This window comes from Centroberyx gerrardi, chromosome 6 (assembly GCF_048128805.1).
Source record: "Centroberyx gerrardi isolate f3 chromosome 6, fCenGer3.hap1.cur.20231027, whole genome shotgun sequence".
NCBI classification, from domain to species: domain Eukaryota; kingdom Metazoa; phylum Chordata; class Actinopteri; order Beryciformes; family Berycidae; genus Centroberyx; species Centroberyx gerrardi.
In genome coordinates this window covers 6,514,984-6,766,396 of record NC_136002.1, presented here as the reverse complement: position 1 = coordinate 6,766,396, position 251,413 = coordinate 6,514,984, and the positions used below count along the sequence as shown (strand labels likewise).

Genomic DNA, 251,413 nt, shown 5'->3' with positions numbered 1-251,413 from the left:
TTAACCGTCAATTAGGGGAGGCATCAGTCATCGTTCACCATCACGGAGGAAGAGGAGGAGGAGGAGGAGGAGGAGGAGGACCGGACAAAACAAAAACAAAAGCCTCGCAAAATTACCTGTCACCCTTGAATGGTGTATGTCAGTGGATTTCAATCACGTGCAAGCATGACCCAAGGTAAATACTATTTGGGCTACTTGGTTTGCTGATGGACCCCAGTTTCTCAAGGAAATACCTGTAGACAAGTGTAGGGAATGAGATATTCATTTCAAATAAAACAAACAAAATAAATGAATTTCATCACATAAGCTATTTTGTGATCCTAATTCTTGAAATGCCATGGCAGGACTCTATCATCAGCAAACTTCACAAAGCATTTGTTAGGATGGAGGCTTCTGCAGTTGTCTGTGTGCAGAATGACCCAGCAGTTATTTCAATGTTGAATAGATATTGATACGACAACATTTGAAACCTGTGTAAATATAGCGCCAAAATGAAAGTTGAGACTTTTGTGAAACCAGAGCCTAAATATCTGATATCAGTTCTAAACTATTTCCAAAGCTGTTTTAATATGAATTTTTACCAGGCCATAGGCTATAATCATATTGTGGAAACTTGGGTTGACATTGAATTCGGTCACCTCCTGCACGTCGCCATCTGTCAAACGCTTGCTGGGGAATATCAGGGGTGAAAGGATACAGCGCTGACGGCGTCCTGAGGTCAGAGAGCCTATTGACGACTATCGCTCTCTGAGACTCTGAGGCTTAGGAACCTATGATCCATCAGCTGCCAGTCTAGGTAGAAGATAGATAGCAGTTTATTGGCCACACCGTGTACCTTCAGGGTGTTGAAGGCTGAATTAGCCGCACTGAAACTATTAACACTATTTGCTTTCCTGCATACAGCAGTCCAGGAAAGCACTGTCAATGTGAGTATGAGTGTCAAGGTATGTATAGAGCACATTTCATACAACGATGCAACGCAAAGTTTGCTACAAACATCTAGAACCATCTAGAGCAGGGATGGGCAACCATGTGCCATGCAGGGCCAAGAATCTGCAGGTTTTCATGCCAACCAATCACTACAGCAGCTGATTTCACTGATTAGTCCCTCCTCTCTGGTTGAAGGTGTGCTTATCCGTGGTACACGATTGCCCATCCTTAGAGTTCTAGTGTTTCTATTCCAGAGGCTAAACGCTGCTTCCCCAACCTTTATGTTTCTCACTGTAGGAGGGCTTAAAAGGCCAGTGCCACATGATCTGAGATATCTGTTTGGCTTGCTACGTGCCAGGCCTTATAAGAGATTTAAAAACCAATAAACAAATTCTAAAGGAAAAAAGAAGAACAAATCCAAGGCATTCTCCTCTTTATAAAGTGTTCCGATACATATGGACTCCCCATATTTCCTATAAGCACTCCCAGTGAACAGGTTTGAAGCCCATGCAGTGTTCCTCATCTGATCAAAACAAATTTTAAAATGGATTCTGGAGCTGACTGGGGGCCAGTGTAATGATTTAAGATCCGTGCTGCTGCATTTTAAATAAGTTGCAGGTGACTGAAGCCCAGAGAACCGTCAGCAATCTAATCTACTGGTAATAAAAGCATGTACAACTGTAGTTTCTCTGCATCAGCCTGAGAGATAAAACCCCACACTCACACACAATTTTGTTGACATGAGCTATGAAATTTAATCTGACATCCAGAATCAACCCTTGTTTTTTTACCTCATGATGGGAGTCAAGATGATCATGGATTTCTTGCCTATGAGACCTAAAGGACTGAGGTGTCTTGTATTCCCAAAGGCTTTTTGTGATCAGATTGACATCAATACAGAGATTATTACTGGAAATGACACTGTGGATATGCCAGGTGACTGGAACTTTGCCGTCTCAAACTTTGCATAAAACTGGTTGAAGACATTTGGGATCAATAGATTTTGCCCTTGAGACTTGTTCTTAACTTCATTCTGTCATCACCCATGATTTGTCGTATGGGAGGATATTGTTCAAAACACCAAAAGGAATGAAAGCACTCAAATAGCATTGCATTTACTCCCTCTGACTAATATTAGATTAATTTGACTGTTGCACTAATTATGAGTCACTCTGGATAAGAGCATCTGCTAAACGCCTGCATTTAAATTGTCATTTTATCTCATTTAATTCACACAATAACAAAAACACCCCACAGCTGAAAAGGCACAACAGGCGGCGGAGGCTGGAGAGCAGGGACTGATTGTGTCTACTTTGACCTGATAATGGAAAAAGCTGATAATAAATGATTCAGGAGATCTGTGCAGTGTGGGAGCTCTGGGAGCGAGGGGAGAATCAATAACCAGAACGAACAGACACCAGATCTGAGGCATATTCATAAATTGGAAGGAAAACAGGGGGAACGGGAAGGTGAAACCCCAACAGTTCAGCCAATTTGAACTGGGATTGAAGTCTGTGGAGCTTCTCTGTCATTGGGATATCATCTATTTATGTGACAGTCCACAGTTTCAAAGATGCTTTCCATGCTGTGGGTTCCCCTGGTGTCTATTTGGTTTCCACTGTGGCCACAGAACGGAGGCTGAATTTCCTGTAAATGGGCTGTGATGCCCAATGAGCTTTTGCCTGTATATGCTTCATCCAGTCAGGAATCAAATCCTCTAGAGGTACCATTCCTCACCCTCTCCTCTCCATCTCTCCTCTCCATCTATCTGGAAAAATGCTAAATGGCAATGCGATGTTTTTATTTCAGGAAAATTCCCATCTGGCCCCCATTGCTCTTTTACAAGTATTACCGCTGTTTGCCGATGTGTCGCAGCAGGAGAGGAGGATGTTTCTCAGAAATGCCAGCGGGGCGGTGGGGGGAGGGAGGGAGGGATGGAGGGATGGGTTTATTTTTATCTGTCATGAGGAGGTAAACAAAATCGCGCGACTATTCCCCCCGTGCGCCAATAAGACAACATCTGCTCAGTGACTTTAATCTAAGACGGAGGAATGAAACGGAGGTGTGGGATGAGAGAGCCCTGCCCTTTTTTCACAAAGAGTAACCTCAAAGCAGAACAAGGCCTGTATTTCATGACTTTTTTTTTTTACATCACAAACAAAATTCAGTGCATCTAACAATTGTGTAACCTGGTAGAAGTGATGTGGGAAAGGACGCTAACACTTTCAGACACAGTAGCCCATAAACCCAGCAAAGGACAATGCGCTCCCTTCTTTTTTTTATCTCGTTTTGTTTATCTTCCCTCTTTTTTTTCCTCTGCGGCTCGCCAGCTGCCTTAGGCAAGAAAAAACATGTGATGGGGAGAACAGAGGGAGACGTGGGATACATCAGAGGTAATGCAGAAGAAAGATCATGCACCATTGTGCCACGGCTGTGATAAAGTCATGTCGCTGCATGATGTGTTGTGGCAGTACTGATGAAGAGTGGCCAAGAATAGACACTGGTGAGTAGGTGGTGAAGAAGAGAGAACATTGATAGAAAGCGTGCATTATTTGTTCTGAGACTGTTGGAAGTTAACTTTATAGAAAATGTGATATTAGCCTATATTCCATGAATAACAAAGTTGGTCTGAATCAATATGGCATGGTAAAACATTTGTGGGTAATCAGTTTTGCAAGTTGATGATGTATTGGAGCTTCATACAATAGTATTTGTCTGCCATCATTATCTGTTTTACCTCTAAAACTGTCTGTTTTCCTGCATCTTTAGGTTCCTGCTTTGATTTCCCATGCTCTGAATTCATTTTGCATATCACCCAAAGCAGCCTGATTGTTGTTGTTGTGTTCTCCACACAGTGTCAGCAGACTGAGTGACTCACCCTCCTGTCCAAATCGCTTTTACCTGCAGCAGCCCTCTTCCTTTCAGCGCAACACAAAGCCGACACAGCGGTGGATTTGCGCGCCGTTACATAAAAGCTGTATTTGACTGAAGCAAATCAAAATTAGCACCCTGGGGTCTTTTTAATGAATGCGTTATAAAAATAACATTTTAAAATGTCAGGCTCTTTGATCCCTCAGTCAGTAGCGTTCAGTCTCCTGTAGTCAGGTGTAAACAGTGAGACAGACCTGTTTAACGTGGATTATTGAATGGCATATTGAATGGCTTAATTGTTTTCCCAGTTTCAAGGAAAGGTGAGAAATATGCGAGAACGTTTCATATATCTGGCTCGCTGCTATTACTGAGCACAGAGTGACTGACACAATCAAGCACCACATCTCGCATTTCATAAGAAACAGCAGAAATTTATGCATCGCACCTACTCTCAGACGCAGACACACACACTCACACACACACACTCACACACACATAATCGACCAGAGAAAAGAGACTATGACGTCAAACCTAGACCCATTCACAATCTCTCCCTCTCCCTCCCTTTTTCTCTCTCATTCTCTCTCTCTCTCTCTCTCTCTCTCTCTCTCTCTCTCTCTCTCTCTCTCTCTCTCTCTCTCTCTCTCTCCCTCGTCCCTGCCAGGTCACTGACAACCTGGGTTAAGGAGTAGAATTATTGGCTGTCAAGCCTGGTGGTAATGAATGGGGCGCAGCCAGCTGCCAGCCAGGGGACGGCAGAGGAAAGGAAAGGTTAAAAGAGGAAAGAGGATGATGCCTTGAAAAGGGAGCGGGGGGGTGTGGGGGTGAGGGGGGTGAGGCAAAGAAAAGGCTGGCTTTTCAGGTGACTGCTACTGAACTGTGGCAAAATAATGATGAAATCCATTGAAAGCTCAGATGCTTTCACGGACCCTTGACTAGACACACATTAGGCCACAGATCCCATTTCAGAAGATTTTGTCCCATTTTTGTTGTTGTTGATTTAGTATTGAATTGTATGACTGTGGGGGGATAACAGTTAAATTGTTTTATGGGGAAACCTATCATTACTAAAGTCATTCTTACACATTCTCTAATTAGGATAATTTCAAGTGAATTATAGTGAAATGAAGCTATTCCTTAGACACAAGACACAAAGAGGATCTTTGCTTCTTCAGTCAAAGGTTTTCTCTTTGTCTTTACTGAAGAGGATAAACGTGTTGGAAGTGAAAATCCACCCTAAGATACAATTTCCACATTATTCCTATAATCTTAGACAGGTTAGTTATTACCTCTGCCCACCTGGCTCTCTTAATAAACCCAGGAGCACGCCCATAGTGAAGCCTTTTCCCTGTCAATCCCTATGTAAGGGGTAAATGTTTCAATATTGCAGTCCAGAGAAGCAAGACTCTAATCTCTGATGGCATTAAACACCAATAGACTGTAGAGGCTGACTTTGGCTATTTTTGAGCTTTTAAACCCAAATGACCTTTATTTCATTTCATAACAGCTCTGCACTGGAGGCTGTATAACCATAATGCCAGAAAATCACTCTGTACTTGTACTGTGACAGTGTCCACAAAGTTGGAAGGGTCTTTTATTCATTTGTCAGTGGAAGAGCTCCAAGAAAACTTTTGCTTTAATGATATCAGAGATGAGAGTTGTGGTTTTCTCGTTTCTTTGGGAGACACTTGTTGATGTTGACAAATCTGGACTGATTTATAAGGCGAATTCTGTTTTAGCATTAAGTGTTAATTAAAAGGTTTGTCATGTTCCCAAAGCAATATAAGTTTATATCAAGCATTTGGAATAACAAATAAATAAGTCACAGGTCTGTTTCTGCTAAGTTCCATATTAGAATAAAACTAGTATTGTGTAATGAGACTGGATCCTGAGGCGGGTCCTGGGTCGGAAAAGTGTAAGATCAACCGACTTACAAAAATGTGACCTCAATCAGTAGTGCCACACTGCTGTGTGAATACGCTTGGAGGGTGAAAACTACTAATTGCCTGTAAGAAAGTTCTCATCCGACCTTAGAAGAACCTTGTTTTTTACTGGACGGGCAGGGGGAATGGGGGTGGAACTGAGCTGTAATTGGTTTCTGTTTACCAGTAATCCTGCCACATACACAACCACAAGCAATTAGCCAGACAGCTTGGGCCTTATCTGTCCTAAACTGGCACTGTGTGTGTGTGTGTGTGTGTGTGTGTGTGTGTGTGTGTGTGTGTGTGTGTGTGTGTGTGTGTGTGTGTGCGCGCGCGCGCGCGCGTGCGTGTGTATAGTCATAAGGGAGAGTGTAATTAGGCTAGGGAGACAAGATTAAAATCAGCTCTTTTGTCCTCGTTTCATCTGGTCTGCTGGTCTGGAAGTGTCTGGGATGACAACATTAGCAAGGTAAGCTTTATGTATTCCAGTGCAGGTTATACTCTCAATGCAACAAAGATCCACAAGATTATCAGTCTGACAGGACTGAACCATCCATGAAGAAACTTCAACTCCTTAATGAGTTTTAAAAGATGCTCTTATGATTCATCAGTTTCTTTCTATCTGCACTCTTAACAAAAAGGGTTTCATATAGCACTAGAAAATGGTTCTCTATAGGCTTGTACCATAGCAGAACATCTTTTGGTGCTATAAGAACCATTTTAGAAAGGTTCTCTATAGCACCATGCTCAAATGGTTCTACATAGACACTTTATGGTGCTGTAAAAAAAAACATTTAAGAATGTATAAAATGCTTTAATCCAGCAGCATTAAAGGAACTTTTCTGTTTTTTATTCTGATTTGCTAGTGCTTTTTCTTTTATTCCAATAAATCAGAGGCTTCTTTGAGGCATTATGGTTTTATATATAGAACCACTACCCTAAAAAGAACCCTGCTTTTCTATGTGTAGAGAACTGGGTTATTTATATGCTGCGACTGTGACAAAGCTGAAAACAAAGTAAGCTACAGTGGAAAACAGACAGTCGATGATAAGCAGGTCAGTGGAGGGGAGCTTGGGCTCACATCAAACTGAACCGAGGGGAATTTATGAATGAAAGTGCTGGCAACACGCGCGCACGCACACACACACACACACACACACACACACACGCTAGACAAGACTTGACAGGCAGCCAAAAATAGAGAGCAGAGTGCGCTAGCTGACGAGAGTGCAGTGTCACACACACACGCACGCGCGCACACACACGCACACACACACACCTCTCTGCAGTCTCTCCGTCACCCCGCCCGTCCCAGGCTTTGGCGGAGTCCGTATATGTGAGTCATCGGTGGACTTTAACTGTCTCTGTCCCTCGGTGCCGCAGCAGAGACACAACAGCAGTCAGTGACAACCGCCATTCAGTAGCTACTACACCCGCTGGTGCAGTGGTAAATAAAAAGGTGAGTAATATGACCTGCAGTGAGGTGGTCATCATGAGGGAAACGCCCTTAGAAACACAAATCAGTTCGATTTTCAGAAAAGCAGCCTTACTCTGCAAATAAAAGGTGAGTAAACATCTTTGACTATGGCCAATGACACCCATCATTTCTGATGTTTTACCAAAGTGCCTACATGTCTCAATGTTAAACAGGTTTATAGCCAGTACAACCCCATCTTGATGAAAGCTATATTCCCTAATTGCGCACAGCCGAGACCGACAGCCTATTAACCATTCAGTCAGTCACTGGTTTTAAATATAGACCCGTTCCCCATTATGAAATGAGCTAACAGCGGCGACAAAAAGTCATAATGAGCACAGTGAGATGCGGAGAGTCGCTGCTGCTGGGTCAGTAATTAACAAAACACTTTCAGTTCATATTCAAAGACAGGAGCAGTTGTTTGTGGATCCGGCTAACTCAAATGAAGTGTGTGTGTGTGTGTGTGTGTGTGTGTGTGTGTGTGTGTGTGTGTGTGTGTGTTTGTGTGTGTGCGTGCGTGTGTGTGCGTGCGCGCGTGCGGGTGTATTGCGTATCTCCCAGCCCTCTGACGCACGAGTCAGGTGGTTCTTCTTATAGCATCGGGAGCTGTCCGCGGTGCTGAAACCAGACTCACACTGCGAGAGAGATGCTCTGCTCACTCACGACCCTCGTTACAAACTAACTGCAAAGGTAAGACTTCATTATGATTATTGTGATTAAGGCCTACTCAAATCACCCTGTTCTGAATTTGTTGTCTATCAGATATCAAGGGATTGAACTCTTTTCTTTTCTTTTCTTTTTTTAATTTAATTCAGCTTCGCTTGCAGCAGCTGTTCGCCAACCTGATGCATTGCAACAGATGTTCAGGCGGCGAGGTTGCATTGTGTATTTCTTTGTTCTCATTTCCGTTCGGATAATTCGTCGATTTATCTCGAACGAAGTGTTATTTTCAAGTCATAAAAAATAAATAAAACATTGAAATAACTAGGATAAGTGACGCTCAAAGATGTAATACAAATTCATGGAGGAAAAACGGTGAGAAAAAAAGATTTAAAAAATAAAAATAAAAATAAAAAAAATGTTTGTTTATGCATCATTGCTTATGGTCCGTCATGCCTTTTTCTTATTTGACCGCTCTTAGGTGAAAATCTCGTATCTCCAAAATACCAACTTTTTAGAAACTTAATAAAAACAACCTTTGTTTTTAGCTCGATCACCATGCATTTTTGAGTTTACTCACTGGAATTTAAAAAGGTTTCATAAGCCCAAGGGTCGTAGAATTGACCTCAACCCACAGAGGAGCATGTTCAATTGAAGTTAAAACGTGAAAATCCCCAGGATTTGGAGTTACGAGGTTTTCACATTTAAAAGAGAAGGTCCATGGGAGCATCAGCCCTACCGGGTTACCGTGACAACCGGGCTGTGACTCACGGAGAGCAGCAATTTAACGACTAATGAGATTTGCACGGGAGCTGAATGCCGGTGCTATGCTCCCAGCAAACAGGCAACAGGATACCAGTTTGATCCTGAAAACACCAGCAGCAGGATACCAGTTTGATCATGAAAATACCAGGCATGAAAAAAAAAAAATCTCTGTTGCGATGCACACTGATAAACCTATGTATTATTATTATTGTTATTATTATTATCATTATTATTATTATTGTCTATTATCATTAGCCTATTTTTAAAATGATTCATAAAACATAATGGCATATATCATATCATATTAGATCTAATATTAGATTTGTACTTAATACATAAGTGATAAATAAAAGCATGAGTAATAAATAAAGAAGAAAAAAAAAGAAAATACTAAAGGACAAATGCGCATATCAAAAGCAACAAATGAAAACCATACTTTAAGTAAAATCAAGCCTAAGTAAATGTGTTTTCAAAAGTGTTTCAAAGGAGGACACTGAGTTGGTTTAGCCAGTTCTCATCAGGCAAGTCGTTTAATAGAAATATTGTAAATTAAAGAGTTTGACCTAGATTTACATCAGAGCAAAAGTCATGTGCTAAAACAAGACCTTTGTTTCAAAATTCAAAGTATCATTTACCTCCCAAATCAATACAAATGTCTTTGCGGTCTGTGATTTCATCATCAGACCAGACATTACAAGTGATGATAAGAGCAGAGGACATTTAAGAAATGCCAGAGCGGTGACCGTTGTGAACCTGTTAGCTAAATGTGTAAAGGTCAGCGCTGACATATCCCTCCTTGTCTCTCCTCCCCAGGCGATACCATGCTGTCACTCCCCAAGACCTCCACGGCAGGGAAACCTCTCCTGCTCTGTTGTGCCCCCCTCCTCTTCCTCCTCGTCCACCTCGGTGCTTCCAGCGTGCGAGGGGCTTCGCTCAGAGAACACAGACTGAGGGGAACTGAGCCGAACCCCCACCAGGCACCTAATGCCGACATGCTCAAAGCCTTGGAGTACATCGAGAGCCTCCGCCAAAAAACCGGCACAGACCCCCAACAGCGCGCGGCCCTCGCCCCGGAGTACGATGCCGGTCACCTGGATGACACGATGAAGCTGCGCGCCATGCTGAGGCTGGCTTCTTCTAACCCCACGCAAAGCAAGGGTCAGGCTGAGCAAGATGAGAAAGATGAAGAGGAGGTGGAGGAGGGAGAGGAGGCTGATAAGGAGGATAAGACTGAAGAATGGCTGCAGGCCGTGCTCAGCACCCTCCAGCAGACGGAAAAAGCCCCCAAGCCAGCCTCACTTCGCCCCAGTGCCGCCCACCTCTCCCTAGGTGACGATGGAAAACGAACAGACGAAAAGGACGGCGCGTACCCCTGGGCGCAGCAGCAGCAGCAGCGTGGCATCAAGCCCCACAAGAAGCACCCGCTAATGTTTGAGGACGATGAGGAGGGCGAAGGAGACGAGGAGGAGGAGGAGGGAGAAGGGGGCGCAGCTTTGGACCACGACAGCCCCTTCAAGCGGACCAACGAGAACGTGGAGGAGAAGTACACGCCCCAGAACCTGGCCACTCTGCAGTCAGTGTTCGAGGAACTGGGGAGGCTGACCAATGCCAAGGCTGCGCATAAACGGCAGGCTGAGGATGACGATGAGGAGGTGGACGATGACGCAGAAGATGATGATGACGAGGATATGCTTAATGTGAGGAACCTGGCTTACGAAGATGTAGCCGGGGGTCTAGCGGACTGGGCTCCGCTTGAGGAACAGGAAGAGGAGGAGGAGGAGGAAGAGGCGAGGAACAACAAACATGAGGCTGACCGAGGCCTGGATTATGGGGATGATGAGGAGGAAGAAGACGATGACAACGACGATATAGAAGATGAAGAGGAAGATGATGAGAGCTACCCAGTCAAGAGATCCTCTAACCCTCGAGAGGATCCAGATGACATGGCTAACCTGGTGGACTACTATCTCCTGAAAGTGCTGGAGAAAACAGAAGAGGAAGAGCAGAAACGAGAGCTGGAGGAGGAGAAAAAGAGGGCTGAGAGGAGGGCGGCCCAGTCGCAGTACAGAGACAACATAGACCCGCGGGCAATCTACCAGCTCATCCAGATCTCCCAGAAGTTCCAAATACCGCCGGAAGACCTGATGGACATGCTCAAGACGGGAGAACTGACAAATCAAGACAAAGCCCTGCTACGAAACCAGGCGCAGTCGCGTAAGGCCAACGATTTATCCAGGGTGGAGGATAAACTCTCACAGATATCCTCAAAGAAGAAACACAAGAGTCCCGAGGCAAAGTTCTACAACAGACGCCTACCTGACAGACAAACCATTAGCAACCCGGAAGACATGAGGACACAAGAGATCCTCAACATCCTGGGGTTGGGAGGCGCGGGAAGTCAGGATCCAGCTCCCCTCCAGAAGCAGAAGCAGCTTAAAAGCTCTCAGTCACGACTCTACACTCAGCCCGGGGGGCGTTCGGGGGAATCCACTCCCACGCAACGACGCCTCCCTGACAAATTAAAGGACGACTACGACGACACTGTGGATGAGGACGAACTGGCGGCGTATCTAGCGGCTCAGATCCTGGCGCAGTACCCCAACCCTGCGTACAACAGCAACAACAAGGCCAGCCAAAAGCGGGACGAGGCGGGACAGACCATGCCGGGGTCTTTCGAAGAAGCGATACAGGATTACTTTGATGAAATGGACTCAGATAAAAGCCCGCCTCAAAAGAGACAGTCCGAGGACGAGGTTACGGGCGGTGCCACGCAAAGCTTGGATGACGAAGCGCTGATGATGAAACTGCTGAGCTACCTGAACCCAGAAACCCAAGAGAGCGATGATAATGACGCCAAAACTGTCCAAGGAATGTAGCTAGATGGTGGGGCTGTAGATACATATATTGTTTTGCTGGAGGGGGAGGGGGGTCAAAATAAAGTATTTTGAAAAATTAAACACACGCCGTCGACTTTAGTAATTCGGTAGGTTTACGAAAGTTCAGGCTTTATATTCCACTTGTTCCTTTTATGATTAGCTGAAGCAGAGCTATAGGAGTGCGAGGTCTCATATTTGTGGTGGTAAGTGGGTTTTCGTGGTTCATTCGATGTTTTTTTGATATGAGTTAGTTGCTCAACAACAAACTATAACAGACCACTAAGTACATGTGGCTCACCAGCCTTGCATTTCAACGCACACACAACCAAATCAGTGTTGGATCCCTCAGATCCACTTGTGTTTTTTTGTAAATTACTTAAGTGTGGTCATATGTGACATAACTGAGGTTAATAAAGCATTGACTTTATTTTTTCCTTACTGTGTAGTGTTTCCTCATTTGACGAACATGGAAAACGGTGAGCTAGATGCTCAATATCACACAGTGCAATGCTTTCAAAACTGAACGTAAATGTATCTTGTTTACTATGAGCCTTGAAATGGGTTAGGCACATTTTGTAATATTATTTTGGGCAGAACTTTATTTAACTCTACTCGGAGCAGTTTTGTATAGAATAAAAATTACAAAGACATACTTTTATATGAAAAAGAACATTTATTCAGATAAAATGGAAAAAAGACAATGCTGTTACATAGTTTGCCTGTTTCTTTTCAGTCCATATTTCCTGTGTTGTACCCCTGAGATACTTAAATATGAGGCTTAAAAGGCACTTATGGATGTAAACAAATTCCGGTTATCCTGAAAATGTTTAAAACAAACGTGCATGGTAGTTACAAACTTGATTTGCCTGAAATAAGTCTTTAAATATTGTCAAGGTCGAGTGAAAACCTATCTCAAAAATGTCAACTTTTCAAGCATTTTCAGCTTGACCACCATGCATTTTTGAGTTTATCCAAAGGAGTTTGAAAGGGTTTTATAAACCCAAGGGTGGCACACTTTACCTCGACCCCATAGAGGAGCATGTAATGCTTAAAACATGAAGAACACCAAACCTGGATTTACAAGGTTTCCACATGGCAACAATGGCTAAATGAACCATTTTGTTATAGTAATAAACCTTACAGTGCACATTTTGAAATGTGGCCTCTATAGTGGGACATCCTCGTCTTCTCTTGGCTCAGTAGGCAGGTTTGCTCATATATTCCTCCATTGTCTATGAAGAAAGCAGAAATATGAGAATACATTTTGTATGAGTAATAAACAAACTGGGGTTTATTTAAGGTCTGTAAAACCTTACTGTACCTCTTGGAGTGTGTCAGCCTCCTCCAAAGAAGCACCCACAGCTAGTTTGGAGGTTTCTAGAACTTCTCCACCCATCAGGAATTCATCCAGGATGAAGTAGGCCTTTTCAAAGTTAAAGATGATGTCCAGCTCACAGACCTGACAGAAAACCACACAACACGAATATCCCTTCTATTCAAGACAAATCCAAAGACAAATATGCACTTCAGTTTCTTGATTAATGACTCTTGTCTAGTATATACAAAAGTAGAATTACACAACAGAAAAAAACATTCTTAGAAGAAACAGTGTTTGCGGGCCAAGGTTGAGGTTGTTAATGTGAATTCTGCTTATGGCTTTAAATTCAGCTGTGCTTACATTGCCAAAGTATTTGTCCAGCAACTCGACATATCTGTGCAGCACTTCGAGGGACAGCAGCTCATTATCCTGGTCCTCCAGACCAGTACAGAAATACAGGCTGGCGTACCTGCAGTCCAAGAGGTAAGAGGGTGAAGGTTAAAGCAACGGTTGTCAAACTCCATGAAAAATGAAAAACAGTTTGTTCTGTTATTTCATTTAGTGACAAAGTTTAATGACAGTTGCCGCCTCTTTGAAACAAATGACCAGCTGTTTAGGGGTCCATAACTTTATTATCTTATTAGCTTTATTATCACAGAGACTCCAACATTAAATATGATTCTCCATTGGACTAGTTTTGGCAATTTTACTTACCAGAAGTACTGAAATAAAATAGCTCTAAAAACACCTATAAATGATACCACGGGATACATGTTTTTGAGCATTCATCTGTTCTGTTGTGGAAGGATTTACCCTCATATATTGACACATAAACAGACATATAACTCTTAATAGGTTATATAGGTTGTGAGCATGTCTGAAATGAATACCCACCATGCGCCAAATGCTTGCAAAATGTGTCTTTGGCAGATAAATCAACACCGGCCAGTTACTTTTTGAGATGATGACATTTGAGTGGCTCGGTTATATTTAGTTCTGCTGAGCTTTATGATTAATTACAAACTTGATCCATTGCATAAGTGACTGAGGAAGTTTTAAATGAACACACAGTACATGAAATAGCCCTGAAAACAGGTAGGGTGACACATATCTATGAAAAATGTGCATTCATTATTTAGGACGGTAAAAAAATCATTCTTGGCAGGTAAATGAGGCTATTTCAGTTTACCAGCCCTTGGCAGGTAAGACAAAAAGTTAATTAAAGGGGATGAAAGGCCGTGCACCATGAAAGGATATGCACTAGGCTGAGTCATCACTAACATGGGCCTGTCAGAGGTCTTGGCCATATTATTTTGTGTGCTCTGTATGTTTAACTAGACCTTTACTCTGTTAAGGTCTTGTTAACCCATTGTTGAGAATGGGTGTGCCTGTGTTCTGTGTCCAGTGTGTGTTTTCAAGCAAAAGCAAAGACGGGCAAGTTAACCATTAAGCATTAATAGAGTCAAGGGTGGAATCCATATGCTGCTTAACACCCATACTCAGACTATAGCTGCCAGGAGAGGACTGCTGTTTTGTATGAGGAAACATAAAAAAAATCATAAATCATAAAGACATGGAAGAGTAAAACACTCAGAGAACCCCAGGCCACCTCTTGTAGACGATCTTGAGGTCCCGCCAGTGGAGGAAGTTGCAGGAGCGCGGCGGCCGGGACAACACCATCATGGTCATGTCCCGGATCACCTTCTTCTTCTCCCGCTCCGTTAGCGGTGTGAACCACTTCTGCAGCCGCAGCTTCCCCTGCCGGCTGAACAGCAGCAGGAAGCGCATCTGAGGACAGGAAGAGGGAAGAAGAGCCGCATGGAGCCAAAACACAGACTTATGAAAAGCAGAGTGGAATGCAGAGGCTGCGTGAATGAGCTTGATATCTGGACTTTGACGACTGAAATACTGTATAAGCCTTACAATAAACTGTGCAATTAACCTTGAGTTTTGTTTTAATCTCACTGTGATGCACTTTTTATCTATTTTATTCCATCTTAATGTACTTTATTATATTTTTACTATTAATATTTGTATCATTACTCTTATTATTATTACTATTAATATATTATTGCAATTTTCATTATTGTGTTGCATCTCTTTATTGATCTTCTTATCAATAAAGAGATTACTGATCTTCTTGCAATCTTGCATGAAAGGCAGGGGCGGAAATCACGGGGGGGACAGGGGGGTCAGGGGGGTCCGGACCCCCCCTTCCTGGGACTAACAGAGAGTTGTCCCCCTCAATATATCATTGTAAACATAACTATATAATTTTAAATAATATAATAATATGCATTGAAAGCTCTTGTGCTAATTATAGACGCAAAACAATGCGTTTTTAAGTTTCGAAAGATTGAGTCCCTCTCTCATATGCCTCACAGTGGTTTGGTCCACTGCCTACCTGCCTCCCCGAACCCCCACACACACACATTAGCCCTCGGTACGAGTGTCTGTGGAGGATCTCTGGAAGTGTGTCAGTGGTGGCTGACCTCCAGTAAGAAGCTACTTTGCAAAGGTTAACTTAAAACAAAGGATGTGTCAGACATTTTTCTTTACTTCTACCACTCAATAGAATAAAACACATTCACAATTGTAACCAGACTACATTTTGTTCCATTACCTCGCGGTTGAATCTTGTGCGTCAGCGTGTTGGTACGGGGCAGCCGCGTCTCCTAATGCATGTGTGTGTATGGAGGCAGGAGGTCTATCCACAATTAAAATCCTCATAACTCGCTGAATTTTCGACCGATTTTCAAGCGGTTTGGTTTGTTACAAATGTCAGACATGTATTTATGATACAGGATACTTGGTTAAATTAAAATGCGGGATTTCATACCAAAATACTTTATCTTTTGTAGATGGTAACAGTAATATTTCTATAATATAATATTTAAGATTAACTTACCCTATGTAATTAGGTTCTAAGTATATTATTTTTTTCTTACTGCATGTAAAATGGCTGCCACTATGTTATTTTGTTCATAATTTTGGAAATAAATGAAGACTTAATTAATAAAAAAGACATAATTACAACAAACATTATGTTAAATATAAGTACGTTTCTGGCAGGCTTCATAGCGTTCTGGACTTTTACACATTGACAGCAAAACATTAGAGATCTGCTTTTTCGGGAAAACAAAATCTAATTAGGCATATATTAGCTTTAGTTCAGTTAATGGGTGTTGCATCTCACCTACTACTGTAAATAACCTGCATGCTGTGTGTGTGTGTGTGTGTGTGTGTGTGTGTGTGTGTGTGTGTGTGTGTGTGTGTGTGTGTGTGTGTGTGTCTATTTGTCAGCCAGCCAGGTCAGTTAAAATGGCAGAGAAAAGAAAAACAAACATCCGATCATTTTTCAGTGCACCGAAACGCCAAGTAGAAAGACCCCAGTAATATCAAAGGCAATTTGATAAAATCTTCATAAGAATGGAATGAAGTGCTTATGGAAATGTTTCATAATGGACCTCTATATACATTTAATACAACAGTACTTTTGGCGGCACCTTTGGTGTCCCCTTCAGGAATTGCTCTTGAGAAATTTTTCTGTTTATTGTCCCCCCCAACAGTGAAATGAAATATCCGCCCTTGATGAAAGGTGCCATATAAATAAAATTTGATTGATTGAATAACCTACCATTGTTCTAGCAGGGAACATCCTGTGTTATGTGTTGTGCTAAACACAAACTCATTAACATGTGGTTAATGTGTAGCCTAGCTACAGAGTTACAGGAAAAATCCACCCTAAAACACTTTATTAGCTATTGGTGATGTAGCTTGTATTTCTGGGCCAATTTTGTTGTTTGGTGTATTTTTCCTATTCTCATGGATAACTGGCTAAATGCAGACAATGTGACGTCACGTCCAGATATTTCCAGCAGCTACAATGGAGTGTGATGGCAGAACATTTTTCAGCTATCTAAAACATCAACAGTAATTAGGGATGCACCGATCCGATACTGATATCGGATATCGGTCCGATACTGACTCAAATAGCTGGATCGGGTATCGGTGACAATGGGGCCGACCTATTCAATTCAATTCTATGTTTATGTCTACGTGCGCATACTACGTCATGCGTCAGCAGCGAGCCGGTAGACCCGGCCATTTGCCTTCGGTCCGTCCGGTGGCTCCTCCGGTCCAGCAGCTCCGGAGGATCCCGCCTGCCTCGCAGCGTCTCGCGCACTGAATTCTCGCTCGTGGGGCGCGAGCCTCCCGCAGCTAGCATCCAGGCTAACAAGCTAACCTGGCGCCCAACCCTCATAACAGAGCCGGGGTCGGGGTGAGCTGACCGGGGGTCGGTGCTGATGCTCGGTAGTTAAAAACACACCTGCATGAATACTTTGTCTCGGTTATATGTTTAAACTCTCCCGGGTCACCGCGCGGCCGAGCAGGCTGCCATTTAACCTGCGAGGTAAAGTAGTTTTCCACCAATTATACAATCGGCGCGTCCAGCCAGACTCCATTCATAAATCCAAGGTTTACGGGGACTCGGCTGTAGGTCAACGTTGTTTCCTGCCACAACAAGATTTAAAGTGTTTTCCGTGTTCGTCAGGTACTGCTGCTCCATTCGGCCGACACATAGTCAGACTAACATACCTTGATTTTGAGGGCTGTTTCATAAAGCAAGATTACCAGTTAAGCCAGAGTTATTTCAGTAATTTAGGTTTATTCTGCATATTTTGAATGTTTTGTTTTTACCAAGTTACTTGTTTATACTACTTGTGTGAATTGTGATTTAATTTATCAAGTTTGTTTGCACTAGTTTGTGACTTAATTGTGATTTAATGTTTACATTTTGTTCTCATTTGATGCAGTTGTATTGTTTTATACTGGAATTTTAATTCCTGACCAATTTGTTGCTGCATTTAAAAGGTTTACACTTGAATTGTAATTCCTGTTAATTTTGAAGATGTTTTACCAAGTTGCTGGAGCACGATTATTTATTATTTTAATAATAAATAACAATTGAGTACATTTATATCTATGTATTTATTTGTTACATTTTGTTTTACAAAGTTAGGAAAGCAATGTTAAAGTCAAGCCTGATGTTGCTTTACACATAAAAGAATGATCCCAGTCTCTTCCACACAGTGAGGCATAGCCTACAGTTTATTAATTAAACACTGGTATCGGATCAGTACTCGGTATCGGCCGATACCCAAAGCCCAGTTATCGGTATCGGTATCTGGACTGAAAAAGTCGGATCGGTGCATCCCTAACAGTAATCGTCGGGTTTTGGTGTCAGTCCCTCAGAATCAAAGAGCGAGGGTTTCTGTCTAGAGCCGCCACACACACACACACACACACACACACACACACACACACACACACACACACACACACACACACACACACACACTATCCCTCCAGCCAGTGTTGCAACCAAAACAAACCCACCCACAAGTGGTCGTTGCACTAAACTGCAATTAGATTTCACAAGTGGAAAGCTGACTGAAGATTACAAGTGAAACACAGGCCATGTTGCCTTCCACTGCACCTTAGAGTGCGATAGTACACTGAACACAATGCTTGTCTTTTTCAAAGGCAATTAGAAGGAGAGCTCTTTGCCCTGAGGTGCAGCCGCGAGCATCTGCCAACAACACTAAAGATAAACCAGGACCTGTGAACTAGGAAATGAAGGCCAGGAGTGCAATCATAAAACAGCCAGACTACTGGTGTCTGCTAAGGACGAGATTTGACTGACTTGGAAAGAAACGCCTCGGGCTAATTATTATTATGCTACATTTTAATGAAGTAAGATATGTAATAGTTTCGTGTGACACTGATTTTTCTCGACTTATGAGGAGGGAAAGAAAACGAGCTCATTTCACAGTTCTACAAATGAAACCCAGAGATTCAGAGATTTGCATTAATTTGGCTGCCAGACGCGACATAGGCGTTACACTGCAAAAAATGTCAGTCAGTTACTCAAATATTCAGTCTTAGAATCCTATTGTCCTTAAAACAAACACAATATATATATATATATATATATATATATATATTATTCCACTTGTTTCCAATGTAGTTTCCACTTGTTACATTAGTTTTTGGGGGTTTTTTTTTCTTTTAGAAATGTCAGTATCTTGGAACAAGGCAGATCCAAGAAAATTCTTGAATTTAGTTGATTTGCAATTGGAAACAAGTGAAATAATCTCTCTACTGGATGATTTTTTTTTTCACTTGTAGTAACAAAAGTATAGAGGACTCAATACTTGATCAAATGACTGTGCGATAGCCTACTTTCTACAGTGTACAACACATTTTATCCAGGTGCATGGACTTTACATCTTGGGAAAGAACACACTCTATATCCGCTTACAACAGCAAGATACTCAGATACTCACCATTTTGTCACAGCAGTCGCAGAGAGGTCACTTCAATTTAAACCCGAGCCTTATAATAAGTCCTATCCTGTTTTATATCTCGCGTGTCTTGGGATGCGGCGACATTGTTGATCTTCCCAGAAATCAGTGCGCCCACTGTGGAGCAACACCTTCTCCGGTGCCGCGCCCTGCTGCGCTCCAGCCGCTGTGATTGGCTGCCGAGGAGCCGCTGGGCAAGGCTGCAGAAAGACAGGTGGTAGTCAGTCAATAGGAAAGTAGTTCAGGCTGCAGGAATATATATGTTACGGTAAGTATGAAATTGAGACAATAAATAAAAAATAGACATATGCATCTACTTTATTTACCTTTTGTTTTATTTTTCTTAGCCGGTTAGACTCTCTTGCAGCATATGCGCATCATATTTCTGTGGATATTACCTTAGCCTGGAGAAAACGGATGAGCGCAAATCCACATTTACCGCCAGTTCGCCTGCATATTTATCGACGTGTCGTATGAAATTGGGGCCATAAACTGATTTTTTACAACGCATCCCATTTCTTGTCTCCCAAAAGAGTTTGGCAGCCTTTCATTGTGCTCAAGATTGAATCACACTACAATATAGCCCGAGTAATCCTGCAATAAATTTTACCAGGATATCACGGCAAAACTATAAGCCCCTGCAGGAATTTTACAGAGATATTATACCACAAGAAATAAAAATAGGCTGCCATAAAGCACGATAAGGTCACTATAAATTCACTATTAAGCATCATAGACACAATAGTCTATAGGGATATTATAGGAATATTATGGTGATATCATAGGAGTTAAAAAATACCATAAAGTAGCCTACAATAACCACAATACCACAGACACACTCTAAGTCTCTATAGCCTAGTCTCTATGTTTTTAGGAATATTAAAGTGATTTTACGTTAGGGTTTATGCTATACAACATTGTATAGGCTACTGTCCTCTGTTAACTCCTATTGCGTCCCTCCCGCCGCTGGGTGGCTACTGAAGGTGTCGCCCACATGATGTTAATTCATCGGAGCTACACGTGGTTTTCTGGTCCGCATTAAAACCGGAGGAGAGAGCGCACCGAGCACCGAGAGGCTTCCAGAGCAGACCATGTCTCTGTACCGCAACTCCGCCTGGTTTCTGAAGGGAGTGACTGAATTCACCAGGTAAGAAGACACAGAGTTCTCCTTCTCTTCTTCTCTATACTTTGACATTATTACTGTTTCTGTTTTAGGTATCTGGAGTGACTGTCGCCTAGTGGGGCTGTCATGTGCGCATCACTCCCTCTCTCTCTCTCTCTCTGTGTGTGCGTGTGCGTGTGCGTGTGCGTGTGTGTGTGTGTGTGTGTGTGTGTGTGTGTAAAAGTTTCATAGGATTTAGTAAAAGGAGGAACAAGCTAACTCAGTCCCATGCAAAGATCCCATTTTGATACACAGAAATATTTGGTAACATTTGATTTGAATTGGTGCTCATAAAGCATCATAAACCATTATACATTGTATTATACATTATACATTGTGAGATACATTGTTATAAGAGCATGATATAATAAACACAATATGTAAGAAAATTTAGTGTTTGAATAGCCTATTTTATGGGGTAACTATGGTGATAACATAATAATAAATATAAGGTAATTTTATGATGTTTGTCTGATTTTAGAAAGAAGAAAGTAGAAGAAAAGTTGATCTCTGCTTCTATTGGGCTTATCATCTACATGTAAAGCATCACAATTAGTACAAGTATTACCAAATAGTGTTACCAAATATTAAAGTCATACAGGCACCACTGTGTATCACCAAATGATCTGAATGAAACATTTCTATCTACCTCATGCCAGGGGAAAGTGTTGCGAAGTGTTATGTAGGCGTAACATTTGCATGTGAAAATAATTGGCTCCTTGAGGATAAATGCATCTCACTGAACCCTGCTTTTCTTCGTTTTCGGTTCATTTCATTGTCTATGTGGAGTTTTTGCCATACTGACATTGGTTTGAAGATGATATTGTTGATTTTAGGTCTATAATATCCTAGTTTGAGTTTTGTTCTGTTGGAAATGTAAAAATGATACAGTAGACTAATACCTTTGTCTATATGAATATATCCTAGTGAGACGGGGTCAGTTTGGGCCTCTCCATCTCTACAGGATCAGCCTAGATGACACAGCTCTGAATAGAATAGAATAGAATAGAATAGAATAGAATCAGGGATGTATGGGAGTTAACCCAGACTTTCCCCAAATTTTTAGGGTGACATCATTCTAATTAGTTTCAAACTGATATAAGATACATGACGATAGGCACTTATAAGGGGATAAAATGCATAAATTGATGCCTTGCTGAAAATATAGCTGATCTGTGTTAATATTGGTGGTTGTTGGATGTCATAGTGTACCTTCTTTTTAATTTACGACTACATCACTGGAATCGATAGAACTGTGGAGGGGGAGAATCATCGATTTATAACTTAAGTATAGTTTACAGTGACTCAACAGGCGGCCAGTAAGACCATAAGTCAGTTGTCCAACCACAATGGCACTCTAAATGTCTTATCCATCCTATCTGATGCTATCCAACCCTAAGGCGCCTTTCCTCATCAGTACAAAGCCAAGCCAAGTCCTCTGAAGAGCTGCTTTTGTGGTTGTTTCCCGTCTCCCTTTGTTCTGTGTTATCTCTTCTCCCAGAAAGCGGCCCGGCTGCCCGCTCTGACCCTGTACTAATTGCTCTCTGCATGACACCGCCGAACAGAGCGGGCATTTAGCCTCGGTGTTTGCCCCCGGCCCCCCCTCCCTCCATCCATCCCTTCATCCCTCCCTTCATCCCCCCCTTCGGCCGCCCTCAACAATGGCATCCAGGACAATGCCGGGGATTGAAGTCCTTGATGCCACACACACACACACACACACACACGTACACACACCGATTCTGTTGTCACCATCGGTAGTCTCAGATCTGCACCCCCCCCCCCCCCCCCCCCCATGCACACACACACACACACACTGCCTCCCTCATTAGAGATGATGCCATTAGACATGATGCCAGGCACGCTCTCTCCTCTATTGTGTCTTTACAGTAACGCTGTGAAGTGACATACAGTGGGCAAGCTGACCTCAAACACTGAGACACTGACCCTTTCTGAACCTAAACACACACACACACACACTCCCTCTCTCTCCCTATACACACATATATATATAGATAGATATAAATACAGATATAGATATAGATGCAGATATTGATATAAATATAAATATACATATAGATACAGACTAACAGACCTAGACCTCTTATTACACTGTGAGAAGATATGAAGAAATAAGGATGACATACTTATGGCGATAAAAAGTCAGTGCAACAATACTGAATGAATAATGACATTATAGATAGCTAATATGACTTTATTTGATTACTTATTTGGCTATTATTCTGTAATGAATGTAATTCATTTTCTTCTTTGACAGCGTCTGGAATCCCTGTGTCATGCCATATAGAAGTAGGCCTATAGATATATAGACTTGCATTATAAACATGTGCATGTGTGTGTCCTGCAGGAATGCCTTCCTGTCAGCCTCCAAGCGGTTTGTGGAGAAGGACCTGGAGGTTTCCGTGGCCGGGCGCTCCTTCATGATCACAGGAGCCAACAGTGGCATCGGGAAAGCCACCGCCATGGCCATCGCTAAGAGAGGTACGGCTGCGGTCCTATTGCTCGGAAAATCGACTTTTTCCCTAATGAAGACAAACACCCATGCTTTCAGATCGACACCCGTGGATTTTTAAAATGGCATCTGGAGTCAAGAAATTTACTCCTTCTATAAAAGATCATGCAAACGTCAATTCAAGTTAAAAAACAGAACTCACCGATATTGGAATTATAAGATTCTATCGGGTCAGGTGAATTTATCCATTAGACCTGCAACACTTGGCCTTGGCAAAACTTATGTCAACACATACAATCCTTGCAATAACCCAACACCATAAAGCAACGGTAAACCTAGTTTATGAGTCTACAAATGCTTTACAGAGCATTATAACAAAATAGTAGGGACACTTTCTCTTTTCATGAAGCACACTGATGAGGTGAATCCAGGTACAAGCCATTATCCCTTATTGATTTCCCTTATTATATCTATACCAATCACTCAGGAGGAGATGTAGCTAGAGAAGCCAATGAGTTCAAAGTAGGCTAGTTAAGCTTTGAGACAATTTAGATGTGGCATCAAATCAATATCAGGAAGACGTCCCTAACAGTTTGTACATTAAGTGTATATGCTCCATTCATAAACTAGTTGTGTAAGTGATTAGTAAGTGAGTAGTAAGTGATTTGGAGCAAACAATGATTTGACAAATGCTTTGTAGAACACTGTAGCTCAAACAAACATCACATAAAAGTGGATGCATCACTTGCAGGTTAAGATCAATCCAACACTCTTGTTCTGTAAGTATTCAGCTATGGTTTTCTCCCAGCCTGAACAACATACTGGATTATAGTAGACTGAAGTTTTCACAATCTGTCTCGCAGGTGGAACGATCCACATGGTGTGCAGGAACAAGGACAAGGCCGAGGAGGCGAGGGCTGACATCATCAAGGAGACAGGAAATAAAGTAGAGTATGACTCACTTCTCTAAAGAAAGAACAAGGGACAGACAGTATTACTAATGGACTCTGGCTCTCTATAGAGGTACTATTCATTAATCTAAATGGCTTGTGTCACTGCAGGAGATCTATGTCCACATCCTGGACCTCTCTGAGACCAGGAAGGTCTGGGAGTTTGCTGAGGCCTTCAAGAGGAAGTACAAGGCCCTCAATGTACTGGTAAGAGACATGAGCTACCTATGGAGCATACATAATGATATTTTCAAGGTTATTTTTTTAGTATTCTCTAGTATTTAGTATTCATAATTGGCCCATCCCTCTCGATCTTCACCTCCTTCCAATCCTCTCTCACTAGTAAAATGTCTCAAAAAAAGACCTCAAAAACAAAAAGCATGCTTATTTTCACACCCATGTATTTGGATTTTAATGGAGTTTTACCAGGTTTCAAGGGTCCAAGGGCCATGAAACTCAATCAACACATAAATATCCATGCAAACTTTCAATACAATGAAGAAAAAGACAAGACATCAAATTGTGATTACATGTTTTTTTTTCCATGAGAGCAGCTTTCATCCTCCAAGTATGAACATCAGATCTATTATGCCTTGCTATTGACTGCAGTAAATGATTGTCTAACATGCTCTAATCTGTGCAGATCAATAACGCAGGCTGTATCATGAGTCAGAGAGATGTGAACACAGAGGGGCTGGAGAAGAGCTTTGCCAGCAACGTCCTCGGTGAGTGGAAGGTCAGGGATGAGGAGCTAAGAAACAGGAATGTACCAGAAATCTGGAAAGCTGAGGGTGATAATGAGTGTTTTTCCATCTCCGTCTGTGCATTAGGAGTTTACATTCTCACCAAGAGTCTCATTCCCTTGCTGGAGAAGAGCGCAGAGCCCAGAGTGGTGAATTTGAAACCCACAACCTGCTATTGAGTCTGTCCTCCATGCACACACCTCACCCTCCCCTTAAAAAATAGTGTTCACATTTTCATAAATACTGGTGTTCTACAAATAACCTTAACTAACCAGGTGTGAAATCACCTTGACTGTGATTTTATTTATCCATCCTATGTCAAGATAAGATAAGATTTAACTTGAATGATCCCTATGGGGAAATTGGGCCATTACTGAAGCAAATAGTAACATTAAACATGATGCAACTGACAATTACAACAAAAGAACGTATTAAAGCTACAACTTTTTGCCTTTTTGTATTGTTAGTTCGCCCCTTCCCTTCCCAGCTTTACATGAAAATATATGAATGAAAAGAATGAAAACGTATGATATGACACAGTATATTCGTATATATATCCCTTCCCCCTCCATGTTCAGATCACGGTGTCATCAGGGGGGATGCTGGTGCAGAAGCTCCGGACAGGCAACCTGCAGTCTGAGAGAGGCCGCTACGACGGCACCATGGTCTACGCCCAGAATAAGGTAAGAGATGACCTGGGACCTGGGGATCCTCCAGGGGTTAAGCAGGGTCAATCAAACCTACACAGGCCAAGACTGGGTGATCTCCATCTTTGCACTCTCAGGTGTTCTGAGTTTGTCAGGAAATAGACACAAGACAGATGAATTTCCAGTTCTTTTTCCTCAACGAAGGCTTATTATAGAATGAAAACATAACAAAAACAGACAATAGTGTTGACGGAGTCTTTTGGAAAATGTGTGCTATACTTTGTCATGGTATCTACAGTAAAAAGACATGAACAGATATTTGACAATTTTTGTTTTTAAACATAACTATCACTGTATATTGCGTTCATGTGCTGGTGGGAAAGTGCAACATCCAGGACTTCCAAGGCAGCTGCTAAAGAGCGTTGCAGTCACATACTATTTTGTTGGAAAATCAAACCTGGAAGACAAATAATAAACAAACTGTGACAGAGCCTGCAGCTTTGCAAGTTGGAGAATTGTTCAGTTTTGGCGGAGGTTGTGCACTGCAACAAAAAATATATATTTAAAAACATATGGAATATTGGCACAAAATATTGGCTATTGGTGGCTTCTATCCAAACATATTGGTACCAGTATCAGCCTTCAAAAATCTATATCAGTCGAAGCCTAATTTGTAAAGTGTCATAGTGGTTCATACTCTCAATATACTCAATACTCAATACTCAATATATCCTATTAGTAAACAGTGCTAGATTAATCAGTGCAATAACTAGAACAAGTTATAGACATAAAATGCCTAAGCCTGTATCTCTTAGGCCTGCTGTGTCTATTTAAGTTGTATTGCAGTGATAATTTATAAATGTATATCATTAGGATGTTTGGTTTGATTGATTGTGTAAAAGAGACTGGAGCTTCACCTGCTTATGACAGCCTATTAGACAGGATGTACTGTCTCAAAGAAATATTGTTAAATATCTGGTTTAAACTGGTCCTTGTACATTCATACGTGTGTGTGTGTGTGTGTGTGTATGTGTGTGTGTGTGTGTGTGTGTGTGTGTGTATGTGTTCCAGAGGCAGCAGGTGGTGATGACAGAGCAGTTGGCCAAGGCCCACACTAACATCCACTTCTCAGTCATGCATCCTGGCTGGGTGGACACTCCAGGTACTACACACACACACACACACACACACACACACAAACCAATCCGATCCAATTGGTACCTCATTGGTACAAATCATGCAAATATTTCAATTTCTAAATACATTTCCAATAAATCCTTTAGTGCAAGAGTTGGAAACTTGTTGTTATCTCTCTCTCTCTCTCTCTCTCTCTCTCTCTCTCTCTCTCTCTCTCCCAGCCGTGGCCAACGCCATGCCAGACTTCCATAGCTCCATGAAGGAAAGTCTGCGGACCCCGGAGCAGGGAGCTGACACTGTGGTGTGGCTGGCCATCTCCGAGGCTGCCGGCACCAAGCCCAGCGGACACTTCTTCCAGGGTACGCTGCAGCCTGAAACCAATCCTTATCACCTCCATTTCATGTATTTATTTATTTCATTTATACATACATCTGTGTGGCTGGCTATCTATCTATCTGTCTATCTATCTATCTATCTATCTATCTATCTATCTATCTATCTATCTATCTATCTATCTATCTATCTATTCAATTATCCCCATTATCCCCATTCAATTATCCCCAGGCTTTCAGTCACAGTAAATGCAAATAGGCCTGACCCTGAACACAGAATGAAATAGCATTACCTGGATTTACTCTACTATTATAGTGGGTTAAAAATAAGATTTTTTAGCTTGGTTTTCAAGACAGATATAACTGAGTGGTAGTAACTACAGGTCCCCAGAAAGGCCAAAACTAGCAGAATCATTCATGGATTCCTACAGAATTATTTCATGGATACTAAAACGTTTGCCAAAATAGACAAAAATGCCATCTCATTACCCTAAGAATCTCCCCTTGTATCTGTGCATTTTTGAGTGTGGAAACCTGTAAGAAACTTTTGTCTCGGATTACACAGAAATCTCTCAAGGAGAAATGCAGTGATTACCTGAGAGGTCAAACAATTATGGGATGTCAGCCATCCATCTTTCAACAAACAATCAGATTGCCATATGAGTTAATTTAAGTGAACACAAGGACTTCAGTTCAGGAAGTCAGGAAGTTCATTTCAGTTTTACTGTGAAGAAATTGGTGAGAGAGAAAAACAGTAAGAAAGGGGTGAGAGAAGAGAAGAGAAGAGAAGAGAAGAGAAGAGAAGAGAAGAGAAGAGAAGAGAAGAGACGAGAAGATTGCTGGCTGAATACAGTGTTTGTCAGTTGTAGGTCAGATGGGGGGCATGGGAGACGGCTGTGTGTGTGTGCGTGTGTGTGTGTGTGTGTGGAGGACGATTGGCCTGTGTCCACTGCAGCTGGAGTGGGCTGCTCTTGGTGCCAGATACTGCCAGAGAGTACAGTGCCTGTATGAATACACACACACACACACACACACACACACACACACACAATGACCTCAAGTGACCTTACAGAGTGAGGCGCTATATGAAAGGCACCTATCAATAGAGACATAAACACCCCGCATTCATCTTTTTATGTAATTACCCAACATATCTTTGTCTGGTTTCCCTATGCATAAAGTGATAATTTGTAGTACTTTGGTAGTACACAAACCTTCATGTGTCTTAGGCTACATTCACACTGCAGGCCTTCATGCTCAATTCTAATCTGCTCATATCTGATTTTTGTGGATGACTGTTCATATCGATTATAGGATATAACCCACATTCCATACTAGTATGAACTAACAGCGATGTTGAAAAGACACGCATGTATAGAGTAACAATAAGTATGCATATGCAAGTATGCACATTTCGGTTACTGTCTGTGCCTTTGACTTTTGACTGAATTGAGGCGTCTCCCCAGATACCAATACAGTCGGCTATTTGGCTTTCTTTCCATTGTTGTGTTTCATTGTGCTGGCTCAGCCAAGCCAGAATTATGACAATTATTGTCTCAGGTGAATGATGTAAGGTTTACTTATTGTCATGGTGACACTGACAAATTCTGATTGGAGCGTTCAAATACAAGTCGCATATACTGTAGGTCACATGCCTTAGGATCCAATTTTGTACCACATATGTGATCCAGATTGGAATAGAATTTTTTTTTTTAACTCAAAGCAGCTTAGACTAGAAAACATCAGATCTGTGTCACATGAGGAGAAAAAAAATCTTGCAGCGTGAATGTCGCCTTAATGACCATTCAACCTTCAACATTAGCTTCCTGTACAGTAGTGGCATTCAGACTTTTTTCTGACTCTCTTTTAACTGCAAACAGTAAAAATGACCTCTTGTAGAAATACGACTTGACTCAGAAAAAATATTTCTAGGATCTAAATCTTTGTAGTTTGTTACGTGTTAGAGGTGTGATTGTTTAGCTGATTGATCTTTTAGGCTTTAGGCTTATTTATCTTTTTAAACGAAAGTGAATGCCTGTGACTAACTATACCCTTGAAGCCAATGTCAGTGGTTGACTTCATGCATACTGAAATGCTATTGAAATGAAATGTTGCTTTAAACTTTGACACATATACTGTAGTGATAGCAAATCAATTTCAATACTTCCAGTGTGTTTCTACCATCCTATTATTTTGATGGCAAGTTTAATCCATTGCTGTTGCGTTGGTGAAGATCACAAAGGTGGAAAGATGAGAAAGTGTGGACATTTTGTTGAGCCTCACTTTGAAAAGGCGGCATTTCTGGTTAGAAATTGAAAATTAGGGTCGGTATAAGATTAAACATTTAGTGGTCAGGGTCATAGGATTAAGGGTTATGGGTCTGGTAAGTCTGCACACTTCATCTGACTGTGTTTCAGTGCTGTGCCAGCGTCAGCAGAGAGGTCTGACTGAAGCCGTTGCCATTGGAAATAAAGGTTGAAAATTAATCCAGTGTTTACATTACTTCAACCAGTCACCATCCTGGTCGGCTTTAAAAGTAAGGGGTTGATGGGCGTCGTCCGGTTTGTACGTTTGGCTGGACTTTATTGCCTTTCCACCTGCATGGGACACAGAGCGCAAATGACTGAGATGTGAGGGCCAAGTTGTGGGTGTGGTGAAGGCCATGTTGGGGGGTTAGACCCATATATATTGAGCTGATATTGACATTTTACAGAGGGCTTTCAGGTGATGTAATGCACCTTCTGGTGGCCATATTGGAGGTCTTCAATTCTTTGGCAACAGTGGCTGTGAACTGTTGATTGCATTTTTAATTGTACAACTTGGCCGTCTCAACAGAACTGAATAGACATGGTTAATTTCTGTACTGTTTTTGACTGGGAACTGATTATTTTGCCACTGACACATCTGATTGATTTTGTGTTGTCCTAACGTTAGTAGTGGCTGGTAGTCGCATGTTAACATTAAAGGTCCCATATTTTACTCTATTATTGTTATTGTCCTGGGTTTCAATGGAGAGTTTAAGTGTTAAGTGTTAAGTTTAAGTGTTCTTCAGAACACTTAAACTTCCAAGAATAAAATCATGGCCTACTTATAATTTTTTGGAATTTCTTGGCATGAAAATGGTAAAATTTAAAGCTATTGAATATCAGCACCAAATATCAGCTATCAGCAGCTTCAGTCCAGAAATATTGGTATCAATATTGGCCTTCAAAAACCCATATTGGTCGAACCCTTGTAGAAATCCCTATTCCTCTGTGTAACATCTGCAGTCAGACTACTGGTTAAGGAATGAAAGTGAGTCAATGGATTGCAACCATGTGAGTGCACCTTCATGCTAATGTGTGTGTGTGTGTGTGTGTGTGTGTGTGTGTGTGTGTGTGTGTGTGTGTGTGTGTGTGTGTGTGTGTGTGTGTGTGTGTGTGTGCAGACCGGAAGATGGTGTCCACCCACCTGCCCCTGGCCTGGACCCACAGCTCTCCTCTGGAGGAGCAGAAGTTCATCTCTCTGCTGGAGGACTTGGCCAAGACCTTCCAGCCACACTGAGCCAGCAGCAGCAGGAACTGGGTACCAGTACACCACCGCTAACAACACCAGTTTACACTGACCAAGGCTGGGCTCCCAAAGCCTCAGAGGATTGTAGTCCCATTAGAAACCAATGGACAGAAATAATCTGAGTGCTAATATGCTTAGGGAGAGGGAGAGGGAATGGATCTGGGTCTAGTTTCCCAAAAACGCAGCATTAATATCATGTGTCCGTTGGCTTAAAATGGAACAAATATGATTTTCTGTAAGCACTAAGATGTGTTTGGGAAACCCAGCCCTACAGTCACAGATTAAACTCATCTATAATTCTGGGATTGGCAAAATTTGTAATGGTTTTATAACTATTTGTATAACGAGTTTTGATATTTGTGAGGTCAGCTTTGTATGGACTACTACCTATGTGGCTTAAACCTTTCTTATATTACAACAGTGTTTGATAGTGATGCTGCTTTGAGGAAGTTTATTTTGCTGATGGGGACAGCACTTTCATGATCCACACACACACACACACACACACACACCAACCCAGTGCGTTACTGTGACTTAATGAAAGCTGTCAATCAGATGGGAATCTGATTTGACCTAAGTCACTCACACACACCACCCATTATTTGTTCACACACCACCAGCTATGGGTTCAATCTGATGCTAAGGATTGACTCAGACTTGTTTGTGTTGTCTCGATAACTTGGAAACGTGCCACGTTGCTGTTCTGTATTTAACAGCTATGTGAATAACTCATGTGTTTGTTATATTGTTGTGCACCTATTCCACAGGTTGAGCTCAGGCTGGAGATGAAGTGTTCTCCCTATGAGCCGAGTGCCTTAAATACACCACACAGCAGCATCACTTGACATGTGCAATAAAATCCATGTATTTATGAACTAGTGACATCTGCCTAGCACCTTAGAAAAGCCTTTTTACTGACTAACTTAATATGGCTTGGATTTATTCTGTAAATGCATGCTTGAATAAAGAAAATTACTGATTTATTTGTCCCTTTCTCCTTATGAATGTGCAACTGTGTTACATTTGTATTCAACTCTATTCTCCAGTCAACCAAACAGTCAAAGTAACATGTCATAGTATCTTTATTAAGCATCAATTGTTTCCTCTCTGTGTCCTGGTTGAGGGCGCAGGGAGACTAAAGTCAGTACTGTATTGTCCACAAAAGTTTTCTTTAAAAATACAATTATTTGAGATATACATTAACAACATCATATTGGAACAGCGAGTGTCTTTTACAAGCAGTTAGAAGAGAAAAAGACAAACCAAACAACAGAAATCAATTTACAGTGTTCAGAGATATGGGCCCTAGTGTTGAAAAATGAGGCGTTTGCAAAGTCTGGATGCGGCCTCTCGTCAACACGAGGGCCGTCGATGCTAGTGTTTGATGAACTGATGCTGACCAAATGAAAGAAAAGGACATAAACCATTTACAACATGACAATCTGTTTCTTCCTTCCTGTGATGGGGCGGTAATCTGAACATCTATTTCATTACCCATATCAAAACAGCAGATCCTGCCATCAGTCTTTAACCCATCAACTAATGGGTTAAGCTCCCATAGTCAGTCTTTGAGCAGAAAGCCTTTCATCACCAAAGGAAATCTGTTCTCAGTAAATGAAAGTAATGAGTGGAAGAGCTTTAAATTCTAGTCAACCTAAATAGGAAAAGAGGGACTTGAATCCTGATTGTACTGTAGCATCGTCAATAACCCTGTAAATCCCTGATGACCATGTGTGACAGGAGTTTTATAGGATTTTATAGTCAGGGTTAGACCCATATATTGTTTGGCAATACTGGCCATTGACTAAAAATTGATCAGCCAGTCAATGTCATCCACTTCTGATATAATGATGATAGAAGTTCAGTTACATAAAAATAGTCTGCACATTTTATTCATTTAATTGTTCAAGAACACATTTTGCAAATTAATTCTTAATTTTAACACCTAATGTATTCCAGAGTTTCCCCTACCACTGAATAGGTTGGGTGGGTCACTCTGCCTTGAAGAGCTGCTCACCCATCTAATAGAATTCAATTAGTCTGGGTTTTAATGGAGAGTTTTAGTGTCCCATGATGGTCTGAATGCTGTTTCAGAGGACTTTCCACCCTGACAAGAATAACATTCTGGGGGAAAAACTGAATCCTTGTAATTTTTGGGGGGATTTCTTCAGTGTGAGAATGTTCAAATTTAAAAATAGTGAATATTAGTATTGAATATTAACATTTGTATTACTATCAGCAACCTCTAAAATATTGGTATTGACCATCAAAAATCTATATCAGTCTAACCTTAATTATAATATCATGTGAACTCAATGTCTTGGGATAAGAACTTTATGTGGAACAATCATGGTACTGTGAGAAGCCCTGCTGTCACTCATGTTAGCAACATCATCTGTGGGAAACAGATTCCCATCCATACTTGTGTGTAACATTATACGACCTGACAGCGCAAAATAATGCAATTGAGATTTGCATGCACTTCATATGAAATGGGTGCTTGACATGTTCCAGTCTGTGATTTCAAGGGAACAAAACGACTACTCGATGGGCAGAAAGAAACGTAAACAACCATTTACAGTGACAAATAGATAAAAACATCGCTACAAATATAAATATACACTACGTGATCAAAAAACTGGAATGTGACTACCATTTTGAAATCAGGAATTCCGACATTGTAATGCTCGTTTTTTTTCCACTTACAATAAGGCAAGCGTTAGTCTAATGATAACTATGAGATATTAGCCATTACCTATTTACAAGGACGCTACATGAGTCGAATCCAGCCGTTGTGAAGCGTGCTCTCTCCGGGAAAAAAAATAAAAATCAGAACTTACAAAAATGGTTCGTTTCATTGAAAGACAATGTTTTTCAAAACCACAAGTTGTGCAATTCAGTGCAGTGGCGAGAGCGTTGAGGAGTCCTTGGGACACAGATGTGAAGGAAAGTTAGGGGAGCTCAGAATAGAGTTGAATCAAAGCGATAAAAAAAAACAAGATGCAGGATGGAAGGAATGAAAAAGAGGCATCCAGAGCTTTACAGCGTGAATGAGCGTGCGTGAGCAGTCATGAGAAAACTCTACAAAGGCTTCGTGAGTGTGTCCTTCTCTCTTTAAGGCTTTTTGAAGAAAAACAACACACCGCCTCCGATCTCCGATTCACCCACAATCCAGCTGGGAAACGACTTCGACACGCCAGCATTTTAGTGCTACATAAACATTTTCTTCCTAGTACCTGTTCAGTACCTAAGTGCCTTTCTGGTAAGACCGAACCCAATTTTGCACCACAAAAAATCTTTTTTTTTTTCTCTTTTATTATTACAGACGAAAATTAAATCTCGCAAGGCATCAGAGTCTTGGGTTTTCACCATCAGTGCTGCGTGTGGTATCTATCTACGCGACTAAGGATTCCTAAAGAGAGTAATAAATATCTAGGAGGTGGTGAGACTGGACTAGTTTGTTTTTTTGTTTCTATCGAGATAAAGAAAAAGTCGGTGGAGGCTCCGACCGTTACGCGTTGGTTACCGGCCAGCGCTGGCACGAAGAGCCCCGCCCAGTGATAACCTACCGATGTAAAACCTCCTGAGAGTGATTTAAGGCCAACTAGTGAAAGAGAGAAAGAGAAAATCAGAGAGAGACAGAGAAAGAAAAACAAGGAACAGAGAGACAAAGCGGATCTCTTTGATCAGCGTGAGTCGTTTTAAGCAGACTATCTCAGCTACTGTACACATAATGCTAGAGTATATACAGATGCTGTGGTTCTGTTTTTTGTAAATGTTACAATGACATATTAATATGCAGTTAGTGGGCCACAGTAAAGCGCTAGATGAGCGAGTGAGAAGCTTTTGCTTTTTTTGAATGGCAGGTCGGCGATCATGTTACAGTGCAAGTATAATTAAAAAAAAAAAAAAGACCTTTGCAAATCTGAAATATTGAATGTAAACACTAATATCAATATCATTCCTCCCATAGGAGAAAACATTATGATGCATGCATGCGTACACACACACACACACACACACACACATACACACACACAGATCATTGTGCTTAGGATTCTCTTCTGCTTCGGATCAGAGCTAGGAGTCAAAATCAGTCACACGCACTTTCATGTAAGACTGACGGTTAGTGAATTGAAAGCAGGATTCGTTATGAGCTACCAAAGGAATTTGGAGAGCTAAGCTATCTACATCATACACACACACACACACACACACACGCACACACACATTCACCAAAAAGTAAGCCTGGTTGCAGAGTCCAGGCGTGATGGGCAGATATACAGAGGGGTTTCCATGACAGTGGAAGAGTGGGCGGAGGACAGGGACCCTGTAGTGGGCGGGGCCGATCAGCGCGGAGAGAAGCCTGTTGCTAAGCTACAGCCAACCACCTGCGTCATGTCCCAGATCTGTGGAGACAGACAGCCAATGACAGCGTTAGAACAGACAGGCCCGGTGCACAGCTGCATTTCTGGATTCCGCATTATTGGAGAGAACATTAATGACAGCTGTGGATTTGCTACAGCACATATTCAGTCAGTTACAGAACACTTTGTTGCTATGTGACAATATTTTCACCACCTGACACTTCCAGGATGTCTTCAAGTATCATCAAGCTAGATTTAAGACTTTTTAAAGGAACAGTTCACCCAAAAATGAAAATTCTGAAATAAAAAAAAATCCTGGAATAGTTCACCCAAAAATAAATTTTCATTTTTCATTTTTGGGTGAACCATTCCTTTAAGACCTTTTTAATGGTAGTTAAATGAAATAGAAGACCAACTTTGCAATTGAAATAAACATGAAAATACTGGATACTATTATTTGAGAGTTTTTCAGGACCGCCTGTTAACTTAAAAATGGAAAACTGAATCTGTGATGACAAGACATGACAGCAGACTGTGAAAAAAAATACTGATACTTTAACTGTGTTTGACAGTGACTCATCACTTATCAGGTATGAATGAGCTGGTGCTGACCTTGACAATGCGGTCGCTGCCACAAGTGACCATCAGGCCTCTGGACGGGTCCATGTCCATGTGGGCGATGTTGTGTTTCCCCTCGTGGAACGTGGCCAAGGGTGTCCGACTGCACCACACACACACACACACACACACACACACACACACACACAAAATGACAGCATTTCTTCAGTGTTGCCCTCACCATTTACACTGACAACAAAAGAAGTGACCAATGAATTACAAACAATTTTGAGAATCCCTTTACTCACTCTTCTTCCTTGATGGTGTCAAAGCAGGCGTCACACACCCTCACCGGGAACTCGAAGCCCATGAGGGGGTAGGTGGAGCGTTTAGAACTACATTTCCCACACACAGCCTTGCCGCACTTCCTGCAGTGATGCTGCACAGAGGAAACACACCCATACATTAGCCTGACTGATGGGGTGAGGGATAATAAAGGTGCATTGTGTGCAAATTATTTCACAACCATAATAAAAGCTAATGGATATAAATCTGAGGAATGCATATTGCACACACGGTTAGTTTTATGGAATGAAATTTTTTGACTGGGATTTTTTGTTGCTGCTGTTTGATCCTCTAGCCTATGTTATGTAGCCTATTTTAATCATGTATGTATGACCATTGTTATACAATGGTCAGTGCATAAATAGATCAAATGAATACATAAACACAATAAATGCACTTATTCCTGTAACTGTAATAATAATAATAATAGGCCAATGAATGACTACTCGGTACTTGTATCGGTTCAGAAAAACCGGTATCTGTGCATCCCTACTAAGGATGTGTATTAGACCCTCCTACCTGTCTGAGCCCCAGGGTCTTAGTGTCCCACATCTGCTTGATGTTCCAGAAGAAAGGCTGCTCGCACTTCTGACACGAGTCGCTGTCTAACCACTGGGGAGCCTACAGTACAGAAACACACAATTCAAGGCCTCTGATACACAGGCAACAATGATGCAATGGAGATGAGAAAAGTCACTTTCCTCTATATTCAATCAGCAGTGATGTTCTACCACAGCTTGAAAATGACCGATGCTAAAGGCAAGGTGAAATTAAAAGAACACCACAATATAGCCAAATTTCCAAGCCAAGCCCAGATAGAATTGATGTTTTATAAAAATTAAAAAAAATATATAGAGATAACAAATAGAAGGAAATTTTTGTTTTACCCCCGCAGGCCGCACTAAAACCATAACCGAGACCAAAACAGGGACAGATTTAGAACCAGAACCAAAAATACCCCAAAGCACCACTGCTACAGAGGAGAAATTGTAATTTGTCACATATTATAACCCACTGATATCCACACTGATGTTATCCTGTTAGCTAATCCTCAGCACCACTGAAGGCAGCAATGCCCTTCGCCATTATCTCAAAACGTTTTCTTTTGTCTGCACCTGGCACTCCGCATATTACGAACAAGTGATTTCACTCTGTTTTCATCAGCGAAGGGCAGCGGTGATTCAGCTCCTTGGTGTCCATAGAAACAGGAGCATAACCTAAACTGTAGAAATCTGCACACATTGCCTGATGCTTTGATCATGTAGATGTATTACACATGCCTTTTGGCAGACATTTTATCAAAAAGCAGTTGTACCATGAGCGTATACATTTTTTTAAGCATGGGTGACCCCAGTGGGAATCGAACCCCTAACCCTAACAGTGCAAGTGCCATGCTGAACTACATGAACTACAGGACCACTATTAGCAGTACTGATGATTATTCTTTCCAATAGATTTGGGAACTAATTTGTAGATCTGTGTGTCTGATTTGCATCAATGTACAAGGACAGTACCTTCAAATGCTGCACTCTCTATGGTAGCAAATAAAGCACCTATGCTACTTTAAATATTATACACTATACTGAGTGAGTATGAAGGCAAACACATTAGGGGTCAAAAAAAGAGACAAAAATCTGAAGTAACATAATAGCTAAATATTTTTGAAAAAAGCCTATTTCTAGTACATTTTCTATGACAATATATCAAAAACTAACTCTTCAGGTGAAATTAATATTAGTACTTATTGATTCTAAAGGTAACTTTACTGACCCTGAATTTCTCCTCGCTTGCCCCCCTCCACAGTGAGGTCAGAGGTCAGAATCAGCTATAGAACAGAAGCTCTGGAGCAGGTAGGGATTCAGTGTCTTGTGTGTGTGTATATGATGTAGCATAACGATACACACCTCTTCTCTGGTTGTGTCCATGTTCCACACTGTGATGCCTCCGTCGGCTGAGCAGGACATCAGCTGCCTGGTCAGCTGGAGGTAGCGCACCGCCTGGACGCGCTCGCTGGGGGAGTCAATGAATATTAAACAGTTAATAATATCACTTCTTTCAAACATAGAGTTTACAAAATGCTTTAACAACCAAGCAAACATGCTCATAAAATGAATTAAAACTAGTAAAAACAAGAAGAACACACACACACACACAGACACACACACACACACAGGTTACTACAGTGTCCCCCTTACTGGCTTTCAAATGGTATGTATAACTAATTATTTTCAATTTTGGAAATGTTATACATATTATACATATATGCATATATAACATATATATATACACAGTATACAGTATATATTATCATTTAGCACATATTTTCAAACAAATAATGTATCATCGCTGTATGGTTTGAATTACTTTGTAGGGTTTTTGAAAATTTATTTTGTATAGTGCTTTGGCAATATTGTCTCTCATAAACCGTCATGCCAATAAAGTCCTTGAATTAATCTATCACATAAAAGCAAGTCTATAAAAATACGTTTTAATAAGTGATTTATAAAGAGGAGGGAAGGAGGAGAGGGAGAGGAAAACACAGAAAGCAAAGAGAGGAGAGACACCAGGAGAGACACGGAGGATTGAACAGAGATGAGAGGAGTCGGTGAAAACAGGATTTAGGGCCCGTCAGAGAATTGTAACTGTCACACAACTCATTTTTCAGAGTGTCTGTGTGCCAAAAACTCTGCAAATCCTGATATAATGAGAGTGCAACAGGATCTACGGAGGCTCGGTCTGACACGCATCAGTGTGCATGGCTTGGGCTGATGATTCCTGTAACAGGGGGAGCCCAGCAGGTGGTGAAATATGTATGAAGACAGAAGAGTAGAGATAAAAACAGAGAGTCGATCTCTAGGGACAGCTGTTACTGACACTACTGAGACCTGCTTTTGACAAGAGAGAGAGGGAGAGAACGACAGATGGATGGGTAGAAAGACAGTGATCTGAAAAGAGAGAGTATTGCCGGTGTTTTCTCTATGAGAAATCTGTGGTAGAGAAAGATCGAAGCGGCAGCTTTTTACGAGCTTGTTGTGATTACATTAACTACACATCTGATTTATTATTTCCATATATAATTTAATCTCATGCCTTTTCATAACAGCCACTCTTCTGCCCTTACTCGTTAAACCACCCAACCCGCCAGTACAAACACAGGGGAAGGACACAGCGCCTACACATACACAGTGCTGCAGGACTTACTGGTGTCCCTGCAGCAGTAGCGTTCGTCCCTTGCGGCCCCCGATGTCCCACATGATGACGCTGTGGTCCGAGGCCCCCGAGAACAGCAGCCTCTGGATGGGGTCCCACCACAGGGACCCTATACTACCTGGAGGGGACAGAGGGGTGGGAGGGGGGGGGATCACAGACACAGAAGGGAAGGGGATAGTTTAACACGTGTTACATGTGTTATACCTGTTGCAAGAGGCTGTAGTGAGGGGCAGCTATGTTCCAACCCGCTGGCTCCACCCAGTGCCTGCTGGGAGAACTACAGGCAGCTCCAGACTGACAGCGTAAACCTGGAGCTGGCTGCGCAGGTTAGCTGGAGCTCAAACAAGATGATGACGCCCCCTTTCCATTCGGCATTAAAGCATAACTCCGACCTTTTCCACCTGGACCCTATTTTCACATCATTTTCCACCATACGATCTCGTCAACTGCTTCAGTGTAGAACTACTTCCGTCTTGCTTGGCAGGGTGTGCAGCACATATAACAACTACTTGAACACCAAACTTTATTGCATTGATCCAATAAGGAATCGCACATTAATCAAACGGGTGTCAGGCAGCACAGACAATAACACACGTCAAAAATGGATTGTCAGGATGATTGTGGATGGGGAACAACTGAGAGGTGTTTACTGTCAATTTGAAAGGACATTAATATTGAAAGAGGAAGTGACATGCACAGCAATGTGTGTTTTGGAAAGGGAAAGAAAAATCTGATTTCAATGGGCAGCCTGGAGACGCATTTTAACGTTAGGTGAAAATCCAGTTTGATCATATCTAGACACAGTCCGGATACAAGATGCATGTTAATGCGAGAAGGGAAAGGGGCCAAAAAGTTGCTGCCCTGGGGTGGCAGGAGAAAGACACTGGATGGATGCTGTCATGGATACTGGATTATGGAATTCTTGGCTTTTGGAGTTTGACTGGAGCCAGGCATTTTTGTTCCTTTCTTGCCCAGTGTTGTGAGACTGTCCACTGTCCACGGGATAAACTGCTTTCACCGGCCATTTATCGGTTTCGCAGTAAGTTATAAACCTACTGCATAACTCCCATAAGGCAACAAATTATTGTAATGATTACACTTGTATGTGAACTGTTCGCTGCCGGTCGCCGCCATTGTTGTTGTCGTTTTCTTGATTAGGCTCGTGACGTTGCAAAGAATTGTGGGAGCAAAGTGACCAGTGCCTGTTCACTTCGAAAACGACCGTTACATAAGGCCTTTTGAGGGGGCGAGTTTTACACACTTTGGATTGGAATGCCCTTCAATATGGCGGCGGTGGGCGTGGCCCTCATTATGTTCACTTTAAAGTGAAGAGCCCTACATTTTGAAATGCAGCCTGTGGCTAAAAAAGAAAATGCAAATTGAGTGTGTTTCCAACAGCTGGCCTGAAGCGGAAACATAATAATAGTCTGAACATATGTCAGAAAACACATCTATGAGAAAAAAATGGAAAGAATCTTTCACAAATTGATTAGTATTGAGGAAGTTGTTATTGTTCATTTGTGTCAGCTACTTTTGGCCATAGTTCATGCTGTCTGAAGATGAAACACAAAGAAATGCACTTGGCAATATTTGACTGCACCAACTAATGTCCATAGGACTGTCATACTGCTCACTGAAGAACAAGCACGATTTGTGGAAGATGATTTTCTCATGTGCTGTAAACCGTGATGATGGTGAGTGTACAGGTACAGAGGAGTGAGGTATCTCCTTCCCGACTGACTGACCTGCAGCAATAGTGCCATGGAAAAACGTCATATGGTCAGATGAGTCATCCTTCACCCTGTTCTCAACAAGAGGATGAGTACATGTGTGATGCGTGCCAAAGGAAGCCTACAAGCCTACAGGCAAGTGCTTGTTTCCCACGGTGAAGAGTCCTAGTGGATCTGTTGTGGTATGGGGCATTTTCCTGGCATGGTCTAGGCACACTGAACCCCTCAGAGGGTGAGGGAAATGCCAATAAATACAAAGTGATGAATACTGAGTGAGACGTTCATCCCATGGTGAAGCATTTCTATCCTGATGGGAGGATACTGATACTTTTTTTATGACAATGATCCCATCCAAAGGGCATGAGTGGTCACTGAATGGTTTGAGGAGCATGAAAACGATGCACGCCACATACCACAGCCGTCCCAGTTACTATATCTCAACCCAATGGAGAACTTATGGGAAATTCTAGAGTGGTGCATGAGACAGCATTTTCCATCAACTTCATCCAAACACCAAATGACAGAATTTCGTATGGAGCAAGGGTGTCACATCCCTCCAATAGAGCTCTAGACACTTAAAATATGTGTCAAGGCACATAAAGCTGTTCCCTTTATTTTTGCAGTTACCGATAGATCTCCTTAGGGTGGCGTATTCAGACTATTCCACTTTATTCAAACTGTGACTGCCTTTTTTACATGGAATGCAATGGCGTGTCAGCAAGGTGGACAGAAAGCGGCTGGCTTTGTAGGCAGAACAAAGAGCTTTTGAAAGTTGAAAAAAGCCAGTTAATCACAACAAAGGAGAGGTGCGGTTTCACAGTACCTAGGCAGGAAACAGTTTACAACAACAACATCAGAATGAAAACTGGGAAAGTACCAGTAGATATTAGTACCAGTAGATCATAAAGAGCCAGTATGTGGGAGTTTCTGCTAAGTGTCTAACAGTTTTACCCAGGTACAGTTTGCTGTTGCTGGTACAGTGGGAGCTTCTGCAGCCAGCTGTTGTGGAAACAAAGTGTGTGTCATGCAACCTACTTTTTCAAATCATCAGCACAAAATGCGGTTCAGGCGGCGCCTTCTCTACAAAAAAGTAGAGCAGTGTGAGCACACCCTTAGCAAAGCAACACATGTGACCTGGGCTCTTTCTCATACTGAGGGAGACAGAAAGTAGACCTCATTGATAAGATCTTGAAACTTATCTATCAGTGTCTACACCGCAGTAATGACTGTGTGGCCATATTTAGTTACTGCTTGTTCCGCTCAGGCCAACTGACCTGGTTATGTCATGTAGTCTCCAGTTGGCCTTTCATTTTCTTACATAATGAAGTTATGGGGAGGAATCTGGGTCATCTATCATATACTCCAACCACGCCTGCCTATCTGGCCATATTATCAGTGTGTGTGTCTGTGTGTGTGTGTGTGTGTGTGACTGTAACTGTCGGTAATTGTGCTGCTGCTCGCATGATCCACTTGTGCTGTGAGACAGTAAAGTAGTTCTTTCTGTGTGGATGATACAGTAACTGTGAGAATTAGCTTTGTCATACTTCAGTGCAAGTAGGTGTATATGCGAGTGTGTGTGTGTGTATGTGTGTGTGTGTGTGTGTGTGTGTGTGTGTGTGTCTGTACCTTCGTGGCCCTTCAGTGTAGTGATGGTGGAGTAGGTCTGCTTCTCCAGCTTCAGCAGGGTGATCTGTCCTGAGTAGTCGCCTACGAAGGCGTGCTGCGTCTCGTGATCGTATCTGAGCGTGGAGTCAAGGCTTAAACAGTAGCTGTTAACCGCTTGGCAGAGAGATACACCAGTACACTCACACACCCACCCACACACACAAACACACACACACAGTGAGTGAGTGACGGATACTGTAGGCAGGAGGCCCAGGAGGTGAAGTAGTGTCTTCCCAGCATGCTGCCACTCTGGGTGCACATCCAGCTCACACTCTTGTCATGGCCGGTGCTCACCACCCACTCGCTCTCCAGGGAAAACACCATGTCTGACACACGGTTCTGGTGGGCTGCAAAACACACACACACACACACACACACACACACACACACACGCACACGTACACACGTGTTAAATAGACACAAGTAATGTTGGATAAACATCAGACAAGATCACATCTGTTCCATGGGGCTTTTTATCCAGGCTGGCGTGGATGAGCTCAATCTAAAACTAATTTGCCCTTTCGATGTACTGATCCCATCAGAGGCACTGCTTAGTCTCGCAGTAATCCAGACTAAGTCAGGCCAAACCTTTCAAACATTTGGTACTCCCATCAGTATTAAAGGACCATCTTGGAAATCCCACTAAGGTGCACTTTTTTGTTTTGAATTACAAGACTCTTTTGATACACTGTGGAACCTTCGCCAACAACTAGGGTTCGACTCATATGGATTTTTGGGGTCGATACCAATACTGATATTTTTCGACTGAAGCTGCCAATAGTCTATATGTGTGCCGATTTTCAACATCTTTAGACTCAATCATTTTTATGCTCACAAAATTCCCAAACGTTGGAGGTATTCAGTGGTTCCCCACAGAATTGTATTCTTGTCAGGATGGAAAGGCCTCTGAGACCACGGATCCCACCAAAATTTCACATTAGAATCAGGGTTAAGGACTTCCCATAGACAACCAGTGTATTATTGATCAAGTCTACATTAAACATGTAATCAAACAATCATGCATCATATCCATCATATCAGTGGTTTGGTTTTTAATAAAAGGCCAATATTGGAAAGATATCAGCCTAACCCTACCGACAACTATATGGACTTGATTTTGAGGAGTGCAGACACCCTCCGCTGTTCGTTAAATGTAATGGTGAGACATGTTTTTCCTGAGTCATCTTTGGCTCTGCTGTTTGGTTTTGCTATGAGTGGAGTGGTGGAAACCAGATGCAGCCTTCCAATGGTGACATGTGGCATTTCCCCTCTACAGCAACAGGCTTTGCAGTTTTCCCCAAAGCTAGATTTTCCACCGATGAGAGCGGAGGCTAAGTGGCCGCTGATACAGTCAGAGGGTTTGTGTTCTCTGTATAATCGGCTAATAATGCCAATATGGCAGGATATGTAATCAAGATGTCATTTGACTGCAATGATCGCGACCTTCCCCCTTCATTAAACGGGTCTGGGTGTGTGTATGTAGTGAGAGAAACAGGAGGACAAAGCCAGAGGCTGTGTTGTGTGTGTGTGTGTGTGTGTGTGTGTGTGTTTTCTAGGACAGCGGCTTTAGGGCCTGGGTGACATGATGAGCCCTGACTTCCTGTGGGAGTCCACAGAGACACACTGGGGTTTGCCCCGAGGCATGCTGGGAGAGAGCAGCAGATGATTTCTCATGGGACTAGGAGGGGCTGCGGCTCTGACAATACACACGCCCGAAGAGCAATACTCATTCACACACACACACACACACACACACTGTAACACTGATCCTACTCACTCTAGAGATCTGCACAATCACAAGTACAATGCCATGCAACTCTAGTAAGGATAGCTGTGGTGACACGTCACCAATTAAAACCGGATTGTTGAATGAGTGTGTATTTACTGAAATGTGTTCCCCTTTTACTAAGACAGGAAAATCCTCCTCTTAGCTCTCACCTGGATATGTCTTGACATGGCTCATCTTGTTGAAATCTTCAGAGATGAGGAACTCCTAGAAGCCCAGAAAACAAAAGCAAAAGTTTCACATGACTACTTCATCCCTACTCTGCCAAATACGGGAAAACAAGGCTGATTAAGACTAGAATTGCAGGTTTTTTGAATTAGGCTATTTAAACACCAGAGGAGTGAGCCTGGGGGGAGTGGGAAATGTGAGGTCACATTTGGCTACAACTTGGCTCCACTCACCACAACAGCTCCATTGTCCTGGCCTATGAAGATGCGTCTGCTGTCATGGTGGTACGACATGCAAGAGCACGGAGCTAAACGAGAGAGAGGAAGAGATACGCACCATGAGCAGGGAAACATACACGTTCCATGTTAGAAATGGCTACACATGAACACATGACCATCCACACACACAACCGACGCCATTTTTTCAGAAGTATCAAGTACATTATTTAGTGCATCAGCTGATACAAGTACCGATCAAAGTTCTACTCAGTTTACAGTCATTCATACTGCCTAGTATTGACCTATGATACAGCAACAAGTGCATCAGTTGTGTTTATTTATTGATCACATTATGCACTGGATTGCAACCTTCAATCAAATAAATACTGATAAATGATAATAATAAAAAAAGAAAACAGGCTCCATAACGTTTTTTTTTACCCTGCTCAGACAGCTTTACTTGTCGATCCCAGTATGAATATTTGGGAGCTGGATTGGCTGGATTGATCCTGATACTGCAGATACTATTGGTGCACCTCTAATTATTCCAATCAGCATTTTTACATGCACCGGAACTGATACTGACACGAGGAACAAGAGCTGATTTTGACACTGCTCCCCCAATTGTACAAGAACATTCCACAGGAAACCCCACACAACCGCAAACACAAATACACAACACGCACACACACACACACACACACACACACACACCAATCATTTCCCCATCGAGACGATGCAATTCTACTTACAGGAGACTGTGTGATAGATGCTTGGCCAGTACTGACCGCTGTCTCTCTTCAGCCATACCCGGATGGTTCTGAGGAAGAAGTGTCACAATGTCACATTCAAAGCTTCAAAATACTCTTTCATGTCTTTTGTGAGTGGTAGAAGCATTGTTATCAAGATTCAAAGGGTGAAAGATGACTCATCAGACCATATTACTTGTATCCATTGCTCAAGGCTCCAGGTTTTGTGCGCCCAACACCAGGTTTTGCATCTGTGTGTGTTGGCCTTGGGCCTGGGATACAAGTGGTTTCTGAATGCCCAGCCTTAAATACCAGCCTTGTGAAGCTCACAATGTAAGCTACAGTTTCTACAGAGACTGTCACAGAGGTGTTGATTCACTTCTGTGGCAATTTTTGAGGCTGTAAAATAGTGATGTTTAGCAACTCTTCTGTTATGTGTCTGTCTATCCCTGTCAGTGAGCTTTGACTTGTATTTTTGTCTATTTAACCATTTGAAGTGATTTTAATTAAGTATGTTTTGACTTAAGTATTATGCTTTGCCACATTTTCAATTGTGTCCTACAAATTACAAATTGAGTAGGCTCTCCATAAGCATTGCATCAGAAACTGGACAACTTACAGTACCTGTGAGTGTGAGGGAGACAAGGCAAGGGAAAATGCGTGAATGCTACTAGATCCAAATCACCATGACCTTGATCCTTTTACATTTACAGCTTTAAAAGTACTGTTTGAGTATGTTGGTGAAGAAAAGATGGATGCTCTGTACAGAAACCACCACTTTATTTTGTTATCTATTTATTTTTAATTAAAATAACCTAGTTCAAACTCTCATCTTTTGTGCATTGCATGGGAAAGGTCATATGTAATAACATCCTTTTATTAAGAAACACTCAGTAAGTTTACTCTAACTACATTTTAAACAAGCAACTTTTTACTTTTTCTGAAGTAGTCAGTAAGTAGATAATATGTTATTTCTATGCTAGTACATTTTCAGCAAAGTAACAGCATAAGATAACATCAGAAGCGGCTGCAGTCCAGCTCCGTCTCGCCCAGGAACTAGAAACACTGCACACCCCACAACTTCCCTATTCACAATCAATGTGGGTCAGACCTGTAATGGAAACTGGCCATTTCTTCACACTTTGCCCTTCTCTTTAAACCAGGATATTGCTTCTTAACACTTGAAACCAAGCATGACGCATAATATCACTTACAACCAACCAACAAATGACTAAGATGAGTCAATATGACATACTGTAACACATTCACAGCTGGGATTATACCTGAACGAGACTAAGTGATGATGTCCAGAATGAGGTTCATCATGTCTTAGTTGCACTGCTGCCTTCAAGTGCTGCTGGAAATACTGTAATAACGAGTTAAACGCACATGAATTCCCCAGCATAGTGGCAGATGCAACTTGGTGGGAATTTTCTATGATACCCAAGTTGCCGAGATGTGACGTTTAGGGAGCTGAGATAATGGAAGCTGTGACTACAAATGCTGGTAAAAGTAGCGTAAATGTTATCATATGTTATTGTTAGACATTCTATGTAATAAACAGTATTGTTGCGGAATATTGTTAGTTGTTGTGCTGTTCAACTTTTATAATCACGTATTATACTACAACTGAATTAATGAAGACATCAATTACATGCCTGATCCATATTTTCTCCTCTTCAGTAGTAAAATAAAACAAGCCACTAAAACAACGCTTTTAGTTACAGGGTCCGTTTTTGTTATTACTTCCAACCACAAGCTGTTAAATGTGAGACAAATTGTCACGGCTTACATTTACAAAGATTACGAGGAGCACTTGGAAGCATCATATCATTTAGTTTGAGAAGGTAATGTTTACTATGAACTGTAGCTGGCTCAAAAACAACAAATTCACACATCATCCCATATAAATATCGGTAAGAACATATTAGCTAAACCCAAAGAAGGCAAATCAAATGTTAACGTCCCACACTGGTTACTATCAAGGTTAGTTGTTGGATCGGGGTATTTTATGGAACGGGCCCACTCTTGGCGAATGAAAATGTCTAGCCCTCCAATTTCCATCCCTGCAACCCTCTTACTTTACAGATATAGCTTTCCCCGAGAAAACATTAAGAATACAGAAATTTTGCTTCTTCTCATTTGCCACCAGTGCACTGACTCCATGAATTGAGTATATTGTCCAGCAAATAGACTGAGCCCTGGCCACTGCTGTCACGCTAACATTAGCTAGCTTGGCAAACTTACCGGTCCTCGCTGACCGTAATCACTCCGTCTTCTTTCGGTATCAAAACGGCTGCATTGACAGCGTCTGAATGTCCCTCGATCTTGTTCAGAAGAACCGGTCTAGAGGTTTGGGGCCTCGAATGAATCTCCGCCGCCATGGTTTTAACTAGCAAGCAATGTTTTCTTTCAGCTGTTTTTCCTCCTCACTCGCCAGTGAAGGAGGATCAGCTGACAACTAGGAGCTTCTGTCAGGATTACCGTAATGACTGGAGGAATATGTTTCCTACACTTGCTTGACTAGATATTTCCTTGTTGGTGACGTCACATTTCAGCAACCCAGAGAAATCGAGGTCCATCGCCAAACCCAAAGTTCCCAGGTCGTACCACCTGAAAGCTGACGTGAACTGCATTTTCAACTAGGAAGTTCATATCTCCCATCTTCCCCATAGAATTTGAATGGAGCATAAAAGCGTCTGTCAGGATTACCGTACTGACATGAATACAGCGCCAAACCAAATAGATTTTGTTACAGCATACAGAATCTGTTATAAAAAGCAGTTCTAAATGTAACTGTAAATAAAGGCCTCCTTATAGAACGGCGGTAAGACTCCATTGTAGAACGAAAGAAATCTTTTTTTTTTTTTTAAATCAATGATAATTCCATTTTATTTGTATGCACAGCAATATTCTTCAACAGTAGCTAAATGAAATAGTTTCTAAGTGACACACAAGTTCTGTAAGAAATGGTGAGTTTTGGTTAGCACATGCAGTCACAGGAGTGACTTTATTGGGTATTTTACAATGATTTCCAATGTGACTGTGTGCCAATCATAACTGAGGACCAGAATCATCTGTTTTATAATTGACAACACACTAGAACAAAATATAACACTACAAAATTTACCCATACATCTTCACAGAAGTTCTATTACTCAAAATAATTACGATAAACTCATTGATGTTATAAATATGTGTATTTACTTTATTGAATATTAAGCAAGTTTGACAACAGAAGACTCTTCCTCAATGAGGGAAAACATTCATTTCAAAGTAGCTAAATGCATGATGTTCAACGTGGGAACGCACAATGACATAACTTAGATAGATGGAGTGCAACTCAAATGACTTGAGATGGAGTACTTCCAAACTGAAACAGTGAAATGATAAATAAACTGATATCCTACAATACACATATTTGACATTCACGGTCTTTTAAAAAGGTAACAAATTCAAAAAGTATACAAAAAATTAAAATAGTTGGAAATTTAGTCATTGCAAAACATTTCATAAAGCGTGTTATGCATTACAGAGAACATGAGTAACATAAAAAGCAATACTTAAAACAAATCATATTATCATATGTCCACATTGTACATAAGTCTACAGCAAACAAAGTGTGTGAGTGTGTGTGTGTGTGGGTGGGTGTGTGTGTGTGTGTGTGCGTGTGTGTATATAAGCATTTCCTGTGCAGGCCTGTGACGCTACCAGGGGCCCGGCCAGTGATGGTTTCCCTGTAGCTAGCTAAGCTCAAGGCTGGTTGATCTGGCCCATGAAGAGAATAGTACCTGAGGACAGAGAGAACAACCTTCTCAGTCAAGATCAAATTGTTTTAGGCAAATACTTTAACCTCAAGGTGAGACGTAAATACACTGAAGCTCTATGTCAATAAGAATGTGAAGAAGACAAACGTTATACCCGTCACGACTATGATGTTCCACCAATAGACATGGGGCTTCACAGAGCATGTTGAATTGTTTTCTATGAGGTGCCGTATAGGACGCAATTCAAACTTTACCTTGCACATACACACATTTTACCTCTCACATACATATATGAGATGCTTACACATTCAGATGTAATGAAACACTCTCACATACACCATTGAAAACCTCTCACATACACTACTGAAACACTCACAAACATTATTGAAATGTATTATGTTCATATACACCATTAAAACCTTCTTACATACACTATTGAAAACCTCTCACATACACTATTGAAATACTCATATACACTACTGAAATGCATTGGGCTCATATTCACTTGTAATGTTCTCACATATACACTGAAACAGTCTCACACACACCATTGAAATTATTTCACTACTGTATGTGTGAACTTTTTACTAGTGTATATGTGAGGATTTCACTAGAGCATGTGACAGAATTTCACTTGAGAATGAAACTATTTCAGTAGAAATGGAAGGAGGCTGGAATAAAAATAATTTGATGGGCTTATTTCCAAAGAGCGCCAACTAGGAAGCCAGTGTTACAACAATGGCGGGACAACTAAACTGTCTTCGGCCACTGGAATAACATGGAAATTCTCCAACTCAGTGCAATTTTAATTAAGTGTATTAGTTAAATGACCACTCAAAAATTTGTATTTCAATGGGATCTTGCATTGATTGACAGCTATGTTTTTATGGGTACTAACAAATATTTTTATTGATTTGTATGTATTACGCCTTTATTCCAAATCAAAAGGAATAGAAATGGAAAATAAAATGGAGCACACTCAAGACTGTGTTTTTATTGTACTTATGGACTGAAGGAAGAAATAGATACAATTAGAATATCAATTCAGTGTACAGTTTTTTATCACTTAGAATAGATCTTGTTTTATATTTTGCTATCTGCCTTAGACTTAGTGTCTACAGCCTCTCAAATGTTTTACCCTTGTATTACATCTGAAAATGTAAGAGGGTAAAAATAAAAACAACTTAGACAAGTGAAATTTATAAGTGACTTGATCCTGTTTCCACAGTCACTCCAGATATTTAAGCAATTCCACAACTTAAACAGTGTACTAAATTTGATAAACTAAATAAAAAAAGGGAGACCCGAATTCAACATGGCCAGGGGATATTAAGGTAAAGCTTTATATTCTGTTTGTCTTTAAAGAGTATGCAAATCCTGATCCTTATTATTGAAGACTATATTTGCATTTGCCACACTGCAATGACTTTTTGATCTCCTGATCATGCAATTAAACTTTTTGGTGTGCCACCCCCAAGAATATGGAGGCTCTAGTGTGCCTACCTCATTATTATAAACTAGCTCAGTGATTATTACTGATCAATGAATAGATAGATAAAAAAATATAGTAATTCATTAAAATGTTCATTAAATGTGTCCATAATACTATTTCATAATTCTGTTTTTATCAATGAATAAACTACTTCATGAAATTAATTCATGAAATTATTATAAAATGTAAAATGTTTTTTATAAGGGCTTCTGTTCTCTGTAGGTTGGACTTTGCATTATTTTGAGCTCATTATATTTGAGTAATATTTATGAGAGTATTTCCATAGTGTACAGTATGTGAGCGATTACATTTGAATGTCTAAGGATCTCATATATGTGAGATCATATATGTTGCACCCTGTATTTGGCTCCCTGTATTTCTGGGTGGTAAAAAAGCTCCTCCTCTATAGCTGAGCCCTTCACACCCCTTAAACATTCAGCTCCCCCAATGAGGGGAGTACACAGTATTCCTTTCAAAGGTGAGTGAGCCCCCAGGCAGATAGGAGACGTACCTGTTGGGTTATGTCGGATGAGGAAGAGGAAAGGTCTGTCCACAATGACCCAGGGTGGAGAGGACCTGGCTAGCAAAATGGCAGCTAGACACAAAGGCAAGCACATTGTTAAATCATATCGGAAAACTATATAATAGCATAAATATCACCACAATATAAACCTAGATGTTCCTGAACTAAAGCACACGGCTTCATATTCGGCTGCTAAATACAGTCCAAGAACACTCACTGGTGGCAGCTGCTGCTTTCGTCCCATCCTCGTTCACCTCGATTTTAGCTTTCTGGAGTGCCTTGGATACATGCACAGGCTCAGCACCTGAGAAAATACAATATAAATATTAATTCTAAGGCTAGACAAATATATTGGTTTGCTGATATATCACGCCGACATTGGCCTTTGATTAAAATCTGATATCGGCCAGTCAGTGTCGTCCACCTGATATAATGGATATGACGCAGTCAGTCTGATTACATATTAAGTGTATACTTGGTCAATACTACACTGGTTGTTTATGGAAAATATTCACCTGAATTCCAGTGCTATGAAAGCAAAATTTTGGTCAGATTGCACACAACTTTACACAAATGTTATTTTTATTCTGTGTTTCAATGGAAAGTTTTAGTCTCCCATGGTCTAAATGCTGTTTCAGAGGGAAACAATGAAAACCTATAATTTTTTTTTTTTAAGGATACTGGATATGGGCACCAAATATTAGCTATTGGCGGGCTCAATTCAAAAATATTGGTATCAGGCTTCAAAAACCCATATCAGTGGAAGCCTAGTTGATTCATGATTACGCCTCTAAACTCCAACTCATAAGCACATTCCACCACATGGTGGTGCTAGAGCACTTCAGTCAGAGCTGCTTTCATTGCATCACTTGGGGAGCAGACATTGTTGGAAAGGAAAAGAACAGCAGTGATTCAGCTTTTCACACCGGACAGCTAGACACGATTCAGAGTTATTACTGGCTCTCGTAGCAGTAAACAGCCAACAGTCCTTTCATATTTTCAAGTCGTGGTCATGTCCAAATGAGACCGGTGTAAATACTTGGTGGTCCCGTGTCAGGTTTGAGTTTGGACTGTGCTGCTTTCACTCACTCAGGTGTCTGAAGTCAGCTTTGTTCTCACTGAACATGTCTGTGATCCCGAGTGCTGAGAGGGGGGCTTCCAAATCTACCTCTGCCTCAGCTGTAAACCTACAGACACACACACACACACACACACACACACACACACACACAATGCATTGATTAAATCATGACAGTGGTTCAAGACCAGTGTTGTGCTAATTGTGTCCCCCATCATGAAACCATCACAATCTAAACTCAGAAAATACTTGAGCTTTCCTCAACCCCTACAACAAAATCAAAACTAGTCTCATTACATTGTTAACCACACTTACTGACATAAAAAGATGTTCCATTATCATATCATGTGGTAATAAACACGTTTGTACCTGATCACAGGAACCAACACCATACAGTGTATACAACAAGTATTCACCTCCTTGACTTTTTGCACATTTTCAATGTAGGAGGTGCATTTTTCACAACAATGGATAGTTCTATCCAATGTCTTCACTGAGAGAAAGTGCACCTTCTGTACTGTTACATGTATATAGTGATGGAAGGATGATAGTTTTTCTCTTTCAAAACCACAGGCACTCAAATAAAGTGCCATCCACAAGTGACAGAGGTATTCCACACTGTGCTCCAGCATTTTGAAGCAGAAACCTGGTATAAGACTTCCTAGCAAGAAAGGTAAAATGAGAGCAAGTTTGAAAATAAATTCTATTCAAAATTGTGTACTATTTGACCTAAAGATAAATAATGAGTAATATGTCATGAAATGTTTTGCCAATGAGTTTTCCAAAAGAGTAAAGGGTGTGAACACTTTTACAAACTAGATTTTACACATTTTACACATCATCAAATTTCCAATCCACTTTGATAGAAAAGCCATGCATAGATTTTGGGCCAGAAACCCAAAATTGTAGCACAGGAAAATGTGCTAAAAGTCAAGGGAGGTAAATATGTTTTATAGCCATTGTAGCTATGTGTGTGTTTCTGCCTCCGTGTGCGCCTTACTTGGGGATGAGCAGGCGGACCTTCCTGGGGTGCATGAGTTTGGTCCAGCTCTGCACCGTTGCTGCGCTGATGTGTGGGATGACTTGTGAGAGAGGCGTGTCCTCTTCAGAAGGCAGGGCGATCAGCATGCTGACCGTGTTGCCGTGATACGGCAGCTCGATCACCTTGTATTTCAGTCCCTGGGGCGTGGTGGCCAGGCCTGGCAGAGGAAGAGAAGTTAAGGGTCAAGGTGACGGTAACCGGTATCAAACACACTTCTACAATGTTTTCAGATTCCATTAAAATACTTTACAGGACAATTCCAGCGTGACTGGAGTTGTTGCTCGTTCCCTGCATTCCCTTACCGTTTAACATGACTGCAGATTGTTTTCCAGTGCTTTTATGAGATATTTGCTATTTTCAATCACTGTCTAAATATTACAAGTCTCCCACTTTCTGTTTCATTTTACAGACTATAGCTGGTGGAAGAGTCTTGCTTTGGTTTGTCTGTTGGCTTGAATGGACTGTGACTGGGAGAAGGCGGGTCCTAATGTAGCCGCACAGAATTTTAACTAATGGTTGTAAGTTTTATTTTGGAGAGGAAAACGCAGACATCAGAGAAGCAGAAAGCTGCAGTAAGACGCCCTCTCCTGTCTCTTCTCTTCTCTTCCCCTTCTAGTGGGGGTTTGAGTTGCAAAATAGGAATGATAAATGTACAGTACACCTCAGGGATGAGCTGTACTGGGTTAGTCTGCCAAACAAAGAACACAAAGTCACAGCGATACCACAAGTGTCCATGCAGATGTGCCTGCACAGTAAAGTCATGCTTTTAAAATGGCCATAAAACCTTGCATCAAAGGACATTACCATATGAAATCATAAAAACCAACAATGTGGATCCCATTATATTCATAAAACATAACCATAAAAACCCACAGCTACGTGATTTAACGTGGTTTTGAATATTAGAAACCTGCTGAATGATATTTTTCCTACAGTGTTCTCTGCAAGTTTAGGACAAAAGTATGGTAATACATATGAATTTACAGACATTAATCCAAGCAACAAGTGACAGACTATCCAAGCTGCAGTCAGTGATATACTGCAGACTAAAACCAAAAGAAACAAACCACTATCCCTTATGGCTGCCAAACATGTCCTTAGCTTAACTCTAGCGCTGTATGAGAATCCATTCACACAACTCATCTAATCTAAATATAGAAGACTGCCTGGTATATCATTTCACTTCACACAGGACCAAATATTATCCAAGTGATGTAGTATGGTTAAACCACCATTACTTTACAGCTCAACAAGACCGGACCTCAGAATCATAAACTGGCACTAGTTAGTACTGCATCATAAAAAGATATCAGTCAAGTTTGCAACAGTTGTACAGACTCACTGTAACACCTCCACTCAGCAGGTTTACCACATTTGAATTAGAGGAGCTGGTCTTGTCTGCCAATCATGGTTCAGTATTGTTACTTTGGCCTGTGAGGACTTATTCTTCAAATTCATTCCATAAATACCCTTTTAACTAAACTACATTCACTTACAAAACATCATGAAGAACATTATCGTTATCCTGAGTCATAGTATATTTGAAAACCAAATCATGAACACTGGGACCTTTAACTTGTTCCACTTAGAAGTAAACTTCAAATGCATAGCGTCACACATCAGAGTGAACATGAGTGGAAATCCCTCAGATCCCCACTCACCGATGTTGAAGACAGATAGCTGGGACATCATTTGGACTTTATATACATTCCCGTTGCCCCCGTTGAAGGGCCTCATCTTGGTGTTTTCAGGCTGGAAGCGAGACTTCCACAGGCCTTTGAAGTAGATGGAGTTGACAGCTACCAGACGTGTCATCTCCGGGTCCAGCATGTCCGGTTGGATCAGGCTGGGGATGTGACCTGGATAAATATGCAACACAGGGACACGACTCCATCAGCAAGGTTTGAAAAAAAAACCCATCTCTTTCATATTCACTTGAGAAAAGATGAAGAAGCAATAATGCAGCATCGTATCCAGCAAGGGAACGCCCATCTTTGCATCAGACAATTAACCGTATTGCCTACTCTCAGTCTTAACTTTCCACTGGAGTCAGCTCAAAACTGGAGGAGTTCAGTGGTAGGTTCAATTTGTGTTGTTGGCTATGAAAAAAGATTGAATCTTCATTTCATGCAGGGTGTGGGTTGAAAAGGTAATGGCAGTCTAAAAGCTATTATTATTATATTACCATTTCAAGTTCAATACAGGGTACATCTTACAGTACAACAGTAACAATCACAGGAAATAAAAAGCAAATAAAATAAAAAAAATAAAATGCATACATACAGGGTCTGCAACTATACCGTTAACTAAGGAATTTGAAGGGTTTTGTCAGCTTATTATTCATGTTTCTAAGTTTCACATTTGCATATACATGCTTAGGTCTGTTAGTCTAAACACATGGTATGAGAGGCGTTTTTTTAACCGTCATCTTGTGTAAAAAACAACTACTCTCTCCTACCTTTGGTCTTATTGCTGACCCACTCGTTGATTTCGTCTGCTGCCACCTGGGGGTCACTGAAGTCTAGGGTACTGCTCTCACACTGGAAGTTGGCTTTGTTGACAGAGGTGAAGGTGTCCTCCATGGGGAAACCCTCCTGGGTGAATATGGCATTGGCAATGGTCACAACGTCCTGGTTGGACTTGGCTGTCAAGGTCTTGTGCAGCTTCCTCAACATCTTGTAAGGGCCTGTGCAGACCAAGTAAAGTTTGAATCATGTCTTATTAGGGGAGAATGTGTACGGTTCAAATGTTCGACCTGAACAAGTTCTGGAGGCACGATGAGGAGCTCATATCAAAGAAAGTTTCAGGTTCAACAGACAAAGGTTCATCCTACGACAAAGTTTAGATCATTGGGAATGTTTGTAAGCATAAATCCAAAAATACACCCTCACAATAGTTTTCGCACTACTACTGCCAATGAAGGTCCTTACCATTTTTCTTGTAGCGGAGAGCAGTAAGGATCTGCCTCCGGGTTTCTCCATGGGCTCCTGGTAGCAGCATGCCCAGGATGGAAGCCACTCCATGGGGTGAGAGCACCACATTTTCCTGGGGCTTGGAGCAGGCGACTTGCTGGAATACCTGCAAACCCAGATCAGAACCCCGTTCGCCATAGGAGGGAACCTGGGACAGCACACCTTTCTGGCCACACAAGGTCACCAGCACATATAGGCACAATAAAGAGAGGTGCCTCATATTGATCTCCAGAGCACCTAGTAAGAAACAAAGAGGAGAACGTCAGAGTCCCCTTGGATGAACCATTGCAGTCTTCAGTTTCTAGCACCTGTTGACCTGTTATTTTTGTAAACACCTTGGTGGAGAGGGTCCAGGAGAACAAACCTCAACTCCCGCGAGGAGTTCAAAGAAAGGACTGGATGCTCTAGCACAAATTATTCATTGCTGAGCATCTTTAATTGTCAGTGTTTCAGTAGATAGTATGAGGCCTACCATCAGAGATTACCACTACAGATTCATGGAAAGGCTGCTGGTATTCAATCGACATCCATAGCCATTCCAACTTCCAAGTAGGCGGGAGAGAGTTGGAAAGGCTCTGGCGAAAACCATACTTTTCTCTCTCTCACAACTATCCAACACAGCCTGATCAACAAGTCTATCTGGGAACAGAGGCTATGGAATATTGTCCGAGTCTGAAAGCAATACCTTGACATGTTTAATTTTAGTTAGTCATTTTAGTCATATTGTGAGGGAGGGATTCTTCGTGCTCAATTATTCCAAAAATGGCTTGTTAGTATTTAACTAAACTTTCAGCATACTGTATATATGTGCCAAGTGTCAGGTGAAAAAAACAAAACAAAAACAGTAGACTGAAATTCTAAAATGCCAAGATATCCCTTTGACATGACTCATCATGGTTAACCACAATCATAACAGACACCTCTACTCAAGCACGTTTTCCTGAATGCCTCCACAGTGGCTGAGAAACCCCAGTGTGGCCCTAGGCACGAGCAACAATAGCCCTTATCCAGTGCCAGGTCTGACTAACTCTTACTCACAGTGTCTAAATATGAATAAGGTAAATTAGCATCCCTTGAAACCACGACCCGCCCAAAGTACTTTTCCTGAAACTGGCCCCTTGTGTCACTTTCATTTTAGAGTGAATTAAGTCTTTCAAACTATTTTAGGAAAATGAATCAGCCTGCATTCCAATAAATGAAGCAGAATGAATGTAGCCACAAGAGCCAGCCAGTATATAATTGTCTTAAAGAACGGCTTGCTTAGACAAATATAACTGGTATGAGGAAAGTTGTGCACTATAGCCTATGGGCTTTATCATGATTTTTTCCCCCACAGTCATAGTTTGAACTGTGGAATAATTTTACGCTATTATGTAGGCTATAGCTGACGTGCTCTATTCCTTGGAAACAAGTCCGCTAAAGCTCTGGCACTATCTTGCCAACGTTCCTCAAAATCTTTTGAAAATAAGTAAATGGAAATAAATAACGTCGCGCCAAACTGCTTTTAAAACTCTGGAAATTTGATGCTCCCTTGCTTATCAGCAAACATACATACCTTGTAGAATATGACTAAAGACCTTTTACGAATAATTAGTGTCTCCTAGTAAATTCGGCATACATATAACCCACCAAGCAGCATTCATTTCAATACAATTTCAACTTTTAGAGTTGGTTCACACTGCTAGCAACCGCCCACCAAGGTGCATTTTGGTGGAGGAAGATAGTGGGAATAACAAGCGAACCAATTCTAAAAGTAGACATTTTGTTGAAATAAGTTATGATGGGGGCAGTGGATGTATGCCGAATTAAAGAGTAGTCCCTATCAATGCATAATCGCTCTTAAGCCATTCTACCGGGTATGTATATTTGCCGATCAGTAAATTGACAGATTTTTTAATGGAATTTGGCTTGCCAGTCTGTCCATATGAGAGAACGGCATGTGTCGGGACTTGAAATAAGTTATCTCCCCGTTAAGTGTTCAGGAACGGAAAACAACTGCGGCAAAACACAAGATAGAATATTTTAACAACCACTACATTTATATTCTCATGAACTATGATCACCCAGTCCAGTCTGCATGGACTCTAAACTGAAGCAAACCAAGATTACTTTACTCTGAAGGTTATGAAGCACCCTCCTTGCAGAAACCAAGTACCCTGACTTATGTAAATAACTGAAATGATACTAGAGATATGACAGAGTACAATTTACCAGGTACAACAGCGATACATTTGCAGAATACTGTACACAAGTTTAGGAATAAAACAGGGAGCACCTGGTCCCACGTGAAGACAATGTTACGCTGATTATGGGAGAAATATTTATTTAGGAAAAATTCATCCGGACTTCGCAGACTAAAGGGTGCTGATAAAGTTAAAAGTTAAAACGGTAGAACCGTACGTGTACCCCCATGTTTTGCATTTAATAATTATAACAAAGTGAATAAACAAGTGTCCTTACCTATGCCAAATGAGATAACGTTACTTAGACTTGCACCGCAGGTGAAATAGTAACCTGCATCAGCCAAGCAGTCTTCTTTTCAATACACACAATCGTCCTAGCGATAAATTTAGGTTCGTACCCAGCGTGGACTGAAGAACCCCTTTATTCCTGTCAAGGTGAGGGTTACTACTAACTCCAACGTTGTTTCATGGAGGACTTTTATGAACTGAACTCCGCCTTCTCTTCAGACAGCCAGGCATGAGGTGCCAAACTTGACGAGTGTCAACCCACAATAAAAAACAAAAGCTCCGGTCAGAATTTTCAAAGTCAAACCCTTTGAAATACCATGCAACACGATGATACGTGTCCAACTCTGTTATAAGTTCGCTCTATTTATAATACGAATATTTTGATAACTTTTTTGCTGTGCACACCCAAATCCTTGCTTATATTTTCCGTACAAGTGAAAAGTGTAACTCTTTTATTTTGAAGGCAAGATCACTACACTTCCGGTCTTATTCTGGGTAACCCTGGCTAACTTGACGTAGATACAAAGTTGTAAATTGTTTACAATAGGAAGTGACAATGAAGGAGGCAATGTACGTCAACAATAAAAGTAGTCATCTTTACTTATATGTTGATAAGAAAATGGAAAATTACTGAGGGCCTACTGATGCGCACCCATGCTTACATGAGTACAAAGCATATGAGCAACGCCAGCCAATGAGCCCTCAGATTAAGCAGTAAACTCAGTTTGTCTTATTGCTTTTATAAAATGATATGATGGTAAAATATAATTTTCACAATAGAAGAATGCAACTGTTCAAGCAGGGGCGTAAATTCACAAAACCCTAAACTATGGCAAAGTCCATCATTTGACACCAAAACTTCAAACCCATATATGGACTAAACTTCTCGGGACAAAGTGAAGCAATAACTGATGACTAACAAAATATTATGATCAGTGTGATGACTTATTAGATATTGGTCACCAAACTATCAGTTTAAAAGGAAACACTGGTCCTGAATGCTCCCCTGGTGTGATTTTATAACTTCCCAATATATTTCTGGTGATTTTCTTTTTCTTGGGCTTTGCGCTTCATTATAACGACAAAAACTACAACATAATATTTTTGGCTCACCTTGCACCCAACTGACACCCATGCATGAAGCCCATTAAAAGGACCTCAGGGAAGGTAGGCCACCTGATGCTTGACACACACACACACACACACACACACACACACACACACACACACACACACACACACACACACACACACACACACACACACCTGCGGAGAGGCTGAGGCTCAATTACATCCCTGCTGCTGCTGCCAGCGCACTAAAGAGAGGATTATGAGTAGATGTATGGGGGGATGGGGGGGTTGAATTACAGGGGATTAAATGAGAGTGTAGGTACAGGCAGTTATAACCAATCCTTGGTAAAACGGAGGGGTTATGTAGTTGTGCAAACAGTGCAAAACACACTTTACCTAAACAAAGACTGGATTGTGGACCGTCATAATAATAGATGCTTCACATCAAGTCAGAAGTGGAATTTTGGAGGCTGTGAACCTCCCCTTTAAAAGATTCGTTTCACATAGCCGCTGGCTCAATACCCAGGTGGAGGCTTTAAGAATTCAATTTAATATGCCCATGGTGGGGTTGGATTCAGGGCAGGATTTCAGGGAAGTGTTTTGTGTGTGTGTGGGGAGTGGGGGTCTTGCGTCTCCAGCTGGGATGCAAAGAGGGGATTGTTGTGAAAATAAACACTGCTAGGGGAAGTGGAGAGGGTCAGCGTGTGTGTTTTGAGAGTTTTTGAGAGGAACTGAATGAACACACAGCTGTGTACTGGGATCATGCCCTACGAGGGAATTTTCTATTTTTCTATTGCAGATTCTGCAAGTACTAAATCTATGTACCTCTAGACTTGAGCTGAGACAGAACAACATTGCAACATGGAGTCCAAGTTACACAATTTCCAGAATGTTCTTGTTGTGACTGAAACGCCATCTCCGGGACCCAATGGAGATATCATCACGCTCCTGTCAAGCAGCCAAGACGGCACATTGCTTACACATTCAGCATCAAACAAGACAAAACCTGTCCAACACAACCTATTATGCAACATGCACAGCATAAGCTGTTGCTGCTCTCTTGGCAAAACCACCATTGAAAAATATATTTACTCTTAATTGGACTGCCTGGTTTAAGATATGATATTAAACATGACTGTCAAGTTGCTTTGGAAACACTGCAGGCTACAGTAAAAGGAAAATTTCTCAATATGTTTGCGAAATTACCATAACGTTGATGAATCTGCTGATAAAGTTGATTTTGAAAACTTTTGAAAATGACAAGGGCTTCTATAAAAGATAAGGACAGTTTCTCAATATGAAATGCAAACACCAAGGGTTGGGCACGCAAATGTCCCGTATGGCAGGATTGGTCAATACTATGCAACAAAAAGCAGCAATATCAGACATTAGAGTATGCAGAAGCAAAATGACACTCTGGCAAAACATCAATTTCAAAACCCTGCCCTGCTTTCATTATGAGCATCCAAAATAACGCTTAACATAAACTACAGCAATGCAGACTGATGTCTTTTTCCATAATTTACATTTTTAAAGAAATAATTTGGCCTGTTTGCATTTATTGTTAGCTATTTGGAAAAACATCCTGAATGCTGGCGGTGAATACTGATCCCCAGAGCAGATAATATCAGGTTGAATGTTCACGAACTCAGAGGAAAAGTGCACATGCTCACATAAAAAGTGAAAGCATAATATCCACCATTAAAATGTAAACTGGGAACGAAACTAAAAATGCAGAGCCCAGAAGTTCTACAGTCGTAAAAAAAAACCATTTTTATTCATCAGTTCGAAATCGCCTCACACATAAAAACGTACCTGAACTTTAGACCTGCGGATGCTACCATAAAAACAATTAAAGTGCCTTTTCAAGGGGCCACAACCATGGCAGTAAAATAAGAAGTCGTATTACGACGTCACTGATTGGACAAAAGAGTAATCGATTTGCTTTTCAGTGCCTCTGATTGGCCGGTTCGGGCATCCGTCACTGCTTCAGCCACAGCTGGAGGAGTACGAAGATGTGGTCCCGGGCCAGGCCCAGCTGGAGAGGGTCCTGGCTCCTGGCGGGGTACATGTTGGCACAGTGGGCCGTTCCTGGATCAGAGGGAGATGGATGGATAGAGGGTAAGGGAGGGAAAGACGGTAAAAGAGAGAGGTGTACAATTTATATGTTATACAATAACAATTACTGCCTCATAAAAGTTGGGGGCGAACAAGCAAGCCCTTGTTCTAATATCAAACAGTTGCTTGGCAGCTTTTACGTTACACACGGACAGGAAAAGTAAAGCGGCCACAAAACAAATGCAGTCTTCAGTTAACTTTGTATGACTCATCTACACCTGGATCTCCAACAGAGGAATCTACATAGCTGGTCAAAGGAGTATGAACCCTGGTCAAGAAACATCTAAGCCTACATGTCCCATGCACCAGTACCTGCTATACATAAACAAGGGTGGAAGTAACGTATTACAATTACTCTCCTTACTGTACTTGAGTAGCTTTTTTTGTGTACTTGTATGAGTAGTTTTTTGTTATTTTACTTAGGTATGTGCTACTTAAGTATTATATTTCACTACATTTTAAATTGCAGTGTACAAATTTTGTAGACTCTCCATAAGTATTGCATCAGAAACCGTAATAGCATATGCTTCCAACCTGCTAAAGCATGTGGAGGTAATGTTAAGTTAACTGTAAAATGTATCTGTGATGGCAGCTTAGTTAACATTAGCCCAAAGCTATCCATCCAGCTACAGTATTATTAGTTTGTGTTAGCCTGGTTGTTGACTAGCTAGTATGCTAGCCTTGCTAGCTAGCTGGTTAGCTAATAGCAGAAGAAACACCAGTGCAGTTAAGTTACTGAGTAATGTGGATGGGCATTTTTAGTGTTTTAGTGATTCAGTAATGACATGAATTTCAGAATCTTATTTCTAGAACGCAATATGATATCATATATATTGAACTCTCTGTGCTTTCTGTATCTTGCTACTCTGAATGCATTTTAGCTACTTTTAACGTTTACTTTGAATGCATTTCACATTAGCTACTTATTACTTTTAAGTAGATTTTTACTGGAATTTAAAAATGTCTCCAACATAACAGTACTTCTACTTCAGCAGGATATTTTGGTACTCTTTCCAACCCTGTACACAAACGCAATTTGTTTCTCACCTTTGATGAAGACAGCGGGGAGGTCGGGTGTGATGTCCTGGGTGATCCCCAGGGCGTGCCAGGGGTCAATGGACCCGTTGGGGAAAACTATTCTGGTGGTGCGGATGTCATAGCCGCCGTAGTACTCGTTAGTCTGGGCCACGGCCTCCGCCAGTGTCTCAGCACTGACGTTGTAGAAGTCTGCACACTGTTTGACATGATACCTGGACGGGAAAACACAGATTACAAATGCAGATTATGATGAAACTAGAGAGACAAGGATTAAAAATACTGAATAATTGGTATGACGTATCGGTTATTGGGAGCTTCAATTAAGAAATATCAGTATCAGCCTTCAAAAACCCATATCGGTTGAACCCTAATCATGGCATATTGTAGAAATACAACAATTAGATTATAATATACAAAGTTCAATGTACTCACGGGAGAGGGAAGCCACCGAACGGCTGGTTGGGCGAATCGGTGCTCTGGTAGAATCCAAATTCAGTGCAGGTCTGGTACACCCACTGTCTCCCTGGAAACACACACACGCGCGCGCGCGCGCACACACACACCCACACCCACACCCACCCACACACACAATTTACTCATGGTCAGCATATTCAGTTGGCTCATAAAAATCAAGGCTTCGACAACACAGGACAGGTCAAGCGAACAATGAGTCTGGAATAGCTTTTGCCCCAAAAAGTATTTACTTTCCCTTTTTTTCCCCCTTAAATAAGACAAAGAAAGGAAAAAGAGTGGAACTGAAATCCAGCAGGGAGGGCAGGGGGGAGTGGGGGTGGTGGACAGTTTATACAGACGCGCCCCAGTGGCTTTTTAAGAGACCACTTCCTGTCCCAGTGATCCCTACTAACCCTCCCACTTAGGGAACCGACGCTGGGAACTGGAACCGCAGCCCAGGGCAAGGGAACAACGTGGAAAACAGAGAACCGGTTTTTGGTTGAACATGCAAAGTTGTTGCTAAACAATTCAGTGCTTCTACAAAAGGCATTAGTGTAGTAAAAATAGACTACCTCCTCTTAAAATAGTCTACTTTCCACTCTAAAATAAAAAAAAGAAAGTCGACTTCTAAATAAACACACTTTAGGTAATAGGGTTTAAGCACTCTTTGTGGGTTTTTTAGAGCCTGACGAGAACTTGGTGGTGAACTAAATGGTCCTTAATTTAACAAATTACCCCTAGATGATGGCCACTTTAGTGACTTAGGGAAAAATCCACCCTCGGATACTCTTACACTGTTAGACACATCAATTTGAGATGTTTCCCAGTGCATTCAACAGTTATTTTGATGATGAAGGCTTGTAATTTACTCTTTTGTTGTGCCCACTTTCCCTCAACCTGCTTCATCTACTTCTACAACTTCTAGTTAGTGATTTTCTACATTTCCCAGAATGACTTTCGGCGTGCAGAAAGGCGTGAACTTGTTACTTTCAATCAAAGGTGGGTGTATAAATAGCCTGAAAGTGTGATTATGCAGCTGCAGGTTATACATGCCTATGATCGCAGCTGCATTCCTTACTCAAAACGCAACCTGCCTTGTGGCAATATAATGGAAATACAAGGTACATCACCCTTAGCTGTTTAAGGGTGGATTTTTCCTTTAAAATGGTGCCCACTAAAATGACTGTGTTTACACACAAAAACATCACCAGCATCCCAACACACATACACACCTCCCCCTGCAGCCGGCCCGTCCCAGGACGTATTGGTCATGTCTCTCAGGTAGTTGGTGTAGTTGGCATCCACGCACTTCATGGAGAAGGTGTCCATCATGAGGCGGGCCACGGCAGCGTAGCGGGCATAAGGCTCCCCCAGCGAGGCATCACCCATCACGCCGCACAGCACCTTGATGGTGATGTTGGTGCCCACCGCGCCCTGCATCAAGACAGCAGCACCAGGCTTACTTCAGTGATACTACTCCCACCAGATGATTCAGTGAGTAGGAACAAGTAGAGTAACAATTTGTTGTTTCCAGGGAAATGATTCACAAATAATGCAGACTATATTATTCTTTCTGAGTAATGCACCCGACACTGGAGAGAACACCCCATAACTGGAAGGTGGATCGGGTTCAGTTCCAAAGTGGTAATCTGTGACAATGTGTCCTTGAGCAAGACGCTGAACCCCCATGTCCTACTGGCGCTCTGAGCCCAATAACACTGATCCCATAACAATGATGCAGGCACTCCTTGGGCCAATCCGTAACAAGATGCATCATCCCTCCAAATTTCATCAGAAATACACTGCAAAGATGCATCATCCCTCTAAGTTTGGTCAAAATCAGACCAGTGATGAGCGAGATACTGCCAGAGATTTCTTGTTTGATGGACGGATGGACGCAACCCAATCCATAGCCCTCTGATTTTATTGTCCCACAACAATTTCTAACCATAACACTGTCTACACGCGTCCACAACATTTTGCCAATGGACCATAGGGCTGTTACAGTTCTTACAGCTTCAGCTGTTACGCAATACTAAAGTTCTTAAGTTCAGGATCATCAGAAGTATCTCGGCATGCGCAAGAGGTTAAGCCCGAAGATTCGAGAAGACGGCTCATGGGAATTGTCGGATAGTTGTGGGGACCCCCCTCGCTCAGTAACCACCAACAATGTGTTCCTCAGCGAGGCACTAGAGCCGCTCAGTGGCTTCCAGTACAACAATGTGGTTGTACTCAAAGGCTCAAAGGTATAAACTTGCCTAAAACAAAAGGTGTTCTTGGAATGAGGGCTGGTTGGAGGAGAAAACAGTTGGCAGTGGCTGCAGTTGTTCTTACATGCTGAACAAAAGCCCCATTAACTATAAATGACCCATGACTACTATCCCCTCCGTATCTCTCTCCATCTACTATTCTGGGTAAAAAGAGGAACCATTGGTACTTGTTCCGCAAGCTATAGCGTTGCATAATTTCCTTCCCCTATTTTATAAAAGCACCCCACTGTTAACCCCTCAACCGTGGAGCCCTAGATCCTAGATTTGATTCTTCTGATTGGGTTACACCTCGCTCCTAGTTCTTATCTAAATTCCTTCGTGGTACCTAAAACCTGGTAGTTTGCGCTATACCCAGCCCTTTGGCCCAGAGAGGCAGCTGCTGGCTGTGTTTGTCTGCTAGTGCTGTGGACTCTGTGGCTCACCACTCCTCTTGGTTCTTTTATAAGCGTCTCTTTAGCCTGGGGCGACAGGAAACCAGAGAGACCAAAGAGTCTTTTGTTGCTTTTTCACATCAGCTTATTGGTAACCGGACTCACGTCTCCTCAAGGCACCAGGGGGATAGAGAGGGAACGGGATAAAGAGGAGGGGAGAAAAGGGGAAGGAGGGGTAACTGGCAAATAACGGCACCAAGACAGAAGGAGAAGAGTGACAGATAGAGGTGATAGATAATAAGAAAGGGGGGAAAAGGGGAGAGAAATTGTGTGTGCACTGAAGCAAGGTGTCACCACAAGAGGGACTTGTCAGAAATCCACCGTCTAACAAGTCTGGGACCCCTTCTTCCTCCTCCTAGGGTTACACCGATACAGCAGTTTGCCGATATATCAGGTCGATATTGGGCTTTTATTAAAAAACAGATATTGTCGAGTCAGTGTTGTGCAGCTCTGATATGATGGATATGATGCAATTTGACTGACTACATATTTATTGCATAATTGATGAATACTACACTGACTGTCTATGGGAAACACTCCTGAATTTGACACTCAATTGTTCAATTACTATTATTATGACTATTATTATCATCATCATCATCATCATCCTGGGTTTCAGTGGAGAGTTTTAGTGTCCCATGGTCTAAATGCGGTTTCAGAGGAAACACTAAATATTATTTTGGGGGATTTGTTTGGCATGAAAATTGTGAAATTTAAAGATACTGAATATTGGCACAAAATATTGTCTGCTTCAGTCCAACAATATCAATATCAGCCTTCAAAAACTCATTGGTCAAACCCTACTCCCCACCTTCCTCGATTATCTTACCCACTCGGTCCCGTCTTTGCTGATTCACAAGCTGTCTAGGTTACATAAGGGGCACCAGCTTCTCATATAGAGATACAGGCAAGCGGCCCCAGGTAAAACCCTGGAGACCCCCTTAAGAGACAGCATCCCTGGGCCTCTCGCTGCAGGACAATGGAGGGTTTCTTATGTTTCAATACGCTACCTGGGCTCCCTGCAACCCTCCCTCACCTCCATGCTGCCTTCCGCTCACCCAAGGGTGGGTACTGCTAGGTCCACCCCTGCCCCATCGGCCCTAGAATGGGCCTCCGTAAACAGTTTTCACTCTGCTTTTCTCTTGTCTCACTTCAGCTTTCCGTAAGTCATGTCATATCTGATGCATGATTTTTTATTCCAGATGTCTGACCAGAGAAATGATTATTATTTTCAAGCCATTTTCGACCTGGACGCTATTTTCCCCATCATACCAATCAATTCAAATATAAAATATGCTGAAAAACAACATTTGGGTGCTTTTGGGACTGATTTGTGGAGTGTCCATTGGCCTTTTAGACTGTATTGGTGAGTCACGGACTCTGGCAAGCAAGGCATAAGTAGCTCTACAGTGAAATTAGAATTGATCAGTATGATGGGGAAAAATGGAAAATAGGGTCCAGGTTAGTTATGCTTTAAGGAGCTGCTGACTCACATAAAGAATTTCATTAGTCTGGCTTTCAATGGAGTGTTTTAGTGTCCCATGATGGTCTGAATGCTGCTTCAGAGTAGGGCTGAACAATTAATCGAAATTTTATCAAAATCGCAATATGGCCTACTGCAATTTTCAAATCACAGGAGACGCAATATTTGTTAAAGGCGAAATGTGTGTCAAAATACCATTTTAAATTAAATATTGTCGTGCTGCAGAGATGTCCTGGCCTACACATCATATTCTACAGACTTAAGAAAACATCTTTGTTTGGTACAGATCCCCGCAAAAATCACACCATAATCATTTGAATACGTTTTTCAATGAAAATGAGAATAATGATGTAAAAATTATCATTCCCTCTAACATCGCAAATCATATCGCAATTGCAATATCAGTCAAAATAATCGCAATTAGATATTTTTTCAAAATCGTTCAGCCCTACTTCAGAGGCTTCTCCACCCTGAAAAGAAGACAATTCTGGGGGAAAAACTGAATACTTGTAATATTTTTGGAATTATTTTGGCATGAATATGATCAAATTTAAAGATATTGAATACTGGCACAAAATATCAGCTATGGGCGACTTCAATCAAAAAATATCAGTATCGGCCTTCAAAAATCTAGATCGGTCGAACCCTAGCTGTGACTGTCTTTCTTTTCCATCTGCACTGTATACTGTATATGACATTTTACTGATGTTGCTTGACTTGCCTCTGTAATCTCTCTCACCTCAAACTCCCTGTTGTCTTGATTGTACTGGACTACATCCATGAAGCTGCCGGCCAGCGTCTCCAGGAGGTAGGCAGAGTCCATCTCTGTCTGGAGCTGCAACTTGGAACAAAGGCTGCAGGAGGAGGAGGAGGAGAGAGTGAGGAAGGTATGTTGGAGAGGAGGAGGAGGAGGAGGAGACATCGAGGACAGGAAGAAAGGGGACATTGAGGGGAGGAAGCAAGGCGAAATGGGGGGGGGGGGGGGGGAGGCGTGGGTGGAGGGGAGAAAACGGGAGAAAGTGAAGGCGGAGAACAGAGAAGAGGAGGCAAGGGAACAGGGAGGGAGAGAGAGGCAGCAGAGAAGAAGAGGTACAGGAGGAGACACAGAGGGAGAACAAAAAGGGTTTAATTATTGCCACAATTCCTCTGTTCCGCATGAAGACTCTAAAAACCCACTGATGTACTTGCCACAGTCAGAAGCTCCTACTGTCTGTTCTACTGCAGGTTTACCCGAACGTCCGGAAGTCATAGGCTCCTATTGTTTTCAAAGATCTTGTAAAAACAGTTTGCAGAGACATACTGCCGCCTTGACTAACATTATCCATCATTTTAAATGACATGATTATTGTATTTTTTCTCCTAACATGTCTTTATAACGCCACAATTACTGCAGCTGTAATCCTGTTAAAAGTAGTTCCATTCTGACAGAATTTATTGTGAAGAGATCATTGCACGTCTCCAGACAGACTCCCACTCTGCCTTAAGTTCCATTCTGAGAGAATAGTCCCATTAAACGTGATCATTAGCTGCATGTTAGGAAAAAATAAAATAGCTTCTGAACGTGGCAAATACCTGGGTGGATTTTTAGACTTTTCATAGGCATTAATGGGGATAAGACAAAACAATACACTGGTATTCTCCTTTAAATTTCCTGCCCAGGTTGTGCGATGCCTCTTTTAAAACCAGCAACTTCTAAAAAATCTTTAACTGAATGAGCACCAAGCTCTTCTCCAGCAACATCCAGCTTCACATTCATACTTATACACATTCACACTGGGTGCTGCCCACACATGGACACATGGACAGTAGTGGTCAAGAGAGGGGAGAGCATTCCTCTTTCACTTTCCCCACACACACATTCCCCCAGCTGGTCTGGGGGATTTGAACCGGTGACATAGTGGTCACCAGCCTGTTTCTCTAAACTCTAGGTCTACTACCGCTGCCTTTTAGGTAAGCAAGCGAGTATAAAAATAGTCGTAAATATAGGTGTGCAAATAAAAGTACACATGCACACCTACACACACAGACAGGAGCATTGATTAGGGTCATTTACCAAGTTGACAGTAATTAGGATGAGGTACATCGTCTAAGGCGGAACGGAGACACAGTGTTTGTTTGTTAGTTTGACTGTGCATGTCTAACTCAAGTATATATGTGTGTGTGTGTGTGTGTGTGTGTGTGTGTGTGTGTGTGTGTGGTTGGGGGGGTGAGAGAGATGGAGAGAGAGGGGGTTGTCATCGTCATTAACTCTCCACTTCCTCAACACAGATTCTTCTCCCAGACCCTCTCTCCGGTAATTTAGGCACCCTGCTGATGATGTAACATGTTGATTTAAGAAAAGAGCCATTTGTGTGTGTGTGTGTGTGTGTGTGTGTGTGTGTCCAGGATGAAATCATGACGCAAGTATTGTGCGTCTGAGGCATTGTGGTTTGGAAACTGGACAGGCTAAGACCTCTGTGTGTGTGTGTGTGTGTGTGTGTGTGTGTGTGTGTCTGCATGAGGACATGTCTGCATGGTCGTGTGCGTGCGAGGGCAGCGCTGATAGAAAGACAAGGCTTTAGTGTCTCTAACAGTATTAGCTCTAAGTGTCCACTATGTCAGACTAGCCAGACTAATAAAATACATTTAACCCTGCTCCTTCACCATATAAACTGACCTTACAGTCACCATAACAACCTGGAGACAGGCAAATAGAAAACACCAGCAGAGACAGCCCATAATGACTGCAGACTTAGTGCACGCGTGCACATGAGCGACTCCATGCTAATCACGTTAAAGTGGGCAGCAGGATATAAAACAGAGAAAAACACAGATGGATAAATGCAAATAAAAGAAAATGAGAGACAAGGAGTTAGATGAAAGGAGTCAAGAAAGTGATGATGATGGTAAAATAAATAGTGGGACAATATTTTTGGGATAAAAGCTGCCGACAGCCAGTATTCTGTGCCGATGTTGGATATCTTCAAATTTGACCATTGTCATGCCAAAAACTTCAAAATATTCAGTGTTTCCACCAGAATGTAGTGGAAAAGCCTCTGAAGCAGCATTTAGACCATGGGACACTAAAACTCTCCACTGAAACCCATGACAATATTGTAATAATCATCATCATCATCATGAATACTTGTGTGGAGTCTGATCAAAATGTCACTTTAGAATCAATTCAGGTTAAGGTCTTCCCATAGACAACCAGTGTAGTATTGATCAATTCTACAATAAATATGTAATCAAATAAAATGCATCATATCCATCATTTCAGAAGTGGACAACATCGATTGGCTGATATCAGATTTTTAACATGGATATCGGCCCGATATACAGTATATCAAACAGATATATCGGTCTGAAGCCTAAATCAGACCCTCTCTGGAGCCGGTCCGACATTCCAGAGTCCCAGGCTCGGTCCAAAAAGGCCTGGAGGACGGGTGATGAAGCTGTAACCGGACCCGACTCGAGCCAGGACCCAAAACAACCCTCACTGCACTCTGAACCTCTTTCATATCTCCAGCAATCACTACAATCCACGATCTAAGTCTACAGCTGGTCTGGTCTGAATGGACACTTTGAGGTTTCTTGCGGATTTAAAAATGGTACTTCTACCCAAAAATAAAGGTGATTTTATGTGTGTAATCTCACAAATTTTGTTTGCACAAATTATTGTGGTTTGACAGATAAAGGAGAATCTATGACATTTATCGACCAATATGGGCGACCAGTAGGAATTGCAACTTCGATCAATCGATTATCTCCTCTTACACAAGTAGTTGTGAGTTTGTGTTACATAATTATGACTTTTTAGGATATTCAAATCCCAACAATTAAACAAAATAAACAAAGGATTACAATCAAATATTTGATGAACTAAAGACTGCAGCTAAAACCTTGTTGGAAAATCAACTACAGCAAAGGCTGGGATAAAATAGAGCTCAGATATATTATGCATGAAATGCCCCTTTAACATGAGGCTTTTTCCACTCTGATCATCTCAGATCAAATCCCATATAATTATTGTCTCACATCCTTCTGACTCAGATGGAAGTTTTTGCCTTCAGTTAGTTGATGGTGTTTGAAGGAGATTTCACAATGTCTACCCTACTTCAGTCAGTTTGTGTTGAAAAGCATGAGGTATGGCTACTGTACTTGAAGTCTTTAGTGATGTTGTCGTAGGTCTGGGGGTCTTTGAGGCGCTCCAGAAGGGTGTCTGAAGCCTTTTTCACCAGCAGGGGGCACTCTGTGTCCTCTGAGGCCAGCGAGCGCCACACCACCTCCAGATACTCTGGCAAAACAGAGACACAGAGGGAGGGGTGGACACTTAAACCTGGGCTGCTATAAAAAGACCTGAATAATACACAAAAAACACTGGTTAAACATACAAGACTGGATTGAGGCGGTGTGAGAAGCGAGGTCATGGTGATGATGAAGCACTGGAGAATGTGTTTATTTAGACAGCTTTCGGTAAGAGTGAAAATGAAACGATGAGTCTAAACCAAACAGCGACTTTCACAGCTGACGACACTCTAAACGCAGGAGAAACTTAACATTACAAAATCTTGGAATATTTCCACTTGTGAGTGGAAGCCAAGCTCTTACTGGTAATAATACGGACTAACCGCAATGCTGGGAAAAACGATACCCGACGTCAACACAACACACCACGCACACTGTTCTATGTGTGCGTTCGTCTCTGACCTTTTCCCCCAGTGTCAATGGGAATGTGGCCAAAGTGTGTGACAGTCTCTTCAAGATAGCGCAAGTGTGTGGGTGGAAGCAGCGCAGTGCATGTTCAAAGCCACTCTGGCCTTGGTTCCAGCCTGCAGTCTTCCTGAGGAAAACAATGGCCCAAGCCAAACACAACACAGACACAAATACTGATAGCATGAAGCCTTCCTAATCTTTCATCTGTCTGGGACTGTGGGACTTTTACCTCCAGCACACCGTGCAATACTGGAAGAACAGTAGTAGAACACATTTCGAATGTTTGGGAAGTCAAAAACATTTGATTCATTTTATCTTGAATTTGCGGTTAGGTTGGTAACGGACAGGCTCTATGAGACAAACCAAGCATGTCTCAAGCAGCTCAAATGAAAACAGACTCACATATTTTCATATCTAGGTAGCTTTGTACTCTACTTAGTCCCGATATGTGTTGTTCTTGTATGGAGAGGACGTCATGCCAAACTCCATTCAAAAATCAGGCAATTTAATGTGACCTTGCTTATCTGCATCCTTTCTGAATTGTTTGGAGCCTCTCTTCAATTCGACATACATATGATCCACCAAGCAGCACTTATCTGAATAAAATCTATACTTTTAGAATTGGTCCGCACTGCTTGCTACCACCCACCACGGTGTCTTTTTGGTGGGAGAAGATTGTAGGATAACACACAAACCAATTCTAAAAGTTGAAATTTTCTTGAAGTAAGTGCCGGTAAAGCCGAATTTAGCAGTGGAATATAACAATTCAGAAAAGCTCTTAAGTTATGTTTTACATGGTGTGTATGTTTGCCGATAAGCAAGGCGATATTAAATTGCCAGATTTTTAAACGGAGTTTGGGATCACTTTCAAGAGAGAATGGCATGTATCTAGGATAACATGTTAGATGCATCACACTGATATAAGGCTAGACTAGACTGCCAACTCTGTGTGTGCGTGTGCGTGTTCATGTGTGTCTTGTCATGCCATGTCTCGTCACACCTGGGAAGTTGACTGCAGCATGAACGGGAGCGCTGGTGGCCACAGAGGCATGGACCAGGTGAGGGTACTTCAGCCTGAACCACGCGGCAAGAGAACCCGGGTACGACCCGCCGAACGCCACCCACTTCCTCTTGGTCAGCCCTCGAGCCTCCGCCACGACGGTTCGGAAGTGAGCCAGGTCAGCCAAAGCCTGACGACTGCTGAGGAAACGCAGGTTGTCCGTGCTCAGGTCACTATCAGGAGAGAAGTGGGGAGATTCATTTATATGCTATTGTCAATTGGCATGTACTGTATATATCCATCATTCAGGCTATATCATGTAAATATTCACACATTGTATGTTTTGTTTGTGTACATCATGGCTGTCAGGGTTGTGAAATGCTTCAGGGGCCTAATGCTGCATTCAAGTCATATTGGAAAGATGGTAAATATGAGTTTCCTACTTGAAAATACCATCCCTCCCAGCATTCAAGTGGTAAAAACTACTTTGGAACTCAGGCTTTGGCAATGGACACAGATTACTCTGACTTCCTGAATTCTGAACATCATCAACAAGAAAACACCTGTAGTCAAGTGTAGGGAATGATGTAATAATTTCAAATAAAACCAACAAAATAAATGATATTCACTACATCAGGCATTTTAATACAAATACTGGATGTTTTTGTGTGTGGCTGACATGGCAAGGTTTGGTTTGCTGTAAAAATATAATTCCAATGTATCACGTCCATGTGTGTTAAGTATGGAAAAACCTGTAAGGAATTATCAGGAGAAACCAAACTTTGTCTACAGAAAACTTAAATGAATTCACCCCCTCTTATGGTATAAACTGAACTTGTAACAGACTGCGTGGGCAGGACTGTCCTCATCTGAATGTAGGGCTGCCATCTAGTGGTACAACAGCTACACCAGCAACAACTACTGTATATACCAGGTACATGAAGATGGAGTCTTTACTATTGCGGCCCCTAGACTGTGCAACAACCTTCCTGAAAGTGTTATTAATCTTTGATCAAAATTGATCAAAGATCCACTTTTACTCTCCAGCCTTTTCAATGTGACTGATGTCATTTACCTGCTTTTTTGTAATGACTGTGAGAAAGATTGTTTCTATATGAGCATCAGTCTGGCCTGCAGTTTGCCCTCGTTTCAGTTTTTTATGCTTGGCTTTCCAAACATGAGTAACTGCTCAGATGTCAACATCTGTCTCCTAATACCCATAAACCCTTGTGTTTTGGGGTCGTTTCCTGTAGTTGGTTCAGATTACGTTCTCACTACTAACAAACCCATTTTAGCTACAGGATTAAACCCTCCAGGATTCAAATACACCACTGCCAACAAGCAACGTCAGACGTACGCTGTGGGGTGACTCTTTCCATAGAAGCGGTGCTCCAGCATCAGGCAAAGGGCTCCCAGTTTCTTGGCGTAGGTGAGCCAGGTGCCGTCCTGCATCCATGCTGGGTTGGCCGGACCCTCTCCGCCTATCATCAGGAACACCGGACCATCCGGCTTGTAGAAGGCCTCGTTCACAAAGTACCGCTGTGAGAGAAGGGTGAGAGAGGGGCGGGGTTATTCCAGGACTGACTGACAGACAGGCAGTTTCACATGACAGTTTTGCATCAATGCACCTGCCTGAAGTCCTTGCAATGAGCCTAAAAGTCGACTTTTTGAAAAGAACTGAGCACAGGCACACTGCACACACACGTTTGCCTTACTAAACCTTCCATTCTCTATATTCATTATCTAATTTAAACCTAATCCTAATGCAAACATTAACCCTAAACCCAAGCCACAACCCTAAACTAGCCCCTTAAAGAAGTGAAGACCAGCAAATGTCCTCACTTTGAAGGATTTTCCTCATCTTTCTATCCGTGTGAAGACATTTGGTGCTCATAAGGATATACATTCAGACACACACACACACACACACACACACACACACACACACACACACACACACACACACACACACACAAACAGACTCACTTGCTTCCATTCTCGGACGTCTGCACCATTGAAGTGATCCAGTTTCTGAGTGAACCACTGCTCCTCAAACGCAGCTCTTCGGCCAGCAGCCTGCACTTGATCAAATTTCCGAAATCCCTTATAGCGTCCCTCGCCGAGAGCACAGAGAGAAAACAGGAAAAGTAGGGTTACTTTGCAAAGAAGAGACATTCCACACGTTTGAAAAGCCATGTTGAACTAAAGAGGAACTGAAACATGTGATTTATTTATATTTGGTCATGTGACTAGGTCTTCTGCTGCATTCATTGCCTAGCAGAAAGATTGTAAATACGAACCTCCTACTTGAAAACACCTTTCACCTGAGTATTCAGCTGGTAATGCTACTTAGTCATTCGGGGTTTGGCGATGGATCAAGCGTAGATAATTATATATTAATTAATTTTAAAATCTAATTAAATTAACAAAGTGAACGATTTTCATAACTTCATTTTTTTCATCACAATTCTTAAAATGGCATGGTAGGACACATATACTTACTGCATTTGTTGTTTGCGGTGGCCGTTGCAATGTTTAGTTTTCTGTAAAACATGAACTCATATGTATCACTCACTAAGTAAGTGAGGGTGTGTCAAGTGGGAAAAAGCTGATCAGGAGCAACCTAAGTCTACAGAACACTACATATTGCACATTGTTCAGTTCATTGATAATGAACTGAACAACTATTCTAACTGGGAAGTTGTTTCCATGTAGTTTCCTACAGGACGGGAACGCAGCACTCTTTGTGTGGCGCCCAAAGAGAACAGCGCCATCTATCGATACTTCAAAATAACCCACCAATAACCCGCCACTAGGGGCGGTAGCGACAAAGCAAAACTGCAAATCCCAATGAAGAAGAAGCCGTTGTCTAGTAGCACTCCTCAGTTCCTTTTGCTAGTCGACAGTTCATAGAACCGCAGCTATGGAGGAAGCAAAAAACAAGGAGAAAAAACAGCCCGAAAAGACAGAGGAAAAGGACAAGGACAAGGAGAAGGGCCAGCAGTCCTCGGGGAAGGATAAAGACAAGAAAGAGGAGCAAGAACTGGTAAATTTTAGTGATTTTCTCATACCAATACCTGCTAGAAAAGCCAGTGCTGTTTTTTTGCCTGAGTCACTGCTGCTTTGGCAACATGGTTGAGCAGGCCGAAGGCATTGTCATTCAAGGCAGACAGCTGATGGACTTTCATTCACAAATTATTTCACCTATTGGGTCTTATTGAAGTCCCCTCACTCGAATTCATTAAGGCGTTGTTGTATTTTGAAGTCCTACAACTCAACTCCTCCACTTAGCTAACGGTAATCTACGCTAGCTAGCTAGCTCGCTATTGCTAGCCGGTAAGCTAGCGTTAGTTGTTACCGCTGCTGTTGTTGCTGTCATCTAGCGTTAGCTTTGCTTTTGCTAGCAGCTAGCCATAGGTAGTATGCGAATGTATGACACAGCAGCTAGGTAACATTAGCTACACCCCATAATGACAATTGAACCTCTATGAAAGCAATCTGATATGTCAGTTTCGCTTGCTGGCTGTTTATATGAATTACCGTAGGTGTCAAAGTATTGTATTGTGGTTGCCCTCTGGTTAGCCTCGATATGTGCCGTTCTCTCTTGTATGGAGTGAACATCACGTCAAACTCCATTCAAAAACCTAGCAATTTAATGCTGCCTCGGTAGACCATGTCGTAAAACCTTTTCTGAGATTGTTAGATTCCAATGGTGAATTCGGTATATATACGCGGCAGTTATTTCAATATTTCAACATTTGTAATTGGCTAGCATGTGATCACCACTATCCTGTTCTACGTTACAATAACGTTACACCGTGATAGGTCGAAGCAAGCAGAGTGAACCTATTCTAAAAGTTGAATTTTAATTGAAATAAAGTGCTACTTGGTGGATTCGGTATATGCCGAATTTACCAGAAGACCCTCGTGATTCGTGAAAGGACTTAAGATACTATCCTTGCTTGACATCATGCATATTTTAGTTGTCTAAGCCACAAGTTCAGGTTTGATCTTTATTTGTCCCAGTGGGCAATTGGTTTTGAAGCAAATATTCACAACATTAGCCTGACAGGCAACAACAACAGTCAGTCAGTTGGCAGTGCAAGGTGTGGATGCATAGTTTTAGGGAAGCAGCATAAAACATATTATCATCATCACAACCACCATCTCCATCACAGCCATCACTACATCATCATCAGTAAACAACCCTGGCCCTCATCCTCCCTCTAACAACATTCAGGAGGCCTAAGGCAGTAACGATAAAGGAGTCCTTGGTTATGTATTGTCATTATTAATTTTGATTAATAACTGATGATGATATTCTCTTCTGTCCTCACTACTTTTCAGTCTGAGGAAGACAAACAGTTACAAGAGGACTTGGAGCTGATGGTGGAGCGATTGAGTGTGAGTATTGGAAAAAACATCTGGAATGATTACAACAACTCTTCTTACTGAAAACATGGCACTTTTCTTATACTATTAGAATAGGAAACGTGGTGGACTGTTGCTGTTTAGTAATGCAGTAATCCAGGGTCAACATTCGTGTGTGAATCAGCTTAAAGTAAACAACCTTCGTTCCACCTTTTCCCACATCGACAGGAGAAGGATACAGCTCTGTACCGTCCTGCGCTGGAGGAGCTGCGCAGACAGATCCGCTCCTCCACCACCTCCATGACCTCAGTACCCAAGCCGCTTAAATTCCTGCGCCCACACTATGCCAAGCTCAAAGATATCTACGAGGGCATGGCCCCTGGGGAGAACAAGGTAGGCTCCATCATCCTGGCAGAGACCTGGAAAATTCACACATGAAAAAAAGATGCAGAGGTGACATGTGAGAGCAGGGAACTTATTCTTGCTTACAAATTGTAAACTTTGCAGCTTGATTCCCTGTAACACAAAGGAGAACACAGTGATGTGTGTGGTAGTCCTATCTCCACACTAGTTTCTGACCATTATGGGTTTAACTTAACTACAGGCCTGTTTGCATGTATTCTGTGTGTATGTTTGGCATGTACTTGATGCTGCTGCATGTGTTTTGCAGCGTTTCTGTGCTGACGTGGTGTCAGTGTTGGCCATGACCATGAGCGGTGAGAGGGAGTGTCTGAAGTACCGTCTGCTGGGCTCCCAGGAGGAGCTGGCCTCCTGGGGACATGAATACGTCAGGTAGGACACAATGACACTGCTCAACAAGGAAGAAAATTCAGAGATTCTTTGACATGGTCATATATTCCCTTTGTCTGTCTCCTCCCAGGCACCTGGCGGGCGAGGTGGCCAAGGAGTGGCAGGAAGTGGAGGAGAATGACAAGACCCAGCAGGAGACGCTGCTGAAGCTGGTGAAGGAGATTGTGCCCTACAACATGGCACACAATGCCGAGCACGAGGCCTGCGACCTGCTGATGGAGATCGAGAGGCTGGACATGCTGGAGGACTACATTGATGAAAACGCCTACGCCAAGGTCTGCCTCTACCTCACCAGGTACGCTCAGGTTTTGCATTGTATTCATAAAAAAATTTGTTCTAGGGCCCGTTAATAAAACTTGATTGCTCTTACTGTGGTTTTCTTTTTTAGCAGATTTTAAACAGTCCAAATATGGGACTTTGACTGAAATTTGTCCCTTTCATGGTTGTCCCACATGCCTTAACTCTCAGCTCTCTGCCTGTCTCTTCCAGCTGTGTGAGTTACGTTCCTGAGCCAGAAAACTCGGCGCTGCTGAAATGTGCCCTAAACATCTTCCGGAAGTTCAACCGTTATCCAGAGGCCCTGCGGCTCGCCCTGATGCTCAATGACGTGGAGCTGGTAGAGAACATCTTCACATCCTGCAAGGACATGTAAGCCCTATTTTTATTTTTGACCTCATGCTTTGGTCAATATATCCCCCTATACTTGCTGCATTTTTTCATACATTTTTAGATATGCATTCTTTTTCTAATGTAAGTCCAACTGTGTTATAGTGGATGGTGTGAATGAAAAGCTAACCCCTGGTTCACTTTGTGCCTTGCAGTGTTATCCAGAAGGAGATGGCCTTCATGCTGGGTCGCCATGGAATGTTCCTGGAGCTTAACGAGGATGTAGAGGACTACGAGGACCTGACAGAGATCATGTCCAACGTGCAGCTCAACAGCAACTTCCTGGCCCTGGCTAGAGAGGTGGGAGAGGGTTGGAGGGAGGGATAGAGAGTTGTAAGCAAGCTAGGGAAGAAGAGGACCTCAAAGAGATTGCAGTTAGTGGCCAGTTGTAAAGCAACTTTTAGGGCTCCCACAGTCATGGAAAACCCGGGGAAGTCACTGGATTTGGAAGTTATCTTTCCCATCCGTGGAAAATGATAATGTCCAAGTTTTCAAAATGTCATGGATATTTATTCATAAACACTTCTAGTTGGGAAAAATGTTTATTGTCAAGCTTGGCTGCTGGTAAACGTCACTACCATTGAAGGAATCACAAAAAAAATATTTCTTTGGCAGTTACAGTTCTTTCAGTTACAAAAGTCCCAAGCGATAGTTTTGTTTGGTCAAAACAAGACAGTGGATAGCCAAATCAGCTATTCTAACCAAATGTGTCATATGAACGCAGGCATGGAAGTCATGGAAATTATATGCCATGAAATGGTCAAGAAAAACTTGATGATAATTTGGGTGAACAAAAGTATGTTGGAATCCTGAACGTTCTACCTCAAAAATAGTTAAATAGACAGATGGAAAGAGGGAGGAGGAACGTAGGAGTGAAGGGCAGAGAGAGGCCACAGAGGAAATTAATTACAATATTCAGGCCAAAAGCAACTTCCTCTCCCTGACCAGAAAGTTAGGAGAGGGGGAGAGATGCCTAGAAAAAAATCAATGTGGAGAAAAGTTGGAGGAAGCTATTAAGGCTCTACTGTGCCAACCTTATTATAGACTAGTTTAGCGATTAATTATTGATTAATTAATATATACATTTTAAAAAACACTTTATGAAGTGATAAACTAAATTCACATTCAAAGCTACTACCAGTAGAATTTGAAACTTGATGACTTTGGTGACCCCTTTGTCCCTTAAGGCAAATTTATGGTTTCTGCGGTGTGCCCGGTGTTCGCGGTGTTCACGGCAAGACCGTTCTCTCCGCAGAGCCACAGCATTTTATGGTAAATGCGGTAACAGCGCGGTGTTTGTGGAGAGCGCAGAATCTCCTCCGATTGTCCATTTTTGCCGGTTGTCAGTTGGCTCGATTAGACTACTTCCCTGGTAACCAACTAACATAGCAACCATTAACCAATCATAGCCTCTGAACTGACTGCGGCGTTTGCGGAGGCCTCCGCAGAGTTTCATTTTTTGAGAGGAGCGCGGAGCTCGGTGCGGACCATCTGTAGACCCCCTGCGGAGCTCCGCACTCGCCGCACAGACCCTCCGCTCTTCAGCACACCGCAGAAATCATAAATTTGCCTTTAGTGGTAGTATATTATGTCAGCTGTCGCAAAGAGACTCTCCACTCGGTTGGCACACTAGAGGCTCAACAGGATGCAGCCAAGGAGTAGATGAATAAGGTAAAATGGAAGAGTGCAGGGATGTGCATTAGGATTGTAAAAAGGGACTAAAGTTTGCGAGTATTTCAAAGAAGGGGATTCTGGATGAGTAATGTGAGGATGATAAGAGGCAGAGTGAATGGGAGGATGGGAACAGGGTGAGCGATGGAGGAAGTGAGAGGAGGATGATTGCTGGAAATTAAAAGGCGTCTGGGGCAGAAAACGACTCTTGCAGCGCAGGAGTTGGTGGGAAGGAAATTATGGCATTTACAAAATGGACAGTTGACACTGAAAGAATAATGGTGTATGATTCAGAGTAAGAGATGGCAGATAATGACTTCAGCTCGACTTCACTGTCAAAGGCTTTCAGTTTCTTGCTGTGACTCAGCGCTTTTCACCTTTTATTAATAACACACTCATCCTGTCCTCCACAGTTGGACATCATGGAACCCAAAGTCCCAGACGACATCTACAAAACGCACCTGGAAAACAACAGTGAGTGGATATTGTCGGATATTGTGTGTGTTCAGTTGTACAGGATGCATCCGTGTGTCCATGCTTGTGTACATGCATTTTGTGCGTGTGGTAATATTTTTCCATAAATGCTGTACAACAAGTTTGTTTACTCTACCAGCCACTTTAGCATCCAAACTATGAAACTGAATCATATCTATCTCCTCTGCTCAATCTATTTGCTCCAAAATATCCCCTCTATCTCTCTCGTTATGTGTTATTTTTCTTTTCCTAGCACTTCACTTATATTATTATTCTATGGTAACGTGAATGTTGTCAGGACACTCTGGCCATGGCCCCTGCATTCCTCCAGCATCCTATCGGTTGCTTGTAGTGTTGGTGATATAGAAATGGAAGCTTAGTCTATTGTTGCACTCATTGTAAGTCACCTTTTTGGGATTTAGTGGCCACTGTGGCAAATGAACAAAGAATTGTTACATTTTGTCGTGTGGGGATTTTCACAAGTAGCCAAGTAATAGACAAGCGCAAAGTTCAATAATCATAGTAATTAGAAAGGGACAAAGATTTATTTTTAAGCCACATGAATAAACTGACCTCTGTGCTGTGTGGGACAGGGTTTGGAGGCAGCGGCTCCCAGGTGGACTCGGCCCGTATGAACTTGGCCTCCTCCTTCGTCAACGGCTTTGTCAACGCAGCCTTCGGACAGGACAAGCTGCTCACAGACGACGGCAACAAGTGGCTGTACAAGAACAAGGACCACGGTGAGAGAGAACACACATATACACGAGTACAACATAAATTGTGGAGCTGCTATTAGCCATACTGCTGGGCCTTTTCTTACATTAGTGCTGGTTTAGCTGCATATTATTCTGCTGTTCAGTGACTAAAGATGATGTAAATGTCCTCAGGCATGTTGAGCGCTGCAGCCTCTCTGGGTATGATCCTGCTGTGGGACGTGGACGGCGGTCTGACCCAGATCGACAAATACCTCTACTCCTCTGAGGACTACATCAAGGTAAACATCAGGCTGTGAAGTGTGGGAAATTTGACCATAATTAGGGGTCCAAGCACAGCATGTGCTGCAACCCTATTTGTTTCTGTTAGGATGATTCTTCTTCTCTTTGTGCCCTAAAACAATCTGTACCTCAGAGACCGGTAGTCCTAGAACAACTAAATTCGGTGGATAGGGTTCAAATCTCCTCCACGACTCAGGCAACAAAAACCACGCTGATTGATCAGATGGTGGCGGTATACGAAGCAACTTTACCATTTGCCCAATAACTCAACTTGGGGACAATTTCACCTGCCATTTCAGGACTTTTGCCAATCATTTGACCCATGGGCTTGGACCCTGCTAATGGCCAGTTGCGGCTGTATTTGATCTCTTATTATTCTTAGATACTGTATAGTATATATAGTATGGTAGCATTACCACAACCGCTTGTTGTCTGGTGGGTTTGAAAAGAATTGTTTCCCTGTCTGGTAGCATTTCTAATTGCTCTGGACCACTGCTTTTTGCATCTTGCCGTTTTCTTAATGAGATGCATGCTGTCACTACCTGAAATTCCAGAACACCGCTGGTACACATCAGCTTCCAGTCAATACAATTAATTTGTAGTTGTGAATACTTACTTGATTTCATATTTTCTCAACTTTCTTCCAGTTAACTTTTTGAGGAACATATGCTATTAAGCTTTTTAGTTGGGGCAAAAGCTATGCAAAATGTAGCACATAGCAAATTTTTTCACATTAATTCACTTTCTTATGCCTCCTGCATCTTCTTTCTCTGTGCAGTCTGGTGCCCTCCTGGCCTGTGGCATTGTAAACTCCGGGGTGAGGAACGAGTGTGACCCGGCCCTCGCCCTGCTCTCCGACTATGTCCTCCACAACAGCAACGTCATGAGGATAGGAGCCATCTTTGGGTGAGGAGAATTCCCATGTTTGGAAGATCTAATATGAAAGCATATATAATAGCGACACATATAGGGGTCAAGAGGATTAAAATTATGTTGAATGTTTGTGCAGTCAGAAGACAGACAAAACACAACTAAATGTGACTGTCTAGAATGTGTAATGGATGGAAATTTGTAGAACAAGGATAGCTGTGCACCAAATTTCATAGAATTTTAACTTGGGGTGTGGGAGATATGACTGGTCATTAAATCTTTTAAATTTGACCTGAAATGGTATTCCTGAGCCAACCAATGTTATTTTAAAAATCCCAGAATGCAGTGGTGAGTTGCATCATTCCCTCAAGTTTTTGTCAATGTCTAATCAGTAATGTCTGAGATATTGCATGTGACGAATGGACAAATAGACAGAGACCAATCCATAATTCCAGTGACTATAACTACCAAAAACATTAAGGGCTGGTTCATGCTTCATATGTGGCTATAAGTGCCGTCCGTGTACCTTGGTGTTTATGCTTCTCACACTTCTCATGATGACCGTGCACCTGAAAAGTCTAGGACTTTAGTGGCACTGTAGGAAAATTCAGCTCTCCTCATCCCCCAACAAGAAAAAATAACCGTACCAGAATTGGACAGTAGTTCCGGCTCTTCTTTGCTCAGCCAGTCCTGGCCAGAGGCGCTGTGGCGCCGTCTGCGTCGTTTCAAATTTCAGGTGGTGGACGACCTTGCACGTGTCCTGATCTTTGTCTCCTTGTGTGCAGACTTGGCCTGGCCTACGCTGGCTCCAACAGAGAAGACGTCCTGTCTCTGCTTCTCCCTGTTATGGGAGACTCCAAATCCAGCATGGAGGTGAGGATGTGTGTGTTAGTGTGAGTGTTAAGGTCCCATATCTCGATTCAAGTTCAATTTTAAAAACAATGTGTGTGTTACCTCCAGGTGGCTGGAGTGACAGCGCTGGCGTGCGGTATGATCGCCGTAGGGTCTTGTAATGGTGACGTGACGTCCACCATCGTCCAGACCATCATGGAGAAGAGCGAACAGGAGCTGAAGGACACGTACGCCCGCTGGCTGCCACTCGGCCTGGGACTCAACCACCTGGGTAAGTATGGGTGGCTAGAGGCATCAAAACTGTTAGCTAGAGGCTATTCAAAACAGTGTGACCAAGTACTTTAGTGGCCAAAGCAGAACACACACTTTTTAATGTGGTTTCCAGTCTTTTGCCGCAAATGTTTAGAAGAGTTCTCTTTCACATCACAACAACATGTGAGCTGTCATTCATTTGTGGGCTCTGGGAAAAACAAATAATTTGCATGTTGTGGTAAAAGAAAACAAAGACAACATGATCTATTTATGAGCAACTTGAATGAAAACAGTACAGGGTGAATGATATTTATTATCTTTTGTGAATTTTTGGTAGAATTATAGTAGAGTCCTGTCTGGATTTTACAGCTGCAACGTGGCATTAAAGGAAAATGGGCAGTCAAAAGGAGCAGTAGTAGAGAAAAGGTGTAACTTAAAAGCACTAAAATTAAACAGAAAATAAAGTCTGATGAGTGGCAACTTTGTCAGAACTACTTTTATTTGTGTAGGTCAAAATCTTTCCTTCCTTTTCCTAGTGATATTGCTGCTGTAACTAATTTGTGTCATCCCCTGTTCCTCAGGTAAAGGAGAGGCCATTGAGACGACCCTGGCAGCTCTGCAGGTTGTACCTGAACCCTTCCGCAGCTTTGCCAACACACTAGTGGATATCTGTGCCTATGCAGGTCAGTCTCACAGTACTGTCTTTCAGCCATACCATAAGTGTAGATTTTGTTGTTTGCACACATTCATCCATCCACTTATGCGTTCATTCACCCCTCTACAAGCCAACCATACGTCCCTACCTACAGTCATATATCTGGTAATTTAATCTTCCATTCACCAAGACTGCCCCATTGTATTAATTTGCCTCTCCCTCATCCCAGGCTCAGGTAATGTGCTGAAGGTGCAGCAGCTTCTCCACATCTGCAGTGAGCATTATGAGGCCAAGGAGAAGGAAGAAGACAAGGACAAGAAAGACAAGAAGGACAAGGAGAAAAAGGAGACCCCCGCTGACATGGGCTCCCACCAGGTATAGACTAACTTCTGACCATGACTCCCTTTATACATTGGTCAATTGCCAATATTCCTGTCAGTTCAATAGTGACTTTATCTTTTGTATAATGGAGACTTGTGAGGTTATGTATGGAAAAAATATAAAACACAGAATTAACTGACATGTTTTTGCCCTCTCAGGGTGTAGCAGTTCTTGGTATTGCCCTCATCGCCATGGGGGAGGAGATTGGTTCTGAAATGGCACTACGGACATTCGGACATCTGGTCAGTAGCACAACTTACTGCATGTTTGCTAATTCTTGCTTAATTTTTCTGTTTATCTGGAATTCATGTTGCTTTCTTGTTCTCAGACCTCACCACCTCATTTTTCTTTCTTTTGATTTGCATTACATTATTCATCAGTCTGATCCTGCTCAGGAAATCCCTGCTTTGTTCCGTTTATCTGGACTACATGTTGCTTTCTTGTTCTCAGACCTCACCACCTGTCTTTTTTTCATTCTTTTGATCCACATTACATCATCCCTCCCTTTGATCCTGCTCCATATACATTCTCTCAGACTCTCTTCTGTCTTGATCTCTGTCTGTAACTCTGCCCACCTCTTCTTTCTATGCTTCTGCCTCTTTATAAAAGCCATTCTTGTGAAGGAAAGATAAGGAAAGTTAATTGTATACTTGGCCATGATTAAACAGATTGACCTGCTCTTGGAGAACAATTGACAAAGCTTTAATATTAAATACCAATGCGTTTTGGCTCCAGGAAATCTATTGGCTCTAGGAAGTCTCTGATGAAGTCTAAGGCAGCCGAAACGTGTTGGTTTTTAATATTAAAGCTTTGTCATTTGTTCTCCAAGAGTAGGTAAATCTGTTCAACCAAGTATTACACATTTTTGCACTCTTTTGGTTTTTATTTCATAAATGCACCATGGAGCTGCCCTTGAAATACATTTACCTCAAAGAAGAATGTTTAATGTGTGATATTGCGTACCTGAAAATAATGTTCCTTACTGATTGGTTAACACCTGTAATAAGAAACATCAGTTAATGTTTGTTGCCCTGTTTCACAGAGAAGAAATTGTTGAGCTTTGGGGCTTGGGTGTGTTTTTGTGTTTTATATTGTCATCGTACTGTATATGCTGCAGTTCTTTTAAGTAGACAGTCAGAACATGGAGTAAGGAGTTTATTTTTGTGATGCAACAACTATACCTGTATATGCTTGAGTTTAACAGCTTATGCAGGCATTTTGAATTGTAGGAGCCATTACATTTCTTTCTTCCTCTTAATCCTTCCCTCATTTCTTGTGATCCATTTATCTCCTTCTAACTCTCTCTGACTCTGCTTTCCTCCTTATTTTTTCCATCAGCTGCGTTACGGTGAGCCCACCCTGAGGCGTGCGGTGCCCCTGGCCCTCGCTCTCATCTCAGTGTCCAACCCTCGCCTCAACATCCTGGACACTCTCAGCAAGTTCTCCCACGATGCCGACCCCGAGGTTTCCCACAACTCCATCTTTGCCATGGGCATGGTGGGCAGCGGTAAGTCAGGTTCCAGGCGCTGCGTGGAATAATGGATATTTGCTGTAAAGCATTTGTTGCGTATTATGATACCCAACCCTTGTATGTATTGTATTTATTATTATTATTATGTATTGTATTAATATTTAAATCTATGGACCTTAAATCTATGGATTTTTTCCCAAAATATGTTTATTGGTATTTTAATTTAAATTGACAAAAATAAGTAACATAAGTATCAATAAAGAAAAGACGTGGATGAGTATTTTGAGTATATATAAATAAGAGGTTATTACAGAGCTGTGTTACTGTAACACTTGATATCATGATACCTTATCCACCATAATATCACAGGTTAACTTTAATAATTTAATAATAATTGAATAATTGCATTTATTTACTAGAATCAAAGCTAATCCCATTGACATTTTCACCAGTGGATTGCATTGCCATTCTTGACTGTGCAAACTGTTAAGTCACACATCATTTACAATGACACACAATGCCGCCTCCTCTGTGAGTGCCTGTAGTGTTGGTTTCCATAGCAAATCTAACAGGCTCTCCTTTTTTTCCTCTCCTCAGGCACAAACAACGCCCGTCTGGCTGCCATGCTGCGGCAGCTGGCACAGTACCACGCCAAAGACCCCAACAACCTCTTCATGGTTCGACTGGCACAGGTGGGTGGCAAGACAAAAGGCACCCTGTACGCACTATTTGGAGAGATTATGTGTGCGTGAGTGCTTATTCACTTTCTCCTGTTTGTGCCTCCGCAGGGTCTGACTCACCTGGGTAAAGGCACGTTGACGCTGTGTCCCTATCACAGTGACAGGCAGCTGATGAGTCAGGTTGCCGTGGCCGGACTGCTCACCGTCCTCGTTTCCTTCCTCGACGTCAAGAACAGTCAGTCCATTTTCCCTCCACAGCCTCCTCACCTTGCGCTTATGCACACACATAGGATAGTTCATTGTTGTTTATTTTCCTTTAGAAATACCATTTAGAAAGCAAACCCCTGATGGGAAATATACATATGGAAGCTGATTAGCTAGCTTAGGTGTTGATAATATAACAGTAATATAACATATCACTGTATCAATTAAAATCACAGAAAATAAGTATAAACTAAAAAATAAAATAAATTGACAAACAAATAAGCAAATAAATAAATTAAATTGGAACAGGGTCTTGCAATAAAAAAAAACAACATAATTCAAGTTTAACATATCGCTTTTCTCATTTCCAGCAAGGCAATGATTGTTTTTTTTCCTAATAAAAATACATGACTTCTTAAATGTATGTTTGTTATGTTGTGGCATTTTCTGCATACACAATGTAGTTTAAAAGATATTAAAGCGAGAACTTGCTTTTCAAAATAACAATATTTTTTGATGGAATGTTTTATGTTGTAGCGTTACTGTCTGTGATTCATTATCAGGGTTTTTCCTGTGTTAATGTGGACCCCTGCTGTTGGCTTTGTGCATTACAGTAATCCTGGGGAAGTCTCACTACGTTCTCTATGGCCTGGTAGCAGCCATGCAGCCACGTATGCTAGTCACCTTCGATGAGGAGCTCCGACCACTGCCCGTGTCTGTCAGAGTCGGACAGGTAAAGCCATCAGCTGTGTTTGTCTAAGAAAATGAAAGACTGGAAATTTTGTAGAAATTCTACCACTGCTCAATGCGTGTTTGGTTACAGTGTATTACAAGGTTCCTATAATCATGGAAAACCTGGAAAGTCATGCAAGTTGAGAATTGTGTTTTCCAGACCTAGAAAAGATATGGAAAATGAAACCGAGTCCTTGGGGAGTTCCCAGGGGGGTCCTTGTTTGCCACTTGTTTGAATTGTTTTGGCAAGCTGCGACTATTAAGTAATCATAAAACAATTATGTGGGTTATTATTCGTTGAAAAGTCTATCTACCAGCAGACAAGCTGGACACCACCACTTTGGTTAAAAAAGGGATTCCAAAACTTTGTGGATATGCAGGTTATAATTTATTACAATTTATCCCAGTGAGATGGTGTATAAGATTGACTACTGCAATCATGGGTTTCTCTCTCACCTCTGTTATCTCCCTAAATACAGTGTAGACAGTTAAACAATTCCTTACTAAATCAACAACAACAAAAATCTACCGCCCGTATGTCTATTCAGGGGTCCTTGACCAGAAAAAGTTTGAGAACCCTTGAGCTATTCAACCGAAATAATGTGACGTGAAAATAGAATAGTGCTTTTGGAAATTGTGCTCTACGTGTGGGAGAATTCATGGGAAATGTATTAGCAAAAATATGCAGGAACCCTGGTCTCAAGGCAAAAGGAAAGTCTGTTTCTGATGAGTTTGTTTGTGTGATCTGTCCACAGGCTGTCGATGTGGTGGGCCAGGCAGGCAAGCCGAAGGCCATCACAGGTTTCCAGACCCACACCACGCCGGTGCTGCTGGCTCACGGAGAGCGGGCTGAGCTGGCCACAGAGGAGTACCTCCCTGTCACCCCCATCCTGGAGGGCTTCGTCATCCTCCGCAAGAACCCCAACTACGAAACTTAGACCGACCACGCCTCCTTACCCCGTACCCCACCTTTGTACACCCTCCACCCCCCTCCTCTCTCTATCCCAATTCCACATCACTGGCCACGCCCTGTGTTTGTAGGGGTAGCCCTCCGTGGCTCTTCGCAGCCCTTATATTTTACTTGTTTATTCCATGGCTGAAAAGAGCCAGGCAGGCCTATCCCTCTTTCTTGCTGTGTCTTTCTCGTCTGTGGCCCAGCTCCATCTGTCATTAAAAATGGATGGTCGGGGTCTGGTTAATTGGACTGGTACGAGACGGGGAGGGTAAACTGGGACCTCATTCACTCTGCATAGATGGCTTCCTCTCTGCTCTGATTTTGATCAGCTTCTCCCACATGTACTGAACCAGCTGTTTTAGGCTCTGTTCATTTGGCTGATCTGGGGCCAGTTCAAAAGAGGGAACCTTTCACCACCTTCCTGTGCGTGACTCAGTCACCGGTAGATGAATAACAACTGCTCGGTCCATATCAATACTTAAGCTGTTTTCTCTCCGCTCCTTGCATCAGTCCTCTTTTTTGTAATTAGAGCATGGAAAAGTGTCTTCTTCATCCAGTTTTTCTTTTGTTTTGTTGGTTTTTGTTACAGTACTGTAAAAGGTTTAATCAAAAATAAATAAAAAGATTCAGGTCCACTTGGTGGAATTGTAATCTCTGTAGCTCTGTGTCGTTTTTCTCTCATGTCACTGTTCAGTTTACCCTCACAGAATGGCACCTTACAGTCTTCGTCAGTTTTTGAGTAATTATTATGTTTTGGGTTGTTTTTTTTTTTTTTAAGTGAGGTTGTCTCAGCCATGAAAAATCTTGCACACACCTCTGGCATCACAATATTATCCACAAATTCTATGGATTTTTGATAAACTAATTCTAAAGTAAATAAAGTTTAATTGTTACAGTTTTCAGGCAGATAGAATGTGGGAAAGGCAATTTTACATATTTGTCTGCTAAACCACTCATTAGTTTTGTGACACAATTGTGTGAATGTTTCCCAGGCAATTTAAAACATTTAGTCAGGGTCAGACTAATCATGTTTGATGCATTTTCTGAATTAAATAGCTGGCTGTGTTGACATAATTTACCTCTCCTAGCTTTAAGTGATACAATTTAGGGTTTGTGTATCCTTGCAACAGTAGTTATATTAGTAGGATTTTGCTTTTGATTCTCTTGATTACTCATTGAAACCCTTGATGGATCCGTCCCAGGGACCGCCATATCCAAATACTTTTTTTTTTGGTGATCTAGTGTTGAGTTGCATGGACTGTCTATACTGTACACAGGGAAATAATGATAAGAGTGAAACCTATGATTAGAATAGTTATTCTTATACATTATCTAATTGAGATGATTTCTAGTCAAACTACAGTGAAATTAAACTATTCATATTTTTTTCTGCATGAAGACCCCCTGGAAGCCCCCGGACCCCAGTCAGAAAACCACTGGTCTAGGAGTATAAAGTTTAAATCTCGTGTGAAGTTTAAATCGCAAAACCTCTCCAGGTGTGTTGTAACAATGATAACACCCAGGTGGTGTCACGACCAAAACCTATGACAACATTTACAACACCATACCAGAACATTGATTACTTGGAAGCGGTATCACATGATGGGATTTTGCCGGAATTACCTTGCTACCGGCTTCCGGGAAGATTTTCCGTCCGTCCGGCTCTGCGGACTCAAGGAGAGAAAGGTAACGCCATGGTCTTCAGCTCAATTCTTTACTAAAATTATCTCTTTTTTGAGATATGTGTCAATCCACTGTTACACAGTATCTCGGGATGAACTTCCAATCCTGTGGTTTACGTTTTGATCTCAAGATTTCCATAGCTGTTGTGACTTTCCTCAGTGGTTTCTGCTGACTGGTCTTCCTGCTGTGTTTTCGGGGATTAGCTAGCTAGCTAGCTGGCTCCTAGCATTCCGTGCTAAGACGACGTGGGTGTTCTTTCTTTACTTTAGCTACCCTAGCTAGCATGCTAACGCTATATGAAATAGTCCTTACTCAAGCGACGTTTTGAAACATTTTATAGTCTGTGTAACATTGTATATGTGGTAAGCGACTAATAGTTAAGCGCCTCACAACATTGTTTATTATCACCATCTAACGTCATTTATGTTGCTAGCTACCCAACCGTTGGCTAGCTACACAGGCTAGCTAGCTAGTAATACGTTAAATCACTCAGTGTTGAAGCCGGGTTGTGTTCTGCTGCCGGCAGAAAGTGGATCAGCTTGTTGGCTTTAGGTAGCTAATTTAGCTAATATACCGTGTTGGCTGTGTTGTTATTGTAAACAAATGGATAGTGATAACTTATCTGAAACCATGTGATGGCTATCTAGTGACAAGCGATTTGAAACCATTACACGGTCAAGTATGTAAAGGCAGCAGCAAGAGATTTGTTTGTAGCCTACAACGCGTGAGTTCGACTGTTATAAGTTAAACTGTTGGTTAGATAATAGAAATGCAGTGCAAATAAAACAGACTTGCCCTAGTGTTTTTCTTTTAATTTATCCAAACTGAAAGCAAATTGAATGGCGAGACAGCACCAGTGGCGGGTGGAAAGTGGAGGAGATGGACTGACAAGGCAGTTGCTTTGAATCCTGATGGTTGTCAGTGGGATTGACAGGTCGCTGTGCTGTCTGGATAGCTACTATTATGCAAGCTAACGTTAAGTCTTAACTGAGTTGGTGATTTGCCAAACACATCATCCACTGTACCGCATCAGTGCGAAGGTGAGCTGACACGTGTACTGTCGAGTCGGGTGAGATGCTAATGTCAGAATGCGGAATGAAATGAAGTGCCTGTTTTCTGACTAGTTACAGCAATCAGTGTAGTCACGATGCTGTTGACAGTGCCACTGCCCAGTGTATCCTTAGCTAGCCTAAGCTTTCAAGCCCAGTTAGCTGGTGAATGCGAGTGTGATGTGAAGGCTAGCCACCTCCTTAGCTTAGACAGTTATCTTGTTTTCCCATTCGTTTACACGAACGCTGTCGCTACTGCTGCAGCCGGTGTATGTTTGTGTGGAGCGGTTTACGTTTTATGCAATCTGGGGAGTTGTCATGGCCAACATCAGGCGAGGTGTGGCATGAAGCCGGCAGCTGGGATGTGCATCGCGCCAATAGCTCAGAAACCACGTGGTAAATCCATATTGGGCCTAGCAAAGTTAGCAACACGGCTAGCTAGCAGCACATCATACAAGAGCACGTCTTCTCACCAAATGCTGTTGTTTTGGCAAGACTGGGCATTTGACAGCACATATGTGTTTATTATAATTGCATGGTAATAGTTGCCTTGTCGTTTCTTGTGTGAATGACTGGACTGGCAGACACGCCCCTGTGTCAAACTGCAAAACTCGTCCACAGTTCAAGTGGATAAAACACCGGTGTTTTATCAATGCTAATAGGCTACTTAGCCGGCGATATTAGCGTCGCAGCTGTTCTCGGCATTGGATCAAATAGTTTTGTTTTATTTCTCTGTGTTCAAATAGTAAGCAGCATCGATGGTATGTTTAAGCCTGTTGCTGATCATGATGACCTACAGGCTGCTGTAGGCATGATGCAGATGTGAAGACTACAGCCATGTGAACTTGAGATCTGGGCCCAAAATGGATGCTGTTCCCTTGAGATGACACACAGGCACAGTCCAGCTATCATCATGGGCAGACACGTATCCCGTGTCAGCATTATTCTATACGTTTTGTTCATCAGTCCAGGAAAATGTGTAGTGATCTCAGAGATGCTTTGGCCAGAGGGAATGAATGAAGGGAAATAATAGCTCAAGTGCAGTCATAGGACAGAGGCACGATGTGTCTCAGCCAGGCTGTCACGATTTGTCTGACATAAGGATACTAGGGAGCTTCCTGTTATGAAACCGGAAAGCATAGAGTCTGGGCATGTGTGGGATTTGGCAGGCCGTGTGAGTGTTAGTGAGCTGGAGGAACACGGGGAGAGCGGGGAACAGGCTGTGCTGGTGAGATGCAGTGTCACTCGGGCTAAACTTCCACTGTCTCCTCCACATTGTTCCCAGCTTACAACTTCTGGCAGAAACTGTGTTGACTTTTCAGTTTAGGGCTAGTTATTGACGCTCAACTGTTTGAAGTGTGATCATCCAGAAACTATGCCAGGATGTGTTAAAGACTGTCAGTGTACTATTTCTTTTTTTTTAACAGGAATTTGCTCTATCTTATCTTTGCCCCTTAGGTTAGTGTAGTCAAGAGGTTGTTTAGTCTGTCCTGGTGTTGCTTTAAGGAACAAGATGCTACTACAGAAACCTAATAACAGTAAGCATAGATCACCTTGACTCCTTTTTGGTTAGGTCAGTGAACTTGGGTATAGGCCTAGTCAGTAGTTTCTTAGAAAGGTAATGGTCAGGTCAATAAACAAGGGACCCAAAGCACTACTCTCCTCCTTGTCACCGGAAGGCTTGTGGTCCGTATTTAAGCTATGTGTTTCCACAGTAAAAGTGATCCAGCTGAGTTAAGTGTATCCTGCCATCACCGGAGCTTCTTGTGTTAATGTGTTACTACCACTACCAGCGCTGTAACTCTATGCCGGGTACGGTGTCATCACAACCAGCAGGCCAGTAGCCTGGGTTTAACACAGGGGAGTTACTCATAGCAACAGACACTACGTCTACGGCAAAGGGTGGATGTCGGTGTGTGTGCGAGCACATTGGCAGCAATACTTCAAGGTAACCCTGCATAATGTAAATTATGGCATTTGCACAGTATCTGGGAATCTGCAGCAGGCCATCAAGTCATAAAGCCAGTGACACATCTTTTCTTCCTATGCCTTAACCAGGGAGTACAGTCTGCTTAGGATTCAAATGGAAATGCCCATTTCAAATTTGCGGGTATTGTTAAACAACAAAGTTGCATGGGGTACAGTGGGTCTAATGCATTTGCGTACAGACAGTGGTGAACACACAGTGGCTCAGCCCTCCAGAGGTGACATGGTAGCCTGGTCTTGAGCGAACTGTGCGCTCTCCCCCTCCCCTCCTTAGCAGGTCATGGGGGTGCATGGAGAGACTTATGCAACAGTCGAAGGAGCATGTTTCACCAGTGATGGTGGTCAGATCTCCTAGGTGCTGCATGTCAGACCAGCTCAGATGACTGGGGACTGGTTGTGTGTGCGTGGTATGTGTATGTGTGAAAGAAGGGGGGTGGGGTGGGAGGGGGTAGTTGCCTTGGTTCTCACATAACTGCCCTAAATGCACACACACATCCTGGGGTATGCTTCTTGGCTAGTTTTGCAGTGTTGCATATTGTGTAATTGCAGGCCTAACCCTAACCACAAATTCAGCATACTGATTTGTCAACGTATATGTAGTCATTGTGTGGTGTAGTAGGTGTGTGTGTGGCACTGGCACAATAGCTGTTGAAGAAGCAGGCTTCGTGTCTCTTCTTCTGGGGATAGGATTTCAGTGTTCCCTCAAACACCTAAAGGTTTCTGTTAATGTTTTCCCCAATTAGTGGAGCAAAGACAGAGGCAGTGTTGTTTGAGTCCCTGTTTTAGCTCTGAGGTTGTCTGTGCAGGATCTCATCTCCTAGCCAGCCCAGTCTGTCTGTCTTTCTGATGTGACTTCACATAGCCAGTCTGTGGACGAGCCTTTGAACTTCTCCCTAACCCCTCCTACAGCCTTTCCTTAGCCTAGCCTACAGTGCCACCATTCCTTAAGCTCCAAGGCTGCGGTATACTGTGGATGAGCTTACCATTGATATCAATCAATTGTTTTTTCTAAGCCATGGATTTCACCTGCCTGTATGGGTTCAAAATCCTTTGTCTCTCTGTCCTCTTTTGTCTTTCTGTTGACATAGTCATGGTAACAGTGGAGATTACTGCCATTTCTCTAGTGTGATTCCCTTTCTTAGAAAAAAAAACCCACCCTGATTCATCATGACTCAGGCTTTTTATGCTGCTGCTCTGTCTGTGTGTGTGTGTGTGTGTGTGTGTCAGGGAAAGGAGCTGTATATGTGTGCCAGAGGTAATGTAGGCTTTAATATATCCCAAATATGTCACTATTGTTGGGACCACGGTATTTCCTCTGAAATGTTCTGCAGCTGTGGTGTTTGGGAGATAATTCTAGTTGTGTCCCATATGTGTCACTGTTTGGGTCTAAGTTATGTTTCAAGTTAAGGTTGTAGTGCTAATAATTTTTTTAATCATAACAAAATCATCTTCTTCTAGGCTAAAACATTTGGTTTAGGATTAGGGTTATTTTAGTTTTAGATGATGGTAAGACTAAATTACAATGCTAAGTTTTATTTCACATTTTTCTCTAGCAGTGGTGGTACTTGCCTTGCTGTGGTGGCGCACCACTGCTAAATGAATACAGAGGGAACACTGGACCATATAGGCCTAACCTCAGGAGAACGATTACAGTGGAATAGGGCAAATGACCCTTGATTGTCCGTTTGGGACCTAGGGCCTTGTCTTCTTCAGTACCAATCTTAAGGCCGCCCACCTAATTCTCTAATTATCCTAGATACTGTAATCTTTTTTTAAATGTGTTATTAGCCACACTGTGCTCATTTTTAACAAGTTTTTTTTGTCTCTCTTTTAGGACAAACCCTTCCCCAGTGTACCCACACTTGGGACCTAAAGACGGTTCAAAAATGTAGGTATACGGACGAGTTATCATGATAAACGTGGAATAACAACCTCATGTTTTAGGTATGCTCCAATTTATAGGCCAGAGTAATGATTTTGGAAGCCTCACTGAACTGTAATCCTCTAAGTCAACCTGGTGGAGCAGAAAATTGTGTTGTGTAGTTAGTTAGTCATTTAGTCTAGAAAATGTCAAAACTAATGACAAATGCCCATTACAAGTTACCAGAGCCCGAAGTATTGTCTTAAAATTGCTTACTTATGTCCAGCAGCCAAAAACCCCCAAAGTATTTGTTTTATAATGAAATGAAACATAGAATAGCAAGAAAATCTTAGCATTGTGAAGCTGTAACCAGCAAAGGTATTTTACTTGACTAAAATGATTAATTATTATAATCGATCAATTTTCTGTCAATCGACTAATCGTTTAAGCACTAATCCCTAATAATGTTAAGATCTAGTTTTCTGTCCTAAGCATGTAACTGACAGTTTTTTCTTCTCCACCTCCCCCTCTCTTTCTCTAGATTTTGTGCACAGGTCCGTGTCCGCCTCCCCATGCAGAACTCCATGAAATGAATAAAGCACCACAGCCTATAACAGGACCCCCCTCGACCCCCCACCCTGCCCCCTCCCCCGGCCTCTCACAGGTAAGGGACCCCGCCGCTCTCTTGATTGGTTCTTTAAGGCCACGTTCACACTTTCCCGCTTTTTTTTTTGTAGAAAAGGCACTGCTGCAACTGCGTTTTTTGTGCTGATAGTTTCTAAGAGACGAGCTGCAGCAGCCGCCACTATCGTCAAACAGTACTTTCTCAATCACTTAGTACAAACTCCCACAGCACAGCCAGTGTGCTCTATACTGACTCTTTATGATCAGAGTAACAACTACTACCAACTTTACAACTGCTATGATCTTCGTTTTCATTTTGCTTGTCCTCATAAATGGTCAGCTGCCTATGTACCCTGCCTCGTCTTCGTTGTGATTGGTCGGCTCACGAAAAATGTGGTCAACGTCATGTGGTCTTCTCTAAAAAGTTGAGCTTTTCTCAACTTTATAAAGTGCTCGACTTTGCCTAAAAAGACACCAGGCACAGTGCTTTTTCCAAAGCGGACACTTGCTATCTGCTTTGTGGCCACTCCCCATTGACTTACATATAGAAAGACGGCAGTTTGAAAAAAGCAGAATCGTGTGAACGCAGCCTAACACGAATGCCACCATCAGTACCTGTGCTGTTGTTGATCACTTGTCTTCTGTCCGACCTCCCCACCTCACTCCCCGTTTCTCCTCCATGCCACTCCTCTCCGCTTGATGTCACTTCCTGTCTCTTGCAGCCCTCCTTCCCCCCCGGGCAACCCCCCTCTGTTGTGTTTGCCACCCCACCGCCTCCACAAATGAACCCAACACCACAGCCCCGACAGGTAGGCCCGCCCTCTGCTCACCCACCCCACGGCATCGCTGCACCCATACGGAGGTGGGCTGCGCTCCATTCCAGAAAAAAAGTCACCCCTTCCTTCATAGATCTTAAGCAGTAGATGCAAAGATCCAAATTATAGACTGTAAACTGTAGTGGATCAGTGTTTGTGGAAGGGCGCACCTTTCTGGTATGGAATTCATCCACCGTTTCATGTTATTTAGTTACTCTCTCGGGTGCAACAAAGTATTTTCCTGTTTTCTTTCATACACATTTTGAATTGTATCCCTCACGCTGTTTGTTTTGTATAATCCATAACCTTCACCCATGTCATTGGAATGCAACCTGTGTTATAAGTCCATGTTGTTAGTCAAATAGATGGGGTTGAAAAGGTCTAGTGTCAAGGTCTTGTCTCCTACATAGCAAATGTCAATGTGTGCAAGTGTGAATCATGATGGCGGCCAGCTCACCGGCGCTGTCTGAAATCTACCTTATAGAAAAACATCCCACACCGACTTCTGATTCCATCTGTGAATTTCTGAGAATGCCTGCATGTCTGTCTGCCTGCCTCTCACCAATTCTGCACCGTTTTTTTTCCCCTGAAGTGTCAGCCTGTGCTCTACACTCTACCCCACAGATTTGAAAGCATAGCCCAGCGTGGTTCTGACTCTTGCACTCCTTACTTTTACTGCTTGTACACACTGCGAGCAACTCGGCTAATGGGTCACTCTATTCTGACCAATCGTGGGATGTGTGAGAGGCTCAGATTGCATCTATGTAGTGGTCTCCTGCAGCTACAAAGTTTAGAAAAGGAAAATCATGTATTTTTTGCTGCTTTGGTATTACCTGTTATAACGTTAAATTGTTTTGATGATGTAAACATATTAACACAGCCACCTAGCAAGCGCTAATTAAGTAAAATGAATCAAAAATAAACAGAAAAAATCAATAAAATTTCTTCAGATCATACAGTGACTTGTTAATCGTGTGGCTTGCAATGTTGAAGCACAGTTAGTTGCTTGTAATACTGCCACTCTTAGAATTTAAGCTCATACTACTGTTGCATTCATTATAAGTGGCTCTGAATCTAAGTGGCGGCTAAACACCTAAACATGCAAATGTGTGGCGCATGAGTCCAGTTCAGAAGGTGTAGAATTGGTGAGTAGTCTGTCAGCGGAGGGAGTGTGTGTCTTGTGCTTATCTCTTGTCTTTAACCTCTGTCCTGTCTGCCTCTCCTCCTCTAGTTTGCCCCAGGGCCCCGGCCTATACACCAACAGGTACTAACAGCACAACTGACTAACCTGAGTGGGGTTGGGTGGGTTCTCTAGCTGAGGGCTCATCTCTAACACATGCTGGAAGCAGTGGAGAATGGTTCAATGGCATTTGTTGACTAGAACTCTCTGTACCACTAACAAAGTGTGGACACCCAAGCCAAATTGGAGTTTTACTATTTCTATGTTTAGAATGATTTTGCTGCAAAAGCTGCAGTTTAAGGCATTCCCAGAGGGAGCCTAGAGGGATAAATGTGCTTTTTCTCTTCTCTTAAATCTTTTTTTTTAATGCATATGTGTCTTAATAATTACAAGTTTGAATGACTAGAGGTGCACCGATACCAGTTTTTCGAGTACTTTATTAATTAGATTGGCCAAAGTACTGATCCGAATAGCACTCATTCAGTCAACATTCATTCATGCCTCCTGGTATTAGCCTTTTATAAAGCAGTTACACAAGTGCTTCATTTGATCAAAATATTCATTGAAAATTGTGTAACAATCCTCAATCATATGAAAATGTGCAGAATGTTCTCTGTCACAAAAGACATTTCCGCATTTTCATGTTGGCTCTCTTTCCAGTGTTGAGCAATGCAGAATAAAACAAAGACCTTCCGGTGAAGTCTTTTTAGAAAACATGCTTTGCAGGTTTTTTAGCCATACAAAGTACCTAGATGAATATATTTAAAGGGGCACTGAAAACATAAAAAAAAAATCTAATGTCATATCAAACCATATATTTATACTAATATTAGTTTTTCTTTTTTCTAGTGACAGTGACAAATTTTCAATTTTTTTTATTTAGAAGGCAGATTTTCCTCACTTCTGGTATTATTCTGCCTCTCTGGCCAGTGTGAGGGAGCCGCTTCGCCGCTCCTACACTCCGACAGACTCCTTAGCTTGGCACAGCTGGCACTCTGCTTCACTGAGATGAAAGAATCGCCACACTGCAGACATTTTTCCTCCCACCGGAAAATGATTCTATTGCACCAAAGTGCAGCTCATTAAAGTATCTGTATTGGGACAGCTTCATTTGCTGATCCGAGCACAAGTACTCGGGAGCTGGATCGGCACAGATTCCCATACTACAGATGCTATCGGTGCACCTCTATGAAGGACTGTTGGGTTTTCACTTAAAACTCATTTGAAATGCTTAACACTTCACATGGACTAGAGTAGCCCCAACCCAATTTCACCCTCATCCTGGTTGAAGTAATTGGGTTTTCCTCTAAATAATCTGTTTGATCAGAGAGGCTACTATTAGACATAAAAATGCCTGATTGTATTACTTAGTCCACTCAAGTGTTCAAGGGCCAAAAATCTTGTTTTTCCCACGGCATTATCGCCATGGCGCTGTGGGCATTGAGAGGCAAATTCGGGCCAGTCAGCCAGTGATCAGACTTTTCACTCCTCTATCTGTGTGCTGTCAAACTTCACGATGTACAGCACTTCCGAAAATCATTTTCCACAAATAATGTATTTTCTTTATTACGTATCAAGTACATAAATGGAATTAACGGTTGTGTTATTGTGAAAATTGAACTTTAACTGTGAATCGTTATACCTTATCGACCAATTTTCAACTCCCACAACCCTCCTCTTGTATTCAGAAAGAACTATACCCCATCGCTGCTAATAGAGCAGGCTGGTAATATGTCATCAAAAGCAGGCATTGCCATGCTCCTTTTTGGGGGAAAACGAATGTGCTCCTGTTTACCATGTAGGCTCTAGATCGCAAATACCGTGTCCCATCTCGCCACAACTTAGCAGCATTAACAGATCTGTGAAGAATTTGTGGGCTTCCATCTGTAGGATTTGATTTTGCTTGCTGTGACTTTCATTTACTATGGCAAATCAGTTCACATTAGTTTACAGATTAACTAGCCCAAATGCATGAATAGCAATGCCATGTTGAGGCTGTTTGAGCCACAAGTAAGCACACTGCACTGACATATAGGCTTACAGTCCATTTGGGGACAATGCTCTGACTAGAGACAGTCACAAACACTAGCTAGTAGCAACAGTAACCAGACTGCTACCCAACCATGCAAAACAAAGTACTTCACTGACAGCAGATATGACCAAGTGTCAGGAATGGGAATTCAGCTGATAACGTTAACTGAAGATTCAATCAAGAGCTCTGTGGGACTCCACACAATCTGTTATTTAGGACCATGTTAAATGAAAATCATGCTCTAATAATTAGTGCTCTAATTATAAAGGACATATGAGAGTATCAAATTTCAAAGTATGTTCATCATGGCCGAATTTTCCTGTTAACAGGTATTGTAACAGTCTTCATGAAAATTGGCTGAGAAAAGAATTATTTTGAATATAAAGAGACGCAAAGTAAAGGCCTCTGCTGTTGTTGAGGACATTTAAAAAACATCTAATTGGAATTTCCTGTTTTGAAGCTTACTTGCCCAAATTCCAGATAAATTAACAAAGAGGGCGCAGCACTAATTAAGTTGCAGCATGCACGTAAAATTCCCCAGTATCAGTGCAGAGGTAGGTGACAAATCAAGGACAGACAGCTACCTTAATACTTATCTTAACTCCATGTTCTGGTAGATGCTAGGCTATAACTCAGAAGAAGAAACAAGATGGTAGCATGACACCAGAAACTTGGACAAGAAATTGATGCTACAGGTGTTGGAAAAAATGCTGAAGAAAATTCAAGAGATGCAGCACACAGGCATTTTGTCGTAGAGCCGACTGTAATCAGAACATCAGCTGTAATCTGTTTCTAATAAACACCAGGTTCTTTCTTTGTTGAAACAAATAAATGCCCAGGTGACTAATGGATAGTTATTGAGTTTTAGCCTGCATCTTATTCAAGAGTAACGAGACGTAGTTTATTGGGATACACTCTGCTTATTCTCTGCATGCTGCTTGTTAACTCACTGCTTGGCTCGGTGTGGAGGGTTTTTGGGTCCTATGCTCTGTAACTGATTGTGGTGCTCTCTCTCTCTCTCTCTTTCTCACTCCCCCTCTCCCCCCCCCCCCCCCCTCTTCTCGCTTCCATTTGATGTGTCTTTTGTGTGTGATCTGTGTTTGCGCTGCTGAAGGGAGGCTTCAGATCGCTACAGGTAACTCATCCTCCTCTCTCCTCCGCTTTTTCCTCTTCCGTTCATCGCCCTCCTGAGAAGTATGCGTGTGTCTAATATTTGGCAGGGTCGTGCTTTGTTGGCCCGGCGTCATTTTGCTGGCGATGGTGGTTAGCTCCCAGGCCAGCAGCAGAATGTCAATGAGGAGGCTCTGAATGAACCAGCACTAGCTGCTTTATCTCTTTTGGCAGCCAGGGCCAATATGTTTCCAGTTGGAGTCTAGCCACAGATTCACGGACAAAGTATGGGGCTAGTTGTTAGGCTGGACGAGCTAGCATGACCTGGTCCAAATGATAAAAGGAGACGGGGGTATGGGAGGTGGTTTTTATTTGTCAGGAGGTTCCAGAGAGGTAACTGATAGTACCGTAACATGTCTCTTTCCCTCTGTTTTGCCATTTCCATCCCTCTCTCCACCACCCACACTTTCCTACGGCCTCTCCTTCGTCTTCTCCACTGTCCTCCTCCTCTCTTCTCTCCCCTTTCCATGTCTGTTCACCTTTTGCCTTTCCTGCGTCTCTCACCCCCCCCCGCCTCTCTTTCTCCCTCGTCTCCAACCTCGGTCTGCCCCTCCCTGCCTCCTCTCTAGCCCTACTATGCCAACAGGGCCAGCCTGCCCCCTAGCAGCGGGCCCCGGGGCGTCCCGCCCAGCAGCGGGCCCCGGCCCGTGGCGCCCACCCACGTCTACCAGGCGGGCCCCGGCTCCCAGATGATGATGATCCCCCAGCCGCAGCTGCCCTTCCCCAGCTCGCCGCAGGGGCCCGCATACTTCATACCTGGACAGGTAGGGGACACACAAACTGGAACATAAATATCGGCATGAAATACACATCTACAAGTTCAGCTCTATAAAAACTAAATCGGATATGATAATTGGTGATGGAAATGAACAATATACAATACAGCTGAATAAATGCTGTTAAGACTATATCTGTTAAAGACCAATATCAGCCAATTACATTGTATATTGATATGTTGATCAATGCCTTGTTTCTATACCTACAAACTGCCCAAAGCTGTGTACGATGAAGAGGAGGAGAGGTATCTTCTTGTTTAGGCCTCTGTTTGCACTCATTCCTTGTACTGGTTTGACGACAATATCTTAACTATGTTGTTTTTCTTTCTTTCTTACCCCTGTTCCTCTCCTCCTGCCTATCCCTCCCTCTGCCCCCGTCCCTCGCGGCCCTCAGTACCGGTCGGCGACCTATGTGGCCACACCCCAGCAATACCCGGTCCCAGCCAGCACTCCGGGCTTCTACCCAGGCACCAGCCCTGCTGAATATGGTACTTATGGTAAGAGGCTCTACGTGGGGCCTCGCCTGACACACACACACACACACACACACACACACACACACACACACACACATACACACACACACACACACACACACACTTGGAGCCACTCAGTTGTGTTTAAATACACATACATCCAGTTATGCACACATACAAAACAAACTGTTAAACGGCTTTTGGTGATGTACTTTGCATTTCTGGGTCCATTTTGTTGTTTGGTGGTGCATTTTTCTTATTCCTGTGGATAACTGGCCAAACGTAGCCAATGTGACATCATTCTTAGATATTTCCAGCAGCTACAATGGAGTTTAATAGCAGAAAATGTTTCAGCGATCTAAAACATCAACATAAACGTCAGGTTTTGGTGTCAGTCCCTCAGAATCAAAGAGCGAGGGCTTCTTTCTAGAGCCGCCATTTTGCACCGAGGTTCAGTAATACAGTGAGAAATTCATTGTAGAAGAGGCAGAGAGACCAATTTCTCCATCGACATTAGGCTCAGTAGACCTTAATGCTGTGTAGCCACAAGACATGTTGGGTTGTGTGAAAGGGGCGTGGCCGCATTCTGGGAAACCAGTAAAAAGAAATCAGTAACTGAAGTAGTGAAGACGAGGCAGGTTGAGGGAAAGTGGGTACACCCAAAAACCAAATCACCACTGCATTAACACTTCATCACAAAATAACTCCTGAAATGCAGTGAACATCACAAATTGATATCTAACAGTGTATGAGTAGTGGGTATTTTTCCATTACAGCATATATACCAAAAAATGTCAGACTTAATCACACAGTTATTCATACACATGGACAGACATTTCTGTTTTTTGTCATTGTGTTAATTAATTGCAAGATGCCTCGGTTCATTAACTCTCCATTACTTCATCTCATACAAAGTCCAGTTAGCACTGCAGATGTTTGCCATTGATCCCATGTGTTGCCACGCCCTCTAGAGGCGGCCGAGCGTCAGTACACCGCAAGAACTGATGATGCCCCCGAAAACAAACTTGCTGACCCCCCCACTAGCAGGCATCTGAACTATGTGCTGGCTTTGTTTAGACTGTGGCTTATCACTGATAGAATGCACAGGCCTAAATACAGGCCTGTTAGCAAACACAATTCTGCCTTTTGGGCTTGCTGTCATGCAATTTGTATTTCAGTGCTGCATAATGTACATTGTGCTTGAATAGGTTTCAGTTTTTTTTATTAAAAGGGAATTTAAGAGTATTTTTGGTCAGTCTGTGTCTGCAGGTGGGGTCTGTCTTCCAAAAAATATGATTAGCAATAGACATAAAGTCGAGGTGTTTTTTCTGTTATGGTAGATTCAGTATATGCCTTCATTTGGTTTGAGTGTGATTAGTAATTCTATGAGAAAATAGAATTTGGTGTCACTTTTGGACCAGAGATCCATACTCTTGAGGTGTTGGAACACTTGGAAAGCGAATGCATCTCTTATAATTATCTCTGTCCCCAAATGGTGCCACTGTAATGTAATTGGTTAAGACAGACACTGTTACATGCAGTTTTGCTTACATGCTTGCTCATTCGAAGTTTGTTATCGCTTGCATACATATTTTCTTGTTTTTCTTCCTTAAGTCATGTGTTCATGCACATAGTTCACATTACACGTGTACATTTTTCACTCCCCGTCTGAGATATGCTTACGGTCATTTGCATATTGAAACCTCTTGAAGATTTTCAGACCGCTGTTGCTTATCTCAGTGCAGTTGGTGTGTGTTTTTTTTTTTGAAGGCAGCAGAGACAGCGCTAAGTAGATTTTGAAGCAGGAATGTCCATGGGTTTTATCCAGGTTTCTCTAGCAAGAAGAAAAGGAAGTGTAGGGAATATCTCACCAAACAAGCTCAAGTAAGAAACTATATTTTTCCATTTTGCTGTACACTTGAGGGGAATTATGTGATCTGTTGCTAAAAGTCAAAATATGATTGCATTTTGTTGGTTAATTTCACCCTGAGCTTTGATATCCTCAAAGTGCATGGTGTAAGCAGTTTATTTCAAGGTGTTTGTTTTAAGTTTGAAGACATATGTGCACTGCGTCAGTACACTTCATATTTCTGTTCTTGCTTATTTTATGCCTTTAAATCCACAGAGGAGAGTTGTTTACTTCAGGGGGAGAAAGTAAAAAAAAAAAAGTGCAACCCAGGACAGTCTTTTGTCCTACTTCTGATTCATGCAGTTTGGATAGATCTCCGAGGGCTTGTCTTATCTTTCATCGTGCATACAACTATTGATGTGATTTATCAGAATCTGAATGAGAATTGCTTTGATTTGCTCAATACAACCATTACACAAAGAATTTTACCCGGTTACCCTTCATATTTAGCTCTACATGGCATCAACCTTGCAACTCCCACAAGCCTTGCACCTCTTAGTGCCGATTTATTTGAAACCCACAAGCTGCATGATGAAATGACATCAAGGCTTTCCATGCAGCATCCACTAACATCAGAAATGTCGAATGCCTAGTTCTCTTTCCTTACAAATCTAACTTAATCCCATGGAGGTAGTGACTCCTACTCTCTGAATATTGACTACATCTTATAAAGCCAGCCTCATCTGTAGAGACATTTCAACATGAGACCAGTATATTGGCAAAGCAGTTTAGATGATATATTGGTTTGCCAATATTTTGGTCAGATATTTTAAGTCAATGCGGTCCATCACCTATATGACCACAGCTAGTGAATGTGTTTTTATTCGTATTATTTTTATATCAAATGTCTGACCAGAGAATTCATTCCCGTGTGGTGCGGGAGCATTTTACTCAATAGCTGCTAACCCACCGAAAAGAATTTCATTAGTCTGGCTGTCATTGGAGAGTTTTAGAGTCCCGTGATGATTTTAAATGTTGTTTCAGAGGCTTTTCCACTCTGACAAGACTACAATTCTAGTGGAAACACTGAATCCTTGTTATTTTTTTGGAATTTTTAGGTCATGAAAATGGTCCAAAAATATTGCCTTCATGGAATGTTCCTGAGGCTGTACTGTAGACTGAAATTGGACTGGCTCCACATAGTCACGAGGTGCTCATTCCAGAAAAAGTAATAATCATTTTTGAAATGCTTTCCCCTTTCGTCTCCTTGCAACACTACCGGACGCACACAGTACGTCTCGACCGTCTGTCATGTTAGTTAGTGTGGCTGTGTAGGCCTCATTACTGATTCCCTGGTTTTCTATGCGTTGTCCTGTTCAGTTATTCCCCTCAAAATAATTGGCTACCTGTGGTATCACACATCTGTGCTCCTATTCGTGGTAGACATTTGATACGAGTGAATATGACTTAATGTCCCATGTGTTTGAGGGTGTGTGTCGGCCTGTGTGTCACATTGGTCGTCCGGCGAGTCACATGGCATGTCATAAGGTCAGGACGACTCATGACCCCAAACAGAAGGTCATGTGACAGTGACATATTGCAATATGTCATTGGTATGGAAATTTCTGTTAAGGGGTCGACAGATACAGGTTTTGGAAGGACAGATTTTTGTAATTTTTTTAATCCAAGCTGCTGATGTTTTGTGCCAATATTCAATTTCTTGTCAATAATTACTAGGATTCAGTGTTTCCCATTAGAATTTCATTCATGGCTGGGTCACAAATGCCTCTGAACTCTCCACTGAACCCCAGCATGATGATGATAATCCTAAATATCATGATAATAATCATAAAACATGAATGCATACTTGTGTGGAATTCAATCTAAATGTCTCATTGGAATCAATTCAGGTTAAGGGCTTCTCATAGACAACCAGTTTAGTATTGGACAATTCTGCAATATATACTGTATGTAATCAAACTGCAGCATATCCATCATGTCAGAGGTAGACGACACTGACTGGCTGATATCTGATTTTCAATAAAAGGCCAATAACAGGCCGATATATCGGTGTAAGCCTGGTGAAAAGAGTGATAAACTGTCAACAGTGAAGTGTCGTCTTCTCTGTGGCTCCATAGTAACAATCCCAGAATATCATATCCTGCCACGCCCCTCCAGTCCTCTGAGTGGCACACTTCCTCTGAACACCGAGCTCTTCTCTAGTTGTCAGGTAAAATCACACACACAAATGGGGGAACGGTGGCAGGATATTTTTAAACCCCCCCCCCTCAACTGAGTGTTTTACTTAACTCACCACCCTCCCTTTACCCCTTGTCCCCTTCTGGCGTAAGCTGTGACCTCTTTGCCAACGAGGATCAGATCACTAGCCGAGGGGGTGGAAAGACGGGGGGAGCCTCTCTGAACGACACAACCTGTTAGCTCGGCCCGCCTGCCGGTACACTCAGAAAGGGAGAGGGAGGGAGGAGGGGGGAAAAAAGGCAAGAGGGAAGGGAGGAATTGGGAAGGTCGGAGGGAGGAGCGACAGGGAGACACGCTGGAAGAGGGAAGGCTGAGCGTTAAAAGAAGTCTTTCTGAGAGGGCACCTGTAGAGAGAGGACAGGCAGAAGTAAAAGAGAGGGGGTTTGAAGAGAAAAACCCCCTCCCCTCTCCCCCCTGTCTGTCCATACAGTACGCACTTGTGCAGGGAGGCATTCGGCATGGGGAATCGTGTGTCTCGAGAGCAGGAGGACTCCCAGGGTAGGTGTCGTCTAGACAGTGTGTCTCTTTACAGCGGTCCCCCACCCTCCCCTCCCCTCCATCCCTCTCTCTCCGCCATCTCCCGCACTTTGTGAGTCATATCTCAAGCCTCTTATTTACAGGATCGGGACGCTCTCCAAGAAAAGTCTCATTCTGCCGTTTGCCTTCTGGTTTCGAGCATGCTCCCCTTCTCCCTCTCCCTCTCTCTCTTTCTCCCTCCCTCCGTCTCTCTCTCTCGCTCCCGGTCGGTGTGGGTTTTTGACTATATTTAGGCTGTGCTGCTCCTGGTCAACAATGCAGACTCAGTAATGTGAGTTAGACTGAAATGCATGCAGAGGAGGGGGGGAGAGAGAGAGAGACGGAGCGAGAGCTAGCTACCAACGGGCTGAAAGAGAGGCCACTTCTGTCTGAGGATTTGTTCCCCATTCCTTCCTTCCTTCTATCAAAGAGTGAGGGGATGTGAGTCTGAAAGGGGGCTGTAACTGGTTGGAACTGTAGCGGAGGCCCGATGAAAGGCCAGGTAATATCACTGAAGAGTTGGACTTCTTCTTGTTGACATTATTGATTGGGGGGACTGGGAGATAGAAGTTCTTTGAACTTGTGGGGCCTTTTTGATTTTTTGATTTATTTATTTTTTCTGGTTATAGCAGCAGCAGCAGCTTGGCCAATGCTATCTTACTAAATTTGTGACAACACTACATTTCCGTGGCGTTAAGAAATAGGAGACTCCGATGCAGGGGCTGCGCTGGGGGTGGGATTGCTGTGTCATGGTCCAGAGGCCTACCTGTGTGGCTTTTCAGGTGCTGCGTCTGCTTCTATTTAAGGGGCAAGCTGCGCTCTCAGCCCAAGGAAGGCAACTTTTCAGCAGCAGGCGTCTTTTAACGCAAGGCCTCGTTCTCTCAGAAATTCAACCTTGCTTCTCTGAACTTCAGAGACTTGTACAGACTGGATAACTGGCCGGACATTAGTAACAGCGTGTGCCACGTTGTGAGCAATATAAGGGGCATTTTGGAATAGTTTGAGAATTTGATTTAGTGCAAAACCCTCTGACCCAGTGTTTGGATGTATTACAGTCATCTGATTGTTTCACTGGTCCTCAATTATCAAAGAGTTGAAATTGGCAAGGCTTTTTTTGTGTGTTTCTTTAGACAACATTTAAATTTTGCTTCTTTTTTTTTATGTGTAAAAGCTTTTTGAGTGCAATCAGTTGTTCATCGTCTCTGTCTGAAGCTCCCTGGTTTTGTTTAGTGTCAACACATGGAGACATTTCATTCATTCCACCCTGACACTTGTAATTTTTCTCTCTTCTCTCTTCTCTTTTGTCTCTAACCTCTTAATTCACTCAGAATGGCCTGGCCATTTTTGGAAAAGGAGTGTGACAACCATTGAATGGTACCTTGGTAGGAATTGTAGTTGTAAATTGCCCTGTACGAGAGCATCAGCTAAATGCCCAAAATGTAAATGTGAGCCCAAGTCATGTTCGCTTGGCAGCAACGCACACATGACTGCAGCTGGTTGTTTACAACAAGAGGACTTTTTAGCACTCAGAGCCCAATTACCCGACTGTAATGTCACATTGTAACTTTACAGTGGACATAAAACTGCAGCTGTTGTACCGCAAATCATCAGGAAATAAAGCTTTCACTTTCGATGCGGCTTTTCAAAATAGCCTCACAGGACATTCAGAATATCAGTGATGTAGGCCTGCATACCGTTGTGTAAACACAGGCTGTATGCTGTCAAGCAAAACTGTATGTGTGTGTGTGCATCAGGCTGGCGTGTTTGCGTCAAGTTATGGCTGTAGGATTAAGTCGATATGTGTTGGGTTTACATTCTTCTCTCTGTTTGGTCCACAGCGGGGGCCTACTACCCAGCCCAGCCCCAGTTCCCCCCCTCGGTGCAGCCGGCACCCGTTATCATGAACCCCGCCCCCCAGCAGCAGCAACCACCTCAGCCTCCCCAACACATCCCCACCAAACGGGAACGCAAACAGGTACAGTCCTCCACAACACCCAACTTGTTATGCTGACAAACTGCACACTGTGTTTTTGGGAAGAAAAAAAAACTGTCTCGGGATATTGATTTCCTTATCACATATTTATAACTTATTTTCAATCTCCTCACAAACCTTTTCGAGCAGGAATATGGTGGAAGGGTACAACTTTGCGGCTAAGGATGTAACATAGACTTAACGTTTCAGAGTTTCAGGTTTCTCTCTCACAATGACATTGTGAAGCTTCAAATTTATGTCCTACACTGAGCTTTCAGATCATGCTTTTGAGAATGAACTCCTCATCAAGGACTCTACTATAGATATTCTGCTTCTTCAACAAAGAGCAGTGATTCTCAACCTTTTTCATATCAAGGACCCTAATTTAGTACAGGGCCACAGACCCCTATTAGATGAGATTTTCTCATACACAAATCTGAGAATATTTTTATTGTTAGATATGATTTTGCCCAGAATTCCATGACTATCTGTACTGTAGGTAGAGAGATAACAATGAAACTATGACCAAAACAGTCATTCTTCTACATTCTCTAATTGTGTTAACTTCTTGTAAATGAAATAATGGTGAAGTTTAACAATTCATCAATTTGCCGGGGACCCCCTGGAACCCCCTCAAGGACCCCTGGTGGTCCCCGGGCCCCACGTTGAGACCCTCTGACATACAGGACAAACTGGTGGACTTTTAATCTGCCCTGTGATTTTTGCACAACACCAGTTCTCTCAAAGTTTGCAGAGGCTGGAATGAGCTTGAAAATGTGAAACGTCTTAGAATGCTACATAATTGCATCCACACAAAATCCTCTATTTCAGTATATGTAAAAATGTGTTGTCAGTAAAAAAGTGTAGTCTAACTTCATTTTGATTTAGATGCCACTTTAAGACCCCCACTGATCTTGAACAAGCGGCGACATTTTCACAATGACTGGAACCCTATGGCAGTTCAAAACAAAACAAATCATTGGCAGCATGTATCCAAGTTACCAAAGTGTTTCGATTGCTGCAGCTCGCAGTACAGTCAAGGTAAATGTGGAAATGTGTTATGTCGTCTTCGCTATTTTTCTCGCAGTAATATTGATGAGTAATACCACTTCCCCTGTGGTAATTAAATGACTTGACAGTTTTGTGATAAAATGGCTGAGCAAGTGGTGTCGCAATCTCGCTCAAGATGATTCTAGAGACATTCTTGACTCTGGACGTGACGTTCAGTTCACTGATTGAAATAGATAGTGGTGGACTTGACCTTAGCTTGGTGGGCTGTAAGACTAAGCTGCTGTATGGCATATTCTCCAGCTCTGTCTAGTGTTTCCTCTGCTCTCTGAGGTGGCCCTTGGCTGGTATGTGGTGGCTCTCTGTGATCTGGTTTATCTAGGGGCTGTTCTTGGATGATTTCTATGATGATTTTTTTTTTGCTGTGCTCATCAACTGTGTCAGTGTTTTTTTTTGCCTAGTTTGGGGTCTGCATTTTGCCATGGTGTGTGTGTGATTTCTGTGGTTAGTTCCCTGAATGCTTCTCTGGAAAAATAAACAAGGACATCAGTTCTAGTCTTGATTTCTACTTGAGACTTGAGGCTCGGTGCTTCTGCTGCGACACTAACACGATGGCTGGTTCCCTCTCTCTCTGGGGAACTTGGCTGCTTATCAGCGGCTGCGGTCGCCCGGGGCGGACTTCGGCCCCGTTCCCAAGGGCCCTGGCCCACGCTGCACCGCTGGCTTCAAGGTCCTACGCACAGGACTCGCCTTCTCTGTCGCACACATGCATACGCACTCTAAATGAAGTCCCATAGGAAGCTGAAGATGATAGACAGGCCGGCATGGGAGGAGCCGCAGCACAAGTCGGTGTGAGTGATGCTTCAGCCGTAAGAGTATAGTGTAGAGGCAGCAGCGTGTGTGTACGTGCAAAAGTAGATCACATTTATGATTTAGGCTTTGTATTTGAGGTTTGTCCAGAGCAAGTAGGGGTTCAGTGTCTTGCTCAGGGACACTTTGTCAGGACACAAAGCTGTTGTGGGGATGGAACCGGAGACCTTCCAGTTACAGGAGGGTGTCAGCTAAAGTAGGTTGCATGTAAGTCAATGACGGAGAGTGTGTGTGTGTACGCTGTATGAGGATTTTAGAATCAGTATTCAATGACAGTAAGCGGGTGTGCTGCCAGAGGATTTTCCAAAGTAAAGCAGTCATGTTTTTGCGAAAGACTGTCTCATAACTGCCGTCATCTCTCCATTTTTTTCCCCTCTTTGTACTCTGTGACATGCAAAAGCTGGAGCTTTGCAAATTGCGTTTTTTTTCTCCTCTATTCTCTCATTTTCTCTCTCACTCTGTGTCAAAGAGAAAAGCCAAAGGGGAGAGGGAGGCAGGGAGAGAGGGAGGGGGGGGGTGAAGGACATGTCAGCACATAGCTCAGCTCCACGTGGCTACCGGTCTCCTCCCCCTTCTGAGCCGGAAGGGCTAACCAACCAGCCTCCCTCCCTCTCTCCCTCCCTCCCTCCCTCCCTCTCCTTTGCTGCTGTGGCACCCCCCCCCCCCTTTTCTCCTCCTCCTTCCTCTGCTCTCAGAAAGGGTGAGCCTGAAAAAAGTTGAGAAGTGACTTTAGCCCGAGCGTACAGAATGACAGAGCAGCAGCAGCCGAGAGAGAGAGAATGAGAGAAAAAGGGGAGTTTCTTCCGCTAGCTGCAGCTCATTTGATAACGTTAGGGCACTTTTTTTTTTTTCCTGGAAACCCCCCCCCTCTCCTCCTCCCTCCCCGGCCCCTTTGACTGTCTGTTAGTCTCTGTGGGCGGGGGTGCACATTCCAGTACCGTAGCTCCGTAGCTTTACAAGGCCAGTCACTCTGTCTTTTTTTTTTTTTTTTCCTCTCCCTGCTCTGTGCGTGTGTGTGAGAGAGAGAGAGAGATAGACAAGTTGCTAGCTAGCTTTCTGAGAGCCGGACCCAGCCCTAGCTCTATCCTACCCTGTCCGGTCCTGTCCTGCCAGCGCTTGGCTATCTACCTCACTCGGGGTGCGTGTGAGTTAAATCAAGGGAACACTACGCTGGCTACTTCCAGCCCCCAGCCTGCTTTGCGGGGGATCAAAGTCCAGCCCCAGGAGGAGGCCCCTGGGCCGGCAGCGCTACTCCAGCCCCAGGATGAGAGAGGCCCGCTAGGGTCTCCGGAGCTCAGGGAGAGTGGGTACTGACAGACTGTAGCAGGTAAAGCTCCTTAAGCAAGAATGTTGTACGGACCTACTTTTGAGTTTTACAGTTTAATCCTTGTGCGACGGCTGTGCGGATCACTTTATTTAGTAGCATTCAGGCTCATACCAGTTTCATGACAGCTCTGCCTTCCTGCAGTGTGTATGTGGAGTGTGAGAGCGAGCGAGGGAGGAAGAGAGAGTGCAGCGGAATCGAAAACATGTGCTTGCTATGTAGGGGCACTCCTTGTGAGGAGTGAGTGATCAGATTTTCACTCTGTATCTTTTTTTGTCCATCAGCAGAGCAGAGTTGTCTGTCTACACAGGAAAGCCGTCTGTTGTCACGCCCGATTGTGCTTTGCATTAGCGATCATGAGAGCCAGGCATTTTTCTCCACAGGCTCGGCCCGCTGTGGAATTTGTTTGGTAACTTGGCTCAAAGTTGGATAACTCTATTCACGCTCGGTCAAACGGTTTGACAAGTGACTAAGAACTGAAACACGTTTAGCGGTGCAGCGTAAGAATTTGCATGTCAGCACGTCGATTAGCGTTTGGGTTTGGTGTGCCTCAGCGTTCAGAATGTGAGACATTTATCTTTCATTGAATGAGAGGCAGCTAGCGAGTCGCAGCTAGAGGGAGAACGCAGAAAGGGCCGACGACCGAAGGCGTTGCATCATGGGAAGCTGCGGTTCGGACAGGTCTTCTCATTCGTACTCATCTCCTCACCCTGAAACTTTCTCTCCCTCTCTCCCCCCTCCCTCTTTCCTTTTTATAGTGGGATAGCAGCCAGTGTTATTTCTGACATGCTCTGCCCAGTCTTTTCTCATCTTTCCTTCCACCTGGTTTTGTTCTCTCCCTGACGTCCGACATCCTCTCTCCTCCACAGATCAGAATACGAGACCCTAACCAAGGCGGCCGAGACATTACAGAAGAGATTATGTCAGGGGGCCGCAGTGGCTCCACCCCAACCCCACCACAGGTGAGCTATCACGTCCCCACCCCGACACAGACTAGACACAGTTCCACTTCACAACTTTTATTTACACCTGGAGTGTCATTAGGCAGCCATTTGACATTGTGTCAGTCATATTGGAAATTGGCATTTCAGGAACAAGACCAAACAAAAGCTGTAGTACTCACAGATCAGCGTTTTCCACAGTTTGGCAGGTTCCTCTATTCAGACTATTCAAATAACGCTGGACTCAGCTGTGTGAGCATATAGCTAGTGGGCTATATTTTGGCTGCATTTCATGCAGCAAACTCAGTATCTTATCTCTCTTCAGGCACTGAATTCTATCTTACGGTCAGCTGAAAGGTAATGAGGCCAGCACTGGCTAACTTGCTGCTATAAACTTAGCTGACTGTTGTACTCCCATCCGCTTATAGCTGTTGTTGAGAAGCAAATGTAACATACAGCTAGTTAGAGATGGGTTACCTCCTCAACATATCAAGTTGGCTATGTTTCAAACTGTAGCTCACCAAGATGCTGTCAATGGTTGGCAGCATCAAGTCTTTATTTCTTGTAAAATACATTGACCAGAAACAGTCTGAATGCCAGCTTGGTCTATCATAGCACCCAAAATGTATCTAAAACAAAAATGTACTTAATTAGTTAATTTATTTGGGTGGGTTGCCCGGATATTATCAATGTATGGAAAAAGCTGCAGAACACTGGTCCTCATTCATGTGTTACATTACAACCTGTCAAGATCAAACTGATGTATCGTCAGCACTTCTACTCTGACATCTGGTCCAGTGAGCCAGCTGGGGACTAATGTGAAGCCTGGGTTTTTTCCTAGTCGAGTGGAAAATCTCACGGCTGATGTAACGAGAAGTGTTGTCCTGGCCACTAAGGTCATATCTCATTTTTGGTGTGTGTGTGTGTTTGTCTCCCATCAGTCAGCCATATCTGGATCAGAAAGTCCAGCACCGGCCCAGGCCAACGGTGAGAACGTGACAGCTGCTGCTACACCAGCACTGGTTAAACCAGGTAAGTGTCACACACACATACGCACACACACACAGAGATATGAACACAGTCACACCCAGGGTACCGCCCAAGCTTACTAAGCTGTACAATTGGTTGACATGAAACGCATATCATACAAAACTCACAGATGGTAGAGGAGGAAAATTGACTAAAATGAAGAGGAAATTGCTCATTTGCAAGCCAGAGGACGTCTTTTGCTTCAACAAGTCTGGCTTCTGAAACATAAAATTTTTTTTATTGCTTTATTTGATAGGGACGAGGTATATACATTAACATTTCTCTGGATATCTGTGGGTCCTAAAATATATCTTAAAATATCTAAATTTAAGGCCTTAAAAAGTGTTGAAATATCTTAAATGCACCAGGTTAGTAGTACAGTATGCATCATATCTGCTTTACTAAACACAGTTTGACTTCATGTCCCTTAATTTATTTCCTGTTGTCCTTTTTCATATACTGCCCATTTATAGTTACAGAGCTTTCATTACCAATGTTCAATCAGAAATAGGCTTTGCCAGCTTAAATTGTTCTTAGATACAATTCCAGGTAGCATGAAAAAATCTAAAATTTGGCTTTGTGAAAGATGGTTGTCAGTGGTCTAATTTCCTTTTCCTCATCATGTGACTGTTGACCCCCCAGATGACAGAGGGAAGCCTACACCTCCTCCTCTGTCAAAGACCCCTGAACTTACCAAGAGTGAGCCCACCCCTACAGAGGCTACCTCCTCTGACACAAACACTAAACCCCCTCCCCCCTCTCTCCCCCTGGACGCGCCCGCCTCCTCAGGTGACGCCCCTCTCGACACTACTCCCACCCCCCCACCCAGCGCTCCCGTCGCTCCCGTCGCTGACGTGATGGATGCCCCCCCGCCACCCAGGGAACCCACTCCAACCCCGCCATTGGCGCCCGAGGTGCCAGCTTACCCTGCACCCATCCCCGACCCCGTCCCCGCCCCTGCCACGCAAGACAAAACGGACAAGAAAGACACGGAGGTAAAGGAGGAGGAGGAAGAGGCGAAAGAGGAGGAGTCTAAAGCGGAAGCTGCGACTGCCTCTTTGGACGCGCCCCCTGCTTCTTCCTCCGCTGCTAACGGAGTGGCAGAGGCGGAGCCGTCGGTCACGTTGCCACCCAGTCAGTCGGAGGCCCCTCTGGAGTCTCCCATCGCCCAGCCCGAAGAGCTGCGCCTTCCCAACGGCCTGCCACTGCCAGCCCCTCAGGACCCCGAGGCCCCCGGCGTCAGCACGGCCGAACGCGACGACAGCCCCATCGCTGAACCCGACGTCGTCCAGCAACTCGTCGAGCCGACCTCCGCGCCCATCCCTCAAGCGACGCCCGTGCCCGTCGTCCAGGCGGCGCCCGTGCCCGTCGTCCAGGCAGCGCCCGTGCCCGTCGCCCAGGCAGCGCCCGTGCCCGTCGCCCAGGAAGCGTCCGCGCCCGTCGCCCAGGCAGCGCCCACCCAGCCCGCGGTCCAAGAGACAGTTCCTCCAGTCGCCCTGGACGTCAAGGCGGACAGCCCAGTGCCGCCACCTGTCGCCAAGGGGGAGACACCTACTCCCGCAGAGACAGTTGCCGCGATTGGCGCTGCCCCGGAAACGGCGCCCACCCCTGCCCCTCCCACAGCAGAGGAGAGGGAGGACCCCTCCCCTCCCCCCACAGCCACCCCCGCCCCTGGAGAAACTACTATGCAAGGTCAGTCTGTCTGTCTGTTAAATAATAATAACCTTAATTTATAGAGCACTTATCAAAACAGTTACAACATGCTTTCCAAGATACATCAAAATGTGAGCAATGAATTAAAAACATGTACAATAAAGGAGAAAAAATAGAATAAAATACAAAAGGGCGAACATGCAGAATAATGAAACCAAGAATAGAAACAGAATACAGACCATAATAAAAGTAAAAGCAGTCTGCAAATATGACTTCTCCTATTCCTATTCCTGCCTCGCTTTTTGCCATAATAGTTTCTAAAGCACAAATTGGGACAAATCCTTAATCAGTACTGAAGTTTTGTGGTGCTATTGCTCAGACTCTCTGCATTCATCTAAGGCTGATTGTGTTTGTCTTCCTTCCTGTAGCTGCTGTGTCCGTGCCAAAGAAAAAGAGGAAGATGAAGGAGCTGAACAAGAAGGAGGCCGTGGGAGACCTCCTGGATGCCTTTACAGAGGTGTGTGTGATTTTGTTTGTATGTTTTCCACTCTCGACCTGCCTGTTTCAATGAGTGCACTCATTTAAGACTGCCCCATACCCTCCCAGTCACTTGGTGGCCAGTTTCTACTGGGAACCCTGCACTAATCTTCCTCCCCCATCGCTCTCTGTCGTCCTTCCTTCCCTACCATCTTTCCCCCAGGAGCAGGTGGTGGAGGCCCCACCGGAGCCCGAGCCGACCGCCGCCCCAGCACCAGAAGCCCAGGCCCCTGCCACTGTCGCTCCTGCCCCAGAGGAGGCTGACCTCACCTGGGAGGACAAGGAGGACAAACTGGATGCCGAGAACATTCAGCCGGAGCCTCCCAAGTCGGCCGCAACCGACAAGAAGTACCAGTACAAAGAGGGTGGGTCCCTGGACCTTGGTCCCATTCAGCAGACCCTGGACTGGCAATGATGTTTAAACTATGATCTTATCTCACTTACTATATTCATGAGCTGGCTGTGTGCTGACTAATTAGGGTTAAGTTTCGCACTATTGAAAACGAGGGAGTGGCATTTCTCCCGACTGAGCTGTGAAACGAAAGTTATGAGTAATGTGAGTTCAACGCTGCTTGTGATATTTAAGCAATAAGCCATAAGACGCTAAGAGCAGCTAAGAGGCGGTGTTAGGCATGACACTTTGCCCTCTCATGACGCAGTAAAAAGCTCGAAAATTAGTATACTTTGCAGACTCACACACCAAAAGCCCAAATTCCTGTTCTAAATTATTGGTATTGAGTGATATTGAGCAGCTCTTGGGCTTGGGTGGGGATCCTTAAAAGGGTAAGCTTACCTTCCCCCCCAAGAAAAAGGCGACATTTAATAGGCTTTGGTTCTTCGTTATGTCAGGTTTTTTTTCTTTTTGCTCCACAGACTGGCAAACTGAACTCACACACATTTCTTCTCCCCTCCTGTTTCAGAACAATGGAAGCCCATCAACCCAGAGGAGAAGAAGCAATACGACAGGGAGTTCCTCCTGGGCTTCCAGTTTATCTCTGCCAGCATGAACAAGCCTGAGGGTCTGCCAGCCATCAGTGATGTTGTACTAGACAAGGTACAGCCATTCAGACACAAGTCATGGCCATATGTTTGATCATACACAGTCTGGCCCTTATATGAATGAAGAAAGAGGCAAACTATGAAATATACTGCAAGTTATGTTTTGCTAGGTGTTTGATCACAACAGGACTATTGATGGGATGTAATCAAGGTGCTTGTGACTGAAAACTTGGCAAGACATTTTTGCAGCATTGTAACTAAACTATAATGGGTTTTATGAATCGCCAGCATAGAAACACTTAATTCATCTGAGATTTGAGTGAAGTTGTACCTCTTTCCACTTATTTTTTGTGATCCCTCCATTGCTCTTTGTTGCTCTCTATTCAGGCTAATAAGACCCCTCTGCGTCAACTGGACCCCAGTCGTCTACCAGGGATGAACTGCGGCCCTGACTTCACACCCCCCTTCGCCAACCTTGGCAGGCCTGGCATGGGAGGAGGAGGCAGAGGACCAGTAAGCTGTCCTCAGCAAATGTTCATTTGATACAAGAACTCTGCACTTGAAGATTGTAGTGCAGGAATTAAATGTTTTCGGCTGAAATTTTGTCTCTCATCCTCTCACCCCTTCTTTCCTCTCCTTGTCCTTCCCTTCCCATCCCCCCTTCCAGCCTCCAGGCATGGGCATCGGTGTCGGCGGGCCGCGTCGCTCCCAGCAGGGCCAGAGGAAAGAGCCGAGGAAGATCATCACCAGCATGTCGCTCAACGACGACGTGCAGCTCAACAAGGCCGAGAAGGCCTGGAAGCCCTCGGCGAAGAAGCCGGCCCGCACCCGCGGACCGGAGGAGCCCGAGGAGACCGATCCGGAGCTGATGAAGACCCAGGAGCTGTTCAAGCGCGTTCGCAGCATCCTGAACAAGCTGACCCCGCAGATGTTCCAACAGCTGATGAAGCAGGTGACAGAGCTGACCATAGACACAGAGGAGAGGTTGAAAGGAGTCATAGACCTCATCTTCGAGAAGGCCATCTCCGAGCCAAACTTCTCGGTGGCCTACGCCAACATGTGCCGCTGCCTTATGGGGGTAAGTGCCGCCCAAGACGCCAAATTATGTGTGCGAGCTTGATGTTTATGCATGCCCCTGCCATGCTCCAGGGATGACCTTTTAATTTGTGCCACGTGTCTGGGCCACTGACTTATTAAGTGATGGGATTGAGGAACTGAGGAGCCACCCATTCTCAACCAAGTTATCCAGCTGTACCCTAACTGTCCCTTTACTCTGCTCTCCTCAGCTGAAAGTCCCCACCACAGATAAGCCGGGAGTCACTGTGAATTTCCGCAAGCTGCTACTCAACCGCTGCCAGAAAGAGTTTGAGAAGGACAAGGATGACGATGAGATCTTTGAGAAGAAGCAGAAAGAGCTGGACGCTGCCTCAGGGGTATGGGCCTGCCTCAGAATATATTGATGGGAGGGTCAAGGGAGTCGAGTTGATGGTCAAACTTGGAAGTGTGGTGGGAGGGATTGGAAGGTGACCGTGTTTTGGGAGGAAGAAGTTGAGCCATTACGTTAAGATCCAATTTGGTCCAATTTTCTGATGTTTAGTGTTGGAATCTGTGGGTCTGTGGGAATAAATTCACCAGAAATTCCAATGTAAGCCAACGTGCCTTAACCCGTGTCCCGCTCCCTCCCGTGACCTCTCTGTCCCGGCAGGACGAGGAGAAGCAGCTCAGAGAGGAGCTGGAGATGTCTAAGGACCAGGCCAGGAGGCGCTCACTGGGCAACATCAAGTTCATCGGTGAGCTGTTCAAGCTGAAGATGCTGACCGAGGTCATCATGCACGACTGCATCGTAAAGCTGCTCAAGAACCACGACGAGGAGTCCCTGGAGTGCCTGTGCAGACTGCTGTCCACCATCGGCAAGGACCTGGACTTCGAGAAGGCCAAGGTACAACACACACAGAGGAGATGTTTAAAAATGGTTAGGTCTAGTGGAATTGTCAAGTTTGGATATGGTTTACATTGTTTCAGCTTGCCAATTGAGTGACTTAACACACTGAAACATACGCTCACCAAACCGTCTTGGTTGTCCTCAGCCTCGTATGGACCAGTACTTCACCCAGATGGAGAAGATTATCAAGGAGAGGAAGACCTCCTCCAGGATCCGCTTCATGCTGCAGGATGTGCTGGACCTCCGACGGGTAGCGTACAAACACACATACACACACACACGCTACTTTTTATACATAAATTGGAGAACTTGCTGGTGACAGTCACTCATCTGGTTCTATTTCCTCTTCCATCTTGTCTCATTGTTTTGGACTGCCTTGCAAAGGGCTGTAATATTGTGTCTGCAGCTCACACTAGGTTAAGACCAGGGTTTCCGTTAGCCGATATATGCTGGTTTTTGGCTGGTAAAGCATGCAGTTGTCCAACAAATAAATATATCGTTGACCAAAATGTCTGGCAGAAAATATGACACATACATCAATCAATCAATAGCCTAATTAAATGATATTGTATGACCTATAAAGCTTCATTATTTAGAATTCCAAAAAGGACAAAAAATGACCATAAAATTATTCCCAACAGCTTGTGCAACATAATCCAAGTGTTTTGTAGACTGAAACCCTGTTTAAGACCGATATTGGTTTATCCCCAATGCTCAGAAAATTTAAGTCTTCAGTGTTTCCCCCAGGATTTACTTTTGTCAGGATTGAAAAGCCTCTGAAACAGCATTCAGACCATCATGGGACACTAAAACTCTCCATTGAAAGTCATACTAATTAAATTATTTTAGGTGGGTTAGCATTTCATTAAGGCAGGGTGAAGCAGGTTTCATTACAGGCTTTACAGACTGTTAGTCTTGAAAACCACGGACAAGCCTCCAGATCAGAGGTGGACAACTGGTCAATATTACATTTTTCATAAAAGGCCAATATCGTCAAACTCATGAGTTCAACCCTAGCTTACACTACCTGTATTCTGAAAAGAAGTCAATGTTTTTGCTAACTTACCAGTGAGGTCTAGTGACATAAGAATGAGAGGAGGTCTCTTGGTCTCTGTGCTGCTTCATTGCGTCTCCTCACGGCCATGTTGGCTGGCCAGCAACAGATGTTTGCAGTTAATGGACAGGTGGTTGTAATAAAACAGCCGTAGCCAATTGACCATAGCCATTAGTGTTGAGGGCAATGCACCATATTTGTAGCAAATGCATGTGAGAATACTATGAATAAATTTCACACTTTGTCGCTCACCAAACACCCTCCTGTTTAGGGTTAGGACGCATCAGCATCCCCCAAGGTTTAATCATTAGCCTTTTTGTTGCATGGGCATGTTCAGCATATTATTTGATATATCCTGTAGTGTTCATGCATGGCGTTTGTGTTTGTGCACATGGCGTAAATGTTCAGCCCTGGCCCGTGTGGGTTTCCAAGGCGGGCTAAGAGAGATGAGAGAGATGTCTTCCTCAGCTCTTTCATGCAGGGTGGCTCCCAAACGCAGAGCTACTCTGTGCCATTGGCTGAGACAGGAGGCTGTAAAACAGCAACACTCACGGCCATCTCCTCTAGCAGCATGCCATTTCTGCCTACATTTTGTGGCTGTGTTTCAGTTTGTTGAAAAGATGTTGCATAATCTGTGTAGTAGGGTTAGTGATGTTTGTGTGGCATTGTAATTTCCCATATGAAACTGGGAAATGTAGTTTAGTGGAATGTATTTTTTATGCATGTTTGCCCATGACATTTTCACCTGAGTAGCTAACCAAATGACCTTAGCTGACTCCAAAGCCACTGGGCTGTTTTTCTTTGTTTTTTTAGCCTCCCCCTCTTATTTCAGTGCTGGACTATAAAGCCAGTTCAGTGTAGTGGCATTATAATGAATTCGGCTTCCTGGCAAAATTCTGTTCCCTGAAAGAATGCAGGAGTCCTGTAGATTGGTTCCCGGTCCCGCCCACAGTGTTGCAAAACCTGCTGTCACGGGTGTTTTTACAAGGCAAGATCAGCTGGTCCGAGTCAGCACATTGGCCAATGAGGTTTACAGTGAAGCACACACACTTTTATTGTTTCCTTTCTGTGCAAAAGCTGATGAGAACAGTGAAGAGTCACAGGAGAGCGTTTGTCTGCTCATCATTTATAATTCTAATCTCTCTGGTCGACCTCATACTCGCCACACCATAGTGGGAGTTATTAGCCAATGTTGCCCTTTTTATTAAAACAAATTTCACAAAACAAAATTCTTTTAATTTTCTCATAAATCAAGGCATACTTCAGCACACTTTAGGCAGTTTAGGTCAACTCTAGAACCTGTCAATAATTCTTTGGAACATTAAGCCCGACCAGACTATTTTGAGATATTTTCATGATTCACAATATGCATCCCAACATTTTTCATTCTTTTTTACTAAGGCTAAGCTACAAGTTACTGTCAAGTACAACCCAAATAACATTATAGTACTCCATTTGCAGCCTTCAAAAAAAGTATATGTCAACAAAAAAAGATGCAAGTAAAAGAATAACTTAAGGAAAACCATCAAGATAGGGAAAAGTAGATTTTCAGACTTGTTTTAATTTATTCCAGTTTCAAAAGGTAAACGAGTACTGCCGAGCTTCCTCTCATGAATTAAATGAATAGTAAGATTCAAATGGGGATCCCTGTCAAGGCAAATCACCATTTCATCCACCCCTACCCTGTACTCACCATCTCTCTCTCCAACCCCAGAACAACTGGGTGCCCAGGCGAGGCGACCAGGGCCCCAAGACCATCGACCAGATCCACAAAGATGCCGAGCTGGAGGAGCACAGGGAGCAGATGAAGGTCCAGCAGGCCTTCATCTCCAAGAAGGAGTCGGGCGGAGGCCCAGGGGGCAGGATGGGTGGAGGGGGTCCCGGGGGCCGCGGAGGCCCTCACACCCCGGGCCGCGGTAGCGCTCCCCAGGACGAGGGCTGGAACACGGTGCCCATCTCCACCAAGAACCGACCCATCGACACCTCCCGCCTCAGCAAGATCACCAAGGTAGGGGATGGACTCACCTTTTGCATCAATGTAAATCATGTAACCCAGATACAAGATCCATGTTAATGCCAGGTGGAAAGGGGGGCATAAATGGTTTTTAGAGCGAGGCATGGGAACTGTTAGGGGGTCATCTGGGACTCACAGCTACTTGATTCAAGTTTAGTTCTCTGAGGTGTGAAGACCTTAGAGAACCCCAGCTCTAGAGTATTTAAATCAGTCTGTTTAGCTAGTATGGCTTTAACCAACCATCTCTTTTTCTATAGACTCCAGTACTTGACTTCAACAACCAGCTGCTTGCCCCCGGCGGTAAAGGCACATGGGGCAGCTGGGGTAAAGGCAGCAGCGGCGGCACCAGTGCCAAGCCTGCAGATGCCGGTAGGTGCCCCTGAGTAACACCATTACATACCAAAGCAATATCTAATTGAATGTCATGAGGAGCCGGAAAGCACCGTGAAACTGAGTTAAACATGTATTTCCATCCCCAGGCTCGGAGTCAGGCGGCCGTCCGGCCACCAGCACTCTGAACAGGTTCTCAGCCCTGCAGCAGCCTGCTTCCTCCTCAGGCTCCTCCCTGGACTCAGACAGACGAGTGCCTCAGAGGTGAGAACACAACTGAACACCCAGCAGCAGCTTTCACACTCCACAACATGGGTTTGATGGGAAAGTAGTGAAGAATTATGCTAAACAGTGATATTCAGGTAGTTCATGTATCCACAATGACGTATACATTATAATAAGCTGTAATGCTCTTGGGGGTATCATGGGATATCTCTTTTCACTTGCTGTTATTGCCACAGCAGCGTGGTCATCAAGAGACAAATTCATGGGAAGTCATGGGACTCTGTCTATACCTGGACGATATCACATTTCATCTTGGTTTACAGCACTTGTGAAAATCATTTTCTACAAATAATATCTCTTTACTGAGCGCTATCTTATAAAAGGAAGCAAAACTTCTCTTGTTAAAAGTTAACTATGAATCTCACACCTCAGCTGTGAATTGTCACACAACTCCTACAACCATCTTGGTGTGTTCAGAAAGAACTGTATGCCCTTGCCAAAACTGTGCAGCAACAAATGCACTGTGGAACTGTACAAAATCTGTACTTGTTGTTGCTCATTTTTTATGTTTAGACTCTTGTTTTTTTGGGGGGTTTAGACTCAAAGTAGATTACTCAGTGTTTCCCCGACTTCCGCCCCTCCACAGAAACAGCTCAAGTCGAGATCGCGGTGACCGGTTCGACCGCTCCGACCGCGGCAACGACCGCTTTGACAGACGGGACGACCGACGGGACGACCGACGGGACGACAGACGGGACGACCGACGAGATGACAGACGGGACGACCGGCGGGACGACCGGAACCGGATGACGGTCACCAAGCGCAGCTTCAGCCGGGAGAATGAGGAGCGGAGCCGGGAGAGAGAGCACCGCGGGTCGGCCGACCCCGTCCGCCGAGTAGCCAGCATGACCGACGACAGGGACCGGGGCAGCAGAGACCGAGCCAGGAGCAAAGAGAATGGTAGGTGTTTATTTATGTAATCAAACAATATCATCAATACTACACTGATTCTCTGTGGGAAGCCCTTAACCTGAATGGATTCTAATATGAAATTTTGATGAGATTCCACACAACTATGCATGATCCTGGGTTTCAATGGAAAGTTTTAGTGTCCCATGATGGTCTAAATGCTGTTTCAGAGGCTTTTCTAGCCTGCCAAGAATAAAAATCTGGGGGAAACACTGAATACTTGTAATTTTCTGAAAATTTTCCCCATGAAAATGGTCAAAAGATATTGAAAGTGGTACAAAATATAGATTATTGGAAGCTTCAGTTGAAAATATTTGTATTGGCCTTCAAAAACACATATTGGTGGAACCATGATTTATACTTAGGCAAGTATGAGGGTTTATATAAGGAGCTCTATAGAGGGGTTCTAACAATTATGGGAATCAAGTTTGTACTCATGTTTGTGAGTGTACATCAATTAGATTTAAAGTGTTGGAATTGTGTTTGTTTTTTGTGATCAAAATGTAACAGATTATTGTGGTCGGCATCTGCTTGGTCTATCTCTGACCAATCTCTGAACTCCTCTTTCTGTATGTGTGTGTATGAACAGTGAAGCGGGAGTCAGCTCCCACCCCTCCACCTCCCCAGACCCCCACCAAGCCTGCCTTGACCGAGGAGGAGCTGGAAAAGAAGTCCACAGCCATCATCGAGGAGTACCTCCACATCAACGACATGAAGGTACACAGTGATACTCGATTCCTCTGGAACAAAGCAAAAGAAAACAAATCACCAAAACAAACTTCTTTTTGCCTTATTCACACAGCGGCTATAATTAATTCACGTCATACTCTGGGTGAGAAGCACTATGTGGGAGACAGTGGTAAAAAGTTGTACTTGAAGTTGTACTTAAAATTCAGGAGTAGGACATAAATAGTATACACTGTGTGAATAAGGTAGATACTCGCTCCCTCCCAGAGCTATACTGTAACCCTTCTAACCTTGTGTGTATGTCCTCCTCCGTCCCAACAGGAGGCGCTGCAGTGTGTGCAGGAGATGAACAGCACCCAGCTGCTGTTTGTGTTCGTGCGGAACGGCCTGGAGTCGACGCTGGAGCGCAGCACCATCGCCAGGGAGCACATGGGCCTGCTGCTGCACCAGCTCATCAAGACCGGCGGCCTGCCAACACAGCAGTACTACAAAGGGTCAGTATGGAGCCTTCACAAGACTTCACAAAAAGCATGTGAATAGATATAAAACGTACACACAAAATAAGTTATTATATATAGCCAAGAGCCAGTGCAACAGGACCAAGGCTTTTTCTGATGTGATGTTGTAGATCAAGTCTCACGGAAGTGTTGATACAGATCCTTTATAAAGTCTATAACCTCCCTCCAGTCTGCATATTGACGACAGTAGAGCCCATTAGCTCTCAGTATCCTCGCCAGCTGTTTCTTACTAATAATAACAACAACGCTCTCAGTAGGCAAAGCCTTGCTAAGTCATTCCTTGTGTTTTTACCTGAAATAAACTTGATCAACACATCTCTATCCATTATACCTTATCAAAAGCCTGAGATAAGGACAAATAAGTACAGCACAATAACAGTCTGACATCCCCATAGTTCTAAATCAATTTAAAAATGGAGGGCCCAAAAATAGCCTAAATCAAAAGCTAACAGTGTGTAAAATACAAATTGATTGACTACTTTTAAAAAGTCAGTTTTAAGCTCACTATCTCAATTCAAATGCATTTTACAATGTGCATGAATGGTGTCAGTCTGTAAGTTGGGGTTGAGCTCAACTGTGCTTCAATAAAATAAATGAAGAAAAACAACAAAAGATTATATTATTTAGGTTTAGATTATTTATCTCTTTCATCAGGATACATTTATCCACTTTTTAAATCTATGATTCTAGGACTTGAGTATCAGCAGGATTTGAAATTAACTCAAGCCCCTAGGGAAATGCTGGCATTGGCTGGTGAATAATTTATTTTTAAGCAATCAGTGAAATTGCGAAAGCTTTGAACCACAGTGGTTGGTAGATAAAAAAGTCAGTTTCTATCTGAGAGTGTCTGTATGGTTTCATATTACATTGTTTTCCCAGCTGTTGAGCTATCGAACTGGTTTGCATTGCTTAATCCTTGAATAAGCCTTGAAGTTGATGCGCTGTGTGTGTGTGTTCCCAGGCTTCAGGAGATCCTGGAGGTGGCTGAGGACATGGCCATAGACATCCCCCACATCTGGCTGTACCTGGCTGAGCTCATCACCCCCATGCTCCACGAGGGAGGCATCCCCATGGGACAGCTCTTCAGGTCAGTCCCAGGCCTCAACACAAGGCCGTAATTATAATATATATTGGGGGGGACACATCCTCCCCTCAAATATGCTCAAAATGTCCCCCCCAATATATTGATGTAAACAAATAAAAAAATTTGCTATGCTACGACAGGCAACCACGCACCGCCGTCCGAAAGAATCATTAGCAAATGTAATCATAATCATAACTAAATTTAACAAATTGGCATTATTATTACTACCGGTTCTAGTATTACTGCAGTTCTGCGTGTGGTTTGTCCAAGTGGTGTTGCCGTACCCCAGCAGAAGCCGTTGCTCGACCGCTGTGGGTAGGTACAATCAATGTCATTTTGCGCTGGAACTGTAATTGTGGAAATAAATAATATTTTGTACGAGTCCAATCGTCGTCAGACCGATAGACGATGGGTTCCTAGATTGGAAACAAATGTTTTTGGTGAAAACGGGCCGATTTGTGAGTGCTAATCAATCAACCATCACTAACGTTAGCTATCATAGCTAAGTTACCTGGAAAGTAGTCTCACATAGCCAGACCTATCTCCACACTTCTGCAAAGTTAATTAGCCACACATTCACCCAGCGACCAACAATGGTGCTCACGGGCATATTCAACTAACGTTAAGGTCTTTATTACATTACATTTGTCAGAAAGCCCACGTGAAGTCTGAGTAAAGTGTCAATCATTTATGTTGCGCTGCATGTGTAATTTATGTAGACAGTAGTAGCTTTCATTTATTGCATATTCGTATAGTATACTGTATAGCTGTACTTGCTTATGATAAATATAATTTTTTGTGTTTGTTTGATTAAAGTGCAAGCAGTTTTATTACAGTCAGCTTTAAGTGTCATCATGAGCAAGAGGAAGGGTGGCAGTGACATTCGTCAGTTTTTTGGGCAGCCTCAGAAAAGAAGAAAAGTAAGTTGAGAGCAGTGAGAAAATGAGTACCAGTCAGATGATAGAAGTATACAGTAGTACAAGAGATGAGTCAATGTTTCTTGATATAATAATCATTGCCATTCAGATCAGAAATGGTTAGTAATCCATTCCTGAACATCATGAAAAAAGAAACACCACTTGTTTACTGATAATATATCTTTCGTGTTCACTCTGGTGCGTTCAGAGTAAAGAGAGAGAGAGAGAGAGCATGAGGATGCCGACAGGGCAGGGAGAGTAGGTGACATGGAGGTGAGTGAGAAAAGGAGCAAATATTGATGGTTAAGACCGAATAATGACATCACAACAGTCTAATCCTAATGTTAATTTAAGCTGAGATATTCCTCTAAGTATGGCTTCTCATGTGTATTTCGGATAATACAATCAAGCAGGGAGAGTGAGTTTGAGACAATGACAGACAGAGAGAGAGAAGACAGGCAGGCGAAGATGAAGGTGCAGGAGAGGGAGGGGAGGAGCTTGGACCTCACCCAAATCAGCCAAATGTGAATGTCATACCTAGTCAAACCCTATCAAATAAGACACTCTACTTTCAGGAGAAATGGTTTAAAGATTATACTTGGCTCCATTACAGCCCCTCCTTAGCTTCTAAAGTACAAGGCAGAGGGCGATGCAGAGCTGACCACCTGGCTGAAAGGTCACTTTGATTTCACCAGTCCCCAAATGCAAAACAAAATTTTGAAGCTGATGGGCAATACAATCGTCAAAGAAATTGTGTCGGAAATAACATCAATGCCAGTGGTCCAGTTCGCACTTATCATTGATGGCACCCAGGATATATCAGGAGTTGAGCAGGAGTCAATATGTTTGCGCTTTGTAGATGCAGATCTACAACCAAAGGAAGAATTCCTGGGACTCTACGAAGTGTCATCAACGACAGGGCAAAATATAGCCAAGATGGCATGTGATGTGATGATGCGTCTAGGCCTTCCTCTGTCCCAACTTCGAGGACAAACCTATGACGGTGCCGCAAACATGGCTGGACGATTGCAGGGGGTGCAAGCCATTTTAAGGAAAGAACAACCGCTGGCTATGTATTGTCACTGTGGTCCACACTGCGTGAACTTAGTTACGCAGGCTGCCTGTATAGCCTCTCCACTAGTAAGAGATTCAATGGGTCTGGTGCATGAATTAGGGGGCTTCTTTAATCAATCTGGCAAGTTCAAGGTGATTTTCCAGGAAATCGCAAAATCAGAGCATGGTTTCACCTCGTTGAAACCTCTCTGTCCCACCAGGTGGACTGTTCGCACCCCTGCCATCCGCTCAGTTCTCAGCCAGTATGAGTCAGTGCTGACAGCCCCTGAAGAAATGGCATCATGCAGCTCATCTGATACTTCAACTAAGGCCAATGGTCTTCATGGAACATTTCTAAAAGGGAACACTGTGCTCGGCCTTGTAATGGCTGAAGACCTGATGGGGGAGTTGGAGTGCCTGAACACCTCCCTGCAGCTTAGGAAACAGACCGTTTCAGGCATGTTGGAGGCTGTGGACCATGTCAAAACAAGCATGCAGGACAAGCGAACGGAGGAGCACTTTGATGTCTTGTTCGCAAAAGCAACTGCTATGGCAACAAAGTTGGACCTACAACCTATTCAGATGCCTCATATCCGCAAACCTACAAAGCGTTACACCGGTCAGGCTGCAGCCCATATCCATCCGGATGCCCAGTCTTTGTACAGAGCCCAATTCTACAACGCCTTGGACACAGTGAATACTCAGTTCATAGAGAGGTTTGATCAAGCTGGATTCCACAAGCTGCAGCAGCCTGAAAATGTGCTGCTACGCGGAGACATGGACAAGGTGGTAGACGAGTATCCTGAATTGAATTCAAGATTACTGCAGGTGCAGCTGGCCATGTTTAGGGCTAATTACACATATCAAACGAGCTCAGATGTTTCTAGCATTATTCGGGAAATGGTGCCAGAGGTGAGAGGTCTCTTCAGTCAGGTGGAAGCTTTAGTAAGGCTTCTGCTGGTCGTCCCTGCCTCTGCAGAGGCTGAGAGGAGGTTGTTATTTTTTTTTTCACCTTTATTTATTCAGGGGAGTTTCACTGAGAGCAATGCTCTCTTTTTCAGGAACGCCCTGATCACATTCACACACACATTCACACCTGGAAGCTGACCAGTACAACCACAGTCTGATCTGCTGGCCACTGAGCAGCTCCACTGGAGCGGTTGGGGTTAAGGGTCTTGCTCAAGGGCACCTCAGTGGTGGTAATGAGGGAGGGGCAAGCGCTGCTTTTCACTTTCCCCACCCAGATTTATCCTGCCGGTCCGGGGGATTGAACCGACGACCTTCCGGTCACAAGCTCGCTTCTCTAACCTTTAGGCCACCACTGCCCAACCCTGCCTGTTTTAGTGCCCTGAGGAGGCTTAAGACATGGCTTAGATCATCGATGAGTCAAACAAGGCTGAATAATGTGGCCATGTGTCATGTGCACCAGGAGAAACTGGACAGACTGGACCTTGAAGGAATATGCCATTCTTTTATCGGTGTCAACGATAAGTGCAAAAAGGCCTTTGGATCCTTTGCTTGAAGAATGGCAAGTCAAAACACATGTCATTGCCTGGAGAGGAGATGAGAGGATAGGAGAGGAGAGCAGAGGAAAGGAGAAGAGATGACTGAAGAGGAGAGCCGAGGAAAGGAGAGGAGAGGAGAAGAGATGACTGGAGAGCAGGGGAGAGGAGAGACCTGGAGAGGAGAGGAGAGTCGAGGAAAGGAGAGGAGATGACTGGAGAGAAGAGGAGAGACCTGAAGAGCCGAGGAAAGGAGAGGAGAAGAGATGACTGGAGAGCAGGGGAGAGGAGAGACCTGGAGAGGAGAAGAGATGACTGGAGAGCAGGGGAGAGGAGAGGAGAGGAGAGGACTGGAGAGCAGGGGAGAGGAAGAGAGACCTGGAGAGGAGAAGACAGCAGAGGAAAGGAGAGGAGAACAGATGACTGGAGAGCAGGGGAGAGGAAAAGAGATGACTGGAGAGGAGAGGAGAATATAGGACCAGAGGAGAGGAGGAGAGAGGGCTGGAGAGGAGAAAATGAGAGGAGAGCAGAGCAAACGCCCCTGCTGCCCACCCAAGTTTACTTGTAAATATGTAAATAAAAACAACAATTTGCTAAACCTTGGCCACAATATCTGGACTTGTCTTCATATAACAATGCATAGATTTCTGTTTATATGATTATGGTTATGGTTGTACTTTATTAATCCCTAATCTCTGCCATTACATACAATGAAACAAGAAAAGTTAAAAAAGAAAAAACAGAGCAATGTAATACAATACACTATCCTACTATAGAATGAGGAAATCTCTATCTGTCTGTCCGTCCGTCCGTCTGTCCGCATCCATTTTCTCAAACTGCACATGGGCATTGAGCATTGGCATAGGCAGGGACTGACGGAGCTGATTTTTCCATTTTCACAAATTTACGCTGTTTATGCGCCTTTTTGGCAACTATGCGCATCCCCGGGTACGGACTAGTTAGACATTATTGTAAAAAATAAATAAAAAGTTCATCCCATGTGTTATTTTTAAATATTTTAGAATGGCAGGAAATGAGTTTTCAAATTTTGATTTTTTTCTGGGGGGGGGGGCCCCCGGACCTCCCAGCAGATTTGGTCCCCCCCAATGTTGACTCCATGGCTACGGCCTTGCCTCAACACAATAGGAAGGGCAATCTGCAAGAGGAGATACCTTTTTTAGTCTGTTGTGATCTGATGTGTCTGACCCGTGTTGCCCTGTGCCCCCCTGCAGGGAGATCTCCAAGCCTTTGATCCCTCAGGGCCAAGCTGGAGTCCTGCTGGTCCAAGTCCTCACCCTGCTCTGCAAAGGAATGGTGAGAGCTGATATCTTCAGTACTAACATACATTATCTCAAACAGTATATTCCTTTGACCAGTATGGGTTTGTGAATAATGTTGAAGACTGATACCGATATTTTTGGATTTAAGTTCCAGTAGCTGATATTTTATGCTATTCAGTATCTTTAAATTTGATCATTTTCATAACAAAAAAAAAATTGGAAGTATTCAGTGTTTCCCCCAGAATTTTATTCTTGGCAGGGTGGAAAAGCCTGAAAGAACAACATTTAGACCATAAAGACGCTAAAGGTCTCCTGAAACCCAGGAGGAGGAGGATGATGATGATGATGATATTAATACATATTCATGGAAACGTGTAATCCGAACAAAGTGTCACATTCAAAGAGCTTCTCTGTGACAACTAGTAGTATTGATCAATTCTACAATAAATCTGTAATCAATCAAACTGCATCATATCCATCATATTGGATGACACTGGCCGATATCTGATTTTTAATAAAAGGCCAATATATCATCTAACCCTACATCTTACCATTGTATTATAGATATCATATTATATGTATGATTTTTGAGTTACGTTTTGAGATCATGTCATCATCAGTGGCGATGATGAACGATTGTTTGATTGGTGAATGTGTCTACAACCATCTCTGTCTCTTTCATCAGAGCCATAAAAAGGTGGGCGCCATGTGGAGGGACGCGGGCCTCAGCTGGAAAGACTTCCTTCCTGAGGATGTGGACGTCAACAAGTTTGTGACAGAAAAGGTCAGAGTTCAGAGGTCACTCACCTGCTCCACTCACTCACCATCTATAGAGGAAATCCCCTCTAATATTCTCACTATATCAAAGAATTAACAATCCAGGTATTATTATTAGCCCATTTTATACTTGACGAGAGCAATATATTTCTCACTTAAATAAAGAAGGATTTGGATGTTATATTTACATCTGCATTAAATTTCATGTTTTAGGCATTTAGCTGAAACTCATACAATCCAGTAAGAGCGACTTACAATGAATGCAACAGTAGAATAAACTTCAATTCCTATTCCAATTCCTGCATCGCGAAAATTCCAAACAATAGTGAATAGAGAGGTAACCTGAGGTATGTCTGTGTCTCTGTGGTGTTTGGTAGAATGTGGAGTTCACGCTGGGCGATGAGTCGGAGAAGAGCAAGAAGAAGGAGCTGAGCTCTGCGGAGCTGACCAAGCAGCTGGACAGACTGATCCAGGACAAGGCAGACGACCAGAGGATCTTTGACTGGGTCGAGGTACACATTCCCGCTTGTGTGGAGTTCCCTACGATGAGGGAACTTAAGGGTTTGGGGCACACAAAAGTATTATTTCACTCCCATCTTCATACCATCTCCATGTGGTCCCATTCACATTCTACCCCATGAGGACAAATTGAGGATTTTTCCTGGATTAAAATGGGTCGTCAGGGCCAGATGACATCATATCTCAGGGATGGGACACCATGTGCCATGGAGGGCCAAGAGTCTGCAGGTTTTCATTCCAACCAAAGACCACACAGGTGATTTCACTGATTAGCACACCTTCAACCAGAGAGGAGGAACTGATCAGTGAAATCAGCTGCTGTAGTCTTTGGTTGGAATGAAACCCTACAGACTCTCGGTCTTCCATGTCATATTCTTTTGCGTATTAGTGGCATCAGCCACATCAGTTTTAGAGTTCATGCAAATTTCAGCAAAGTGTATCCAGGACAGAAATGTGAGAAGAGGGGACAAAACTTTCATCCTATTAAAGATGAACAGCGTGCAAAGAAACCACAACAGGACCTGCAGACACCTGAATTTGTTGCCTAGTTTCTCATTTTTCCTTTCACATTTACTTTCACATTTTCCCAGCGGTCTGCAAAAGTAGCTAGATTTGTTCCCACTCGCTTTTGAGAAATAAACTCATGGTCAGAAAACTTGCCAGATCTAGCGACAGTCACCAAGTTGGCAGCGGTTGCTGTTTTTAGCAAAGCAAGCAGCACAGTGTTAAGTCTCGCCCACACAACCAGCCAGGAGGCATCTGCTGCCGCTTGGCAGATTACTGAGCTGTGGTATTAACACGTGCCTCTGCTGGACGGATGGCCGCATTCTGCCAGAAGTTTGGCACTAATGGAAATTTGTGCTATCCTAGACAGGGAAAATACTGGCCCAACAAGTAGGGAAATAATTTTTTCAGGCCCTCAAAAACCAACATTGTCTTGCAATTTACTGTTTGTTTTTTCTGATCACACTCTACAGTTGAATTCTAAATCTGCTAAGACTTGACTGCCACCAGTGTTCTGCATGTGTGTGAATGAATCTGTCCCTGTGTAGGCCAACCTAGACGAGCAGCAGACCTCCTCCAACATGTTTGTCAGAGCGCTGATGACCTGCGTCTGCCAGTCAGCCATCATCTGTGAGTCAGCCTGCACCATCCACCCTCCTCATCCTCACTCTAAAACCCTATGAATACTCGGGCTCAGACGGAGATGAGACAGAACGTTGGCGATCCCAGTGGGGAAACTGGCTCGTTGCAGCGGCAAATAGCCACGAGATACAGCAAAGAAAAATAGAATATTAATAGAATATTGAGTAGAAAACATAACCAACAATTACAACACTAGAACATATTAAGTAGAAATATATTCATGGAAATGTATTATGTTAATCTAAATATATGAATGACAAGTAGGAAAATATAGCATTAGTGTATGGAGTTAGTGGACATTTGTTGCAGCGACTCTTTTCTGCCATTCTTTTCTGTTCTTCTCGGCCCAGATCGTCCAGTGTAACAGTTACAGCAGGTCAAGTCAATGTGAACTCGGGTGGATTGGTCCCACATTAACAAGCACTCATATTTCCCCCCTGTAGGCGAGACCCCATACAAGGTGGACAGTGAGCAGATCAACCAGAGGGCCAAGCTGCTGCTGAAGTACCTGAAGGACGAGCAGAAGGAGCTGCAGGCGCTCTACGCCCTGCAGGCCCTGATGGTGGAGATGGAGCAGCCTGCCAGTGAGTGGCGAACACAACCACATGTTGTCATTTTGTTACGACCGATACACACTAGACCCACAGAGTGAAAACCAGGGGCACTTTGTGTTTTTGGCGTGAAATTGGTCTTGAATTGGCATTAAAAAGGTCTTAAAAGTCTTTAATTCAACTTCAACGTCAACCCTGGTTGCATGGCTGTCAGTCTGTTCCTATCTAGGCCAATGGCTTCACACCACAGATCTGTATATTTACCCATCTCCCCTCCCTCCACCAGACCTGCTGCGGATGTTCTTCGACACGCTCTACGACGAGGACGTGATCAAAGAGGAGGCCTTCTACAAGTGGGAGTCCAGCAAAGACCCCGCCGAGCAGCAGGGCAAGGGCGTGGCCCTCAAGTCCGTCACCGCCTTCTTCACCTGGCTGCGCGAGGCCGAGGACGAGTCCGACAACAGCTAGGACCCCCTCCCTCCCCCCGGACCGCCGGGAGGGACCGGCGGATCGAGCGAGGTCCGGCGGGGAAGACCGAATGTTTTCGTGGATGATTCAGGGGAACTCTGAATCAGCAAAATCCTTCTGCATAAACAGAGAGAAAAAAAAAAAGCAAGAAAAAAATTCTTCAACTGGGAGAGATTGTATCATGGATCGAACGTTCGATCGTATTATTATTTTTTTTGTTTTGTTTTCTTCTTTATTTTTGTTTTTTTTTCTTGCGCTACCGAATGTCTTTATGAACTAAATGAAAATAAATGATTAAACTGAGAGAATAGATGAGAGAGAAAGAGAGAGAGAATGCTGAGAAGCGTTACAAGCCGTCGGGGGATGATGATGCCGTTTCCTTCAGTGTTTTTTGAGGTTTTATCTCCTGTTTTAAAATGGCTTCCTCCTCGCCACGGCAACACTATTCAAGACATTTTGCTTACTGACAGAAAAAAGGAAAAAAAAAAAAGTCCCCAACAGATGAACTTTAAAGAGGCTGTTCACATCTATATTTTTTGACGACTTTCATCCTCGCATCATGGCGGCGTCGCACGTGCGGCGTGCGATCTACGTGACGCTCGTGTAGGTGGCTTAGCTTTTCCGTTTCCCCTTTTCCCCGGGTGTCGGATGATTGGAGTGTGCGTTTTATAATAAAATCGAGAAAATACAAAGAAAAGCGGACATGGCGAGAGCTGTCTAAAGGACATTTCAGACGGGAGCCGGACCGAACTCCTGAGGATTTCGCGTAGACTTTTACGAGGACGGTATCACGGAGGGAGAAGAAGAAGAAGAGGGGCGACGGACATTGACCTTTTTGCTGCTGGGGGGGTTACGATGCTTCCCGCCCCCCCGACCCTCTGATGTGTGTCTGTTTTAACTTTTTTCTCCTGCGCTTCAAACACAAAAAAAAAACAAAAAAAAAAACATACCCTTGCTGGGAAAAGGGAGAGTGAGAGCGAGGGCGACGCGGCCGAGCCCTCCCGCAAAGCCCGCTAACAGATTTTAAAAAGATACAATTATGGAAACTTGAAGAAAAAAAAGTATATAGAGAAAAATCAACTTTAAGAAAATGGAATTTAAGGAAAAAAAAATAAACGAGTCAAGTTTAACAGTACAGATCCTAAGGCCTTTTCTGCTTCCACGAGTGGAAATGCATTTCAGGAGAGTTCTGTAAATATATATGATGGATTTTTCTTTTCTTTTTTTTTCTTTCTTTTTTTTTTGTTTCAAAGATAAAAAATGCTAATGTAATGCCATGTAATTCCCCCCCCTCCCCCCTTCTCTGAAACAAAGTGGCAGTTTTTCCCTGTATTTATATTTTTCTCTCCTCAGCTGGCAGAAGGTGCTTGTAATTATCCACCCCCGAGTCATTGATTACGATTTAATTGAAAATTTGTAAATACTTTTTTGCTTTACTTTATTAAAAAGATATTTAATTAAAGAAAATTAATGCCTCTTTTCACATCCAAAAACTGGAAAAGATAATAAAGAACATTGCAAATAAAGAAAAAGCGACACTTGTGATACTTTTGTGACGGCAGATTACGGGGGCCGGGTTTCACATCGACGTGGGATTTAGCCTCTCTGACCCCTAATGCACCTATTCCTCTGTTTGGCCACACAATAGAGCTCAACACCTCTACTGTACGGTAATTGTCTGCTGGTATGAGGAAGCGGAGCTGTGTGTATCTGCTGCTGAGAAATTGCACTGGTGTGGTTTTATTGTCTGTCGCTCGGCTCCTGTTCTCTCGCATGGTTTTGTTTTCATGTAGCTGAGGGATCAGAAAGTAACTACTGTCATCGCATTAAACCCAATCTGTCTCTATAGGCTAGATAGATTTAAAATGTTTCATTCTGCTACCATTAATACTTGGTGAGGGGGACACATTGAAAATAAAGTGGTGATATGCAGTCTGAGGTCTATCTGCACTAATTATGTAGTAAATCTTCTCCCTTAAAGCTGCACTAGACATGGTTTTTATGTAAAAATCCACCCATCTTATCAGCCTAAATCACAAAGTGGGGCTACAACAGAGAAAAGCGTCCCATCCCCACTAACTGAGACACTGTAGATTCTCCCTATTTGCCCAAATGAAATTTTGGTGTTATGGTGTTGATGGTTACTAGCGGGAAATTGTCTCTGCCCACAGGACGAATTGAAACTTAAGAGTGAAATCCAAAGCTGGGCTCACCAACATTAGATCCTCTCTCATCCCATTGGCATCCTGTGGTAAACATGAGTGTGCTGTGTGCAGTTTACTGACCTCACCTTGCAGGATTTCTGGGTATTAAAGTACATTTTTCAAACGGTTACCTCTCGCTGCCATTTGGAGCCACCAATGTGCAGCTTCCTTTGACTAAAAGATGTTAGTGTGCCTATTTTCCCACAGACTGGGCTTCAACGCTGAAAGAAAAGCAGTGCTGGACTTCTTGGGGAACTCCAGAACATAAGCCTTCTCATGTTAGGTCATCCTTGTAACTCCAGTGTTTGGCTAAATAATTAGTTGGCTAAGTTTGCGATGGACAAACAGCCTAGAGCCGCGCTGGTCTTGGAACAGCGACAAACACAACAGGGCTTCTGGAAAGCTGAAAGCTGCAGTCGTTTCCACCTTTCAGCTGACTATAACATGGGAATTGATCCTTTGGTATCGTCCCCCCATTGTGGTTCGTGTTTTATTTCCACACATATGGTGCAATTAGACATCTGCATCGTGCCAGATTGTGAAGTGATTTGAATCCTTTAGCACTATATCATTTTGTTACCCCATTGTAATTCGGGGCTTGGTATAAAGCCACTGTAATTTCATCCACTGCCTAAGTTTCAGCTTCTTTCAATGGAGTCCGATGTTGTCCAGCTGTCACTATGCACACAGCGGGCCGGTGTAGGCCCACTTGCACGCACTCAAGTGGAATGATGTGTTTAAACTGAGGTGCGGAGCAAGTGGAGGGACAGAACTCGGCGGTCAGCATGGCGGGGTCGGGCATCATGGCCGCTCTGCTGGGAGGCTGCTGTGTCCATCTACTGCTCTGTCCAGTACACCTCACCACTGTGCCAGAGAGAGGTGAGTGGAGGTTCACTCAGTTACACTGTCTACTATAGCACTCTTTCTTTTTTTCTTTTTTTAAGCTAAGGTGAACCTTTAATGATCCGAAAAGGAAAATGGGGTTGTTGAAGCAGCAAAGAGTAGCAATAATAAGATACAGGAAAAAAAAATAGAATAAAAGAGTAGAGCAAAATGGGGGATATTTAAATATTATGCAACAAGACAATTTCAGCACCAGAATACATCAAGTAGACATTTATGAAAAAATTTGTGGCAGGATTATGAGGGTGTGCAAAATATCGGAACATACTGAGACAAGTAGTGAATTAAACATAGAAAAATAGATGTGAACTTTATGCACTGTAAAATAACAAATATCAATAAAAATGCAATATACAACAAATTAGGAATATGAAAAAAACAAATACGGGAATTTACAGTGTTCACTGTCTCTTCACCTTATCAAATATATTCAATTTACAATTTTACAATTTAAAATCATACTTTTTTTCTTTGTACTTTTTGCAAGGTTCAGCCGTAGGATTTCATCATGCACACGCAACCAGGAGGAAACCTCTCCACATAGAATTAGTTATATATATTTTTTAATTGGTGTCAGTTTTTGCCCTCTTGGATAAGTTCTATTTTTTCTTCCTCTTGTTCAGAGAAGGATCCTCAGTTCTGGCACGATGCGGCCAGTGACTTTCTGTCCAGACGGCAGGCCCAGACCCAGTCCAGGGCCACAGCCAAGAACATCATTCTCTTCATTGGAGACGGTGAGACCGCTGGACTCACTGGTGTCACTGGTTTCCATTCAAGGCATTCACAGAATAGACTGAAAGCACCGGTGACTTGAACGCGTCCATGATATTCCTGGTAGAAAACATCAAGAACAGTATGGTATTGTACCCTGTAGCAGGGGTTCCCACACTTTTTCTTGTCAAGGAGCCCCAAATATTCACATTACCTCCTATTTGATAAGATTTTACCCATTATTGTTGGATATGACTTGGTTCAGAATTATATAACTGGAGTGATCTAGTGGTAAATAAAACGGTGGGTAAGCTCTGACCTTCTGTCAGTGATCAACATAAAGAAAAATAACATATTTACAAAAATCAGTTATATTTTCAGAGAAGCATTTATGCATTTTTCCCATAAAAGACCCCTATCCTCATATAGGTTACATCCTTTAATACTGCTTATTATGATGTATACTATTAATTTATATCATAAAGTCTCACATCAGCCTTAAAAGGTGGATACACAATTCATAAAAGCAAATAAAAATGTGTTAACTGAGTTTAGGTGGGTTTACCCTCCACTACATTCCTGTATAACTATGCTGTAGTGTGGGTTGATAGCCACAGTGGGTACAGTGAAACCCCACTGTGTTAACTTCTAGTGATTGAAATAATAGTGGAATTAAACTATGCATGTGTAGGTATGGGTCTGTCTACAGTCACCGCCTCCAGGATACTGAGAGGCCAGCTGGCCGGCGGACTGGGAGAGGAATACAGCTTGAACATGGACAGTTTCCCCTACAGTGGACTGGTTAAGGTATTCACATATTTCTTATGGTATATTTAATACCCATATGGAAAAATAACACATTTCACATTATACAAAAAATATTTATTCGAAACATATTTTGGACTTCCTATGTGGTGTTCACAACAGATGAGGGTTAGACTGATATATGGGATATATATTTGCCTTTATCAAAGATCTGGAAAAAGCCACCTTAACCTGAACCGATGATTTTAATGTGACATTTTGATCACATTCCACACAAGTGTGAATTAATATGTTATGATTATTTTCTTGGGTTTTAGTGTCCCATGATGCTGTTTCAGAGGCTTTTCCACCCTGACGATACAATTCAAAACACTGAATACTTAATACTTGTGTACTTTTTTGGACATTTTGACATGAACATGGTCAAATTTAAAGATATTGAATATTGGCACAAAATATCAGCTATCGGCAGCTTCAATCCAAAACATATTATATGTTTTATATTAAGATAAGATAAGATAAGATAGCACTTTATTAATCCCCTTGGAGATATTCAGGTGCCACAGCAGCAACTGGCAGAACAGTAACAAGGAAAAAACAAGTAGAAGAAGATAATAAAAGAGAAGAGGTAATAAGATAAAAAAAAAAAATAGAGGTAATGTACATAATATAAAAACTATAGAGACAGTGCAAAAATGCAAATAAATAATAATAATAATGATAATGATAATAAGAATGATAACAATAATAAATGCATATTCTTATTTAATTACCTATTATTGTTTATCTGTTATTATTATATTATAATTTCTTTTTATTATACAGTATATATAATTCAAAAACCCATATCTGTTGAACCCTATAACATACAATGGATATCAACAGTCTACACAGCCTGTCAAATTTTCTAGTTTTTATTGCTTTTTTGTTGTTTTTATTTATTTGTATAGTTATTCTAGCTGCATGCATGATCAGTATAAAGCGTGCTGGCTGTGTGCTGGTTGCAGACGTACTGTACAGATGTGCAGGTTCCAGACAGCGCCTGCACAGCCACTGCCTTCCTCTGCGGGGTGAAAACCAACAAGTTTCTGGCGGGGCTGAGCGCCCAGGCCGTCCACGACCAGTGCAACACCACCAAGGGCAACGAGGTCACCTCCATACTGCGCTGGGCCACAGACGCTGGTATGCACACACACACACACACACACACTACAGCTGTCAGCATTAAAGAGAGGAAGGGAAACTGTCTCTTTGTCATGTCCCTCATGATGAAAGGTTTTATGTACCAATAAAGATGTTATATTGGAACATCCATCGGCCTGCAAGAGTAGCTACATTTTTTGAGAGTGACATATAAAAATACACAGAAGCAGTGACAGCTCTGTGTTGATTGGTCAGTTGATAGGATTATGTCCCAATGAAAACTTTGGAGACAAACATTTTGTTTGGATTTTGGATACATTTGTTGTTGTTTTTTTTCTGTCAAACAAAAGTTTTCTTGGATGGGGGACGACAGAAATGATTGATACTATATTGCCTTGGCAACATAGGGTTCTTTACTGTTAATAAAGCATATTGGAATAGAATTGAGTTGAGCTGAATTGAACTGAATTGAATTGAATTGAATCGTATTGAATTGTATCTTATCTGAATTGAAGTGAACTGAATTGCATTGAACTGAAATAAGCTGAACTGAAGTGAACTGAATTTTCATTTCGGGAGTTCTTCCAAGTCATTTCACAACACTCAACACAACCTAGACTCACATTAAATAAACATTCTACCAGGGATTTGCTACCAAGCATCTACTCCCTATCCCCCTTTTCCTTCTCTCTATCGGTGCTTCTCTCTCTCTCTCTCTCTCTCTCTCTCTCTCTGGGCCAGGTAAATCTGTGGGCCTGGTCACCACCACCCGGGTGCAGCACGCCACCCCGGCCGCGAGCTACGGCCATGTGGTGACCCGCTGGTGGTACGCAGACAGCAGCATGAGCGCAGAGGCCCGCCAGCAGGGCTGCACCGACCTGGCTTACCAGCTGGTCCACAACATCCCCGACATCCAGGTATGGGAACGGTAACGCACACAAAGCTGCCTCCACTGATAGGGATCAAGCCTACATACGGCTTGAAGAGATCCATCCCATGGGGAGAAATGTCTCGGGTGGAGATTGTTTGTATGTAGGCAGCGCTTCCAGCTGTAGCAAAGTTAGTCACAGGTTCAACAGTTTGCTGATATATCAGGCTGATGGGCTGATATATCAACCAGGCAGTGTCATCCACTTCTGACATTTATACATATTTATTGTAAAATTGATCAATATTGCACTGGTTGTCTATGGGAATACTTTAATCTGAACTGATTATAATGGGACGTTTTGATTTGATTCTAGTATACAGGAATATGTTTTTTTTTTAGCAGTAGTAGTAGTAGTGATAGTTGTAGCAGTAACAGTAGCAGTAATAGTAATAGTAGTAGTAGTAGTAGTAATAATAGTAGTAGCAGTAATAATAGTAGTAGTATCAATAATAATAGTAGTAGTAGTAGTAATAATAGTAGTAGCAGTAATAATAATAATAGTAGTAGTAGTAATAATAATAGTAGTAGCAGTAATAATAATAGTAGTAGTAGTAATAATAATAGTAGTAGCAGTAATAATAATAGTAGTAGTAGTAGTAGTAGTAGTAGTAATAGCAATAGTAGTCATAGTAGTGGTAGTGTAGCAGTAATGGTATTAGTAGTAGTAGCAGTAATAGTAGTAGTAGTAGTAGTAGTAGTGATAGTTGTAGTAGTGGTAGTAATACTAGTCATAGTCATAGTAGTAATATTAATAGTAGCAGTAATAGTAGTAGTAGCAATAGTAGCAATAGCATAGTCATAGTCATTGCATAGCAATAGTCATAGTAGCAGCAGTAATACTAGTAGTAGTAGTAGTAGTAGTAGTAGTAGTAGTAGTAGTAGTAGTATAGCAGTAATAGTAGCAGTAGCAGTAGCAGTAATGCTGGCAGTAATAGCAGCAGAAGTTTCAGTGGAGAATTTTAGTGTCCCATGGTCTTTTTCAGAGACTTTTCCACCCTGACAGGAATAAAATTCATGGGAAACACTGAATACTTGTATTTTTTGGCATTAAAATGATCAAGTTTAAAGATATAGAATATTGGCACAAAATATCAGCTATCAGCACCTTCAATCCACAAATATTGGTATCAGTATTGGCCTTCGAAAATCCATATCAGTCAAACCCTTTTCAAAACTCTATTCAAGCTGCAGAAACAACTCCTTGAATGCTGTTACCCATCTGGGTTGCTCAAAAAGTTGCCCTGCCTTTTGTCTGAGGACTAGACATCATTTAAGCCTGTCTCTATGTCCCATGCTGTATATTCTGGTGCTGGTGATGGCCTGAATGGTACAGCGAAGGAAGGTCACCAGTTCAGCTCCTCAGGCTGTATCAGAACCTGTGGGCTGTGGAGGGGAGTGGGCATCGCTCTCTCCTCTGTCATATTGACTTCCAGCCTGCGCTTGAACACTCAGCAGCCCCCAACTGGAGCCCAAAATAGACGACTGCGGTTGAGCTGGACGGCTCCCAAATGCATCTCGGTCAGAAAGAGCGCGTATGCTCAGCAAACTTTTGCTTAGGCAAATAATAAAAAATAACTCGGCACCTCAGTGTTCCCACATTTTCACTTTCAACATTTGTTCAGCAGTGGATTTTAATGGTTTTGCTGCAGGCTCACTTCAGAGTTCTGCTGCACAGCCCACAAGCCTTTTGAGTCATCGCTGCTGTACTGATACAGTTAGAAGTTAGAAGTTTCTATCCTGAGTGGAGTGCGGTTCTGAGATATTGAGCATCACCGATTTCTCTTTTTAAATATTCAACCCTGGTTCATTTAAAAACAAAAATAAAAACCACAGAAGCATAAAGTAACATTCAAAGATCACGAATATGTGGATAACTCAACTTTGTTTTCAAAATAAAATCAGATAGAACTTTATAATTCCAAGCTCAGTGTTCAAATCCAGCTTTCACTGTAACCCAGCACTGCATCTCTTAGCACCTCTTACAGGAACCAGTTTCCCTTGGCTTTACAAAACACCCAGGCCGGATGCCGCCTCTTTACCGGCGCTCCGCACAATGGGAGCAGAGCGGGGCAGAAACCTTGTAAGCTGTAATCCAACCTCTGCGTAACCTTAGCCGGGGCCGGGCCCGCCATTTTAAACTGCCCTTATCAGCTTATCTGACTTGTTACAAGAAGCGTTCTCTCCCCGCTGACATGTCCAGCCCTCGGGGGAACAGCCTTATCTTTAACCTCCTTTTGCTCGGCTACAGTATCGCAGTCAGCCGCAGCCGGTTTTCAAATGACATTTTCACACGATTGTGTCACCGAGCGCCCTCGCAGCGCTGGCACCTCTCATTCCTGTCCATGTAATCCTTCTAAAGCATATTTGCGCACGCTATTGTGGACAGGTAAGCGACCAGGCGGGCACAGTTCAGTTTATCTTAGTTCAGCTGAACCCTGAGAGAACTTACTGACTGTGCATTCCTGGTCGTGGACATTTTTTTTTTTCTTCATTTTTCAGATCAGCATTGTATGTTGTTGAAGAATGAACAAGTTTAACTTAGTCATAGGCTGAAAACTCATTTCTTCAAGACATACCTCTTCCTTCATAGCTTCTTTTCCCCATAGATTCCCTCTATACTTACTCTGATAGGCTCTTAAAGTAAAAAAAAAAAAGCCTTTCTATCACTCTCCTTTGCTCTTATTTCCATACCTAACTCATACCTAACTACCTGGCCCTTGCATTCCTTACTGTTGGTTGCTTGTCATTTTTGGAAATCTATGAATTGAAGCCTGTTCTACTGTTTCACTCATAAGATGGATAGAAGCATCAGCTAAATGCCTAAAATGTAAATGTAAGCTTTATGGATGGAGAGAGTGTGTGTTGTCCATTTGCAGGTCATCATGGGAGGGGGCCGGATGTACATGACCCCGGAAGGAACCCCCGACCCCCAGTATCCCAACATCACCCAGTACAGCGGCAAGCGATTGGACAGTCTGAATTTGATCGACAAGTGGAGGGAGCTGAAAAAGGACAAGGTTAGCGCGGAGAGGAATGTGACATTTAATCAGGTTGTTTATGCACAACGGCTGACGGTCGGTGGATGTGTTTGGAGGAACGCCACTTAGTCACATCTGCAGAAAGGTTTTTGAATACATTTCTTCACTGCCATTTGTGCGCATCTGCCGCCTGCTGATGGAATTTAAATAATTTATAGAATGTCGTTCTGTGCACATCTGTTGATTGTTTGGGCGTGTTTGCAGAATGCCACCTATGTTTGCAATGTGACCGACCTGAGGCAAGTGGATCCCCAAAACACAGACTACTTATTAGGTGAGCGCTCTCTCTCTCTCTCTCTCTCTCTCTCTCTCTCTCTCTCTCTCTCTCTCTCTCTCTCTCTCTCTCTCTCTCACTCTTCCTCTCTCTCTCACACACACACACACACACACACTCACACACTCACTAAGAGCTCCGGTGTTCTCCATCCCATGTTCACTAGAGGGAGCCATCGCACCATGTATACGACCTGGTGACTATGAATAAATTCCACATATACAGTCTATTACTTTTTCTCAGATGCTTGCACCCATTTCCCATATTTGGTAGCTAATGTAATAGTTTTGCAGGTTTCGTTCATACGACCAATTTCAGTGTGTAAGTGATTGGGAAAACCTGTAAAAATCAACACTATGCCAGTGTTTCTATAAATCCACACCCATTCAAATGAACTGAACACTTTTAGATAGTTCTGAACCGCCGCCCCACAGCCGGATCAGCTGTATGAGCGGACAAACAACTCTCTACTCAACACTTGTCAACTCCAAATAACTGTCACTGAATAATCGACACTTATGACCGCTGGGAATGCTGCTGTGTGTGTTCTCCCAGGCCTGTTTGCTCCTAAGGACATGAGCTTCGACGTGCTCAGAGACCCGGACGTGGAGCCGTCTCTACCGGACATGGTGGAAACAGCAGTGAAGATCCTGAAGAAAAACCCTGAGGGATTCTTCCTGCTGGTGGAGGGTGAATCAGTCTGTCATCACTATCAGAGAATAAAAAACTGAATATCATGACTAGGGTTTGACCAATATGGCCAATACCGATACTAGTGTTCAGTGTTTCCCTGTATTCTTGTCAGGGTGGAAAAGCCTCTGAAACAGCATTTAGACCATTCACCATCATGGGACATTAAAACTCTCCATTGAAACCCAGAGTAATGAAATTCTTTCAGGTGGGTTAGATGGGTCAGCAGCTCCTAAGGGCAGGTTACACCCTGAAACTGTTAAGTAAGAAAATAAAATAATACTAGCTGTGCTCCAGGAGGAACATATCATAAGTGGACGACAATGACTGGCCAATATCCATACTGTATTTTTAATAAAAGTCCAATATCGGCCTGATATATCAGAAAACCAATATGTGTAGATACATTTGTATTTTGTTGCTCACATTTTTATTCATTTTCTCTTTGTACCTCTGTTTTGATAAGTGATCTATAAATAATGGTTATAATAATAATAATAATACTGGTTAATGTTCTTAGCCGGTAGGATAGACCACGGCCACCACAAGAGCCAGGCCAAGCTGGCCCTCCACGACACAATCTCATTGGACGAGGCCCTGGGACGGACGGCCCGGCTGACCAATGAGGAGGAGACTCTGACGGTGCTGACAGCGGACCACGGCCACACCCTCAGCCTGGGCGGGTACACTGAGAGAGGGACCGACATATTTGGTAATCAATCAATCACTTCTTCTTTCATTCTTTCAAAACCCCTGATTCTTTTCCACTGCGTGTTCACTTTTCCTTACCCTTTACTGTATATTAAAGGGGAAATTCAAATATTCCTCCATTCCTCCTCCTCTTCCTCCTGCTCCTCCTCCCCCTCCTCCTCCTCTCGGTCAGGCTTTGCCCCGGTGGTCAGTGATACAGACCAGCTGCCCTACACCTCTCTGCTCTATGGGAACGGACCCGGCTTCAGCATCCACAACAACAGCAGAACCAACCCCAAGGCCCACAACACCAGTGAGTATACACACACACACACACACACACAAACACACACACATTATGCATATAAGCAGTAAATTCATTCATTTTCTTTGTTGTTTTTTTCATATCGTATATATATTCTCATTCATTTTTCTTTGTCTCAGTATACTGCTGTTATTTTGCACACCCTCATAATGCTATAATTCATATTTTTTCTTTTTTTTTTCATTCATTCTTTCCCACTATCTATGTTCTTGACATGTTAGAATTTACGGTTTCCTTATGTTTAAAGGATAATTCTGGGTTTTTTCAACCTGGGCCTTACTTTCCAAGTTTTTGCCATCATGACGACTGATTGTGTTCAAAATTTCATCACTTACTTCACTGCAGAGCTTTACATTCCTCCAGTTATAATATTGTCATGATGGCAAAAACTAAGAAAACATGGCCCAGGTTGAAAATAACCAGAATTAACCTTTAACATTCCGCCATTCAGTATATTCCTATTTATACGACCCATTATCTTTCTTCTTTCTTATCTTATAGAAGCACACACAAACCCACTCACATTGCCTCTTGTGTACAGTAAACATTACAAAGTCGCATCCTATCACCATGCATCATATGACACCCAGGTGCCACTGGCTACGTGCAGCAGTCGGCCGTCCCGCTGGCGTCGGAGACCCACACCGGCGAGGACGTGGCGGTGTACGCCAGGGGCCCGTGGGCGCACCTGCTGACCGGCACCAACGACAACACCTACATCGCCCACGTCATGGCCCACGCCGCCTGCCTGGGCCCCCGAGCCGGCCGCTGCGACTCGCCGGGCAACGCTGCACCGGCCTGTCCCGCGTTCACGCTCAGCTTCCCCCTCACCACGCTGCTTTCACTTCTGATACGCCTCTCTGTTTGAGGCATTGTGTGTGTGTGTGGGTGTGCATGAGGTTTAGTTTGAGTGTGTCTGAGTGTTTCTGAGATAGAGGATGCGTGATTCTTTTCCATGAGTAAATACAGAATATTTAAGCTGTGATTACATTCCTACCTTGTAAACAGAACCTTCTCTGTTGCTGCTGGAGATGCCTCCTCCTCTTCGGCTCCTCTTACATGTGGTGTTCCTCAAGGGCCTATTCTGGGCCCCTTACTGTTTTCAATTTATATGCTCCCTTTGGGCCATGTCATCCGTAATCATAACGTCCATTTTCACTGTTGTGCGGATGATTCACAACTGTATGTCCCCATCAAACCCCCAATTTCTGGTAGTCTGGATTGCCTAAAGTCCTGCCTTTCTGATATAAATTCCTGGATGTCACAAAATTTTCTCCAGTTAAATACTGACAAAACTGAGATTGTCGTTTTTGGCCCATCAAAGTCCACTAGCTTACTCAAAGATGGTCTGGGCTGTTTTTCCGCCAATGTGAAATTAGTTGACAAAAATGTAGGCGTTTTCTTTGACTCAGATCTTAGTTTTAACAAACAAGTTAAAAGAGTTGTTCAGCCTTGTTTCTACCAACTGAGAAACATTTAAAAAATTAGGGCCTTTCTATCCTTTGCTGATCTGGAGAAGGTCATCCACGCATTCATCTCATCTCGTCTGGACTACTGCAATGCTCTCTACACGTTTAAACCAGAAATCCATTTCCCGCTTGCAACTAGTCCGAAATGCTGCTGCTAGGCTTCTGACCAACTCCAAGAGACATGCCCATATTACCCCTGCCCTGGCCTCTCTTCAATGGTTGCCTATTGTTTTTTAGAATTGATTTTAAGATTCTACTATTAACTTCTAAGGCAATATATTATTGAGCTTCTGTCTCCTTACGAGCCTGTGCACAGCCTGAGGTCCTCAGGTTGTTTAAAAAAGCCTTTCCTTAATCCTGTGGCTGTTTCTTTAATCACCGTATCTGTGTGGCGTTATCTTTTAAATCTCTCTTGATAACATATTGTTTATAATATTGCTTTAGATTTTATAGCCTTTCCTTCGTTAACCTTCTGGTACTGTGCGCTTCTAAATTGTGTGGTTTCTCTTTTTTTCTCATTTAATTTTATTGTAATTTGTTTTAATCTTGTACAGCACTTTGTAACTTGTAAAGTGCTCTATAAATAAAGTTTATTATTAATTATTATTATAATCAATATCAGGGTATCCACAGGTCCTTAAAAAGTCTGAAATTGTCTAAATGTAAGGCCTTAAAAAGTATCAAAATGTCATAAATACAGTTGTTAGAGGTCTTATTTTTTTCACCATGTTATGCCAGGTTTCTTTGTGCTGCATGACCACTGTTACATTCACACAGAACAGGGTTAGTAGTACAGTCTGCATACTATCAGCTTTATTAAACACAGTTGGGCTTCATGTCCCTCAACAATTAATTTCCTGTTGTGTTTTTCTTTTTGGTTTTTAAAATTCAATTCCAGGTGGCATTAAAAAGGTCTTCAAAAGTCTTGAATTTGGCGTTCTGAAACCTGCAGATCCCTTGAATTTGTTTCCACTGTGTTTGATAGACCATTCAGGTAAATGTCTAAATGCGGGCAGTCTGTTTTTATAACAAATGTCAATTCACTAAACCCTGAGCTATGGCAAAGTCCCTGCATCTAATATCATTTGCAACCAAAACTTCCAAACCTCGGACAAAATATACAGACTCAATTTCTGGGGTCAAGTTAAGCAATGACTGCTGACTGACCAGATATTATTTGGTCAGTGTCATAAATTATTAGATATAGATCACCAAACTATCAGCTCAGAGGGAACATTGGTCCTGAATGTGACTTTTGCATCTATATCAATTTGCACTGATAAGAAAAAATATGTGATCCCCAGCTAATTCATGGGTTTTAAGCCATTTTGCATGCTTACAAATTACCACCCTCCTCACCATTAATGGCCCGTGCCTCAGTCCAAATTTACAAGGCTAATCACTGAACTCAATGGGAATATCAGGCGATCACATTAGCATTGATGAATGTCCCATTATCAATGTGAAGCGTGGTGTGCTTGAAGCTGGTTATGGAGTTGCTGATGAATAAAAAGTAGAGCGACCTTTTGCATCAGCTCAGCTCATGTTACCTCAAGCTTTATCTTTATCTTTTTTGATTTTGAAATGGAGCAATCAAACAAGAAATCAGTTGGGATTTCAAATATTGTTTATTATATATCCACAGGAAAATACATAGTCCAGTGTTTCTGCCATCCAGTCCAGTCCCAGTGGACTCTGTCTGTCTCACTTACATAACTGTATCCCCTGCTCTATTATCTAATTTATAGTCCATTTATGATCAGTACACACACACACACACACACACACACACACACATACACACACACATGCGCTTGCCGCCATTCCCTTGATTTCCAGCACAGCCTGTTCATGAATAATGCCATAAATAAAAGCTTGACACTATCTGTATCTATTAAACTGTAAAAAGCCATCAATAAATAATTCCCCACATTAAAACCATTTGTCAAATACATTGGATTAAACCTGGCTTCTCCATGCTATCTCATGCAGGGAAATGTCATCAGCCTTATGTACACTTCAACCCCAACTCCGATCACTACACTTTCAGTCTGTGATCACGCAGGCAGAGGTCATGGATTTCCCAGAGGCCTATGGGTCATTATGCGTTTATGACATGCTGTTAAAGATGACTGGCAGATGAGCGGGGACAAGTGTCCCTTATTTCCTTAGGTTCCTTGGGTTAGAATAGCAGTTCTCTATAGCCTGAACATGGAGTCGGCAAGAGTGGCAACCGTGTCTCTCCTTCTGCTGGTGGCGTTTGGCTCCACCGCCGCCAAAGGTAAGAAAATAAGAAGACCTCACTCTCCCTCTTTCAAGTTCAGCTCATCCTAAATTCTGCTCCTATGGTTTTTGCCTTGGAGAGTTCCTGGTGCAGCCGGTGCAACTGACGGATTGGGGGTTTTTTCCATGACAAAATCACGGAGGCCTAAAAATTGTTGGGCTTGATGTATGATCCTTCCCTTTTTTTTGACTATTTTTCAAAGTTCTGTGTTAAAACTTAATCAGCAGCCACTCAACGCTCCCCCTGTCCCCTTTCTCCCCTCTCTCCTTTTGATGCTCCGGCTTCCACCTTTCCTTTTATCCCTCACAATCAAATTGCATTCCTCTTCTTCTCTATTCTCCTACTCGCTTGTTCTGTAAGGGGCAAAGTTTCGGAATCAGCGTTCTGGAGTACTGCGGAGTTGTGCAACTGGATTTTATCAGTATTCAGCTTGTATTAGTGGACTGCTGTACCGAACTACCTGTTACCCGCGCGGGGAGATGCACCGCAGCAGATAAAAGAGCGTGTTAGCGAGGTGTGACAGTTGTTGCTGCACACAAACACGCAAACACACACATCCACATCCCCAGAGCCTGAACAAAGAGCAGTTGATCTCTGCAGGATGCACACACACACAACAGCTCTCCGACTCTCTGTATCTGTTATATAGTTGTTTGAGGTTTGTTCAAAGTGTAGTGTTAGTGATGTACAGTATGGGATTCCACAAGTATTTGCTTCGCTTTGCCTCTGCACCCTTTGTCCTCAAGTTGCTTGTGTTGGTTATTTGTTAAACAACTATCATGCTGTAAAATTTACAGGTGCAGTAAGTTCGATTTTTCCTGCCGCATTGCATAAAATGACCATAAAATATCTGCAGGGGATTAATATGGGTTGTTACCCAGGATAAGAAATAATCAACTCTACAATATGTAATCAATCAAACTGCATCATATCAGAGGTGGACGATACTGACTGGCTGATATGAGCATGTGTGTATCTTGGTCCCATTACCTGTCAATGGAGCAACAAACCCAGCGTTGATCTATCTCTATTCCAATAGTCGAGGAGGAGAACCCGGAGTTCTGGAGGTCGCAGGCCCAGAAGACCTTGCAGGCGGCGCTGGACAGGAAGCTCAACACTAATGTGGCCAAGAACATCCTGTTTTTCCTGGGAGACGGTGGGTTACAAAACACTAGAAAGCCTTGGTTGGCTGAATGGGTAATGGGACAGAGTCAGGAATTGGTGTCTGACCCACTTTTTTGTTTATTATTTCGGCGCTCCTCTCCCCTGTTTCCTGTCTCAATTTGCACCATGCTGCTGGGACACTCAGCACTAAAAAACACACTTATTTTTGTAAAGAAACAGGATTGCTCTTATTGGCTGAATACTGCAAACCTACAAGGAATATGACTTTGTGTTTTTTAGCAGGAACACACTACAGACTGGCACACACTAGAAAACCAGAGAAACCAGAAAAATAGAGAAAGATAAACCTACACCCCAGTCATAACAGAGGATATTGTGTGTGTGTGTGTGTCAGGTATGGGGATCACTACCTACACGGCGGCTCGTATCCTCAAGGGACAGCTGCAGAACCAGACAGGAGAGGAGACGGTCATGACCATGGACACCTTCCCCCATGTGGGCTTAGCTAAGGTACACACACACACACACACACACACACACAAATGGATGAATGGACAGATGTCTGCATGCATGCACATACGCAATTGAACAAACGTACAAACAAATATGCATAAGCGCCCAATAATCTCCTGCATACAAATCCATCCATTATCATAAACCTAGACACCCAGAGACTATTAATGTGCCAACCACCAGCCACCCAAGGGTGCCGTCACCTTTTCGAAGAGAGTAGGTTTGTAATATTGAGGTGATCAGCCCCACGGCCATGCATCCACTGTGAGAGAGGTGTCACTCCATGCATATTTATGTACTTTTTACCTTGATGTATAGCTATTATATGATACCAATATAGAGATGCAGTATGTGGTATTGGGATCACTAATATATTATTTTCTTCATCAAGTTGTGCACTTGTGTGTGAATGTATACATACAGTACCTACATACCATTATGGATGCATGTGTTCATTTGCATTGACACTTACAAATATACATGCACTGTAAATGAATGTGTGTGTTTCTCTTCATATATTTTTCTCATCTGTTATATATTGCATATATCTTGATATTTTTAGAATCTTATATTTATTTTATACATGCACGCATTTCATAGTTTGTACATTACACATACATATTATAATAATTCTTAGAATTATACTACACATATTTTTCTTAGTACTCTCTACTGCTCTTATTTTACACACCCTGCATACATGTTGTTATTCATATAAAATAATAATAATAATAATTACATTTTATTTGTAAGGCAGCTTTTCAAAAACAAGTTGACCAAGTGCTTTACATAGGTAAAACATATTACATAAGAACAAGAGATTACATAGAAATCAGAAATTAAATTAATTAAATCATTCAATAATAAAAAGGACAAAGAATTAAGAATCCAAAAATTGTTACAGTGTATAAAAATGGGTTTTAAGAAAAGATTTAGCCAGGGATCATTACAGTTTCATCATATTTTGTCCTCTCTTCTTCAAGCTCATCTTTGTGTGTGTGTGTGTGTGTGTGTGTGTGTGTGTGTGTGTGTGTGTCTAGACCTACAGTGTAGACTTCCAGATCCCAGACAGTGCAGCCACAGCCACAGCCTACCTGTGCGGAGTGAAAACCAACCTGAACACCGTCGGAGTCAATGCAGCGGCCCGCAACGGCGTCTGCAAGACTCAGAAGGGCAACGAGGTCACGTCCATCCTCAAATGGGCCAAAGACGCCGGTAAGTCTACTACAGGACAATATTATAATAACAACAATAGACATTATTTGTATAGCAGCTTTTTAAAGCAGTTTACAAAGTGCTTTGACAAGGGAATAAAAGAACCAGAAGGCACTACATTATTATTATTATATTTAACCTTTATTTATCCTGGGAAAGTCGACTGAGCTCCATGCTCTTTTCCAGCAACACCCTGATTCACATTCATACAGTGACACACAGTCCCACCTGGGAGCTGCCCAGTACAACCAGTCTTCTGAGCAGCTCAGCTGGAGGATCCAGTGCCTTGCTCAAGGGCACTTACACAGTAATTGGATTTGAACTGGCAACCTTCCAGTCACAAGCCCACTTCTACTACAAATCCACTTAAAAGGATGAACTAATTCAACATTTGTTACACTAATGTTAATGGTAATGTATATGCTAATGCGGATAGACTCACGCGAGCAAACGTAGCGGGTGACAATACAGAGGGAAAATAACGGCGGCCTGTTTTCAAACGGTGCCGCGACTAAATGGGATTTCGTGACGGAGTATTTGTATTGAAGAGGCCACTTGCCGTGTCACACTTTAGCTCTGGCTTCTGACAAAAGAAAATCCGCCGTGTCTCCTTCCACAACCTCAGCAAAAGCCCAATTTTACAGCCGAGCGGTCTGCTGTGAGCCGCGGCGCCCCGTCAGAGCGGTAGGTATTAACGGGCCACCGGGGAGTCCGGGGCAGCGCGCGCCCCCGGCCACCGGTTGGACTGAAGGATAATCTCCTGCTGAGAGAAGCACCTTGACTCTTATCATGTTCCCCTGTTATCAACGGCCATAAATATCTCATGACACACGCAGCATGCCGCGACCCTGACCCCCGCACCGCGCTGGAGACTGACACTCATTCTGTTGGGGTGTGTGTGCGCATGCGCGTGTGTGTTTGTGTGTAGTACCAGAAAATGGCTCTTTAGGCGTGTACCATAACGGAACACTGTTTGGTGCCATAAAAAAACATTTTAGGAAGGTTTCTTTATAGCACCGCTTAAATGTTTCTATATAGACCCTTTATGATCCTGTAAAGACCCATTTAAAGGTGTAATAAGTAAGATTTTTACTGCCCCATTACATAAAATGACCATAATATAGCTGTAGCGGTTGATAAGGTTACAATATAGGTACAATAGGAACAATACCAGCGATTACTTTGCCCATGTGCTGAGACTTCTGGCATTCAAAACTCATTGTCAGGCTTGTACTGTGTACAGTACAGTACAGTACAGTACCAGTATGGGTGGGAAGGTTACTGTACTGTACTGGAATTTCAAGACACTCCAAATCCCCCACCTACTGGTTTATTAACTGCTCAACAAGGTGCTACATCTGAGCGACCGGCATCTCAAGCCAACAAAGCAAATGACAAAGCAGTATTATTATTCCAGTATTTAGCATGGTGATATATTTCCTCTTCACAAGATCTTTCTGTTGAATCTCTGCTCTAATGAGCTAGCTTACTCCTCTCTGTTGTGAAAATTTTACTCTTTAGCTCAAGCGGACAGAAGGTGAAGCAAGTCGATGTTGTTGCAATTCCTACTGGTCACCAGTAGAGGTCGATACAGGTCATACATTACTTAAAGCCCCTTTAAGAATGCATGACATGCTCCATATCAACAGTATTCAAAGAATTCTTCAAGAACCACACTGGGTTCTTTATTCTGGCTTGTTTTATCTTCATTTTAACAAATCAGAGGTTAAGTGGGTCATTATGTTTCTATATTAAACCACTATCCAAGAAACCTTGAAAAACTTTCCTTTTTTGTGTGTACATGCCTGTTTGTGCATCTGCCTATGTGTGTGTAAGAGTGAGTTCATAAAAGGCCTTGTGTATTGCAGCTGTATACGAGACACTTTAAGAAGCACTAACAGTGATGAAGTTCCACTCTGGACAAATCTAAATGTACATGCTGTCATTTCATTAAACACAATCAACCTTTCTCTCCCAGGTAAGTCTGTTGGCATTGTGACGACCACGCGGGTGCAGCACGCCACCCCAGCCGCCTCCTACGCCCACAGCGCCAGCAGGAAGTGGTACAGCGACGCCGACATGCCTGATGCCGCCAAGGCGGCCGGCTGCACCGACATCGCCTCTCAGCTCCTTAACAACACAGACATAGACGTAAGGCTTTCAGAGGTCCCAGTTTATGCCTAGTAAAAGTTGTGTATTGATAAAGTAATAGTAGAACACGATATTAGTGGCCAGCAGCTGGGCTAAAATGTGATTTTTTTCAGTATTTTCAAATTGGATTCTGTGTTTTAGGAGGTAGATGGCATTAGTGTGTGTGTGTGTTTCCAGGTGATCATTGGCGGTGGTAGAAAGTACATGACCCCTAAGGGCACCAAGGACCCAGAATACCCCTGGGATTTCTCCATCAGGGGCAAAAGACAAGATGGACGCAACCTAATCGACGAGTGGCAGAGCATGAAGACGGGGAAGGTACAGCTTCAGTTTCAACGTCCATACAGCTGCAGCTGCAGGGAGTAGTGGCAAACTTAGTGAAAACTTTTGGGAATCGGAGGGCAGTCAGGTGTGAAATCGGAAAGACAAGCCCGAGAGCGAGCTTATGTTAATGTGTTATTGAATAAAGGAAAAAAAGAGATGATCGTTCTGTCTCTCTCGCCCAGTTTCTGTCGATGGAAAGCTACAGCGGCTGTAAAAGTCGCTCTGATTTTACCTTTCTTGCTAGGAAGTATACAGGCTCCCTTCAACACATCTTAATGGGGTTTTAGAGTATAGGCTGGAGCACAGTGTGGAGTAGCTGTGTCACTTTTGGATGGCATTCCAGTTCCTGAGGTCTCAAAGAAAAAATAAACCATCATCCCTCCATCACTATATATAAAAGTACAGAGGATGCCCTATTCAAAAGATTTTTTTCTGTCCAATTTCTACACTGACTTCCACAGCAGAATTAGAGAAGAGAAAGTCTACTGATCTGTACTTTTAGGCGGAGATGTATTTCGAACAAATTTCAAAAAGTCAAAGGGAGGTGGCTTATTTTTATAGCCAGTATAAATATATTGTGAACAAACCAGTCATGTCTGTATCTAGTCAGCCTGACATCGGAAAGCACTCTATCCATCTGTATTCATCCAAGAAAGAGACAGTTAAACTAAGTGAGATGAAGCTCTACAGACAACAACAGAGTGAAGTAACACTCAAGAATGGCACACTTACGCACATGCAAACGCTTAATTTAAGGTGCTGCATGTAGCATTTTAACATCAATAAATCATTACTGCATTCATTTTGAGACATTAGTATAATTACTGTAAACAAACAAGACTATCGCTGAGAAGACTGGCAGCCTCTAGCTGCCTCTACACTGCGTAATGTGTGTCACTGGGTCAAATTTGGCGGGAAATCTGCTGTATTGCTTTACGGCACAATAAGTTGCTTTATGGCACAAAACAGGAAGAGGGCGCTGTTCTTCCAGTGTAAACCGAGTTAAGCTTTCAGAGTTTCTGGCAGATGGTGGAAGGAGGGAAAGGTTGATGGAAAAATTGCTTCCAACATGTTTGTCGTCTTCAGTAAAAACAAAGACAAAACTTTGACCAAAGAAGCAAAGAATACGAAGAGGGCAGTGTCAGGAAGCAATGGGGTTTCTGGGAAATTTTGTCTTCATTTTGAGAAACATTAGCACTAACAATGCCACTGGGGTGAGATAGAGGCTGCTGTTTGTCTCAACTATGGTCTCATTTGTTTACAGTATTTATACCAAGATATCGCAATTCATTTGACAATAAGATATTGATGTTTAAAAGGGCCTGAATGAATGAATTCATGAATTCATCAACTGTAAACTGATAAATACAAGTAGGTGAGTAAACTTTGCGCAGTTTGAGGACATTGTACAACAGAAAGCGACTCATGCAGCACAGAAAAGCTCTTTCAGTGACTCATAACACACACAAAGACATTTACTCTTCCCTCTCCGTGTGTGTGTGTGTGTGTGTGTGTGTGTGCCACAGGTAGCCCGCTACGTATGGAACAGAACAGATTTTGACGCGGTTGACCCTGACACCACGGATTACCTCATGGGTGAGTGATTTTTCATCCGTTCCCTTTGCATTCTCTTGCTTTTCTTTTCAGCAGAGGTTTGTAAATGAAGGCCAAACATTCCCGTCGATCCCTTGAAGTCCACAACAACAATAAGCCAAGTAGTGTCCTTGGTTCACTCACTCGCTCACTCGATTAATTTCATCCTGCATTGTCTTGAATACACTACTCATCTCTCACCTCCTGCAAACCACCTGACCTAGATAATGTTTTCATAGTACAGCAACACACACAGCTTGGCTCTTTTGTCATAGTTATGGTTTGTAGGCAACAGTGTTTGTTGACATTACCCAAACTTGATGAAATCAATGTTCAACTGTGATTTCACATTCAAAATTACTAAATATCTTTTAGAAATCCATTAAATCCATTTTAGGCTAAATATCTAATAATGCTAATAAAGAGTATGAGTGTAGTACTACTGTATAGTACATCCAATACCGCTCTTTGTTAGGGTCCAGATACTAATGCAATCTGTAACTTTTACAAATAGCACACACCTCAGTACTAGAATAAAATAGATATAGCTTTTATTGCAGTCTGCATGGAGTGACACAGTCTCTCACAGTCTGAGAGAAAGAACAGTCTCGAAGAAATAGAAAACACTCCTTACACAGTCAGATTTGTTATCAACCATACAGTTATTTGCTGGAACGCAAGTGGACGTCGGCTGTGTTCACAGCCTTGGAGACAATTGGGAGAGAGTTCAATGAGGGGGAAAGGAAAACGGATAGAAAAGTATGGAAAATACTGGGTTAGCGTAGTGTAGTCAGCACAGGCACAGCTTATATATTTATTATTTAGCTAGTGAATATACTGTATGCATGAAGTATTCTCTAAGTTATCATGGACTGATCTTCATGTCCGAACCTTAAAGCTGCACTAGGCAACTTTGCACTTTGGCAGCCCCGAGTGGCAGTGAGAGATAATTCAGAATTTTTTAAAGTTTGAAGGACTTCATTACCCAGAAATCATGTAGCATGTTGTAGTAAATGTCTTCTTAGTGTGTGGTGGGGTGGAGGTGGTGAAGAGGTTCAACCATTTGTGGTGAGTCCAGCTTTGAGCAATCGATTATTGCTTCAGTTTTGATTTGTCACTTTCTGTGTGCCGAGAAGATTTTCCACCAGCGACTAAACCCAAAACTAAAATGTAATTTGGGCAAAATCTACAGCACGCTCTTCTCTGTCGCAGCCCCACTTTGTGATTTAGACTGATAAGCCGGGTGTATTTTTACCTAAAAATCTTGCAAATAGTGCAGCTTCTTTATCTGCTGTGTCTCTCTCCTCCCTCAGCTCTGTTTGAGCCTGGCGATCTGCGCTTCGAAGCGGAGAGAGACCCACGCATGGACCCATCCATCGTCGAGACCACGGAAAAGGCCATCCGCATCCTCCGGAAAAACCCCAGGGGCTTCTTCCTGCTGGTGGAGGGTGAGGACGAAAGCTCCATCCGACCCTGTTTCCCTTCCTCACGTTCCCCATCATCACCCAATCTGTCAATCAATCAGACAAAGTGAGGATAATGAAATCCCTAGGGTGGGGGAAGAAGGGAGGGGCTCCAGCTAAAAATAGGCAGTAGATCGATTGATTAATTGATCCTATAATAATCATGTAGTGAGTAAGTTCAAGTGGCAGTTGAACACCTGTACATTAATTGATTTGATTTGTTGAAATGTCAAGCTGCCAATATGTTTGTGCATTCGTACGATGGCGACATCGATACTGGAACTGGGCCAGTTTGAGGCGAGCCTCGTCTTCCTCGCTGTAGCCACAACCTCCCAAATACATGGAGTTAGAGAACAATGTGTACCTGCAGCACATCCGGTGACTTGACATTGATTCTGCATGCAGCTCAATGGGTTTGCCGCAGTGTGGGCTAGTGGTGTGCGGTCGGCTGACGTGTTTCTGTTCCACACCGCCGGCTCCGCAGCCCCCTCATCCATCTCCCCTTTAATCTGAGGCAGCCGCCCGGGGACTCCGTGGTGCTGTTGAGTGTCTTCACAATGGCTTTAAAATAACAGCCCGATCGTATAAATAGATGCAGGCATATGGTGCGCCCAATCACCGCCAGCTCGCCGGGACCGCAACTTATTAACCCGAGTCTACTTCACTTTGGAGCAGGGCTCATGGAGGGGGCAGAGGCATGAAGAAAGTCATACGAGTTAAAAACACAAAGGTGTGCTTTTCCAAATTCTGTGGATTCTTTTTGTATGTTTGCATCAGCTTGATCTCCCAGCAATGGGGTCATTCTAAAAATCTGGCTTTGGTTCACTACTGGAGAAAGTGGGATCCCATTCATTCCCATTTATGTTTTATTACAAGACATACGTTTATATAAAAAACTGCTCATCTCTAACAATGAGAAGGGAAATGCATTGTATTCGGCTACATGTATCTTTCAGGCTGCACATTTGAAGCTATACCCTTGTACTTCACATCTCTGCTTGATTTCAAATCCGGTAATTCTGGTACCAGATCCCAGGACTGATCAGTTTTACACTTTGAAATTAGAGGTTTTTGTCCCCCTAAATGATTTTAAAGCAATGATATCTCACATTTTCTACGACATTGGTGAATGCTTTGTAGAATGTACAGTATGTTGCTGTTTGACTGCTGGAATGTGTGACTGAATTGTATTGTGCATTTTCTTTTTGTTCTCTGGTCTCTCTTGAAGAAGACATCGCAATCTCAATGAGACTGCCTGATTGAATAAGGATAAAAGAAGTTGAGCATTCACGGTTTAATTTCCTTGACAACACAAAGAACGTTTCTTTTCTCATTTTCTGGGAAAGCATCGATGTAGAATCAGTTCTTGTTGTCCTGTCTGTCACTCAAACTAACAAGCAGCACCAGGAACCAATGCCTAACCAGCATTCGTCCTTGTCCCCTCCCTCTCTGGGTCAGGTGGGCGTATCGACCAGGCTCACCACACCGGCCGGGCGTCCATGGCGCTGCACGAGACGGTGACCCTCGACAACGCCATAGCCAAGGGCCTCGAACTCACCAACGAGGAAGAAACTCTCACCATCGTCATGGCCGACCACTCCCACCCTTTTAGCATCCATGGATACCCCTTTAGAGGGAACAGCATTCTGGGTAATTAAAAACTGACTTCCTCTATTTCTCTGCTCTGCCTCTAATTCTGCCCCGAATACCGAAGTATGTTCACTCAGTGAACATGGCTGTCAGCAAGGTGTGGCACCTGCCATAGTGTTGGGGAGTTTCACTACTTGTAATTAAACTAGTAGTTTAACTACATTTTGCAGTAGCTTAATTACATTCAATCAACTACATTCAAGTTTGAATTGTTTGAGTTTCTTTGTTTTGTTTTGTTTTTTGTCATTTTGAAGTGTAGTAAAGTACTGCAACTCCCAACTATTTTTGGCTAAAAAAGAACAGGGAATTGCATTTTTTCATCCTAAGATTGGCTGATTGAGTTTCTCACAGGCAGCTGTCCGAAACTAAAAACAGTGAATTCCTTCCTCCTTCCTTCTTTTATCTTTCTTTCAATTGATTATTTTTGCTAACATCCTAATCAGTGGCATTTTTTGCAGTCATGTGATTTTGTATTATATGACATTGCAGCTTTTTACAAAGAAGATTTAACTACTTTTTCTAAGTAACTTTAGTTAACAAAACTAGATTTGTCTTGAGCATAACTCTGCTGCAGTTCTGCCACTGTGAAGTAACTGGTAGCTTGTAAAACTTTCAAAGTAGCTTGCCCAACAACAGCCACATTTGATTTGTTATTTTTTTCATTATAATGTAGAGCTAAAATCAAGCAAGACCAAAAATCACACCAGGGAGCATCCAGCACCAATATTCCAAGCTGATAGTTTAGTGGCCTATTAACTAAATAATAATATCTTGTCAGTCATCAGCCATTGCTCTACTTTGTCCCCAGAAATCTAATATGAGCAGGTTTTGGAAGTCTTTATGGCAAAACACATCAGATGCAGGGACTTTGCCATAGCACAGGGTTTAGTGAATTTGCAAGTCCTGACAGTGACGCATTTTTTAAAGTATTTGGTACCAAGCTCAAATCTACCCACTCCTGTTCCACACATGACAGGAGAGTCCCCCCCCCCCCCCCCCCCTGTCTCCCATTCCTCCTTTCCTCCCTCCCTCCATCCATCCATCCCCCCCACCCCATGACAGTAGAGCAGACACCAGAGGTGGCATTTTGTGTTTGTTGGTGTGTGTGTGTGTGTGTGTGTGTGTGTGTGTGTGTGTGTGTGATGCCTCTCAGTGCTGTGCTAGCTTCCTCTCAGCTCCAGTCTGCCAGTGCCACCGGTGGCTTGACATTTCCTCTGCCTTCTCTCCCCTGCAATTACAGCCTGGGTAAACACGTACAGCCAGCAGCCCTTCTCTCCCTCGCCTTTCTATTTCAATCCCTCTGCTCTCTCCTTGTCTTTCTGCTTTCTACCTGTCTGTGACCATCCTCCCCTCTCTCTCTCTCTCTCTCTCTCTCTCTCTCTCTCTCTCTCTCTCTCTCTCTCTCTCTCTATCCTCTAAGTTTGCCTGCCCTGCATTGCTCTCTATATCTTCCTCGCCTCTTAATCTCCCTTTTGATTTTCTCTTTATCGACTTCACTTGCTGCCTCCCTCTCTCTATCTCTCCTCCCCGCTCTCTCACTTCTCCATCCATCTTTCCTCTTCTACCTGGAGGCTGGAGACCTGAGATGAACTTAACACATGGAGGGAAAGAAGGTGTCATCTAGGGTTAGGCCGATATGTCAGTGTCACCTTTGATATATTGACCACAACTAGTCTACAAAACCTGCAATGACATTTTATTTTGTAAAAGAAAATTAAAGAACTTCATTATTATGGATTTCAATGGAGAGTTTTAGTGTCCCATGATGGTCTAAATGCTGTTTCAGAGGCTTTTCCACCCTGACAAGAATAACATTCTGGGGGAAAACACTGAATACTTGTATTTTTTGGGAATTTGTTTGGCATGAAATTTAAAGATTCAATCCAAAAATATATCAGTATCGACCTACAAAGGCCCACATCAATCGAACCCTTGTGTTATCTCGTGCCAGCCCCGCCTCTCCGCTCTCTCTCCTTTCCCTCCATCCTGTCCTATCCTTATTTTACCCTCCTCTTCTTCCTCCTCCTCCTCCTCCTCCTCCTCCTCCCAGCGGTGCAGCAGTGATTAATGCGCTGGTGAAACTCTGAGCTCTTCATCAGCAGGGAGACTCACCAGGCTAATGGCTCATCTGGAGAGAAACACTGAGACACTCAACAAGCTGTAGACCTCCTGCAGCACCCTGGGGACCTGGAGACCCCTCTCTGTGTGTGTGTGTATGTGCGCGTGCGTGTGACAAAGAGAGAGAGATTAAGAGAGAGAGAGAGAGAGAAAACATGTATATATGTGTGTATGAGTGAGTGTGTGTGTGTACGTTTGGAGAGACAGAAAGTGTGTAATGTGTGTGTGTGGACGAGAGCGAGTAAGAGAGAGAGAGAAAGCATGGCTACGTGTTTGTGAGTGATATATGTGTGAGTTTGGTGAAAGTGTGTTAGTGTGTATTGACAGAGAGAAAGTGTATGTGTGTGTGTGTGTGCATTTGGAGATATAGATGGTGTGTGTATTAACTCAAGATGTAATATAGAGAATGCACCTGTTCCCAAGAGTCTGAGTTTTTCAGATCAAAGTAGAGAAGGTGAAATTAAAAAAAGAGAAGTTAAACACAGTGTATGGTTGTATTGCTGTGTGTTTCCAGGTAAATCTCCACTGTGGGCCACAGACATGTTGCCTTACACCACACTGATATACGGCAACGGACCTGGATACAAAATCACCAACGGCAAGCGTCCTGACATCCGCAATGTCAACACAAGTAAGACACAGTTATTGCTTGCTTTTTTTGGAGTTTTTTAGAGATTGTCCCATTGGTCAACTTACTGTTAAGTGAGGAGAACATAGACAGCTAAATCTTACACTATGTTGAGTGAAAGTATGCTCCATGCTAACACTTTAGCACACACTATGTTGAGTGATAGTAGGCTATCACTCATAAGAACTTGTAGCAGCTCTAAAGCTAAATGGTAAGTAATCTCAAATGATATAAGCCTGGCAGTTTTGTGTAGGAGATTGGTAACATCTACATGAAATATGATACAGAAAGAGCATACTGTTTTGAACTAGCAGGGGCTACTTTCCCTGTTTCCATAGTGATAGACTGTGTACAGCTAAAATCACTGCGCAGCAGAATTGTCCCAAAAATAAACCTGCCTACATCAGCTATATTGAGTTAATGAAATTTCATTTTTAAAATGTATGAATCTACTGGCCATATAGTAACAACTTTATACTTATGAAGATAATGTTAGTGGAGTACTATCACTTAAAGCAATATTCCACTTAGTTTTAACATGGGAGTTATTTGGCACTTGACCACCATGAAAACCAGAATATAAACTAATCACCAAGATTGGATGCAGCTGGACAAGTTTGTAGCGTTCAGATTTTTACTTCCAATTCATTTGAATGAGCCACGAAAACAGCCTGAAAACTGACATTTAACACGTTTGTGAACAGATTCAACAACAGATCCTGCTACTGTGATTTTCAACTGACGTTTGGTCATATTTCAAATAGGATTTTTATTGATAGATGAGAACATAGTAGAGGGATACATGCCTCCGCTATGTTCTCATTCAAATTAACTGGAAGTAAAAATCTGAACACTACAAACTCGTCCAGCTGCATCCAATCTTGGTGATTAGTTTATATTCTGGTTTTCATGGTGGTCAAGTGCCAAATAACTCCCATGTTAAAACTAAGTGGAATATTGCTTTAACATAGTGTTTGCTAAAGTGTTAGCATGGAGCACTGGAGCCAGTGATCTACTGCAGAGACATGGATGATTTGGTGTCTTTCTCATCACATAATGGGGAAGCTAATCAACGGGACAACCTACCAAAAAGTTAGTGTATTCTTTAAATCTTCAAATTCAGGACAAAGCTTTGGGAAGTCAGTCACTCTTAAAACTTCTTTATTTTCTTTGTCTTGAGTGCGTTCGAAGTGAGAAATATTGGAAACACATAAGAAGAAGGAGAAAACTATTTAAAAACTACTGGAATGACCTTTTCATTTTTTCTGTGTGTTTAGATTCGTGCCCTATAATATAACCTTTCCTGGTATTATTTTGTGGTCCCTCTTTTTCTCATTTATTTCCAATTCAAATCTGTTTTATTTGGCGTTACTGACCAAGAAAAAAAAACTGTTGCCAAAGCAATATAGTATCAAATAATCTAATATTACAGACATGAACAGCTAGTAGTAATTAAACAAAAATCAATAGAAATTAGTGCTAGCATGTGAAATTGTCAGCTGCATATGATCACATAACCCCACAATTGTTTTGATTTTGTTTGTATTGCTTTTATTCTGTTTTATGTATATTCTATCTTTTTGTTTTCATCCCTGCTTGGGCCTGTTACATTCCCTGCTGCAACGACCCACATTCCCCACATGGATCAATAAAGTTTCTTATCACCAATAATTAGAAACATTCAGTCACAATTGAGTTCAAGTCAATTAAAGTGTTCTCTGTCTCTGTGTCAGAATCTAAAGACTACGTCCATCAGTCTGCGGCGCCCATGGAGTCGGACACCCACGGCGGGGAGGACGTGCCGGTGCTCGCACGGGGGCCCATGGCTCACCTCTTCCAGGGCGTCCATGAGCAGAACTACATCGCCCACGCCATGGCCTACGCCGCCTGCCTGGGCACGGACCTCAGGCACTGCCAGGGGCCGCAGCAGACTAGCGCTAGCCCACCAGTGGTACATACTAGCCCACCAGTGGTACATACTAGCCCACCAGTGGTCACCAGCAACGATAAGAACCGGGCTCTGGCGTTCAATGCCGGGGGAGCGCTTGCTTCGCTATCCGGAGCCCTCCTGAGCGCACTGCTGCCACTGGCGATGATGATGTGATGCTCTACGGATCCCTTTGACCTCATTGACCCTATTGACCGCTCTTCAGGGAGGTCAGAGGTCAGGGTCGTACAGCAGCACGCCTGGAGCTGGTAGGGATTCAGTGACTTGCTCATGGACACCTCAGCAGGGGGTTGTTTGCTGATACAGGGACTTGACCCTGGGTTATCCAGTCTCTAAGATCTAGGCCGTCTTGCTGACGCAGAGAGAACAAAATTTATTAGAAGTTCCACACCAAGATCAAGAGTTTCTTCTTCAGTTTTCAAAAACTGCAAAAGAAGAGTCAGTGTGCAATTTTGGCTGCAAATTGTCTTGATGAAGGGAAATGAGCAACAATACTGAATGAATAATAACACTGTAGATACCTCTATTCTTATTTGTTTGGTACTGAAGTGAATGTAAATTCCTTTTGAGTAGAGGAGAATAGAGGAGATTTGTCATCTTGTACTGTAAATGTAAACTGATTTATGTGCATACATTTCAACAACATAGAACTTGTTTATTGACATATATGGAAACCACATACATAAAAATCTTGTAACTTTTAACCATATAGCTACAATATATGGAGGAAATGGATATCAGTATTACCAAAATGGACACTTTCATATATGTTCTACATGAATTTACATTTATTAAAATAGATGGTACAAAAATACATTTGACATGGAATATATTCAAATGCATCTTATCCCAGGATATTTCATCCAAGAATATATTTTGAAATATGGGCTTATCCCAGGAGACTTTATTCATTAGTATATTTACTGATATTTTAAAATACATTTTCTCATCCCAAGGTAGATACACACATTTATTTCCTTAGACTTTGAAATAACTTGCCAGGATATACTATTTATAATTATCGAACTCTGTGGTGTACATGGCCTTATATGCCCATATGCTATCAATAAAAACTACAATTTTGCCAACCTGTGACGCCAGAGCAGAGAGGAAGGTGAGTGGAAAAATGACTCTTCGGTCCTTTGATCTGCTCTTCCAATATCCGCAACGCTAATTGAGGTTCGGGGGTGGCTGGGTTTGATGACATTACTACAGCAGGCCATTAATAATGCAAAATATTTAAAGATCACCTATTTTTGTCTTAGGGTGACGGATTGTGGTAATTATTTTGGACATCTGTTGGGATTTTTAGTTTATTAAGCCTTATTGTGACCCTCCTTGTACTCATTTAGACTGGCCAGAGGCCGTCATTTCTGTTTTAGATGATGGGCCTGCCCTCATGCAAAACACACATACAGTCAGGACTCATTTGTGGGCTTCAACATATGGTGTAGCCTATATGGACTGTCTGTGACACAATGCATCAGCCTGCTTTGGAAACTACTCTTGAGTGTCAATTTGGTATGGACACCTGCCATAGTTTAGCCTGAGTGAGTCTAAATTTAATCTTGTAGTTTCGATCATTATAAAAGAGAGTAAAGATCAAGCTAAAATTACAGACATTCATTTGGAAGTTATATCTAAAAAGTCACATCAGGAAGCATCAGAACCAATGTTTCCTCTAAGCTGACAGTTTGGTGACATACTTCTAATAATTTATCACACTGATTAAATAATATCTTGTCAGTCTGTCTGCAAGTTTTGGTGGCAAATGATATCAAATTGGACTTTTCCCATATAGATTCATGGTTTTGTTAATTCATAACATAACAAGACATGGATCGAGGTGTCAGGTTCCCCTGGTTGACACTGGCTTTGTCTCGGTACGGTAAGGCAGTACAGTAATCCACAGCCCTAACGCTCTGATCACTGCATCTCCACATCTCTCTCTCCCCTCTCCCCCGTGCTCTGCAGTCACATAACTGTACTGCGCAACAGGCTCTCCGCACTCCAGCAGCTCCCACGGCTGCCGTTACCCCAGCCGTCCTTTCGGTGGCGCTAGAGCACCAGAGAGACAACCCGGCGGCACGGACGGGGCTGATGTGCAGGCTATATAAGCTCTGGTTTGCCGCAACTTTGATATGTTACGAAATAAGGGCTCGGTACGCACTGCAGGGGAACGGAACATACAGAGGAAGTCGGCTTTCCTGCTTTAACCTGTAATGGTGAACATCAGAAGATCCTAGCATGGACAAAAATAACTTGGCCTGTATCACTAAGGTCTTTCCTCCCACATGTTGCATTTATGATGAATATCGACGCATAGTATTTGCACAAATCTGGGTCCGGCCAGTCTATTTCCAAACAGTTATCATGTCAGATGTGGTCGCTCTCAGTGAGCAATTAGTCTTTTTTTTTATTTATTTATTTATTTTTTTTTTACAATTGACCCCTATTGTTCTCCCGGTCAAAGGGAATGATGCACCTACTGTACTGCTGTTGTTTTATTCATCTTGATGCGTAAACCAGCCAATAGGCTACGCAGGCAGTCTTCGCTCTCCTGTTCCTCTCTTTCCACATCTCTCTTTAATGCGCGCATTATACAACACACACACACACACACACACACACACACACACATACATTGACACCGCCATGTCTCCTGCTCTTCTGAATACAAGAAACAAGAGCATCAGTACACCAAACACCAACCTGCAGTGTATCGTGAGCTTGGAATTCTGACTTTTTTCTTTCTCTTTCTCTCTTTCTCTCTCTTTAATAATAATTAAAAAAAAAATCAAAACTGAGTTGTCCACATATTCACGCTCTTTCACTGTTACTTTATGCTTGTGTGGTGTGCTATCTCCTTTTTAAAGTATCTTTTGGGGTTGAATATTTAAAAAGATAGAAAGTAGACTACACGACAGTTTTGCCAACTGGCTTGTCAAGTCTTTGACGCTTAATATCTCAGCACTGCACTCTAGAGAATCTTTTCATTCCAAGATCACGAAATGGCAAGTCGCTGCATCTAATATCATCTGCCACCAAAACTTCCAAACCTGCTTGATGAAATTTCTGGGGGCAAAGTGGAGCAATGACTGATGTCTGACAAGATATTATTTGGTTCATGTGATAAATTACTAGACCTTGGTCATCAGACTATCAGCATAGAGGGAACATTGGTCTTGAATTCTCCCATAATGTGTTTTTCCTATACTTCCAAATAGTATTCCATCTTTTTTGCTGGATCTTTGCTCTCCATTATATAGATTAAAACTGCAAGATCACATTTGGATGCACTATAAGGCTATATGGCTAGTGCCAAACTTTGCAGTTCCTGATCCAATGCAATTGAATTGCCACATGTATTACTGAATATCCTAACACTATGTATGCTTGTGGGAGGCGGTTCGGATTCCCTACCCGCCTCGTCCTTGGCCATGCGTGGTCTCGGAGTGTTCCTGGTTGTAGCCAGGACTCCCGCACCCATTCAACACCCATTCAAAGACGGGTTGCCTCCGCCTGCTTCGGGTTCTATTGAATTTTTCTCTCTGTAGCTGAACCTCCTACGAGCTGTTCTCCGGTAACGGATAATGGGCGCAGTGGAGGAGCGGCCGTGTGGGTCAGCGGTCTATGTTTAGCGTCCTGGTGGGCGTTCAGAGAGAGGGAGACAGAGGGAGAATGAAGACGCTGCGCTGCCGGCCCACCTGGACTCAAGAGTGGGCCGCTTACAAACAGGCCACGGTCCTTTCCTCTTCTATGAGCGCCCTCTTCAAGCGTATTGTGCCATAATGGGTTAGAACATGCCACCCATATTTTTAGAAACATTGCCTATATTTGGATGTATGGGCTTATAGGTTACATTACTACATTGTGTCATTCAGCAGGCGCTTTGTCCATAGCGACTTACAATAAGTACATTTTGTCATCAGTTCAGGTCGTAACGGGCCAGCAGTTAGTGTAGTCTATGGCAGTATAAATAGGGTTTTGTCCTAAAAGGTGACTGCCTGTGAAAAATGTCTCTTTCCTCACATGTGATTTGGCTGCAAAGTCATCATTGCATCATTGCACAACACTGTAATCTGACATTGATAGGGACATTTAGGTTATAGATCCCAATCGACCTTTTCTCTCTCCTCGGCCTTATTTGTTCACAGTGTCTTTTCTGTTATTCTCGCCAGGGAATAAAAATGAATTAATGTCGCACCTTCCACACAAGTGGTTTGTAACACCACAACCTGAAGTAGTCTACAGGTTAGGATCAGCTATGAATATTTTTCCGTCTGTTTAGATGCAAGAGATGTTTATTAGTAGACGTCAGCTTTATATCCAGTGATATGATAGACAAGGAGAAATGCAAGAGAGATGCAACTCTTAGTTGACAGTTTGCCTTTCCTCCTTTGTGCAGCACTAACTCCGCCCTTTCCCCCATGCAGGCTGGCATGTAAGGTGACACCAGCCAATCACATCTCATTCCGCTTATACCTAGTAGGGAAAAAAACAGTACAGGGAGGCGGAAACTCGTTAGGGCGTATAAAAGCAGTTTTAGCGTGGGATTTTCGTATCCATGTACCACCCTCCAATGCTTTAGCAATTTGACCAGGCGACAGTAGAGCGCACACGGAGCGCGCAGGGACCGGAGATCCGTGCTGGTGTGTGAACTTGACCGGCAGTGACCGAGAGGGGAAACCCCAATCCCTGCCCCGAACAGGCCGGGAGAGAAACCGATGCTCCCGCCGCGGCCTCCGAGCCCCTCTGGAAGAGCGCTGTCCGGCCGCCGTGGTGCTGAACCGCAGGACCCGACCCTTCAACCGGTGACGTAGTGCTGAGAGTGACGGGGGCACCCAGCCAAGAGACACAACACTGCGCCCGAAACTAGTGGAAAACTAACCGCGCTGCACGGAAGAGTGTGTTATATGGATCCGAAGCGAGTCCGAAGCATAAAAGAAACGGAAAACGCGGAGCCGAAGTGATGGCTGGACTTTTCCCCGCCCTCGGCGTCACCCCGGCGGTCTGAGCGCAGCAGCACGCCGCCGCTTCGTACCGGAACCCAGCGGAGCCTCCGTAGACGAGGAGAGTGAGAGAGGCTTTCGATCTATGAGGTACGCTCGGGGTCTTTTACACAAGGAAATTAGGAAATGCACATTTAACAGATTGCTCGTCTAAACGGCTCCACATACAGCTGCGAAAATGGGCTGTATCAGCTCCAAAACGCCAGTTGGTAAGAGTTGTTTTCATTTGCTTTCCTAAAGCACGCTGGAGGAAGCCTGATTTTCGCATTTGTTTTATTGCACCCCTTTGCGGGTGCAGAGGCTATGTGTGAATTTGGGTGCTTGTAGTGCACAGCATGCTGTGCCCGAGATACGGGACTTACGGGCGCGCTGCTGAGTCATATGTTTATAGCCACTGAATAAGGCACCTTTAATCTAATAGGCCGTTTAGCTGACAGGAATTATAAAGACTTCGGTCTGCAGGCGGTTACATACAGGGAGGAGGAGGGGTGGGGGGGAGGTATTTTGGTGTGGTGGTGGGGCAGAGCTGAGGGGCTGGTTAGCTGCAGCCTAAACATCGCGATGCTACGAGAGTTGCAAGAAGCTTTTTGGTGAGCACGCCAGTCAGAGGCAGAGAAGACAGAGGTGCTCTTGACACCATTGAGGGACGCGCTGCTAAACGGCTTTTATGTTTGTGACAAGAAGACTCCTCCGGACACGATGGTTCTGACGGCGCTGACCCAGTTTAGTTGCAAGGTAGGGCAGCTTTCGCTCTTCTCCATCCCCCGTGTGCCAGTGCGGCATCCTCAGCTTTTATCACTCGCTATTTCAAAGAATTCCGTAATAACATCGCCTTGCTGTGCAAGTAAAACGCAGAGATTATCAGTTCGCACTCGGGAGATGTCAAATTTAAATGGACTCCATCACTGCTCGCGGGCACACACACACACACACACACACACACACACACACACACACACACACACACACACACACACACACACATATAGGCTACACACACAGCAATAGGTAATTTGCTTGTTGCCAAGAAACAAGCTCCCTGTTGCCACCGCATTTATTCGTGCTCCCACGGTTGTTTACACCTCTGCCTTGTCTGCCATCCGTTCCGCCGGCGGCTGAATGTCACCGATGCCCCCATCCTCTCCGTGCTTTCCCGACCTGTGACATGTGTCTCCCCGAGATATCCCCCACCGTTATTTATTTGACCGGGTCTCCTCCGTAGCTACCATAAATCACACCTGCCCACATCATCCATCCATTCATCCATCCATCCATCCATCCATCCATCCATGTATGTCTTCCCCATAAACAGACGACCACATCTGCTTGTTTTTTTCTTGCTGGTGATGTGAATGTGACATGCAACCTTCCATGCGTCCTTCCACGCTGTGATTTAACCGTCATATGGATGAATACGGAGCCTGTAATTGGTTGTATAATCCCTCCAGTCACTTGATGATTATGGCGCCTTGTCCCCTGTCTCCTTGTCGCGGAGTGCGTAAGGACATAGCCTAGTCCCATACCCCCCCCCCCCCCCCCCCCCCCCACACACACACACACACACACACACACACACACACGCACACACACACACCGCCCGGAAGCTGTTGCTGTTCACATACCATCAAGCGAGTCATTACAGCGGGCCAATAGCAGCCACCTGTTTGACTCTCATATTTAGCCCGCATATATGTGACATCAGACTGCTGCTGGTCTTGACCTAATTGTGTTGATTCCCTCATAAGTCTCTCAGAGAGCCCGAAAGACATGGCAGAGAGAGAGAGAGATGCGCGGCCATGCTCTCTCTCTATCTGCTGTTTCCACGACAACGGGACCACAGAGAGAGAGAGAGAGAGAGAGAGGAGAGAGAGAGAGAGAGACCGAAGTGCAAAAAAACATGTAACCTGCAATACTCACTTCTTGCTTTGAGGGAAGAGAAGACAAATCTAGCGCTCGGGCTCCGTTTTAGCGAGATCACAGTCAGGGGAAAGAGATTAATTATGATAGAAAGGCGTCGAGCAAATTAACAAATTAGCCACAGATGGTGGACGACCGCGGGCCTTCACACGAGAGCCGCTCGGTGCGGAGACAGCCGCAGGTTGCAGTCTTGATTGTCCGATGTGAAATAAGCTTTCAGTCTGACCATCGGTCTCAAATCCAAGACATAGCCTGTAAGCCTCCGCTTCAGATTGCAGCTATGCTTCCATTACGGCTATATGATGTGTTGTGTGTTTTATGCTGTATGTTTACATCGTTTTATTTGACCCCATTCCATTTTAGGCCTCCATATCCATGTAACGTGAATTGCATCGTTGGTCTGACTCGAGGTCATGGTTGCCCAACCGTGGACTACAGGATGCAATGACTTAACGGACTTGTGCACTGCGGACCCTTCAAGAGCCGTGATGGAAAAACATTTCCGATGAAGTTGGTGCGCCATGTTATGCAAAATATGTCAGTGTGTTGCGTTAAAGGCCGGTAAACTCGCTCATCAAATGAAGCGGCTGAGCGCGGCAGCTTTACGGCTCGGGAGAGACAACCTCTCGCCTCTCAAAACTCCTGGCTGCGGCGACTCCTGCGAAATGCGAGCATTTCCTGCCAATTAGGTGCTGACGTGTCACCGTAGAATCCCACCGGGCTTCACCAGGCAGGGGGCACCGCATGCACGGGCTCAAATGACTCCAACGACCGCCACACTCTGGACATCAATCTAATGCTAGAGAACACGGCGCGCATCTTTCACTCCTCGGAACAATACTTTCATTAACCAAGGTGGCCTAGATTCGACGATACAATACACCCCGGGCATCTGATCTCATCACATCCAATTAAACGGTAGATATTGAATCCTGCTGGTGGGCAACTTGAGCCCGCGGGCGCGCTAAACGGCAGGTCTTTGACCCAGGGGTGAGTGATTGGCCTTGATATTGGACTCAATATCAGAGATGAGATGGGTGCTGGCGACTAATCGAGCGAGGAGTTGTTCTTTTCACAGACAGTAACTAGAAACGCCTCTCTGCAGTGGAGGGCTGGAAAGAGGAGCCAGCCACTGACATTTAGAGGCCCACCTCTTAATCTTGTTTCGCAAATCTGATTTGAAGAGTTGACGCGCGCGCGCGCACACCCACACCCACACCCACCCACACACACACACACACACACACGGCAGACGGGGTAGAGAGCGCTCCAGTGGCCGACCCAACGGGAGCTGTCCAGGTGCTGAATCGCTCTGCCTCCACGCGGCGCGGCTCTCCCTCCACGCGGTCCCATGCATAAGAAAAGGCCTATAAGCTCCTTATACCTCTGGTCTATCACGGTCCATCAACCTGTCAGGTCATGACAAGTGCACAATAGTTAGAAAGGTTAATCTCGTGTAGTCAACCGAAGAGGCCTATATGTCTGCGGGCCATTAGGAGAGGATTGCAGCCAGAGGGGTTGGGTTGGTGACATTTGCGCTCCGCGGTGCGCCGCGCGCCCTGCAGCGTGTCTCCGTTTGGCTCTGTTGGTGACGTGGCCTGCTCACGTCAGAGGTTAAATGTAAAGCAACAGGGCGGTAATGATGGTGTCATGATAGTAAGGTGTTGTCCCTTATTCTGTGCTTCATGCGTTGTGCTGCTTCATTCCCTAAACTGACTAACCTGAACCAACTTCAGAAAATACCGAGCAGGCCTGGGCTGCTGCCAGCGCCTTGCCTGCATGACGTGGCATGGCTGTAAAGTGCACGGACGTAGATCCCCCCCACCCCCACCCCTTCCAAGCCTATGTTATCTCACTACAAGTACACCCTATAGCGTAGGCTACACTTTTAATAAAAAGGGTTCCGTATGGTTCTTTAGAGTTGAACAACACACAAAAAAGGAGGGTTCTTCACAGGCTGTTTGGTTAGGGGAGTGAGAACCATAATGACTCAAACAAGCCGCTGATTTGTTAAAATAATAAAACAACAGCTGGCATATCAGAATGAAGAACCCAGTTCTTTTAATACTGCCGATTTGGAGCAATTCATACCTTCATAAATGATTCTTTACACGCAAATCAACAGTAGGCTATTAAAAGATTTTGAACTTCACTAGGTTCTTAATTCTGATCTGATTTATATTTTACCAAATCACAGTTTTTCAGCCATTACGGCTCTGTATAGAAGCACTAAGAACCCTTGAAGAAAACATATTTCAAAATTGGCTGGTAATCTTCGTTTTTCTTTTGGGGGACACTGCAGTGAGATACCGCAACATCACATTCCCTTATATGCTCATCGCCAGTGGCTGCCCTCTCGAGGCATGGGTTGGCATGGTGATTTCAACTTTCTCAATAAAGAAAAGTGATACGCACATCCCAGGGATTAAACCGTAAAACTCATAGCAGATCATTCTTACTCCAATAAAATATATTATGACAAATGACGTTTCTTTGCCACGCATAATGAAGACCACCTCAGTTGAAGCGTTGTTGTCATAATCATTTTTTGTAATTATTTATTTATTTGTTTGGTGGAGCAAGAATGTTGTGCGCAGCTACTATGAGTTTTACAGTTTTTTAGCTTTCTATACCCTTCACGTGCGCTCTCTTCCTCCTGACAGTGGCGGTTGACGGTTCGTTGCGCGTGGACTGGAGCGCGGCGAGCTCCCTGTCTGACCTCGCGCTCTTGGGCAGCACGCGGACCTGCTTGGCGCGCAGACTGATTCTGGCAGCACCTTTGGGAGCACTGGACTTCAGCGAGGTGCCGTTTTCTCTCACTTTGACACCCTTCTTATTTGGTTCGGTGTGCTTTCATGCTGTACTGCTGTCCTACTGACACCTCGCTCCGTATCTCCTGCTCTTAAAATCACACTAATTATCTTTTCAAAACACACAAGTGCTTTTCAAGGTCATTTTAGTTGCTAAGTGGTGGCATAATGCTGCGTTCATGTCCTATGGGAAAAACCGTTGGAACCACTTGACAGTTTAAAGCAACGACTTAAGTGTTCATTAGGACTCAGGAAGCCTTCAAGACATTTCTGCTGAAGTTTTCTGTAGACTTTGGTTGCTCCTGATCATTTTTCTCAGCTTTTCAACACTCATCCACTTAGTGATACAGTTGAGTTCATGTTTTACAGCAAACTAAACATAACTGCAATGTCAACCACAAACAAAACATCCAGCAAGTAGTTGTTCCCTGACTTATGTAATGAAAATCATTTATTTTGTTAATTTTATTTAAAGTAAATATACAATTCCTTGCACTTGACTACAGTTATTTCCTCGTTAGTGATGTTTGAATTCAGGAAGTCAGAGAAATCAGGGTCCATTGCCAGATCCTTAAGTAGTAGGCTATTTACTGGCTGAAGGCTGAGGTAAGCGGTATTTTCAAATAGGAAGCTTGTATCCACCTTCTTGCTAATGGGATGTGAATGCAGCATAAAAAACAAAAGATATCAGGGACAGAAAAGCAATGAAAGCAAGAAAATAAATTTAAAGGCAAGGCAAAAGTAAACAAAAAAGGGAGGTCAAAAACAGTTAATAAAAGGTCATGACATGTTTTAAGAAGTGATTTAAAACCTGCTACATAGCTGAAATCCTCAGGCAGGTTGATCCAAAGTCTAGAAGCCTTGATGGTAAAGAACCTAAACATCACCTTGTTTTTAATCTAGACTTTGGACCAGCCAATAGGAACCTCTTGTTTTTAATCTAGACTTTGGAACAGCCAATAGAAACCTCTTGTTTTTAATCTAGACTTTGGAACAGCCAGAATTAAAATCATTTCTCAAACTGACAAGTAGGCTATATGAATGCAAGGAAGAATGAAGCAGAGGTTTTCAGAAGCAGAGTTGGGAGGTGATATGTGTTACTTACTAATACATTACAGTAATATTACTTTTCCCAGTAAGGAATAGTGTAACAAATTACTATTTCAGTAATAATATTACGGTCAGCAATTAAAAAACGTCATTACATTTACTCTGCCTGTGTGTTTAGATGTTTTATGTACCTGGACCATTGTTTCATCTATGGGATATGATGACTCAATTTCAATAGACCATGATGTCGCAAACCCTCAAGAAGGCCACTTTTATTGTTATGCAACAGGATATATACTGTATATTGCTTAGCATGGTTCTGAGCCAGGCTATGAGTAGCTTATTATAACTTTGTTGGGCACCTACCAGCTAGGCCTAATCAAAGATGACAGTCGCTCTGAATTGAGTGCTCTTGGAACTCTGTAATTCGCCATGTGAAGCAGAAAATTATTTTCTCAACCTTTCCTGGTTTAATAATTACCTAATTAACCAAGCCGTCCAAGTCTTTAACGTGTGATTCAGCCCTGGGTTCTCTCTCCATTTTGGTTTTCATTAATGTTCACCAGTTAGTTTCTAATTATTTGCAAGTCATTCAGCGTAATTAGCAATTAATTTTTAATTCAGGTTTTTAAATGGAATCTCAGTGGCACAGAGTGTAATGCTTCTTGCCTTTGGACAAAATACAACTCAAAAGCTCCCTTAAAAGCATGTGAACGGCTAGACTGACTGCACTGTCCGTCCATGCATGGCTGGGTCAGCTCAGCTGTGAGCCACTACAGCTGCTGTTCCCCTGAATGTTCATTTGAATTCAATGCAAACAACATGTTTTCTTATCCATTTGTCCCATAAATGGAAAAAGCCGTCTGATTTGTTAAAATAAAAATAACTGGTAAATCAGAAAAAGAATCCAATATGGTTCTTTACAAGTTTTTATTTTATTTTTTTATTTGGAACATTTCATACCTTCTTAAACCATTTGAGCATGGTGCTACCTTTCTAAAATAGTTCTATATAGCACCATAAAATGTTTCTATAGGCTTGTACCACAGCAAAACTCATTTTTGGTGCTATAAAGAACTCTTTTAGAAAGGTTCTCTACAGCACCATGCTCAAATAGTTCTACATAGACACTTTATGGTGCTATAAACAACCATTTAAGAACATTTGAAATGCTCCAAATCAACAGTAGGCTATTAAAAGATTTCTTTAAGAACCACATTGGGTTCAAAAAGGGGTTTTAGTATGGTACAAGCCTATGGAAACATTTTTTGGTACTATATAGAACCCTTGTTGCTAAAAGTGTACAGACTGTTATAGGCCTTAGATAAGCCAAAGTACAGCCTACTGTCTGGGCTGTCAGTTTAAACAATGACTGAGGAGTAAGTAGAAGTTAGCAGAATGCTGAGGTAATTCACTCAAAGATGATGATGATGATGATAAATTCGTCTCGTCTCATTTATCCATCAGTACGCACCATCTGGATGTGAATCTGATGTGTCGCAATGAGCCAGCCAGGCAACGATTAGCAGTGCCTAAATGATCCATTATGAAATGCTGCCTTCTCTCTCTCTCTCTCTCTCTCTCTCTCTCTCTCTCTCTTCACGGGTGGGCTTCTTATTGAATACTAGGATCTGAGAGAGACAGGTTGGTTGGACTGCTGATCCTATCATATCTATTCTATAAAGTAGGGATTCTCGAATAGACACACATTAGGCCACAGACCCCCATGTGATCAGATTTAGCCCCAGGAACCCCTGTATAAAGATTTTTGTTGTTGTTGATGTAGTATTGAATTGTTTAACTGTCTACACTCTATGTGGGGAGACAATTAGTCCTTATACATTCCCTAAATGTAATAATTTCTATTGAATTATAGTGAAATCAAACATTTTAAATCGTTTTGCTGGAGATCCTCTTGAACCCCCTCAAGGACTGAGCAGTGTGATTTGGTTTATCCATCAGGGGCGTCAGTTCACTAAACCTAAAGTGCATAAAGTGCCACCAAAACATCCAAACCCGCTTATATACAGACTCCATTTCTGGGGACACAGTGGAGCAATGACTGATGACTAAGTAGATATCTTTATTTGGTCAATGTGATAAATTACTAGACCTAATTGGTCGAGAAAGTACCAGTTTAGAAAGAACATTGGTCCTGATTTTTTTCTTGATATAAGCTGAGGAAAGGCAAATGCCACACCTCGCCATACCCAGTTGACGTCATGTTATGCTATAGCTGGGGGTGAGCGGCGGCTTCTAAGTGAATGCAGGAGAGCACGCGCAACAGTCATTAAAGCGGCAGCTTCTAAGTGAAAGCACGAGGGCACGCGCCACAGCCATTAATTTGTCTGTTGTGGCTGTCGGTTGGTGTGCTGGGTGTGTGACATCATCGGCGAATCACGGCTCGCGCGCGCGCATACCGGGAGGAATCGTTCCATGGCGACCGGTTGCCATAGAAATGTTCCCTTTGTGGAAAAGTTGAGAGAGAGAGAGAGAGAGAGAGAGAGAGAGAGAGAGAGAGAGAGAGAGAGAGAGAGAGAGAGATAGACACAGTAGGGCTAACGTGGCATGTCGTCGAGAGGAGGATGTTCATCTTATTTTCCATGGAGAAGCTCGTCTTCTGCGATAAAACACGGGGCGTCGTCACCAACGAGGAGACTCCGGTATATTACAGTCTGTTCCACTGACACATTGCCCTTTCATAGAATTTCATATAATTCTGTACATGCCTGTTAGTGTGTGTGTGTGTGTGTGTGTGTGTGTGTGTGTGTGTAGCCGAAAGGATGTGTCCGTGGTGCTGAAAAAAAGAAAAGAAAGCGCCATTCTGTTTTGCAACCGACGTTTGATAATTAAGAAAAAGGTATTTGACTTAATAGGCCACTGCGACGGCCCAAATTAGCCTTCTGCTGTGATGTAACCTTAATTATCTTATAATTAGAGCAATCAATGCAAATGCACGGTATTTGGCAGACCTCTTACGAAACCTGTAGCATTGCGTGACGGCTCTACGAAAAGGCTTCTATAGGCTATTGCACCAGAACATGGTTGTTTAGGCTTGTAACATAGCAGAACCCTTTTTGGTGCTAAAAAAAAAAAAACACTTTAGAAAGATTCTCTATGGTCTATCATTTCAGAACGTATGAAATATTCCAAATCACAAATATTAAAATAACTAATTAAAAGCCGCACTGGGTTCTTTATTCTGATTTACCTTTTTTTATTATAACAAATCATAGATTTCTTCAAGTCATTATGGTTTTATGTAGAACCACTACCCTAACCAAAGAACCCTCAGTTTTTCTGTGTGTACAGCCTTGCAGGCGAAACAGGGAGACACCAGTCAGGTCAATTTATATCAGACACACCGACTGTCAGCCTGCACCTCTGCCTGCTTTCAGCTCCTAACAGGCGCTCTGTATCTAAGAATCTGTTGTGTTTTCCCCCCCATGCTACCTCCAGGCCATATTAGGCTACCACACAGACTCATGGAGGGAATTGTTAACCAATGATTTAAATGCCACAGGCGGGCCTGGGCAGTGTCATGGCAGCCTCTCTACTGTCTGCGTTCACCAGACCATGCTGGATTTACAGTATGTCTTCTTGACAGTGTTTGTGTGTGTGTGTATATGTGTGTGTGCATGTCCTTGCACTTCTATCCTTATGAGGGCCAAATGTCCTCACTAGGATAGAAAGAAGGAGACATATTCCAAAGTGAGGACACTCACTTCTACAAGGAGCTTTAGGGTAAGGACTTGGGTTTAGGGTCAAGATTAGAATTAGGATTATGCTTACAGGGTGAGAGTTAAAGTTAGTTTAGGATTAGGCCTTGAGTTTAAAGGGTAGGTTAGAATTAGGATTAGGTTTATATTAAAGTTCAAGGTTAGGCATGTTGTGGTTAGGATTAGGAGTTTAGGAATTTATGTAAAGTCAAGGTCCTCACAAATATAGAGATACAAAAGTGGGTATGCTCTGCAAGCATATGTATAAGTGGGTATGTGTGTGAAGGACAAGACACGGCACAGCAGCAACAGCTCTCTCTCTCTCTGCACTGTGTACTGCTGATGTCTTCCTCTCTGTCGCTCGTTCCCTCTGCTGTTCAGTAGGGCAGTAGGGGAGCAGGAGGGGAGGGGATAAATGGAGGAGCGGAGCCTGTAGCGGGCGCGGTGAAACTCAAGGGTAGGCGTAGAGCGATAGGAGAACTTTCGGACTAAAGCGGCCGATATTTTGTGTTGATATACAGTAACTATGTTTAATTATAAGCATTTTCCTGGCCAAAAAATCTAAAAAATGACAAGGATTCAGCATTTCCCCCAGAATTGTATTCTTGTCAGGGTGGAAAAGCCTCTGAAACAGCATTCAGACCATCATGGGACACTAAAACTCTCCATTGAAAGTCATACTAATGAAATTCTTTTAGGTGGGTTAGCAGCTCCTTCAGGCAGAGTGAGGAATGATTTCTTTGGTTTGACTAGCCGATATCCGATTTTTGATAAAAGGCCAATATCGAGCGGATCTATCAGTCTAACCCCACTCGAGGGTATGCCATGTCTCCTCCAGATTTTCCTTGCTCTGATCTGTGAGCTCCTCTGCGACGCAAGAGGATTATCACGCCTCGCGGCAGCCGCTGATATCATCGCAAGCATGGGAACCTCTTTGCTCTTGCGGGACCCCGCTGACAGATTATTTTGTTGTTGTTGTTGTTTGTTATTTGCTTGGTATTTTGTCACTTTTAACCACCATTGAGAGGACAGGGTGAGGGGTGAGACGCTTCACTCCTCTGTACACGTCCTTTGTCACGGTACTTAAGAAAATTCTCTACAAGTCACATATTATGTTCTTTATTGAACAGTATCTGATTAAGAAAATTAAGTAGGCTATAAGCTCAGTTACTGTGAAGACTTAACTTCATCATAACTTCACATTTTAGCTGCGAATTTTCACAAAATCCCCAATTTTCTTGTGTTCAAATGTGATTTACGTGACGTCACATAATTTACTTCCTGGTTCTTCATCACAACTGTACATGGACTGCTACATGTGTATATAGCAAAATCTTTTTATCATCATAATACCACACATACTAAAAACACATTGTATAAGCAGTGCTTTTATGTAATATGCTATAACCTTTTGCTAACAGTTCAATTGCTGACGTTAACTAGCAAGCCAAGTAGCCTAATGTTACTGTATTCTCCATCGAAGAGATGAATTAACTAGGGATCCAGAGAGCTGAGATCACATTCAAATAAATTGGAAATTAATTATATGTCATGGCCATGAATGTACCAAAGGACTGGACAAGTACAGATTGTACTTGTTTTGATACAGTCTAACTTGGCTGCCTAAAGTGGTCATGAGATTGCTCAGTCAACTGAGTCTGCTGACCCATATTGAGTAACAACACATAACCTTAGCTTGGCACGTGGCCTCGGCTGTTGACGCGCTGGTTCCTCATATGAGTACAGGTAAGGCTATAAAAAGAGGCAGCAGACAAAGGGCCACGTCAACACCTGATACTCCCTCTGTAGTGTGACGTTACAGAGCAGACAGATTTGATGGAGGACACCATGGGAGGAGGGGGTCCATCTTTTGTCCACTGTCTGGTTCTGTCAGCAGAGTGGAAACAATCTTACAGTGCAGGACACGGTGTTACACCTGGACACTGACCTGTGGATTCAGAGCTTTAGCAGTTTCTTTTCACAAAGGCTAAATAATCGTTCTTGGATATAATTGACTGAATATTGAGGCTTTGCAGTTGCATCTGAAATCTCCCATCAGCCACGCCAGGCGCCATCATGGAGCTGCAGTGGAGAATTGACTGTGCAGGCTAACCTGAACAGACTTTTGGCTTTGTTAGCTAGCTAACTAGCCAGCAGCCTAATTTAGCAACGCAATTACAATCACAAGAAGACAATGTTCATAACAATTGTTTGCTGACCAGATAAGCTACTACGGTTAGCTAGCTAACAAAATTATCTAAAATATCTAAACACAAAATCATTTTTCCAGTAGCGAAATTATTCGTTTTCAGTCCAAAACAGCACAGAAATTAACCACGTCTATTCACTTCTGTTGAGACAGTGTGTGTGTGTGTGTGTGTGTGTGTGTGTGCGTGTGTGCGCGCGTGTGCGTGGGGGGGGGCACAGCTTATGACCCATTAAAGCAGTGATGGATATAAATAGAAACACCTTCAATTTCCAAGGCCTTGAACTACATGAGTATTTTCTCTGCTTTGAACACTTCTCCATCAAAGACAACAATGGGTTTCCTGTGAGTCATAGCAGGATATGTACAAAAGCTGAGTTACATGCACTGCTGAGCTACTGTATCTTCAGTTTTTCCCTGACTCAGACTTATTTCTCTTCTCTTTGCAGGTGAATGTTGATGACACCATTGAAATGTTACCAAAATCAAGAAGAGCACTTACCATTCAAGAGATTGCTGCATTAGCACGATCCTCACTACACGGTGAGCGCAACATTCAATGCATAACTCCCTGAATGCACACACACATAAATACTCATACATGTACTGTATGTGTACACAGATGTATGCATGTACGCACATAAACACACTCATGTGCAGTCATGAAGTGGTAAATAAAAAGGTGGGTAAGCTATGACCTCTAGTCTGTGATTATTATAAGGCAAACCAACGTATAATAACAAAAATCAATTATTATATTTTCGGAAAAGCATTAATTATATATATTTTTTATCTATCCTCATATAACCTACATCAGTCTGGTACTACTTACTATGATGTATACTATAAATTTAAGTTTTAAGTTTTTTTAAGTAACCATAAACAGAACCAGCACAGGAAACCACCACAACCAACCAAACGGATTTAGTTACACCACATTCTCACAGGCACCAGCGCCTCCTAATGCCGTTCTCCATGATACAACCTTTTCAACCCCTCACCTTTGTCTTATAGGTATCTCCCAGGTGGTGAAGGACCATGTGACCAAGCCCACAGCCATGGCCCAGGGCAGGGTGGCCCACCTGATAGAGTGGAAGGGCTGGTGTAAGCCCATAGACACTCCGGCAGCCCTGGAGTCCGACTTCAACTCCTACTCCGACCTCACTGAGGGAGAACAGGAGGCGCGCTTCGCTGCTGGTAAGACTTTGGCTTTGTGTAAAAATTACAGAAAAAAGACACTGCTACACTCAAAGTTCTAGCGGCAAGAGATTCCCTGGGTGTGTAGGTCAGTTAGAAACAAATACACTGAAGAGATGAGACTTGCACACCGGCATTTAAAGTCACACTGAAATGAAAAATGGCTTTAGCGCCTTTTTAGCTCATTCTAACTGTCATACCATACACCTATTTGACAATTTATGCCACAAATAAAAATGATTTAATCATATTTTTACATCAAAGTCTCATTACTGTTACTTTGTGGAAAATGGTAAATCTTTAGTGGTGACTTCATTGTGTACCAGGAGGCGACATAAAAATTCCAACCAATAAAACCGTCAGAGTTTTAAACAGTCCTGACCCTTCCCATCAAATAAAACTGTTTCTCTCACTAACTGATCTAACTGATATACAATTGGTTCACACTTTTGAATGATAGTATCGTGGTTCAACAGGAAATACATCACATTAAGGAAGCAAGACGCTCTCAAAATGCAGTTTCATTATGACTTTAAGGATAGAAAGTCTCAAAAGAATGCTGAAATCAAGAAAAATATACCAAATTAAACGGTGAAATGCCATAACAAAACATCATATTTACAAAAAGAACAGACGAGGTTTGATCTCACATGATTGCTGTCAGTGTTGAAATACAATGACAGCTTCTGGACATATAGACAGGACAGAGGCCTAGGCCAATGCTGATACTGTGGTGGCTTTGCCCTGGCATCAGTTGGCTGAGTGTTTGCCCTTAAGACTTCTCCTCCACACTGCTAGATGGCGTGTTGCTCTCAGCGCGCTCTCTACCCTCGGCTCATCTGTCTCCACTATCTTTTACCCAGTCACCTCATCTTTTACTCCTCTTTTGTCCACTCCGTCCCCCTCTATCCATTACCCCCTTCCTCCCATTCATGCTGTCCTCTCTCTTTTAATGTTCTTCTCTGCCCTCTGTCTCTTTATCACCTGTTTTTTTTTTTTTTCCCCTGTCTCTTTCACCCTGTCTCTCCTGCCCGCTCTCCCTCCATTCTCTCCCTCGCTCCCTGCAATGCAGACTCTCAAGGTTAATTTGCACAGTAAGGTTTTGCTCCTGGCTAGTGCTGCCGTGACTGAGCGATTTTCCTCTGTGCCCCCTCTGTTCTCCTTTCTTTTTTCTCTCTTTTTTCACCATTGACATCACTCATTTTCTCTTCTCTTCTCTTCTCTTCTCTTCTCTTCTCTTCTCTTCTCTTCTCTTCTCTTCTCTTCTCTTCTCCATCCATCTCATCTGCTCTCTTTTCATCTCATCTCCCCTCCTCTGTCATTCTTTCCATTCATTTTATCCGAGGTTACAGAGAGAACAATTAAGGGTTCTTCCCTTTGGTTAGAGTAGTAGTTTTATATGGAACCGCAATGACTCAAAGAACCCTCTGATTTGTTAAAATGAACATAAAAAATGGAAATCAGAATTAACAACCCAGTGTTGTTCTTCAAATTTCTTCTAATACTGCTGATTTGAAGCATTTCATACATTCTAAATGGTTCTTTACAGCACCATAAATGGTCTTTGTAGAACCTTTTGAGCATGGTGTTATAGAGAATCTTGCACCAATGTTGAAAACCCATCTAAATGTAGCACCAAAATGAAACTTGAGACACCATCTGTAGTCTTGCATTGGCTGCTACCTACATCGTTTTGTGAAATCAAGACCTAAATATTCCACTCAATCCACTCGTCCTCGTCCCTTCCCCTTACATCATCAGTGTGCGCCCGGTTGCACACCCCGTCAGGGAGGTGTCGGTTGTGCTGACTCCTCTCATTTATGTCAACTGTCTCTGGTGACGGTGTGACTGTGGGTGACTGGACAGATTGCGTGAATGTCAGTGAACACGTTGGTACACAATGTGGGAGTACGTGTGTGAACGGTGAAATAGTGATAGCGAGAGTTGTGTTTTGGTGTGTAGGCAAGTTGGTGACAGTAGAGCATGGCTGTGTGTGTGTGTGTTTGTGTGTGTGTGTGTGTGTGTGTGAGCATTCATGCAAGCTTGCGTAGCGGCCAAAATAGATGGAGAAATATGGAGGAAGCTGAATGGTAGGAGACATCCTGGGATTTGGATCTAGGTAGGGTTGTCCTATTGATAGGCTGGCTTCTGCCAACATGCACACACACACACACACATACACACACACACACACACACACACACACACACACACATTCTTTGCAGTTAATCCTGCTGAGTGTCTCTCTTTCCTGCATGAGTCTGGCTGCCAGCCTTGACCGACACAGAGAGAGGCTTATGTCACTGTGTGTGTGTGTGTGTGTGTGTGTGTGTGTGTGTGTGTGTGTGTGTGTGTATGTGTGTGTGTGCGTGTGTGTGTGTGTTAGAGAAAGAGAGAGAGAATGAGTGAATCGGAGAGTGCATGTGCATGTGTGTTGTGTGTGAAGGTGTCAAATGCACAGTTTTGTGTGTGTGTGCGTGTGTGTGCGTGTGTCAGAGAGGCTGTATTCCAGATTCCAGTGCAGGTCTGGCAGGGCCTTCGTCCCACAGTGTTTCAGGAGTGTGTGTGGTCTGACCAGTCCAACTCACCAGGTTTATACTATCCTGGCGGTAAACAGGCCTTTTGGAAAATCTAAATTCGGAAAAGCGGCATAAGGCATTGGAAAAAAAATGGCTTTGCTATGACTGACATCGCAATCCAACAATGCAGCGCAGTGTGGCACTGCAGCACAAAGTAGAAATTAGGCTTTTACTGAACGGAAAATAGTGGAACGCTACAGTGAGCTTTAACAAAGACACATTGTCAAAACGCATCAGTTTTTTAAATAAAGCCAGAACCATGCTTTAAAAAAAAATAAGAATGCGGTTGCTACTCATTCTTGAGAGTTGCTGTCTTCTTCCTACCAAGTGGGAATATTTATGAGGAAAATAGAAGAGCTGACAAGCGTGGAACTGCAACTCACTGCAGTCAAAGTTTCAAGGCTAATTTACACGCCGCTTTCATAGAGGACAGCCATGCAGCCTACTGTATCCAAACTGTATGTCGCTGTGTGTGTGTGTGTGTGTGTGTATGTGTGTGTGTGTTTTCAAGTCTTTGTGTTCAAGTTGTGATTTGTTCAGATTTCTTCAGTTGTGATTGAAATGTAGAGAAAGGCAGGGAATATTTTTGTGTGTATCTGTGTGTACGCATCTACACTATCTCTTTGTGCTTATTTTTGGCGTTGTGTGTGGGTGTGTGACATTGAAGAAATGCACGTGCAGGTGAAAATGCTCTGGTTAAAATAGAACGGAGATCAAAATGGAAATAGGCATTAAAAGACTTTTTTTTTTAAAAGCCTTTCAAAGGAGAACTAAAGAGCAGCCGGTACAATTGCATTTGCCTGAGGATGTGCCGCTGTGAGGAGAGTTCAGTGCCCAGCCACGGTGGAAGATGAATGGGAGCATCGATCTATCTCTATGGGAGACAACACATGAATACTGAGCATTGACCTGAGAGAGAGTCAGAGAGAGAGAGACAGAGAGAGAGAGAGAGAGATAGCGATCAAAATGAGAAGTGAGGGACAAGGCTGAGAGATTGCAGCGCAAAAGGGAGGAATGAGGAGAGTCGGGTGAGTCGATAGAGAGTTTTGTTGAGAGAGACGATTGGAAAAAAAGGCTTGACGAGGGAGAGAGCGGATGAATCGGAAGGAATACAAAATAGATTGAAGAAAGAATGCGAGGGCGAGCTGAGAGATCGAGAAAGGAGAGAGAGAGATAGAGGGAGTTTTGCAATCTGATTGGCCGGCTGCAGATGATGATTGGAGGTGATTGGTCAGTTGGACTTTGTGGATCACTGGTTCTGTCACATGCTGAGTCACCTCAGCCACACACGCACACACACAGGGGACAGAGTGAGGGTAACGGTGTGTGTGTGTGCAATTTGTGTCTGTGTTTTACACGTACATGTATGTGAGTGTGTGTATTTGTGTGGGTACTTGTATGCAATGACCGAGTGGACTATGACCTACAGTCTGGAATCATCATGAGGCAAACATCTACTTTTCAAACCACCAATAAAATCAATTACATTCTCAGAAAGAGTTCATTTTTGTTTCTTCACTTAAAATTCCCTTCCTTCAAAAATCTCCATATAACATATCAGTTGGATACTATTTATTATGACTAGTGCTATGAATTAATGTCATATATCAGAGTAAGAAGGTGGGTGCACAAATACTGACAGTTGTCTCAGTATAATTTATCATCTATGACACAGCCTGTGTGCTTAAAGCACAGAATGGATTGCATTGTGTGTGCATTTAACTGAAGTGGGTATGTGATATATGTGTATATTAACACTGTTTAGAGAATATATAAGACTTTTAATCTTAGGTTTCACTCTCATGACTAATATCTCCCTATGTACAGTGTAGACAGTTATACAATTTAATACTCAATCCACAGCAAGGGAAATCTTCCCATATGTGTCCCTGGGAAAAACTCTTATTAAATGGGGCCCTAATGTGTGTCTGTTTGTGGGTCCGTGACATGAAGACGTATGAGAACCTCTGGCTTACACCACTGAAATGGAATAAACAGAGAGAGCTCTCCCTGGTGTATCATTGTAATCTGCTTTAGTACACCTGAGATGGCTGCCATTTACTTTTTATATCTAAATATCAAGACTGTTATGAAAATGGGCATTGTTTTTTGCCACTACACAATACTCAGAGAATGAGATCACTGCTCAACTACCCAGTTCTTCTTCTATTTATTCCAAACAAACCTAAAATGTAAAACGCATCACGTCCTGTACACCAGAGGATTTTTCCCAGGAAAGACCTACCAGACACCGGCTGTTTAGAACAGCAAATGTAAAAGCTTTCATGAACTGGATATTGGTTGAATCACTATTGTGTTATATCAATCAGAGAGAGAGAGTAGCAAAACAGACATTAGATGAACACTTTATTTGAATAGTCTAATGTTGATACTCAACATTCATCAGGTGATGTTCAAGTAGATGTTCAACAGTGTCACTTGCCTATTTGTTGCATCTCTACAGACTATGTAACCCCAACCCTGACCTTAGCCTAACCCCAACCCTAAGATTAACCATAACCAAGACATTGAATATCTACTTTTCACATTATTGTATCACCTGAAACTAGTAAGTTGAGTATCAGGGTGTACTATCCACATCAAATGTGATCATAACAACATTATCAGCGGCAGCCATCTTAACTGTGCCAGCCAAATGACGGCTAAAGAACATTGACTGTAATGGGAATGCCCTTTCTATCGAGTCCAATTATACGCTGTACACTCTGTTCCTCACAGAGACCTGCCAATCAAAAACAGCTGTGACATGGAGACACAATGGCCGGGCGCCACCTAGTTCCCATGACAACCATGTACTCGCTTGTGTACATCTGTATGTGTGTGTGTGTGTGTGAGAGAGAGACGCAGAGTAATATGAATCATCATCGTGTATCGACCTTTCCAACAATCTGTGTGATGTATATGTAGAATATCTAATCTATGTGTTTGTGTGTGTGTGTGTGTGTGTGCAGGCGTGGCTGAGCAGTTTGCCATAGCGGAGGCTAAGCTGAGGGCCTGGTCCTCTGTGGACGGTGACGACTCCAATGATGACTCATACGATGAAGACTTTCTGCCTGCCAACGAGCCCACCACACAGAGCACAGGTACACACACACACACACGCGTACATACATAATGTACCACTACACCACAATCATATAGCTAATCGTTTATTTCCTTCACAGTGCCCTTGCTTTTTAATACTGCATCACACATCCATTTTCCTCATCCATTACACTCTCTGTCTCTCTCTCTCTCTCCGTGGTCTAGATCGGTCTCTGTCTGTGGCTTTTATTGTCCCAGTGCCCTAGTTTTCATCCTCTCCCGACATTTTTTTTTGTTCCCCGGCGCAATTTGATATCCCTCCTGCAAGTTTAATATAATTTCCTTCGCTGCAGACAGAGATGGCGGCTGTAGGAGTATGGTGTGAGCGGGTTATAAATATACAGTGTATTTGTCCCTTTGTGTGTGCGTATACCAATGCTTTCATCTTGATTACATTGAATCACCAGATATCATTCAACTCAATATTGCTTCTGTATCATTAGATATTAAACTCACCATCTTCCAAAGGCCATTTAGATTCTTGGGACAGAAAGTTCACACCAACCAACTCATATGTGCCACTAACCATTCACGAACCCTTCATCTGAATCAATAATACAACCAACAACCAACTTCTTCACTGCACTATTGCATAGATGTTGTCTTTCTGTACTGTTCTGGTTTGGGGACACATAATGTAGCTAATGTAACTTTCCCCAATATTGTCTATATGTTAGGATATTTGCTGCTGCAATGACTCAATTTCCCCACAGGAATCATTCAAGTTTCATCACATCTTATCTTTTCCTCTCTTATCATTGTTTTTTTCCCTTCAGGACTGATCAAACTCAGTGCTAACGGTGTGTTTCCTTTCCTCCAGATGTGCCGTCGTACCCTCCCTACCTGAAGGACCTGATCCACAGCCAGGTCTGCCAACATCTGGGCCTGCGGGGGCCCTGTTGTGAGGGGGGAGGCGGCGGAGGAGGAGGAGGAGGAGGAGGAGAGGGGGGCGGCAGCGGAGACCCCTCCCCCACGGCGGGCTCCCCGGACACCCTGTGCTCCAGCCTGTGCAGCCTGGACGAGCACCACCCGCTGCTGCGCGACCTGGGCGGCCGCCGCGGCACCCACTCCCACAGCAACGCCGCCGAGCTCGCCGCCAAGATCCTGTCGGCGCTGCAAGGGGGCGAGGAGCTGCTGCTGGCCCGCCTCCAGAGGGCGGGGCAGGTGGGGCCCGGCGGCGGGGACTGCGGCTTCCACAGCCTGGGGGGCGGGGGGCGAGGCGGCAGGCCCTGCGGCGGGCAGGACTCGCCCTGCTACTCCATGTCCTACTCCGAGACGTACCTGTCGCCCGGCGAGGACGACGACACCCCCTGCAAGGACTACGAGGGCGGCGTGTGCCGGGTGCAGGCGGACGGCAACGGGGAGTACCCGCCCGACTACGACCCCCGCAGGAGGGTGTCCGACGTGGCCTCGTCCGGGGTGGTCTCCCTGGACGAGGAGGACGAAGAGGAGGAGGAGGAGGAGGAGGAGAGGGAGGGAGAGCCAAACAACCAATGACTCTCTCCCTCCATCTAACCTCAGTGTTTCGTCCCTCCACCCTCTCCCTCTCTATTTTAGAGGATTTTTTTTTTCCCTCTCCTCCATAGCATCTGAAAAGTATGAACTTCTGCACGTTTTCTTTTTCTTTTCTCATGACTCATTTGACTGCAGTGTAAACCATCTGTCTTTGCCTTATTGCAACATTTCAAATCTCCTCCTTTACACTCTGACTGCTTGCCCCCCCCATTTGATATGTATCAAATCTATTTTCTTTTGAGGCGTCCAAACAATCTTTTCTATCTGTGCGACAACAGAGGAGTGCTGGACTGGCTACAGCAGCCTTCAGTAAAAAGCCCAATGATTGACTCGTGGGTTCGCGTGTGAAGCTCACGGATTGGACAGCGGGGGTTTACGGCTCCGCCCACAACCTGGAAGCGATGAAGCGCTCCAAAACGGACGCCGCCGACAGGCAAACAGAATGACTGAGTCCAAAACTCTTGACTTAACCTTTGCATGTGTTTTGCAAGTGCTGAAACTGATGGGCTGACCCGGTCTTGAGCACGGTTTGTAACCTCAGCTGTTCTGTATAACCCCACCCGTCTCCCCAGCGTCTCCCGTGGGAGGGCAGGTTGACACTGCATCCTGGGACCTGCCCTTACCCCCCTTCCCCACCCCCACCCCCCCTCCCCTCCAACACCTTTGCAAGAGACAAAATAGCATCCTTTCAGGCATGGCTTGCTGAGTATGCCAAACTATTTATCCCTGTCACTACCAATTATGAGCAAATGCTGGAATGTCTTCAAAGTGACAGGACATAGTATGTATTTTAAAATAACAAAGTTTAAATGAGAAAAAAAAAAAAAAGATTTGTCACAAACGATATGACAGAAATGATATGCTTTTATTGTACTAGTTTTCTATCATTCAAACATGTTGTTCATATTATTCCAAATATCATTATGACGGACGTCTGCCATAATGATTAACTATAGCTACTGGATAACGTTTTTCTTTGGTTCTGTGGATTCCTGCGTGGAAGACACGAGAACCTTGGTTGTCTTAAAAAACAAAAAAATACACAACAACAACAACAGCAGCAGCAGCAGCAGCAGCAGCAGCAGCAGCAGCGACGACAACGACGACAACAAACACAAACAGAATGTTCCTGAAGTGACCCTTTGGTGAAAGGTGTTCGGCGGAGAATAACGCTGGTTCAAAAAGACAGAAACCTAGTTTTTCTGCCAGAAGGAGACGAGTTGCATCGGAGATTTTCTATATTTTTGTATGCGTTGTCTTGCTTTGATCTCTTTGCCTATGCGGCGTGCCAGTGTATGTGGTTTTTTGCACGAAGCTAACGTGGCTGTAGATTTCTCCTTTCTTCGTTATCACTGTGTGATATAGTCTACTGGGAAAAAAAAAATAATACAAATGTGAACAAAAAAAGTTTCTTTTTGTAATTTTTTTTTATTTCAAAAGAGGATACTGTGATACGGTTTGTTATTGTCATTCGTCATGATCCTCATGAAGAGCTCTTGTTTTCCTCTCAAAAATTTCCGACGCTCTTCTTTCTTTCCTCTCATATACTGATTCCTGAAAAGCTTTGCCTTTTATTCTATACTTTCCCTCTTTTCTAAGATGAAGTTCGCTACTTTTTTGCAGAAGACGTTTGCAAAAGGGCATGTTTGTTTGATACATGCAGACATTTCCATCTCCATGGTGATGTGAGGAGCGCCGTTGAGGTGCTCCCAGAGGGACTGTCATTCATACAACTCAGGAAATCCCATTGGACCAGAGCATCAATGCATCCCGCCCACACACATAACACCACTTGTCTCTCATCCTCCATCCCTGTGTACTTGTGCGTATGCATTTTTGTGAATGTGTGTGTGTGTGAGAGCGAGTTAGAAAGCATGGTGTGCATATAGTTATTTTCTACAAATAATTAAAGCACAGATTCAGTCCCCACTTCCCTCTTTGACCTGGTGTTTAGAAAAGCCTCAACGTGTGTGTCAGTGTGTTTGAGCTCTGCGTTTGATGTTGTGCGTGTGTGTGTGTGTGTGGATGTATTGTACGATGTCAGCAGGCTCATTAAGCTTGCATTGTATATCCATTCCAAAACCCCTCTAATGCAGCGATTCCCTTTAAACGGTGTGTCTGGTGTAGCTGAGCTCTCGTTGGCAGTTTAACTTTTTAATGGTGCTGTTCAGCGGAAATCAGAGAGAATAAATAATAAAAACGATTTGGAAGCAAAACCTTTGAAAACGGACGCCGGCGTTTTACCGGCTGACTTTTCCCACAAATTTCCGATTGCGCGTCGGTGTGAACTGCACCCGAAAACCACACATGTAAATGAGGAGTCCCGGTCAGAAGAGTGGGGAGAGACAGCGACAACTCAGGGGGAACCATTGAAGCTGTGCCTTTCATGAGTCACCTTTGACCTCCCAAGTTGCATCATCATCACCACCATCACTATCATCTCACCCCGCACGTTGACCTTTCACCTCTCACTCGCCATACACTCAGGCCACCGCTTGGCTTCCATCCCTACGCACCCATCTCCCTTTTCAACTAAGAGCTCTACTGAATAGCGAACAGGCTACAAAAAAGTTCTCTCGTCGAGTCCCGCAGCGAGGGAACTCATCTCTGTTTTGTTTGTTTTTTTCCTCGGCGAGTAATATCCACTTCCCGGGCCGATGTGCGTCACTGTCCTTTCGGTTGACATTAAAAGCCGGGGCCGGTGTTCGCGTGGCGAGGTTTGTGCTTTTGTCTCGACGCGGTGACGCGAGCGCGACCATTGTTCGCCGGCCCCCTCTATTTATCAGCCCGCCGCTCTGTCCGCTGTGCATTCGCTCTCTTGTCTGTTTCTCTGAGAGTGCTACCCCCCCCCAGCCCCCCCCAACCCATCCTCCCCCTGCCGCCGGGCACTGTGTGTGTGTGTGTGTGTGTGTGAGAGAGAGAGAGAGTGTAAGTGTGTTTATTTATGAGAGAGAAGACGGGCACCTTGGTGTTATGGGTTTTTCATTCACCCGGCTCTCTCTCTCTCTCTCTCTCTCTCACGGACGTACACACACACACACACACACACACACATACACACATTTATATTACTATACATGTGAGGACTTTCATTAAAAACATTCATTCCTTATCCAACTCCTAACTCTAAACAAGCCCCTTGAAAAAGTGAGGAATGGCCAAAATTACCTCACTTTTGGAGACTTTCCATCATCTTCCTATCCTTGTGAGGACGTTTGGCCCTCATAAGTGTAGAAATACAAGAACTGACCACACACACACACACACAGACAGCCTGATGTATGTGTCTCCCCTCTCCATCTCTCTCTCTCTCTCCCTCCTCTGTCAGCCTGTCATTTCCTCCCATCTCACCCTCTCCTCTCCTCTCCTCTACCGTCTCTCTCCATTTGTCCTCATCCCTCTTTGTCTCCGTCCTTTTCTCTTTGCGTCCTCGCTCATTCTGTTTGCTCGACCCTCCCCTCCCTCCCTCCCTCCCTCTCTTTCTTTCCCTCCCTCCATCTTTGCCCACAGGGGGCTCATTACGTAACAAAGGGGACATCTGAGTGCTACCTTCGCCGACAGGCAATTAGCCGGCGATTATGAAACCGTCTGACGAACAGGAGATGCGTATCTCTCTCCTGTCTTTCTTTTTCACCCCGCCTGTCTTTTTCCCCTTCACTCCGTCTCTGCCCTCCCTCCCCCTTTTCCCTGTATCAAGCTTTTTCCGAAGTGGAATCTTTTCTCCTAGGGGTTTGTGGAAAGTGATGGGTGATGAAATGGGGGGAGGGGGGCAGAAAGCTCTTCTTGCTTTCTGTCCAGTCCAGTGTGGCGATTTATATTTCATCGCCCAATAAAAGAGGAGCACCCCGCTGTCCTGGAATCAGACAGATGGCTTTTAGAGTGAGACATGTCCCTTCTTGTGTGTGTGTGTGTGTGTGTGTGTGTGTGTGTGTTTCTGGACGGTGTGTTTTGGTGTGTGGCCCGTTGCTTCAGGCAAGCGCTGACATTGGATACTTATCAGAGAGAAGTGCTCTCGCAACTGCTCCAGCCAGATTCTCCGTGTGTCTCTGTGTGTGTGTGTGTGTGTGTGTGTGTGTGTGTGTGTGATAGTGGCGGGAGAAGCTAGGCGCTATAAAAAGACATCAAAACATCTGTCAGACAGTGGCAAGCCAGGAGGCCGTATGAATATTCAGCCGGTGGTGGTGCCCCCATCACCCTATAGCCTAGTTACCATTTTAGAACAAAGCCGAAAGAGCCTCACCACACTACAGGCCCCCCGACGGCGAATATTAGGACACACCCTGCATACACAACTGACAACTAGTCTGGAAACTAATGTAGGAGTGTAATTTGGAGGGTGTGAGTGTAGTCTTCACACAGAGAGAGAGAGAGAGGGAGGGAGAGAGAGAGAGAGAAAGAGAGATGGTCTGTGTTTAACCCACATTAGCCTCCGCCACTGTGGTTGGTCTTAATTAAAGCGGCCCACAATCCTTGGGGGTTTGGGTGCGCACGGTGACACCAAGGCAGTCCTCATGCACACACACGCGCACACACACACACACACACACGCCCGCAGTGTCAGACACCTGCAGATACACACAGGTGCATTTCATTGGCTGAATTCAGCTGATCCACAGATGCAGAGAAGAAGAAAATGAAATCAAATTAAAGCCATAGAATTCACCCAGCAGACACAAAGACACTATGAACTAACAGGGTATGAAGAATTAGCAGACCCCCAAAATGAATGTACTGTCCCATCCACATCTTACTACTGTTGTGAAATGCATCATATCTCATCATCAGCATTGAGAAACACACAAACACACACATTCGAGACACTCCTCCCTCTGAAATTTGAATCCCTTTTTTTTTTTTTTTCCCATTTTCTCTTTCCTCCTTTTCTTTCAGCACTTTCCTTCCTCTTTTGGCTGAATGTAATTATTTGAATATTGCCACCTCGGGTTTGGAAAATGAATCGATCTTTGTTTGCTGCATCTGACATTATTTCAAGTTAATAAAATATTGTTAATGTTCTTTGCAAAAAATACATACTCGGTGTGATGTCATCATTTCATTTAATGTTATATGACTTGGAAAGCTGTCTATAAATCTCATAGGATTCCAGGAAGATGTCTTATGATTATGATTAGATAGCGTACCATTACATTAGCTCACCTCATTTAACACCATTACAGACCCATCTAGAGACTACTGGTCGAACTCCTTACCACCTCTCTATGGTATACGCTCACACACACACTCGCACACACACTCCATAAAGGCCTCCACAATTAGCTCGGTGACATGACGACATCATCATTATTATGTTATTACAGGGGCAAAGGACAGCGTTCAGAGAGAAGCGTCGGTCTTAGCGATCCCATAGGAGTGAGTATTTCATTTTTCCATTACATCATGCGCCCCCCGGCCCGGCAGCTCGCTAATCCACTTGACTGCATGGGAAAGAGAGGGGAGGGAAATATCAGAGCAGGATGTGATGCTGGTGTGGATTATAATCAGAGGGGTCGATTCACTGAATCCTATACGGCAAAGACTAATGATTGACCAGATATTATTATTATTTAGTCAAATTATTAAACATATAGGTCATCAAATGATCAGCCTGGAGGGGACACTGAGAAGGAACGCTTCCATGAGGTGGCTTAAAAATGTGGCTTCCAATCAAATTCCTGGCCTTTTTTTCCTTGATTTTTGCTTTCCATTGTAATCATAAAAACTACATCAAATTCTAAGCTGGACAGTAAATAAATTGCTCTTTGATGGGGTATCTAAAAACATGAGAAGGGCTGAAAGAAAGCCACTCAACCTGAAACAAATCAAACAAATCAAGGCATTCTTGTATGAGGAGGGTAAAAAAGTCTGTCAGCGTCTCATGTCACAGTGAAGTTAAGCCTAAGTGAGTCCAAATGCTGAAAACGGCAGAAAAGAAAGCCACTATACCTGAAAGAGCATGTGCGGTGAGGTGGAGCTTTTCCAGAAATCAAGGACAAGTGATCATAATCTGACTTCAAACTCTCATATTTTCATAATATTATTCCCAGCAGGACAGATAAGAAAAAGTCAGTTTTTAATTTTGCTGCTTCTTCCTCCTGACTGCATCCACCAATCAACACTTGTTGTTGATTATAAGTGATCTAAAGTGATTTGTCACTCCATTACCTTCCTATCCAGATGGCAGGCTGGTGTCTTAACAATGGAGAGGATGGTGTAACTTCAAAAGTTCTTTATGTTCATCGATATTTTGATGTAATTTTTCCTGCTCTTTGACCAAATATGATCTACATGCACGTCTCTCTATCCATGCTTTACTGAAGATATCATAGAGTTAATATAACATGGATATGGATCATTCTTGCAGTACAGTTGTAGCCTGGGACCTACGGCTCTCCACAAGGTCCAAAATGGATGTAGCTTTTTACAGTATGCTTTACATGACGTAGCTATTTATAGATGAGAGGAAATAAGCAACTTCAGCAAAATAGAATAGACTGTAGTCATCAGTCATCGATCATCATGAGGCAAACATCAACCATGTAAACTAAAATCAATGATAGTTTCAGGAAAACATTGATTTATGCCTTTAAAGGACCCTCATATAACATCAGTTTCATACACCCTTAGAAAAAAGGATTCCCTATTGAAGCTCTACTTTACTCACCTTTTTGTTTCCTCTTTTAGTGTACTATATCTTTATGACATAAATCCACATGTATTATTCATATGTAGTATATATTCATGCCATAAATATTGATGTCAGCCTATAAATATTGCAAACTATTCCACAAATAAAATGTTGGGTAAAATCAGTTCAGGTGGGTTTACCCTCCACTACATCCCTGTACATATATCTCTGTCTATGTATATACATATAGTAGATATACAGTAGATATATAGATATATCTGACAAGGCTGAATTCACACATGCACAAAAGATCTGACTTTTCTTTATGGCACAAATCTGATCTTGTCATGGCTGTATAAACATGGAGAAACCACATCTGATCTTCCCAGTTTAGGCAGCCATGAAAAGATCCGATCTGCGCCGCAAAGAGTGAAACATCAGATACGGAGACCCGGGCCGAGTGGCTGCTGCACAGGCAGCGAACTGAAGATAACCATGTAGTTATCTGGGTCAAGCCTTAAATAAATCCCAACATCTGAAGTTTCAGCTCTGAAACCTTATGATGTCTGTAACTGTTTTTGGGACATGGTGGAGCTCCAGTTCTTTAAAGGTGCCACATGTAGCATTTTACCATCCTCCACCACGATTCTGTTCATCTGTTCAGCATCTCTTCTGCTTTTACCTCATTAATATCATCTCAGCGTTCCCTCTCTCCTGGATCCAGCCGTACATGCTGCACCCTACTGAGGATACACCATCTGTTAGAGGTTAGGAGCGAGGCTGTGTTCTGGGCTCCGGGGACCACGGTGTTATGAGTTGTGTGTCTCCCGGAGAGGAAAAGCGCTTCCTGTGGGGATGCTGGACCTCTGTCTCAGTCCCTGGCAGGAGAGTAGAGAATAGGTGCTGCGGAGAAATCCAACCATCTCCGGGGAAAAACTCCTCTGCTGCTGACTGTAAACAGCTGATGGAGAGAGCTTTGACAGACTCGCCGCTGGAGATCAGACTAGTACAGCCAGTCATATTTATAGCATTTTAATAAACTTACTTTTTACCTTTAATTTCATTTCATTTTTGTGTTTTCAGGTCACTGTCCTCCATTTATTGCACTGCATTTTGCAACTGTGTTTTGAAAAGTATTATATTGAAAAGTATTATTAGATATTATTTTATATATAAGGAAAGTGTACAAACTGGGACTGTCATATGGATCTATGCTGCTTGTACTAGCTAGTTATTACTATTAATTTAATTATTATTATTATTTTTTTCTATTTTCCGGCTCTATTTCAGGTCACTGTCCTCCCTTTACAGCAACTGGGTTTTGAAAAGCCATTTCTAAATAAAATGTATGATTAGATGTTATTTGGTATATAAGGAATGGTACAAGTTTATCACCTGAGAACACAAATTGAGGCTGTCATGTTGATGTATGCTGGATTGTTCCAGTTTTACAGCACACAGATGAGGTCTCTCTGTTACGACTGAGGTTCCACTCTCCTGAAGGGTGAAACCACGCGCCGCTGAATGTCATTTTTCACATCCGTGCATAAAAAAATGCACACATACCATAAAAGCATTTATGTGACAGTCCTGAATGTCAGTGTTGACATACGGTAACAAGGCTTGGAGGACAACTGTGTTGCCGATAGGCAAATGTCACCACAATTAAAGCTTTTACAGAGGGAATCTGAAGGTCTGCGGGGTCTGTGTCCTTTCTGTTGCCGAAGAAAAGATCGTTTTGTGCATTTTCCCTGTTTGGGCCGAGGATCTCTTCTCCCAGGAAGCACACATCCATTTCAGATTTGAACTTTAAGGTGTATTTATTATTCCATTAGTAGGTAAGCAGAAAGCAAATGGCCAATTTTCTCTTGCATTATTGATAAAGTGTTTGCATTATGCGAGCAGACGGTCTAACGGACGACTTGACCGCACAGCTACTTTGCTATTTGTGACCGCATGCCAAAAGCATGTGCAAGAGCCCTTGACCCTTATCTCTGTTCCGTTGGTGTGTGTGTGAGAGTGTGTGTGTGTGTGTGTGAATAAGTGAGGGGGGTCTCCACTTCTTATCAGTTTGTCCGTTATATTCTTGGCTCCAGTGGTTGGGCAAACTGCCTTGTATGGAGAAAGGAAGAGGTGCTCTAGGGCCCGCGCTGTGTCCCACTGACCCACAATGCACTGGGACTGTATAAAAGAACTCCAGACGGCGAGTGCGAGGTCAGTAGCTTTGGGTGACCCACTTCTCTTAGAGTATATTGTCAGCGTTTACACTGAGGAGGCTTAACGGAAACCCCATTCGAAAAAGACTCTTGTTTTCTGAGGCGAGGGAGTATTAAGAGAGCAAGAGTGTTTTCAAAGTGTGTGTGTGTGTGTGTGTATACCCTCCGCTATGTCGTCTCTGACTTCTTCCAGCTGCCGATCCTCCTCTTCCTCGTCGTACCGCTCGTCGGCCCGCTACAGCGCCTCCAGCTCGTACCGCTCGGAGGGCTCCAGCGGGGGGTCGGCCGACTCTCTGGACCCCCTGTTTGAGCCCTTTCTGGACCCGGCCGATCCCCACGGCCTGTTCGGAGAGGAGGGCCCCGGGGGGGCGCTCTGCCTGGCCCCCTTCAGCCGACACAGCAGATCCTCCTATGGACACACCGGTAAGTGGAGCACAGAGGAGAGAGTGATATAGATATAACCATGATAGATATAACCATGTTTACAGCTCAGAAAACCTGATTTAGTGCTGATTCGCTCTTTAAACCCACAATATGCAACTTGTCGCCTTGAGGCTTGCCAGTCGCTCCCTCCTCCCCCTCAGCGGGTCAAGTTCCCGCCCCAACATTTGTCACTCATATCGATGAGCTGTCTGCCTTGAAGCAGCATCTAGCCTGAGGCGGAGGTAAGCTGCATCTGCAAAGTCCCCACGGGCGATGAAGCAGACGCAGAACGCAGCCAATCTGCAATAAAAAAAAAAGCAGCTGTTCACACTGTTTTGGAACACGTCTTGTTTGCTGCACGTTTAGCTTCACTGTACTTTATTTTCTTACTGCTTTCCTCCATTGTTGTTGTTGCTTTCACTTCCCTGCTCTGTGGCTGCTAGTCTCACCTAGGTCCGATTTTGACAAAACTTGGAGGGATGATGCATTTTGGCGCTGTGTTCCAGAATTTAAATAAAAATACACTGATTGGTATAATTAAAGGTCACAATTTAAAAATTTGAAAGGCCATAACTGCTACACCACTGGTCCAATTTTGATGAAAGCTGGAGGGATGATGCATCTTGTTGCTGATTGGCCCAAGGGATGCCTGCATCATTAATGGAGGATGACATATTTACTTGTTTAGTTGCATACTGTAGTGCAGCTTTAACCTTTATTTATTCAGATAGATGGTAACTACTTTCCCCACCCCCATTTACCTAGTCTTGGGATTTGAACTTGCGACCTTTACACAGTCACGGTCTGCTTCTCCAGCCTCTACGCGATCTATTTTACCTAATTACCAGTGAAGATCAATAACGTTTCCATCGGGGCTGCAAGGCAGAGAAGCAGCGCACAGTCTCAGTGATTTAGGTGATGAAAGAGCAGAGAGGGTGATGGCAGGAACGACTGATGGTCCGGCCAGAAAGTACAGCAGAAAAGCAGCACTGATAATTCACATTACAGTGCAGGTTAGTTAAAAGAAGTGAAGAAAAAGACCTGCGGCTCAGTATAGAGGTAATGAGCCAGAGCCGTAAGATCTCCTCTGCACTGTGGAAAACAGTCCTTATGGCTCCAGACATCGTCTAGTGGGCCACATAAAGCACTAATAGCAAGGTGAAAAAATGGCGTTGGCTAAAAAAGTCACAGTAAAATAAAACACAAGAGCTTTTACATCCATAAAGGGCTTAATATGAAGCATTTAGGGGAGGCTGGGAGTTCTGACACTCCATAAAACGGTAACGATGGCACTAAAAGAATGGGTCTGTAACCTGTGTGACGCTGCTGGCAGACCAAAACATAATCAATAATCTGATTCAAACTTAAACATTTCGATTTCTGTATTCCAGCGCTGCGTTAAAATGAGTAACATGGCTGATAATTGAGCAAAACTTGAAAAAATATCCCAACTAATGGACAAGAAGAGACTGTTTGGCTCCTGTATGTCTCTCTCTGGTGAAAGGCTTTCTCCAGACTGGCAGTAAAAAACTTTTACAACCCAAACAGAGGCTTCGATCTGACATGGCTGTGAATGGCTTGGTGTTCCAGTCGGGGCATAAAGCACAAATACGACTGAACAATAAAGTTTGGTTTAATTCATATCTCGTTTTGCCAAAATATATGTCTTTGGAATATAGTCAGTAGAATACAGCGTTTGGGTTAGATTTATTTCATTCTGCATTTATTTCTTTTTTTTTTTTTTTTTAGATATTTTCTCAATTTCATGTTTTTTTCTTCTTTTTGTCAGTAGTTTGTCACCTTCATAATGGTGTAAATCATATTTTTCATACTTCTCATACATTTTTACTTAATATGTTCCTCAACATGGTGGAATTGTCGATTACATTACGTTTAACCCCCCCTATTTGCTGCATTCTTATTTATTTTATTTGCTGTATCCTCTTACTAACCCACTTTCCCCACCATAAATACATTTTCATCTCATTTTATTGTATTAGTATGATATCTACTAAAAATACATTTCATAAACACAATGATCATGTTGCTGGAGGTTTTCTCCTCACCACGCCCCTGGTGACCGTGCTGCTGTTCCCCTGCAGGGCCTGCGGGTGGCGCTGTGCCGGGCCGTCCGAGCGGGACGGGGGCGGTGCGCTCGCTGGGAGACAGCTACTACATGTCGGCTGACATCCGCCAGTTCGAACCGCACGACGTAGTGGTGATGGCCTACAACCACCATGTCGTCATTCATGCCGAGAAGGTGTGTGTGTGTGTGTGCAATGTGCGTAGGTGTGAGTGATAATTAGCGGAGGTGTGTGTCTGTGTTCGCAAAGGTGTGATTTCATATGTGAACACTCCACATGTGTGTGTTTTCAGGCGAGCATCAGTCAGGTTTTACCACAAACTTACTCATATCTAGGATTGGACTGATATTGGTTTTTGAAGGCCGATACCGATATTTTTGAAAGCCGATATTTTGTGCCAGTATTCAAAATCGTTACATTTGACCATTTTCTTGCCAAAAAATGATACGTTTCCCCCAGGATTTTCTTCTTGTCAGGGTGGAAAAGCCTCTGAAACAGCATTTAGACCATCATGGGACACTAAAACTCTCCACTGAACCCCAGGATAATACCACCAGCTACTCTCCTTTATCTCCTGCAGCCTTTACCCGCTGTCAAAAGTTTGATGTTAATCATTCGTAAAAGGTGAGAGAGTGGAGGAGGAGGGAAGAAAAGCTTCTGCTGAGGGGGGTGGAGGATCGTTTACAGGGAGGTCAGCGGAGAAATTGGCAAAAAATCCACATCCATTCAACTTGCCTTACAGCGCGTCTGCAGAGGAAAGCAGTCGGTCTTCATCTCCCTCGCCTCTCCTCACTCTCCCTTTGCCTCTGATTTTTTTCCTTCTTCTTCTCTCTCCACCGGCGGAGCAGCGCTGACCTCTCTTTCACTGCTTCTCACCCTCTCTTCTCGCCCTCGCGCCTCCCTCGGCCCCGTTGCTCTTCTCACTTTCTCCTCCCTCCCTCCCTCCCATGCTCGGTGACCTTTCTTTTCATCATCTTTTCTTCCCTCCGTTTACCCCTCTCTGACTTCTCTCTTACGCCTCCCTCATCTCCCCATCCTTCGCTACTTTCAAGCTGTTCTTCGGCAACTCCATCCTTTCTAACTTTCTCTCTCTGTCCTCCAGGTACTAGACGATGGGAGCGTCAGCGACACGTTTACCCATAAGTCCCTGTTCCCGGAGGACATGGACCCCCTGTCGGTCAGCGGGACCCTTAACCCCGACGGCATCCTGGTGGTCAGCGTCCGCCGGGCCCCCGCACTGGGTGGGCTGGAGCCCCTGGGTGCCCCCACCTACTCTACTGAAGCTCACCTTTGACCTCTGGCCTTTCAGCTCTTCTCACTGTCTTTCAGTTTTTCAGTCTTTTCTATCTTGTGTTGTAGTGTTGTAAGTAGGGTTTGACTGATATATTGGGTTGATATCGGCCAGCCAATGTCATCTACTTCTGATATGATGCTTTTTTTATTATTATGTATGATTATATGCAAGAATATGTTTATCATTTATTATTCTGGGGTTCAATGGAGAGTTTTAGTGTCCCATGATGGTCTAAATGCAGATGAAGATCTTGAATATTGGCACAAAATATTGATTATTGATAGCTTAAAAAACAAACAAACATAACAGTCAAACCCTAGTTGTAAGTATTCAGTATGGTCTGTGAATGGGGAGTTACTTTTATATTGTAATGAAATGAACTTTGCACAATTAAAAAATAAATAAATAATAGTACTTTCTGAGAGCTTATTCATTAGTGGCATTTATTTATTTTTAATGTGACATACATACTGTAGAACACTGAAACCTGAAAAATACCTAGAAATGCATCCTTAATTCACAAGGAAGGTAAACCTTCCTAAACTCAGTTTACCCAACTTATCTACTTTTTTTCGCAGGGGTGGGACTCGAGTCACATGACTTGAGTCACAGTTTTAATTGCTTGAGACTTGACTTAACTTGGGACTTGACTCTGACTTGTACTTTGATGACTTGAAAAGTCTTGACTTGAGATCTTGTGTTTGTGTAAATGACTTAGATTGAAAGTGATGAGATTTGTTCCAGCAGACGACTGAATTTAAATTCTGTTTTCTGAATTTGTATGGAATGATTGAATTTATTGAAGTTGAAACTGATTATAGAAATCAAACTCATGATGCTCTTACCAAGTTTTTATTATATTAAAACCATATTGCATTGAACAGTCCTAGATATTTAGTTTTCTTTAAGATATTAAATTGATACTGGACTCTTGATTTGTTCTGACTTGACTTGCTGTTCTACATTTAGACTTGAGACTTGACATTACTGACATGGACTTGACTTGGTGTTCTGCTTTTAGACTTGAGACTTGACTTGAGACTTGTGCCTCAAGACCTGAGACTGACTTGGGACTTGAGCAAAGTTGACTTGGTTGCATCTCTCATCGTAAATGGTATCAAACTCATGGAAGTTGTATGAAAATTTGGACTTTTGTGGGAAAAATCATGCATGAAAATATCATTGTTTTTGTTCATAGTGGTGGATGTTTACCTTATGATGATTACCGCCTGGAGGTGAGAGTTTACTCTGCTTTATATTTACCACTACATCTCTGCTCAGAAGGCATAACCAAAGAGTGCAAGAGTCCTGTTAGCAGCTAAATCAAGCTGGTGAGCATCAGCTAATATTTCAAGTCAACAGAGCTGTGATTGTAATTGCGCCACCCAGTCTGTTACTTGGTGTGTGTGTGGGAGCGTTAACCTCACCTCAAAGAGCCTCTCCTTCAAGTTGAATGAAAGCAAGTTGGCAGATTTGAGGTAAGTGTGTGTTTCTCTTCATGAATAAATGAGTGGATATTACCGGCGTCGGCTCCGACAACATGCAAACACTTGTCCCGAGCCATGGAGCCGACAAAGCCCAGGATCATAATTGGGCTGACGTGTGGCTTTAAACAGAGGCAAAATGAAATCTCATGCCTGTCATAACTCATCTGCTTTACCTGTCTCTGCTTGTGACTATGGCCTGTACACACTCTTGCTTACAGGCACACACACACACACACACACATTTGTATTACTAATCCTGTGGGGACCCTCACTGACTACACTCATTCCCTAAACCCTAACCTTAACCCTCACCACTACATGCCTAACCTTAACCTTTACCATAACCTAAACTTAATCCTAACCCTAAACCCAAGGACTAACCATAAACTAATATTCAATATTAGAGGCATAGAGCAGGATTTCCCCCCTTGAAATAGCATAAACTCATCCAAAAATGATCCTACTCAATCATTACTGATGTGGCCCATGTGTTGTCTGTCTGTGGCAGTGTGTGTGTCTGCAGAGAGCCTTGCCTTCTGCCTGGATTTTCTTATTTCTGAATGTTCGGGACGTTTCTGGGTGTCAACGTTTTGGCAGTGGGTGTGTCCCCCTGCAACCAAAACCAGCTAGCCGCGTATGAGGTTACTTTTGTGTCTTTATTATGCAATCAAATGAATCCTGTCAGTTTTCAGGCTATTTTCGTGGCTCATTCAAATGAATTGGAAGTAAAAATCTGAACGCTACAAACTCGTCCAGCTGCATCCTTGGTGATTAGTTTATATTCTGGTCTTCATGGTGGTCAAGTGCCAAATAACTCCCATGTTAAAACTAAGTGGAACATTGCTTTAAGTCCCCTAATTTAACCCTAACCCTTATCCTAACCTGAACCTAATCCTACTGTAATCCTAACTCTAATCTTAACCCAAATGATAGCCCATTGTAAAGAAAGGGAGCAGCAAATTGTCCTCACTTTGAAGAATTCCCCTCATGTTTCTATCCCTTTTGCAGACATTTGGTCCTCATATGGATAGAAGTACAAGAACACACACACACACACACACACACACACACACACAGAGTAAACCAGAGTGGAGTTGTCTGCTATGAGAGTTCCTTCAGAGGCCTGTCTGTCTGCACCTCTTACCAGCAATTACATCAATCAGTCTCCCACTGCGACAAGCACTTCCTACACTCTGGCTGTTACTGCAAGTCAGGAAGACTTTTACAGTGACACCTTCATTTAATATTCATCAGATCGAGGGCCGCGTCAGCGCAGACAGATGGCGCTCTGCTCAACACCGCTCAGCGCTGTTTTGACAAGACTTTCTTACCTCATCCACCGCAATACGGGTGAGGGATTGCAGCGGCGTTTAATGAGGACATATTGAAGATAGAGGAAAGATGTCATGGGAGTTTTGTCTTTGTATTACTCATGCTTGACTTTTCTATCTCCGTCTCACACACACACACACACACACACACACATTGCAAATGATGCTCATTTCTCCATCGCTCACACACGGCTACCACTTCTCATCTCCATGACACACACACTTTGCCAACATTTCTCATCTCTTCATACACAGACACACACATACACACACACACACACACAAGCATACTGCTTACAATTCTCATCTGTTCATGAACACACATGCTCTCTCAGCCAACTGGAACACACACACACACACATGAATGAACTCGTTTAGCTAATTAAGCTTTTACCATTACACCCTCCACCCATTACAGTCCAGATGCTCTGTTCTCATTCACAGAATGAAAAACATCAGAATGTGTGTATGTGTGTGTGTGTGTGTGTGTGTCACGAGTGAGTGAGATCCAGAGGGAGAGGGAAAAAAAACACTATTCGGAGCCTTCGCAGTCAAGAAAAAATGTTCACAAGTGTGTGGTCGCAGTTTATTCCCAAACCATCAGCTGCAATAAATACTCCCAATAGGGAAGCACAAGCAGGGATGACACAATAATGTTCAAATTAGTTCAGTTTATTCTAATTAAGCAATAACATACGAGAGGGAGTGCTGTATTGTGGTTATTGGCACAGTGTGCGCAAGTTGCACAGCACTACCTCAAGTATTTCATTGCTTTTATGCAACGTTTACAACATTTTTTCAATAGTTTCAAATACTAGGTGACTTTGCACGTTGGCGGCCCCAAATGGCAGCAAATGGTAACTGTTTGAATTTTGCTGATTTCAATACCCAGAAATCCTGTAAGGTGACGTCAGTAAACTGCACACAGCTCACTAATGTTTACCAACCGGCCGCTCTGTGATGCTTTATACCAAAGGAAACCAAAGAGACGAGAGAGGAAAATGATCTAACGTTGGTGAGTCCAGCTTTCTGGCTCACTGCTGTATAGGAGACAGTTTGGGTCTTTCTCGGTTTATTCTTGTATGCTACATGAGGCATTTGATGTAATATCTAATGGCCGAAGTACGATTCCTCAAGGTGATTAAAGATGAAAGATTTCCAGGTGAGGATGCATCAGGAGGGTGAGAACGAGAATCAACGGGAAGCCCCGAGATTCATTGCGAGAATGCGAGAACGATGCGTCACGTCTAAACAGCGCCAGAGTCTACAGCACAGAGCCGGTTGAAACAGATGGCAAAACACACACCTGTGTGTCTTACGTGATTGCACGACGTCAAGCACACAGTCCATCTCAATCTGTGAAGATGCGTTCTCTGTGCTCACCTTCCTGAGGAGTTTGTTCTCCACAAGGACACGAGTATCGACTTGGGATTCTTGGATTTGAGAAACAGCTCTTGTGTTTCACTCTTAAATTCTGTTTCGTCAATTCCTGTGAATGGGGAAAATTTCACACCCAACAACAGAACTGAATTTGGCCAAATAGGGTGATTCTACGGTGTCTCAACTAGTGGGAATGGGACGCTCTTCTCTGTTGTAGCCGCACTTTGTGATTTAGGCTGATAAGACGGGTGTATTTTTACATTAAAATCTTGAGTAGTGCAACTTTATACAAGCTTTGGTTTTTTATTTCATAACTGCATTTTGGCCCTCCACCGACACAAAAATAGTTCCCTGCTGCTAAGAAATGCTAAGAAACAAGAACATACTTAAGAACATCCTTGTTTGCTTCATTCTTGCTTCACCAAGGCGGAGTGATACCATTCAAGTTTTATGGAAGAACTTTGTATATGCGCCTCTCTTCCAATCACAAACATGTTGTATAAAGCATTTTGTTCTTAATACTTTGTGCTGACAGAAGCTTTAGCCTAAAATGAACTCATCTGAACGTTGCTGTGGCATTGCTGTGTGCGCCTCCCCATTGGGAGTATCAGAGGAAGAAAACAACAACTCTCCTGCTGCTTCCCAGCTGTTACTGTGGGGGACGCAGAGGACGGACAGGGAGAGGACAGGAGAGACAGCTGCAGAATAACAGAGGAGGTCCAAGAGGGAAAAAAAAGATATTTCCTTCTATATGAAAAAAGAGAGATGATTGTGAAACAAGTGATGCAGAAACGGACTCCACAAAATGGTGACAAACCCTCTCCCGGGACACCCCGGTGGCTCACTGAGTAGAGTCCTCCCCTCTCTCTCTCCCATACCTTCCTGTCTCTCTCTCACACTATCACTGTCAATAAAGCATAAAGATGTCTAAAAAATAAATCTTAAAAAAACAAAAAAACAAACCCTCTCCCACGAATACTCATTTGTTAAAATCTCCTTTATTCATCCCTGATATACAAAACATTGTTTTATTTGTTTGTGTGAAAAATAGCTCTGGATTTTGTTCAGTTCCGTCTGGTTTGGCCCTCACGGCTCGCCGTAGCGGGGGCCTACTGTATGTACAATGTATAGTCCCTAAGGAGTGGATAAAAGATGACCCTCAACAACTGACGCGGGGATCAGGTCTTATCAAGGCCCCTCACACTGTAGGTTATAGGGCAGAGGGGACCGTGACAAAACTGACTCGGCATCAGTGCTTAAGGAGACTTCTAGAAGAGCGCCAGCTACAGTCCAAGCAGCAGGATCCACAAAAGAGCCTTTTAAGACCAAGCGGGGTCAGGTTTCCCAAAGCCGGAGTGAGGAGAGCGGGTCGTTTCTCTTGCCGAACGACGATTAAGCCAGACCTAAAAGTGCAAAAGAGTGTCTTCATGTGAATTTTGTTGCTTCATGCAATTGCCTGATTCTCCTGTGGAGGTGATGGCGAAGAGAACAGAGAAGCGCTTTCACCAAGGCGTTTGGGAAACCTCCCCCCCCACCCCCACCCCCCTTATACAAACGCCATCGTACAAACAGTCCGTCTTCATCACACACGAGCTCCTGTGTGCGCGTCGGTTCTCCTCGTATACATACATCTTTTTACACTTTTCAGGTTTCTTTACAAAAATAAGGTTATCTCGCATTCATGTCAAGTCATCAATTAAAACTGGGTTACAAAGTGAGATGAACAATCATTATTGCACAAATTGATTACCTACGGATAGATCATTCATAAAAAAACAGAAACAGAACAAAACAAGAAAAATCACAACTTCTACTTCGATTAATACAGACTAATAAATATGCACCTGCCTTGGTCTATATCTATCTGGTAGCAAATGAGATGAGAAAGGCTGAAATGTCGCCGGTGAGGAAGAGAGGCTCTGGCTAGAAGGCAGAATAATGAAAATCGATGAAAAGCAAAAACAAATGAACAGAACCAAATCAGACGAGTGGATCTCAGTCGGTCCCTGGGGCTAGCAGCTGGGGGGGACGGGGGGGGGGGGGGGGGACGATGACAGGTTGCCATGGTGATAATTGCACACCGCGCTAATGCATCATCCACCCCGTGTATATGTGTGTGTGTGTGTGTGTGTGTGTGTGTAAAAGTGCCTTGTCTACATGCATATGTGTACGACTAGAAAGCCAAATCCGAAGACTTGGGTGGCGATTGCTTAATCCCATTGATAAAGAAGAGGAGTGGATGCAGGCACTTGTGGAATGAACATGTCTTCAACATTACAAAAAGAAATATTGGCCCATATCATTATTATTATTTTTTACATCAAGTAGCCATAGCCAGCCTTCACTCCGTTAGTGTTAGTTGCACTGTATAAATGAAATAGAAATGTAGTAGAAACATAGTAGAAATGTTTCAGTCACTGTAAAGGATAAAAACATAAAGGACAACATGAAAATCAAACTTCATAAAAATCAAACATGGGGAAAAAAAAGTCACCAATATAACAAATAACATAACACAGGCCCCCAAAATGTCTTTCAAAAAGAGCATAGTCAACAATGTAGGATCAGTTAGACATTAAATTATGATCTTATATTACAGCCACGATGTTAAATATATTAATCTGCACGTCTATGTTCGCAAACCCAGAAACCCCTCCCCGTTCAAAATTAGGCAATGATTAAAGCTCATTGGATAAATGGAACATGCCAATCAAAGTGGAATCTTAATCCGACACTAAAGATACAAAATAAGAGGCTAAAAACATTTATATAACATGTATAACACACAGGCACATGATGACACTGTCGGAATATAACAATACACATCATCATTCACGCTTCCCATATCGTTTCTCATCAAACTTGTGTTTTTGGTCATAAATTTGGATTATATATTAAAAGAAATTGCAGCTTTCAAAGTCACATGCACTCCTTCATGCAAAGCCATGCTGTTTTACGTGTGTGTGTTTTACTTTCAGTGGCGAGTAGCAAGACAACACACCACCAAAAGTAAAATCCATGCAATGCATCCAATCGGCTGAAATGACAATGACGTTTGCATGAGTGCGTATTTAAGGCATCCGAACAGTAGAGCAATTCTCTGAGCGTTAGTAGACATCCTCACATGGTCAAAAACAACAACAACAAAAAAAATACAAAAAAGGAGTGTGTCTTGAAGGAAGTGTTTCAGGTCAGTCAGTAGCCCACATAAGTAGAGAGGAAGAAGGAAAGAAATGGAGGGGCGGAAGAGAGGGAAAACAAATCAATGCCTTTCTGTCGATAAGCAGGGAGCGCGCGGACGAGCCTCAAGCATTATGGCAGACATCGTGAATTATTAAATACACAGTACTTAGCAATACCATATCTGTCATGTCAGACTACTTGCTGAATCAGAAGCCATTCTGACATTAAATCATTAATGGCTCGAATCCCCAGTTTGACCATCTAAGGAGCACTGAATGGTAGCTGGAGTTATGATTTGAACTTGCAATAGTAATTTGGATGGATTTTGCAGTGTGTATTAATGGTCAAGCTAAATCTCTGTCTGCTCCCTATTGGTCAGTTATGGATTTCCTTTAGTGTTTCCCCATTGGTCAGTCTCGCCGGGCTAGGCTTCAGGTCATTCGGGCAATTGGTCCGCATTAATCAACCCGATCCTGCCCGGATATCGTCAGCAAGCGCCGCACTGCGAATGCTGAGGGAAGTTCGATGCTGTAAAACCAAGCGTTAGCCTCAGCCCTCGGACCCTTACGTCACACAGCCGGTGGGGGCTAGTGTGTCTCGGGCAGTAATGGAGGTTAGCCAACGCGGCGATCAAAGACAGATTGATGAAAACGCCCAGAGCGGCCGGTTAGGTAATGATGTCTTCATTCTTTTCGGTCGTCCATTTGCCCGTTCCTTCCTTCCCTCCCTCCCTCCCTCCCTCGCTTCCCATCCTCTCCATCCGCCCCTGCGTTCTCTGTAACGGTTATTAAGAGCTATATTTAGAGGAGAAGGAGAAAACCTCGTCTCTCGGAGCGTGCGGCCTCAGTCTTGTTTGCGTGGGCGCTTGAGTGTGTGTGTGTCTTTGTACTGTAAGGCTGCAGCTATGAAAGGAGTGTACGCCATGAAAGGGCCACGTTCGCCCCTACAGACAGGCATGTCCGCTTGCATAGACTATTCTCTCAGCTCGACCATCTACACTAGCAGTGTGGAGATGAGAAGAAAAGGATAAACAATGAGGAATAGTGGTAGAGAATTGAAGCAAACACAAGAAAATACAGAAAACTAAGGCAACCGTCCCCGTGTGAGTCCAATGCTTGTCAATGGGACGAACCACGAAAGTGTATTTTACAAAGAAATGGCACCGTGCCGCGTTCCAGTTCCACCCAGGCCACCTGATCAGATGGCAATAAAATAATCACAGAGCTGAAATGCTAAGACTGAAATGTGTTCAAAAAGGCAATTCAAAAAAAAAAATCCTACAAAGAAATAGTCGTTTTGCTACCTCCCTCGTCCGAGTACATGCACACCCACACATTCTCTCCATTCATACACTCACACTTACAGTACACGCAGGTGTAATTTGTTCTTCTTGCCACTGCTGAATTTCTTAATGCAAATGGAAGACTCATTAAAAAGGAAACTTTTGCAGGTCCCGTCGATTCACACTTTGATCGCGAACAATTTTGAACAAACCAAGATAGACGAGCCAAACAAAGTCTGATTAAAAACAAAGTTACATCCCTTTTTTTTAAGATTTAACCTATTCCCAGTCCACCATTTGTGAAGATCCCCCCCCAGTTAAACTCTTTTTTATTTTGGCGCCCATCCACAACCACAATCGCTCCGCTGTGGGTTCCCAAGGTCAAGTGGAGAGCAGGGCACAGGTCAAGTTGTGTTCAATCCTCCCGCGGAGTGTCTGGCTTGGTCAGTGCAAGGCTCCTGGAGAAAAACACCTGGTAGTTCGTGAAGCAAGGGCAGGGAGGGTGGAAAGAAAGAGGGATGGAAGTAGAGGAGTAAGGGAGAGAGAGGCGTTGCGAGGAGGCTGGAGGAGTAAGTAGAAGAGAACTCTTTTTTTTTTTTTTTTTTCCAGAATTAAATATCGATCCAAGCCCTGAGGATTTTTGCATGTTTGTGGCTTTTGCGGGGGTTGAAGAAAAGAACATTCGCCGCCGCCGCCGCCGCCTCCTCCTCCTCCTCCTCCTCCTCTTCCTCCACCTGCTCTTTCTACTTTCCCCCCTCACTGGGACTTCTCGTCGGAGTCGGAGGGGACGTGTTCGCGGGGCAGCGACATGCTCTTGTGGCGGTCCCACAGCTTGTGGAGCTCGGTGGCTTCGTTCTCGCTGCTGCTGGTGCCGCTGTCCCGGAAGCTGGCCAGAGGGGGGCGCACCTTCACGCCCTTCACCGTCACCGAGCCCTCGATGGCCTTGCGAAGCTGGAAGGAGGAAGACCAGAGAGTTAGGAAGGAACATTTGGATGGAAAGAAAGAAAGGAACTATGACCACCAATGTTTTCTTGTGGCATAAAGAATCCAAGTCCAGGCAGGAAGATGGTTTTTAACATCTAAACCCACTCTGATTAAAGGCTTTTAACATTCAAACCCACGACAGCCTGGACTTTGATTTTTTATGCCACTAGAACATGCAGACTAGAACTTTCTTTCTTTCTTTCCAGTACAATTCCTGGCCTCCAGTAACACATGGTTGTTTGAATATACCTGCAGCACTCCTAGAATTTTCTCATCTTTGAAACATTTGGATAGGTTTAGACATAACATATCGCTGTTGTCGCTGTTGTTATTTTCACATTTTCATTTCAATTGAAGCATTACATGGTTCCTCTATGGGTTGAGAACATTCTCCAACCTCTTCAGATTGAGAAACCCAATCATACCCAATTGGGAAAACTCAAAATACGTTGTGATCAAGCTAAAATCGTGGCTGTTTTTCTTAGTTCCTCTAAAGTTGACATTAGGAGATACAGTTTTTGCTTGACATTGTCGATATGCTACTTGGTAGACACTTTTATTCAAAGTGCCTCAGTGTGCTGTGACTGCAGAGAGTTTTTGCACGTGTGGTCTGAGTGGGAATGGAACCGCTAACCCTGACAGTTCAATGGCCTTGCTGTACAGGACTATGTCAGTAATTTATAATTTGATGCGCAGGCACAGTCTCAAAAGCCATTTTCTATTTTACACCAGAGTCTATTCTACAAAATAGAATGGAGGGGATGGTCAGGATCAGAGGGCAGGGTCACTGGAAAAAAAGAGACTTAGACTTTTGATGCTCTTTAATGAAACATCTCGCATCGAAAGAAGAGAGTAAAAAATAACTATAAGCTTATTAAACTCAGTAGCTCTCACAGCAGCCACCCACATGCACACACAGCAGCAACAAAAGTATATCAAAAATGTATTTCCATACATTCAGTAAGACATGCTCCTCCCACAGTACACATATTGCATTCTGCATCCCCTAAACATTCATAAAAGTGATAATATTATGTGTACTCCACCCTATCGAGGGAAGAGACAATTCCTTTCACAATTACCACTGCATCTATATCAGCCAAATAGCTGACTTGGCCTCGCCAAACAGAAAATACATTTTACTACCTTTTTTGGAAGGAGGGAGGTAACGGGCGAGAGAAAGAATGAAGGAGACTTTGGGGAATCATAACAAACTTCCTCTGCTCAATGTGTTTGATATTTAGAAGATTGAAAAAAAAAAAACTTTAGAAAACTGGGCTAGTGCAGACAATACAACACAGTTATAGTTTCTGCACAGTCTGACAACCCATTTGTGGTTTTGCAAGCTACAGCTAGATGAAATCAATTTCAAAACTCATTGCAAAAGTGCAATTATCAGCTATGATCCGTGTCAGACCGGGTTGTAAACTGTGACCAAAAAGTCCAAACCTTTTGGTAGATAAGAAATGTATTTCGAACAGTATACATCCAAAACACAAACAAAACTAAGATTTTTCCTCAGATGTTGTCATGAGAATACAAAGATATAGGAGACGGACTAGTTCTTTCTGAATAGGAGAAGATGATGATTGGCATCGTCTGAAAATTCACAGCTAAGGTGTGAATTTGTAGTTAAGATTCATAGTTAAGGTTAAATCTTGATGCACACAGTGCTGTGGGAAAAAATCAAATGTCAAACAACAAATTAGATCCAATCCTTTCCAAGCTCTCTGGCAATATTTCTTATGGATGAGGCTAGATTTGTGATTTGGTCTAACGCCAGGACCATGCTTAATGTGCTGAAGGCGTTGCTCTCCGATGGAAGTTCATTCATTTCAAATGAGTGAATCTGTCACCTCTGCATCGTTCTTGTGCAGGTGCGCCATGTTGTTTTTGGCCTGTATTTTGCTGCATCGCCGGGAAGCTTTCATGAATCAGAGTTTAACCAAAAAATAAATGAAAATGAATGCTGTAATAGTACAATCAATAAAGATAGAAAATAACATGAACACCATTGTAAATTCCCGCACACACAGGATCACCCCTCCATTACTTTATTTTTGTCGACGTTTAACACAAATTAACTTTTTTTGTTATGTGCTTAATACTACAATTGATAACCACGTCTAATCAGATTCATCACAATGCACTGAAGTCATTGGATCCTTGCGTACACAGTGTGCGACAAAAATGCGTTGTGGATTAAGTGTGAACCTGCCGCAGTCCTACCCACAGCTCAGTGCCAACTAGACTGACCACCATGGCTATGGAGACGAAGAAACTGGGACTGCTGTTGCTAAACTTCCATACGATACATGTGTAAGGTGCAGGTTTTTGAAATTTGTGCCCTGCTAGTACTGTACAGCACCTTGTATTAAAAGATGGAGAACCCAGTATCCAAAGGTTTTATATCGTTTCTAAAAAATAATCATCCAATCTCCTAAAAACTTTTGAGCAGAGGAAGTTTGTTGTGATTCCCCAGAGTCTCTTTATTCCTCTCTCTTCCCTCTCTCTGCGAGTGTATTATTGAATTTTCTGTTTGGCCAGGCCAAGTTTGTCATTTGGCTGACAGGGTGAGGGATTTGGGTGCTATAGCGCTGAAAAGGATGGTGTCTGCATGCTGTAGGTCGGAATATGTACGATAATCACACACACACACACACACACACACACCCTTGCAGTTCCTATCTTCCGTATGGAACAGTGGTGTAGCGAGGTTGTGATATAACAGCATGCTATGAGGCTGTGTGACAGACAGGCAGACTGGGAGAGGAGAGGAGGGGGTTTATCTGCCTCGGCTGGGTTTTGTCCGCTCGCGGAGCGCAGAACAAAAAAGCCTAAATGTCAGAGACGGGCGAGCGGCGCTGCACTTAGCAACAATCCTCTCGCCACTCCCTGGCCAATTCACAAAGACCGAGGGGTTTTCAGTTGTTTGTGAGGCGGGAGGGATGGAGGGAGGGAGAGGGGGGGGGAGAGAGAATGGATAGAGAGAGAGAGAGAGAGACAATAGACAGAGACAGCAACATTAAGCGGCCCTTTGTCTCTCTGTCTGTCACACCAAATAACAGGCAGAGGGAGGAGAAATCATTAATACTGAGTGATGTATGTGTGTGTGTGTGTGTGTGTGTGTGTGCGTGCGTGCAGGATGGAGACGGCACCGCTCATGATGTTGACAGTGATTTTATGGTTATGAAACCCATGAATATGCTGGCTGTGTAAATAATGACGGCGATGACTTTTCGCACCGGAGTCTTTGCTTCTGAGAAATTGGCACCAGGCTCCGATTTGCATTTGTCAGCGAGGCCAGTGCAAGTCAATGGGGTGCGAACCTATGACACCTGAAATCACCTGGAAACTTTTTGAATATCATGAGAAGAGTATCTTTATAATATGGACAATTCTGGTCTTCACTTCTGATTGGCTGAATCATGTTTGAAGCTGTTGCTTTTTTACATTGTCTCCATCTTTGGTGCTCAGCGCTCATTGCTGTGGTGTTTCTGCACTGCACTTCCCAGAGATCACCTGTCAATCAAACAGTGTGGGCGGGACTACTCTTTATCTCCTGGCCTTAAAAAACTCTCTGATCTACACTCTTAAGCACCAAGTCCCTTACCTCTTTCAGGGAGACGACTCCGATGAGGCGTCCGATGCTGGTGACGTAGGCGTGGTCCAGGCCCAGCAGGGAGAAGATGGTGTGGGTCTGGAGGGAGAAAAAAATGCAGCGACGGTTGGAGACAAGCGCTGAATAACACTGGAAAACCACACGCATTATTCAACCGGGTTCCTTCTCGAAATAGAAAATGAGGCTCGGTCGGGGGAAAACCAGGAAATACTCCATTGACTCCAATTATCCCACGCTGAGAGCTTAATTCACAATGTATTCATTCAGCTATCCAAAGTCTCAACACACCGGGGCAGGATCCTTTTCTGTTGCTGCATTGGCTTGATTCATCAGGGTGGATTTGTTTTTTTTGGTCATAAAAACAAAAGTGCTAAAATTGTTCTTGTTTTTGTTTTTTTTAACTCAATAAGCTCTACTCTGCCTAAAGCTGCTACATTTGCATATCATATTTATGCAGTAATCCATATATTTTCATATTTCCATTCTTACATTTCCCGCTCAACGTGTTCTAGTGCTGAAATTGTCGGTTGCGTATGTTTGTATGACCCTGTTCTGCTTGTTTGTACTCTATTGTACGACCCTATTAGTATTTGCCGGTGAAACGACCCAATTTCCCCACGGGAATCATTAAACTTTCATTGAATCTTATCTCATCTAAACTAGTGGAGTCACTGTGGAGGAGTGTGGCTGCATGCGGCTAAAAGCAAAAAGAGCAAGAGGCCAAAAACTTGTGTGGCAGATTAGAAAGGTTGCAGGACCGACGCCAACTGGACTTTCTTTTCCAAATCCTTTTAGCGTTTAATGAGACTGCCTGCTTAGCCCGAACGGGCATTTGGGATTTCTGAAATTGGTGCCACTGTGCCAAGCAAACGGAAGCTATTCCAAGGAAGAGATTGTTAAGTGTTTTTAGGCCGGGGCCAGCTGTAATGTAATCTGTCAAAGAATCCACCCATTGGAGGATACAGTAGCTTCTCCAGGGATGGAGGCAACTCGCCTCCAATTGACATCAATTTAAACTGCAATTCACTGATTAAAGCTGCTATGTGTAGCATTTTAACATCAATAAATTACTGGCATTAATTGTAGACTTTAGCATAATTACTGTAAACAAATAAGATCATCGCCAAGAAGATTGTCAGCCTCTACCGGCTTCTACACTACAGTTTACATTTTGTGCAACCAGGTCGAATTTTGCGGGAAATCTGCTGGATCGCTTTACGGCACAAAACAGGAGGAGGGCGCTGTTCTTCCAAAGCAAACAGAGCTAAAGCTTTCAGAGTTTCTGGCAATTGTAGATGGTGGAGAGTGAAAGGCCGATGGAAAAATCACTTCTAACATGTTTCTCCTCTTCAGTAAAGACAAAGAGAAAACCTCTGAAGAAGCAACATCCTTTTTGCAACAGAAAGCAATGGGTTTATGGGAAATGTAGTCTTAATTTGGAGAAACACTAGCACTAACAATATCACTGGTGTGAGATAGAGGCTGCCAATTGTCTCCACCATGCTCTCATTTGTTTACAGTAATTATACCAACATATCACAATTAATTTGTGATATGTTTCTTGTTAACTGGTTATAAGAATCACTTCATGAACTTATAAATGTACAAATGGATGGAAGAGGATGAGTCCTGTTAACAGCTAGTGAGCTGATTTCTGGCAGTGGCCCCGGGCTAAAGGCCACAACCACAGCGGAGGGGAGAAACATACTGTCATGTAAATATTTTAGGAAAAGAGATTTTTCTGTTACAAAGGGGCCAGCAGACAAACACAGAACAACAACAACAGCAAACAGCATGGGGCAAACACTAGCCGGATCCAGAGAGGCCGAGCAACAAAGCGGGGCGAGATGTACAGAGACTGGCTCAAATACACACACTGGCACAAATAAATAAGCACGGTGGCACCTGCACTGGCATCTCTCTCTCTCACACACACATATACACACACACAGTGACAGCAGTGGCAGTGGGCTGTGTTTAATATGCTGAAGGAGACTGTGCGTGGTATTGGCTTTTGGCAGAGTGCAGTGGAGGGAGGGAGCGAGATGGATTGGTGCAGGATCCCTCTCTTAAATGTTTAAACAGTTTCACATAGAGCCTCAGAGGACGAGCGAGAGAGAGAGAGGGAGAGAGAGAGAGAGAGAGAGAGAGCGAGAGAGAGAGAGGATGGAGGATAGCAGTATTATGAATGGAGGACATTAGGCACTGCTACTGCCGCCGGCAAGCCAGAAAGTGTGTGTGTGTGTGTGTGTGTGTGTGTGGGTGGTAGAGGCTAAAAAAAGTGTGTGTTTCAACAGTGAAATGTGTGTGTGTGTGTGTGTGAGAGGGAGATTGTGCCGCAGTAAGAAAACTACATCAACAAAAGCTCTGAAGCTAAAGCTCACCCTTTATGCTGCACTCTGCCTCTTCCTCCTGCACTCAGTAGGGGACGACGTGTGTGTGTGTGTGTGTGTGTGTGTGTGTGTGTGTGTGAGTGTCCTTTTGGTGGTATGCATGCTCCTTCAGTGTTACTGCACACTAGAGGTACCAGTAGTATCTGTAGTGTCGGGATTGGCACCGATCCAGTTCCCAAGTCCTTCTACTCAGATGGGTAAATGAAACTGTGCTGACATCGATACTTCAATGACATGAGCTTTGCTGCAATATAGAACTTTTCCAGAGGGAGGAAAAGTGACTGTGGCTATGCAGACTGAATGACATTCTGTTTTATTATGTGTTCTATTCTGAATAAGCTGTTCTTTATCTCTTAACCTATTCTGAATAAACTGTTTTTATCCATTAAACTATTCTGAATATACTGTTTTTATCTATTAACCTATTCTGAATAAACTGTTTTTATCTGTTAACCTATTCTGAATAAGCTTTTTATCTATTAACCTATTCTGTATAAACTGTTTTTATCTATTAACCTATTCTGTATAAACTGTTTTTATCTATTAACCTATTCTGTATAAACTGTTTTTATCTATTAACCTATTCTGTATAAACTGTTTTTATCTATTAACCTATTCTGAATAAGAACAGATTAACATATTCTGAATGTATCTGTTAACCTTTTATCATTATTATTGACTTTTACAATGGTTAGTGCAAAATTTGATTACATGCATGAATAAATGCAACTGATGCACTTGTAATTGTTCTATAATGTGCCAATATTTACTACTGTAAATTCAGTAGCACTTCGATCAGGACTCATATCAGCCGATCAACTTAATATACTACTTGGTTCTTTCTTTTATCAGTTTTGAAAAGTTGGTATCAGCGCCTCTCTACTGCACGGGCGGTTACAGCGTTCAAACTGCAATATCCATCCACAGTACTAACTCCTCACTAATCCACAGTAGGCTCAAATGCGGGCCGTCTCGTTTCAATGCTCCAGTATGAGAGACAGACAGAGAGACAGGAAGAAGACTGTATTTGCAATCAGACCTTATGCAGCGATGTGCGCTCCACCAGCTGGAAAGGGGCGGGGTCGATCTTGCAGTTATTGAAGTTGACCTGCTCATCAAGCTGCTGCTCCTCCCACTCTGCGATCTGCGCAAAATAAAGAGGAGGAGGAGGTGGTTTGAAGAGGATAAACAACATCACAGAAGAATTACGAACAAAGGGAAGAGCGAGAAAAGCAGTGTCTTTAATGTAGGGTTTGACCGACATGGGCTTTGAAAGGTCGATATTAATATTTTGGGCTTGTTTTGTGCTGATGTTCAATATCTTTTAAACAAAAGCCATTGGATTACCAGAAGTATTCAGTGTTTCCCCCAGAATCTTATTCTTCTCAGGGTGGAAGAACCTCTGAAACAACATTTAGACCATCATGGGACCCTAAAACTCTCCACTGACACCCAGGAGAATAATAATAACAATAAAATACAAAAATAAAATGCATTCTTGTGTGGAATCCAATCAAAACGTGGCATAAGAATCAATTCAGGTTAAGGGCTTCCCATAGACAACCAGTGCAGTATTGATCAATTCTACAATAAATATGTAATCAATCAAACTGCATCATATCCATCATATCAGAGGAGAATGTCCCTGACTGTCTAATGTTTAATAAAAGGCCAATGTCAGTGCAGTATATCAGCAAACTGATATATTGGTCTAATCCTACAATACAGCCTTGTCTTGTTTGTTTCTCAAACAATCATTTTAAACCTGACTCCCAAGATCACACCCAGGCTTTGTTGGCATATAATATTATTTTTTATAACCGTCTGGCTGTAAACCCCGGTGTGACAGGATGCCTAATAGATGCTGATAACAGATGATGTCTATATGTTGGGAGTCAGTCACTAATCAGAGGGCTGAGGCATCAAATAGTCCCATACCGCCTCCTGACAAATCATTTCCCCCTGATAGACGATCAATGGACCCGACACGGCGCCGGCCGACTCTATAAATCACCACCAGACCTCAGACGGCGCTGGACGGAGAGGGGGGAAGGTGAGCGGCGAATGAGGAAGAGGGAGAGGTAGATGTGCGAGAGGAAGAGGATGAGCGATTCGGACGGAGAAGACGGGGGATAGGGCGAGAAAAGGTGAGGAATGTGTGGCTGACAGAGAGGAAATGAGAGGTGCTGTTGATGGATGAATTATGAATGATGTCATATCCAAAAATATAAGACTCCGGGGTAATCGGCCTGTCTGAGGATATTGAGAAACCTGAAAAAGCCGAGTCTGTCAGAGGGTGATGTCATCATGCGCAAGATGAGAGTCGGGTTAGACAAATATGGGCTTTTGAAGGCTGATACAGATACGAAAAAAGCCAATACCATTGATTCAAATTAATTAACAAAAACATCATCAATCGATCAATCAATCAATCAATCAATCAATTAAATGAATAAAGTGTGCAAAGAAAATTATATTTCATTGCAGGTTTTACACACCCACCCAGCTACTCCCACAGATAAATTGGAATGATTTCATCCATCTGAAATGAAATATTAATAATAAAAAGCATATTCACTAGCTGTGGTCAAGAACCTCCATCATATCAGAGGTGGATGACATAGATTCACTGATATCTGATTTTTGATAAAAGGCCAATATCGCCCCAATATATTGGTTTGACCCTAGTGAGAGGCCTAATTGCTGCTGTATTGGATGAAAGACTTAATAGCCTGTTGCTGATTGGTTGTAAGGTCCAACAGCTCATAGCTGATTGGCTATAAATCCAAATGACCTACTACTGATACTGCAGTTCATCTATGGCAGAATATAAGGTCTAATTGCTGTTGTGTAATGTTTTCTGATTGGCTGATAGACTAATAGGCTCATCGCTGATAGGCTGTGACCCTTTGCTGCTGCCCTCCCATTGGCTGTAAGGCACGTGCGCGTGCCGTGCGATTGGCCGCCGGGGACTCACCTCTCTGATGGTCATGTCGTCCTCCACGTCTCCATCGTCCTGTGGAGAGGAGAGGAGAGGAGAGGATGAGTCAGCGCAAAAACACACAGTCAGACACACACACAGAAAACACAGCAACATGAAGAAACTCAACGTGTACAGTACAGTGCACACACACACACACACACACACACACACACACACACACACACACACACACACACACACACACACACACACACACACACACACACACACACACACACACACAAGCAGTGATGTAGTGGTACATAAACAGGAGGGTAAACTCTGATCTCCAGTCGGTGATCATCAGAAGGCAAACAACCACAAACGTAAATCAATTATATTTTCAGAAAAGCATTGATTTCTGCTTTTTTCCCTCTTACCTTCATATAACTCATGTCAGTTTGATACTACTCACTATGACATACACACTAAATTTACATCACAACGATTTCCGCCAGCCTAAAACGCTGAGCGAGCTGAGTTTCGGCGGGTTTACCCTCCACTACATCCCTGCACACCGGGTAAAAAAAACACACATCATCACCCATGTATCGCATTACAAGTGTTACACTGAACCTGCAGCTCCGGACACACGGGACAGAAATGGAGTGAGCGACTAAACGAGGAGACTACAGTACATTTAATGAGTGCGGGGGATGTGATGTATGACACGTCAGAGCGGATGATCATTATGATGATGGATGTGCGGCGGCTCTCATGAGCTCGCCGCGTGTGACTGACAGGCTGACGCTGCCGGAATCAAACCAGCAACCCCACCCGCTTTGAGGAGAAGCGCACTGAATACTATAGGAGGCTGGGTGATGGAGATGTAAAGCTGAGTATGATGTGTGTGTGTGTGTGTGTGTGTGTGTGTGTGTGTGTGTGTGTGTGTGTGTGTGTGTTATGGGCTGTGAAACACCGTGTGAAACAGTGTTTAGTCGTGCTAGAGAACAGGTACTTTCTTAGGATTGAATGCAGGAAAACAACTGTGTGTGTGTGTGTGTGTGTGTGTGTGTGTGTGCGAGACCCAGGGGCTGATGGGAGCCCTGAGCTCATTTATCCCCATCGCCGCCACGGCTGACCTGTCGGTAACCCTGGCAACTGTTGCCGGGGGGTAGAAAGAGGTGCCCTACTGTAGGATTATGCAAGCCGAGGCCAGACGTGCCTAGAGTTGATGAGACAAAGCAAACACACATACAGCACTTTATCGCTGCTGTCTCACTGATCATTCTGTCTGTCACACAACGCAAGGGCAATGCTAAGACGCTAAGACGCACTGTTGTTGGGGGTCACACACACACACACACACACACACACAGCCATAGTTCTTATGCTAATAATTTGAATTGTGTTGATCCAAACATTGCATACTAAGTAAACTTCAAAAAAGAGAGGGAGATGGAATCACTTGGGTGTGTGTGTCTGTGTGTATTCACGTTACTGTAGCCTTCACAGTAAAAGGAGAGAGAGAGAGAGGAAGAGAGAGAGAGAGAGAGAGAGAGAGAGAGAGAGAGAGAGAGAGAGAGAGAGACTAAGAAAGAGAGAGAGGTAGGACTGTGCATGCAAAAGAGGTGCTTTTAGAAAGATTAGCCGGTGTATTAAGAGAGCAAATCTGTGCTTCTGGATATGTGGAGTTAGGCAGGAGTGGGTGGATGTGTGTGTGTGTGTGTGTGTGTGTGTGTGTGTGTGTGCGTGCATGCGTGTGCGTGCGGGAAGTGGGAGAGCAAACTTTGTGAGTGTGCATGTGACTGACAGGTTCAGAAAATGAGAGGTTTTGTGTGGGCATATTCAAATGAGATTCAAATTAGCTTGAGAGAGTGTGCGTGTGTGTGTGTGTGTGTGTGTGTGAGCCAGTGAGACTCCAGAGTGCTGACAATAGGCCGATGAAGCTGTATTGCTTGCTATGCTGCTTCTGTGACCAGAGAAAGATTAGAGAGGCCCATCGCTCTTCCTCTCTCCCTCCCTCCCTCCCTCCCTCCCTCCCTCCCTCCTCCTGGAGCGATCAATCTTTCCTTCCGTCCGGCGACCCGATCGCCCAATCAGTGGCAGGGATCCAGGACTGGGTCAGCGGGGAATAGGGACACACACCATCTATCTGACACATGCAAAGGCAGCTATATGATCCACACACTCCTCTGTAGGATTATGTAATCACCTATATCTCATAGAGAAAGGAGGGCTTGTCAGGGGTTCTTTAGTTAGGACAGTGGTTCTATAGAGAGCTGACTGACTCATGACTAAGACACATTTGATTTGTTCAAGTAAAATAATAAAACTGGTAATCCAGAACAGTGTAGCATTTTTGAACATCAATATATCATTGTTAAATTAACTGTGATGCCTATATAATTACTGTAAACAAATGAGACCATGGTTAAGACAACTGGTAGCCTTGATCTCACACCAGTAGTATTGTTAGTGCTAGTGTTTCTCCAAATTAAGACTACATTTCCCAGAAACCCTGTTGCTTCCAGTTACAAAGAGGATAAACATGTTGGAAGTGATTTTCTTTCACTCCTTCCACCATCTGCCATTGCCAGCATCACTGAAAGCTTTAGCTCTGTTTGCGCCGTAAAGCAACTCCCTGTGTGCTGTAAAGCAATGCAGCTGACTGTGCAGCTGACAATGTAAAATGCAGTGGAGGGGCCAATGGTCTAATTTGTTTATGGTAATTATTCTAATGTCTCAAAATTAATGTGGTAATGATTTACCGTTGTTAGAATGCTACATGTAGCACCTTTAAAAAAACATTTTAATACTGTTGATTTGCCACTTTTGATACATTCTAAAATGGTTCTTTACAGCACCATAAAGGGTTTATGTAGAACCATTTGAGCATGGTGCTATAGAGAACCTTTCTTAAGTTCTTTATAGCACCAAAATGGGTTCTGCAAGCCTAAAGAAGCATTTTCTGGTGCTCTAAAGAACCCTTTTTTTTTGTGAAGAGTGGATATGAAACATGTACACAAGCACACACTACCTCCTGTGTTTTCTTGTCTTTCCATGTACAGCAGTGCTCATTACTTATTCACACACAAATGTGGTGGCATGCGCACACACACACACGTCTGTCTCTCCCCCTATTGATCTTTTCACATCTCTCTCTCATCACTTTCTTTCTTCATCTTGCACTTTGTATCTGTCCATCCAACTGCTCTATGGTCAGTCGTTCCATCCCTCTCTTCCTTTTCATTTCCTTTGGTTGCTGACAAAGGCTGGCATTTGACCACACACACACACACACACACACACACACACACACACACACACACACACACACACACACACTCAACAATCAGCATATCTGTTCAATGATAAAAAAAATTAGTTTCTACTTCTTTCATTTTTGTCCCTGGGCCTCGTTCTTTCTCTTTCTCTCTACAGAGGGTGATACTGACGCACCGGAGTGTGAACAGCCAAACAGCTACTCAGAATTCAATTTAGGTAGGGAAGCTGAGAAAGATGGCTCATTGCACACACACACACACACACACAAAATTCTCAAGACGACAAACAAACAGTACACACACTCCTCTCCCAACACATTCATTCAACTTCACATTTCTCTCTTGCTTTGCGTGTGTGTGCATGTCTGTTTCCATGTATGTGTCTATGTGTGTATTCTCGTGTGTGTGTGTGTGGGTGTGTGTGTGCACAGGCTCATGGGGCTGAGGGGGTGTATCCGAAGAAGAAAAGCAAAAAAGGGACAGAGAGAGAGGCAAAAGAACAAACAAAAATCAAGAAAGAAAGGAAAGAAACAAATACCTCCCCCTGAAAAAAAACAAAGAAACAAAAAGGAAAAAAACCCAGAGAAACAAATAAAAGAAAAGGAAAGCCGGAGCCCAGAAGCCATCATAAATAAAGCATGGAGGCATTACGAAGACGCGAAAAGAGGGGGAGGAAAAAATAATGAGAAAAACAACGCGGGGAGACCGAGAGGCCGGGCGGCATCATTTCTCTGAGACTGACTACTGATGTCATTTACCCTGCATCAATATTTCACAGCCTGGACGGGGGGGAGGGAGGGAGGGACGGAGGGGTGGGAGGGGAGGTACAGAGGATACAAAGGGGAGGAGGGCTTCGCAAAAGTTAAAAAGACGGGAGAAGGAGAGAGAGAGGCGGAGCTGCGAAGACCGGAAAAGAGAGAGAGAGACAAGGAAAGAAAAGAGGAGTGTGTTATGAGAGCATGGGGGGGGGGTAATAACTTGATTCCTCTGCAGCCGCGGGTCTCGGGGAAAATATTTCGATAAATTTGTTTGTTCATATTTCTGGCCTGGGCCCTCGGAGCCTCAACGGCGAAATCAGTGTGCACATACGCCGACGTGCGCACATATACACCGCCGACCGCTAATAATAACTCCTGATGACAGGGGAAACAAGCCTGCAGGCTTACTGTACATGCACAAACACACACACACACACACACACACACACACACATACAAACACACACACACACACACACACCCCGAGTGCTTCAGGGGTTCATTCCTAATTAGCTCATCGCAATGCAATAATGACTAATATGCCCGTAGGCCCACTTAACACGGCCAAAAAAATTCACGGCGCTAATAATGCACCATCTGTCTCAGCACTGACCATACAGTATGCTCCTCATGGGCACACTTACCAAATCACAGCACTTTATTGAATTACAACTAACAGCTGAGGGCCGGCTGTATTGGCAACCCACTAGAAACTTGTTGGGAGTCTGATTCTGCTCAAAACTAAAAAAATATATTGTGTACAAACTCAATTTCAGCATTAAACAACGGGAGTAAATAAAAAAAAAAAAAGACCAAGTTCTTGTTAGCAACACCTCCTAAGTTGGCGTTATTAAACATATTACATATTACACATTAGATAAGATTTTACTGCAGGGGATAATATGGGAAGATTTTTTGCTGTTGCTGATTTAGTACTGAATGGTTTAACTGTACACTGTATGTAGGGAGATAAAAGTGCTGAGCGTGAAACCTGTGATTACAATAGTCATCCATCTACATTCCCCGGATAATTTCTGGTGAATTATATTATAGTGAAATTAAACTATTCTCCGTCTTGCTGGGGACCCTATGGAGTCCCCTACAGGACCCTTGGAGACCTCTGAGCCCCATTTCAAGAACCATTGTCCCAAGTATGTAAGTAAAAATGTTGTCCCACACAAATGATGCAGACACACATGCATCATCCCTTGAAGTTTTGTCAAAATCAAGCCAGTGGTGTAGCAGTTATGGCCTTTCAAATTTTTAAATTGTGACTTTTTATTATAGCTCCCCCATCAGGCCAATCAATGTATTTTTTTAAACAGCAGAACACAGTTTCAGAATGCATCATCACTCCAATTTTGGTAAAACTGGACCAGTGCTGTCTGAGATCTCACATTTGACAGACAGACGGACGGACATCACCTCCTAATGAACTATATTTATGCTGTCAAAGCCAAAAATGAATATACTTTTTTAAGAGCTTTGATTAATCTCACAATACTAGGAGAAATCCATTTCCTCATGCACTTCACGCTCAGGTTGCTCCAGTGCAATCCAGCCTCAACGGTCTTTTGCCGCCACACAACTCAACACAAGAGTCCCGCAGTGTCGCGGTGTGAAATACAGAGTTGGCTTGATAAACGCCCGAGGCTTCACATTTTAAGCCGCCAAATGAAAGCCAACACCGCCACCTGGCCTCCGCTGCTCCTAATGTCGTACTTCTCGGTGAGTTCCTTCGGGCAAGACCTTCTACTGGGAAATTACACAAGTTGGACTGTACTAAAAAAAAAAATATCCCCAAAAGGACAGTGGTAGGCTGCGGGACAATTTTTTGGTTTATTTCATAGCTTAGAATGTGGTCATTTTGGAAAATAACTGAGCCGACCGGATATGAGAAAACTCTTGTGTGTGTGTGTGCGTGTGGGAAAAGCCCATTGAGATGTATTGGAGGAACTTGGTGTGAGCGGTGCATGATTTAACAGTTCTGCAAGGACACATTACTCTCAGTGTTTCACCTTATTACTGAAGAAATAGCGAGCTATCAACAAGATTTAGACTTCAGTTAGTGTAATTTATCAACTGTATACCACCGGTTTAAACATGGGCCTTATAGCAATAGATAAAGGATAATGTCACTGCTCTGTATGAAAGATGTCACTGCTCTGTATGATTGAAAATGCGTACAAACTTCCCTAATTGTCTCTGACATGTTAAACAAATGCGCTCCCTTTGAAATGCCTCAAGTATAAATCATTAATAGAGCTAATAGAGTTATGCTGACACAATAATCACTAACTGGAATCAACCATGTGTCATCTTCAAAGCCAATACATGTGTGTATTGAGCAAAACACTGATAATATTTGTCTCTGTAAGATAAATCAATAAGTGCCAAAACACTGGCTGGTAACTTTTAGAGACGAAACATTTGAATGCCTCGGTTATATAAAGTCTTTGCCTGTTGTCAGACTTTGTCCCTGCTGACCACGGTTCACTCTCTCTGACTGGGAACCAATCAATTCACAGTAACACACTGACTCTGTATCAAACAGGCTCCTGATTGGCTGTCTGTTACGCTGCTCTACACAAAGCAGCAGCATCTAAACTCCTGTTTCTCTGCTGTCTGGATGCTTAATTAGCTCTCTGTCAATAGAAACGTAACGTTATTCCCATGTGGCGACATGTAGCAGAAGTGAGGACTAAAAAGAAAAAATTTAGACCAAGACAAAAATAAATCCATTGTATAAGTAATTGAACAAGTTTTAAATTGAAACTCTGATCATGTCTTTACTGAATGCTTCACACAGCACCTGATTCTATACACGTGATAGCATTGAAAACAGGTAGGATGGATAAAAAAATATTTGGGTGAGTCAAAAAGTGAATTTCAAACACTGATTTCCACTGTACCAACAATCACAATCTATATAAGAAGTGTGGATGACATGCTCACCCCAAAGAAACTCTTTAAGCTGGGCGGTGGCTCCTAGTGAATGGAATGACATTGTATGTGATGAGAGGAAAACAATCGCACGGCCAAGATTTGAATGTGTAATGTAAGATAGGCCAGATTATGAAAGAATCATGGATGGCAAACTGATGAACACAATATATACAGTTTATATACTGATCACATAATGCCTAATGAGGTTTGATTTTGAGCATTGTGAGCCACGGGTCATCTTTGTCATGCAGCATCAGATCATCCTGTATCGTAGAATCATTTTTCTCAGTTCATAATCAGACGCTTGTTTCATTGATTGACATGCATCGCTGCCGGAGAGCGCGGTCGCTGCTAATTGGACAGCGGTTTGTGGTGTCATCTTCCAATACTTCCCTGGACTTCTCATGCATCATCGTTTCATTTGAGTCGTCGCTGAAACGTTGCCGTTAAAATACCTGCTTGGTGCTAATGAAGAGATATGATGCTTTTATCTTGACATTTAGCGGTGCGTGTACAGAGGAACTTCTCTCTCTTCTGACCCCCCCCCCCTCCCCTCCCCTCCCCCCACCCCTGCACATAAAACACATCCAACACTGGTGTATTACAGCGATGGGATTGGTCTTTTCGTGAATTTACAACAGATGCGATGGGATATTTCAAAGAGCAGGGCGGGACCCTCTCTGTGAGGCCGTCACTGATTGGACGCCTCGGGTGACATGGCTGATGATGGACAGCACAGCATGCTACGTTGAACAGCCTCGTCCTCGCAGACCACTTGACCGCACCTCAACCGCAACTTGATTATAAGACGTCCGTAGTTGGACCATCATTTAACCGTGTGAAAACTATGTGCTACAAGGTATCTGCAGGTTTCAGCAAGCCAATTTTTAAGACATTTTTAAAGCTGGAATGGAACAGTAACAGACTATTTCCGATTGAACACAACTAATGAAAGTTCTAAAACTATGGAAACTACTGGAAATTAATTTTAGGGACATGTTTAGGGACATGACTTCCAATTATGATGATTAAAGCAGATGCAATGAAAGCAAACCTGTTTGTCATATTGTATTAATCCTGTTCTGTATTAATCTAAGAATGGACAAGTATGGGTCAAACTTACTGTGATCAACTGTAAGCACAAGTAATGTAATACAAGATAAAATAAAACCAACAATGGTCCCATTCATGTCTTTTGGTGAAACTATACAGTTCATGGCATTTCCCTTACTTAGTTTGCCTTACTTTCCGACTAAATGTAAAGAATATGTCAATACCTCATCTAATTTCATATTTGCATCAACATTAAACTTAAGTAAAAAATAAAACTGTCAGTACATTGTGAAAAAATAAGACCTCTAACAGCTGCATTTAAGACATTTTAACACTTTTTAAGGCCTTAAATTTAGATATTTAAGACTTTTTCAGACTCCACAGATACCCTGTACCATCTTTGAACCAATTATGAAAGTATTGTACTTCTTCGGCATTGGCAAGTAGATACTTTGTGGTATTTTAGCGGTCAAGTGTTCTCCATAACCCCTACTGACCATTGGACCAATGACAACAGGTTAAGCTGGATGGATCCTAATCCTAGCCAATCACATACACTAGTGGAGGCAGTGAAAGGTCAGGGGGAGCGGGGTTATGACCGGACGGGGAGGAGGGCGTTCAACACTTTGCGGCACGATGGCGCAGACGGGCTTCGGCTCGGCCCGGCCCAGATCACAGTCCATCGGCATTAGGGATTAGCCCTGGAGCGGAATGGCAGGATGGCGATTGGTTGATTGGCGGATGGACCTGTTGCCGGGCGGATTCCGGGCTTTTTTGCGTGGCGCTGAACGGTGGCTCTTACCACGACGGATATCCGGACCCGTTTGGGCGGCCTCCTGAGTTCAGGAGACGCGGGGCCCTCCACGTTGTTGTTGTTCTTCCAAGCGGACCAGAGACAAGCACACAGCGTTAACAACAACAAACCTGACACCAGACATCGCAAAAAAAAAAAACACTCCTTGGAACGCCATTTTGACGTGACAATGCTGGGGGGAAAAAACATACATGACTTCTCTGCAGCCTTCAAAGGAGTGAACAGCTTCTTCTTTAAAGGATTGTAGGAGAGAGCAAAGCTGACAAAAAGTGGAAAGGATTCTGTATAGAGGTTGACTAAGATACTGTGTGTGTGTGTGTGTGTTTTGTATATGTGTGTGTCTGGTTGTGTGGGAGGTGCTGTACTGTAGAGCGTGAAGGACTGTATGTGAGAGATAGCATAGGCCTGTGTGGGTGTACAGTATGTGTGAATGACAGGATGTGAGGGACTGTGCTGTGTTGTGTTTGTGTTTGTGTGTGTGTGTGTGTGTGTGTGTGTGTGTGTGTGTGTGTGTGCAGAGGGGAGGACGAGGGGGGCGGGGGGTGGGGGGTGTTTGTTGGGTGTATTTGAGGACAGTTCTCTCTCTCTCACCTCCATGCCTTCTGTCTCTGGGTTGGTGCAGAACAGGTTCTTTAAGGCAATGCCCGAGTTATCCTGCTGGCCTGAGAGAGAGAGAGAGAGAGAGAGAGAGAGAGAGAGAGAGAGAGAGAGAGAGAGAGAAGAGAGAGAGAGAGAGAGAGAGAGAGAGAGAGAGAGAGAGAGAGAGAGAGAGAGAGAGAGAGACAGAGATTGACAAATGTGTGTACTGTGGTGAGAAAAAAATATGAGCCCCCTGAGAAAAGTTGGGCAAGCAGTCGGTTTTTCATTTATTTATTTTCTGGGTCTCGCTTCAATCAAGATGATTCGTTGTAGTCAGTAAGTTCTGAAATAGTTTTTTTTTTTCATCATCTGAGTGCTGAGTGAAAATCTCAGTAGAGAGAGAGAGAGAGAGAGAGAGAGAGAGAGAGAGAGAGAGAGAGACATAGATAGAGAAAGAGAGAGAGAGAGGAGTGCTATCAGTGTTATATGAGCGTAGAGAGGGAGGCCATTAACAGCGTTCCTTCCGGATCTATTAAATCTCCTATTCTTTTTCTTTTTGATTGCCTCATCTGTCTAATGTTTGGAAACTCTCTGCCGTGTGTGTGTGTGTGTGTGTGTGTGTGTGTGTGTGTGTGTGTGTGTGTGTGTGTGTGACTTACTAGTGGGGATCTCGGTGGGTCGGTCCACCACAGAGGGTCTCTTTAGGGCTGGTTTGAGGGGCTTCTGGGGAGTGGGACGAGTCGGACTGAAGGACGACTCCTCAGTGGAGATCTACACACACACACACACACACACACACACACACACACACATATATACAGATAAGAAAGAGCACTCAAACTCCCAACCCCAATCCTGCTCAAGAGATCAGCCCTTCTTTCTCTTTCTGAGGACTCATTAAACAAATGGACGTATTTGCACGGATAGACGAGATAGAGACAAATCAAAGGGGGAAACAGAGGGAATGAAAAAGTACGAGCAAAAAACAAAAAAAAGAAAGGATGGGTAGTTCAGAGCTAAACGCAGGGTTCCCATCGTGGCTATGATGTAAAATTCCACGACTTTCCATAACAAAGTCAGAGCACTTCCATGACCTAAAAAGGGATAAACAGTCTGGTTTCTACTCTACTTTTTATTGATTAAAAAAAATCAGTTATCAGCCAGTCAGTGTCGTCTACCTCTAATATGATTGATGCTCCTCCCTGACCACAACTACATAACAACATCTCCAATAAAATGTTATTGTTTTTGCACATTTGATTTATTGATTTAATTGTTCAATTATGTGTTTTGTAAATTAATTCTTCATTTAAAAGGCAGTAATGTATCCCTGCCTTAAAGAGCAGCCAACCATAAAAGAATTTCATTCGTCTGGAGAGACCATCAGAGGGTTTAATACAAAATACTGCTGTCTGGCTTCAGAACCCATATCAGTCAAACCCTATAGAATACTCCTCTAAAAAAAAGAGAGTGTGTGTGAGAGAGAAAGAGAGGGAGAGAGAGAGAGAGAGAGAGAGAGAGAGAGAGAGAGAGAGAGAGAGAGAGAGAGAGAGAGAGAGAAGGTGAGGGAAGCTAATTGAGTGTGTGTGATGAATAACTGGATGTCCAAGGTATGATGGCTTGGGGTGGAAAACAGGAGAAATCACTGGTTACAGCATCTCACACACTCTGTACACACACACAAACACACACACACACAACTTCTTACACCCGCCCCCGCATCCATGCCTGAGGGCAGCCATTCACTGCAAACAAGTGATGAGAGAGAGAGAGAAAGAGAGAGAGAGAGAGAGAGAGAGAGAGAGATAATCAACATTCTGAGCACAGCTGTGCAAGACCCAGAACTGAGTTAGACGTCTACCCCTAAAACCAGACACACACACACACACACACACACACACACACACAATCTCCTTTCCTCCCTTATTGATGGCTTAATAACACATGTTAATGCTCTAAGCTATCCATCTGTCACACACACACGCACACACACACACAGTCGTGCCGTGTGTGTGTGTGTGTGTGTGTGTGTGTGTGTGTGTGTGTAAATGAATGAATTTCACACCTTCAGCACACTTTCTCTCCTCCAAACTGTGCAGGCAAGAACTTTTCTTCCAATAAGTGCTGCCTCCAACAATTCATATTTAAATACATCAGATAAATGAATGATGAAATATGTCTGTCTGCAATGTCTGTCCGCATGACTCATATTTCTGTCTCTCTTTGCTTTTCTAAAATATCATTTTCAATTTCCCCTGTCAAAACTTAAAAGTTCAGGTAAACTAATATTGGATTTTCTCCTCCAGTAGAGGCTGATAAAGTGGGGATGTCATGAAGAATCCCGGAAGATTTCTTTTTTTTAATCTGCTGGACTTAAAGAAAACCTCTGATCTACACTCTTAAAAATGGAGAAGTGGTTTTCAGCACATCCACCCGTTTACTTTGGGACAACACCCATTTGTGTTACTTTTCAGCATAAGTTCCTAGTTTGTATATTTTGTCTCCATCTTTGTTGGTCAATCAAACTGTGTCCAGTACTGTGACGTCTTTTTCCTTGGATTTTCAGTTGATGCAGTTTGAGTATCTAGTTTTTAGAAGAGTGAATGTAAAAGCTTTCATGAACGGTTATATGTTCAGTCACTACTGGTTTATATCAATCAGTGATGGAGTAGCAAAACTGACATTTATTTATATGAAAATGTCGTAGTTTCTTACTGTAATTATTCATGAGCGAACTGAAAATCAACACTTACAGTATACTGGCACAGGAATTGTATTGCTTGGCAGGAGAATAATGTCAACATCGGCCAACAAAGATGCACAACAACAACACCTCTTAGCTGATTCATCCTCTTATAGTGCACTGAAAACATGAGAATTAAAGTCGATATTGATGGTGTACTGATGTAAAAATATGTCAATCCACATAGGCCATGATGTTCAATTAAAAAAGGCCTATAGAGTTACCTTCAAAGTGACAAACATACTGCAGATAATATATATATATATATATATATATATATATATATATATATATATATATATATATATATATATATATATACCTACAAGTGTCCAGCTGTAGTTTGTGGCTGTATTATGGTTGTTTACATTTGTGCACATTGAGAAAACATACCAAAGCTATACTTCTATTTCTTCCCTCTGCTTCTCTTTCACAACAAGCTGCTGTGTGGAGCTACAGTGATGTAACATGTTTAGTAGAAGGAATGAGGGGAATCGTGCGTTCACTTCACACTGTGAGCAACCTGGTTGATGGATCGCTCTATTCAAACCGACTGTGGGGGAGCAAGAGGGTCTGACTGCATCTATGTAGCAGTCTGCAGCTACAAAGATTTGACCACGCTTTAGTGCTTTTGCTGCTTTAGTATTACCTTTCATAATGTTGCATCATTTTGAGGAGTTAACATAGCTGGCTAGCAAGCGCTAATTAAGAAGCATCAATGGAAAATTAACAAAACAAAACAAAAAAATGGATGCAACCGCTCTCCCTGCACTGTTTTTGAGACATTTATTCCTGTAGTCTTTACAATAAAAGCAGAAGAGAACTGGGAAGTTTTGAATGGCTGGAATCATTTTCTTGTCCATTTTGCACTTTCCAGATGGAACTATTGTTCATGAAAGGAAAACACATCAGTAGGGAAACAAGGAACCACAGAAATCTCATTGGTTGTGTTGTTGGACGGTCAATGGCCATGAAAAGTTCAGCCATGGCCAACTGTTCTCAGCTGCGTCCGCACATCCACCAAGTTTCCCTGGTCGCTCAGCCCCTCGCCCCACCATCACCACCCCACCCCACGCCCCTCTCTCTGACCTGGAAGCGGACCTCCTGATTGGCCCGCTGGCTGCCGTCCTCGCTGCCCGGGTTGGACACCACCGACATGCGCTTCTTCTCGGCGGCGGTGCGCTCCCTGATGTACTCCAGCCGCCGGGGGCGCCCCAGCTGCAGGGACAGCAGCGACTGGAGCTGAGCGCGCTCAATGGAGCCCAGCAGGATCATGGACTCTGAGGTGGAGAAGAAGGAGGTGTGGAGGACAGAGAAAGGGAGGAGAGGAGGCAATAAAGATGTCAGGAGAGGAAGGAGGTGTAGGATGAGGAAGGGGGAGGCCGGTGGAAAATGAGGAGGAGGAAAAGGAGGAGGTAGAGAGGCGAAGAAGGAAAGGAGGAGAAGGAAAGCGAAGAAAAGGAGGGGGAAGGAGAAGTAAGTAGAAGAGAGGAAAGGGGGAATAGGATGAGGAGTGGGAAAAGGGCAGAGGAGGTGAGGAGGTGGGGAGAAGGAAGAAAAGGAGAAGGAGGACAGCGGAAATGAGGAGGACGAGGAGCAGGACAAAGAGGACGAGAAGGGTGAAAGTGTAGTCCAAGAGGAGGAAGAAGAAAAGGAGGAGAAGGGAAGTGAGGAGAGGGAACAGGAGAGAGGGGAGGAGGAGAGAGAGAAAGTGAAACTTCTTTTAGAGGGTAGAGAGAAAGTGCAGACTGCAGGAGCTTCCAAACACATGTTGCAGCACTGCAGAGCGCCGGGTCGAGTTACGTAACAAGGGCATAGAATGCCGTGTGTATCTAATTGTGCATGCACGCGCTGTGTGTGTGTGTGTGTGTGTGTGTGCGCGTGCATATGTGTACGTGCATGTGGGCGCCAGCTTGTTTGTTTTAAGTAATTGCCTTTGTGACAGTACGTGCTGATTATGTGTTTGGTTAAATGCCGCAGCTAATTGTTCCTGCACGATTGCATAATTGAGACAGTGCTGGAATACCAAATTTGCACTTCAGCGGGACGGAGAACGCACCGCCATCAGCAAGCTGTGCCCGGGGAACTTTATTACACCCAGCGTCCCGTGGAAACCTCGTAGCTCTCATATGACCGGGACTATTTTCATTTTTATTTATAGTGATTCCCTGCGGGTTATCAACAGTGTAGAACACATTACAGTAATTGTATTACTTTTCCCTGTAATGAGTATTCAATTCGATTTCAGGAATAATATTACAGTTGCCCATCAAAAAATTAAGTTGTTACCCCCTCTAAATATCAGATTTAAGTTAAACTATCCAAAAATTATATGACAAAGAAATGGCAGAAAGGTTGACTTGCTCCTGGTACAATAACAGAATTCCAACTCCTTTGATTTTATTGCGCAAAAGGATGATATTGCCGTTATTTCATTCACAGGAGAGGCAATTGAGGTTAGGTAAGAGAAGATGCAATTGCCAATTTTTGGGGGGTGTAATGGAAAAGCCATTTAACGAGGAGTGTAATGAATTACTGCTCCCAGTGAGTCGTGAAATGAGTAATGAGTAGTGAGTAATACTTTTGATTTTTTGGAGAGCGGTTATCAATAGGGGAAATCTGTTCTTTGCAATTCCTTAATGGAGATGGAAAGTTTATCAAGGGTTCAGCACATTCAGTTAAACATATAGAGTTAAGAAATGAATGGGAGAAGTGGGAACTGAGAGCAAATCTGTTTGTGCGGCCGACCATGAAGTGTCAAATCTAAATTCTCTCTCTTTCTGTGTGTGTGTGTGTGTGTGTGTCTCACCGGCCGACTCCACCAGTGCCAGGGTCTTGAGGTGGCCGGTCAGCAGGACGTCGTGCAGGTCGCGGTAGCAGCAGTTGAGAGTGATGTACCTCACGTCCCTCACCATGATGTCCTCCACACGAATGTTATACTTCCTGGGACGAGAGGAATTTGAGGGGAGGATGAGAGAGGGAGATTAGGAGAAGGGGGATATTAAGAGAGGTGGATCAAGTGGAGAGGGAGATCAGAGAGAGGGGGAAAAGAGAGAGGAGAGGGAAGGTAGGAGGAGAAAATGAAGGAATGTTAGGGCAACCAATAGGATTTCATTAGAATTTTAGAATTGATCACCAAACAGTGTATCATCTCAGTGCGGTTTCAATGTTTCAGTTTGTAACTTTGTTCAGAAAAGTGCTATATAAGTAAAGTTATTAATGTATATACTGTTTCTTGGTTTATGAACATTTACATTTACTACATTTACATTTACTACATTGCAGTATTGTTTCTGATAAACAGCCATGCCAATAAAGTCACTGAATTCTAATTTCAGCTTTGTAGGTGCAGTTTTAATGAAAATGAGGGGGAGGAAGGACAGAGAGAGGAGGAGAGTAGACCATGGAGATGGTCAGGAGAGGAAGGAGGTGTAGGACGAGGAGAAGGCCGGTGGAAAATGAGGAGGAGGAAAAGGAGGAGGAAGAGTGGCAAGGAAGGAGAGGAGAAGGGAAGTGAGAAGAAGGAGAGGGAAGACAGCAGAAGAAAGGAGAGAGAAGAATTGGATGAGGAGGGGGAGGGAGAAGGGCAGCGGAGGTATAGACCGGCGTTACGATGTTGACGCGCCGTCCGGATGTTTACAGCAATGACGGCGCGGCCCATGCGTACAGTAGGGAGAAAAGTGGGTGACATTGCGCGAGCACACCTTGCCTCAGCAGAACCGGACGCCCCGGTACACCGGCTGTAAACACACAGCTTTTCCTTCCTGTCCCGAGCCTGCCAAGCCCCTCCGAACACGACAGCAGCGGCCCGTTGCGTCCGCTGCCAAGCCCTGCGCCGGTGCCAGGACGCACGCTCCAGCCAACCCTCTGTTCCTTGTTGCAGTGACAAGTCAATACTCTGACCCCTTGAGAAGTGCAAAGTCAAGCTGATGACCCCCCCCTCCTTCCCTTTTCCCTCTTTTTCCCCCAACCTCCCCTTCCAAAGCAACACAGGCTTAGCCCAGGCACACTCCCAACAAAAAGGCTTCTATATAGCGCCAGAAAATGGTTCCTTGGGCTTGTACCATAAAGGAACCCTTTTTAGTGCTATGAAGAACTGTTCTCATGGCCCTTACGGTGCTGTAAACAACCATTTAAGGATGTATGAAATGCTGCAAACCAGCAGTATTAAAGTGGTAATTCACAAGATTATTGTTGTTGTTTGATTGTGGTGTTTCTGCACTGAGATCACCTGTCAATCAAACGGTGTGTCCAGTGCTGTGACATCTTTTTCCTTGGATTTTCTGTTGATGAAGTTTGAGTTTCTTCTCTTTGTCTGTTCAGCCATGGTGGCTATCACTGCTCATGCTAACTACCCAGTTCTTCTTCTGCTTTTTCCAAACAAACCGCTGTTGCTGCTGCTGATGGAAATGTAAAACGCATCACTTCTTGAGGATTTCTTCCAAGAAAGAGTTACCAGACACCGGGTGTTTAGAACAGCAAACGTAAAAGCTTTCATGAACTGGAAGAAGAAGAAGAGCCACAGTGGGTTATTTCTTCTGATTTATCTTCACTTTAACAAATCAGAGGGTTATTCGAGCCATTACATTTCTATATGGAACCACTCCCCTAACCAAAGAGCCCTTGAAAAAACCCTCCCTTTTGCTGTGTGACTGGCAAGCAGTCCCTTTTAATTTGTAAGTGGATCTGAGAGAATAACGTAACGCATTCCTCTGGACCGGCAACAACGCCTGCCAAGGCTAATTTCCCTCGGGATATCATCGCAGTTGATCAAATCTGATTGGCTTCAGTTTAATTGAACTTTACTCTCTGCGAGGCTCGGCAATACATCTGATCAATTTCAGCCATCTTGCTTAAGCCTGGATAAACAGACTTATAGGACTATAAATACAGGCTTACAGATCATCCAAACTGTCCAGAGAGCAGGGGGTGGAGGAGCAGCAGGGTGTGTGTGTGTGTGTGTGTGGAAGGGGGGGGACGTCTGAGAGCCGATAAAAGGATCCTTGTAATGATCCGGAGAAAATATGATCATCTCCTGTGGCTTCGCTCCCTGTCAGATGACTAGAGACAATAGTGGACTGTAGACAATTCTACGAGCTATAATTGGCCATTATGAAACGCTCGGGGACACAGAGTGACAGATAGAGACACACACACGCACACACACACACACACACATGCACACACACAATGACGTTACATAATTGTTCCCACACTTCTTGCGGCTTGGTTTTTTTAAATGGCACTCCTGACGCTGAAGTCAGATTCATCAAAAGAGAGGAGGAATGAGAGAGAAGATGAGAGGCTGGTCTGAATGAGAACTGCTACGAGAGTGTGTGTGTGTGTGTGTGTGTGTGTGTGTGTGTGTGTGTAGGTGCAGGGGTGGAGAGGTCTTTGGGGATGACCAGAGAGAAATAGCAAGTGGGTGGATATCTATGGAAGATTGTCTGTACTGTAAGGGTGTAGAAAAGAATGTCAGACCAGTGTGTGTGTGTGTGTGTGTGTGTGACATATCTGCAAAAGCTACAGAGAAACAAAAGATAAGAAATCCAATTCTCTCTATGTCAGTGTGGGTGTGTGTGATTAAATGTGCATGCCGTCGCATGCGTGCATCACATGGTCGACGTTACACAAGTGTTCCTTACCGAGTGTGAGCCCAGTGTGTGTGCGTGTGTGTGTGTGTGTGTGCGTGGGAGTAAGATGGAGGATTTCCAGTTTGAATCAAAAACACATACAGCTTGGAGGGGGCCACACTTCCTACAGTGTTTCATTTCTCTCCCTCCTCTTTCTTACGCTGCAGTGCTATAACACAGCTCACAGTGGTGGAGATCGGTGTGAGAGAGGGAGGTGAGAGGTAGAAAGGTAAAAAAAGGAAAAAAAAGATGGAGTGTGAAGTAGAACGTTTCTGCATCATTACACTGGTTTTCTATTCTTTAGCCCCTCAACAACACACACACAGACACACACACACACACACACACAGCAACTCTTCAAGTTCATAGTGTGTCATTAAATATAGATGATTCAAGGAGACTTTCTGTGTATGTCTGCTGACTGCTTACACACACATACACACACACACACACACACACACACACACACACACACACACACACACACACACACACACACACACACACACACACAGAGAGAGAAGGGATTCCTGACAGTTTCTCAATCATCTTTACATGCTGGCAACTTTTAACATTTTGAAACTCGGTGCGTGTCATTAAGTATAGATGATTTTATGGGTTTTTTTTTTTTACATAATTGATGATCATGTCATGATTTGTCTCATTTCATGACTTTTTGCGCGCACACACACACACACACACACACACACACACACACACACACACACACACACGCACACGCACACATACACACAGAAGGGATTTTTGATGTTTGGGTTCGATCGTTAATGTTTCATTAAGTTTAATTGACCTGCAGTGATAGAATTACATGTGAAAAAGTTATGGCAGAATTGATTATGTGCAGTTCTTATTATTGTACTACTAATGATGCTTCAAGGCCTTGGGAGCTTGTGTGTTTGCTCTCCTGTGTGTGTATGTGTGTGTGTGTGTGTGTGTGTGTGTGTGTGTGTGTGTGTGTGTGTGTGTGCATGACCACAGACAGTGTTAAGGGTTTGTAACTTGGTATAATCTACACAGAGGAAATGAGGAATTATGCAACAGCTGAGTGAAAACTAACACGCAGCTTCTTTCTCTCTCTCTCAACCACACACACACATACATGCACACACACACACACACACACATAGAAAGACAGCAGGACAGGAGAGTGAGGAAGGGACGGAAAGGCCATGAGGTTGCCGTAGATAATGAGAAGAGACAGGGGAGAACAGAGCAACAGAGATAGAGCGAAAGAGAGGAATAGATAACGAAGAGATGGATGGGGCGGGTCAACTGGGATGCTAATGTAGAAAGAGAAGGACTGGAGTAGCAGACAGAGACGAACCTCCTTAGGGGACGGACTTAGAAAACGATGAACAGATGGAGGAGGAAATAAAATTTTGTTTTCATTACTCTCAATTTGTAAATGAATCAGCCTAACTATTATCTCTACCTAATGATTTGCCAACATCCATAGCAATAAACTGTTCCAAACAATGAAATTATAAGTGATTCTGTGTGGTTTCATTGAGCAAGATATGCAGCAGCTGGTAACCCCATCCATTATTGTATAGTTTGTATAATATATTGATGGGAGTGAAGGCAATTAAAACCATTTAATGCTGAACCATTGAGCCAGGCACTTCCACCCCAAGTTGCTGCAGCAGCACGGCACCAACTGTGTGATTTTTAAATTAAGTTTCATTCTGTGGTCTCATGTGTACATGCGCAGAAGGTATGTGTGCTATTTGGAGTTGAAACACCCAAATTAAAGCAATGCTGTGCAGCCGTAAACCATTAAGACTCACTGTGCACTCAGCTTGGCTGTTAACACACTAGCTTAGGAGTGGTAACACATATCTAGGCCATTAGGGGGCTAATTAAATTTCCACAAAGAATAAATAAACCCCTAGAAAGCACAACAAGCTACGACTTTCATATATTTTTACTTAAAATGTTCTTGACACATTCAAATCATTGGTTGCATTATGTTTAATACCCTATTTGCTATATTCTTATTTATTTTCTATTTGTCTTTGCTGTATTCCATTATTTGCTGCTGCAACAACCCAATTGGTTTCCAATTGTCAGAAGGTGGAAGGAGCACTTTGAGGAACTCCTAAACTTGATAGACATGCCCTCTGTGCAGGAGGCAGTGCTGGAAGATGCGGGGGGGGGGGGGGGTGGAGGTCCCATCTCCTTGGCAGAGGTCAGAGGGGAAGCCAGAAAGCTCTTCAGAAGCAAGGCACCAGAGGTGGACGAGATCTGTCCCGAAATACTTAGACTCTGGATATTGTTGACACATCTCTTCAATGTCGCATGTATTTCAAGAACAGTGCCTTTGGATTGGCAGATGCGTGGTGGTCCCCATTTTCAAAAACGGGGACCAGAGGATGTGTTCCAACTGTCGAGGAATCAAACTGCTCAGCCTCCATGGGAAAGCCTATGCCAAGCTGCTGGACAGGAGACTCTTGTTAATTGTTGAACCTCAGATTCAGGACTAGCAATGCGGATTCCATCCTGATGGGGAACAGCAGACCAGCTTTTTACCCTCTTGCAGGTATTCGAGGGGTCATGGGAATACAGCCATGTTCCCCCAAGTATCTCGTGGGAGGTGCTGCTGGAGTATGAGGTGCCGGGGTCACTGATGCAAGCCATTTGGTCCCACTAAGAGCAAGAGTTGTGTTTGCATGCCAAGTCAAGCACATTCAAGGTGGGCATCGGACTCTAACAAGGATGCCCCTTGTCCCCTCTCCTGTTTGTGGTATTCATGGACAGTATATCAAGGCGCAGCTGAGGTCTAGAGAGTGCCCAGTTCATTGACACTAGGGTGGCATCTCTGCTGCTACTGAGCAGCAGGGGACCGCCTTATTGCAAGGGGGGCACTTGATATGAGTTGCAATGAGTAGTATGTATCACATGTCTAGCAGCGCGACAGGCTTCTCCTCATTTTTGAGCCAATTTAAATTCACTTTTAAAAAAATGTCCTTAGGTGGCCCACCCAAGATTTTACAATGCAGGGAAAACCCTGAGATCAGCCCCTTCAAGTCTGAGGCCATGGTTCTCTTCCAGAAAAAAGTGGCTTGCCCCATCCAGGTGAGGGCTGAGCAGCTGCCCCATGTGGAGGGATTCAGCTATCTTGGGGTCTTATTCACGAGTGAGGGTAAGAAGGATCATGAGTTTGACCACCAGCTACGTGTATCGGACCATGGTGGTGAAGAGCCAGAAAGCAAAGCTCTCAATTTACCGGTCAATCTTCATCCCGACCCTCACCTATGGCCACGACCTTTAGGTAGTGACTGAAAGAATAAGACAACGGATACAAGCAGCCAAAATTAGGTTACTCCGCAGGGTGGTTGGCCTCACTCTTTATGATGGGTTGAGGAACTCAGCAATCCAGGAGGACTTCGGTGTCGAGCCACTGCTCCTCAACATTGGCAGGAGCCAGTGGTAGTGGTTTGGGCACCTGATAAAGATGACCTCGGGGTGACTCCCTTTCGAGGTGTACCGAGCATGACCGATTGGAAGGACACCTCGTAGACCCAGGACCCGCTGGAGGAACTACCTCTCCCAGCGGGTCTGAGAGTGCTTGGGTATCCTCCAAATGTGGAGGAAGTTGCAGGGGGGAAAGGACATGCCCTTCTTGCCACCACAACCCTGACCCGGATAAGTGACTAGAAAATGGATGGAAGGATGGATGGACAACCCAATGTCCACACATGCATCTTTATAACTTCATGTCATTTAATCTAATCTAATTATAGCATATACACGTATCCCTGCAGTATGATCTACTGTACGTACTCATGGTGTCCCCAGCCCAGCTCTGGGAGGTAGGGCAGCTTCTTGATCCTGATGATGGAGTCGTAGAGGGAGGGCTGGAGGGACTGGGCCACGGCGTTGGCCAGGATCACTGCTATCATCACCGGCAGGATGTGGGAGATCTGGCCAGTCAGCTCGAACACGATGACCGCCGTGGAAACCGTGTGGGTGACCGCCCCCGACAAGGCCGCCGCACCTAGGGGTGGGAGAGAGGAGAGTGCGGTGAGCAAAAGAGGAGGGAGGTGGAGAAGGAACTGTTGTAGGTTAGATCAGTGGCTTTCCAAGTGGGGCCTGGGGACCACCTGGGGTCCTTGAGGGGATTCCAAAGGGGGGTCATTCAGCAAAATGAGGAATAGTTTAATTTCGCTATGATATATCTGTGGGGGGCAGATAGGATTGTTGATCAATAACAATGACTCAACAATTGCTTAACCAGGTACTGAGATTTCTGGCTTTCAAAACCGGGTTTCTGGCTTGAACTCTCCATTTTTGAAAAAGTCATACATTACTTAATGCCCCTTTAATTTACTAGAAATCATCCCAATTAGAGAATGCAAAAAAGAATGGCTATTGCAATCATAGGTTTCACTCTAACCAATATTATCTTCACATGTACAGTGTAGATGGTTATACAGTTCAATACTAAACACCACCAAAAAAAAAAAAAGAAAAGAAAAAAGGAAACCTTCAGAACCTTGTCTTGGATGATATACAGTATAGTATTGCTCCACTCAAGTCCCACTCAATCCCTGGGAAATGTATTTAAGTACAGATTCTAAGGCATCAACCTGTTATCAGTTCCCCGGCACTTTCTCCTCTACTCTCAGCACAACAAACCAAATTCAAACTCCATTCCAAACATGCCAGTCCATCTCCTCACATATTGCCCATATGGCAAAAATCGACTTATTGAGCTAACGCAATATAAAAAAAGGAACCTCAACGCTTCAAAGTCTTCTTTTTTATTTTTTTCAATAAATGGTTGTGAAGAGAGCAATAAAAAGAGCTAGATCAAAAGGAGAGAGAGCAGCATGGGGCAAGGTGAGCATTCACTGCCCGACAGAGAATATAGATGGGGCCAATCGACAGAATGAGATGAACACCGAAAGAAAAATAGTAGAGAATGAAAGCATAAAAAATAACGCAGAGAGAGAGAAGAGGAGAGAGAAAAAGAGATGGTGTAGGTGGTGGGTGAGAGAGGCTACAAAGGCAGGTTTCATTGTTCTTGCTGTTAACTTAATTAAGCCTGTGTATGGCTGCCTATCCTTCACAGATAAATGCTAATGCTGCCTCTACCCATCGTAACATTTGGTCCCTAGTTCCACTGTGAGATGAAAGAGGCTCATCAGAGAGTCAGGCCTGTAAAGAGGTGAGTCATCCTCTACACAACATCAACAACAACCACAATAACATCGGCGCCCCAGAAAAATAGCCGCCGTCAACCTGCAACTGTGGCATGATCAGCACGGCTGTCAACACCGACCACACTGGCAAGGGAATCACAACACTGCATCTTATTAGACATGCAATACCAATATAAATGGTGACGACATGGTTATGTAGGCACATTTGGTGTTTGCCAGACCTGAAATATAAGAAGTGCTATTCAAAAACCTCAATGGCAGGGTTAGCCTGATGTTATGGGCTGAGACTGTCGTGGTATAGAGTGTTTTCTAAATTCATAAATGTGAATTACCGGGTCAGTTTTATTGTTTGCAACTTTGCAGCAACAACACCCATTTCTGATAATTTCCGTGTTCTGTATGCAGTTCATAAAAGCACAAAATCCCACCTGCTTTAGTCAGATGGTATATTTTTTAAATATGTATTATATGTAAAAACAAGTTTAAAGGGGCATTAAGTTAAAATTTGACTGCCCCATAGCACAAAATGACCAGACTATATCTGCAGTGGTTGTTGAACTATACCAATGACTCAACAATTACATCACCAGGTGCTGAGATTTCTGGTCTGGAAACTTCATCAATGTCATGCATTCTTGCTTTTAAAATAAATTAAAACTACTTTTGCACAGGGTCCAACTTATTATAATTTCAACAAGTTGCATTTTCAACTTGCAAATCCTGAAGTAGGAGCTTAAGAGGAACACTTGAAACGTCAGGGAAAAGACAAAATCACTTAAGTTGTTAGTTATTTTGAATGAGAATTACATTTTTTGTGCTTGTCCTAAAACTGTCCCCACCCCCAATGTTAATGATATGGATCAAAATGGAGGAGGGTACTTTCTGCTGCGTATGACTGCAAATGATGCCACTGTAAAGTATAACTGAGAGTAAACCCTAAAAGTGACCTCAAGAAAAAATTAAAAGTACTTTTGAAAGTACTCCGAAAAGTACTAGAGTACTAGAGTATTCATTCTATATTGAAAACAGCACTGTTTAAAAGAGGGATGTGGGTATTTTACCCCATGTTTGTAGGACAAGGGAATGTGTGTTCATGGAATAGAAGTTAAGAGTGAGACTACGGGTGGCTCACAAATCCCCGCCTATAATGGTAGGTGAAGAATCACGGCAGCACGGAGTGTGTGTCTTTAACTCACCCACTACAGCGTAGCCGCCTGGCACTATGGGGTAGATGGTGCCATCTGTGTGGATGCCATCTGGGAACCAGGCTGCCATGCTCTCTCCAACCAGACGACCAAACGCCGCCCCTGAAGTACACACACGCACATAAAGACACAAAGACTCACCATCAGTGCTCAGTTCATTACTGATGCTACTCTATTGTGAATGATCGGGGAAACCAAGAAGCGTTGATGTCCAATGTTCTTTTCATTTTTTTGCTCGATAAAAATCAGTAGGTAGTAAGTAGTGGGAATACAATACATTTCCCACACAGGGAAAGTAAAAAGTACTCATTTCTCTGCTATTTCTCATCCAAGCTAGCTTAGTGTGAGAAGACAACTTATTATGACGGAAAAAATTTGCAAGGTGGGATATACTTTTTGGATACTTCAACTTCAATCTGATATTTAGAGAGGGTGATAAAGGTACCAACTTTTTTTTTTTGAATGGCACCTGTAATATAATTAATTCAGCACACTATTCATTTCTGATTAACATATTACCACCCTACTCCTAACCTCTCTCGCATATCTCTCTCTCTCTCTCTCTCACACACACACACACGCGCATACCCACTTGCAGCTTCTTACCAATGACAAACACTGGCATGAAAGCTCCGCAGGGCACCGGGATGGTGGTGGCCAGGGCGGACATCCAGAACTGAAAAAGAAAGAAAGAAAGAGAAGAAAAGAAAGGAAGGACAGAAAAAGAAAGAACAGGGTGGCATTTCAATTAGCTTCAGAGGACCATCTTGTCTGCCCCTCGATGATAGCCCCGTTAAATCCTCCACTAGCGGCGGGGAGGCGGCCGTGCGGGGCTCACCGCCGAGGTTAGATTGAGCTGTCACTTTCGCTCTTCATTTGACAAAGACCCCGAGACGAACCCCGGGTAATGAGCGGGCTCCGCCGATTGGCCAACGCCGGGCCAGGCGAGCGGAAGAGACTGCTAATTAGGGAGGACAAACAAAAAGGGAAATGCCACCGCTGACAATGTGTGAGCTTCACCGTCAGTGTGTGACTGCGTGTGTGTGTGTGTGTCCAAGTTTAAATAAAGAATAGGGTTCAGCTGATATATTTTGAGCAGATATTCAAGATTGTTAAACTTGACTATTGTCGTGTCAAAAAAAAAGTATTCGGTGTTCAAAAGTATTCTTGGCGAGGTGGAAAAGCCTCTGAAACAGCTTTTAGACCAAGAGACACTAAAACTTTCCATTGAAATAAATAATGATAATTATCACAATAACATATTCATGCATACTTGTGTGGAATCCAATCAAAAAGTCTCATTGGAATCAGTTCAGGTTAAGGGCTTCCTATAGACACCCAGTGTAGTATTGATCAATTCTACAATAAATATGTAATCAATCAAACTGCATCATATCCATCATAATAAAAGGCCAATATTGGGTTCATATATTGGTCTAAAAGTAGGGACACATACAGTACTACACACACACATATATCTCTTCTTCTTCTCCTCAGTTATTCTCTGATACACACATCTGCAGAAATAATTCAAAAAAGGCTGTTTCACAAAAGCGCCAAAGTCACATCTTTTTCCTTTCACAAAACTTTCATTGGGAGAATCTTCTTATGACGGACACACACCCACACACACACACACACACACACACACACACACACACACCTAGCAGGTCTGCAGGTCATTTCTTTGGCGCAGGGAGAGAAAGTCGAGACTCGGTGACATTCGGTGTTTGCGTGCGGAAACCAAGACGTACGGACGGGAGCATTGCGCAAGTCATTACACAAACCTCATCGATGTAATCTAGAGGTTTCAAATAGACTTTTTAATTACACTCATCCCTCCATCTCTCCATCCCTCCTTCCCTCTCTCTCTCCCTCTGCTCTCTGTCTATAGTTAGCTGTAATTAAGGCCGGCTGCCACGGTGAAGTAATGGATCTCCTTCTGTAACCCTACACCGCAGCCGCTTTCACACCCTGAACAGCACACACACACACACACACACACATCCAGGCGTAGGTGTTCACACACACACACCCAGGCACACACCGTGGCACAGACTCAGTGATGGGAATCAGACCTTAACATGGCTGAGCGCCAGGGACCGGTGTATTGGACTAACACACACACAAACATTCAAACATAACCAGTAGAATATACAAAATAGAGCTCATGGGAAAAGCAGTGTCGGGAAAAGTTCGCTCAGCTTCTCTCGGTACATAATTGTCCTTTGGGTGTTTGTTGCCTGGTCTCTTCTTCCTCCTCTTCTCCTCTTATTCCTTCTCTTTCTCTCCTCCGGTGAAACCTTCATAAGAGTTAGGTGGGTTTAAAGGATCTGGGAACTCATAACATAGGCTTAACTTTATTACAGAGGCCATGAACTCTGATGAGACCTCTGCGTGTGTGTGTGTGTGTGTGTGTGTGTGTGTGTCCTTATGTAACATACCGGCAGGAGACAGCTTCGCACAATTTTCAGAAACACACTCAGTGGAGGGCAATGCAATCCAATCCTGTTTCCAGTTAGCCATGATACCCATAGTAACAGATAACTGAAACCAAGTGTCATATTCTGAGCAGTTGACTCAGGCCTCCAGAGTGTTAAAATGCCTCAGTCAATGCATGCAGTTCTGGCTTTTACAATCATTTTTAGTTCTTTATTTTTCAGGCTTGTAGCGAATGATAATGTAATAACCGCTGGATGATGTAATCACTTGTGAAAAAGTAGTAAAAATGTCCCTCTAAATGGGTCATGAATGTAATAAAAGCTGTTAATGTCACATTTTATTGTAATATACTGTAATAGCATCTTCAGACTGATATTGGGATACTTTCAAAAAGTTACACCCCTCAAAATGTTACAATCGCTGGTTAATGCAATATTAAAATATCAGGTTTTATTTCTTTTTGACTCATTTAGAAGGACATTTTATTACATTTTGACAAGTTATTCCTTACTATTCGGCAGTGATTACTTTATTAGCTGCTACAAAGCAGTTTGGCTTGATGAACTACTGAAAACTACAGAAGCCTTGAGGCAGAAAATACATACTGTAATTTCACGTAAAAGAAAAAAAAAACACAAATATAAATGGTAATACATTTGAGTATTATAACGTTTTTAGAATTTGTATAGAATTTTTATATTTTTTATGTTTTATATTTAACTTTTTTAAAATTCAAAATAAATTAATAGATGATAATATTTTTTTTTTTTGTGGAGGGACCTGACCTGGGCGATGAACCACAGTTCTTATGCAACATACAGTGAAAGGATACTGTACTGTAAGTAGATAACAGTGTAACCTAAACCAGTTGCCCGTTTACAGTTAATAATATGGTGTTTGGACTTGGATGATCACACACACACACACACACACACACACACACAGGTGAGGGCCAGGGGATGTCAGCACATCAACCTGGTTGCCATGGTTACATGGCAACCAGGTTGATGTGCTCACTTTCTGTGCAGTGACAGTCACCCATGGGTCCTGCCCCAGGTGCCTCAGTGTTGCCTAGGCGATGGGCTGACAGCCGCTAAAGACATGACCCCCCCTAGCTGGAAATTTGGTGCCACATCATCTGTACTGTTGCACTGAGTATTGTACTGCGACCTGATGACACACACACACACACACACACACACACACACACACGCAGACACACATAAACACATTCCCATTGTGAATTCATATATCCCATCCCACACAATCCCATTCCATGAAGCCCATTCCATTCCCATTCTGTGGTAATGGGAAAATGCCTTTGGGGCTCAACAAGATTTACAGTATAGAGAGGAGGTGAATAGACAGGTAGCACATATTAACTTTTACTGCACACACACACACAGACACACACACACACACACACACACACAGTTTTTGTCTTCAACACTGACTTCAGCAATAAAAACTGTAGACATAGATACAATATATTTCATCACTGATGAATTTCAAATGTACTGCAACAACAAGATTTTAAAAAATCCATCAATCTTCACTGAAAAATCAATTTATACGGTTCTTCACTTCTGACTACTCTACCAATGCACTGCCTATCTACAGCAAGCGGCCACAACATTTTAATCCTCACCACACCACACTCAGAATCCATGCCAAAGTCTGAAATATGTCTTATCACATGTACTGAATAAACTGCCTGCTTCTGATGGTTGAATTTTCACCATATCGCCTCTCTTTGTGATGAGGCCAGGAGAGGAAATATACAGAAACGGTTGGCAGAAGTAACAAGAGTGAGACCAACAAACATACAGATGATAATAATCACATTGATTTCTCCATTCCTCAAAGAATTTCAAACACGGTCCACATCACAGACACAGAGGACCTGCTAGGAAACCTAATCTTCATGGGTAAGACTTGAGCCCAGGGGAAACACAACAACACAACAGCTTGACAGTTGGGATGCCTTAAAGATCACCGACAAGACACTGCATCCGCCTCACTTAATCCAAACCTCCCTCCCTAACAGATCGGCACGATCTGAGATCTGACTCAATAGGTGAGCAGGTTTACGGGGCCGTAACCCAGTCCTGCTGAAACGTCTCCTGGTGGAGTTTACAAGGCTCCAGAGGCAGAACGAAGTCCAGTAAAGGGAGCGAGCAGGTGGAGAGTCTACATGTTCTATTGCATTTGATATAGTTGATAATGTGAATAGTTTTTCACAACACACATCTGCACATCTGGACACACATACACTACCAGTCAAAAGTTTGGACCCACCTGATTGAATGTTCTATGTTTTTCATTCTCTAAAGCCATTTTGATCTGAAGGCTTCTGCTTAAATGCTGGAAATGTGTTTCTTAGACAAATATAAATAGTGAAGTTGATCCTATGTATGAATTTCTTTCCAAAGCCTTTGTCTTTCCCATCAAGGCAAAGGGCGGCTACTTTAAAGAAACTAAAATATAAGATAGCTTTGATTTGTTTAACACTTTTTTGGTCGTTGCATAATTCCATTTATGTTATTTCATAGTTTTGATGTCTGTACTATTATTTTAAAATGTGGAAAATAGTAAAAATAAAGAAAAATGTGGTGTGTCCAAACTTTTGACTGGTAGTGTATGTACATATGTCTGGTCTTTTGTATACCAGGTATCATGACTTGATAGTGGTGCATACTTGCATATTCACTCTGAAAATCTAATAACATAGAAAGCCAGCAATGTACATTTTGCACACCCTGCATATGCTGCAAGTACCTCAATTTACATATTTCCATATGCAGCAAATTCAGATTTTCTTTTTTTCCAATATGTTCTATTGGTTGCAATTAGCGGCCGCGCTCTATTCTATACCCTCTATTTGCTCTATCATTATTTATAGCCATTGCTATATCCTACTCTGTGCAGCTGCAACAACTCAATTTCCCCATAGGGATCATTAAATTTTCATCTAATCTAACCAATCTAATCCACTGAGTGTACATCTCACACAGATAGTCCAGCACCATCAACATTGATAAGGTTCTCTGACCTCAAACTGAAGGGGGACTGACAGGAGGAGCAGAAGCCTAAATGTAAGAAATCCAGACTCGAGACTAGAGGTGTAGTCGAAAACCCTGGGAGTGCTTGAAAAATCTGGGTGGAGGAAGCAAACGAGAAAACCTCTTACATTAAAATCCCATTAAAATTGACTTAATGACCCACATGCATTGTGAATCTGGTGTGGCTTTAATGAGACTTATAAGTTATACAATAGCTTCAGGGCTAAACTGCTTCAGAAGAAGAAAATGCTCGATGTAATTCATATATTTGACTCAGTCTTCATTATTAGACTGTAGTAATAAAAGAAATGCTAGCCGCTCCCTTCAGTAAATCTAAAAGGGATTTTAGCAGGAGTCGGAATATCATGGTGGTGTGATGTCTTCAAGTCTGCAGCGCTTTTATCACCGCCAACGTGGTCTATAGTTTACTCTCCCAGAGACAGCATGTTCAGAGACCAGGTGCTCATTAGAAGTTTCATGGTGGCTAATGACAATCTCATTAAACAGCAATGACATCATGTTCTGTTGTGATTATAATGTGCCCCTAATGCACTTAGTATGAGATTATGAACCTTATCAGCAACACCGCTAAGTGTAATCAGAAGGTCAGAGATGATTCATCTAGCGGTTTGTCATAATTTTGGTG

The 251,413-nt window shown here is 43.2% G+C and overlaps 13 protein-coding genes and 1 non-coding gene across 18 annotated transcripts in view; 9 read left to right on the top strand and 5 right to left on the bottom strand.

Moving 5' to 3' along the window:
* The first annotated feature begins 7,833 nt into the window (after positions 1 to 7,833).
* On the top strand, positions 7,834 to 11,643 carry scg2a (secretogranin II a). The gene is made up of 2 exons (XM_071919661.2): positions 7,834 to 7,890; positions 9,439 to 11,643. The coding sequence occupies exon 2, from the start codon at positions 9,447 to 9,449 to the stop codon at positions 11,499 to 11,501; it is 2,055 nt and encodes a 684-aa protein (XP_071775762.2). The 5' UTR covers positions 7,834 to 7,890; positions 9,439 to 9,446; the 3' UTR covers positions 11,502 to 11,643.
* Positions 11,644 to 12,183: 540 nt separating this feature from the next.
* ap1s3a (adaptor related protein complex 1 subunit sigma 3a) lies at positions 12,184 to 19,289 on the bottom strand. Its single transcript, XM_071919633.2, has 6 exons — positions 19,170 to 19,289; positions 14,429 to 14,607; positions 13,180 to 13,288; positions 12,823 to 12,960; positions 12,451 to 12,733; positions 12,184 to 12,408 (listed from the first exon to the last, which is right to left on the bottom strand). Exons 1-5 carry the CDS (start codon positions 19,170 to 19,172, stop codon positions 12,698 to 12,700), a joined length of 465 nt encoding a protein of 154 aa, XP_071775734.2. The 5' UTR covers positions 19,173 to 19,289; the 3' UTR covers positions 12,184 to 12,408; positions 12,451 to 12,697.
* A 989-nt stretch (positions 19,290 to 20,278) lies between these two features.
* On the top strand, positions 20,279 to 30,174 carry dhrs12la (dehydrogenase/reductase 12-like a). The gene is made up of 10 exons (XM_071919630.2): positions 20,279 to 20,334; positions 22,718 to 22,851; positions 23,686 to 23,768; positions 23,884 to 23,979; positions 24,416 to 24,497; positions 24,603 to 24,664; positions 25,094 to 25,198; positions 26,234 to 26,324; positions 26,521 to 26,658; positions 30,059 to 30,174. Exons 1-10 carry the CDS (start codon positions 20,279 to 20,281, stop codon positions 30,172 to 30,174), a joined length of 963 nt encoding a protein of 320 aa, XP_071775731.1.
* A 1,073-nt stretch (positions 30,175 to 31,247) lies between these two features.
* wdfy1 (WD repeat and FYVE domain containing 1) lies at positions 31,248 to 47,400 on the bottom strand. The gene is made up of 12 exons (XM_071919643.2): positions 47,227 to 47,400; positions 44,983 to 45,050; positions 44,246 to 44,319; positions 43,997 to 44,051; positions 42,255 to 42,405; positions 42,020 to 42,132; positions 38,655 to 38,781; positions 37,358 to 37,463; positions 35,973 to 36,074; positions 35,417 to 35,547; positions 35,163 to 35,271; positions 31,248 to 34,592 (listed from the first exon to the last, which is right to left on the bottom strand). Exons 1-12 carry the CDS (start codon positions 47,361 to 47,363, stop codon positions 34,533 to 34,535), a joined length of 1,233 nt encoding a protein of 410 aa, XP_071775744.1. The 5' UTR covers positions 47,364 to 47,400; the 3' UTR covers positions 31,248 to 34,532.
* A 764-nt stretch (positions 47,401 to 48,164) lies between these two features.
* On the bottom strand, positions 48,165 to 58,539 carry serpine2 (serpin peptidase inhibitor, clade E (nexin, plasminogen activator inhibitor type 1), member 2). Its single transcript, XM_071919644.2, has 9 exons — positions 58,314 to 58,539; positions 55,812 to 56,090; positions 55,340 to 55,567; positions 54,543 to 54,740; positions 52,840 to 53,038; positions 51,851 to 51,948; positions 50,979 to 51,065; positions 50,750 to 50,833; positions 48,165 to 48,770 (listed from the first exon to the last, which is right to left on the bottom strand). Exons 2-9 carry the CDS (start codon positions 56,071 to 56,073, stop codon positions 48,733 to 48,735), a joined length of 1,194 nt encoding a protein of 397 aa, XP_071775745.2. The 5' UTR covers positions 56,074 to 56,090; positions 58,314 to 58,539; the 3' UTR covers positions 48,165 to 48,732.
* A 2,611-nt stretch (positions 58,540 to 61,150) lies between these two features.
* prss59 (serine protease 59, putative) lies at positions 61,151 to 75,079 on the bottom strand. The gene is made up of 9 exons (XM_071919659.2): positions 74,870 to 75,079; positions 74,241 to 74,422; positions 72,884 to 73,116; positions 71,329 to 71,464; positions 67,928 to 68,042; positions 64,237 to 64,438; positions 62,984 to 63,074; positions 62,561 to 62,763; positions 61,151 to 61,486 (listed from the first exon to the last, which is right to left on the bottom strand). Exons 1-9 carry the CDS (start codon positions 75,077 to 75,079, stop codon positions 61,377 to 61,379), a joined length of 1,482 nt encoding a protein of 493 aa, XP_071775760.2. The 3' UTR covers positions 61,151 to 61,376.
* A 701-nt stretch (positions 75,080 to 75,780) lies between these two features.
* On the top strand, positions 75,781 to 89,573 carry psmd2 (proteasome 26S subunit ubiquitin receptor, non-ATPase 2). The gene is made up of 21 exons (XM_071919635.2): positions 75,781 to 75,929; positions 77,231 to 77,287; positions 77,483 to 77,647; positions 77,925 to 78,046; positions 78,135 to 78,359; positions 78,554 to 78,712; positions 78,886 to 79,030; positions 80,815 to 80,875; positions 81,469 to 81,615; positions 81,763 to 81,869; positions 82,649 to 82,776; positions 83,526 to 83,613; positions 83,701 to 83,863; positions 84,426 to 84,527; positions 84,729 to 84,874; positions 85,039 to 85,122; positions 86,219 to 86,387; positions 86,949 to 87,043; positions 87,140 to 87,266; positions 87,850 to 87,968; positions 88,723 to 89,573. Exons 1-21 carry the CDS (start codon positions 75,807 to 75,809, stop codon positions 88,903 to 88,905), a joined length of 2,715 nt encoding a protein of 904 aa, XP_071775736.1. The 5' UTR covers positions 75,781 to 75,806; the 3' UTR covers positions 88,906 to 89,573.
* Positions 89,574 to 90,582: 1,009 nt separating this feature from the next.
* On the top strand, positions 90,583 to 135,604 carry LOC139927479 (eukaryotic translation initiation factor 4 gamma 1). 5 transcript variants are annotated; one of them, XM_078284057.1, is made up of 33 exons: positions 90,583 to 90,608; positions 95,475 to 95,528; positions 96,043 to 96,165; positions 96,848 to 96,934; positions 98,172 to 98,204; positions 101,267 to 101,287; positions 101,892 to 102,086; positions 102,493 to 102,586; positions 109,037 to 109,173; positions 113,242 to 113,334; positions 114,255 to 114,345; positions 114,985 to 116,034; positions 116,424 to 116,512; positions 116,696 to 116,897; positions 117,453 to 117,586; positions 117,919 to 118,044; positions 118,199 to 118,609; positions 118,818 to 118,964; positions 119,237 to 119,470; positions 119,619 to 119,723; positions 122,242 to 122,535; positions 122,799 to 122,910; positions 123,021 to 123,135; positions 123,743 to 124,056; positions 124,655 to 124,782; positions 125,074 to 125,246; positions 126,232 to 126,357; positions 131,059 to 131,140; positions 131,792 to 131,890; positions 132,261 to 132,395; positions 133,455 to 133,536; positions 133,992 to 134,132; positions 134,386 to 135,604. In XM_078284057.1, exons 3-33 carry the CDS (start codon positions 96,091 to 96,093, stop codon positions 134,565 to 134,567), a joined length of 5,307 nt encoding a protein of 1,768 aa, XP_078140183.1. In that variant the 5' UTR covers positions 90,583 to 90,608; positions 95,475 to 95,528; positions 96,043 to 96,090; the 3' UTR covers positions 134,568 to 135,604. The 5 variants fall into 5 exon arrangements, with proteins under 5 accessions (XP_078140183.1, XP_071775730.2, XP_078140184.1 ...); XM_071919629.2 differs by having other exon boundaries at positions 102,493 to 102,595; XM_078284058.1 differs by lacking the exon at positions 101,267 to 101,287 and having other exon boundaries at positions 102,493 to 102,595.
* Positions 118,675 to 118,753, top strand: LOC139927497 (small nucleolar RNA SNORD66). The gene has a single exon (XR_011785347.1). It is a non-coding gene; the product is annotated as a small nucleolar RNA SNORD66 (small nucleolar RNA).
* Positions 135,605 to 137,556: 1,952 nt separating the features above from the next.
* Positions 137,557 to 147,109, top strand: LOC139927473 (alkaline phosphatase-like). Its single transcript, XM_071919622.2, has 11 exons — positions 137,557 to 137,650; positions 138,298 to 138,408; positions 139,077 to 139,192; positions 140,158 to 140,332; positions 141,035 to 141,210; positions 144,101 to 144,241; positions 144,467 to 144,536; positions 145,092 to 145,226; positions 145,747 to 145,938; positions 146,110 to 146,229; positions 146,832 to 147,109. The coding sequence occupies exons 1-11, from the start codon at positions 137,557 to 137,559 to the stop codon at positions 147,107 to 147,109; spliced, it is 1,608 nt and encodes a 535-aa protein (XP_071775723.2).
* Positions 147,110 to 149,921: 2,812 nt separating this feature from the next.
* Positions 149,922 to 164,878, top strand: LOC139927474 (alkaline phosphatase). Its single transcript, XM_071919623.2, has 11 exons — positions 149,922 to 149,991; positions 151,034 to 151,150; positions 151,514 to 151,629; positions 152,673 to 152,847; positions 154,826 to 154,998; positions 155,176 to 155,316; positions 156,849 to 156,918; positions 158,229 to 158,363; positions 159,837 to 160,028; positions 162,661 to 162,777; positions 164,508 to 164,878. Exons 1-11 carry the CDS (start codon positions 149,922 to 149,924, stop codon positions 164,876 to 164,878), a joined length of 1,677 nt encoding a protein of 558 aa, XP_071775724.1.
* Positions 164,879 to 181,870: 16,992 nt separating this feature from the next.
* fam131ab (family with sequence similarity 131 member Ab) lies at positions 181,871 to 189,814 on the top strand. The gene is made up of 4 exons (XM_071919662.2): positions 181,871 to 181,979; positions 182,451 to 182,633; positions 188,185 to 188,316; positions 189,138 to 189,814. Exons 1-4 carry the CDS (start codon positions 181,910 to 181,912, stop codon positions 189,812 to 189,814), a joined length of 1,062 nt encoding a protein of 353 aa, XP_071775763.2. The 5' UTR covers positions 181,871 to 181,909.
* A 9,029-nt stretch (positions 189,815 to 198,843) lies between these two features.
* LOC139927476 (uncharacterized) lies at positions 198,844 to 202,474 on the top strand. The gene is made up of 3 exons (XM_071919626.2): positions 198,844 to 199,096; positions 201,199 to 201,356; positions 202,283 to 202,474. Exons 1-3 carry the CDS (start codon positions 198,844 to 198,846, stop codon positions 202,472 to 202,474), a joined length of 603 nt encoding a protein of 200 aa, XP_071775727.2.
* A 9,419-nt stretch (positions 202,475 to 211,893) lies between these two features.
* The window catches only part of LOC139927477 (chloride channel protein 2-like), a 136,641-nt gene continuing 97,121 nt past the window's right edge, over positions 211,894 to 251,413 (bottom strand). Inside the window, exons 13-24 of the mRNA XM_078284085.1 lie at positions 245,870 to 245,939; positions 245,255 to 245,365; positions 242,677 to 242,890; positions 236,049 to 236,182; positions 234,329 to 234,519; positions 231,156 to 231,267; positions 230,509 to 230,579; positions 229,906 to 229,980; positions 221,114 to 221,152; positions 219,176 to 219,280; positions 215,735 to 215,821; positions 211,894 to 212,088 (exon numbers count right to left, since the gene is read on the bottom strand). Of these exons, the coding sequence (XP_078140211.1) occupies positions 211,894 to 212,088; positions 215,735 to 215,821; positions 219,176 to 219,280; positions 221,114 to 221,152; positions 229,906 to 229,980; positions 230,509 to 230,579; positions 231,156 to 231,267; positions 234,329 to 234,519; positions 236,049 to 236,182; positions 242,677 to 242,890; positions 245,255 to 245,365; positions 245,870 to 245,939 (1,404 nt within the window). The remainder of the gene's footprint in view (positions 212,089 to 215,734; positions 215,822 to 219,175; positions 219,281 to 221,113; positions 221,153 to 229,905; positions 229,981 to 230,508; positions 230,580 to 231,155; positions 231,268 to 234,328; positions 234,520 to 236,048; positions 236,183 to 242,676; positions 242,891 to 245,254; positions 245,366 to 245,869; positions 245,940 to 251,413) is intronic.

Bases quoted from the DNA above. Each gene is read 5' to 3' on its own strand.
- scg2a (XM_071919661.2), top strand. From the start codon at position 9,447: ATGCTGTCACTCCCCAAGACCTCCACGGCAGGGAAACCTCTCCTGCTC.
- ap1s3a (XM_071919633.2), bottom strand. The intron at 13,289-14,428 runs GTGGCCTGGGGT...CTTGGACTGCAG, and splicing joins CTCAAGATCGTCTACAAGAG to GTACGCCAGCCTGTATTTCT. The intron at 12,734-12,822 runs GTACAGTAAGGT...CTTTCTTCATAG, and splicing joins AGGCTGACACACTCCAAGAG to ACAATGGAGGAATATATGAG.
- dhrs12la (XM_071919630.2), top strand. From the start codon at position 20,279: ATGTCTCTGTACCGCAACTCCGCCTGGTTTCTGAAGGGAGTGACTGAA. The intron at 24,498-24,602 runs GTGAGTGGAAGG...TCTGTGCATTAG, and splicing joins CTTTGCCAGCAACGTCCTCG to GAGTTTACATTCTCACCAAG. The intron at 26,325-26,520 runs GTACTACACACA...TCTCTCTCCCAG, and splicing joins TGGCTGGGTGGACACTCCAG to CCGTGGCCAACGCCATGCCA.
- wdfy1 (XM_071919643.2), bottom strand. From the start codon at position 47,363: ATGGCGGCGGAGATTCATTCGAGGCCCCAAACCTCTAGACCGGTTCTT. The intron at 45,051-47,226 runs GTAAGTTTGCCA...CTTCTTCCTCAG, and splicing joins ATTACGGTCAGCGAGGACCG to AACCATCCGGGTATGGCTGA. The intron at 35,272-35,416 runs GTGAGTAAAGGG...TGTGTGGTGCAG, and splicing joins GACACCATCAAGGAAGAAGA to TCGGACACCCTTGGCCACGT.
- serpine2 (XM_071919644.2), bottom strand. From the start codon at position 56,073: ATGAGGCACCTCTCTTTATTGTGCCTATATGTGCTGGTGACCTTGTGT. The intron at 54,741-55,339 runs GTAGGAGAGAGT...ATATTTATCCAG, and splicing joins GGTCAGCAATAAGACCAAAG to GTCACATCCCCAGCCTGATC. The intron at 51,949-52,839 runs GTAAGGCGCACA...GTGTGTCTGTAG, and splicing joins GTCCGCCTGCTCATCCCCAA to GTTTACAGCTGAGGCAGAGG.
- prss59 (XM_071919659.2), bottom strand. From the start codon at position 75,079: ATGGCTTTTCAAACGTGTGGAATGTCTCTTCTTTGCAAAGTAACCCTA. The intron at 68,043-71,328 runs GTACAGTAGCCA...CTCCTCCTGCAG, and splicing joins AACATCACTAAAGACTTCAA to CCTTTGTTCCAAGTTGCAGC. The intron at 63,075-64,236 runs GTGTGTATGTGT...GTGTGTTTCCAG, and splicing joins CGGGCCGGCTGCAGGGGGAG to GGAGACAGTGGGTGTACCAG.
- psmd2 (XM_071919635.2), top strand. From the start codon at position 75,807: ATGGAGGAAGCAAAAAACAAGGAGAAAAAACAGCCCGAAAAGACAGAG. The intron at 75,930-77,230 runs GTAAATTTTAGT...ACTACTTTTCAG, and splicing joins AGAAAGAGGAGCAAGAACTG to TCTGAGGAAGACAAACAGTT. The intron at 86,388-86,948 runs GTAAGTCAGGTT...TCCTCTCCTCAG, and splicing joins CATGGGCATGGTGGGCAGCG to GCACAAACAACGCCCGTCTG.
- LOC139927479 (XM_071919629.2), top strand. From the start codon at position 96,091: ATGAATAAAGCACCACAGCCTATAACAGGACCCCCCTCGACCCCCCAC. The intron at 102,087-102,492 runs GTAGGGGACACA...CGCGGCCCTCAG, and splicing joins CATACTTCATACCTGGACAG to TACCGGTCGGCGACCTATGT. The intron at 122,911-123,020 runs GTAGGTGCCCCT...TTCCATCCCCAG, and splicing joins TGCCAAGCCTGCAGATGCCG to GCTCGGAGTCAGGCGGCCGT.
- LOC139927473 (XM_071919622.2), top strand. From the start codon at position 137,557: ATGGCGGGGTCGGGCATCATGGCCGCTCTGCTGGGAGGCTGCTGTGTC. The intron at 141,211-144,100 runs GTATGGGAACGG...GTCCATTTGCAG, and splicing joins ACAACATCCCCGACATCCAG to GTCATCATGGGAGGGGGCCG. The intron at 146,230-146,831 runs GTGAGTATACAC...TATGACACCCAG, and splicing joins CCCCAAGGCCCACAACACCA to GTGCCACTGGCTACGTGCAG.
- LOC139927474 (XM_071919623.2), top strand. From the start codon at position 149,922: ATGGAGTCGGCAAGAGTGGCAACCGTGTCTCTCCTTCTGCTGGTGGCG. The intron at 151,630-152,672 runs GTACACACACAC...GTGTGTGTCTAG, and splicing joins CCCATGTGGGCTTAGCTAAG to ACCTACAGTGTAGACTTCCA. The intron at 155,317-156,848 runs GTACAGCTTCAG...TGTGTGCCACAG, and splicing joins AGAGCATGAAGACGGGGAAG to GTAGCCCGCTACGTATGGAA.
- fam131ab (XM_071919662.2), top strand. From the start codon at position 181,910: ATGTTACCAAAATCAAGAAGAGCACTTACCATTCAAGAGATTGCTGCA. The intron at 181,980-182,450 runs GTGAGCGCAACA...TTTGTCTTATAG, and splicing joins AGCACGATCCTCACTACACG to GTATCTCCCAGGTGGTGAAG. The intron at 182,634-188,184 runs GTAAGACTTTGG...GTGTGTGTGCAG, and splicing joins GGAGGCGCGCTTCGCTGCTG to GCGTGGCTGAGCAGTTTGCC.
- LOC139927476 (XM_071919626.2), top strand. From the start codon at position 198,844: ATGTCGTCTCTGACTTCTTCCAGCTGCCGATCCTCCTCTTCCTCGTCG. The intron at 199,097-201,198 runs GTAAGTGGAGCA...GTTCCCCTGCAG, and splicing joins ATCCTCCTATGGACACACCG to GGCCTGCGGGTGGCGCTGTG. The intron at 201,357-202,282 runs GTGTGTGTGTGT...TCTGTCCTCCAG, and splicing joins TCGTCATTCATGCCGAGAAG to GTACTAGACGATGGGAGCGT.